The following is a 288,358-nucleotide window of genomic DNA, read 5'->3' as shown; positions in this document are numbered from 1 at the left end:
TTTCTTTCTTTTTTTGTGGCTGAATAATGCTCCATTGTATATATTTCCTTTATCCGTTTTTTTATCCATTCATTCATCAATGGACTCTAAGGTTGTTTCCACATTCTGGCTATTGTGAATAATGCTGCAACAAAAATTATCCTCTTTGAGATATTGATATCATTTCCTTCCAATACACACCCAAAAGTGGGATTGCTGGATCATATGGTAGTTCTATTTTTAATTTTTTGAAGAACCTCCATACTCTTTTCCATAATGGCTGTACCAATTTACATTCCCATCAACAGTGTACAACAGTTCTGTTTTCTTCACATCCTTGAAAAGCCATCTTGATTTTTAATCCTTTATTTTTGAAGTTAAATTAAGAAAAATTATATATATTGTCAAAGGAATGGCTACTTTTCATTTAAATAAGTTAAAAGAAAAAGGATGGAAAGTAACTGAAAATAGTTCTCTACCTAAGCAATCAATCTTTGTCTTGTTCTAAAAGTATCTAGGACTGAATCAAAAGGGATGAGCTGCTCTTTCAGGATGCTGATGATTCTCAGAGCAGAATCTTATCGACAGGTTGTTTGGAAGAAATCTCCTCATGTCCTCCAAAAGCAGTTTAAGTGTATGTGAGGGGAAGTCTGGGTGTGTGTTATTACGTTAGACAGTGGATGGCATGGTTTTACCGATGATACAAAGAGATCACATGTCCCTCTGAAGGGAATTTATTGCCATTCTTCAAGTTGATGTTTTAAATATAAGAATATTTGTTATTTCCAGTCAGGTAATGTTTAAATAAATCAATTGTGCCGCTTTATTATGCAATTGTAATAAATTCCAGGCCTTTACATGTCCCCCGAGCTCAAGTTTAGCCCTCAGAGTCGTCTTTAAGCAATTTCACTGCCTTCCTTCTTTTCTAGATTGATTGGGGTATATAATGGCATGGTCTTTGGTAGACAGGGTTGCCCTGGGAGCTGCATGCTCATGTGATAATGCCTCTTTCGCCACCACTGGCTGACATTTCTCTTTTTCCTTAATGTCCTGGCATCTTTTTTTTTTTTTTTTTACATATAAACTTTTTTTATTGAGTTATAGTCATTTTACAAGGTTGTGTCAAATTCCAGTGTAGAGCACAGGTTTTCAGTTATACAATGTCCCGGCATCTCTGATATACACTCAGGCAAAACGGTCCAGGTTGCTCAGCCCTGCCCAGGACCAGGAGGAGGCCAGGGAATCAGCACATGAGTGACTCCCTCTACTCACCTTCTTTGGAGATTGAGATTCATCTACACTTTTTAGCCCTTGAAAGTGGATTCCAATTTTTGGAAAGTTTGAAGAGGGTCTAGAAGATTTTTTTGCAAGAGTTGACCCGGAAAAGGTAATGGTCAAAGCAATTAAGTGTATTTGTCCAGTTTACATCGTGAAGTTTGATTGGCTTGGGATCCAAGGCTACAGATAAAAATAAAAGCCATGAATTTGGAATGTCTCACAAGTGTTCCCATGAAGATCAATATTCCCCATAAAAGACCATTAATAGGAAAGTTCTCTCACTCTTACTACAGGACAGTCTGTGAAACTAATCACAGCTCTGAGCTGAGGTGTAGGCCCAGCTTAATATAACTAATGAGGAGCCATGGAATAAATACAAGAATTAAATGGACAAATGGGTCTGTCTCTCCATTCCTTGCCCTTGGAGGCTTCTGGGCTCTCTAGAGGTTAAAGAGATTGCCTAATAGCAAAACTTCTCAATTCCAGATACCAAGAAGGAACTAGGCCCACCACTCGTATTTATGTGATAGTTGGGAATCTTTTACTATTTAACAAACATTCCTCTTTCCTAAAAAGATGTCACTTTGGATGTGACCTCTGGATCAGTGATACGTCACACAATTATTTTTCTTCAAACTTCAGCAAACAGCTCCTGAGATAGGGTTTTGTAATGATAAAGAATAAGGTGGTCATAATCTTTCCTAATGGTGCATTTATTATTAGATTTCATAGGAGTCAGATTTTTGAGAACACAGCTGTCAGAAACTGTGATGGCTAATTTTATGTGTCAAGCTAACTGAGCCACAGGGTGCCCAGATATTTGGCCAAACATTATTATTGGTGTGTGTCTGAGGGTGTTTCTGGGTGAGATTAACATTTAAAGAGGTAGACTGAATAAAGCCGATTGCCTTCCCTAATGTGGGTGGACCTCATCCAGTTAGCTGAGGACTTGAATAGAACAAAAAAACTGACCCTCTGCTGAGGAAGAGACAATTCCTCTTGCCAGACTGCCTTTGAACTGGGATGCTGACTTTTTCTTGCGTTTGGACTCGAACTGAAATATCAACTCTTCCTGGGTCTCCAGTCTGCTAGCCTTCAGGCTGGAGCTACACCATTGGATCTTCCGAGTCTTCAGCTTGCCAACACCCTGCAGATTTTGGGGCTTTGTCAACCTCCACAATTGCATGAACTAATTTCTTATAATCAATCTCTCTCCTCTCTCCCTATCCCTCCCTCCCCCCACACTCTCTCCTTATCCTATTGGTTCTTTTTCTCCCGGGAACCCTAATTAATACAGGAATCGACTTATAGGTTTCCACTGAAATCTGCTAACTTCTTTTATTCATACGTATCTCTTTCTGTCTTGAGTCCTAGATGTAGGCACGTTCTAGTACAAGAAGGAAATCCCTAACATGCTGTGCAGGGTCTCAGTCCTAATTGAGCCTCTTCCTTCAGATGTTCTGAAGCTCATGGCAGGAGCCAGCTGCAGTTGGACAGACAGGGCACAAAGTGTGTCGAAGGGACCTGAAGGTGTTCTGCCCATTGTTGTTGTTGTTTTAAATTGAAGTATAGTTGGCTTACAGGATTGTGTTAATTTCTGGTGTACAGCCTAGTGATTCAGTTATACACGTATACATTCCTTTTCATATTCTTTTTCATTATGCTCATTGTGTTAAAACCGAGAAATAATCCTCTGCCACTCAGGGACTGTGGACAGAGCAGAAAAAAGAAGAAAATGAGGAAGAGGAGAAAGAAGAAGAAAAGGATTGAAAGAGATAGGGTGCTCTGGACAGTTTGTACTTGTTTAGAAGAAGGGCCACAAATGGGGCTGAAGTCCTCCAAAAAGATGAAAGGGCTCTCTCCACTAGGTTGCCTCACTTAAGAATTTCTCTTTCACTCTTAGCCTTGGAGGGACATAACACAGCCTGGAGAGAGCAGTGAATATCCAAAGTCTGCAATAGCTGTGCCTTCAAACTCTCTCCATGATGGAGATATTAATCAGCGGAGATGAAGGACCTCTTGCAAGACAGACGAAAATTCTCTTTGGAGTCTGACCTTTCCACTTTCAACATGTGTCCTAGTTCCCAGGGAAGGAGGCTGTGGTGTGTGGCGCTTATCCATCACCCCATCACATAATCAGGGGTTGTTTGGGTAGCTTCTTCTGCCCCCCGCCATCACAAGGGCAGCAGTCCCAGAACAAGTTAACAGTTATCAGCCTTGCCCACACAGTGCAAGCATGAAGCATGAAAACAGGCTTTTTTTTTTTTTTTTTTTTTTTTTTTTTTTTAATGTGCCTTCTTTATATCTTCACTCTCTCAAGCAGGAAGAAGAGAAATGAGTTACAAGGGAATTTTTGTTTATCAGTCTCTGGAAAACACTGTCGGTGGGGGCGGGAAGTGGCCTCCAGGGAGAGGTGCCTGCCTGCAGGGTGGCTAGGGTGGGGACCACAAGGAGAAGAGGAGGAAAGATCACTTAAATTCTGGGATTTGAGTAAACATGTGTTAGTTGGCTATAAACAGTGGGGTCTCCAGTGGGAAAGACTTTCTTATCTGTCTGTCTGTCTGCCTGCCCTTTCCCCATGCAAAGTCACTTACAATGGCTTTTTGTAGATACAAAGGAAGTGTCAACCAAGAATGAGTAAGAAATGCTCCAAACACCACTGAAAATGGCCAGCCTTGGGCATAGGAACCTGGCTGTCCTGTTGGCAAAGGTCTTTTCTAGAGGTTCTCACTGCAGACTAAACCTTGCACGGCTTCTCATTAGTTCCCAGTTGCACTGTTATGGCCTCCATCCTGTTCATCCCATTCACGGTGCTCTAAGCACAAAGGTGCCCTGGGGTCCCCTGGAAAGCTGCTTTTCCTCCCCAGTATGGAGCCGATACCCTGCTTCTATAGGACACTGAACACCACGCACCCATGGAGCAGTGACAGTAATCCAGTAACACAGTGTTTGAGAACTGGGTTTTTCAGCAGGCTCTGGAGCATTTTTAAAAGATTTTTTTTATTGATGTATAGTTGATTTATGATGCATTTTCAAAAACCAGCTTGAGAGCCCTTTTAAAATGGGCTCAGTATAGCATCTCCCTGAGCTGTGGGGAAAGGTCCTTCACCTGATTTTTCTTTTGCCTAGTTATAGTACATTTTCTCTCAGTTCTTTCCTTTTTCCATTCCAATATTAAGTCCAGAAGTTCTCAAGAGATCCAGAGTGAAAAATCGCATGGGATGTTTGATAAAAATCTTGGGACTTGTCTCTGGATTCATTCTCAGGAGATCTGGAGTAAGTCCAGGAATTATTTTTTGATAAGAACCTAGAAAATTGTGATGCAGGAGTCCTCAGCCCACATTCCAAGAGCAGGATTTTAGCCTTAGCTGCTCCAATTTGATGAGTTACCAGTGATTGTGTAATATCTGAATCCATTTTCAACTTCATTGATTTTATGCATTTTATATTTTCCATTTCAGGATTTTAAAAAACAAAACAAAAACAAAGTCAATGCATAACGCTAGAAAATCTTGCCACTATCTCAACACTGTACTTGAGTGATTTCTTAAGATATAAAAATATGCATCCAAATATTGCTTCACAAAGTCAGCTTCAAACCAGACCTTTCATTCTGATGAAGACTGAATTTAAGCAAAACTTTACAGAAAAAGGAAGTTTTACCATGTTCACCCATCTGATATTAAAATCCTTCAGAATAAAATATATTTGACAATAGTGAACATGTCAATGGAATTTTTATGAACTAATTCTTTCTTCTCCAAACTATGAGGTTTGTCTCTGTCTGTCGCTCTGTTTTCGTGTATCCTTCTCTCTTATTTTATTTCAGAGAGAGAGGAAACTATTTGTTTTCCATTGGATCAGATTCCCTACATTCAAGGTATCAATGAGTTTCATGGTAGATATTTTCAGGGACACACTGAATATCAAATTATTAGTTGCTCCAACACATTAAAAGACAAATTTTGCTTTTTGAAAATATTATTCTGGTTGTGAACTTGAGAAATTCCTGGAAAATTAGATATTGATTAGACTAAAAATTCCACATGTAAATGAAAAGTTTGCCAATCAAGCGACATTTTAAGTACTCTGAGGCTTTTGTATATCCTGAGGAAGCTTATAACAAATTTACTGGTAAAGTGAGCACCAATTTGGTAACAAGAATAGCCATCCCCTAATTTAGTCTATGCGTAATAAACGTGGTTATCTGTGTTATACTGTATTCTATTGAAGTCAGGGGCATGTGCCCTGTATGAATTACTGTGGGCATGAGCAAATGAGACAGAGATGAGCATGCTTTGTCTGGAGAACAGAAAACAGATGGATCTTATTGGGGTGGAGGGGGAAGGAGGGAGGAAAATGACAATTGAGTGTCAAGTCCTGAGTTAAGTCTTTTGTCTGCTCTCATATAAAATCAAAATTGTACTAGGCATGTGTTGTTATTCTCCTCACTTTATGAATATAAAAAATTGAGTTTAATTGACTTGCCTAAAGTTATAGAGATGGTATGTAGCATAACTAGGATTTCAGTCCAGATCTGATTCAGAACCTCATGGTCCTTCTGTTAACCCAGTGGCTGCCTCTTGCATGATGGAGGATAAGCTATGGGCTCCAGGATGAGTAGACTGCGGGTTCTCATTCCATTTCATATCCATAGACTCAGCTGTTCTCTGATTTAAATTATGGATAAGTCTATTTCAACAGCATTCATTAGCAAAAGTTGTCAGCTCTAGAAATCACCCACTTCTACCCACCCAAATACATAGGGAACAAGATCATCTAGGCAAGAAATTGGAAGTCCCCTGGAGTGATCATGTAGTCCTTCCATTGCTCTGCCTTAAAGTTGCTGTCTGAAACTATCAATGGCACAATTGCATACTGCGTATGGTCTCTGTGTTTTTTCTGTAAATAGCTTTTTGAGGTATAACTGGCACACAATAAGCTTTGCATATTTTAATTGTGCAATTTGATAAGTTTTCAACACTTACACGTACGCACACCGTAAAGCCATAATCAAAGTCAAGATAATGAACGTACCCATCACCCCTTTGTAATCACTGCCTCCCACTCCTGGCCCCTTGACATCCCTAGACAACCATGGACCTGCTTTCTGTTAGTATTGGTTAATTGTATACTTTCTAAAATTTACATACAGGAATCATCTAGTATGTATTCACATCTGTCTGGCTTCTTTAACACAGGATAATATTTTAGAGATTCATCTATATTGCAACAATTATTGACTTGTATCAATAGTTCATTTCCCATTTATTGATGAACAGTATTTTATTGTATGAATATATTACAATTTGCTTACCCATTCATCTGTTGATGGACATTCCAAATAAAGTGGCTATGAACACTTCTGAACAAGTGTCTGTATGAACATATTATGTTGTTTTACTACTACTACATACCTAAAAGTGGAACAGCTGAGTCAGAAAGTAGGTATATTTAAATTTTTAAGAAGTTTCCAAAGTTTTTCCAAAATGGTGTCTATTAGGATCACGTGCTTATTTGATTTTTTTTAGGCTGCTAATAATGTGTTCAGTAACATTGATGTGTTTTCCATTTGTTGAAACAAACTTGCATTCCTAGGATAAATTTCATTTATAATGAAATACATATAATATATGAAGTATATAAAACATGTAAAATGTATCTTTGATTATATATAATCACATATCATGATATATTATCTTTTAAATATATTATTGGCTTTGATTAGATAACATCTAAGAATTTTTGCATCTGTGTTCATAAAGGATATTGGTCTGTACTTTCATTTACATTTAATGTAATTATTGGTATGGTTAAGTTTAAATACACTGTGTTGTTATTTGCTTTCCATTTGTCCCATCTTTATTGTTTTCCCTATAGATGCCTTCTTTTGGATTAATTAAGAATTTTAAAAATGATTCTACCTTATCTCCTTTGTTGGCTTATAAGCTATAACTCTTTGTTTTGTTATTTTAGTGTTCGTTTTAGTTGCAGTATATATCTTCAACTTATGATTTACCTTCATGTGATGTTTTGCATATAGTAAAAGAACATTGCAACAGACTACTTCCAGTAATTCTCCTACTGGTGTCATACATTTGTCTACATATACGTCATAGAATCCACACCACATTGTTACAGTTTGTGCTTTAAATGAGCAATTTTTTTTTAAATATATCTAAATAATATGAAAAACATCTTTTTTTTTTTTTTTAAATGGAGTTACCGTTTTCAGTGCTCTCTATGCCTTTTACAGATCAGATTTATACCTGGAATCATCTTCTTTCTTTTTGAATAACATCCTTTAACCCTTCTTGTAACAGAGGCCTTTTGGTGATCAATTCTTTCTGCTTTTTGGTGATATGTTTTCCCAGATAATCTGAGAGTCTTTTCAGCTTCATTTTTAAATTTACTGTTGATAGTTTTTTTTCCTTCTTTCAGTACGTAAAGATAATGTTCTAATGTCTTCTGGCTTCCTTTGTATCTTATGGAAAATCTGGAGTGTTTCATTGTTTTTGTTCCTATGATTATTAAAATGTGTATTTTTTTCCTCTGGCTGCTTTGAAGATTTCCTCTTTATCACTGTTTTTAAGCAATTTGATTGTGATACGACTTGATGTTGTTTTCTTCATGTCTCTTGTACCTGGGCTTCATTGACCTTATTGAACTTGTGGGGCTTATAGTTTACCTTAAACATGAAGATACTCTTCCACTGTTTCTTTCTTTCTTTCTTTTTTTTTTTTTTTTTGTCAGTTCTTATTTTTCCACTACCATGAAGACTCTAATTACACATAAAATTTAGGGTGCTTGAAGTTATTTCATGGCTTGCTGGGTCTATTAAGCAGGAAAACTGTGAGTAGTATGATTGAGGGCTTGGATTTTTAACTTTATTTAATTTTAATTAATATACTTATACAATTATATAGCCATGCAGCTAGCAGATTAAATATTGGACAGTGTCAATATACAGAATGAAAACAAACAATAAACAAATAGACAAAAATGTCCAGTGATGGTAACTGATATGAAGGAAAACAAAGCATGGTGAGAAGTTAGAATGAAGGCTGAGATGAAGGCGTGGAGTCTTTTTATGTAAGAAGGAATGCCTCTCTGAAAAAGTGCACTTGAGCAGAATCCTGTCAAAAATGAGGGAGCAAGACCATTGTTTGATTGGGGGAAAGAAATTCTGGCAGAAGGAACTTGAATTGTGAAATTCCTGTTGAGGGAGCAAGCTTGATGTCCTCCAGAAACAGCAAGGATGCCAGTATGAATGGAGTACACTGAGGGGAAGGGAGAGTGACAAAGACAAGACTAGAGGGCTCTTAGGGGGTCAGATCATGCAGGCCCCCGTAGGCCAGGGGTAAAGGCTTGGAATTTGTTCTGATTAAACGGAGACTACTTTGTGTGTTGAACAGAGCAGTGGCATGATCTGACACATTTTTGAAAGCATTGCTCTTGTTGCTGTGTGAAGAGAAAATTGTGGAGAGCAAGGAAGGATGCAGAAAGACTAATTAAGAAGCCTTTGTAATAATCTGGAGGAGACAGGATAGCTATGCAGGGTGTTAGGGGAAAAAGTGTTAAGAAGTGGTCACATTCTAGACATATTTTGAAATAGAGTTGATAAAATTTGCTGATGAATTGGGTATATGGTAGAAGATCAACAGAGGGGTCAAAGATGACCTCTAATGTTTTGCCTCAAACATTGAAGAATGGAATTTCTATTTACTGAAAAAAGAAAAATTGTATGAGGAAGAGGTTTGCGGGGGTGGGGGTGGGGTGGGTTGGCAAGTAAAGCGTTCAGTTTTGGACATAATAAGTTTGAGCTGCTTTTTGAACTGATGGAGAGAAAATCTGAGTAGGAAAACAGGAGACTGCAGCTTAGGGGAGAGTATGTCCAGGACATAAAAATATGGAAGTTACCTGGATATGGATGGTATTTAAAGTCATGGAACCAAACAGGATCCCCTAGGGAAGTAAGTATTTATAAAAAGGAGAAATGCCTCCAGACAAAGCCTAACTGCCTTAGCAACCCAATACTCGTGTTGCTTGGACCTCTGAACGCCATATACTCCTTACTTGAATAATTGGCTTCTTCACTACGTGGAATTTCCTGACAAAAATGGTGTTTTTTCCCCATGCATTTTGTGTGTTTTTGAGGAAATCTTATTGCAATAACCACCTGGATAACGACTAAGCCAGAAGAGTGGCCACAGATCACTCTCAGAAAGAGAGAAGGTATATATAACTTGTAGGCAAAGGTAAGAATAGCTTAGGGTCACTGGTAGGGCTAGGAGCTCCTCAGTAAGCTCTAAAGAGAGTCATTTATCAGCGTAAGGAAGAAACACTTTCCTGGGCATAGGGCCACTCTGTGTGATCATGCACGTTGTGTATTGCACACTTCTAGTGTTTCCATCAGTGCACATAGGTTTTATATTTATTTTAACAATTTTCCAGAAGATGCAGGAAAGAGTCTTGAGGAAGTGATGCAGGAAAAACATATGTGGGGTGTGAGGAGGGCTGTGTCCCAGGCTTCGGTTGAGCCCCTGGGACATGCCCTGCTAAGTTTGGGTCCTTGGCTTCCCGCAGGAAAGAATTCAAGAGTGAGCCACAATTAAGTAAAGGTAGATTTATTTAGAGATACATCAAAAGGCAAGAGAAAGGCCACGAGGTGTGGGGGTTGGGTGCTCAGATTAGAGTAAAAGTGGGCACACATTCTATAGACAGAGAGAGAGAGGCCACGGTGGCCATGAGGTGCTGTGTTGCCAGTTTTTATGGGCTCAGTGTCTTCATATGCTATTAAGTGGAAAGACCAGTCTAACTAGTCTGGGGAAGGGGCTGGGATTCCCAGGAAGTTGGCCATTTCCCACTCTGACCTTTTGTGGCTAGCCTTGGGACTGTCAAGGCACCTGTGGGCATGTTATTCACCATGTTAATGTATTACAATGGGCGTACAATGAAGCCCAAGTCTACTAGAAGTCAAATCTCCCACCATCCTGAGCCTCAGGGCCTACTGGGGGTTGAATCTTTCTCTATTCTGGTGTTAATTGCTGTATTATTCCTTGAATGGCTGTGCCCTGCCCATCTCCTGACTTAGAAGGGATACATTTTATTTTGCCCAAAGGCACGACATTCTCTAAATGTGATGTGAATCTTGAGCCCCCAGTGCTGGAGGAGGGCAGCCCTCTGAGAGGTCTCTCAAGTGAGAAAGGAGTGGGGAGGGGGGTCTTCTGATTATGTCTCTTTCCTGTTCCTGCCCCAGGCTTACCAGGCAGAGTACAGAAGTGACTGGGGATAATTCCTCCCCAGTACAGAGTAATATAATATAGTCCAACCTGGATATTTTTGGTGTAGATGCTTTGGTAATTTCTAACTGTATTTGTATAAGTTTCTTGAATTTTTTATTCCCTTCCTCTCTGACAAACCACCAGAGTACAAGTTGAGAGCGGTATTGTGGGAAAGCAGATTGAAGAAAGGATTGAAAACTCAGAGATTTGGTTCTAGACCTGCTTGTCCCTTAACTGACAGCCTCCTTGGGCAAATCATTTGATATCATTTGACTTGATTTTCCACATTTGTAAAATGAAGGAATTGGACATGCTGATGATCAAAATCACTTCTTCTTCTAAGACTTCAGAATTTCATATGAGCTTTTATAAGATTTTCTGTAGAATTAACTGGTTAACAAGATGACATTATTTAAAAATTCTTTTTTCTAACTAGTATCAAAGTTGAGAATATGAGAATTGAAATGATCTCCCAGATAAACTGGATTTAGAATCTCCCAATCTGGAACCTAGCAATATTTTTCTAAGTGAATGTAGGTTTATGAGATTTTAGGAAATTCTCTCTCTCTCTCTCTCTCTCTCCATCTCTCTCTCTCCTTCCCTCCTTATTACCGATTACACCATGTTGTAATAGGAAAAGCAGTTCACTTTGGAGGTCAGTCGAAAGTTCTGGCTGGAAGTTACAGCTTTGCCACTTATTAACCAAGACCTTGAGCTAGTTACTAAACTTTTCTGACCCTCACTTTTCTTATGTTTAAAATCGGAATGCTAATATCCACTGTAAAGCATTATTTGGCAGATGAATCAAGAATATGTTTGTAAGTGCTCTCTGTAAACTGTAATATACTCTATGTATTCAAGGGGCCATTACTGTCATGCTGAGAACAGTTCTCCATCACAGTGAAATGTCAACAAATGAAACATAAAAACCAAACGTATTGTTTGATCTACAGCCTCTCCCACAGCAATCCTCTCTATATCATGCCATGTTATCTTCCCAACAGCCCTGAGAGGTGAGTTTCATTTTGCCAGGTTTTAAAGGTAAGGAAGCTGAAATACAGTTAAGTGTAGTTCAGTGTTATGTTATTTTCTTTGAAAATGGTTATAAGTACATAGCAGGGCTCTTGATTTTATTTTTCTCTCCTACTACATCATGCTAGAAAAAGGTTCCATTCTGATAATTTAATAGGCTATTTTTATTTCTCTTCACCTATTCTTCCCCAGTTCTCAGTGCTACATTTCCGTTCCCATTTTAAAGGAAAGAGTTCTATGAGCCACACACATACAGTTTGTTATGAAAGATTCAGACACAGAATGTAGATCATTTTTGATTCCTGTTTAAGGGAAAGATAGCTCCTCTGCTCCTGTCTGACCTTGGCAAATTTGGCAAGGTTTATTTTAAACACTGCCAAATGTTTGATCTTTTTAATTAGTATGTCCAGTGCCTTTATAGCAGCCATCCCCCAGAACCTCAAAAGCAATTCATAGTCATTAGGAGTTAATATGCTCAGTGTCTGTGAGGTAGGCATGGTGCAGGTGGTGTTATCTGCCTGTTCACATGGGAGAAGTGGAAGTCACTGTGATGCTTCTGGGCTGTTCTGAGGGGGACTGGGTGACTCAGGAGTAGATCTCAGTTGTTTATGCAGAATCAGAACTCTCACCAGTATATTTTTTAGCTGAGAAAAAATTATCTGGGACCAAGAACATGAATAGTAGAGCTGTCTTATTAAAATCCAAATCCACTGTTTCTTACTGCCTCGTACTAACCTTTCCCTTTACTCAAACAAGGTTTTACAGATTTTGAAGCACTTAGTCATTTATGAATGCATGTATGCGTCAATCCATTTGTTCATCCATCCATGCATCCGTGTATCCATTAATAAGTTCTTCAGAATAAAGCAGATGCGTAACAGATGCATGTGGAGAGAATAGTGTGATAAAAAAAAAGGTAGACGTAATTAATTCTACCTGGGGTTAGCTTTAGAGAGACGATAAGTTGTATCTTGGAAACAGCAACCCATGAGGTGCAAAACTCAAGCAGATGTCTTAAATTATGCTACCATCAAGCTTTAGAGCCGTACTTCTCAGATGTCAGTGTGCATGAGAATCACAAGGAGGGCTTGTTGAGCCACACGTTCCTTGGCCTCCATCTTTAGCAGCTCTGATCCTTAAGTCTGGGGCGAAGTGTATCTCTAACAAGCTCCTGAGTCGTGCCTCTGCTGCTAACCTATGGACCACACTTTGAGGACCACCGCTTCAGAGGCAGACAAAACTTTGAAGTCACTGTTTTAACTGTGTGATTCCCATAACTCATTTTTCTAGAACCCCACATTAGTATAATCTAAGAATGGCAGTGATCAATGAATAAAAACTCTCACTGTTAAAAAAAAGAGGCAAATATGACCCAAACATTTTCAGTGATTTGCAGATTACCTAGTCAGGAGCAAATTTTACTCCACACAGCTTTCCAAACCATGATTTCTGTTGAATTTGTCTCGGAGCTGATCCTCTCTGTCTACCAGTACAGGTTTCAATTACTTTTATGAGTGTTGAAGTGCTGATCGAACAGTGGCTTGTGAGGATAAGTGGGGGCATCAATACCCAGACCAGCTGCAAAATAAACACCAGAATGGTATCAACTGAAAGGAAAACACAGACTTGTAAGTTTCAGTTTTATTCAGGGAACTTACTGAGAGTCACAGCCCTGTTAGGCTTCTTTCTGGGCTGGGCTACAGCGGCGTCCAGGACCTGGCCTGCCAGTGGTGGGGGGCAGGTAGACGGATAAGTTTCGGTTTCACATTTCTTGTCCAGGTGCCCAGTTCGGTTTCTAAAAAGGGAGCCTGACGGGATGTCTTATGCGAGACAAAGTCGTAAAGCCTTATAGGATTCGGTGGGCTCTGTTTCTTTAGGCTATCATTAGGGGAGGAATGGCCTTCTGGAAACAATAAATGGCACTGAAGACCAAGAAGGATTAAGGAATGAGGTGTCCACAGTTGAGAGTAAGACATAAGACTGTGATGGTCTTTACAGCTTTTGGTTCCTGAATGCTGCCTGGGATTGTAGGGGCAGATGGGCTCCTAAGGTAGGGAAGTCTTTCTCTAGACATTTTAAGGTCTGCAGGAACTAGAGGCTCTGTGAATGGCCACTGAATTTTTAACATGTAATTGAGAAGCCAGTACGAATTTGTAAAGGGAGTTCTGTGCTGTTGAGAAAGCATGAGGTTTGGAATTCAAAGACAGAGGTTCTGGTGTCTGTTCTGGTTCATGGGACCTGGTCAGGTCCCTAACCTATTTGGACTTCAGTTTCTCTGGTTCTAAAACAAAGTTAAAACCCAGTTATAATGATATTCACCCTACTTACCCCACAGTGTTGCTGTGAGGATCAAATGAGATAACACGTATGAAAATGTTTTGCAAATATAGATGCTAGTTTATTATTTTGGGGTGTCTGGTGTTGCAGGGCATAGAAAATAAATGTAAAATATGGTCACTGCCCATAAAGAACTTACAATTTAGTTGGGGTGATAAGACTTACCCCCATGAAAAATTAAGGCTTTCATAAAACTCAAAATGGGGAATTATAGTCAGATGAGGCTGTATAAGACATAAGATGTGGGCAATGCCCCAAAATTGAAATGCTACGAAGCCTCCATGAGTTTGCATCAAGCAACTGAGCGTCATTTTAGTATATATATTCTGTTATTTCTTCTGCTCCTGGACTGTGAGCTGCTCTACAGCAGGCATTTTATACTGTTTGTCATTTTTAACTCCAAAGGTTAGCATAGTACCTAACACTTACAGATGTTCAGTAAACAAACAGTGACTTACTGACAGACTGACTAAGAGAACGAATGAATACACTGCAAGGAAAAGCCCTGTTTTGAGCATCGTGCCAAGATCCTGGATCAAGAAGCCGTGGCATTTTTTAAAGTGAAGCATATATTCAGAAATTGAATAAGTGATAAATATAACAGGTCTTTTCACAACTTTTCACAACACAAAAGTTTTTTCATAAATATAATGACTTTTCACAAACACAACCAGAACCCAGATCCAGAAACATAACAATGCCAGCCCCTGGAGCACCCGTCGTTCTCACTTCCAGTCCAGGGATGTTTGCTCCCTTGACTGCTAATACCATGTTTGGCTTTTGCCTGTGTTTGAATTTTATATACATAGAAGCATATCTTAGTTACTCTTCTGTGTTCTGGCTTCTTTCATATTATGTTTGTGACTCTCAGCCATATTGCTGCATGTACGGAAGATGCGGCTGAGAAAATGTCCCAGAAAGTAGACAAGAAAGGGAGGGAGAGAGAGAGAGAAAAGGAAGGGGCGGAGAGGAGAGGAGAAGGAGGAGAAAGAGGGAGACAAAGCAGGGAGAGGAGGGGGTGACGAGAGAGGAGAGAAATATGAGGGAAATTTAAAAATAAAGAGTTAAATAATGGAGAGATATTACCTGAAGAAAGTGGGCTTACGAGGTGGGGAAAGATGGAGGAGAAGACTGCTGTTTTTATTAATGTAAACCTTTTAATGATGATGATGATAGTAATAATAATAATAATAATAATAATAATAATAATAATAATAATAATAATAATAATAATAATTAAAAAAACACTTATCAAGCATTTACTATACACCAGATGAGTTCTTTATTAACTTGCTCTAATAAATACCACAGATTGGGTGACTTAAACAACAGAGCTTCATTTTCTCACAGTTCTGGAGACTAGAAATCCAAGGTCAAAGTGTTGTCAGGGTCGGATTCCTCTGCAGGTCTCTCTCCTTGGCTCGTAGTTGGTCACCTCCTCATGTCTTCACATGACCCTCCCTCAGGGTGCGTGTGTTCTAATCTCCTCTTCTTATAAAGACAACAGTCATGTTGGGTTAGGACTTGACTTCATTTTACCTTAATCACCTCTTTAAAAACCCAATCTCTAAACACAGTGCCATCCCAAGGTACTGGGGGTTGGGACATAAACATGTGTATTTTGGGGGAAAATTCAGCCTATATGTGAAGTCTGTCAAAACCCTGTGAAAGATGTGCTATTATTATTCCTATTTAACAGATGAGAAAATGGAGGCACAAAGTGGTTAAGTGACTTGCCCACGATCACAGAGCTACAAATACAAAACCACAGTTTGAACCAGGCAGCCTGTCTCCTGTCCCTGTCTGTGCTCTTACCCACAAAACTATACTGCTTCTTCTATTTGATTTGTAAATTCTATGCATGCTACTTGGATAAAAACAGAAATTATTAAAAATATAAGCAGTGTTTCTTTTAAAATTTCACCCGGGCTTGTCTTGGGATTAGGAAAATGCTTGCTGATTTTGTGTCCTAAGGACTGCAGACCTCTAGGATCATACCTCATGTCAACTTTTAAGAAGATTTCTTTGGCTGTGATTTCTTCCTCAGGAGATGCTTTGGATGGGGGCTATTTTTCCTTTGATACCTGGGCATGCTGGGCTTCCTGGATGGTGCTTCTTCAGTGTGTACATCCTAAGTGGATGAGGGCAATCTAGTCATCACATTACCTCCAGTGTGTGGACAGTCCTGAGAGTGGTAACCATAGTTACCTTACATCCAAGTGGCTTTGAAGTGACTTGCTCCAAAGGAAATTCTGAGCCGAAGCTAGAAGATTGCATTTGGGGGAGAACGAAAAAGGAAATTAAAAAGGAGGGAGGCAGTCAAGAAAGTGCAGGAGGTGGGGAGGATGAGGGGTGAACTGGGGCAGGCTGGACGTGAGGAGCAGAGATGGAAACCAAGTGGGCTTCCTCCAAGTTGAGTAAAAGTCATCAAGACTCTCTTCACTGAATTGCACTTCTGCTTTAGTGTTTCTGTATCATGTAATTTCCATTAAGCTTCAATTTAGGATCTCTTGTCTTAACATTTCTACTAACATGGGCTGGTGATCATCTCCACTCCCTATAACTTTTCTATAATAAGATCATGATTATTGCTATGAGTTAACCCACTCTGCTTTTGACATGTGATGGGTGCCTTATTTTTCATGTCTTAGGCAGTAGACCGGAAAGCAGGTAAAAAGAAGGAGACTTTCTACCAGCTTTTAGTGACTCTGGGAATACTCTAACCGTGTCCTTTAAATCAATGACATACATAATTATAGGAACAGACGAGGAACAAAACACTAACAGGAACGCAAAGGAACAAGCACTGAAGTACAGAACTGCCTGAAGTGCCTTAAGACCCTTCATCCCTTGGCTGACACCATCTGTTAACATGCGAGGAAATTCAGAGGTGTCAAGGTTATAGCTGCAGGTATAGAGGAGCCAGATGGAACCATCTTAGCAGCTGTGGAATGTAGGGAATAATTATTCTTCCCTGTATTTTGTGGCCTGAAGTGTTCTCAGTAGATGTAGCTAAAATAATCAAAGCCAGATGGTTCTGGGGAGATGTCACACATGGCCCCAGACCCCTTTGCCTGCTTTCTGCCCTCTTGCCCCAATGTGTGGCCAGCAAGCCCCGGATCCACCTGGTGAATCAAGATGAATATAGAATTCAGGCATAAACAACTTTACTGCAATGTCCTTGGTGCCCTAGCAGGAGTAGGCTCATCGGCTGCCATGGCATTTTATTTCATAAACTATCATGCATTTCCCACGTACCATGCATGGACTGCTCTTCACTGCTCGTGTCCTTGGACAGCTGCAGTTTCTGAATTGTTTACAACATCCGTTATGCCCAGAGCTGTCCCATGGGACCCCTTTTCTTGTGTTACATAACAATTCTATAGCATGTCTGTGTCTTTATTTCTCATGCTGTTTCTTTAGATCCTGATGATTGTGTATGCCTTCAGGGATGATCAGTAGTCTTTCACAGATGGAAGCTTGCTTGTCAATGAAGTGTAACTAGCACCTCTCTGCTAATATCTCCTCGTTGGTCCTTGTCTTGTTGGAGCAGGGAGCCATATATTCCTTTGGGTGTGGGAAAATTCCTCATTTGATTCTTCTGTCCCAATTCCACACCAAAGTCACTGTAGTGGAATTAATCTAGGTGACCAGTAAGATGATGCTCCCTATATCTGCTTATGATCCAAACTTTCATTGTGTACTGTTTTTTCCTACTCATAAACTGCCTGATGATTCAGGGCTAAAGAATAGGGAGCATGGTACAGAGAAGATGCCATCCCATCAGCAACGTGGGGGTTGGATGGAACTGGCTCACGAGAGCTGATTTTAAATATTCAGGAATTTTGCAAGCCAGTTGTTAAAAGCTGGTTGATAGCTTGAAATCAGCCACTGTGGGAATATTTACACCACGGAAGTTGGCAAACACTACAGATCAGGGCTTCCCCCCCACCACACCCCTCTAGAGATATGATTTACCAGCACACTCTCTGAGTCTCAGATGTAAGATGTGTGTTTATGAGAGACTGGGTGAAGGAGGGGAGGAATATGGAGGCATGCACACTCTTCAATTTCCCAGAGGAAAAAGCTTGTAATGCAAATTCTGAAACATAAGTCAGTTCAACTGGCTCTCATAAAGTGTAAAAATAACCAATTTTTAATCAAATAAAAAATTTTAAATATGGCACTGCTGTAATCCAGTAATCTGTGGTTTCTCAGACATTATAGAGGAAAATGCCTGGGGTCCCTGCATTCAGTTTGCTTGCAAGTGAGTCTGGATACTGCCAGATATCAGCTATTGCTCAGCTGATACTATGTTCTGAAAGCTGAATGGCTCTAACACAAATCTGCACAGCAGGACTGAGAAGCCATCCTGCTTTCTCTTGCCTAGTTATGGACCCTTTGGAGGTGTGGTTGATCACACAAAAATAGGGCTTTGTTTTTCAAAGGGGAAAAGAAGATCTCCTGACTTCAAAGAAACATTAGTACTAATAGCTCTCAATTCAAAAATGTGTTCTCCCAAGTTTCTCTCTCGCCGCAGTCCCAGTGGTTTCGCTTGAGTGTTGATATTTTAAGCCTGCTGCAATTTGCTTTGCCGTCACAGCGAAGACACCTTTCAATTACAGCTCTCCCCGTCTCTTTTAGGACCCGAGCCTCTCTAGAGATTTTGTGCTTATGCTTACAGAGTGTGCCAGAAGTACTAATTTATTAATCTAAACCATAACCAGAAGCAAGAATTCTGCAATTAACAGTTCATTGGATGCTTTGGCAACTAGTTTCCAAAGTACCAAAAAAATCTGTGATCTCCTCGGGACTCACAAGTCCACTGTTGCTTGTCCTGAACCACCCGGGGACCGTTAAGAACAAGAGTGAAAAAATAAATGTAACACTTACAAAATAAAAATCTCATGCTTCCAGTTCAAATCATTTACCAGAAGTAAAATTCAAAATAAACAAAGAAGGTAAACAATGTAAAGTTAGTCTCGCTCCAAGCCCTAAGTTTGTGCTTTCTCCCCCTGTTTTTTTTATAATTAGATTACCTAAGGCTTTATCTATTTTGCCCTTTTTTTTTTAAGAACTAAATTTAGAAAGTATTCATTTAGCTCTATAATTTTCTGTTATCTAATTTGTTAACTTTTGCTATCTCTATTAAGTCTTTCTTTAAGTTTATTTTGTTGTTGAATATTTACTATTTACTTCACCAGTTGTAGCCTTTTTTTCTTCATGGGAATAAGGATTTAGGGCTATGGATATAGCTTTAGTGTTATTCTTTAGTTCTGTTTTTAATATTGTTACATTCTAGGTATTCTGCAATTTCAGTTTTGATTTTCTTTGGCCTACAAATAGGCTTTAAAATAACAAAATGGACAAGTTCCAATCCTTGGGTAGGAATTTCTAGCTTTGACTAGAGAAAACACTAATAACTGATGTGTCTTCAGTGTTAACTACTGGCCAGGCGCTCTGCTCAAGGCTTTACATGCATTATTTTACTTACTCTTCAAACGAAGACTTTGAAATAGTTACTACTATCCACATTTATTATACTTTTATCCTTTGACCAGCATTAAAGATCGAGACTGAAGATTAGACAAGTTGAAGGGCTTGACCAAGATCACAACCTAGCTCGTGGCAGAGCCAAGACTGAAACCCAGGCACTCTCAGCCCAGAGCAAGGCTGTTGGCGTTGTTCTATATGAACGTGTCTGTTGTCCCCACTCACCAGCTGTGGAGCTGCTGGCTTCTTAACTGGAGGGACTCAACCCTGTTACTTGGGACGGACGTTTGTGCAACGTCTCTTTCAGAGATAAGTCACATTCCAGATCAGGAGGAAGAGGGAGTGCTTCTTGAGTCATCTCACCCAAATGACTCCCCACATAGATTTATTAACCACCAGGGGCCTCTGATTCCATCGTTCTCTGCCCAGTGCTGCACAAGGCCGTTAACTGACATGGTCTTCGCTCTTTTTATACCCATCGTATATTCATTGTTGTAGAACTCAGTTTAGGAAAAGGGTATTGATAAGTATTTCATGAGCATCTTTTTCTGCAGTGGCTTTCACACTTGACTGCATGTGAGAATCACCTGGGGAGTTAAAAAAAAAAACTCAACTGGGGAGTTAAAAAAAACTCAATGACCAAATCTCATTCCAGACCAATTCAGAAAATCTAGAGGTGAGATCTACGCATTAGCTGGTATTTTAAAATTGTGATGTCTTAGATAATGAGAGTGTCTACACTATTGTTTCTAGAAAACAAATACTATCATTCAACTGTTTAGTTAGTGAGTTTATTTTAAGAATAATTTTTTCTCCCCCAATGTAAAAGTAGTTTATCTTCACTGTATAAAATTTGAAAATAATAGCAAAAAACTGTAGAACTCCAAGATATCAATTAGCAAAGTGATAATTAGGTGAAGTATAGGTATATTCATTCTCCAAAGGTCTTTCTTACTAAGCCAATGTTGATCATATAATCATGAAAGTCTACAATGATTTACCATGGCAAATGCCGGAAAGGAAAATATAGGTAGTTATTAGAACATACAGTAGGAGAACCTCTTTCAGGCTGGCACTCAGAATGATTTTCCCTAAGAAGTTGGAGTTGAAAACTGAGATTTGCAGAACAAAGAAAGAATAGGAATGAATTAGTCAAAGGTAGATGGGAAAAGCCCTTGGATACAGAGTTAACAGCCTTACAGAAGACCACTGGGTAGTGTGTGTGTCAGGGGTGGGGGTGGGCACAGCCTCTTCTATCACTAAAGACCAGGGTGTCTGAAGTGTAGGGGATGGGGAGTCTGTAGAGGAATATGGGAACCCACTTCTTCAGACATTGCAAAGCACATTAAAATTTTTGGTCTTATTTTAAGTGCATTGGGAAATCACTAAAGGATTTTAGGCAGAGACATGGAATGATCAGAGTTGTGTTCTGAGAAGATCTCTTTGCCTTGGAGGCTAGACTAGAGAAGGCACAAGGAAAATGGGGTGATCAAGTAGAATAAAAGTTGATAGATTAACAGTAGTTTAGACTGAGATGGTAGCAAGGGAATTACAGAGAAAGGGGAGGGGAGAAGAGAACAGATTAGATATTCAAGAGGTAGAATTGGCAGAATTTGGTGAAGGATTATACAAGAGAATTAAGGAGGAGAGTGATTTTCTGGCTTTAATCATTGGTTATAAGATACTCTGTTTCCTAAGACTGAAAAGAGGGTGGAGGACAAGATTGGAATGAAAGAATTCAGTGTTGAAAAGGTTGATTTTGAGGTATCCTTAATATGACCAAGTGGAGAAAATACATTAAAAATGTGGAAAATCAAGCTAGGAGCTCAGAAGAGAGGTTAGGGTGGGAGGTATATATCTGAAAATTACTGTTTTGTGACTGGTGGTTAAAGCCTTTGGTGGTAGTGAGATTTCCAGAGGAGAAAGGGTAGACTTTAGAAGAGGTCAGGGCTGAGTCTTGAAGAATGCTAATACTTATATCCAGATAGAGGAGGCTGAATTCACAAAGGAAACTGAGGAGGACTGAGAGGCAAGAGGAAAGTCAGGAAGGTGTGATGTCAAGGAAACATGATGAAGACAGTATGGACTTTTAAAATAAGGACTTGTTACTAGTGCAAAATTCTGCTGGCAACTCACCTAAGATGAGGACTGAGAAATGCCTGTGCCTTTTAGCAATGTGGAGGTAGGTCAGCAGTGACCTTAATAAAAGCCATCCTGGTGAGGGGTGGGTGTATAGTCAGATTCCACTGTCCCGAGGAGTGGGTGGGAGGTGAGGAGAGAGCCAATAAGGATAAAAAAAAAATTACTTTTAAAAGTTTGGCAGTGAAGGGGAGAAGAGAGTTAGGGTAATTCTAAAGGGTCATGTGGCTGAAGGGAGTGTTTTGATTTTGTGTTTTAAGGTGGGATAGACTTGAGGCTATTTGAAGACTCAGCTAGAGATGGTTTCTGAGGAGGTAGGATGAAATTGGGTTAACAAAAAGAGGGACTGACTTAGACAGGAGGAAGTACACCCTTTCTTACAACAGGAGGAATTAGAAAAGTAGGCATATACATATAGTAAAGTATGCAGGTTTTGTCAAGGCATACAGGGGTTTCTTGTCTGTGAGCATCTATTTCTCTGTAAAGTAGCAAGTGAGGTTGTCTGCTGTGAAGACTGCCTGTGGATTGTGGGGTATATATGAGTATGTGTGTGTGTGGGTGTGCAGGTGTGTTAAGGTATGCTGGGGACAGGGTCAGAGGTTGAAAGAGAGTGGAAGAATTTTGAAATAGTCATTACAGAGAGTGGGAGATTGAGCTGACTAGATCAAATAGTGGAATTACCGGGTAGTGTTGAGGTTTAGTTGAAGGAAGTGATCATGAATTTATAATAGTACAAGTACACTTGCTTCATTTACTTATTCATTCAACAAATATTTATTGTGTTAGCACTGTTCTAGGTACTGAGGATATAGCAACAGCGAAAGAAAATCTGTGTCATCATAGAACCTACATTCCCACAGAGGAAGATCATGTAAATAAGTGTATCATGTACATAATGTTAGGTGGTGATAGATGCTGTCCAGAAAAATCACAGACAGTTATGGGAGGACATTTGTTATGCAGGGTAGTCAAGGAGGGAGACATTTAAAGCAGACACGTGAATGAAATGTGGAAGTGATAGTTATTGATCTGGAAGAAGAGTATTTCAAGTCAGGAAATACTTGGTAAAGGTAAATGCAAATGCCCTGAGGCAGGAAGAAGAATCAGCAATGAGGTCAGAGTGGCTGCAGTGACATGAAGAGGAGGCAGGCCAGAATGGAGAATGTGGGCCAAATCACTGATTGTTCTAGAGCAAGGAAAGGATTTTAGATTTTTTAACTGAAGTATGGCAATATTGTGTTAGGTGTACAGCAAATGATTCAGCTATACATATATTTCAGATTATTTTCTGAAATAGGTTATTACAACCTATTATTTTCTGTATAGGTTATTACAGGATATTGAATATAGTTCCCTGTGCTATACAGTAAACCCTGTTGCTTACTTACTGTATCTATAGTTGTATGTATATGTTAATCCCATACTCTTAATTTACCCTTCCCCCCACCTTTCCCCTTTGGTAACCCTAAGTTTGTTTTCTATGTCTGTGAGTCTGCTTTCACTCTGTACAGAGATTCATTTGTATTATTTTTTAGATTCCATATGTAATTTGAATTGTAATCAGAGGGAGCTGAGAAGCCATCAGAAGGTTCTGAGCAGGAGTGCCATGATAGATCTTGCATGTTGGGATTTTTCTCTAGAAAAACTCAGCTGCCTGAGCGCAGACTTGGAGGATGTCCTGGACTTGGGTTGGCAAGTACAAAGGAAAGACAGAGAGGTATTGAGTGTAGAGTTATGGAGCTTGTTGACTCTAGAATCTAAGTTGGCTAAGGAAGGACATTAAAGACAGGTAGAAGCCAGTGGATAGGGAAAGGACAGAATTATCAATGAACTTGAGGCTCCATAAGGGTAAAGAATGGTCAAACATGGAAAAAAAAAAAAAAAGAATGGTCAAACAAATTAGTGAGAAGGAAAGGAGACCAGTCAGAGATCGGTATGTGGGTTTAAGGGCAGTGTAGCTTTATGCAATGCCAAGATCCATGGTGTAACTGGGAGAGAGCGGTTAAGTGAGAAGGTTGAGGAAGGGAGGGGCTAAGTGTTTGCTGAACTAGGTATATAATTATATTTTAATATTTAGTTTAAGCTGAATTTTTTCCATTAGCTATACACTTAAAAAAATGTTCTAAAGAACACTGGAAACCTTGACAAAGCACGTTACTGTTAAGTAGGGCAGAGTTCAGAGTCCTGTTTAGAATGCTTTAAAAAGAAGATTTTCTTGAGTGGTGTCCTATTGAAACATCGATGAAGGAGGTGTGTTTGGTGCTAGTCAAGTATGAGTGGGCGAGTAGGTAGGTGGGCTCTAGTGTTTTTAGCACTGTTTAAGTGGGTCACAGCTGGAAAGTTTGAGAATTGCTAAATTATTTCACCACATTCACTTAAAAAATGAATTAACTGAGACCACTTAATAGTGATTAACCTGGCTGATTACTGAATCATCTACAGAGCTGTTTCAAAATACAAGCACCCAGTTCCCACCCTGGAACTAATGAAGCCCATGTATATTTGTATATTTATACAAATCTCAATAGACTTTGCACAGCCAGGATTGGAAAACCACTGGAATCATGTTCAGTGGATAGCTTAGTGAATAGCTTTTGCCCGTCCATATCCATGGTCTCTTTTCTTGGTCATGGGGATGTGACTTTACCCTGGGACACCACTCCTAACCCATTCTTGGTCTACGTGCTGTCGGCAGAACTGAGGCTCCTCTGGCTTCAGGGTTGGAGGTGGGTGATTTGGGAATCACATTTCTCTTTCTATAGAGATTTGGTTTAGGAGCAGCATAGGACCCAAGACAAGGTGTTTTTACCCCAGGACCTTTGCTTCACTGACTGAGTTATTCTCTCAACCATGGGCTTCACCCTGGGAGGCTGTAAGCAGGCAGTTGCTGACTAACACAGAGGAAAACAGAGGCAACGGACAATGGTCCTGCTGACAGTGATTATTGGATTGAGCCATTCCTGGTTTTTTAAATTACATGAGCCTATATTTCTCATTTGCTTGTAATTTGAGTTCAGTTCTGTCACTTGCAACTGAAGAATTGATACCTATGAATTGGAGTCTTGTCTACAGTGATGCTGAATTTCTCTTACTATTAGATACTCTTCTCGCTCTGGTCATGTGATGTCACCCTTTCAGGTAACCTTTTTTGCCAATCTGGCTCAGGAAATTGACATTCTCAGAATCCATCTTCCATGGCAGGGAGACAAGAAAATAGAATGAGAACAAAATAGGAAGAAAATGGATTCCCTATGAGATTATGGTTCCTGGTGACCCCTAGACCTGCTCAGACTGCTCAGTTCTATTTAGACCTCATTAGTATGCCCAAAGGGTTAAGGAGCAAATGACTTCAGTCAAAAAGAGCTATTTGGGATTGAGAATCCAAGAAGTAACTGACTGGAACATTATGTTCTGAACTGAGGTTTAAAATAAAACATAAGCTAGACATAGTAATCTAAACATTTTCCTGTGTTGGCGTGTTTCTTGGATCACTCCTCTTCATGCCTTTTTTGCAATGGATGCCCAGTTCATAAGGTTATGTTACTAATGGTTTCTGAAATAAAGCACAAGATAAGGAGTCACTTAATTTCCTAAAGTAATTTTGAAGAAATCAGTTTTTTTTTTTGCAGGGAATGTTGAGAATCTTATTATATTACCTGCCTTATTGAGTGCTCTGCTTCTAGTTCTTTCTTGAATGGTGAGCTCCTGAAACGCCAGAAGGACCCGATTAGGAGACACATTCGGTTTTAAGTCACTCTTATACTATAGATCCCAAGAGTCACTTAGGAGAAAAGTAGAATTGTATATTCCAGTTCGCCTATTGTCTCGCTGTTTGTCAGGTAAATAGCTTTCCATTTCTTCAGAATGTCAGGCACTATCATTTTAGTGTCTGTAGGAGAAATCACTGTAACAATTTCTGTACCTAGACTGAACACTGACGGACATTTCATGATATAATGTCCAACTATCTCATAAGTTAAAATGCTAGTCAGTGGATAAAATTTAAAAATGCAATCCAAAAAAAAAAGCTTGATATAATTAATCTCCTTTTACTTCTCTTGAAAATGGTACAATCTTGTGACTCCTGGTGAAGGTCATGTTTTAACTGCTTTTCTCAAATATCACAATCATTTCAGAATACTGTGTAAGTACCATTTTGGTATCAGTTTCTTCCATGAAACAATTTTGCCTAATAACCTGAAACTCCCCGAGAGCCACAATGTCTAACTTTCTTGAATATTAACATGAAACCCAATTTTAGGGGAAAGAAATAGCAAAGAACAATTGGCATGCAGATTTAAGGAACTTTTGCTCAGTTATGTGCTGCTTTCTCTTCTTTGTTATTATTTGTAGCTTAAGAGTAAATAATAACAAAGAACCACCCCTGCCCCTCAAATAAAAAACTTGCTAATATAGAATCAATGAGAACATTATACTTCCTTCCTTCCTTAGTACTAAATGTGTCCCAGTTAGGATGGCACACAGTCCACTGATGTGTGCAGACCACTTTCATTTGTCACTGTCAATGGAGTCGCACAGAACTGTAGGGAATTCTAAGAGGACATCTCAGCATGATTAAAACCCTCCTGATTTATCCTTTGTCTGTGGGCAATGAGACACTCTCCGTTGAAAGCTCAAGGTTATTTCTTACATTTAAATATACAGTTCAGGACAAGAATAAAGCTGTAATACAGCATTCAAAATACAAAAATCCAGTCAACTAATATTTCAACTAGTATTAGTCAAGTAATATTTTTAAAAAACAGTCCCTTAGTAAGTATAGAAATGACTCTAATCACACACATACACATGCACCCATGTACACACATCTACAGCCACATCTTTTAGAAAGGTAAATATCTCATGTTGTTTACACAAATAACTTAGGGGATAAGTTCTTGTATACCAGGGACCCCACTTTGAGCTTCAGCACTGTTTCTCTAGACCTTAGGCATGGCTGATCTCATGTAGACTTCTGTAGGACTGGGCCTGCCAGGTATCCACTTGTGTGAGTGATTCTGGGTCTCCTGGGAAAACATACATCTTAAGGAAACTGCTAGAGACTCAAAAGATTCTAAAAAGAGCCATACTTCAGGACTGGAGGGGAAGGGGTGACCTGAGTACAACATAGGATCTCTCACGGAAATTGTCCTCCCACCCAGCAATGCCCACCTTCCAAGGGTTTGGACCTCAGTCTTAGAGTGAAGATGACTTGGAGGTTTTTTTTTTAAACCTATTTTATAATGATCTCAGTGAGTTATCAAGAGATCATGAACCCAAGGCAGCATTGCTTTGTGGCTTATGTTAAGAATTTGGCCCAAATGGGAGAAGGAGACTTTACCAGGGATTACAGATATTGACTATTCACTTGCAGACTAAACACTGTAGATTGAGCTACTGATTGAACCAGCTTCCATCTGGAGCAAAAGAGCTAGACAAGGGCTCACCTATCAGAAGGTACCTGTGGTGTCTCAGTAGCATTGGAGCTTTCAGTGGGTTAAGGCAATGCATTGGCAGGTACTCATTTTTGGACCTTCAGCAAACAAAGGTGGCACTGTGCCAGTTAGTGGGAAGATCTCACCACAAATATCTGGAGTCTGGATGGGAGGTGAGAGGAGGAAAATGGTAGGTTCAATACGTGTACATAAAAATCCAATCATTGAAAGTGCAAGAATCACTCAGTGTGTTCATAGTGGGACGCTACACGGAGCCAACCACTACCCAACTGGAAGAATTACCATCCTGTGACTGTACTTGGGCACCTGCTCTCCTGCCAAGGTTGAAGTGGGCTGGAAAACACACCTGCTCTTTCATTCTGAAAGAATTCTTTCCTTCAATAAAGGATTCATCCCAGTGTTCTTTGGATGGTGCGAATAAGATTGTCTTTATCGAAATATTTCTATTAGAGACATTTTTCACAGAACATCTCACTTATGCAGAGTGAGGATTTTCTAAGCTTTTGGTTGCCATTGTAATCATACCTGGGAAAATGGATCGAAAATTAGGGGCTTTTACTTGAAGATTACTAAATTGGGTCAAAAGTAAGTTTTTCTAAAAACAAAGATGGGCACACACTTGCTCCTTCTCTTTACCTATCTAAGAGTATATCTCTTGGACACCAGAGCATTAGTGAAGCATTATTGCATAATTTATATCATGAGGAAATGAACTGCTAATGGAAAAGCTTTTTGAGGATAATTCAATAAAAAGTGTGTGGAAGTAACTGCCCAATCTTTGTAATGGTGCTAATATAAAATACTAGATATTTCTTAAAGTATTTCTTTTTACAGAGGTCCTAATTTCTATTAGATACAATTTGGTGACTTTCTCACTATAAATTGAAAAGGCTTTAGTGGTTCTTGTTAAACTAGAAAACTATTAAATTCATCTGACCAAAGTTATTTAAATTATTAGTATGATATCACCCCTTTTTAAGAGGATTTTTGTAATCCTGTTTAGTATTGCCCATTTCATGAAAAACAAATGAAGATTTCAAATAGCTCAAAGAATAAGAAAAATGCTTCAAGGACAGGGGAGTGTAGATATCTCTTCAAGACCATGATTTCAATTCTTTTGGATATTTTCCTTCCATTTATGGCAGAATGGATGAAACTAAGGGCATTATGATAAGTTAAATCAGACAGAGAAAGACAAACACTGTATGGCACCACTTACATGTGAAACAAAGAATTCCAGTCTAAATTTTAGAAACAGACGGTAGAAAGACGGTGGCCAGAGACTGGGGAGAGAAGGAAACAGGGAGATATAGGTGGTCAAAGGATACAGACTCTCAGGTATAAGAAGAATGAGCACTTGAGGAGCTCATGTTTAGCCTGGTGACTATGGTTAGAATACAACATTCTATGTTTGAAAGTTGCCGAGAGAAGATCTTAAGCATTATCACTGCATTTTTCTTCTAAGAGATTATGCTTTCCGTAGGAATAAAAAAAAGTATGTGATCTCAGTTATTTGAGGAACCCAAAAAAACTGAACTCATAAAAGCAGAGAGTAGAAAAGTGGTTTCCAGGAGTTCGATTGGGGTAAGTGGGAGACAGTGATTAAAGGGCACACAGTCCAGTCATGTCAGATAAATAAGTTCTAAAGATCTAATGTACAGCATGGTAACTGCAGTTGACAATACTGTACTGTATACTTGACATTTGCTAAGAGATAGATCTATGTGTTTTCATCACACACACACACACACACACACACACAGAATGATAACTATGTGAGGTGATGGACACATTAATTGAGTGGTGATCATTTCACAATGTATATGTATACCAAGTCATCACATTGTACACCTTAAATATACATACAATTTTATTTGTCAATTATACTTCAATAAAGATACAAAAAAAATGTACTGACCGTGCCTTTGCACGGATATGCTATAATCAATGGAACAAAATTGGAGTATTCATTTGCCCTGCGATTTGGCAGCTAGACCCCACTAGAATACAGGATGGGTCAGAGTTTAATTGGGTCTAATCTAAATGTGGTTATAGATAAACATCAAGCAAAGCAAGACAAGTGGCCAAATTTTTTGTTACTTATTACATTAAGGGGGCTAAGCACTCTGTATATGTTACTTCATTCATCCTCAAAAATAGTCCTATTCCTATTTTATAGATGAGGACCATAGGTTTCATAGAAGTTTAAATAATTTGCCTGAGGACACACAACTAATAAGTGGCAGAGCCAGAATTTGAACCCAAGTCTTCTTGGTTTACTTCAAAGTCCATGTGGTTAGTTACTATACCCAGATACTTCTCTATCACAAAAAGAGAAAAATAAAACAAAGGACTGACATGAAGAAACATAAAGAACCATGAGCTGCCTTCCTCTCCCGGGCGCCTGGAGGGCACCCAGGGTGCGGGGAGACCACAGAGGAGGGCTGCGGTGACGATGAGCTGAAACACCTTTGACTTCTACCTGAATGTTTTAGAGGCTTGTAGCCATTGACCTCATGAAAGTGATGAAGAGAATATGGGAAGAAATAGAGCTATTTAAAGGAAAACTGTCCCTAGGACTTCCGCAGGACAAAGCAGTTTTGCCACAGTCTTCACACGCAGTGCTGTGAGCCACTGCCCCCTGGCAGACTTGTCTGCAGAGATGGTGGGAGAACAAAGGCCATGATGCTTCAGTAGTTTGGCTTATAATGAGGGCTGGGAGCCAGAGCCCATGGAATTGCAGACGGGAAGTAGTGGTCTGGGGGTCTGACCTCCTAATGACCTCGGTATCCTGAGCAGGATATGTTTTCATGCTGATGTAACTGAGGATCTGATTGCAGTCACTGGCTTTTAGTTACTTGAAGTTCGACTGAAATGGGGGAAGATCCCCGAAGTTTTGCCATTAATTAGCAATGGCAAATTACTTAGGGAACATGTTTCTCTGTGGCTTTTAAGGTCAGAGTCCTTCTTGCCTTGTTATTGCCAAAAGGGTCCATTAGATAGAAGAGAGTAACAAAGTTAACAGATCATTGGCATATTAATTATGATTTTCTAATAAGTAATTAAAAAAGAAGTAGAAGTAATTGGCAAAGTATAAAATGGCTTATTTGTGCCTGTTTGCCTTTGTAAGGAAAACATCATATTGTCCTTGTGGGCTATAGAGAAATAAAGTGCATTTTCAGTATTTGTGCTTTAGGAATTCCCTAAGAGCCTGATGTCAGGATGTAAGAAGCTTAGGCCAAAAAAGGCCCATATTTCAGTGTTATAATGATAAGGAATCATTGGTTCAGAACCAGAAGACAGGTAAGGGTAGCTACTAGTTTCACTGTAGTTTCTGTTTAAGGGAAAATTGTTTCCTAAATTCAAGAAAGGGCTTATTTGCATAGATATGGCAAAACCACACACATGAGTAATAAACTAATGCTTTAAAAAATTGTATTAGTCTCCTAGAGCTGATGTTACAAATTACCGCAAATCTGGCAGCTTAAAATAACAGAAAAGTATTCTTTCCAGGCTAGCAGTCTGAAACAAGCTGTCTGCGAGGCCTTGCTCTCTCTGAAGGCTCTCAGGGAGAATTCTTCCTCACTCTCAACTTGCTCCCGGTGGTTACCAGCGATCCTTGGCCTTCGCTGTCTTGTAGACACATCACTCCAATCTCTGCCTGGGTTATCACACGGCCACTCTATGTGTGTATCCCTCTTGTTATAAGACTACCTCATTATATTATGGACCTCTCTAATCTAGTATAACGTTAATATTAACTCGATTCTGTCTGCAAAGACTGTATTTCCAAATGATGTCACATTCACAGGTTAAAAGGGGGGGACTTGAACATACTTTGGTGGTCTGGATCTCAACGTATGATTCTGCTCCTTTGCTGTGTATTTCCCTTCTTACCAATTTTTCTCTCTCAGATACTCAGAAGGCAGGTTTCCTATCTTTCCCCAGTTTTAACAAAGCAAAAATGAAGACTCAGAGAAGTGAGAATTTGAGGGCAACATATTAACATTCAGAACTCAGAGTCTAGTCGGGAAAACAGAAGTCACTGCAGCTTTTTCAGTGGAGAGGATTTAATACAAGGAATTGAAGAACGGGAAAGGCACGAAAGAAGCACTGAGGTGACGTAGGTCTAGTAACTGTGGGAGGGACAAAGGGGAGTGGTTGGACCTTGTCCTTGGGAAAGAAGCATCACACAGCCGGGACCCACACTGCGGTGGAGATGGTCCTGGCGGTCTTCTGGTATCTCCGACCAGCACAATGAGGCTAGTTATGTGAGTGTGGGGAAAAAAAAACCAGGAAACCGGAATCACCTGCCACTGCCTGGGCGAAGAGCTGTTGCTGAGGCGACAGTGACAGGAATGGCAAGGACTCAGGAAGGAGCCTGTCCCTCTGCTTGTCATCAGAATCCCTTTAGTTAGAGGAGCAGCTTTTGCCAGAACCAAACTGGGAGCCATCTGTCAAAGGTGAGATGAGACTTAGAGTCCCAGCGGCAGCATCTCAAAGCAGAGTGTGGAAAGGCAGGTTTGGAGCTGAGTGACGTAGCTCAGTAACCAGCAAATGCAAGTCTGCAGAGCCAGTTTTCAGATTTGAAAGACTAGCTAACACTGGAAGCTGGTAGAAAGGAGGGAAAGGGGAGGAGTTAATGAAACAAGAGAGAAAGGTGCGGAGGAAACGGGAAAGGGAAGAAAGACCTTCTCTTTTCAGGACCAGGAGGTCGAGGAGAATGGAATTGGTGTACTCACCGACACTGGACACTTTTAACCTCTGAACTGAGGGTTTTGGATGGAAACACATTGGATGGAGATAAGGGTGTGAGGAGAAAACCTCGCCTTCTAATCAAAGAGACTCTGATAGGAATTTTCCCATGACCTGGATCAGCTCCTGACACCGTCTCCCATTTTAAATTTCACAAATAGGGAATAACTACAATTTATTAAATGATCCTTTTCTATGCACTGAGGGGACTAGAAAATGAGTAATAAACGTGTACGATTAATTGATGTAGTAATCAGTGGATTAGGACTTCAGAGAACAAATAGATTATACTCTGTAATGCAGTGTTTCTCAACCTTTTTTTTTTTTTTTTGTTATCCCTCTAAGGAGACTTTAAGGCATTTTTTTTCCTAATTGTTTCTCCTCCCATGAAACTTTAATACCATCAGTCTACTGTACACATATGTTTATACACCGTGGCCCTTTGGAGAAACATAAACCATTGTCATGTCTAAGAGTTCCCCTTCCCACATCCCCCAAGACTAATATCACCCGCCTGGGTGATATTATTATCACCTCACCACCACTGAGAATTCATGCTACGGTGAAGGCTGTCGGTGCCCCACCCGCGTTTTCTTCACAGGTGGCGCACCTGTCCCCCAGCCGCCGTGAGGACTGCCGTAGGAGAATTCTCTAGAGGACTGCCCTTCGTCAAAGGAAACTCCCCCACTGGAGGTTTTACTCCTCCCACACCCCCACGAAAGCCAGTGGCCAATGGCTGACAGCGAGGTACCAAAGGCTGACCCTCCATTCCTGAAAGCATCTCCGTAGGCCTCTGATTGCTTGTCACACCAGAAGTCTGGCCCTCAGGCCAAAGCGCCAAGGCAAGCAAACAGGCCCCTTCCACAGACAGACTGGAGGTATGTTTGCTGTCCGTGCAGCCCCCTGGGGGTGAGAGCCTGCCAGGAGCGGACTCACCGATTGGTTTTTGTTCTTAATTTTATTTTGTATTGGTGTAGTTGATTTACAGGATTGCAGGTGTACAGCAAAGTTCTTCAGTTATACATATGCATACATATTTTTTTTTCTTTACAGATTCTTTTCCATTATATGTTATTACAAGAAACTGAAAATAGTTCCCTGTGCTATCCAGTAGGTCCTTGTTGTTTATCTGTTTTATATATAGTACTTTGTATCTGTTAATCTCAAACTCCAAATTTATCCCTCTGCTGCCCTCTCCCCCTTGGTAACCATAGTTTATTCTTTATGTCCCTGCAGACTCTCTGACTGTTACAGTTGGTGGGACTGGGATCACAAGCTCCCCTGGCTTCCAGAGCCAGGATCTCAAAGGCAGCAGCCGTAAGAACCTGGGCACGAGACGTGCGGGAAAGCCGCCTCCAGGAAGCACGGGTACTTTGGAGTGTGGCAGCGGGAGAGAGCAAAGAGGGCACCCACCAGCTGGATGAGACAGAAGGACAGCATGTAGGTAGCACCTGAAGGAAAAAAGAAAGAAAACAGCCAAGTGTTTAAGAAAAAAAAAAAAAAAGATGGCACCTGCTAGCTAGAGGAGAGTGTGAAGGTGGGGCCTGCCAGCCAGCCAGGCCCTAGATGTGTGCTGAGTCAGACACCCGCCCCTCAGACCGATGCTCTCAGGTTAGCAAATGAGCCTCTTTCAAGTAAAGTCTGAGTGCCTCTGCTCTGGGCCCCAGGGGTGGGTGAGTCCAAGTGTGTAGGTCCCTAAGGGCTGCTTCTCAGAACACTGTAGTCTTGGGTCTCATGAACATGAGCCCGATTGGTTCTCAAAGCTAGATGTTTTTGGGGTTCCTCTCTCAGGTACAGGTCTCAAAAGCTGGAGTGCCCGATGCGGGGTTCAAACCCTTTGGTCCTTGGGGAGAAGCGCTGAGGTTTGAGTTCCCTCTTGATTGTGGGTCGCTATGCCAGGGTGAGGTTTATGGTAAGACTGTGTCCCAGCTCCTTATTTTGATGTGAACCTTCTGTCATTTGCCTGATACATAGAATCAGACATTTTTTAGATTTTTTTTTTCAGAGGAAGCTGTTGCATGTGGAGCTGCAGATTCTGTGTCCACGGGAAGAGGTGAGCCCAGGATCCTCCTGCGTTACTGTCTTGAATGGGAACCCCCCAAAACTCAGTCTTAAAGTAAGAGTACAAGCCAGGTGATTAAGGAGGAGAGAAGAAGTGTGCCTGTTTGTGGGCATCAAAATGAGCAAAAAATGTGGAGAGTTTTGGAGATGGTGAAGAGAATGGAAATTCAAGTTAAAGAATAGATCTAAGCGGGCTAGTAGGGTAGCTATTTCTGAGAGTGGCTTTCCTATCTATTGCAGGGAGGTTAGGTAATTGGGCAGTGTTCTGAAGAAAACAAGGCAATTCAGGGACTCAGAGAGCCCGCTTGCTTGCTTAAGCCCTTGGAGTGAGGTCAGGGAGACAGCAGAGGCAGACACTTCTAGACCTGATTAGATGGGAAGTTCAGGCAGAGACACACATGAAGTAGTCCAAGGGCAGCAGAGGGTAGTTTAACAAAATGCAAGATTGTATGGTTCATCCATGGTGGCCATAAGATTGTAGAGAAAGGAGAGACTGATGTGGTTGGGTAATTATGTAGCTCCTGAGTGATAAAGCAGGGCAAAATAAAGAGAAAACACAGGATGTGGAATTTAATGCCATTTATAATTGTAAATTACATTACCTCATTGTAGGCTGCTGTGTTGTGGTGGCATTAGGAGTAGGTGAGAAGCAGATAGCTATTTTGGACAACCTTTTAAAGAGTTCTCTATCTTCAGAGATCTGACATTTCCAGAAGAAGCCAGGCCAGAGTTTGTCAGATGCTCTGATTCTGGACAGATGAGCTTCCTGTTGAGTTTCATTCTTCTTCTTGGCAGAAAAATCAAACTGTAGCTTAGAGATTAAGAGAGAGACAGTGAGGACATTTCATTGAGGATCCCTATGGCTAATGGCCCTGAGCATTTAAGGAAATGTATCCATTAAAAAACAGCAGAGGCCAAAAACAGACTGATAGGAATAGGAACAACCAAGGGATGAGGGATGGAAGCGAAGGGACGACAGGCACCCAGAAGGGGTGGAGTGAAGGGAGTACCAGATTAGAGAGACAGTGACGGTTGGTGCAGATTTGCCTTGATGCGGGCTCTGCAGTTCCTGCTGATTCTGCCTTCTCACTATTAGCTTTGGCCCCATCTGTCCACACTTTCTTGCCACTGCTCCTGTTTGGATCACAATCATCATTCACTTGAGCTGTTACACACTCTCCCAGCTAGGCTCCCTGTTTCAGGCCTTGCCTCTCCCAACCCTACCCCAATTCATTTACCACTTTGCTGCCGATGATCTTTCAAAACTATTCTAGCTAAAAGCAATGTAGAGGCTGGCCAGGGGAAGGTTGCTGACGAGAGGAGATCTGAGTTTTGTGAAGGCCATTCTGGCAATAGAATGGAGAAAGTTTGGGAGGTGCCTTCTAATTAAATTTCTTCCTTCTGTCCTTTCAAAGGGTCCCCCAGTCTTTAAGTGCAAATCCTGGTTCCTTAGCTTAGTGTTCAGAGGCTTTTTGTAAATAGTCTTTGTCTCCCTCACCAGTTATTGGACCTTTTCTTACAGTTTAAATTGGTTCCTAATCAGAATTACCTGGGGACACAATAAAGATTCAGATTCCCTGGCCACATCCCCAGGGATTTCATTTTATTAGTCTTAAGGTTTGATCTGGAAATTAACATTTCCAAACAGTACCCTGTGCTTACAGTCTAGACCAGTGCAGTCCAGATAGAACTTCCTCCTTGTCTTTATCTGCATGGTCCAATACGGTAACTGTGATCTTGTATTATGGCTAGTACAACTGAGAAACTAAATTTTAATTGTAAATAATTTAAATGAATTTAATATAAAGAGCAACCTGTGGCTAGTGGGTGCCAAATTGGACAGTTCAGGTCTAGACTTTATGATGGCCATGCTCAGTGTGCAGTTCCCTGCCTTGGGGTCCAGGCAAAGGCTCCCCACTCCTGGAGCCTGCTCTCCACCAGTCACCACCTCCTCCCTATGTGATCAGTTTCCATGTAGTTTAAGTGCTTCCCCATGACCCCTTCAGGTCTGGACTAGCTACTCCTCCTCCCATATCACAAACTTATGCCTCTGTGTATCCCCAACACCTTGAGGGTTGTCTGGATAAAACACTCTCTGTACAAGCTCGTTGTAGAAATAAATAAATGGAAAAGTAAAGGCACAGAACAATAGGTTGTAGAATCACTTAGCTGAGTAAGGCATTAGGTAGATACTGGTAATTAGAAGATAAAGATTCTTGTTTGTTTGTTTACTGCAGCTTTGCTATATAAAATTCCACAAAGCTGAAACCAAGAAAATTAAACTGCTTATCTTTTGTGGCTAATAAGGCCAATGTCCTCTCCAAACTCTTTGTGGAGATTGGTTAGCTTTGCAAAGTTTGGGTGGTAGCATGGTTTTGGGAGAAATACCTTAGAGCCATACTGCGTGGATTGAAACACGGACTCTGTCACCTGCCAGCTTGTGACCTCAAGGAAGGTGTTAAGTTACTCAACATTTCTTGTACTCAGCTTTGTCATCTACAAAATGGGTTAACTATAGTACCTACTTCTCAGTGTTGTTAATAAATTAATATTTTTAAGTGGCTTAGGACAATATGTGGCACATATTAAGGAATTAAGTTTTTGTTAAATTAAAAGCAAACTTGGCTATTGGCTCCATTATTATCCCTAGTTAGTGATCTTGTATCTTGATCCAAAGCAGAATTAAGAGGAAAATGTGGGCAGTAAATATGCATTATCAATATTCAGCAACCACCTATGCCTTCTAGGACTCAATCGAAATGAAGGGGTGGGAGAACTTTATGAACACAGAGACAGGCTCATGGTAGAGAGCACTGTTCTGTCTTAGAGACACTGTATGGACTGGAGAGTGTGAGAAATAGGTGAGAAGAAATTCTGGAAAGGTGAAAATGAAACATCCAACATTTTAATGAAATATGATATGATTTTTACGTAAAAGGTAAGTTCCTTGAAAAATGCCTTATTTCAGATCTTATCACCTTTTCAATCTAAGCCTCAAGTGGATTTTGGAAGCAGAATTTGAACTCCCACCTCTTCTTTCTCAAAGAACTGATGTTGGGCATTTGACGTATTCTTGTCCACTTATATTATAACCCTTTCCTAATGGCAGCCTTCTTTCTCTTCAGGGGAATATCCTCCTTGCTACTGCAGGCATTCATGGTGGGGAGGAAGGTGCCCAGTCTACTTCTAGGGGATGGACATGAATCCAGCATACGCTAATAAGACACTTTCCTCTAGGATTTAAATTTTGAGGGGAATGATACGTGGGTAGGATATACCAATCCAGCCATTCATTGCCTTGATACCTGGACCCCATAGTGAAGAAGTTCCTATAGCTTAATAAAATTTTGCCCACTTCCTGACTTGGTTCTCCGGAATTCTGGCTTATTCAGAATTTTAGCTACTAAATATACCTCTAACAAATTCCACATTCTGTTTACATTAGCCAGAGATCATTTTTGGTGTAAAGGATCCAAACTGATAAAATTCCATATTTACTTAAGTCATGATCAAATGGAATAAATGGTGAATGTTGAAATTTTCTCTCAAAGCACTGTTTCTTTGAATATTCTTTTTATTTATTCTAAATTAGAAGAGGAAATTTCAAGGTTGCAATATTGAAATTTCTTGTGAAGAGGAAATGCTAAATATTTAAGGATATCAAGTAAGAAATAATGGGCTAATAAGGGAAATTGTGTCAAAAAAATCTATCTCTGGAACAGAGGTCAGCAAACTTTCTGAAAAGGCCAGATAAGTAAATTTTTTAAGCTTTGAGGTTTATAGTCTTTTTCAAAACTCTTCAGCTCTGCCACTGTAGCACAAAAGCAGCTATAGGCAAGGTGTAAACAATTGAGCATGACTTTGTTCCAATAAAACTTTATTCACAAATACAGGCAGCAGACAGGATGTGGCTCACTGGCAACAGTTTGCTGACAGCTGCCTTAGAATTGTGCCTGGTGTATATCAAGCATTCAATAAATATTCATTGACTGGATGAATGAAAAAAGGGGTCATTTTGTAGGTTGGGCACAGTTCCCATCTGATGCCTTCTGTTTTCTCTGACTATTGGCAGTGTGAGATCAGTTACTGACAGCAGAATAGAGTTGGGGTTTTGAGATCATTAGCAAAATTCTGAAATAACTGCTGGTTGGGGCAATGTCTGATTTCAAAATCTAAATCTTGTACTTTGCTAGAATAGTTTTGTGCAAAGAAGGGAAAGGAACTCGCATCTATTAAAAGTCTAATGTAGTGTCTCTCAAGGAATCGTCTTTGGAAATTTGACATAGAATTACCTGCGGTATTTGCTAATAGATGTGGATTTTCAGACTCCTCCCCAAACCTTTGAATCAGAACTTCTGAGTGCTTTGCTTTTTCAATCAAGATCCTACCCCCATGTGTCTGCATTAAAGCCCACACTACCCCACTATGCGATTCTGCCTCAAGCATCAACAGCAAAACAAAAGTGTGGATTAAATTCTTCTAGTACATTACCTAATTGGCACCATCTGTGAAAAGATCTAAAATACTCCTGAGGTTCAATTGGAAAATGAAATATCTGAAGATTGACTATTTTGCATGGAAACTTAAGGACTCTAAGTTAAGGGGAAGCAGGCATATGACTTTGCTGTAGTCACGGGAATCTGTGATGGATTTGGAATAAGGAGGAGCTTCTTTGAAATGTATCATATTTTTTTTTCAGTGGCATGCCACAAAAGAGATATACTGGAGATATTTTCCAGGGCTTTTGCTGGAACCAATTGGAAACAAGCTCCTTTTGCTTTGTAAGTTGATAAACTAAAATTCTTTCAAACTGTGAATGAGATCCAGATTGGCTCCTTCTGCAGGTCATGTTTTATCTTACTGGAACATGACATGTTTAGTGCCACTGTATAGGCTATTTCATTATTTCACAAAATTGTGCCTGTTATGTAGACCATGTTTCAGTTCAAATGAGGTTCACTTACCTGCCCATTGTTTCCAACTATGTACTGCCAGCACTGTGAACTGAGATTCTGCACTAAATCCTTGATACAGGCTATCCCTTGACCAGCAAGCCAGCTGGAGGCAGCATAGGCATGATTATGATAATTCCTCTAACCAGTGAGAAGCTCTAAGACAGGGCTTGGTGAGATCCTTGAGCTGTGTTCTGAGGACAGAAGAAACTCCTGTGTGTGCCTCTTGGAAAGGAGGTCTATTGGGTCCTCATGGGCTCCCACTGATGCTAGCTTATGTGTGTTTCAAGTGGTACCAGTTGGTTGTCATTGATTAATTTTATTCTAATATTTAAAGCTTAAGAAAAGATTCTCTTTTTGTTTAATACCTGGAAATTCAAGCCAATCATGAGAATTTGAGTGCTGGAATATTGTTTAGATTACCAGAGGAATAGTGATCTATACTAACTCTGCAAAAAAAAAAAAAAAAAAAAGTGCCTGTTCTGAACATAATAAAAGTACATTCAAATCAAAAGTATGAAACATTGTCAAAATTTAAGAAATTTTAAAAATGGTTCTATGTGCAAATTGGGATTTATAGGATGCTCTTTCGAAGGTAACCTTCCTGTGTGATATGACTCTGATCTTCTGAAACATTTGATGTATGCTGAATTGCACTTTAATTCTCTTGTGTATTGTTGGGTTAAAAGCACAATCAGAGCTCTATAAACTGTATGTGAATTTTTCACCACAAATTTGAAATATTGATTTTACTCAATGCCCTCTCCTCTCTCCATAAAACTGCTGGCAGGGGCTGTGTGCCCATTAAATATCAGTCTAGGCAAAGCATAGACAGAAAAAAAATTACATCCATTATAAAAAAAATCATCCATTATAATATGGTCCCCAATTATTATCCAAGTAGTAGATTGTGCATTATCTATGCCAAGGCTCAGCTCCTTTCAGCATGGAAAATTGAGAGAGGACTAGACAGCCAAAATTATAGTGTTTACAAAAGGACAACTTTATGAGCCAGAAAGAAGCTGCCCTAAATTCCTGCCAATGGCAGGAAAGAATGCCATCCTCCAAAGCTCAGCCATAAGGTTCCATCTGCCAGGTGATATTGCAGTACCAAGGAACAGATGATTCCATGGTCTGTCCTGATTTCCCCCACCCGACAGGGAGTCTAACATATAGGATGTAACAGGAGGAAAGGCTGAGAACTCCGGTACTGAATACAACCTGCCTGTCCAAAGATACCACAAAGTCAACACCCTGCTGATAAATGTCCTCTGAAAGAAGTAAGACATTTCACAGTAACTTTCTTAAGGAAACACATAAACGAGCTAGCAGGGTCATAGGGAGGAGAAAACTCTTGGCTGAAAACAAGTCTTGAGACTCCTCTTGGACTCTTATCTTTAAGAACACAAGCTCTCTCTGTCTTATGAATGTCCAGTTTGGGGTCATTCCATATTATGTATTAGAACAAGTAGCTCATTGTTTATCTATTATATACAGCAGTTAGTATCTGCAAATCCCAAACTCACAATTTATCCTTCCCCACCTTTTCCCCTCCCTGGTAACCATAAGTTTGTTTTCTATGTCTGTAAATCTATTTCTGTTTTGTAAATAAGTTCATCTGTGTTGTTTTCTTAGATTCCACATATCATAGATATCATATGGTATTTTTCTTTCTCTTTCTGGCTTACTTCACTTAATATGATAATCTCTAGGTCCATCCATGTTGCTGCAAATAGCATTATTTCATTCTTTTTTATGGCCGAGTAGTATTCCATTGTGTATATATACCACATTTTCTTTATTCAATCATCTGTTGATGGACATTTAGGTTGCTTCCATGTCTTGGCTGTTGTAAATAGTGCTGCTATGAACATTGGGGTGCGTGAATATTTTCAAATTAGAATTTCCTCTGGATATATGCTCAGGAGTGGGATTGCTGGATCACTATGCTGTACACCAGAAAATAACAGCATTGTAAATGGACTATATTTCAATTTAAAAAGTTAAAAAATTTTAAATAAAAGAAAATAATGTTACAGAGGAAAAGAGAAAGAGCAGGTAGCTCATGCTGGGTGACGGCAGTGGGAAGGAGAGTTGGTCTTGACACTCAATTAGAAACAGAATGAGTCAGATCAAAACAGAGGCATGGAAACAACAGACCCCAATCAAGTAAAGAGGAATAAAGAGTATTTTTAGCGGTGGGGAGTCAACACCACATCAGTGATATTTTGTAAGAAGTAATGAGTTAACGTGTCTAGGTATTATGCCATACAAACTGGGATTTGGGCCAGGACTCCAGATTCCAGGAGAATTGTTGGAGAGGAAGATAAAAATCTCAGTACCAAGGGAGCCAAGGTAGAGACCAGACACAGGGAAATAACACAATAATGTTTCCAAGGGCAGGGAGAATGACTTTGTCAATTTTGGTTCCCATTTTCTAGCTCAGAGACTGATGAATGGGGAGTGCATTTGAAACTACTGGTTACTCTACTCACCTTTTTTTGAACACTGGCTCTCATTGGTTTCTGTGTCAGTGAGTTATACTGCAATCCTGAGCCTTCTCTGTGTTCCTTGCCTTGGTGAATGGCATCAATCTTCCCCAAAACTTTAATCACTAGTTGGGTGGCAGCCTTTCCTCTTTCATCTCCCTCACCATCTACATCCAATCACCATTTCCAGTTGACTTGTCCTTCTGAATAGCTTTTAAAACTACTGCCCACTTTTTTCTATTCAGGCTTCCCTATTCAGGCCACCATGACTTTTTACCAATATCACTGCTTAATCTGCTAACTAGTCTCCTTGCCTCCAGCTTTGCTGTCATCCACTGCATTCCTTCCATTGCAGCCAGGAGATCTATTTGGAATTACACATCTAATTATGTCTTTTCTTTGCTTGAATCCTTCAGTTCTCAGCCTCGAATTCCCTGATTTTTTTTTTTAAGTCCTGAGTTTTTGAAGTGATTATTAGGCTTTTATTGATTTGGCTCCTGATTACTTCTCCAGCCTTCTCTTGCCACTATTTCTTTCTTTACATACCCTTCAGTCCTTTTCAACTTTATTCTAGAAGCAGATTGACACCATGCTGTCTATAAAAACTTCAGTCTTTTGCAAATTTTTTCCTCTGCCTTAAATACTCTTCCTCTCTCGGTCTGGCTAGCTCCTACTCCTCTTGTAGGTCACCCTTTAATATCACCTCTTCTGAAACGTGTTCATGTTCAAATACCCTGTTGCAGAACTTGTCAGAGGTTATGGCAATTGCTTTTTACTTTCTTATATTATCTATTGGAATGTAATCGACATAAGAGTAGAAATGATCTGTCTACCTTGCTTATCATTATATTCCCAGGCCATGGGACTATTCCTGGCACATTATTCCCTCCCAGTGCTTAATAAATCAATGTAGGCTTATTGAACTCACTTGAAGAAATTTGTAGCAGTGGATTTTGAAAGTAGTTTGAGCTTGAAAACAAGGCAAGACCCCAAAGTTGAGGGTGTAGCTCTTTTATGAATCCTAGAAGAACAATGTGGTGGGACTAAGAATGGCTGAAATTCTTTGACATTCTTCCCATGGAAAGATGAAGGTCTGCTTCCTCTCCCTTTGCATCTGGGCTGGCCTGTGTCAATCTGACTGATAGAATTTGATAGAAAGTATGTTCTGTCAGTTTGGACTTAGCATTTGAAAGGATAGGCAGCTTCTACTTTATTCTCTTGGAGTCCTGAGATGCCGTGTAAGAAGTCCAACTACTCTATTGGAGGAATGGAGAGAGGCTCTGAGACTACATGGAGAGGGAGAAGGACCCAGCTGAGTAAAACCTTGCAATTATTCTTGCTGAGTTTTCGAGTATGTGAGTGAAGCCCTCAGGAATGTTCTAGAAGGCAAGGAACCAAGCTACCAGGCACAAGTGTTGCTGGGAGACTTCAAGTGAGCAGAAGAATTGCTCAGTAGAAACTTACCCAAATTCCTGACTTCCTAGAGTCATAAGATATAGTAGAGTGGTTTTTTTTATTCATATTCAACTTATGGTTGCTAATTTTAAGGGTGGCTTGTAATACAGCAGTAGATAACCAGAACACTCAATGCTCCCTTTTAATTGGCTGTTAGAGATGCACAGGGAAGGGATAGTTTGAATCCTGTCATGTTCTCTCTGCAGTGACTGTGGCTTTAGGCTTGGAGCTTGGGTGGGAATACGTGTGGTTGGAGTCTTGAGTTTCAGCTTAGAGTCCATTTTCCCATCAATTCCCTTTGTGGCTGAGTTTCCAGACCAGCCCTCAAAAACCTACAAAGCTTACACATATTTTGAAAGATTACTTTTTCAGCTCACACAAACAGATCTTTGGAACCTGGCCTATTTGGAAATGGAATTGACTGGAGAGAAAAAGTCTCATACATGTTAAGAACTGGCAAAAAATTATACTCAGGGGTATGACTTAAAATTAAACCTGCAAGAAGAATGGATAAAAGAATGGAGATACACACACACAATGGAATATTACTCAGCCATAAAAAATGAAATAATGCCATTTGCAGCAATATGGATGGACCTAGAGATTATCATATTAAGTGAAGTAAGTCAGACAAAGACAAACATCATATGGTGTCAATTATATGTGGAATCTTAAAAAAAAAAAGGCACAGTTTTATTTACAAACTGGAAATAGGCTCACGGACATAGAAAATAAACTGTGGTTACCACAGGGGACAAGAAAGGGACAGATAGATTAAGAGTTTGGGATTAAGAGACACACATTATTGTATATAAAATAGATAAACAACAAGGACCTACTGTATAGCACAAGGAACTATATTCAATTTCTTGTAATGAGCTGTAATGGAAAGGAATTTGAAGATATATATACACACACACACACACACACATATATATATATACACACACACACATATATACATATATATATAAATATAAACTGAATCACTTTACTGTACACCTGAAACTAACATTGTAAATTCACTACACATCGATAAAAAATAAGAGTTAAAAAAAATAAGCCTGCAAAAAGTGGTTGACAATTGAAGTGGTCGCAGGTTGGAAAGTTGTAGAGGCTTTAGATATCTGTCCTTGCAACCTGTTTCATTCTATCCTAGACTCTGGGGGGCAACCAGACCCATAGGCAGAGTGAATGCAGTGGCTAACAGAGCTATAGCAGTGGGTCTTTTGAGCCTACTAGGACTCTGGTGTGCCAACTCCTTATTACTCGTGGTTCATTTTCTGTGCCAACTCATTACCTGATATCCCAGTTCCCAGAGATCGAATCTGAGACACTTGATGCCACATGTCTCTTATCTGTCTTGGGCCTCTGCCGTTCCTCTGATTCGTAGAGCTCAGGAGATTGCCTGGCCTACTTTTACTTACAACAGCATCCTGAGTTTTGGACTTTCCCTCTCTCGTTCTTGCATTCTATTTTCCTCTCCAGTTGTTACCACCACCTCCCCAACCCTCCAAAAGGGTAAATCTCCAGGGTTCCACCTGACACTGTGCCTAAGGTTTGTGCTTAACTTTGTTCCCAGAATCTCACCTTTTTATATTCATCAAGATTATGTCAGGTTGTAAGAAACACATATCCAACTAAATCCCATATCATCTAAAAAGGGAATTTATTATATTATTATTATTATTGTTATTGTTTTTTTTTTTTTACAGAGCAGAATTAATTAATTTATGGCACTGTCCTTGAGGGGAACTGGATCATGGGAGTAATCCAAAAGATTATCTCCAAATTGCTTACATCTGCTTTTCTCATTCCCTTTCACTACAAAAGTGTCAGGAAACAAAGCTACAGAGTTCAGGGCTCATATCCTTTCAGTAGGAAACCAGAGAAGGAGGAATAGTTTCCTTACTGGTGTCACTGCATGTGCCCAAACTGGAGTGATCACTGCAGGGTGGAGCACTGTGGCTGCCTCCGTGTGGGCTCTTTGCCTGCCCTGTGATGAGAGAGGGGCCTGTTAACAGCCTCTACACATGTGCAAGGCCTCGGAGGCAAGGGGTGTGAGTTAACAAGACATCCCAGCTTGCACTTGCAATCTCGCCTGATTCTCTGGGTCAGCTGAGATTGTCCATTCACAAGTGACCTGAGGACGTAAGGTGAGAGAGACTGTGGAGTGCTCAGGAATGAACATGGGAGATCAGGGATGGAGCAGGGCAGGAGCTGGTCCAGCTGACACACACCCAAGTTCAGAGACAATGGGGCAGATGGGAAGAGCAACATGGACTCTTCTCACAGAGACCCAGATCTTGGCTATAGGGTCATTTATAGAGATTTATTAGGAACAAAACATCAAAAACAAGCATCTGAAGACTGGGCAAACTTGAAATTGAGTTGTTTATTGCTGATGTTAGAACAGTTACTTCCTGCATGTAATTCTTTTTCATTTGAATTGTGTTTGTTTATCTATATGGTACCCCAAAGGTACTAGCTGGACTTCATTCAAGCTGTTAGCAGACTCAGGCAAGAGGGCTCTAACTTGCAACAGCCTATGAATGAAGATGAATGTGTTTTCCTTTTTCTATCAAGTAGTTTAAGAGATGTGAAGTTGTTTTAAAAATAACCAAGAAATAATGAAGGGAAGGCAAATATTTAAGAAATCTCTTTTACAGGAAGGAAATTAAATATTTTGAATGGATAGCCTAATTACCTTATTTAAGAATATCTTTTTTTACTAAAAAACCAAAACGTATATGTTTAAATGAATTAGAAGTTAAGAAGTTGCAAAATGGTTTAAAGAAACAATGGAGATATTTCATTTTGCAACAAATTAGAATACTTGGATCTACTTTGTTGGATAATTTGCATAGTGCATCACTAACTTGATTGTCTAGCATATCCTCATCACCACTAAAGCTTAAGAACCTTATAGGTCTTCACTGGTAAGATGACTGATTTTGGAAATCATCTCTAAAATCTTGGAAGAGTTCTACGTTTGCAGATATTAAGACAAATATTTAGTTTGTACATATTAAGACAGATCTTGCTTTGTTAACAAGTTCTTCTAAGACTGAAGTGACTTTTCTATTTCTTATCTTGATTTCAATTATAAATCAGGGAAAGAAAAGTTTGAGATTTGACATGAGAGAACATTCTTTTTGTGGAAGTATTTTTGTCTTTGCAGAAGGCAAGGGCAGTATAGTTGATGTTATTCACAAGACCTGGCTCAGTATTTATTGAACTCTCCTCTATTTATGACAAATTGACTTTCCAGAGAAGTTTGGATTTCAAATATGTAGTTCCAGTGAGAGCACTCAGCCAGGACAGACCACGTGTCTGGGCTTAGAGTTCAGAAAGCACAGGCATTACATGCAGACAGCAAGAGTGGTGTAGATTTTACCAATTTTCCAATTTTCCAATTTTCCCTTGGAAAATTTAGTTCAAATTGGCTGGAATGGGGAAACTGTCACACAGTGAAAAGTGACTTAAAGAACACCAGGAACATGTTTAAAATGGACACAACAGTTAGAACCTGAGCCACATCCAGAATTCAGCTGATTAAAATGCAGATTGGACTAGGAAAAAAAAACATTGTAAACCGCAGTTCTCACTGGGTGAGAAATTCACAAATTTGTCATCCTGAAAGGCACACATGTTGAAAGGTAATTTAGAATGTCTGTGCGTGTGCTGGACATCTCAAAAATAGATGCATGGAAACAGGTGATGAAAGGCAATAAGAAGGCAGCCTCTTCTAGGCAGTCAAGTGATAAGAACTGGGTGAGGGATAACTGCTGTGATACAGAGCCACCTCCTGAGATAGGTGGATAGCAAAACGAGAAGCACTGTTCCCAGAGGGGCAGGGAAGCATTTATTTTCCCTTAGGCTTCCTTCTCACTTGGTTTGACTATACAAAAGAATGTAGTGGGTTGACTAATGTCCCCTGTTCACTCCCAATCCATGTCCAGCCAGGACCTCAAAATGTGACCTTGCTTAGAAATATGGCCTTTGCTGGTATAATTAGTTAAGGACTTCAAGATAAAATCATCCAAGATTTGGAGAGTCAACGACTAGTGTCCTTATAAAAAGAGAGGACACACATGGACCCAGGGAAGACAAGGACAGAAATTGGAGTGAGGCTACCACACACCAAGGAGTGCCAGGAGCCACTGAATGCCGGAAGGTGCAAGGAAGGATCCTCTTCTAGAGCTTTCAACAAGTGTGGACCTGCTGACATTTTTTTTTAAAAAATTAATTTTTATTCTTATTGAAGTGTAGTTGATTTATAATGCTAGTTTCAGGTGTAAAACAAAGCAATTCAATTAATCATTATATATATGTATATATATAAGTAAGTTTTCAGATTCTTTTCCATTACAGTTCATTATAAGACATTAAATATAGTTCCCTGGACCTGCTGATACCTTGATTTCAGACTTCTGGCTTCCAGCACTGGGAGAAAATAAATTTTGATTGTTTTAAGACACCAAGTTTGTACTAATTTGTACAGTAGCTCTAGGAAATGAATACAGAGAGCAAACAGCTTAATAAAACTGTCTAAGACAGTAGCAAATCCCCACGAGGCCACTCCATCCAACCACATATGGGTGGACTTTCTCAGTCATTGAAAACACTTCATTTGTTAGCAGAGAGGGACCCAGAGCAGATTAATTCAGATAACCACTGCTTGGACGGGGTGAACCTTGCCAAGAGAAAATTTCTTACAGCCACATTTTTTAAAAAATTGCATCTGTGTGGGGAGTGGTATATGAAGAAACACTAATATGTAAATTGTGTATCAATTCTCTAGCTGGGTCTGGCACACAAGTAAATTTTGGTGGGGCTTAAAAGAATATGCAGTATGTTTGATGGCCTGAGTGGTGAGCGGAGGGAAAATCTAGCATTGGGAGTTCTCACTATATAAACCTAGTGCTGCCGGCACACACACGGCTGGAGCTCCCGAGAGTGGGCGGCTTTGAAAGAAAGGGAAAGAGACCTAATATGAGTATTGAGTAACATATGTAAAATGTCTAACAAAATGCCTGAAACAAGATAAATATGGCAGGTATTTAATAAATATAAATTTCCATCCTTCTCCACTTCTCATGTTGTGAACCATAGATCAACCCTACAGGATTACATGTTTTATATATGAAATACTTTTGGAGCTATACCTTGTCTGGTTCAAGGTCAGAGCAGGGTCCTATCTAAACAAGTGAAGCCCAAATACATATTTTAAATTCTTCTGTGTGCTTCTATTCCCCTCTTCCTTAAAACTAGGAGTCTCTTATTCTTCTACCCAAAAGCACATTGTCATCCATTCTATCCCATCCCCATCATCTTAGTTTTAAGACCAACTCACTTGTCTACACCATCTGCAGCCCCTACAATATGTTCCTGATACTTCAGTTCCCCCAAATGTAGTCAGGCCTCCAGGAGTATAGTGTTTATTTCTGTGCTATTTTCTCAAGAAACTGTACATGTGGGAAATTTCATCCTTTCTCTCCTTGAAGAAGCAGAAAAGAAGAAGTAAAAAATCAGGCAAAAGAAGTGAGGAAAAGACTGCAGACTTCTCCACATGAATTACTTCATTTAACTATACGTGGTCTGGTGAAACTGTCTACATTTGACTTTCCCAAGTAGCACATTTCTGTTTCCATTTCATGTCATTTAAAAGAACATGAAAATTTTATTTTCAAACTATTAGCCAAAATTACCTGATGGTGTGTGGTAGCTGACGTATGCTGTGGTTGGGGAAACAAGAGTGAAATGAAAAATTTGCCTAGAAAAGTATTACCAGGGGAAAAATGGACATGTTGTTATATTTCCCTCTGCCCATCATTCTTGCTGTACTTCATCAACTCCCAGTGATTCGTTAAGGCCCCCCCTTTGATATTGTTATCCTGCTGAAGACTCTTTTCTGTCTCCCAGAAAAATAATCTTTTTATCATTGTGACCCTACATCAATGATTACACAGTTATTTCTGTGTTAATACTTGATTAATTGTTGATGCATCTGTGCCCCCACGAGACTGTTGGCCCCTTATGAATGAGGACCTTTATCCTCAGAGTCAAGCCCACACTTAGTAGGTATTCTCTAAATACTGAATACAGTTAGAATATTTCTATACTCAGCTATTATACTTCCCTGTGTACTTTAAACCTTTAGGAAGCAATGGGGCCTACCTGATTCCAAGAAGGGTAATATCTTAACTCATTGATTATGAGTTTTCTCTTCAGTGGGTTTTGACATGCAGCCTTTGATTAAATAGTACGATGAAGGAAGTGGCCTTTGGGTGGCTGTTTTATTTCATGGTCAAAACAACCAGACATTTGTTATTTTCTTAGGGCTGCCCTGGTACCTGCCAGCTATAAATGAACAGCTTCTCCTAGGAGACAAGAAGAGCTCAGAGGCGACTGTGGGGGGCATGAATTCAGTAAGAGACCATGACAATAAACTTGAAATGCAGCCACTAGAAAAAGGCAACAACCTCTGGCCCCTTTATACTCAAATCCTCACCTTTTTCTTCTCAAGGACCACCCACATCTAGCCTGGGGCCACTCATTTTGGACCAAGAGCTTATTTTGATTGGCCTTCCAAAGTTCTTTTTTGCCCCAGATGCTGACTTTGTACGATGTACATGATTAAAATTGTCTGAGATTTTTGCCCTAGGAGACCATGAGGCACAAGAGGACAATACTGAAGAGGAGTGACAGGAATTGAGAAACTACTCTTGGTGAACCAGATGGAGTGGAAAGACAAGCAAACTTTGAAACTGGAAACCCATCCTCAGGATGCAGAGGAACCTGGGAAAAGTGAGAACTACGTGGAAGAATGTCTTGCTTATTCTTAGCCAAAATGTGTGTTTGCTGTTAATGTCCACAGTATAGACATGACTTTGTCTCCAACTGGAACAGTTGTAAGTTTGCTGCAAGCTGTATTATCTTTAACAAATACTCCCTTAGTTACCTGCCGCTCTGTCATTAACATGGGTGAGGGCTACCCATCGACATGCAGGACTGAGTGGTCCGAGTACTGACCTCAGAGGGACACACACTGACTGTTGCCAGAATAGTCTACACATGTGTTCTCTCACCTAAAAAAGATCACAAAGGGTTATTTAAGTTTTGATGGTCTCCAGAAGGCAGGATAAAAGTGCAGGCGCTATATTATGGTCATAATAATAATAACAATTATTGTTTCTATTAACAGCAATAACCTCAGAAAGCTAAAGAATTTGAAAAGTGAAATGTAGTGGAAGCTGAAATTGCTGGAAGAAAAATTAAGCACATTATCATCTGTCTCCCCTTTAATCCTTCTCTGGAGGAAACAGAGGGGCAGAAATTTCAGGCCAACCTTTTTGTCAACAGTAGTTACACAGAAAGTGCATCAGATGACTTCGCTTCCTTTCCCTTGAGCTAAAAATCAGGGTGAAACTGTTTTGGACATTTTATCCCTTCAAAGAACCAGACCCTCTATTGCCTGCTAAGAACCTTTGGAATCCACAGCTTTGCAAAAGAGATTAGCTTAAAAGAAAACATTATTATCTGGCTTCACAGAGACTTTCAGCTTTGCTTCAAATCATGTTTTTTTCCCCCTAAAAAATAAACACAAAGAGCAGAAAAGCAGATTTTTAGAAGGTCAAATGCAATGCTAAAGGCAGAATATGTGAACTTTGAATCTAACTTGCATATTTCCAATAGAAAACCAATTTCGATAGAATGTGTAGAGTAAGGAGGTGAGAAAAGAAAGAACAGTTTGTAGCTGTATCCAGACCTTGAAAGGTCTTGGAAGGCATTCTAAGTGTTTTGGATTTTATTCTGCAGTAATATAAAATGACTGAAGAGAAATGATGATTAGATTTACATTTTGAAAAGATCACCCCAACTTAGTAATTGCTGTAGCCAGTGATTGTCACTGGATACTAAAACATTGGGTGAAAGCTTGTTGTGGAACAGGGCATTACCATGATGCCAGAGGGTCACCTAACAAATCACTTTCTAATTGAAAAAGGAAAAAAAAATATATGGTTGTGATGAAGAGAACAGAGAGCTGTCAGCACTTTCCCCCAATGTTAAAATGTAGCATCTCTAAATAAGAAGGAAATAGGCCAACATCTTCAGAGTGTGGGCATTCTACAATGCAACTAACTTGAACTTAACAAAAAAATTCATGACATTTTAAAAATGATCGGGAAAAATTCTAAACTAAAATGTAGAAGAGATATATAACAATGGAATGCAATGAGTTAATCCAGAGAGAACCCTGATTGAGGATGGAGGGTGCAAAAGAGAAAGAGATTCTTGGAGCAATTGGAAAATTGGGAATGTGGACTGGATATTATGCCTTTAATGATGCATTTAACCTTCTAAAACTCCACCTGTCTGCCCTTTGTGTTCATTTTTTTAGGAGAAAAACATGATTTAAAGCAAATCTGAAAGTCTCCGTGATGCCAGATAATTATGTTCATTATATCATTGTTTTCTCAGATATGGTATCATGGTTATTTAAGACAACCTCCATACTCTGATGTGCGTGCTGAAGTCAGGGAGTGAAATGTCTAACTTACTTTCAAATGGTATAGATAGAAATGTGAATATTTTTATGCTCACAAAAGTGTTAAATACTAAGAGTGAAATAAAGCAGATATAGTGCAGTGTTAACAATTGTGGAACGTAAGTGAAGAGTACATATATGCATGTTCATTGTTCATTGTAAAACCTCTTTGAAGATTTTGATAATTAAACATTGTTAATAGAGAGGATTAAATATTGTAGCAAAGAGAAGAATAAAGAAAGCAAGAGTGAATGTGGGGTAAGTAGGAGGTTATGGCAGTAGTTCAGGTAAGACCTGGAGCATAAACTAAGGGGATGGTGGAGAAGATAACTTGGCAAATTAGGTCATTATTTAGGCAACAGAATGAATTAAACGGAATGAATTAGGGGTGACTGGATAGAACCTAGCACCTATGGGGACACAGTTGCCTTAATGCATAAAAGAATGAATGTATAAAATGGGATTGAAGAAAAGGGAGGAACAAGGGCACCTTCTAGATATTTTTACTTAGCAACTGAGTGCATAATAAGACCATTAATTAAAATGAAAATAAGAGAAGGAGCCCATTTTGGAAGGAAAATGATACAAGCAGGTTGAATTTGAGGTTTCTTAAAGATCATCAAAATGGAGGCATGGGGTTGGCACTTATATAAAGCTCAGAAGCAAATGATTCCAGAACTATTGGCCAATAAAGTGAAGCAGAAAATAATTGTCCAGGAAGAATTTATAGAGTGAAAACTAAAGAAAAAATTCCAGGATAAATCCCTAAGGCACTCTAACATTGAATGTATGGGCAGAGATGGGCAGCTAGCTGAAAACACTGAGACGGAGTAACCAGAGAGTTTGCAGAAAAACCAAAAGAGAGACAGGGAAGAAGTCGGGGAAGAGTATTTTAAGAGAGAATTATTTGATGAGTGTCAAATGCTATTGAAAGATCAGACAAGATGGGATTGAAAAGTGACTATAAAGACCTAGAAGACTTCAGCTGTTGGCCTGAGAGAGCAACTTTGGAAGCATGGGAAAGTAGATCACGATGGGTTGTGAAGCTGAGTGAGGGGTGAGGAGGTGAGAAGAGTGAGTGCAGTTTGCGCCCTTGGGCTCTGGACTGTGGGAGCGGAAACGTAGACTAGGGCTTGGAAGGAGGTAGAGATAGAGGATGCAATTTTTTTTCTAAAAGTGGGAGACATCTGAGCATCTACAAATGCAAAGTGGAAAGAACAAATTGTGAGGCAAAATGGCAGTTACAGAAGTGGGAGGGAGTAGCTGATAGTGCAAGGTCTCTCTGAAGACTGAAGACGGTGAAATCAAAAGGAGAGAAACATAAAGTTGGTCTCATTATCTAACTATGCCAGGCTTCAGGTTTTTATTGGTGAGGTGAAGAGCATTGACTGAAAGACTTCCAAGGTTCTTTCTAGCTGTAACCATCTATGTTTTGAGGTGTCTAGAGGAAGGGAGAGGCCTTGGAGGATAGGTCCTATTAGGCACCACGAGTGTACAAAAGCTGCAGGGCACCATCAAACTGCAGGGTCAAGAATGGTAGTCTTGGGGTGACTGTGTTCCTGGCGGTCACCTGTAGGGGGATGAAATGAATGAATGGACAACTGTGAAAATCACTCCAAACCCCAAAGTGCTGGTCACTGGTACTATTCCCATCTAAGCAAGAATAAGAGAAAATGGAAATCAAACTTTATGTTGTAGTTTTACCCATGGCTAGTCTTGCACCTGTCAAAGCTTTAGTGCCCCTTTGAAGATCTTTTTATCAACTGGTGGCTGAATTTAAAATAGTTTCCTTTTAGGACTGGTTTTGTATGCAACTTTAGTAAAAGAGCTTGACCCTCACGAACATGTCTTGGACTTTTGTGATGAAGTCCTGGTAGAAGGAGGCTGAAGAGATGCAGAGTTGGAGAAGGGAAATAGTGAAGACAGGGCCTAGGGAACAAGGGGCCGAGGTGGGCCAGTGCAGTGGGGAGGGGACAAGTGATGAGGTAGGGAATGACAAGCCCTGATACTGTTGTGACTCTTGCAGGGGTTCAAGGCTGAATTTTTGTTAATGTTACTGTGAATCACAATATCAATGACCATTTATTGAGCACTTACTATGTGCCAGGCACTGTGCAGACTGTTCATTATCTCATGTAATTCTCAAGACAATCCCATGTTTGTACTATTATTATTCCTGTTTTTTTTTTTAATTGTGGGAAAATACACATCACATAAAATTTACCATTTTAAGCATTTTTAAGTGGCGTTAAGTACGTGGACATTGTTGAGTAACCATCACCACCAACCATCTCTGGATCTTTTTTACTTTCCCAAACTGAAACTCTGTTACCCATTAAACAATAACTCCCAATTCCCCCTCCCCCTATTAATCCTGCTTTGAAGACGAGGCAGCTAAGGCTTAGAGAAGGTGAAAACTGTTCCCCAAGGGCATAGAGCTGGTAGGTGCCTTTAATTTTAGAGCCTGGCATTTACGTGTCTGAAAGAGTTTAATTTGAAGTGAATATGGATTTCCGGCAGAATTGTCAGTCTATGCCTTAAGTTTCTGGATCCATCCAGGTACGGAGGACTGTGCTAAGAATATGAGTCTCGGTTCTGGAATACCAGAGGCCACCACGATGTTAACATACTGCTCTTAGAGGCCTGGCTGATGAGTTTCCGAGCCCACAGTCTCTCTTACTCATGATCAGTGCTTTGGGCCTATGTGAGTCTCTTCCACTGGCCAAGTCAGGCCTTTTGATGACCACTCGGAAATCTTTCTGAGTTATTTTTCAGGCTAGAATGGCTAACTATAGAAGAATCCAGTAAAGTATCTAATTTAATCCAAAACTATGAATTCCCCTAGAATTCAGTAATTTATCAAACAATAATAGCCTGATTATCTTTTTTTGTGTGCAGATTTAGCAGAGGAAATTTATAAAACATAAATGAAGAACAGTACTACTTTTCCTTGTGATTTTATTTTGCTTTTGTTTTTGCTTTTTATGCCTTTCTTTTTACTCCCCCTTAACCTTTTCCTGTAAAGTCAAGCTTACCTACCAACTATACGTACATCAGCTGGCAGCACACTTTAATGTGTTGCTTGGATACAGATGTTTGGAAATATAGGCACATAATTTATACCTGATTCTGTTACTAGGAAACCAGGGCAACTTTGGGACTTTCCTTTGGGAATCATGACCACAAACTGGAAAGAAATCTATTACGAGTTTTAGAAGAAGGAAAATATGTAAGACATGGTTTAATTGTATTTCTAAATTGACAAGTTAGTATTTTTAAGCTTCTGTAGCCTTTTCCTGCCTGAGTATAAATATTGCTACCTAAGGCTTTTTTAGTAAGTTTGATCACATTATATGGAGTGTGCGGGTGGCCAGGGTATTTAAATATAAACACAAAACACACTTGTAAAACATTTCATATAACAGGCTAAAAATAAAATCATTGGTGCTTCAAGGGACCCCACTTCCAGGATTTTAACTCTATAAACCCTCTTTCACAATCAGAGCATGGGATTTGCAGGAGAAATTCTTTGCTATGTCAACCCTACTGGTAAATCATCTCCAGGAAAAACAAACAAGAAGTTAATTTGTGGAGTCTATTTTGATCTTTCAGCTACAAGAAAACATTATGCCTGTCTGAGACTTCCTTCCATCCAGACCCTGACAGGCATCCTTAATACTATTGAGGCTGACAGTGTGAAAGGTAAGTTTAGGATAGCAGGAAAAATTCTGCCTGCCCAGGTTAGCTGATAGAGCCTTTTAATATGTATATGTAATTGTGTTCTGAAACATAGCTACTCACGAAAGTGAGAATGTTCTCTTCCAGACGAAGTCTTCAGCGAAGCTCAGAATTCTTGTTATAGCTCAAATCATCTTCTAAAAACTGCTGCAGCTTGACTGTAGGAAGTACCTTGTCTTTGAACACAGAGCCCAAACAGTGCTAAAAAGGGAAATGCAACATATGGTAATAAACTCTCGGAAGCTTTGATGCCCGGTGGTAATCAGCAGCCAGGGCGAGGGAGGCACTGGCAACCATGAACTCTCCCCCAAGGGCCTCATTAACAAGGCCAACTGTGCCGCAGTGGAGGAAAACAGGATCACAGGCTTGAGGGAGATCGCAGCCTTTCAGAGCCAACCCCAGATTTTCTTGGGCTGGAAGTCGTATTAATTGGAAGGAAAGAAAGCTTCAACAAGAGTCTGGAAGAAAATCACTGCCCAAGTGGCCCCTTTACCCTAAGTGTCTCTGGGTGTTTGGAAACAATATGGATGAGTTTTTGAAAGTTTATTTTCATCCGATGTTGCATGCAGAACACTGACTATAAGTATCAGAAGGTTTGTTATTTGGCTATTCCTGACTCTGACTATAATGGTGGTGGGAAGTCCTACTTTGCTTCAGTTTGTCCATAGGTAGAATGGGGATGGGAGTGAGGGACATGGGGAGGGATGTGTCAAGCCTGAGGGTTCTCTAGGCTCCTTCTACAGCCCCCTAACATCCCCCATCTCCATATAAGAGCACTGATGTTCAGATATTTTTTCTGCAGGGATGATAAGACGTGGGTGACTTTACAGACACTGCCAAGATAGTATGCTGTATTTTCTTTTCAATTTCAAAAGGCTTTCCTAGGCACAGGTAGTTCTGAGGGGCACATAAGTCTCCATATACTATGTATAACTCACCACCTCCTCCTCTTCCTCCTTTTTCTTCCTCCTCTTTTCTTCTTCTTCTAACTTATTCTTGTTCATGACACTTTTCAAAATCCTTGGTACTATGTGCTAAAGATACCCATGAAAGTAGCATATGAAAAGGTTCGAGGCTGTGTAATATTTCTAATTCCAACAACTGTTTCAGCCACAGAAACCTCTCATTATCTAATCACTATCACATTTACTTACTTATTTGTATGTGTGTTTTTTCTTTGTTTGTTTTTACCTAGCAGTTCATAACTGCATCCTACCTGTTTGTCAACTTGAGTGCTCTTTATTTTACAGATTTCCTTTAATAACAATAATCATTATTATTCAGCTGGTATCACTTATTCTGTGCCTGTTACATTCTTTAAATACAGTATCATGATTAATCATAAAAATAAGTCTTTGGCCTGAATGTTATTATCCTCATTGTACAGAAGAGGAAACAGAGGCTCCTAGAATCTTTAAGTCACGATTGCTCGAAGTTACAGAGTTAGTGAGTGACAGCCTGGATTCATAGGCACCTACCTGATTTCAAAACATGTGGCCCTTCCACTATATCAGGCATTTTTCTCTCAGAGCGTCTGGAAAGATTTTTAAGATCTTAAGAAGATTTGATTGTAATTTGCATGGAGTGAGAGGACTACTGAAGCTCCTTCTAGAGATACAACTTGATGCTGTATGTCTGCCAAATATTGACAGTCATACTATTTACAGTGAAATACTGAGTAATGTATGAAAACGTGATCAAGAAATCAAGACAGACTTGGATTCTACCCTTATCTCCATGGGTAACGAAGTGTAAGACGTTGAGCAAGTCATTAACCATTTTGCCCTCCTATTCCTATTCTGTAGAATGATTAGTAAACTTACTTTAAAGGAAAAACAAAAAACCTTCCATTAATCTGTGGCATTAACTAAGAAGTTAACCTAAGGTCTGTATAACATTTTACATTTTCAACCCCACTTAGAGCTTCAGAGCATCTCATAACAACCCAGAATGTGATCGAAAGAAGGTGTGTGTCCACACTGAATGATTTTGCTGTGTCTCTGGTGCGAAACTGGAGGTTGAATGGAGAGAAAAGGAACAGATCCTATGATTGAAAATACCTCTGGGCCCCAAACTTGGACCTCAAGGTCATGATGCATCTTTATAGAGGTATCTTAAATCACCAGCCTGGAAGAGAAAAAATGAAAGTGTGGGGGAAAATCTGCAAACTGAAAGCGTCTTTCTGGGATAATTACATGAATCTCAGCTCCACCTCACAGACCTGAAAACACATACTTCTAGCCCTGTTTCCTGGCAGACTGAAGTATATGATCATCAGTGCTTTTGATGACCTGGAGAACTTCCTGGAGAGCATGCACTGGCAGGTGCATCTCCTCTTGCCAAGAGAGCTGCTCCCCAGAAAAAAACTGAGAGAACACTTTCACTCTGTCCCAAACTGAGGACAGGTCCCACATGGAGCCTGTGCTGGGTGCTTTGTGGATCCTTCCCTCCCAGAGGCCATGGTAATGTTCTTCTTTGGAAGGGATTAAAATGAGCCTCCTGCTACCACCCAATAAAGAACCATACATCGTCCCTCCTCCATGAACATTTGGGCTGGTCTGCTTCTGTCTTCTGGTTAGATCATCTCTCTTACCTATGGTTTCTTTTCTAATAAGGGAGCAATATATTTTATCTTAGATCTGTAAATTTGGTCTCCCATCCTTTGGAAGTCCTCATAATATATAGTTCTGAAAATTGCCAAACTACATAATGAATATCTGTTTATTAAATACATGAATAAAGCCTGAAGTTGTATCATGAGAAAACACTATTATGCCTCCACTTTTCTCCTGGGATATTTTTCCAAACAAACCACATAGCCTTTTTTTCAAGCTCCTGCTCACACTACAACATAGTAGTTGCCAGTTTTGCACCAGTACCTGCCAAGGTGAGATGCAGAGCAGGGAGGTTTAGTCTCACATGTACAGACTCGCACACATCTCCTGTTGGGTATCAAAAACAAATCAGAAACTTGTTCAGTGATGTATTGATTCTCCTTCCAGTACCAACTATTTTCACATTCTGGACATCTAAGTTATTTGCAGCTGTCTTCTTTTAGTGACTCTAGCCAAAAATCTTGTGTCACCTTTAAGTCCTTTCTTTTTCTTTTTTAATTAAGTACAGTCAGTTTACAGTGCTATGTTAATTTCTGGTGTACAGCATAGTGATTCATTTATATATATATATATACATTCTTTTTCATTATAGGCTATTATAAGGTATTGAATATAGTACCCTGTGCTATACAGTACGACCTTGTTGTCTTCACCTATTTGATATATAGTAATTAGTATCTGCAACTCCAGAACTCCCAGTTTATCCTTCCCTACCCCTTTCCCCATTGGTAACCATAAGTTTGTTTTCTCTGTCTGTGAGACTCCTCTCTTTCTTTCATACCCCACCACCAATCTGTGGTGTCAGCAAGCTGTGTTAGCTCTACCTTCAAAAAACATTCAGAAACTGACCACTTCTCACATCTCCACTGTCAAATCACCATCATCTCTCACCAATTATTCCAACAGCTTTTTAAGCTGGATCCCTGCTTCCACCTGGTCCCCTAGAGGCTACTTTCAACAGTGGCCAGAGAGTTCCTGTTAAGATGCAAGTCAGATTGTGTTATCTTCTGATTAAAGCCTTCCAAGAGCTTCCCATTGCACTTGGAATAAAAGCCAAAGTCTTTACGATCGGGCTCCCCTGTTACTTCTCAAAACTCATCTCCCATTACTCGACCCCTTGCTCATTCTGCCTCAGCCACACTGGCCTTGCTGTTCTTTGAACATGTGTGATGTGCTCCACAGAGCCTTTGCATGTGTTCTAGTTCAACAGCCGCTAGCTGGCTCTCTCATCTTCAGATCTTTATGCAAATAACTCCTTTTCAATGAGATTTCTTTCGGCTACTCTATTTAATAATGTATCTGATCCCTACTCCTCCTCATCTATATACATATCATAGTGAGTTTCTCTGCCTAATTTTTCTCATAGCATCTGTTAGGGGTCAAATTGTATCCCCAGAAGGATATATTGAAAGTCCTAACCCACAGTATCTGTGAAAATGATGTTATTTGGAAATAGTGACTTTGTAGATTTAATCGAGTTAAGATGAGGTCATTGAATGGCCCTAACCCAGTATGATTTGTGTCTTTACAAGAAGAGGAAGACACCATAGGAAGACAGAGACACACAGGAAGAATGTTTTGTGATGACAGAGGTAAAGGTTCGTGTGATACAGGTGAGGTCAAGGACCACCTTGATTTCAGACTTCTAACCTCCAGAGAATACATTTCTCTTATTTTAAGCCACCAGTTTGTTATTATGGCAGCCCTAGCAAATGAATATAGAATATATCACACCATCTGATATATTACATATTCGACATAGTTTTTTTCTTTGTTTGTCTCCCCAACACTGCAATGTAAACTCCAGGGAAGACTGACTCTCTGTTCCACACTGCTCTGAATTCTGCTGGATTCTACCCAATCTGCCTTTTATCTAAAGATTGATTGGTCCTAATGCTTCACTGGTGAACCTGCAAAGGAATTTCATAAAAATAAGAAACAAACTCAAAGCAAGAAGTGGAAATTCTAGCTCCCATCTAAAGATTGTAAAATAGTAATTTGACATTAATAGATAGAACTTGGAATCTATATGAACTGAGGTGCTACCACATAGGAAATCACCCATTTAGGCTCCCATCTAACCCTGACGATGTGCCCAAGCCAAGTGGTGAAAGAGGCTATGTGAGTGCCTGCATATTAGATGAAGAAAATGCTGATGGATTGGTTGGACATAGAAGGACACACATCACAGAGGATTCCTGACAGCTATGAAAACATTTTGTCAAAAATTTACTTGCTTTTATTTCCCCCTCATATTGTTAGTTTTAATAGCTTTTAATTTTTTTCACAGCACTCAAAGTGTCTCAATAACACTATCCCCCAAAGGAAAACGTATCATCTTTGTAACACAATATTACATGCAGTATTGAATTCTGAAGCTAACATGTTAGAAAGGCAATGTATAAAGTATAAAGCATTCTCTAGAATGTTTTAGAGCATTTAGAATGACACCAAAAAGAAATGTTGTCCACAGCCCAGGAGAGTCCCTGTATCTTCTCCCTGGTCTGTATATATAAATAGAAAATGTTATGTGGACAAAAAAGTAAGGCTTTGAAAAAGAAAGTGAGGACTCTTAGGGCAATAGAGTGCAATGTTTTGGGAAATCGACTATGGAGTTTGACAGAGCTGGATTCGAATTCTGGTTCCAAGACAGTAGCTGCGGATGGTCACTACTAATCCTAAATTTCCCAGCAATAACACCTGCCTCAGAGTGTCATTGTGGACTATAAATAAAGTACACATGGAAAGTACTTAGTTCAGTCCTCAGAAAATGGTACCCGTTATTGTTATGTCTCCCAACGCAATGACTCCCGGTAAGTGAGATTTAACATATTGTGAAAGAACGTCTGTCGAGAGAGTGACATGGCTCAGTGCTGTAGAGCTGCTCAGAATCTCCTTTCAGGAAATGATCTGAATGGGCTTGTTGACAGTAACTATTACTCTGGAAAAGGAATTGCTCACAGCCTTCCTGATTAACTACTGTATCACTTCCCATCATTATCCTTTTCATCTGCCTTGACTATAAATATATAATCTAATGATCCTTTCATTTAAATTGCTCCTTTGATGATGGGATTTTCAAAGTGCTTTTTAGCCACTCATTAATTAGGCGAATCCACCCATTTTTGTAGCGCCTATCACTGAGACACTTGAAGAACTTTGAGGAATAAAAAATTTCTCCTGATTTTTCCAGAGAAGACAGAGAGACAGCTTCCTAAATTTCAAAGCATTGTGTAGAGGAGAAAGGTTCTTGCAGGAGTTAAACTTACTACTATTGCCTTACTAATGCTTCTTTGCAAGCCCCCTTGAAAAGCTTTCATCAAATGCATGAACTGACCACAGTCTATGACAATTTGACCCTCCTGGAAACTTGGCCTCCCTGTTTTAATGATCTTCTTCTTTAAGGCCTGATGTCATGAATTCTGATTCCCCAGCATTACTTTCACCCCTCTTATTTCACATCATGGAAATAATTATCTAGCTGAATGTTCCATTTTCCTCTTAACTAGGTGGAACTGGCTATTAGGTAACTGTGAATTTAAAACTACCAGACTAAAGGGAAAACATCGGTTTGAAAATGAACCAGGAACTTGATTGGAGCTGAGCTTTGACTGGCAATCTGAGCAGGGAGTCTGGCTGTCAACAAATGAGGCACGTTTTAATTAAGAACTTTTGTTACATCATGACAGAAAGCAAAGACAGTGTGGTTCAGAGACTGTATGCTAGACGCTTAAGGAGGCTCTCTTGCCATGAGACCCTCATCAGAGTCTGACTTTTGCCATCCTGGAAGATGATGAGAAAGAAAATGCACCATCTTCCTTGGCTTGTACAGTGGGTAAGAAAATAACCAGATGCTTTGAAATTGCAGAAGAAGTGTCCCCCTTCAGAAATGTTTTAGAAAAGGAGTGTGAGCGCATCACTGTGCCCTCTGCAAGGAATTCGCACCCCAATATGTGGCATTATCCACACTCTGCTTAGGTCTCTCTACTCAAATAACCCCTCCTTTATCTTTCTTTGCAGCACATATTACAACCTTCTCATTGTATTTTATGTTTTTGTGGGGTTATTTATAGCCTGTTGTCTCAACTGGAACATGAATTCTGAGAGCAGGGACTGAGATGATCACTGCTTCACATCCTGTCAATAATTGCTGAATGAAAGTTGAATGACCTGAAAGAGATGGTGGAAAAATTGAGTTAAAGACACAAGGTATAAAATAATGAAATGGACACAACTAGCTGGTCTGGGGAATTTTGGACCTAATTTCAAAGAATTTTTATGAAAACCTAACTTTACTTGTAAAAGCTTAGTTCATGTCACCGTGGTTATGAGAAGCAGGGATAAGCACAATCTGCAAATAATCCAAAGAAACCCTAGAATTTTAGAGGATAGTTAACCCCTCTACCAAAATGACCTCCCTCTTCTCTGCATCCCTTTTCACCCCAGGCAGGAGAAAGAAGAGTTGAGATAGGTGAGCATCAGAGAGTGAGGGAAGGATGCGCTGCGGCCGGCAGGGCTAGATGTGAGTGGCAATACTGAGGCTTTCTCCCAGCTGGCGGGCGGCTGGATTGCTCTCCTATTCTCCGTGACTCCTACCTTCCTTTCTCACTCCTAAACCTCATTTGAACCTCCCTCCTTTACTTTCCTTCTTTATTAATATCTTTATTTTCCTTCTGCCTTCATGATGGGGACAACAGATGACTCTCTGGTAGAAGTCAAAGTAAAAGGTTTGGAGCTAAGTGAAGGAGCTAAAATATTGTCAGTTTTTTTAGTTACTGGCTGCACTGCCCAGACTCTGTGGTTGAAAGGCTGGTTATAAATTCACTCTTTTTTTCCAGTTTGACTTTTTTCCAGGGAGTGTTAAGGATGGAAGAAGTTTCAAATGCTGTAATAAATATTAGGAAAGCATAGACCTAGGAAAAGTTTCCTAATGCCAAGGTCCTGAGCATATTTGTTTGTCTGTTACGTGGAGTCAGAGAGGCAACCAGAGATTGAGGTCCCCCCAAGACTAGGATGCAGTTGTGGGTGTATTTCCTCCAGGACTGGAAGTTGTACCATTTCGTATTTTCTTGGGGTAAGAAGATTGCAGATCCTTATACCCACTACAGACAAGGCTAAGGCTAAGGCAAATAAATGAGTACTAAGTATTAGGTAAGTTGTACCAGCTAAATCAACCTTTGTTTCAATTAAACACAGCCTCAGGTGTTGGCCTTCCATGAACTTGTTTCTATGGTTTTGTGCTTTGTTTTTCTGTTAGTTTTCTCTCCCATCATGTCTTCTTTCCTCCTTCTCTTTTTTCCATCCTTCATTCCTAAGATGTTGCCCTTGCTCTGCATGGCTGCTCTGGTCTTAGGGCACTAACTCTGATACCTACTCCTAAGATGAGGAAAGCCACATCCTTAGCTTGCCATGAAGATTTTCCTTACAGACAGTAAAATAATAATAAGCATATTATAAATAATTCTATGCAAAGAAGCCTGATAACTTAATAAAATATAAAAATTCTCTAAAAGCACAACTTATCAAAAGTAGCCTAAAATAGAAGATCTGAATAGGTCTACATCTGCCAAAGAAATTGAATCCATGATTAAAATCCTTCCCATGAAGAAAACTTCAGGCGTAAATGGCTTCACTGGCTAATTCCTCCAAAATTTCAGGAGGAAATAATACTGTGTTTATATACATTCTTTCAGAGAATAAAGAAAGAGAACACTTCCAAATCACATTGTGAACTCAGTGTAATCCTAGTACTGAAACTGAGAAGGACATTATAGGTAAAAAAATTTTATCCCTTCCTCTTCCATGAACATAAACTCACAACTCTAAACACAGAATTAAGAAATAGAATACAACAATATAGACATAGCATAATAACTCAAAACTAAGTAAGGTTTATTTCACAAATACAATGATAGTTTAATAGTTAAAAATCAATTAGTCAATATAACTTCAAAAATAGCCATAAAACAGAGAAAAACCATACCTACATAGATACAAAAAAAGGCATTTGACAAAATTCCACCCCATTCATGATTTGAAAAAAAACAATTATGAACAAATTGGGGGTAAAAGAGATTTTAATGTGATAAAAGACATCTACAAAAGTCTAGAGCTGACATACTTAATGGTCAAATATTAAACATTTCCCTCTAAGTCTGGGAATGTCCACTGCTGCTAAGTCCGTTAACATAGTTTTGAAAGTTCAGTCAGTAGGCAAAAAAGGAAATGAAATTTATAAAGTTATTAAAGAATAAAAGAAATAAAATTCTCTATATTTACAAATTACCATATTAGCTACATGAGAATTCCAAAAGAAGTTATAAATTATTAGAATTAATAAGTAATTTAGCAAATTTGCTGGATGGAAAATCAGTATAGAAAAAAGTACTTTTGCTTTTTGTTTTTTATGCATCAGCTGAAAAAGTAAAGAATTAGAAAAACAAAGCCATTTAAAATAGCACCTGGAAGCTATGTATTTGTGAATCAGACTTAACAAAAGCTGTATAAGACATCTATAATTAAAACTACAAAATGTGGCTAAAAGATGTTAAAGAAGACTTAAGGAAATAGTGATATATCAAGTCTGTGGATTAGAAGAGTTAATATTTTTAAGATGCCATGTTCCCTAGATAGATCTATAAATTCAATGTGACTCCAATCAAAATTCTAGCAGAATTTTGTGTAGAAATTGACAAGCTGATTCTAAAATTTTTATGGACATGAAAGGACCTTAAAAACATCAGATAATGTTGAAGAACAAAGCTGGAGGGCTCAGAATACCAGACTTTGAGACTTACTATAAAGCTCTAGTTATTAAGAGAGTATGTATGGTATTGTGCAAAGAGAGACAAGTAGACCAATTGGACAGAATTAAGAGTCCAGAAATAGACTCACATGCATAGAGGCTGTTGATCTATTATAAAGGTGTCACTGTAGTTTAGTGAGAGAAAGGGTGGTCTATGCATTAAATAGTGCCACAGTATTAAACATTCATATGGAAAATGAACTTTGCCCCCTGTATTACAGCGTTTGAGATGAAGTATATATCTATATGTGAAAGACAGAAAAATAACGCTTCAAGAAGAAAACAGAAGATATGTTTTTAATTTTAGGGTAGGCATAGATTTATTAAACAAAATACATAAAGCACTCAGCAAAAAGCCAAAACTAAAACTAAAATCAAACAAAAAAACCTCCAAACCCTGATCCTCTGGACTTCAATAAAATCACAACTGCTGATTCATCAAAAGATATCAATCATCACAAAAATGAAAAGGCAAGCCACATGCTGGAAGAAGATATTTGTAATTTATATATCTGACAAAGGACTGGTATCCTGAATATATTGAGTTCATGCAAATTAATGATACAGACAAACTATATGACACATTCAAAAATTTTTGGTAATTTTTAAAATTTTCAGGTATTTCATGAAAAAGGATATCTAAACAACCATAAGTATATCAAAATCTAATCAATATCATTACTCACCCAGAAAACAAATTAAAATCACAGTAAGATAACACTTTACATCCACTAAAATGGCAAAAAATTAAAGGATTTACAGTATGAAATCTTCGTCAAACTGCTGGTGAGAATGTAAACTAGTACAAACATTTTGGAAAATTTACAGTTTCTACAAAACCTGCACTCCTATAGTTCAGGAATTTTACTCTTTGTTACACAAGATATAGAAATTTACACATATGTTCACCAAAACTTCTAGAAGAGTGTTAATAGAGTTATTAGTTATAATAGCTAAAAACAAGAAATAACAAAATACCTATTGGGAGAATGAATAAAAAAACCCATGGTGCATTCATACAATGGAATTAATACAAACAGTAAAAAACAATCAGCTACTGATGAATAATGTGGATGAATATCAAAATAATTATGCTCCTAGAAACCAGACAAAAAAAGAATACATAGTTTTGATTTTTTTTACATGAGATTTAAACCAGGTAAAACCAATGTGTGACAAAAGTCAAAACAGTGTTTATCTTGGGGGAGAGCAATTATTAGGAGGAGCCATGAGAAAAATTTTTCGAGAGAAATTCTTCAGATGCTGGTACTGTTCTATGCCTTGATTTAGTGGTGGTTATCCAGGTATATACATATGTAAAAACACATCCAGCTTAAGATGAGTGCATTCTATGCACTTCACTGAATGTGTGTTACAGCACTTCAATTCAAAAGTAAGCACATTTAAACTTAGATTTTACTGAAAGTAAAAAGCATCAGGTAAAAGAACGTAAGCAAATAGGATAAAATAATAAAAGGTAAGATGAAGGCTAGAGGAACTCAAGTCCCAAATTCTCACATCTCTGGAGCAGACAACCAGGTTACAGCTCTCTGTGATGAAATAGCAGGCAATGAACACTGAGGTCTTTGCAGGATTTTGGTTCACTAAAGGTCAGCTAACTCCTGGAACATCAGGCTTCAGAGCCTGCAGTCCTTCACCTCCTAGGGATGGCTCAACTGATACCAAACAGTCATTAACACCTCAAAGAGAGTAGGTCACAAAGTTGCCTCAGGCACCCAGCCCAAATTCTGCAGTCTGGCAGCCTGTAGCAACCAGGGGAGAACTTTTGCCACTTAGCCCTTCCTTTTCTCACCAGCAGACCCCTGGAGGATGCCTCTGGTGTGGACTGACACAGCCATCATCCTTTGGCTTTTGTCCACTATCCACAAAAAAAGCACTTCCTTCTTTCTGTGGATAAGATTTGAGGCATTGTCAATAAACTGCCACTAGATAATCTATTTTAGGATATTGGGAAATTACTAGCAATCCATTGTGATAGAAAAATGTGTTGAATAACTGAAAGAGTATATAAACCTGGTGTTTGGATTTCATATCACATTCTCAAACTTTGCTGTGTAAAATGGATGAAATTAACTACCAAAGAGCTCTGGCTAAATCAATCATTTGCTTTCTGTTGCCCTCAGCTTGCTCTGTGTATATGCTGGCCCAGATGCTGAGCTCAACCAAGAACATCGCCGTAAACTCCTTGTCTTTGGTGTCATGAACAATAATAACTAAAATAATAGCTCTGTTTGGTAGTGGCATCTCAGCCTCTTATTCATCCCAAGCTGTAAAGGCAGGCACATTAGTATTTATGGTCATATGTTAACCAATTGAAATCTCACAGACTGCTTTCAAATGCAAGTGAAAAAGTGATTTTTAGGGATGAGGTGCTGCGAAGAGCTCAATCGCACTGTAATAGGCAGCTCTTTGCCCAGCACACATTCATACTTACTAATATTGTCTTTATACTTATATGAGACGTTATAATTTCCACATGCTACTATACACATTGTCTCATTTGATCCTCATAAATTTCTATAAAATGGGTACCATATCCATTGGGGATTCACTCAAGGTCTCCGAGTAAGTGGAGGGGATGGAACTAGAACTCAGGTTTTAGTCGCTCTACTCCAACTTCTATGGTTGGTAAGGCTGGACTTTCACAAGTGTAATCTGTTTGCTTTTGAATGCTCAAATTTGAGAGGTTAAACTAGCAAGTATTCTTTTCCCTTTTTTTCTCCCATTGGCCCAAAACTTTCCAATTCTTGACATTTACATAGGAGATGTTCATCACACCATTCTATGAGTCAGGTCATGCAAGGAACATGGACCACATGGAGATCTTTTTATATCGCCCCAAATTAATAGACACCTGTGATGAGAGTAGGGCGCTTATAAAAAAAAAAAAGATAAGCAAAGCTCCACATTTTGCTTTAGGTTCAGAGAGTGTCAGACAAACTTTTATTAAATCATTTGAGAAGGGAGACAAACGCATAGCTGCCATCTCAAACACCTGAGAAGTGTCCCTAATTTCTTTAATAAAGCATAACATATAGGGCTTAACTCTAAGAAGAAAATTAATTAAAAAATTAAGGTCCATAAAGTCATTCAGCATCTGAAATGATTAAAAATATAATTCATGAACTTTCACTATTTTCTGCACTGTTCACATTATTTTTCTCCATTGTTTCAGTAAGGTATAATTTTATATTTAGCAAAATTCCTCCTTTGCAGTGTTCAGTTCTGCAAATTTTGGCTAACACATGCATTTGTATAACCACCACTCAATGAAGATATAGAATAATTCTGTTACCCCCTACCAAAAATAAGCATCCCATATCATATATGCTCTATGACTTTCTACGATTAAGTAAAATGTGTTAACAAACTATGACATCCAGAAACACAGATGTTAAGTTATGTGTGTATATGCTAAATATGTGTAAATTATTTTCTTAAGTGGTGGACCTATGTCTGTCAGACTCTGCAACTCTTATCAACCATTCCAGGATACACACTATTGAGATCTGGAGCTTTAAAGCTAAGGAACACACTAGCTTATGTAGATAGACCCCCCCAAAAGACCCTTTGTCAGGAAAGTGGGACCTGCTGGAGGTGGAGTCCAGCTCCTTGGTTGTAAAAAAATACATTGCTCTTCTTTTTCTTTCTCAACAACACAAACTCTCCTTCATAAATTATTTTTGACTTCGCCCAGTGTGAGATTTTTCTCCCCTGTATGAATGTTGCTCTGATTTTACAGTAGAAATTTGTTAAAGAACAAAACTTACAGAACTGTGCTGTAGTTGTAGAAAATGCTTAATTCACAATTTTATGATTCTAGCTGCATCTTGACCACGAAGTAAGGGATGCGAGTTTTATCAATGACCAAGCTATCCTGGACTGAAACCCCACAGAGGAAGACGGGATGATTAATTGGACAAGGAAAAATTTGCTGCTTATGGCATCATTCGACTGTGTATATAGAAAGCATCATTATATTTTAACATGCTGGGAACACTCGTCTTGATTGAATGTTAGTCAATAAAAATTCCCTTTTAAAGGATTGCTGCTGTGGGGTCTGCTCTTGTTTCCTGAAGCTGCAGAGACATGCTGAGAATTCGAAGAAAAGCACACTGCACAATACTTAATAAAGTGCTAACGAGGCACAGTCACTTGTCCATTAAAAATGCAGTAAATTTTTCTGAAAATTAGATTTAATATCGTCAATTTTTTTCCTTCCTGGAACCACAGATTACATAAATATTTCGATTAGATCCAAGATAGAGAGAAGGACATGCTAAAAATGATGAAATGAAAATTATAGTTACCCACTGGATATCAGAAGAAAGAAAGGAGATGAAAAGATTTATAATAAAAATAAAACTCAAAGGAATTCAAACTCATTCCATTTGCAATTAAAGTACACGTTTAAGTATGAGGTTATGCAGCCTTAGCAGATGAGCTGAGCTAATTTATAGGTATTTAATTAACTCTGCAGGGAAGAGTCCCTTGTTGTTGCTTTGTGAGTATAATATTTATATTGATAATTATAAAACTAATTTAAAATATTAAAGGAGACCTAAGCAAATGCAGTAAAGCCCATTCTCTCTCAGACTCCAAATGGTCCATATCAGATCGTGAAAACTGATGCAATATTCTGCAAGAGATTTACTTGGGACTTCAGTTGTAGGGGAAAAGAGAGACAAGGAAAATATAGCAAGACTCCTTCTTTTTGTTTTCTTTGAGTGGAGGAATCTAGAGCGTCCTGTTTTCTTTTTATTGTCTTGGTTGAAAAGAACATAGGGCCAACAACAGGAAATAACGTCTATTTTAAAAGACACAGACCGCTGACAAGCAGTCAACCCCTCGGCTAGTATTAATTCAGGGTAACTTTTGTTTTTCCCTCTCTTGCATTTCTCCCACTCCCTACACAGGCACATTTTTTTCTTCAAAGTTAAAGGCAACCACATGAATGTTTTCTCCTTTCTCTTTAAGAACTGATTCTAGAATTTACTCAAGGATCAGCCCACACTAGCAACAGAACTGAAGGGTTATGGGCCTGCTTCTGTTCTCGCAACAGCAGGGAAAAACGTGGTTGAGTTGGTGGGCAGAATTCTCCTGAAAGAAGAATTCGTTAAAATCAAAACTTCTCAGAGAAAGTAATGGCATTGTAAAAAGTGGTATTAGTTAGTTGAAAATATTTACAGAGCACTTAATGGACAGCATATGTACAGTTTTCTCTAAGCTTTATCCTGCTTGTCTTTGGAGAGGAGAGTGAAAAATGTTATTTTCTAAGTTGTCTTGGGTTAAAACTCTTATCGATTACAGAAATATTAGAGACATTGTTAGTAGAGTAGATATGTTTTCAAAGGAATGAAAACTTTATTCACTACTGAGAAGTGTATGCTCAAAAGCCAACATTGGGCGGTGGGGGGTGGGGAGTGGTATAGCTTAGTGGTAGAGCGTGTGCTTAGAATGCACGAGGTCCGGGGTTCAATTCCCAGTACCTCCATTTAAAAGTCAATCAATCAATCAATCAAATCATCTCTCCCCCCAAAAAAGCTAGAAAAATAATCCAATACTACATCTGTCTTCTTCCGTACAGCATCTTTAAATCTCTCTCTTTCTCCTCTACTTCTGTCTTCCTTCTCTGATTCTAACACTCCTGTACTCCTGCCTCCCTCTTGTAAGGACTCTTATAATTCCATTGGGCCCATCCAGATAACTCAGGATAATCTCCTCACCTCAAAGTCCTTAACATATTTACATCTGCAAAGTCCCTTTTGCTATGTAAGGAAATATAAACACAGGTTTCAGGGATTAGGAGGTGAATAACTGAGGAAACCATTATCCTGTCTACCACATATGCCAGTTGCTAAACTGTTTCTCCTTGGTGACAAACTCACTTTTCTACTTCTCTGATTTGAGATAATGGGACTTTGCAAACTATATTTCTGCTTTAGTAGCTGGTTCTCTGTTAGGTTATGCCCATAGGGGGCATTAAAGGATATTGGGAGGCAGGAAGAGGAAGGGACTGAATTCTTTCTGTCTAGCTTGATGCTCTTACTGGCATTACTCCAGCAATGGATGGTCCTCACTGGCATCAGCAGATGGTGCAGATCCTGACTTTTTTCCACATCCTCAGAATGGCCACATTTTCAGAATCAGTCTCATTCCCCTCAGACGACTCACATAAGCTGGGCAATGGACCTCTGCAGAGGTTCAAATCTCTACTCATTAGAGCCACTGCTCCAAGCACCTGGGTTCTCTGATAACCTCAAATTATTTTCTTTGTCTCTCCAACCCTAGAGATGACAGCAGCTTCTTGCAATAATTACTATAGTGTTCATTTTTAGATTTTTCAGTTCTCCAACATCTGTTTAAACCACTTCCCTACATTAAAATCTCTTGGTTGAAATACTTAATATACTTTTGGTTCCCTGATACATTTGACTATGATCAGTTTTTCAAACCTCCTAACAAATGGATACAAAATTAAAGAGTGATAATAACTTTAGAAGAAATGAATAGGAGGAGCTGCGATTCCCTCTTCCTGAAATGATCTCAAGCCTGTCTGTTGCTTGTTGCTTTGCAGGAAACATCATGGTACGGAAAGAAAAGTCTGTCTTCCTAACAAAACATTTCACACAATGATAAGTTCAAAATTTTCTTCTTAATTTGAAGCAACCAAAATCCAAAAGACATTCACACTGCTTTTGTTTTTGTTTTTGTTTTGTTGAAACAGATACATCATTTAAAGGAACACAATACAGGATTACTAGAAAATCTTAATCCATATTAAAGCTAAAACTGTGCACTCACACACATACACACACACAGAAACCGGTTTAGTTTGGCCAAATTTAATTCAGTACTTATGTAACTTTTAATACCTGTTGTTTAATAGTCCACCTGAGTGATTATCTTAATAAAATGTCATAGGCACACTTGTGTGTGTGCACATATATGAAAGAGAGAGATAAATTTACAAGTTATATAGTCTTACAGCCTTCAAATAAGCTGCCAAAGGAAACAATTCATTTGAATTTCTAGATGTGTGCCACAGTGAAACCACAATCACAATGTATGACCTTATTTATTACATGTTTGAGCATCATTTAGATTACACTCTTGCCAAAGATAAATGCTCTCGACATAAAATGGTAATGTTCAATCACAGAAATGTGATCTTAATCCTGTTTAAATCTGCTTTTTCTACTCTGACATTAATTAGCAACCCAGAGCCCCTTCTAAACCTCCACATCCAGTCTTTGAAGAGGTTATTCATCAGATAGGAATGATGTTTGTCTAGGAGTGCACTTCTCTTAATGGACTTAATATCATTATTTTTAAAATGTCCAGATCCTAACTGCGCTGCCCTTTCCCCCCAGCCCCTGCTCAACTTCAATGGCTCGTATAGCTCTTTAAGGTCACTGAGATACTGGGAGGAGGTGATGTGATATAAATCTACCAGAAGTCACAACAATCAAGCACATATGCAGTAAAAAGACAACACCTTAGTAGCTTACAGTGAAAAAGGATATGAAAACGAATTTATGTATATTCATGTATGACTGAAGCATTGTGCTGTACACCAGGAATTGACACAATATTGTAAACTGACTATACTTCAATTTAAAAAAAGTAATAAAAAATTCCTTGGGAAAAAAAAAAGACAACATCTTAGGGATTGGGTAGGAGGAGTTGGGGACATAGAGCAAGTCACACTGAAGGTTACCATATGTCTAAAGGTGGGTTGCACGAACAATGGAATTCAAAGGGAAAAATAATTCCCATAAGGAAAAACGGAAGTGGTGTGTGTGTATGTGTGTGTATGTGGGTGGATGATACTCTTACTTTCCAATCTGAAGTCTAGTGCTAGTAGTAAGAAACCTAAGGACTGTGACAAAGGTTCAGGTGTGTAGATTCTTTCCCACTGGCTGCTTCCTGAGTCATGCCCATCCTTCTGCTGTACGCTTAAAGTATGGACCTCAGGGTTAACAGAGAGCTTTCCCTACCCTAAGAGAGGCTTGTTTACTGAGAATTTAATGGGCTCTTATGACAAAATTAGCTATGCCATTGTCTAATATGTTGAGCCACCATAGAAATGATTTAACAGTCTGAATTATTGTACAATATAAGAGATTCATAATTTATGTTAGTTAGAAAAGAAAGGAGAGGTTCTATGGAAAAAATATTAATTTTAATTTGAAAATATATAAGTAAGGGCAAGGACTATCCTTGGAGTTTAAGTTCTAAAGGAATAATATCAAACTTAAAAATATCTGGATTAAAAAGAGGAACAAAGGAAGAATCAAATGACAGAAGAATAAAACTCACTTATAAAACCAGAAGTTAACACAACATGATAAACTATACTTAAAAATGAAACAAAACAAAACTATGGACGAAGTTCTAACTGGCAACCCTGGTACTAGGCCTAGACTCCTATATGCCCTTCCCCTTAATGTCCCAGGAGAGTGAGCATGGAAAAAGCAAAGTTATTGGAATAACACATGCTAAGGAGTATACAAAGGTTATGGTTGTGGAGAGGAGATTCAAAGATGCTTAGTACATCAGCAAAAGAAAGGCGTGGGATCTGGATACAATGAGCCAAGTGACAAATCAATTCGAATGGATATATATTTAATAATCAGAAATTTGCATTTCTCTGATGATTTAACTCAAAGTTCAAGCCTAAAGTGGGAGCCTTGTGCACTTATGTGTTAATGCATCTTAATCCTCATGTGAAGATATAACAAAATCATGTACATAATATGTTGCTTATCCCAGGGTCTACAGATGTACTGAGGATGGAGCAACTGTACCTAAGTTTATTAGTGTGCCCTCCCTCTTCCTTGGAAGTGATTTTCAGATAATGTATGGTAGGGAGTCTGAATCACTGTGTGAAACATGGCTGATTAATATCTCTATTAATTATTATGTCAGATAAAGCTATGTTTTCCAACACTATTTTAAAACTATATAAAAATTTTTAAGTGCTAATTTCCACCCTCTTGTGGCCTGGCATATGCCCCTGGGAATTAAACAAAAATTGACTACTTGGGTGTAATTTCTGTGGAAACGATATATACTGCCAAAATATCTAAATTAAAAAACAAGCTTCCTGATCCAGGCAAAACATCTGAATAATTGAATGAATCACCCAATTTTCATCTGGGTGTTGTGTTAGAGGGTTGCTTTAGGCACAACTACACAATAGAAAGTGAAGTGGAAAGGAACAACCTAATTAGTGTTGTCAAATAAACAAGTCTAGAGATGCCAAATTTGGTATTTTGATCCAAATTAATCAGTCAAATTTTCTACAGTAACTGTGTTAACTGAATAATTTCCAAATTCCATCTAACTTTTGTTTTTGCTTTTCTTATTGTCTTTCCCTGCTTTCATCCTATGATGGTTTCTGCTCTTCTCCTTCTTGGTTCATTGTTTGCAGTACAGATTATACAGACGTGTCTCTAGGCTAATCTTAAAATGGCTAATACTTATCAGTGACAGATACGTAAAATTATCCTTTGTTTGTCCAACACCATTGCATCATATTACTAATTAGTTGACCTGCCAATATTTGCTTCATATGAAATCTGTTTGCATAATTTCTAAATTGCTTATAATGTATTTCAATTGCTCCTATAACCATTAACTTCAGCAAATGTCCTACCATCAAATCACACCACTAAATACATTGCAGGTGGAAACGTGCTTATTTAACATTGCCTATCATTTCCAACAGCTATTTTGTATAGTTTATTTTAAAATCGTTTTTTAATGAGGTGAAGGCCTCCCAATCCCCTTTAGAGTCATTGTAATGAGCTACAGTCATTTCAAACCCATTCTTTTCAAATGCTGTATTTTCCAAACCCTGTGTCTCTTAGGTATAAGAAGGGAGCTGCATTTCAGCTTTTTTAATATTTGTGAAGAAAATAAGAGTAGTGTGAAAAATTATAATGTATTTTTTAATCTCACTAATCAAATTTAATAATTAGGAATAATGAGTAATATATTGCAGAAGATTATACAAACAATTGTCATGTACGAAGAACTTAGGTTTTATAATTACACAAAGTATATGATAATGCTGGGTTATAATTTCTTTGCTATAAATTATTTTAAATGCAAAATAACTTAACTGTTATTAGCCAGTGAATACTGAGACATTCTTCCTCTGTTTCTTAATAGTCCGTAGGTGGCCACATTACTTAGCCATAACTTTAAATATTTTCATTTTTGACTTTCTACACAATCAAGATTAGTCTTATGACCCTTTGTGTCTGCAGACGAGCATGATTTACTTTGAGAAGTGTGCCATTTTTCAGTGCCCTGACCACATGGGTTTTCTGCCAAACCCATTAATTTTTAGGTTGCATTCTTACTAATTTTTTTGTTTTAGGAAGGTGGCTCTGCAATTCCCTCATCCCACAATGATATTTATGTGTGGGTGCCCTCTTGAATTGTATTTTCTTAATTCCTATTCTCTTCCATGTGCTTCACAAACCTGAATCACTAGGCCAGGGAAATAAGGCATCTAGGCATTTTCAGTCTCCTTTTGGAACTTTTTGTCAGTTGCTAGGTGACTTGTAACAGATTTTGGCATTCATCTCTTCTGGGTCCACAATTGTCTTTGCTGGGCCAGGAAAGCAGCTCCTTAGCCATCTTGCACTAATGATAATTTGTTCTTATTTGACATAGTATAAACTTTGTAACATTTCCTGCAGGGTGTTTAAGGACAAGTTTATTTACAAGCTCTTTATATAAACTTTCAAAGATACTGTGGCCATTTAGCACTCAGTATAAATATTAGATAATTATTTAATAGAATGCATTTCTGTATTTTAGAAATTTGTTATTTTGCTACAGTAACTGTAAAAAATTCTTTATATATATTGGCAGAAATCTCTGAAAATGTATTCTTAGTATTTTTGTCAAATATTATTTTTCAAACTATATTTTATATATAATTATTAATTATATAATTATTTTGTATATAGTTATATGCAGTAATTAAGTAAAATTATACTATTGCCTATATGGGAAAGTAACAAAATATTCTGTCTTATATAAATGTGGAACACAATAAGATAATTTAGCAGTCATTTGGGCACTTCATGTATAGTGGACAAAATGAGACCTACGTATTAGGCTTGACATTTTTTTATTAGAAACGTATGCATTTTCTTCTGCTTTTTAAAAAAAAGACCAATATTTGGATAAAAAAATACACAAACTTCAGTCAATTTAAAAGAGAAAGATTTTAGAGTATAAAGAATAAATGCAATGATTACAACACATATAGATTCAAGGAAATTAATTTTCAACAGTGTATACAGATAGTAATTAGACAACCAGAGGGTGTGCTTCCCTTTAATTTAGGATAGTCTATGTTTGTAAAGTTTTAATTTTACTACAATTTCCCTGCAAGTTGTATATAAGGAAATACAACATCCCCACAACATATATATATATCATATATATATGTACATATATACATAATATGTGTGTGTGTGCTTCTGTACATACAACTTGAGTTAAATAGGAGAATTTAAATCATCCCATTTATTTTGTATCTAGGTTACTAATAAGCGAGTTGGGAAAAATATTAGTTAGTTCATTCAATCATTAGTGATTTCTAAAATCTGAATTGACTGGTTGATTGACTATATTATATAATTAATTTAATATATCAAAGTATTATGGATTAAATATTATCATATATGAAATTTACTTTAAAACCATTCACTTTGGAAGAGAAGTGTGAAAAAATAAAAATTCCCATGAGCTGCTAATTATTGAGTGTGAGTGAAGAGCATGGGAAGTTTTATTAACTGTTCTCTCCACATTTGCAACAGTGTGAAATTTTTCATGGTAAAATGTTTTAACAGACACCAAGTCAGAAGATAACTGTGGCTGTAAACTATGAAAAAAAAATTGTTACTTACCACCAGGACAGTGTAGTCACAGCTTTGCAACAGCCGGCCATGATAAACTCACACCCAGAGCAAATTATGAATCTCTTCATGTTCAGCACTAGAGTTGTGGACAGCTACCCCGAGCGAACATAGTTCATGGCTTAGAAGCACGATCCCCTAAATTCATGCATTTAAGACAAATGCAGGATTTGGGCAAAGATGAGGTCTTAAATGATGCTAGACTGGTGGTCAGAAAAATGCATAAGTACAAAGCGTCACTGTCTCTAATTCTTGTTTTCCAAAGCTGAGCATTGCTTAGAGCTCCCTGAACAGCCAGATGGTTGTCCTGCCTCTTACACTGTGTCCAGATTCCTGACACTATCTTCCACAGCTGATCTGCAGTTCTAGGACTAGGGCTAGACTGAGAGCTCATTATCTGACATTTCTTCTCAGAATCTCTTTCTCTAACATGTTAGTGGTGTCCCACAGTATTACCTTTGCCTGTCAGACAGCCCTAGATATAGATGAATGCCTTTGGGGTTTGCAAGAAGAGACTGGAAAGAAATGCAAATTGAGTGAGTTATTCTGCAACAGGGATTATCATTGCTTCTGTATACCTTAGGAACTATTACGGGAATGGCAGGAGGATACAAATGGTTTTGCAGGGCATACCTGTGCACAAACACTCATGAGCTTGCACATGCAGGCATACAATTTGCTTTACTGCATCAGTCTGTTCATGCCATAAAATGTAGGTGAAAATCTTATTGGTGGGGAGTACATGTCAAAGTTGGATATGACATCTATCATTTGCAAAGGTCTACTAAACTAGAACTCTTGGAGCTCCAAATAAATTAGATTGCACTGTGTCCTTTTACTTATTGGCAGGAAAGAGAAAAATAGTCCCTGACATCTAGGGATTCTGGTATTATCAGCCAGGCCCTGGTGTTCACCTGTTGAACGTAAGTACATTCATAGAACATCAACATTAGACAAGGTCATTCCGTGACCTTGAGCAATATCAACAAAAAAGAACATGAGCCTTCTGTAATCACATCTGAAAATATACAAAACATTAATATTGTCCATTCCACAAAAAGTGATCTGATATGCCTTACTCTAATGAGTGACTCCTGCTTCTTAACTTATTATTAGCTCTAGTCTTAGTCTAGTCTCTTCTCCTTGATAAGATTTATCAAGATACTCATTGAATTACCACCCCATCACTTCCTGACAGAATCCAAATCAAAGCAAAGCCCCACTTTCTTAAATCCTCCCTCAAATCACCTAACATAAGAGCAAGTCCTATAATAAGTTCTTTCTAACACCCTCTTACTGATATGTCCCAGGGTTCCCATAAGGTGTATTCTTCCTTGCTGCAAAAAGTGATAAATCCAATTTGTATAATTTCAGGTGTTCCTGGCAATCATTGACTGGAGGATGAACTATTACTAAAGGGTTATAATGGGAACTTTATAATTGATAAAACAAGTGTGGCTCTTCTCTCCAACAGGGTCATTGGCTATTAGTTTTTAAAATTGTGATTAAAATACACATAACACAAAATTTACCATCTTAACTATTTTTAAGCATATGATTCAATGGCATTAAGTACATTTACATTATTGTGCAACTACTACCACTATCTATCCATCTCCAGAACTTATCACAATCCTAAATGGAACCTCTGCATCCGTCCTCATTCTCCACTCTCCCAGCCCCTGATACCACTGTCCTACTTTCTGTCACTATGAATTTCATTATTTTAGGTACTTTACATAAGTGGAATCAGAGAATGTTTGTCTTTTTATATCTTAGTTATTTCATTTAGCATAATGTCTTCAGAGTTCATCCATGTTGTAGCAGGTACCAAAATTTTCCTCCTATTTAAGGCTGAATAATATTCCATTGTATGATTATACCACTTTATCCATTTATCTTTCAATGGATATTTGTGTTGTTTCTACCTTTTTGCAATTGTGGATAATGCTACTATGAACACTGGTATAATTATGGTCACAATTTTTAAATTCTTTTTAAAAATTTTCATATATTTATTTTTATTGGGGGAGGTAACTAGATTCATTTGTTTATTTTTAGAGGAGGTACTGGGGATTGAACCCAGGACCTTGTGCATGCTAAGCATGCACTCTACTACTTGAGCTATACCATCCCCCTCATAATTTTTTTTTTAGCAATGAGAAGTAGAATGGTTCCAGGATTTTTCTGATTCTGCATATAGACCTAAAGCAGTCTCCCTCTTTCTTCCCAGGCTACCCTCCACTCCCAGCAATCCTCATGCTCTGAGAAATCAAACATTTTGCTAGTGATGACCCCTGGAAATATAGAATAATATACCATGTTATTTCCGAGTGTGATCATTAACTTTACCAAGATAGCAATAAGGATGGAAAGAATTAGAAGAGACAGTATAAAGAGGTGAAACAATTCTGAAACAATTTTTCTTTCAAAATATATTTTCAAAACTGAGTTATAAGTCTTTTGCTATGTAGTGAAATACTAAAAAATTGGCATGCTAAAGGAGTGCCTTTGACATTGAAGTGAGAGATAAAGCTAAATCATTTATTTATTCAGCCATTAAGCTATCATTTGCCACTTTCACCTAAACTCAGTGAGTTCAGGGACTTGCTGCTCTATCTTCTCTCTGGGACAGAGCACATAATAGACACTCAATAAATATTTATGAAATAAGTAAGTAAATGAATGATTATAATGAGTCCTTATGTCTTTAGGCATTGTAAGAGGCATTATAAGTATCAGATAACACCATCTCAGTCCACATAATGCTTTAAAGCTAGCTAGGGAATTAGAAACACACTACAAGTTAGCTATAAACAAACTTTAATGGGTGTGCAGAAAAAGGAAAGATTACTACTACTTTCGGATAGTAACAGAGGCTTCAAAAATGAATCAGTTTGAATTGAAAGAATTTTAACAGGTGAAAGCACGGAAGTGTAGAGTTAATAGCATGAACAAAGGCATAGTGGTAGCAAGAAGTGTAAGAATAAACTACAGTTTATTGAGCCTCCATTCTGTTCAATAAACTTCAAGTTCTTCACTTCATTTAAGCTTCATAGAGCCTTCCATTTTCCCACCCCCAGGAGGAAATAATTATTCTTCATGCTCCAGTTAAGGAAATCAAGAAACACATAGTAATTAACTGGGAAAACCTGAATTTGAATCCAGGCCTTCAGATCCCATAGCCTGTGATTCCAACCACTAGACTGTATTTAGTACTAATTAGCTTATTTGGGGCTGGCATATAAGGTGTGGATGTAGGGAAAAAGAAGAGGGGCACAACTGAAGACTCTGCAGGGTCAAAATGGTGGATGGAAGTGGAAGTTGTCACTTTTTTTTTCTACTTTGAATTTAAGTGTAAAAAGCATTTTTATATGTTTAAAATACAGTAAAGTTCTTTTGATGGAATATCTAGGTAGAGGTTGTAGATAATAATAAAAAAAAGCATTGATTAATAGTAGTTTTTACAAAGATTCTTTATTGTCATTTTGTATGTATTTTCTTTAAGTCTGACTCTACAAATACATATTTCTGAACATCATGTTTTTTAATGATTTGGCTAATTGTTTTAAACAGAGCTCATCTTTTAAAATATCATCCAGCTGAAATGTGTTCTAATGTTTTCTGATCTTTTTTTAGAACATAAGTCAACATCAATTTAATTGAAAAATATAAAACATATATATCTCTAAAAATTGAGAAATATTATGAGCTAATAAAAGAAAATACATAGTAAAGAGCCATGCATTTTCAAGAGTGGAGGAGGATACGAAGGAAGGAAGGAAATTTTCCAAATGAGTAGCAATGTTTATAAACTGTATCTAGTGTGATTTTGATGGACAGCTGAGGATTACATGAATAAATTTTAATAGAAGGATGAAACCACTTCAACAAGTCATTCTCTTTCCCTTTATGCTTGAATTTTTTTATGGTTGGCTATTCTCAACACCACAATTAAAAATCACTAGTATTTTCTCATCTCTGTTGTAATGATAAAAATGTTGATCCATATCTTGAGTTCTCTGGATGGAGTAAAAATACTAAATATTTTCATTGTTTCTCTTGCTATTTCCAGCAGCTAAATGCATGAGAAATAATGGTGAAGGAAACAGAATCATAGAATAATAGAGTCAAAAAGGGAAATCAGTAACAAGTTCTAGTTTAGTTCACCAGTGGATGTGATGGCTAATTTTATGTGTCAACTTTGCAATGCTATGATGCCCAATAGTCTTGTCAAACACTAGCATAGATGTTGCTGTGAAGGTATTTCTGGATGTGATTGGCATATGTGATTATATGACTTTGAATAAAGCAGATTACTTTCTACAATGTGGGTGGGCCTTGTCCAATCAGTTGAAGGTCTTAAGAGCAGAGACTGAGGTTTCCTGAAGAATTCTCTTCCAAGGCTGCAACAAGGAAATCCTACCTGAGTTCCCATCCTCCTGGCCTGCCTTTCAGATTTGCCAGCTCTCACAGTCACATGAGTCAATTCCTTAAAATAGATCTCTTTATATATCTATGTCTATATTTATGTCTATATTTCTGTGTCTCTGGAAAACCCTGACAGTGGGAAAACTAAAGCCTAGAGAGATTATATGATTTTCCTAATGTTGTTTAGTAAGCGGCGACCGAGCTATAATAAAAAGATGGGGGGACTGGGTCATAAAATTGCCTAAAATACTGATTAGCATTCGGAGAAAGAAATTCTGAACTATCCATTTTCAACATGGTCCTTGCTAGTGGACTGCATGCAGAGAAACGTAAAGTTTCGTGAGAAACCAATACATTAAAAAATCTGAAATTCAAAGCAGATAAAACAGAGGGGAGATTGTTTGATTTACCAAAAGATAAAGTGTACCATTCTTTACAGAGGCAACTTACCTTAACATTTAAGGTGGTTTCATTTTTCAAAAATGCTCTGTAAATTTTCAGGGACACCTAAGTTTAACACAATTGAACAGGGCATGTTTTTAAAGTGTATCTTACTAAAAAAAAAACCCCAAGATTCAATAATTATTTAATCTTCTTGAAAATGAATACTTTGTAAGGATAGAAATGGCGAAGAGAGGGAAATACACATATGTTGTTATCTCACTAAACACAAATCTCACATTTTGTTTGATACTTTGCTGATAACAAAGCTCTTTCATATGTACTCTTCCCTGGTAGTTTCACCACAAATATCTGAGTTACTATTACCATTGTTATGATGGAGATTACCAGCGCTGACAGAGACTAGAGGTCTTGCTTAAATGACTCAGAGACAGCAACTGATTCCTGGACCTGAGCTCTACTAATTACCCTGCACTGATGCCCACAGAGCACCAGTATTGGCCAGAAGGATGGTGTTTGTAGGTCTCTTGACCAAGAATCCCACAGTGAGCTAAACTGTCACCCTAATAGAAAGGATGCATGAGTTCTACTATGCTAACAGGAATATTAAGATTTACCTTGGGGAAAAAAAATCCCAGTACATCTCTTTCTCATTCTTTAAGATAACCTTACCATGACTTCTTGCAACTATGAATTGATTCTACAGGAGGATGGGAAATTTGATCACAACGAGAAGGCATTTTCTCTTCTCTCTCCATCTTTCCCACAGTGCTCCCTATTTGGAGTGAATATTCTTTGAGCTCTGCATCCTTGTACAATAAGCAGCCTTTAGTTTAGTTTAGTTTTTTTTTTTTTTAAGTCTTATATGGTTTACTGAAATGCAAAGGTTATTCCCATGTTTTACAGCCTTCTCCCCTACCTTGGTTTTCATTTCCCCAACCTAATAGCGTTTACTTCAGGGAAAGGATTTATATATCACTGGGCAAGGAACAGGCACCTTTATTGCATCTACACTCACTGGGCTGCAAAGACCCCACACATTTTCAGTCCATTGCTTATCATTCCTGCTCAGGCCACCCCTGGACTCATCACATTTGTAAGACTTGATTTCTTTCCTCTTTCTCATCTGAGAGCAGGTGGACCAAGACAGTTCTTTGGAGGCTCGACAAGTGATTTCTCTTGAGGGAGGCACATTTCTAGAGTCTGCCAAGGAATGAAAATTCAGACAATGACATAGATCATTTTGAATGGTGCCAAATAAATTCCACTAAATGCTACTGGCAATAATTACAACATGCCACTAGGAAATATGGTAATTTTCTTCTAGCATCAGGCTTCAGTCTTGTCCTGAGAGCCACAAAAATGACAGAGAGAAGACATAAACAGCCTTCTCCATAGATATAGCATGGATTTCTCATAACAGGGAAATGAAGGGGTTGATGTGCTTCTTTACCTTGAAATGCCTAAAACAAGATGCCAGGGATTAAGTAGGAACCGCCTAGAACTTACTACTCTTTGCTGACAGCACACTTGTCAACTACTCCAAAAATTAGGCAAAGTGGTGAATAAGGACCACCATTTTGTTATAAGCAGGGCTCTGGGCCCCGACTGAGGAAAGACATAACCTGTTGTAGCTTAAAAAAGGAAAAAGCTCTTTGGTAAGAATGGAAAGTCCTGAGAGCCGGTATGAGAGTCTGCTCGCCGGGAGGCGATAGCATCCCAAAGTCTACCAGGATTTTAGGTTCATCCACAAGACTGTTTTTTATACAAAGAGGACAGTAAGTCACATCAAAGGGCCGAACAAGATCCTGGGCAAAGCAGCTGTGTGAACCAAGTTAAAAAAAAAAAAAGATAATAGAAAGCTAAGGAACGCTGCAGAAATGGCGAGAAAAGACAGAGACGCAAAGGAGGAATAAGACGGGAGGAGGGAGTCAGAGAGGGAGGGAAGAGAGGAGAAAGCTGAGAGCGGACGTCAGGAACAAAAGCTCCAGCGGAGTCTGGCGGAGGCACTAAGGGAGCATGGGGTGTTTTGAATAATTATTAAAATTAGCATGTGTCTGCGCCATCCTGTGGGTGTGGCGCACAGCGGAGTGTAAACTCTAGCGGGGCTGGAGCAAACATTGGATTAGCAGCAGCAGCTTGCCAGCCTGCCCGAGGAGTGAGGACCAGCGCGCGGCTCGCCGACCTGCACGATGGCCTCGTCTCAAGGGAAGAACGAGCTGAAATTCGCCGACTGGATGGAAACTCTGCCGGAGAGCATCCACAGCATTCCCCTCACCAATTTAGCCATCCCAGGTAGGCGCGCAGAGGCTGCCGACGGGGCGCTCGGCGCCCGCTTCACCTGCCCCGCCCTACTTTATCTGCCACTAAGTGGTAACTTGCCTCGATGCCCGCGGTAGGGAAACTCGTCTCCAGGGGTGGGTCTCGGGCCAGGCAACTGCGTGCCTGGGAGCATCCGGCCTCCTGGCGTTTTCCAAATCTCTGGGGACTGTGGCGCGGGGAGTCAAGATGACTGCTTTTCCAATGGGCTTTTGAAGCAGGTTGTATGAGAAGGCTGGGGCAGGGGAAAGGCTTGGCTCTAGGATGGCCCCTCGCGCCCCACTCCCACGGTTTTCCCCCGAAGACTTGGGGCTGGGGGTGATTTCTGGGGCAGTGGGGTGATAGTGAGAGGTGAGCGCAAGCTGCTGTCCCAAGGGCTCGGCTCCGGCTCGTGGACCTCCGGACTCCATCCCTGTCACTGAATCAAGCTGATTTGGTGTATTTCTCGGTTAGAATCTGCCAGAGTCATTAATATTCGTCCCTAGTCTCCTTTAAAGAGACAAAGCGCTTCCCGAAGAGTGATGAAAGTTCAGGGACCGGCGGCGGCGTGATCGCTGCCCTTGACCTGGAGCTGAAGGGGAAGAGGGGCGGAGGGCGCCGTTTTCTTATCTGCGTGGCCCTAGAGGGCCTGGCTAGGTGGCCACCGTCTGGACTCTGGTCCAAGGGCTGTTAGCAATGTATAGCGCGCGGGTCAGGAAAGCAAACCCTCGTGGACCATGCATTTGTTGCTCGGGACAGAAGCCCGGCAGGGGAACCAGCGTGGGCAGCGGCAGAGGGGTGGAATTAACAGGCAAACCTTAGGGAAAAGATGATTGCGCCAGTGTCCAGGGAGGCTAGAAGGCAGGAAGCCTGGGCAAAGCGAGGAAGAGACTGGAGGGATCCAGAGGCTTCAGCATGGCGCGCACGGCTGGCACTAGAGGAGAAGGCTGGTTTCTGGGGCAGGAGCGCGCAGCAGACCCTAGTTCAGGTGTGCAGGAGGGAGGGTCGTTTCAGGGCAGTGTAATACGGTGACAGCTGGGGACACAGCTATACTTCGTTGACTTTTCACTTGGGCTGAAGCTGCAGATGCCTGACCCCTCCAGGACTCAACTGGAGGGCAAATTACGGATAGGTAGTCCACCCCCTGCCCCAGGTTGAGCCCGTTATCAAGTTTAACCTTCCGGTCTATCTCTCTAGATCTGCCCCCATCCAGCGCCCCCTCTCAGACACTGGGGGAAATCATAGTTTTTGAAACAATTTTTTTAAAAAGGAAAAGCCCCCTCCCTGCCAAATCCCAAGAGTCTCTAACCAGCAGCGCTGGAACTGATTAGTAACTCATATCAATGGCCATTAGTCAAGTGGATGTTTGGCGGTTATGGTAGCCACAGGCTGCACTCTGAGCACCAATCATGGAAGGGAAGGGTTTGTCTTCTCTTGCCCTTCTTCATGGGGTAGCTTCCCAAGAGCCCAAGTATCTCCAAGGAAAAGGACAACCTAGCTTCTCCACTCTGCACATACCCAGCTCCCGGGGTAAGCCTAGGGATTGCTCTTTTGAAGGAGATAATAGAAGGTACACAACTTTGTTGGCAAAATTCCACTCTCACTTCTATCCTCTTTTCTTCCTTCTTCTTCTTCTTTTTTTTTTTAGACAGTTACTTTCACATGGTCTTACCTGAGCACTTATGCATACATAAAAGGTTCAGGGCAAGGCTTGGATGCCAGCCTTCTGATAGGTAACTCTCCAGAGACAAAGTGAGGTTTAAAACCTAAGTTCACGTTGTGAGTTCTGAGGGATGGTGTGATACCATGTCTGAATCTATCTTACGTTTTTATCGTGCTTCACTTTTCATAGCCCTAGTATGTACCCCAAATCACATACTCCTTCCCCGAACATTGTGAAGCAGGTAATGCTGGTATTATTAATTCTGCTTCACAGATGTAAAAATTACACCTCAGTGAAGGCAAATGACCTCTTATCAGTTGAGTGATATGACCCCTAAAGTGGTTAGAAAGGATCCCCTAGGAATTTTGAAGGGAAGTGCTTTGGGGTTCATATCTGGCTGATTCAGCAGCAACGAGCACTAATCAGGGTGAAAGGACGAGGAAATAGGCATTAGTAGGAACAGGGCAGTCTTACTTTTCTCCCCAAAGTAAAAAACTGAGGTCAGAGACTTTGATATCCTGGTAGTCCTACAGTAGAAACGTAATGATGATAGTACTGGATGCAGTGGGAATTTTCACTGCTTTCCCAGCCCCTCTTAGTATTACACTCAAAGTGGATCCCCTGCAAAGCCTTCCATTCTCACCCTTAAAACTTATGAGAAAAAAAAAAAAAAAACCTCACACATTTCACCAAATCTATACTCCTAAATTCCCCCATGATTCTGTAATGTAGGTTTGGCAGATCCATACATACAAATTCAGGTTTAAAAATGGGTTTGGAACCTTTCTGTATTACTCACTGTGAGAATTTTTGGAGGAAAGAAAGACATTCAAACTTCAATAGTCAGGGAAGACTAATTGGAGACTATTAAACACTAATGGAATAATTGCCTTAAAATCATGCTAATAGCTTCCTGGCTGCTCATGTTTACTTGGCCAGTTGCTACAGCTTGAATTAAGTAATTATCTCCACCATTTAAAACCACTCCTGATGCACCACCCAAGTGTTTCGATTTAAGGGAACTGCTGCTTGGTCATCCTCAAAGCTTCAGATTTTCTTAGGTGAAGCAACTGGGGAGTGAAGAGCTGCCTAATTAGCCACCCACTTGGGACAGCTGACTTGGATTACCCAGGGCTTGTGAAAAGAACGACTTGCAGATGTGTGATATTCCCCACCAGGTGTGCAGTTCTGACATCTTTAAACATTTCTCAAGTGTCTGCATCTTGAACACTTTCAGAGCCAACTCTCTCAGTGGCTGTTTTGCATTTAAATGGCCTCATGATTTGGTATTGACTGGCCTAAGGCATTAAGTTAGTAATTGCTATTAGTAGTTTTACCTTCATTTTATTTTTCAAAGGAATGGTACTGTCGGAACACACTGACAGTTCCTCAGATTTCAGTCTGACTTATCTTTTCTTCCTATCTCTGATAACACCGAGCTAAGTTTTCATTAATACATGTTTGTTTAACAATATCCGGGCATTTTGGATTACAAATGATGTGACCTCTCACCACAAACAGGTGAGAGAGGATAAACAGGGATGGAAGCAGGGAGACAAAGTATCAAATTCAGGTGAGGGTGAGTCCTGATGAATCTCTGGTGAGTCTGCTGAATTTATGGCATCTCTGCAGCCAAGTTCTAATGTTATAGTCACGGTGCCTCCAGTACCACTGTAAAGGGGTCCACCACGGGAGCAAGCAAGCTGTTGTTTGATCTGAGAGGGGGGTTGGTGATCTGGATCCATGCTACAAAGTCATTCTGCCCCAAATCTAAAAGATCAAGAAGGGTTTCTCTTCCATGGGAGGGGGTCTGTAACACATTTTCTGGTATGTGATGAACGTGGTCACATAATATAGCAAATCGACCATGTAATAATGAAAGATTGGCCAAAATGTTGTGGGACTGGAACCTCAGAAACAGTGCATGTTTCCTTGGTGTCAGAGGAGGTCACTGAGCTGACCATCAGTTGACTTGCAAACTAGACTCAGTAAATCAGAGGTTCCTTACCTCCTCCCGTCCTTGGAATGTACTTTCTGCCCATCATTTCCACAGTGGGAGCCATTTTCAAGGACACGCACAGCCTTGGGAGAGCAATGTGTTATTGAGACCATCTGGACAGTGTACGTGGCTGAACCTTGTTGAAGCCTCTATGTAAACTTTTAAGATTCTGGTGGGCAGGTGTGGAGAGCTACTCATCTTGCAGTTGCCCCCAGAAAACTTCCTGTGTAAGTTCCCTGCTTATTAAACCTGCCACCTACCAATCTGGAGTGATCTGCCTTCCTTCTGTCTCTCTTTACCAGTTTTTGAGCCAAAACTTGAACAGGAATTGTTAACTGTACTTTCGATAAGGAACACAGAAATACTTTAGAAATGAATAATTGTTCTTGTAGATTTTGTACACTCTTCTAGAAAATGCTAACACCAGTGAAAAAAGAACAGTGATTCTTAGGGAAACTAGATGTTCAGATAGCCCTGATTTCTGTGTTCTTGTGTTGGCTTTTATTAGTTTTTAATTTCTTTCCTCACAGTGATCTTTTTCTTGCTGTTCCTGGAGCCAACTGTCTTCCTTTTCCTTGTAATTTACTATTTCTGTTTTGATGGGACAATCTACAGGACAAATCTGGGACTAGATCTAATTGCACAAGTTTCTTTTAGACAGCAGGACTTTTTTCTCCCTATCATTTTAGTCTGGATAGTAATTTGGAAGTTAATCTTTCAAAGCAGTCAAAAAGCAACAAAATTGTTTAGGATGAATACTTTTCTTGTGTTGCCTTTCTGATTCCCAGTTGTGTTTTTGATTTTGCTAAAAAGAAAAAAAAAAACTGAAAAATATCTGGAGTGTAATTTACCCTACTAGGGCTTTTTCTTGATAAGTTGAATTGAATCACTGACTATAACTAATCAATATAAAGAGAGACATATGCCATTTTACAGTTCACACGGTGTTTTCTCATTACACGTGTGCCTTTCACATGCACTGTCGACAATCTCCTCAGGCCTTGCTACTCAAAGTTGATCCAATGACCAGCAGCCTCAGGGCACACAGGTGCAGCATCTCAGACCCCTGCCCTCAAAACTGTTTAATCTCAGTCTGCACTTTAGCAAGATCCCCAGGTGATTTATATACCCATTTAAAGTTTGAGAAACACTGCTTAGGGTGTCTCTAAGGGGAACCTTTGTGTAAGTAGCAGAACCAAATTTAAATATACATCTTTGACTGAGCTCTTTCTAATGGACCACGCAGTTTATCTGTAAGTGTTCAAATTTACAGTCAGGCTTAGAGCCAGAACCCCATATCTGACTCAAAGCTAATGGCCCAGGTTGGGAACATTTCTGATAACTGACATTACAGTTCATCATGCACCTTGAACAATAAATGTGACTTAATTGCTACTTAAGTGTTCAAATTAGGCCACTGTGATAAATGTAAAACCTTCCCCCTCATTTCCTTAAAGTCCTGGTGCTCATTGATATCAGCTATCAAAGCACTTAAAATCAGCCCATCTGGCGATGCTAGTGGTCACTAATGACAATTTAGGAAACATCCCTGGGTTGGTTCTTTGTCCATTTAATCTCATTTTTGTTGTATTACAGGCCCAGCTACTTTTGTTATATTTATCAGATACAGATTTGTTCACCTTATCTATAAGCTAAAACTTATACATATTGCTCCGAAGTAATAATGGCATCATACATGCAAAATACAGTAATAATCCACATCAGAAAGCCATCAAAAACAAAGGTAAATAGTAAGTCAATAGAAAACCATCAGCCTCGTTCGTACTTGCAATACCCTACTCATTTAAACCACGGTTTACATGGAAGAGAAACATAACTCACTTATTTCATTACTTACGTAGCATAATCAGTGCTCTAAAATAGTTAAAAATTTAAAAATCTTCAAGTTGCTAAAATAGATATATTTGCATGTTAAGGCTCACACACTTTACTCGTATGATTTCTCATATCTTTATTTAGAGTTTATTTTCTCTTATTTGATTCCAACCCTAACCAGTCACAACAGAAAAAGTAAATTTACAAAGAGGAGGAATAAGACTGTTGAGTGATGTCCATCAGCAATAAAAATAGGGAATATTTATGAGAAAGATTAATAAATGAGGACACAGGGACACAAACGGTAGTGTGTTCCCTAAACCCTGTCAGCCCCAAAGTAAAATCAGAGCCATGTTAATTGTCAGTTTTGATTCCTCTCAAGTACCTCCTTCATGGACTTCCAAATAGTTTTAGAAATCTCTGGACAAATTTCTAAGTATGTTTTATAAACCATTTTTGGGCTACCGCACAATTGTTATCTGTGATTTTCCTTCTTCCCTGTTTTGGGGGAGCAAGGGGAGCCGTCATTTTTTGCTGCTTTGACATATAGAGGAGCTGTTCTTCACTGCATTCTTACACCCCAAACCCCACTGCTGCTGGCATTTCCACCGGGGCCTGTGCTATGTCTGCAGAGGCCCAGCATTGAGGATGTTAACGTGCAACAAGGACCCTGGGTTCCACTGTGGTCAAAGATCCCAGAGCTGGGTCCTCCATTGTACAGGGTGCTGATGCCAACTTCCCCTGCTGACCCTGTCCGCCATCATTGCTGAAGCCGTGAGTGCCAACACTGCCAGATCCTTTCAATTCTTTTGCCTGATAGGATGCCAACAAAAGAGCTCTTTGGACGTATATTAATTCTTCTAGTGTTGCCTTCTTGCCCTAGGACTCAGGCATGAGTTTATGAGGGTTAAGAAGAAAACAAGACATAGGATAGATTTTATTCTGTACTCTGCATCACCCTCAGTGTTAGCTCACCTTCTCTGCGCGCGCGCGCGTTTGTGTGTGAGCACATGCATGGGTGTATCAACTTTCTCTTAAGATAACTTATTTTCCAAGAAACTTCTTGATATTTCCTGTAAGTTTTCCTCTAGTGCTACCTAAATAGTCATTTCTCCAGACAAGTCCAGAGTAGGAACACAGCTGGGGTGGGTATTGTTCCCAGGGAGCAGACTGGAACGATGTAAGTAGAGTCAAGTAATCTAATATGCCTAAAGTTATCACTAACACCTCCATTTCTTCAAAGCACATTACTAGGGTAATTGATATGCTCTGAGCCTTCAAGAGAAGGTTAAACCTCATACACATATATGCACATGTATGCACACATTTTAATTATTGTTGACTAAAGGAGTCAGCTCTATTAATCTGAAAATTTTACTTATTACCAACAATGAGGCTACCTCTTATTTATAACCATTATTCATGGACACCCAAGGAACTTATAGACACAATCATGGAATTTGTTTTCCTCAAGAAGCTTATATATTCTCTTATTTCTCCTTCTCCGCACAGGATTAGGGTCAATCTCAGAAGATTGGGGACCAGAAAAGTCTGTAAATCATATATTCTAGAAGGCAGGGAAAAGAGAGAGGAATTTGCCATGGTTCAGGTGGAATTCAGCAACCAGAAGCTTTCTACAGTACCATATGCTTTTATTATGCTCTATTAAGAGAGGAAGATGGGTCAGGAAGAGGGGCAGGAGGAGACGGTTAAACATTCTTGAGAAGCAGCCAGGATTAGTCACCTCTGGAGATCAGGTACTGAAACAGATGGCCCACTGATTTGTTAGACGTGCTCTTGTTATGTTCATGTCTTTCATTACAGATCCTAGGAGTGGACAGCTCTTATACCACTCTATCTTAAATGCCAGCTAATAGTGTATTTCACATAGAAGAATTCTTCTTTTGAATTAATTTTTATGAAGCAGCTGTGTTTATCCCTGGTCAACATTATAAATGATGGTTGTATTCCTTGATTCACATGGAGAATTTTTATTTCATGAAGGAAAGTGGACTATGATGAATGACAGTTATTAGTTGCCTGGCAGGCTTTCCTGGAGGTCCCCTCTGTCTTGTTGGCTGGTGAAGAGGGAGGTGTGCTTGAAAGAGTCCCCATGGACAAATGGGAACCTACCTCAACGCATGTCTCAGGTTATCCTCCTCTGTTGCTGTGTGGAGGAGGAAGAAGAAGATGAGAAGGAGGACCGGGGCTGCGTTAGCAGAGTTAGTCTTAAACACACTCCTGCCAAGACCTGCCCTGGGCTTTTTCAGAAAAAGAGGTGGTCAGGAGGATGTAAAGATACTGCTTAGAAAGTTGCTAGAAGGGAAGGATGCAGAATTGTGAAGTTCTGTTAAGTCTCTTATCATGTCTCCTGTCCTCATTTCTCATTGCATCAGTTCAAATTCCTTGGGTCCAGTGTTAGAATCTCACTCTTGAAAATGTCCTTAATTCTCTTGTCTTATGCTTTCATGTTCTGCTTACTTGGAAAAAACTCCAACTCAGTTAAACTTATTTTTCTACCTATTGCAATTCCAGAAAACCAAATATTGCTAGAGAAAGATTTCATAGTCTCAATGAATGGCTCACTAACCAGAAACTGCTGACCGTGGATCTTATTGCACATCCCTACTAATCTTACTGCACATTCCTAGTAAATTCGTCTTCCTATTCTCTGAGATGATAACTTCATACCTCTTCTTGCTTCTCAAATCAATACCTCTTTCCCACCTCACTCTAAACTTATGATATCATCTTTAATTTTATAGAAAAAATGGATAAAAACAGACAAGAACTTTCTCAGTTTACCACCATTAACCCATCAACCCACCTGCATCAGTTTTGCATATTTTGAATTTTCTTTAGATAAGAAGAAGTTCTCTAATATTTGTAAAAAATACCCACTCTGCCTTTAGGTTGTTATTTCCTTTCCTCTGCCTACCCAACACTAATTTCATTACTTCCCCACGACTGCACTAAAATTGTTTTTATCAAGGTTGCCAATGATTTTTTTTTTTTTTGCTAAAGTTAATGGTTAATTCTCTATCATATTATCTGACTTTTCAGCATCATTTGATGTGATTGACCACACTTCTTTTCTTGAAACATGTTCTTCCTTTGGCTTCTGAAGATGCATTTGTATTTGTGTATGTGGTAAGAAAACACATGACATGAGATTTACCTTCTTAATTTTTAAGTATACAATATTCTTGGTCATAAGCACAAAGGTGTGCAGAAGATATCTAGCTTCTTCATCTTGCATGACTGAAACTTTATACCCATTAAATAGCAACTCATCATTTTCCCTTCCCACCATCCCCTGCATCCACCATTCTACTTTCTACTTTGATGAATTTGACTATTTTAGATATCTCATATAGGTAGAATAATGTACTTGTCCTTCTATGACTGGCTTATTTTACTTAGCCTAATGTATTAAAGGTTCATTTATGTTGAAGCATATGGCAGGATTTCTTTCTTTTTTCACAGCCAAGTAATATTCCATTGCAGGTATATACCAATTTTATCTATTCATCTGTTGATGGACATTTGGATTGTTTCTGTATCTTGACTACTGTGAATGATGGTGCAATGAATGTGGGGGTGCTAATAGCTCTTTGATATCTTTTTCAATTATTTTGGATAAATACCCAGAAGTGGGATTGCTGGGTCATATAGTAGTTCTATTTTTAACTTTTTGAGGAACTACCATATTGTTTTTTTGTAGTAGCTGCATCATTTTGTGTTCCTACCAACAGTGAACAAGGATTCCAATTTCTCTATATCTTTGCCAACACTTGATATTTCTGGTTTTTTTTTTTTTTTTTTCTTTTTTTGAGAATGACTATCCTAACAGGTGTGAGGTGATATCTTATTGTGATTTTTATTTTAATTTTCCTGATGATTAGTGATGTTGAACATCTGTTCATATACCTATTGGCCATTTGTGTGTCTCTTTAGGAGAAATGTCTATTCAAGTCTTTTGACATTTTAAAATTGGGTTATTTAGTATTTTGCTATTTGGTTGTAGTAGTTAATGATATATTTTGAAAATTCATTCCTTACACATATATGATTTGTAAATATTTCCTCCCATTTCATAGGTTGCCTTTTCACTCTATTGATTGCTACCTTTGCTATTCAGATATTCTTTAGTTTTATATAGTTCCACTTGTCTAATTTTGTTGTTGTTTTTGTCTGTGCTTTTCATGTCTTACCCAAGAAATCATTGCCAAGATCAACGTCCAGAAGATTTTCCCCCATATTTTCTTCTAGGTGCTTTATATTTTCAGGTCTTTAAAATTTTATTTAAATCTTTAGTTCATTTTGATTTGATTTTTGTGTATGGTGTAAGATAAGGGTCCAGTTTCTTTCTTCTGCTAATACATTTGTTGAAGAGACTATCCCCTTTCAGCATTGTGTCTTCTTGGCACTCTTGTTGAAGATAGGTTGACTGTATATCTGTGGGTTTATTTTGGGGCTCTACATTTTGTCCCATTGGTCTATACATTTCTCTTTGTGCTAATACCATACTGTTGTATTGCTTTGGCTTTATAATAGGTTTTGAAACACAAAGTGTGATGCTTCTAGCTTTGGTTTTTCTTCCCCAAGATTGTTTTATCTATTTAGAGTCTTCTGTGGTTCCATGTGAACTTTAGGATCTTTTTTTAAATTTCTGTTAATAAAAAGTGCCATGAGGATTTTGATGGGGATTGCTTTGACTCTGAAGTTTACTTTGGGTAGTTTGGGTATTTTAAAAACATAAAGAATATTAAGTCTTCCATCTACCAACATGGGATGTGTTTCCATTTATTTAGTCTTCTTTAATTTCTTTTACAAATGTTTTACAGTTTTTTCAAGTACAGTTCTTTGACATCCTTGGTTAAGTTTATTCCTAAGTATTTTATTCTTTTTGATGCTGTTATATATAAGGTTGTTTTCTTAATTTCCTTTTAGGACTGTTTATTTTTAGTGTGTAGAAATTAGACTGATTTTTATATGTTGATTTTTTATCCTGCAACTTTACTAAATTCATTTACTCTATCAGGTTTTTGTTGTTGTTGTTATTGTTGTTATGTGTGTGTAAGATTTAGGGTTTTCTACATATAGAATCATGTTATCTGTGGACAGAGATAATTTTAATTTTTCTTTCCTATTTGGGTGTCTTTTATTTCTTTCTCTTGATTAATTGCTCTGGCTAGATTTCCAGTACTGTGTTGCACAGAAGTGGTAACAGTCGGTATATTTGCTTTGCTCCTGATCTTAGAAGAATTGTGTTTTTAGCTTTGAGTATGATGTTAGCTGTGGGCTTTTTATATGACCTTTTATGTTAAGGTAATTTCCTTCTATTTCCAGTTTCTTATGCATTATTATTACAAGACGGCGTTGAATTTTGTTAAATGCTTTTTCTGCATCTATAAAGATGATCATGTGATTTTTATCCTTCAGTCTGTTAATTGGTGTATCACACTGATTAACTTTCATATGTTGAGCCAACCTTGCACTCTTGGGTTAAATCCTACTTGGTCAGACCTTTTAATGTGCTACTGAATTTGGTTTACTGCTATTTTGTTGAGGAGTTTTGCATCAATACTCATTAGGGATATTGACCTGTAGTTTTCTTGTATTGTCTTTGATATCAGAGTAATACTGGTCTCAAAAAATGAGTGTGGAAGTGTTCCCTTCTTTAATTTTTTTGTAAGAGTTTAAGGAAGATTGGTTTCAATTCTGTAAATATTTGTTAGAATTCAACAGTGAATCTGTCTGGTCTTGGACTTTTTGTATAATGATTTTCGATTACTGACTCAATTTCCTTATTAGTTATACATCTGCTCAGATTTTCTATTTCTTCATGATTCAGTCATGGTAGGTTGTATGTTTCAAGAAATTTATCCATTTATTTTACGTTATACAGCTTGTTGGCATCTAATTGTTCATAGTAGTCTCTATTAATCCTTTTTATTTCTGTGGCCTCAGTTGTAATGTCTCCTTTTTTCTAATTTCATTTATTTGAGTTTTCTCTTCTTTTTTTAGTCTTACTAAAGGTTTGTCAATTGAGTTTGTCTTTTTTTTTTAAAGCTTAGTTTTGTTGATTTTAAAATTTTTTCTTTTCCTATTTTATTTATTTCCTAATTGTTATTATTCTCTTTCTTCTAATATCTTTGGGCTTAATTTGTTCTTCTTTTTCTAGTTTCTTGAAGTGCAGAATTAAGTTGTATGAGTTTTTTTATGTTTTAAATTAGAAAATCATTTGAAATTTTTCTCCTTAAAAAAAGAGCTTTCTTATTTTTTAGTGAAGGTGTTTCTTGCTATATACTTAATTATTGCTAATGTATTTGATGTATCCCGTAAGTTTTAGTATGTTGTATTTTCACTTTCCTTTGTCTCAGGATATTTTCTAATTTCCCTTTTGATTTCTTATTTGACCTATTTGTTATTAAAGAGTATATTTTAAAATTTCCAAATATTGGAGAAGTTATCAGTTTCCATTTGCTATTTATTTCTAGTTTAAGTTTATTGTGGTCAGAAAAGACACTTGGTGTGATTTCAGACCTTTACATTTATTGAGACTTGTTTTATGACCCACATGTGATTGATCCTGGGGAGTGTTCTAAGTGTGCTGGATAAGAATGTGTATTCTGCTGCTGTTGGATGGAATGGTCTATTTAGGTCTTCTGTATATTTGGTCTATAATATTGTTCAAATCCTCTGTTTCCTTTATCTTTTTCTGAATGTTCTATCCATTATGGAAAGTGAAGTATTGAAATCTACTATTATTTTTGTGTTACTATTTCTCCCTTCAGTTTTGTCAATGTTTACTTTATACATTGAGATATTCCAATGTTGGGTATATGTATATATACACATATACATATATGTATATACATATTTATAATTTATATATCTTCATTGTTAATTGACCCTTTTATGACAGTTTTTATAATAGTTTTTGGCTCATGTGACAGTTTTAACTTAAAGCCTATTTCGTCTAATGTAATTATAGCTGCTTCTACTCTCTTTTAGTTTCCACTTGCATAGAATATCTTTTTCCATCCTGTCATTTTTCAGCCTTTGTGTGTCCTTAAATCTAAAGTGAATCTCTTGTTTCAATAGCATATTAAAAAGATCATGCACTGTGATCAAGTGGGTTTTATCCTTGGGATGCAAAGATTGTTCAGCATATACAAATCAGTTAACATGATACACCACATTAACAAAGTAAAAAATAAAAATCGTATGATCTTATCAATAAATGCAGAGAAAGTATTTGGCCAAATTCAACATCATTCCATAATAAAAAATATATCACAAATAAAGTATAGAAGGAATACACCTCAACATGATAAAGGCCATATATGACAAACCCACAGCTAACATCATACTCAAAGATGAAAAGCTGAAAGATTTTCCTCTAAAAACAGGAACAAGACAAGGATGCCTACTCTTACCACTCATATTCAATCTTGTACTGGAAGACCTAGCCATAGCAATTAGGCAATAAAAGAAATAAAGACATCCAAATCATAAAGGAAAAAATTAATTTTCTCAGTTTACAGATTATATGATCTTATTTCTAGAAAAACCATAAAGGAGCAACTGGAAAACTGTTAGAACTAGTAAACAAATTTAGTAAAGTTGCAGGGTACAAAATCACCATGCAAAAATCAATTGCTTTTCTACACACTAATGACAAAATATCTGAAAGAGGAAAAAAAAAAAAGAAAACAAGCCCATTTACAATAGCATATTGAAACAGTAAAGCACTTAGGACTACAGGCATCCCTCATTTTTTTGAAATTTCACTTTATGCCACTCTCCCTTGTGAAAGACCTACATTAGTACCTTTTCTTGCTAACCAGCAGAAATCTGAAGAAGATTTCCACTTTTATGAAAAAAGGCAAAAAGCAAAAATAAAGTTCAAAGTGCGTTTTGCTATGCGCTGTTATAAAGGCAGCACTCATTCTGAGCAGTAAGAAAGGCACCACCAAGCTCCATCCTTGGAAACTACAATAAGCATCTCAACATCAAGCTGCCGTAGTGTCTGTGAGCATCCATGCTTTATCTTGATTTACTTTGTGCATCTGTTAGCAAGATGTATCCAAATTGCTTCTTTGCTTTACATCATTTCAGCTTATGAAAGGTTTTACAGGAATGCTCTACTTTCAAAGAGTGGGAAAAATCTGTAAATATAACCAAGGAGGCAGAAGATCTGTATACTGAAAACTATGTCATTGAGGAAAGAAATTGATGAAGACACACATTAATGAAAAGATATCCCACCCAGGGAGCTGAATAATTAGTATTGTTAAATGTCCATATTACCCAAAGCCGTCTATATATTCAATGCAACACCTATCAAAATTCCAATGGCATTTTTCACACAAATAGAAAAACAATCCTAAAAGTCATATGGAACCAGAAAAGTTTTTAACCATTGTGACACTGCATGCTCAACCAATTTTCTTAGAATTTCTAGGTTTATATCCTTAATGATTATTGATTATAATAAAGATTTTTGAAGAAATATCAGATTGGTCTGTGCCTTCAAGGAAAAAAAATACGATGCTATCTTTAATATTGCTTTGGTTTTAAAGTTTTGTATCCTAATTGTCTATAAGTTGATCTGTAGAGTGACTTCTTGAACTAAAATATATAATACTCAACTTCCTAATTATTTTGAATAATGCTTTTATTAGCCTCTGTAAAGGAATATGAGGAATTCTATTAAAATGTAACAAAAGTATACATGGTACCCACAGGGCAAAAAAAAAAAAAAAGAAGATCCATCTACAAAACCAATGCAATGGATTTAAAATGACATGTACAAAAGATGTAAGAGCCAGCATTTAATTGCAGAAATGTGTCAATATGAGTGAAGTCAAGAGATGCCTGAGATTAAAACAATGAAGAATACCAAAATCTCTCTTTGCTGTACCTGGAGCTAGAAGTAGTACAAGGAAAGGCTAGAACATCGCTTAGGGCAGATAGTGTGAAATTAACAGAAGGTAAAAAGAAATAAGGACTATGTAATTCAGGCAGAGAAGACATAGTTTAAAAATGCAGGCTGGGGTTTCAAGTACCTCGGGTTTGACTGGCTTTGCCATTTATTAGCTCAGCACTTCAGTTTTCTCAAGGGAAAAGTGGAATAATCATAGTACTTCATAGGCTGTTGTGAGTACTACATAGTACTTCTTAGGTTGTTGTAAGGACTGAATGAGGAGCCGTGAAACGTGCCTAAGAAGGCCTGGCCTACATCATGTTACCTACTCATATTTCACTTGTGATTTTTAATCAGGATGAATAATCTTCAGGAGAAAAGTGAGAAGATGGTAAGAAAAAATGTTTTCAAATGTGTTCAAGCTTTTGCACCAAGGCAATGTGTATCTCCAAGTATGAAGGGAGGAAAATACAGATAAAATATTACAGAACTGAGCAATCGTTTCTGTAGATTGTGAAAACTGAGTTATAAAGATGTGCAAATGCCACAATATACAAAAGAGGAAAAAGAGATTCCAGCAACTTTGTATGTTAATAACTAACTGAATGGTCTGTAAGTGATTTGAAAAGGAAGTGATGATCTACAGACTGTGTAAAGGATCACCTTATATTGTGAAAAGTGAACCAGTTGAGAGACATGGGACCCTAATTATAGTCTTAGATCTGCAACCAAGTATTAGGCAAGTCACTTAACTCTACTGAGTCTGTGGTGTTACATCTGTGAAGCTGCTTAGCATTTACTGTTGTGGACAAACTTGGTTCAAACCATGGCTCTGCTATTTACCAGCTGACTTAGGGGAGCCACCCAAAATCCTCTGAGTTACAAACTTCTCAGCTCCAAAATGAAGATAATGACAGTACTAACATCCCCTCCTTGGTTGTGAGGATTCAATAAAATGATATATGTAATATGCCTGTCACTGTGTGATTTTGGGTATGTTACTTGATCTCTTATAACATCAGTTTCTCATTTGAAAGTGGGGGTTGGAGTAGGACCCATCTTCATATGATTGTTGTACAAATCAAATCACCTAACCACTATTTCTACCTTACCTATCCTCCATCTGTAGCATGTTTTTGGTCATTTCCTTTCATTTTTATAACAATTTACTTATTGTTTAATTGCCTAGAAGGATTTAGCCTTCTCTTCTAGCAGGCGGGATATGAACTGAAAATTGAATACAGCAGGAACAAAGTCCATTTTAATTTAAGACCTGAATATTACTTCCAAGGCTATTAGATTAAGAACAATATTTTGGTGTATCAGTAGGTAGAACTTATTTTTCTCTTGTGTCAATGTAATTATTGAGAATGACCTCCTGTGATAGAAGATACGCAGACTTCCGGCTGCCATCATTTCATTACCCATACACAGATTGGGATCACCTGGGCCTTTCCTGAAGTCAGGATGCCAGAATGACCCTACAGGCCTGACTTCAAGCAGAGTTCTTGAAGGAGAAAAAAACTCTGAATTCATAATTTTTTGAAGAATGTTTTTCTCCCTAAAGCCAGCTTGCTCTCTAGACATTTCATTATGTTAATGGACGATTCATCTAAGGACCATTTCAACAATTTAACAGGGTCTACTGTAGATTTGGTAACAATAAATATCAAAGAGTAGAATGATGTTTGCCAGGAGCTGGTGGAGAGGAGGAGGGACTAGAGACTTATTTCATACAAAGATGAAATATTCTGGAGATCTCTTGCACAACAATGTGAATATGCTTAGCACTATTGAAATGTACACTTAAAAGTGGTTAAGATGGTAAGTTTTATGTTATATACTTTTTTTTAACCACAATTGAAGAAAAAATTTGCCCAGTCAGATCAAGTTTTATGGTTTTTGACATAAACACCTAGAGGCTTGCTCTGTAGTTTTCTGCAGTGCTTGTAATTATTTGAAGCTCTAACACCAAGAAAAGGCATCTTTTTAAATTTTGCTCCTGGCTATGAGGCTGATAATCTTGTTACTCGCTCTTCTTGTTTCATTCATGATTTCCCTGATTGAAGATGGCCAAATCACATGGCCTTCTGAGGTCTCTCCTTCTTTAGTGTGATATCAGGCTGATACACTTTGTCCTCTTAAGTATCCTGCTAGTAAGAGTTAATGAAATAATATATATGGGAGCATTCAAATTCCTTATACTGGAAACATCTTCCTGAGTTTGTAAACGTTTAGGATTCACATTGCCCAGAATTACCTCCCAAGGACAACTTCTCTTCTTGGATGGAGTTGGTGGCACCATGCTATAACTTGGGCAAGATCAGGATTCATTCATTCATAAATTACGTATCAAACACTGAATATGTTCCAGGCTGTTCCAGGGGCTGGTAAAGGAGGTAAACAAGCTAGATTAGGCAATTCCATTCTAGCAGTAAGAAGGAGAATGTAAAGGACTAGAGAGAAAAAGACCCTTTGGAAGAAATCACGTAAATCAGAGGAAATGAGCTGATTTCTGTTGAACTATTTGAGCTCCAGGCCATAATAAATTCTCTTGGAGGCCTTTACTTTCTATTTTCATGTTAAAATTTGGAAAATGGGCACAATGGTTGGGACCCATCATATGCTCCCAGAGGCACTCTTAGGTTATTGCTCACATGGTGTGGACCCTGAATAGCTAATTAAATAGTGAAAATTTAAGGTTTTATCTTAGATAGTTCCAATATCCAGGAAGGCCTGATCTTTTCGTCTTTCACAGGGATGTTTTTGTGGGCTCACTCCCTGCTCTTCCTGCCAGAAGGTGGGAGAAGGGAGGTAGGCTGTGGCTGAAGTACTCATCCTGGAAGCCTTTCTCTCTTCCTTTAAGTTTATCCCACACACGGTCTCAGTTTCTTTCATAGCCTCCGTCCAGGCTGCATGACGGTTGCTTGCAATCATATTATAATCTTTATTTATCGGCAACCTCAATTTCAGGCGCTGACCAGGGTACTCACAGAAGTATGTCTTCTTTTGCCTGGCCCTTTTAGAAGCTGTGGATCCAGTTGGAGAGTGCTTACTGAGTTTTAGGGTCACCCTGCATCCTAGGAGTCTGAAGAAAGTTGTTTCAAAGGTAAAACATTGTTGGTTTTCCTTCTTACATGAGATTTCAAAAGTGTAATCTGACTAAACTTTCATAGGGTGGAAAGCTCCCCTGCAGGCAGAAGTGCAGTTCTGGGAGACCCAGCTGTAAGTACTAGAGCCATATGTTCACAGGAAGAGAGCACGGCAGTAACCGCCATTTATCAAGGGCCTGCCTTCTGACAACCACACATATTAGCTCTAATTCTTACAACAACCCTGTCCAGTCATGCTATCCCCATTTCACAGATGTGCAAACAGAGAGATTAAATGCTTGCACTCAAAGAGGTCTTAGGTGATAAAGACCAAGAGCTGTCAAGTTTCAAAGCTCAAGATTTTTTTTAATTAGGTACTATATCCTGAGTAAAACACCTAGGTCTTGAGGAGTAGTCTTCACCATTTTCCCAAGATTCTCTTCACTGAGTTATAAATGATCTTTTTCTGTGTTGTTCTGATTTAAATATAAAGTGCATACTTATTTAAGCCCTTTTAGAAACGTCAGTATTTATGCATTTTAATGTTTTAAACTTTCTTTTCCATGATGCTATAATTTTTAAAATGGACCCAGGTATTTTCTTAACCCTTAAGCAAGTAAAACACCAAACCTAACAATTAAATTCAGCAAGAGTGAGATTAAAAGTTTGCTTTATGCCTTAAACCCCAAATTGTGTTTTTACTTTGCACTCTATCCCTGCAAAATGTCATCATATCATTTTCTATGATGAGAAAAAAGCAAATGTTATAAAAGAGAAAAATGTTCAGTGCTGCTCCATCAGCCTCACAAGGGCCTAAGTGGAACTTTAAATTCCAGTGTTATATTCAAAAGGACACTGCTGAGAGCCTCCCAATGGGTGACACATTGGTCCTTGACTCTGGGAGATAGCATTTTGATTTTGATTGCCTTTTTATCAAGAGTTTGGAGCCATTCTCAGAATATTGTTTTCAGGGGATTTTTCTTTGCTAATGTTTGGGCAAAATCATTTTTATTCCTCCTGAAAGGCCTCTTTCCCACCAGAATTCAGAATAGAATATGACAAAGCTTTGGCTTCTGTCTCTCCAAAATGATTTGATTTTATTGTGACGTTTGCTGACAATCATAAATGCACTTTCTCAAACTTTAAGACAGTATTTTAATAGGAAATTAAATGAAACAAATACATTTTACTGGATTTTTCTTCCTTTAAAAAGTAGCATACAGAAAAAATTTAATAATTGCTTTCTATAATTCTAGGGAGTGTATTAAATACTTTGGCAAATATTGGCTAACATTTATATGTAATGAACTCATGGGATCACTTCTTTATGTTACAGAATTTGCCCTTTTAAAGATGACACCATGATTCATTTCAAGTATTTTGAATAAAATTTTTTTAAAGGATCACATTTTCTCTCTCTCTCTCTCTTTTAGCAGAGTACTAAGGACTAATATAATGTAATTATTTTATGACCTAGGACTATAATTGTTATGAGCATCAATTATTAAACTGTATATGATACAGAGATGTTTGGAAGAAGCTATTGGTATGTGCATAACTGATTGTTCATATACTCGCTGGACCAGACATCTGTGTTTTTAAGTTCTTGTGTTTGATTTTTTTTATGGTGGTAAAATATACACAACATAAAACTTACCATTTTAATCATTTTAAGTGTATAGTCTGTAGCATTAAGAACATTCACATGTTGTGCAAAGCATCACCACCATTCATCTCTAGAACTTTTTCATCTTCCTCAGCTGAAACCCATTAAACACTAACTCTCCATTCCTCCCTCCCCCTATTCCCTTGCAACCACTGCTCATCTTACTGTCTATATGAATTTAACTGCTCTAGGCACCTCATGTAAGTGGATTTGTGTAATATTTGTCCTCTTGTGAAGGGCTTATTTCACTCAGCATAATTTTTTAATTGAAATATAGTTGATTTACAATGTTGTATTAGTTTCTAGTGTACAGCATAGAGATTCAGTTATACATATATATATGTATATATGTATATATACATATATTCTTTTTCATATTCTTTTTCATCACAGGTTACTACAAGCCATTGAATATAGTTCCCTGTGCTATATAGTAGGACTTTGTTATTTATCTATTCTTTATATAGTAGTTTGTATCAGCCAATCCCAAACTCCCAATTTATCCCTCTCTCCCTGTTTCCCCCATCCCTGTAACCATAAGTTTGTTTCCTATGTTTGTGAGTCTCTTTCTGTTTTGTAAATAAATTCATTTGTGTCATTTTTTTTAAAAGATTCCACATATAAGTGATATCATATGATATTTGTCTTTCTCTGCCTGACTGACTTCATGTAGTATGATCATCTCTAGGTCCAGCCATGTTGCTGTCAGTAACATTATTTCTTTTCTTTTTTATGGCTGAGTAGCATTCCATTTTATATATAATCAGATTTTTTTTTGGTCCATCCATTTTAAGGTTCATCCATGCCATAGTATGTGTCAGGATTTCTTTCATTTTTTTAAGGCTGACTAATATTACATTGTATGTATATACCACATTTTGTTTTTCCATTCATTCACTGATGGATACGTGTGTTGCTTCCACCTTTTGGCTGTTGTGAATAATGTTGCTATGAATATTGTTGCAGAGATATCTTTTCATGTTCCTGCTTTTACTTCTTTTGTGTATATTCACAGAAGTGGAATTGCTAGATCATATGGTTAGTTCTATGTTTAATTTTTTGAGGAAAGTTTTTGTTATAATTTCGATCTCTCTTGCTGCTTTTTCATTGTACTATTGGTGTGCCTGTTTTCAGGAAACTTTCCCTACCAAGTTACACCTCTTTCTACTTTGCTGTTTATTTTCTCTTAGCTGAAGAGGGATTTAGTTAAATTGATTATAATTGTGTTTAGAATAGAAGTAAATAGACTCTGAGGGATATTTAATTAAGCAAAGTTTATCAGTTTTAGTACATAAATTTTATCATATCTATTTATCACTGAGAGGTCCTTTTATTTTACATACTTTCAGTGTGTATAATTGAAAGTGTTATTGATGGTGCTTTAGATAATTAAGATTATAGGAGTGGTGACTTCTAGATAAGTAAGATATTGTAGTTATTTGAATTAAGATTTGTTAATCTAGATACTAACTGTGTGTGATTATATGTTATGGTAATGGACTAAACATTGGATGATATCCATAGAATAAATATTTTTGGAAATTCATGAATTACTGTTAGTTATAAATGCTTATTATCTATCTGTCAGTCCCTAAGCACAAGTCTAGATTAGCATGTGGAAATACACAGTGAGTCTAGATGTCAAGTATAAAATGCAAATATAAGCCTTTTGTGCACCTGCCAAAAACCAAACCAAAACATCATTTACTGGTGGTACAGAAGGCCTTAACAGCCAATGATTTCACTCAAAAGAAATGAATGCCAATAAATGACATGGCCACATATAAAGAGAATGTAATAATTGTCATGACTACTAAATATTATCTTTAGCCATGATATATGCAAGTCATCCTACGATAATTTCTCAATGATATGGTCTTTATCCTCAGACTTTTGAGGGATTACTGTTACTAATTACTGGAGCACTTCAGCAAATTACCTTCCCTGAATGCTTGCCTTTTCTAGGCAAGCTGAACCACCCAGCCAACACTAAGCTCTGCATCTTCCAACTCTGATCAATTTATCTGGACTCCTGATTCTTTTTCTTCACTCCCACTTGTGCTCCAGGTCCGTGTTTCCATCCAAAGTCTACTTGGATTCTGACCCCTTTGGCTTTATCTCCTATTTCCACTTGCTTCTCATCCTTGATGACAGAGAGAAAAATAGACCTCTGCAAACTAAAATGGGAAGAATTATCTTCATTAGAAACTTTATAGAAACCAAAACCAAAATGGAAAAGACTTTCTTCTCTTGAAACAGAGAAGCTACTTTTTGAGGATTACTCATAGGAAATCACTATATCCTCCCTTCCACTCTCCCTTGCTCCCTCCCTTTACTCATTCAATGACCATTTACCTTATAGAACTTATTAGACACTGCTAGGTTCTGTGCTCGCAAAAAATTAAGATAACCTCTATCCTTAAGTATTTCATAGTTTCCTGGAGAAATAACAAATATTAAAAATAATGATAATACAACATGAACAAAACCAAAGTAGAGATATGCCTAGCTTCTCTGGAATTTATAAGCAGTAGTAGGAGTAGACAGGGAAGATTTACCGTAAGAGGTAATGCTGAGACTGAGTCTCAAAAAATTAGTTTCTTGGCAGAAAAGGAGGTTCAGGGCAATTCCAGGCAGAAGGGTCAAAATGTGCAAAAAGCATCAAGTTGTCAAGTAATATGGCACATTCAAGAAATCCTTAGTTGTTTGGCACAAGGCAATGTATTTGGAGATGAGACAGATCAGTGATTAAGAGCTCAAAGAGATATACTTATGTATAACTGAATCACTAAGCTGTACACCAGAAACTAACACACATTGTAAATCAACTATACTTCAATCAAAAAAAAGAGTTCAAAGAGAATGAGACTGAGCTTCGAGTGGAGCTGAAACAAAAAGGTTCCTTGCACCTGTGCTTAGTGAACAATTACAAGGTAATGTGCACAATATCACATGGTGAGAAGAACTGCCAAATAAGGCTTCATAGTAGAACAGCAGTAAATCTGAGGAATCCCATATCACTGCATTCCTTGATCTTTGGAACCTCTTAAGTTTCCCTGTAGAGGGTACGCAGCTTCAGACACTTCATCCAAAACTGCCTCTGAGCCTCTGAGCAATGACTGAGTTACTTAACATTAATTTGGCTACATTTTCCTGTGCACTAATTTCTCAGTGTAAAAGAGGCTTTGAACTAGCACTTCAATCCAATTGGTAATCTCACTCTAACTTTTTAAATGAAGTACAAATGGGCTTCTTAATACAGAATCCCAGAATTAGACTGTCTTACTGTCAGGGACGCTAATTGCCATCACCTGGCAGAAGGGGGCACATAACACCTTCTCTGATAAGGAGGGGTGTCCACCAGGAGACGAGGAATGCTGATTCTGATAGTCATTCCTGCACCTTTAATCTATGGGAAGGACTGCAGAAGTAGGTGGAGAGAGGCCAGGACCATCAGAAGTGAGAGAGGAAATTTTCCTCCCTCACACAGTCTCTGTTCAAGCTTCTACAGTACTTGAGCTTTGATTTTCCTTGTAATCCTCCAAAGGGCTTAAGTTATGCCTTAAATCATAGTTCCCATGATCAATTCTGCTATCCAGTTGGACCAGGATTCTGCCTCTATCTCAGCCTTCTTTTCTTGTTCTCTATTTAAACTTCCCCTGTTGCCTTCTGGTTTGCCTCAGCTTCATAACCCGCCAACAAAGACTGACAGCCAAGTATGGTTTATGATGGGTGATTTCACTCAGCCTTTCCAAGCTCTTATTCCTTTAGGGGGCAGATCACGGTATGCATGATTCATCATGGTACAAAAACTGGCTTCCTCGGGCTAGTTGTTATTTAACTTTTCTGATGCTCAGAGTTCTTGTCTTTTTGAAATTTGAGGATTGGACTAGATGATCCCTGGGATCCTGGAGAGTGTTTTAGCCCATGACCCTGGAGTAGCTTGAAATACTGGTCCCAATTCTTCACTTCCCCCCACCTCTGCCCCGCATCTGCTTGGCATAGCCTCATTATGAAAACAGGATACTTCCCTACCCCTTGATTTCAGAATCAACCATGTGATTTACTGGGACTAGGACAGAAAGTACGCTATGCCCCTTCTGAGACTTAAAGAGGCCTCTTTCTTGTATTTCTGCCATTGTTGTGATAGTGCTTTCCCTGAATAGCTTGCCAGTCCTAAGAGGAAGCCAAGAGATATGTGGAGTAGACCATGCAAGCCATTGCTATCTGAAGTTGAGCCTTCTCAGCCACTTGAAATTTGTGAACAAGAAATAAATGCTTATTGTTGTGTACCACTGAGATTTTGAAGTTGTTTTTTATGCAGTATTATTATGGGAATACCTAACTGATTCAGCCTCCATGTTTTGCACATAGTAGACTTGGTAAATATTGATTGAATGATGCTATTATTGAGAATTATTTTATTGTACCTGTTTTGCATGAAGCATAAGGGTCAAAATAAAATGTCTTGTGAATCACAGGTACTATCCATCCAAAGTGTAATGACCAGGGATTCTCAAATTTTTTTCTGTAAGGGAAAATGTAGTAGTAGTTACCCAGGGCTATACTTTGCCAGACATTTCTTAAAGGACTTTACCCCTGCAACCACACCCAACCCAACTCGTAGCCAGTACCTGTCTGTCACCAATCTTTAGAGACCCCACTCTTTGCAGACTCCTTTCAGAAGGTTCTCAAGTGATTTTGTAATTTTTCCAGCTGATTGTACTGAACCATTCTGACCTAGATCATTTGGGGAAGAAAAGAGAGGCTGCTAAAGAGATGAAGGCTTTTAATGAGACTCTTTTCACTGGAGTCTTTACAAATTAGGTCAGTTACAATCTGATAAAAGCAAGGGATAGTCTGTAGTGGATAATTAGGAAATTGCACTGAGATATAGGACAGCCTCTTCAAAATGACTTCTAATACCTACATGAGTTTTTCTGGAGCAAGCAGCAATGCTGAGAAATCCAGAGTTCAGAAGTTGCTATGGTACAATGAGGCTGGGTCTTAGGGATCATGGAAGAGACATCTTGATCCTGAGTACCATTTCAGATCTGAGAAAAGATGTACCTGATTCTTTGACATGCCCTGCAAAAGGAACCAGGTAATATCACAGGTGAATTAACAAGGATGCTGAAACTCAGAGAAGATAAGAAATTAGCCCAAATTCTCTCTATCACCCTGTGGCATCCTGGTTACTTTCTATAATCCCATGCTAATAAAGTGTGTTGTTGTTTTTATTGATAAGCTATAACAAGCTCTGCCCTGTACTAAGAGATAAAAGGATTATTGAATATTATAGAAACTACAACCACTACTAGTAGCAAGTGTCATTTCTTGAGTTCCTGCCTGGAACTAAATGATTTTTAAATCCATATTATTGCATTTAATTTTAATATTTTACTGTAAGGATAATAATATTATTCCCATTTTCAAATGAGGAAACTGAAGTTCAGAGAAAAGAAGTGATTTTTCCTCCAAGTTCACAGAGCCAGAAATATAAAACATGGGGTCGGGCTTTTAGAAGATTGAGGGTTTTCTCAGGATAAAAAGGATAGAAAAATGATGTGGGAGATGAGAGCAATACAGGAGGCATAAGGTCGGCTAGGCGAGGAAGGCCTTGAACATGAAAAGTCTGGAGGAAGGGTCTCAAACTTTTCCTGTAAAGGGCTTTGAGGGTCATATGATCTCTGATGCAACAACTCAACTCTGCCTTGTAGCATGAAAGCAGCCACAAAAATATGTAACCTCGTGGTCATGGATGTGTTGCAATAAAACATCATATATGGACACCCAAACTTGAATTTCTCAAAATTTTAATATTACAAAATATTATTTTTCCATTTTAAAACTATTTAAAAATACAAAGCCATGTGCAGAAACAGGTGGCAGGCTAAATTTGTCCCATGGTTTGTAGTTTGCCAACTTCAGGTCTAGTGTCTAGCAGTATATTTGTATGCATATGCATATGTTTAATTAATGAATTAATTAAATTTTTGTAGCAGGAAACATAACAAACATTGTCGTTGAATACAGTATTAAACGGAACTCTGTGGAAACTACGCTTTGTAACTACCTCAGAATCAGTGGAAGACTGGAGTATTACGCACTGTTATGTCCCCCAGAATTATTTTTGATCTTTACTTTTAAAAGTCTTGATAAGAACTTTGAGACTTCCTTAAACTTTCTGTACTTTGGCTCTCTCCTCTGTGTAATTTGGATAATAAGAATCCTTACCCTCTCGGTCAGGTTCCCTCAGACTAACCCCAGGCTCAGTGATTCACAAGGGAGAGTGACTGGACTCAGGATAAGGTCATATTCACAGCTCTGATTTGCTATTGGAAAGGATGCAAACCAAAAGTACAAAAGGAAAGGCACATGGAACAAAGTCTAGGAAAACCAGGCACAAGCTTCCGGACGTTCTTAATTCTCTCAGCAACAAGTTATGACAACACATGTGAGATGTTGCCAACCAGTGAAGTCTATTAGAGACTCAACTCCTAGGGTTTTAGTTAGAGGCTGATCATGTAGGTGTCCTCTGCATGATATGTGTCAAACTCTAGGCACCCAGAAGGAAAGCAGGTGTTCACTGTAAACCATATTGTTCGTACAAACAATTAAGGCACAGGGAGCTACTCTTATCAATTCTGGAAATAGTGGAACCCTCCTGAAATCTCAGGTCCTAGATGCCAGTCAAGGGTGAAACTCGTAGGTAGGCCTTTCAAAGAATAACAGTCAAGTCGGTTTTGCTAACTCTTTTCTGCACATTCTCCCAAAGTGGGGAGGGTTCAACAAGATACTGTATTGTGAGTAAATAATGCTTAGCAGAGAGTGTCCACAAAATGGCATATTTTACTCTCAGCATATTAAAACCAGGAGGCAAGGAGGCATAAAGAGAAAGTTTCACAGGGTCCCAGATATGGCAGAGTCTTTTGTGGTATCATTACACACCCGTATAACCTCATGGGGAAATGTCATTAATTCCACCTGTCAAGTTGTAGCAGTTAAGACGATGATCTCCCCAGAAAGCTCTTGCGTGTTATGCCTTATTGACCAAACATATCCTTAGAGAGGCCCACACACACAAGACAACGTCATCCTGATGTACAGAATTCCCATGATAGTGGAAGATCCTCATGCTCATGGACTCCTAAAATTTTTTCAGATTTGTTTGAAACTAACAAAGAAGAAGGGACCTTTTGCTATAAGATTCCACTGAAGGGGACATCCAAATCATTGCACAAGAGTGACTGACTGTTACTTCTGTGGACTGCTTCACTGTGTGCCTTTTTCTCTATTAAGGAAGGCTGCATACAGAACAATTCCACTACTGGTTCAGTCGTCGTGGTTGCTCACAATTGGCACCAAGAAAGGATGATAAGTGTGCTAGCACACAGTTCACTGTGCTTTGTATGAGGGAGTAAGTCATTTCTCCGTTTTGTGCTGTAGAAATCCCAGTGATTCTAAATTGATTCATTAAAGGCCCAAGATGTCAAAGTTCCTCTTTTATTTTGTTGAGATATTGTTAATCCTCAATTACCCGCCAATGCATTTTCCACTTGATAGCTACTTTAGATGCTAATTTTTAATGCCAGGCAGATTTTCTCCTGCCATCCAGAATATTTTCCTTTATGTACAGATTCTTTTAGACAATAAAAAATGCTTTAGGAAGTAAAACATTTAAAAATAAATCTATGTAAAATACCATACAAATCATTAAGGAGATAGACAGAGGCTTATTATTTTACTTATATATATATTTTTGGATTAGCTACAATCTTGATGCTGATCCTTGAGTCAACCATGAGTTTTTCCCTAAAAACATGTGTTCTTAAAGAGAAACAAAAAATATCATTCTGCCCTTCACATTTAATAAACCAATTATCCTTTAATAATATAGTTATAATTTAAGATTATATTAGTATCTACAATGAGCAATTTTTCCTTCTTTGGTCAGCTAATGAGTCTCCCGAGTACTGAGAAATTGGTACCAAGCTAAAGATCATCAACTCTCTAATAACCCAGTGCTTTTCTGACAAAACTATAACCTCCAAACCATTGCTGCTTCTTAGAAAACAGAGCCTTAAGCCACTGCAATATTGTCTTTCAAATAGAAAGTGACATGGCACAACTTCTTTATCCAGTCATCTGTCGATGGACATTTAAGTTGTTTCCATGTCTTGACTATTGTAAATAGTGCTGCTGTGAACATTGGGGCGCAGGTATCTTTTTGAATTAGGATTCCTTCTGGATATATGCCCAGGAGTGGGATTGCTGGGTCATATGATAAGTCTATTTTTAGACTTCTGAGGAATCTCCATACTGTTTTCCACAATGGCTGCACCAAACTGCATTCCCACCAACAGTATAGGAGGGTTCCCTTTTCTCCACACCCTCTCCAGCATTTACCATTTGTGGACTTTTGAATGATGGCCATTCTGACTGGTGTGAGGTGATACCTCATTGTAGTTTTCATTTGCATTTCTTTGATAATTAGTGATACTGTGATACTGAGCATTTTTTCGTGTGCCTATTGGTCATCCACATGTCTTCGTTGGAGAATTACTTGTTTAGGTCTTTTGCCCATTTTTGGATTGGGTTTTTTTTTTTTTCTTATTAAGTCATATGAGCTGTTTATATATTCTGGAGATCAAGCCTTTGTCAGTTTCATCTTTTGCAAATATTTTCTCCCATTCTGTAGGTTGTTGTTTTGTTTTGCTTATGGTTTCCTTTGCTGTGCAAAAGCTTGTAAGTTTAATTAGGTCCCATTTGTTTATTTTTGCTTTTATTTCTATTTCTTGGGTAGACTGCCCTAGGAGAATATTGCTGAGATGTATGTGAGATAATGTTTTGCCTATGTTTTCTTCTAAGAGGTTTATTCTGTCTTGTCTTATGTTTAAGTCTTTGATCCATTTTGAGTTTATTTTTGTGTATGATATGCGGGAGTATTCTAATTTCATTCATTTACATATTGTTGTCCAGTTTTACAAACACCATTTGCTGAAGAGACTATCTTTATTCCACTGTATGTTCTTGCCTCCTTTGTCAAAGATTAATTGACCAAAATTTTGTGGGTTCATTTCTGGGCTCTCTATTCTGTTCCATTGATCCATATGTCTGTTTTTGTACCAATATCATGCTATTTTGATTATGTAGCTAAGTTGTGGTATATTTATACAATGGAATACTATTCAGCCATAAAAATGACAACATAATTCCATTTGCAGCAGCATGGATGTCCCTAGAGACTGTCATTCCAAGTGAAGTAAGCCAGAAAGAGAAAGAAAAATACCAAATAATATCACTTATTTGTGGAATCTAAAAAAAAAGAAGACAAATGAACTTAAATATAAAACAGAAACAGACTCACAGACATAGAATACAAACTTGTGGTTACAGTGGGGAGGGTGGTGGGAAGGGACAGACTGGAAGTTCGAGATTTGTAGATACTGACAGGTATATATAGAATAGATACTGACAGGTATATATAGAAATAGAAGTTTATACTGTGTAGCACACGGAAATATATATAAGATCTTGTACTAGCTCATGCTGAAAAAAATATAAAAATGAATACATGTACATTCATGTATGACTGAAAATTTGTGCTGTACACCAGGAGTTGACACATTGTAAACTGATTATAACTCAATAAAAAAAAATAAAGAGAAGAAAAAGAAGAAAGTGACATGGCCTGCCTATTCTTGGATGAGATTTCATATTATTTTATTATATAGCAATTATGGTCTAGATTGTTTAATTACTTTCTTTTTATGAACCTTCTTTAATTATTCAAGGACTTTTAAAGAAACCCACTTGGATAAAAACTCAGTGATGCAGCCATTTCCAATTCTATCATGTACAATTTAATACAGTTTGTATGTGTCTTCGTCATCTTAAACCTCTTACTGAGTTTTGTAGGCAAAGAATGAGAAAAGTCATGAGAAAAATTGTATTTAGATACACAATAAAGAGAATGAACTATTTATCAAATTCTTAGACCATACCCTATTTACCAAATAGTTCAGAAACCAGTCAGGGCAGCTTGGATACAGCCAATGATGCTTACAAAATTAACTGCTTGTTCCTGAAGTATACAGAATGGCAGAAGCACTGCAGTTTGAAAAATTAAGAAACAAATTGCTTCAACAATAAATATTTTGTAACCAGACAAGATATCTTTTATGCCATAGGCCTGCTGAAGTATATCATTCTGTTCGAAGCTTTCAGTTGTGAACTCATTATATGTAGGAACTTATGCTTTAAGTGGGAAATACATCTTGGTTTTAATTCTATGACATCGTCTGGGATTGGTGCAGGGGCTTGGAGTTTTGGTTGTCAAGAGAGGAGTGAAGGAGATGTGATAATCATTCAAACCCAGCTGTACAGAGAGGTGGACAGGAAATAAAGCTGTGTGAAAAGGGACGTGCTGTTGTGTGTAAGCAAATAAGCTTCATTTTGGTATTGCTGACAAATATTCCAACATGTAGCAGTAGGGAAGGCCATCTTTAGGTCTGACAAACAATCATATTGGTATTAATCTGGGTTATAACTGAGAGATTAACTCCAGTGGGCAGATTGAAGGTCAATCTCAGTATCAAAACTTCGGTTAGTGAAGCAGAGAGAGGTTTCATTTACCTTCAAAGATGTACTTAACGAAATGTTTCTACCTTATTGATTCAACTAGGTGCATGATCAAGCTCATTTTATTAAAGTCCATGTAGGTTTGTTGCAGGTGTTCATTTAAGTTATTCAATTAAAGTCTGACATGAGGTTAAACTGTCACTCTCAGTATAAACACACTTTGAGACTTGTTTTTACCTAGAAAGTCCACTTATAGAAACATATCCTACTGAGATGCTTGTACATTTACAAAGTGATAGGTGCACTAAGATGTTTCAGCATGGTTTGCTAGTAAAACATTGGAAATAACCTACGTATCTATTAGTAGGGGTCTGTTTATTGATTTATTTGTTTTTAAATTTATAATTTTTATTGAGTTATAGCCAGTTTACAATGTTGTGTCAATTTCTGGTGTACAGCACAATTCTTCGGTCATGCATGAATATACATATATTCATTTTCATATTCTTTTTCACTGTGAGCTACTGCAAGATATTGAATATATTTCCCTGTGCTATACAGTATAAACTTGTTTATCTATTTTGTATATACCAGTCAGTATCTGCAAATCTCACACTCCCTGTTTATCCCTTCCCACCCTTCTCCCTGCTGGCAACCACAAGTCTGTATTCTATGCCTGTGAGTCTGTTACTGTTTTATATATAAGTTCATTTGTCTTATTTGTTTTTAGATTCCACATATGAGTGCTATCATATGGTATTTTTCTTTCTCTAGTAGGGGTCTGTTTAAATAATTTAGGGTATAATGCAATACTCTGACAGCATTAAAAAAAAAAATACTAAGACAGCTCTATTTGTCCAATGTGGAATCATCTTCAAAGTATTTTAAGTGAAATCCATCAGGCAGAAATCTGTATTATGTGCAGCCATTTGTGTGCAAATACATTTTTAATGCTTATGTATGAATATATATTTATATTTATGCTCAGAATGCATAGAATATCCTTGGAAAAATACATACCAATTGATCACAATCCTTAACCCTTAGGAGGTGAAAAGTTGTTGGAGACTAGGGATGTGAGGGAGATTTAAATTTCACCCTGTATGTTATTTTTCATCTTTTGCCTTTGTATTGTGTATGTATTTTCTATTTAAAACATTATTTTTAAAAATCCACCTGCCTGGGAAGAGCAAGTGGGTTTGTTACCTCTTCTCCAGAGTTCTTATTCACATTCCTATGATCACATTTATCAAACTGTCTCCTGTTAGGCATTTTCTGTTGAATCCCCTTGCTAGTGGGTGAGCATCTTAAGCTTAGAATTGTTATTATACATTTTCATACACTCAGTATCTAGAAAGTCTGGCATGTGATAGGGGTTCAGTAATATTTGAATGAATGCATGCATTTTTATATACCATGATTCTCTTTGGTTACTGTTTTTATTTTTTACTTTATTGTTTTATGATAATTTTGTAGACAAAATAATAGCAAATTTATATATATATATATAGTATGAAAAGACATACTGAAAAGCAGACATCTCCTGTTCTCATCCCTTCCCTTTTTGTAGAGACAACCACTTAACTTTCTTTTAGCTGCCTCTTCAGCTAAATGATGTTTCAAAATGGTAACCTTGCATTGATGCTTACTGATCTGTCAGTTTTAGTCGCCATCTGTTGACTTCTTGGTATAGTACTTGACGACTACTTACTGATTGACTCCTACTGACTCTCATCTCTACTCCTTATTCTCTCATTATAATTATATTCCAATTTTCAGTTAAATAGATTAGTTGGTATTTACATTCCTATGACTAGGTCTATTATTCACTACTAAGCCAAGTAATGATATGTATTATTTCATACAATTTTTTAAAACTAAAGTTAAAGGTTGCATTTCTTAAAATTATTGTTTTCTTTATGCTTATGGCTATTATGTTCCAAATATTCACAAAGACTTGTCACTTGCTTATAATAATTTTTCTAAATGCTCACAGTTCCAAATAGTGCATCAGGTCCATTTTTCCCTGGACACCCCAATCCTGAGTCCTCCAACCTCCTGTCCTAAAATGTATTGCCCAGATTTGATGTGCAACTGTCATCTGGACTTACCTTTTCTGACCCTGTGTAGAACTTCCTATATCTTGGATACTAAGTTCGTATCTTCCATGATAATGTAAAGATAATGATGATACTAATTAGAATTTATTTTGTGCCAGGCTCTGTTTATATGCATGGACTCACTGAATGCTCATGAGGTAGGTACTATTCTTATCTCCATTTTACAGATGAAAAATAGAGGCATATGTAGTTAAATAGTTTTCTTAATGGCACCAGCTAGTAAAAGAGTCAATATTCAAACCCAGGATTCTGATTCCAGAATCTGTGCCTTAATCATTTTAATACATTGTCTCTTGTTGTCAAGATATGCCTTTATTACATATTAAAGAGTATATAGAGGGTAAAATTTTTCCTTGCATATCAGAAAATGTCCTTATATTATGCTCATGATTGATTGATTGATACATTAGCTAGGTATAGAATTTTGTTTTAACTCAGAATTTTGGAAGCATTATTTTTTAGCATCAATGTTACTTTTAAGAAATAAAATGCCATTTGACTCTCTGTGTATGACCTGTTTGTACATAATCTCTGTACCCTCTTAGGAACTTCTGTTTAGAGTTTGAACTCTGATGATTATTTTCTTTTATTCAGTTATTTTTTTCTGAGTAATTGATCTCCCTTTTAATCTGTAAACTTATATTTTTAGGTCTCAGAAATTTTCTTTTATTGTTTCTTTACTATTTCCTCCCTGCTCTTTTTATTTATCTGTTTATTTATAAAAGTCTTATTAGTCTGTGCCCATAGAGAGTCCTTTTCTCATTTGTTTTGAGTCCCTCTCTTTCATGCTGGAGACGTCATTCAAATATTTGGTAATCTTGGATGTCCACTCATATTTAAGGGTGAAAGACCAGACAGAGGTTTATTGGAAGTTCAATGATGATGATGATGATGATGATGATGTGTGTATGTTGGAGGGGCGTAGGGATTAAGTTTATCAATTCTTAGGATTCACTCCAAGGTGATCAGATGGGAGATATGTCTTTTCACTGAAGTATACACCTCCCCTTGTTTTGTGGAAAAATTTTTTGGTTTTGTTTTTGTTTTTCTCTGAAGCTCTACAGGTTATCCAGAAAAGAATTTTCTAATCTTTTGTCTGTTTAGGCTTCTAACATTAGGAGAACTAGGCCAGTAAAGGATTTCCACTACTGAGTGACCACCTTCATTTTCTGCCATACACATGCCCCTCCTGGATTACTTTCTCCAGAGCATAACCTTTGTTCTTCCCCCCTGTGGGGAGGAATCCTTGCCCAGTTGTATGGGAGGAGGAAGAGACCTATGGGGTCTAACTTCTCTGATTCATAGACTTATGATTAATGCTCCCCTCATTTTCAGCTTGCCTCCTCATTGCATCTTCCATGATATTTTTGCATCTAAATCCTATGCTTTTCTTGAGTTTTGTGGAATGATTATCTTTCTTTTCATTGATATCTTCTCTTCAGGCCCTTGGGTTTCAGTTCCCTCTATTCTTCTACATTATTTATAAATAATTCATTCTACTTTTAATCTTCCAGATATTTGTTGCTATCTCTATTTCCTTTCATATTCTCATTATTATGATAATTTTTAAATCTCTTTTCTTAGTTTGGGATGGGGACAGAGAGAAACACACATATTTAATCTAAATTCATTCCATGGTGTCATGGCTAGCAAAATCATGGGACAGAGCTGCTGGTCTGGATCACACCAAAGAGGGCATTGTTGAGCTCTTTCTAAACTAGCTCTTATCAACCCATTATCACTTTTGGTCCCACCATTCTCATTCTCCATCTCACCCAAGAAAAGCAAGGTGTTTAAGATGATAGACTGTGGATAAACTCTGTTCATTCCTAAGACTTTTCAATCAAGTGAAAGAATATGCTAGGTGAATTTATGACTCACATCACCAAGAAAAGTAATGAAAGCAGCATATGTTCTAATACAGAAAGAACATTTTCCTACCAAAATAATGCATTAGTATGGCACATATGAAAATGCACTCTGATTTCTTTCTATTTGTTATTTCATTGATGGTAAGTTTAAAAAAATTATTATTACAGTTTTATACAAATGAAAGTATAATACGTTTTATAGTACCTATGATTTTTCCTCCCATGTTTCTAGATTCAATTATAAACTTTATAAGCATTTTCAGATGTGCTTTTTCTGTCCAGTGCTCAAATTTCTTACACATTTGAAAATACTTTTTATGAGATCCTTAAAAACAATTTTCTGACCCTTAAAGTTTGTATACAGTATTTTAAGGTCAAATTTTTATTAGAATTTTCATTCTATTTGGAGACTACAACACTTTAGATGATTAGGAAAAGAGGGCATGAAAGACAGCTATACTTGTTTTAAGTGTTGGTTAATGAGATCGAAGGAGAAAGATGAAAGAAATGAGTTTCCTTTTGTGTCTGTAGAGGGATAAGGGGAGAAAAGGAAGGAAAAACTTAATTGGGTAGTTTTTTTAAATTTTATTTTAAGATCTTGTTTCTGTTGGATAGGAAATTTGGGGCTTAAAAACTCTTTAAAAATAGCAGAGATATACTTTCAAATTAAATTGAGGGGAAAGGTCTTTTGAGGTTAGTAAGAAGCATCAATAAGGGAGCTGAGACAGCAGCTTTTACCCCAGGCTATTTCAAAAGTCAGGAGCAGAGCTAAGAATAGAGGTTCGTAATGGCCAGTCCAGTTTTCAGACCACAGATACATGCTCCCTGGTCCCCACACCTGCTTACAACGTCATTTTAGAATATGCAGTGGTTGAATATTGCTAAAGAGACTGTGAGTCACTTCCCTACTCAACCTCAATTTTTTCTTATTCCCTTGGTTCATTATTGGATTGAAAGCAAAACTGAGGTAAAGACCAAGGACAAGGTTTCTGATCTGAGAGAGTGAATTGAGAATTGACCACATGTCAAATCCTCTCCCATTTGCTTCAAACTCATTAAAAAAAAAAAAAAAGTGGGTAAAAACATATAAAAATTAAGAAAACACATAAATATTTCAAAATCTGGGAACAAAAAATCTCTAGAGACCACAATTAGAAATGCTTAAAAAAAAAAAAAAGACAAAACCCAAGGGAATAAATAGGAACTGAAGTTTAGTAACATAAAGTTGTCCTGGGTGCCACCCCACAAGTGCTGGGGCTCCATGAAACTATTGTGATTTACACAGAAGATGACCTCCCTGTGTTCCTGAGAAGGTCAGTACAATGAAAAAAGCATGCAGTGGCTTAGCAAGCTTAGAAATCTGCATCCCCCAACGTGGGGACAATTGAGCAATCTGAAAAAAATTAAAATAAATATTTATAATATCTTTTAAAAGATAAAGAAATGAATGGGAACACCAAAAAAAAATACAGGGGATAATAAAACAAGAATAAGAGATAATAAAGCAAAAAGCAGATGTAATGAAAATTACCATTAGAACTCTAAGAACTTAGTAAAATAGTTATTGAAATAAAAAGAAAACACAATTGCATGCATTGAATAGAAGATTGGAAACAGCTGAGGAGAGACTAATGAACTGGAAGAACATAGCCCAAAGACACAGAAAAGAAAAATGTGAAATGTGTTGGGAGACACAGAAGACTGAGAAAGTCCAACACACATGTGTTACAAATTCAGAAAGGAGAAAATACAGAGAATGGAAAAGAAACAATGTTTAAAAAAATTATGGCTGAGAATTCTCCAAAACATAAGACATAAATCTAAGACTAAGACAGTACACCTTCTATGTACTGAGCTAGAAAAACAACGACCTGGGGAAGCTAAAGGAGAAATTTTGAAAGTGGAGACTGAAAGTAAATGTAATTTTTACCCATATTTATTTTATTTCATTATCTCACCTCTATTTTTAGCATGTGTGCATTATCACTGATTTTGTTGAATTCCCAAGGATTTAAGAAACCTAATTCTCTTTGACGGGACAAGTATCAGAACAGGAAGAGTAGTCCTGACAGTGAATGCTATGATGGGTGGAAAAGAAGGAAGCCCAAGGAAAACCAAGCCCAGTAGTGGCTGATGCCAATGCACAATGCAGAGGGCCTTCGAGCTAATAGTGTAGGATCAGCAGAGGGCCACCTGCCATGGTCAGGAATAGAAGCCTCGTATTACGGTAGTTTACCCTGGAGAAAACATAGAGCCTTTGCTTCTAGATAACAAGCTCCAGAAAGATCCTTAAAGTTGCAGACAGATATTGGAGATAGAAAGCAAACACTAGGACAAAGACTAGGAAGTGAATCTCCTACCAGCAGAAGCAAGAACAATATGACAGATTCTTTTTGAGGTGAGATTAGTGTTCAGGTAAGATCACATTTTTTTATACAATTGGAGATAAGATACACAGTATATAAACTTTCCTCAGAGACAGGATGGCTCAGAGTTCTACCCATACTGTTTCCAGTTTCTCACTTTCTATTCTTTTTCCTACTGAAATCAATCTGGCTGCTGCCCTCACCGTTCTACTGAAAATGTTCATTCTAATTCACCAATAACTTTTTATATCATCATCTCAGCAACATTTCACAAAGTTGAGTGCATCCTCTTTCTTTAGGGAGACACTTTATTCTACAGGCTTCTGCTACATGGGACTCTCATGGATTTTTCTTCTATCTCTTGAGCCACTTTGCCTCAGGGATTTGTAAATGTTATATTTAGGCTTTGTCCTGGACTTCTCTTCTCACTCAGTATTCTCACTCTAGATGAGATTTTTGAACAACTCTGGGTGAGATGATTGAACACTACCTATATGCAAATAACTCCCAATTTTATACTTCCAGTGAAGCCCTTCCATCTGGGTTCCAGGACCATCCAACTGCCCGCATGCTGTCACCACGGAAGGTTTTGCACAGGCATTGCCAATATGTTCAAAACTGCACCTCTGCTCACACCCCATTTTCCTTGCTGTGTCAGAATCTGGCCTTTGGTTAACTTGCTAGCTTTGTCCTCTGGTAACCTGGTTGGGGTAAAATGTCAGCCATAGTTTTAGGCAGAATTGCTTATGATAATATGACCCTGGATTTTTAAACTGGATCTTACTAGGGGCAACTCTACGTACCTGACGTGGACATCAAAGCTTTGGGCTTTCCTCAATATGATGACTCTTGTAACTGGACATATCTCTTGCAAGGACGTGACATCTACTGCCTGGAGTTACCACATGTGACCCTGAGGCTCTCTTAGTCTCCTGGGCATTTCTCAGTCCTGTGGATATAACAGAGCTCTCAAATATAAGGCACCTACTTCTTCAGTTGATTTGATACCTAAATCAAAATAGATTCCATTAATGGAAAACAGAAGTATGGGAGACTAAACTATCACAACTTGACTTCTAAGGAGTTGTCCCTGTGATGGGGGTAGGATGCTGACATGTTGGTGAACCCTGCTGGGTTCTGACCACAACACTGAATTGGTCTGCTGCTATGATTTTGGAGCAGAATAAGCTGCTTCCTTCTCCCATTGTCAAGCAGTCACTGTGACTGGTGTTACCATCCTGTTCTCTTTCTCAATTGTCTTATCACTTAAGCATTTGAAAAATAGTCAGATACCTCTGAAATAATGTAAAAACAAGGATAAAAGAAGAAATATCAATGTAGGTTAATAAACGAGGCAGTGATGAAAAATGCTTCCATGACCCAGTGTCTTAGAAAGAAAGAAACCACCATGGTTTTGCTGTGCATTTTCTGGAGGAGAGAAAACTAAATTCTCAAATGTATGTGAAACAGATTACAGTGACTTAGTGGAGAGTTATTACTTCAAAAAAAATCACATTATTCCTCCTCCTCTTTTACAGATTTTTGAGGTAGGAGGGATAATTTCCTGATCTTTCACAGGATACAAGGAAAAAAAATATTTCAGTTATGTGTTACACTGCTCCTACAGACTGCTCGAACAGAATCCTGTTCCCTTCATTCTCAATGCATAACACACTGGTGTACCCTTTCTAGTTTTGTCTGTTGAGTCAATTTATGGATTATATAGAAAATATCTGGAAGGAGTCTTTTGCTTTAGTTTATTTACCAATAAACTCATATAATACCAAATGGCATTGTATAATTTGATTGTCCATTTCAGGCTCCAGATGTGGTCCAGATAACTTTTGGTCCTTTCAGGAAGTAACACATCAATTGTTAGAAGGCAAAGATTTGACACAACTGAGAATATTCTGAATGCATTTGCTGATAAAATAAAAAAGTTAATCATATACCAAAATGGAGTCCAGAACTTGTTATAATCCATTTAATCAAAGACAAAATCTTTAGGCAATAACAATAGCAAGAAGAAAAAAACTTAACTCCTAAACAATCAAAGAATAGTTTCAATAACTTTACAGATTCATAAGCAGAAATTCTAAATTACTTACAGAATGCAAACTGTAAGTCACTTGTTAATAATAGTACATAAAATCTAATTATCAAAGATTTCAAATGAAATTTTATTTTATAAATACATACATACATAAAATTTTACCTTACAAATACATTATAAAAATTTATTTTATAAGTCTGCCTTAAATATAGCAATGAATCTTTCAATTCTTGCAGAGTGAGGAGGACTCACTACATAGAATTATTTGTGTGGAAACATAATTTCTTGGTTACCCAGAGTACGAGGGCACTAAAGTAGAAGCATACATAAACTGCTTGGCTTTTTTTTTTCTACATCCCAGGAGGCACTTTGTTCTAAATGCTGATGATCTGGAATCAACCTGGAATTTCCATGCTGGGATTTGACAGCCCTCACTCCAAAGTTTCTTCAACTTAAAAAAAAAAAAAAAAAAAAAAAGAGTTAAATCTGTTGATGCTCACGTCTTAGTCCATTAGGGGTGCTATAACACACTGTTGTAGGCTGGGCGGCCTAGAACAACAGGAATTTATTTCTCACCATTGTGGAGGCTAAGAAGTCCGAGATCAAGGCACTGAGTTGATGTCTGGTGAGAACTCACTTTCTGATCCATACATAGATGATTATTTTTTCACTGTATCTTCACATGGCCCAGGGGAAAGGAACGCTCTGGGGCCACTTTTATAAGGGTGCTAATGGCAGTCATGAGGGCTCTGTCTTTGTGATCTAATCATCTCCCTGAAACCCCACCTCCAGGCACATTGGGGCGTACGAATTATGGAGGGATACGAGCAGTCAGTCTATAGCAGCATGTATACCAACAGAGAATGAAGGACACGTGTGTATTACCTACGCACCTGAGCACTTCTGTTTGCCCACATTTTTAATGTTTTAAGTACAGTTCAGCAGGAGCACAGGTAAAGTATCTTAAAATTCAGCCAACATTACTGAGAACTAGCAATGTGGTCATCACTGTGGTGGGCACTGGGGTGCTAAAAATGAAAATTTTAGCCCTGATTTACAACACAAATGGGAAGATGAAGCACCCATAAAAGCACCTTTTAGAGGAGACTGGGGACCATTATGTTATATTTTATATACATATATCTTTGTTGGAAAATCTAGGCTAACTAAGTGTTCTAAATTGTAGTTCCTTTTTCTTTGCACTGCATAGTTAAGCTCGTTGTTGGATATGACCTTGACCTAGGATTGTTTCTTAAAGCTATATTTTGACCTTTAGCATTAGCATCTTACAAGATTTGTATTTATGTGTCTAATCATCCTTCCTCCTCTTCATCTCCATGACACCTTAGCCCAATGGTAGACTTGTCACTTGCTTGATTGTTACTTGGAGGTAAGCCTTAAGTTGGGCACAAAGTTGGTTGGAAGAGGTCAGAGTCTGACAGGTAGATTCATAGTGCAGACTGAAGATGTTGGCAGAGAAGGAACATAGTGGTAGACTGAGAAACTGTAGTGAGTTGTCTCTGATGGAATGTGGCGGAATGTGTAAGGAAGAGTAAGACATAAGGCCATCTAATCAGTTGGCAGTCTTGAAGTCAGGGCTATAAAATTTTGTTATTGACCTCATGAATGTAGTATTTTAGGAATAACCTTAACATTGATGCCAAAGGGACTTGAGTCCTGTGATCCTAATTGGACATGTTCCATTCACTCAAATGAATTTACCATTCTTTCAAAATTATCAAGATTGAGCTGGATTTATAGTATTTATTCATTGTGGCATTATTTTCTGGTCCCAGGTTGTGTTGATTGATTTCTTACCTCTATCTATAGCAAATCTAATTGAGGGGCTTTTAAGCAAGCTACTCTGCCACACTGATGTGGGTGATTGTTTTATAGATTTTATAGATTTATTTCTGAAATCCTGAGGATGATTTTTTGCCTTTTATCTAGTCTGAATGCCATTTACATTTTGAAGAATCAAGACACAAAATCCTCCTAACCTGTTCAAACATGAAAATGACTGCAAATGTATTTTTGTCATTTGTTTTTTTTTAAGTCATGTTTTCTCTTATAGCCTTGAACCTAAGTGAAGAGACTTGGAAAGAGAAGAGAACATTTAATCAATAACTTTACTATTTTTCTATCTAATCATTTGAAAAAGTAGTTGGCATTTAAGGGAAATATTTTTCTTAGAAAAAAATTTAAAAATCGAGCAATATTCTGTGGAAATGTCTAAACAAAAGATGCCTTTCAAAAGGAAATACGTTGTAGGAATAGACACTCTGAAAAAAAATATAAATGTACCTTTTTTTTTGTAAACAGCTAAAATGTGGCATATGTTGCTTATGTCTGCATAATATCTAACCCAGTGTTTCTGTGTAAATTATCTTAGAGGGTCTGATAGGGAACTTTTCCTATTAAATGTGTATGTAGCTCCTGAAATAAATGCAATTTACACAGATGCCTTGTGAGTGTTTTCTCTCAGAACCCTTGTTTTCCACTTCAGCCCATTCGTACAGCTTTAGCTTTCGCTGGCCTCAAGTGCAAAGAAGAGCCTTCCTATTTCCAGGGCAGTTCAGCAAGTGACCCGACCTTCGGCCCCGGCCATTTGCTTGAAATGCACTGTCTTGTCCACCACTTATTTCCAGCAATTAGCCCACTGCCTGGTACAAGATTGGCATTCAGTTCATATTCAGAGAATGAAAATTATTAACTTCTTTATATTTGCTCTGACTTTCCTTATCACTAAAAGACTTTTGCTCTTCAAGGTAAACGAGTGTTCATATTTCTTATTCATCCTGGCCACATTTCCCTTTCTCTCTTACTCCCTGGAATTATATTTTCATTACTTCTGGCTTTATTTTCCAACTTTATAGTTTCAGTTTCTAACCTGTAATTTTCACTGGAGCTTCTTAGGCTGTTCACTGTATCCTTTATTCCTTCTATATTCAGTTCATTAAATATTGACTCCCTAAAGCTTCATCTACTTGGGTCATATCTGAATTTGGTTTCCAAAATATGATACTGTCCACCCTCTACCCTCTCATCTCTGACCTAGCTCATCTCTACTACCATGGACATTATATAGGTTGAGGAGAGGGAAGGAAAATAAGTTATGCATAATGGCTAAACATCGTTCCAGTGACAGCTCACATTTGTTCTTTCCCTTTTCAGATCACTGTTGTGTCTTGAACACATTGTGTATAATGAGGGTTTGTTCTTTCCTAAGTTAAATTTGCTGCTTATATTGGTTCTTTCCACTCATATAGCTACACAGGTTTTCTTTACATCCATACATAAAGAGCCCTATATCACTGTGGCTTATGAACTATTTCCTTTCTTAGAACTACAGAGCACCATTTTTTTCAGGTGGGGAGAGTGAGCCGAAACACAGTGGTCTACAGAGGATGAGGAAGGTGCAGTCTTCTTGCATCTCCCTGGTGCCCCTCTCCCTCCATTGCCCTGTTCCAAGGGGTAACCGTTTACATTCCAAGCTTTCACATGCCTCCTAATAGATCTTGTCCCATGAGAGTGTTCTGAAACAAAAATAAGCAAAAAGAGTTTATGTGAAGTACTTTAAAGGGCACTGTTTTGAATACAGTCATATTCTTTTTGGAGCGAAGGTTACTTGAACACAGCCTGGGTGAAAATGTCCTGCCTGTGTCATACCTGAGGCAGTGGTCATAAGTACAAGTTCCTCGGGAATAGGCTGTACTGGAGAAGGTATACTCCTGAGTTCCAGGCATCTGAGAGGAGACTGGGCACTCCCTTGACCAAGGCTAAGCCCTGGTGTCTGTTTCTGAGTGCTTGCCAGCTCCAAGGTGCAGGAGCATCACATAGATAGCTGACTACATCTCCCACAGTCACTTAGATGTATAAATATCTCCCTCTGTTAGGAGTAGGCTATTGTCATAGTTGCATTTACTTTTCTTCCCATTAAAAAAACCCTAGGATTCTCAGAGTTTCATGCTGTTCACTTTCCAATGGCTGTCTGATGGGCGGATAAGGGTGAATACCAGGCCATTATAGGTGTCAGAAGGCCTTTAAGTTGGTTATGCAATGAAATTGAATTAAATATTTCAAGTATTTATATTGACTTGACTTCTTTTCATACTTCTAAAACGGCAAGAGCATTTCCAAAATGTATTTTTGCAGAAAGTTCTTGTGTCCTATTGATTTGTATGTGCTGGGTGTGAGTGCTTTCCCATTAGTGCTAATGTGTTCTCATAATACTCCATCCACTCCAAAAAGTGCAAGAAGACAATAGGAAAGTGATCTCAATAAAATGGGCAACTGCAGAGTTTAAGAACTTCTATTCTTTTTTTTCAACATGAATGGCCATTTTATTTTTCATTTATCCTTAAAAGGATCCTTCCATCTTGAACTTATCCCCTTTAGAGAAAAGAAACCAGCTAGTGCTTATACACGGTGTTTCATACTTAGAAACGCACAGAATGTTTTGGAACGATAGGCTTTAATGGATATCTATGGTTTTGTTTGCTGTGTATTCGTACAAGGATCGTAAACAGGATTCATGCAGCTTAAACGGAACTAGACTAGAACTAGAATTCCAGAATTATTGAGGGAAGTAAATAACCACCTATTACCTAGTTGCTATATAGATAAATCCCATACTTCCTTCAGATCTCTGCTCAAATATTACTTTCATTACAAAGCCTAGCCTGAAATTGAGCCACTCTCCCTCAGCATTTACCAATTCCTTTTATGCCACTCGATGTAGCTTAGTAAGTGTACAGTAGGATTTGCATCTCGATTTCCCTGACTCCAGACTCCATGCACCACATACCATGCTGCCTAGTTATCTAGGAATAGTGGGCTGGACAGTACCTGTAGCAACATCTTATATTTTAAATCTTTTTACAGCTTGCAGCAAATATTCACATATATTATTTTTAATAAAATGATGATTTGGAACAGTAACCTATGTGTTTCTCTTTCTCTCAGGACCTGCAGTGTCATACTTGAAAATGTGGGAGAGGCAATATAGGTCCCTGAAATTCCCTTGTGAGCTTATTACAGAATTGATAATGATTTAAAAGGATTTTGAGAATCTCCCAAAAACAAATGTTCTAAAAATATGAGCAGATATTTTAAGATAGGCGTTGTCTCTTTTCAGAATGCATGTGCTGACTCCCATACCACAGGGTTATGCCCTTTTGTACTGTTTTATTTTCTGGAGTCTATGTTCCTGCACCTAACACTTCTCCTTCCCATTCCTTCTTTCCATCAACATTCTGTTTCCTTTCTCTTCCATTTTTGGTTTCTCCAGTGCTATTCTGCCATTGCTTTTGTGGTTAAGGCTTAGCCCTCCACTCCTGCCTGACATCTGTTCTCATGGTCCTTCTGAGAGAGCTGGAGTGGGTATCTTTATCTGATGTCACTTGCAGTTTTCAGTCATATTCGAACTGAGAAAATGATGGTTTAGTCTGTTGATACGAGGAGAAGAGAGAGTTAAGTCAATGGGAAATGAAGAAAAGTCCAGGACTTCATATATTAGATTCCTAGGGCCACTGTAATAAATTACTGCAGACTGGGTGACTTAGAAATTTATGCTTTCCTGGTTCTGGAGGCTAGAAGTCTGAAATCAAGGTGTTAGCAGGATTGGTTCTTTCTGGAGGCTCGGAGAGGGAATCTGCCCATATCTTTCTCCTATATTCTGGTGGTTGTTGGCAATCCTTGGTGTTCCTTGCTTCATAGACACATTGGTCCAATCTCTGACCCCATCATCACATAAACTTCTTTCTTCCCTTTGTGTGTGTCTCTGTGTCTTCACCTGGTCTTCTTATAAGGACACCAATGATTGGATTTAGGCCCATCCTCATCCAGTGTAATGTCATTCTAATTTAATTATTTATATCTGCAAACACCGTGTTTTCAAATAAGGTCAATTTTGACGCTTTTAAGTGGACATGAATTTTAGGGAGTACATTATTTAACTCAGCACACCGTGTGATCTGTTTCTAGCTTTCATAGGAGTGCTGTTATTATGAAGTGTTCTTACATGTGACTTAGCAGACGCCCGGGAAGTCTAAACCCATGGTGATAAAGATATTGTTCTCTTGTCAATGGAAATAACTTGTGCAGAGTTAGGTGTTTGGCATATGGAAACATAGAGAAGGCCAAAAAGTCATGATCATTGTTTTGGATAAACCAGGCCCAGCATGTCATAACCAAATTTTCTGACTGCTGACATCAGCACATAGAATGAATCGAAGTGTGATGCTTGTCTCCAGAACACCAGAGACCAGCTGAGTGACCCTGAGCAATTCAGTGGGGGTGCCTTGCTGAGGAAAAGTGACTGAGAGGAAAATTTCCTACATATGAGCTTATTCTCCTGTACAAGGATTGGAGTCTGGGGTTATGCAATCCTGTCCAAAGAAAGCACCTATGTTCCATTGGAGAAATATATTTAGCACCTACCACATGCTGAGTGCTGTGGTGGATTCTCTATTAAGCATAAGTAACACATTTATTTCTCAAAACCACAGTGTAAGATGCTTATTAGCCCCATTTTACAGATGAGGCGAAGATATTAATAAAGTTTAAAAATTTGCCCAACATAAATAGTCCAAATGAGTTATCGAGCCAGACTTTGAACCCAGATCTATCTATGCTTATGCCATACAACAGAGGCAAAATCAAATGGACAAACTCTGGGGGAGTGGCTGAATGAGGGGACATGCCTATGGAAGAATAAAGATGTCTAGGAAACCAGGTCCCACGTGGCAGAGGAAAGAAAGTAGAAAATAGTGAACACAGTAGCAAAACATCCGGACAAAAGTCTATGACACTTGTATCAGTTCTTCGGCATAAGAATATTGATAGACTCTCGCCAAAAATGGAATGGCACGGGGTTTCTGAGACTGGAGTTGGCTCTGGGAGCCTGAGAAGTGTGTTCCTTTAAGTGCAAATGCTTTTAAATTTTTGGTACTAGCTGGCTGGCCAGCATTGTTCAAAAAAAAAATCATTAACCATTGTTTAAATGAGTATGTCTCTGCCCACACTGACCTTGAAGTAGACTACACAGAGATGCACTGTGTGGGAAACAGCTTGAGCGTGTTATCACTGCTTGTGTGTCCGCTCTTGAGATTTTTCATTTGGAGGTCATATTGGACACTATTTTTGTTGTCGTTTACTTTGTTTGCTTTGTGATCTATGGCATGTCTCCTTATCAGCAGTTACGCAGGACTCGTGGGCTTAGTTTTACCTGCTCTGGGACATCATTGCCCACTTATTTTTGGTGCTGCCCTGGATGAAAACCTTATAACCTCTATTTATAAAGTTTAGACCATTTCAAGCATGCCTTCCAAAGTTGGCAAAAATCTAACCAGCTTCGTTTTATGTATATAGATTTTTTCTTCAATCATTTCTCCTTTGCTCTTCCTTAGTATTTAGTAAAATTCTGCACTTTTGAAACCCTGGTGTTATCGTGCTAACCTCTTATGGTTCTCTTAACCAAAGGAAGGTGATCTTGTCCAAACTCAGACAAGTGATTTAACAGGAGATAACATGTGCAAAAAGAAGAAGATACCAAAGGAAGGGACAAACTTGGGAGACAAAATCAGGCTGATTTCCTCATCAAACTCCTCCTTCAGGCACCAGTACTTGGGGTATTGGTTTTATTTCAACAAGGAACATAATCCCCCTGAGAGGAAAGCAAGACTTGGCTGACAGTGTAGTGCTCAAAATACCACTGTTGCTCAACATAGCCGCAAAATTGTCTTCGTTGAAAAGTTGGGTAAATATTATTCTCTGAGTGTCCAAGTGTCAGGTAGGCGCTGGGAAGCCTCCAAACCAACAAGAAGGTGATATTTTATCTTACTGTTCAGTGAATCAGTTGATTATATTGTTTACAGAAAATTGTTATCTGAAAGCTCTAGAATCAAGTGACAAATGTGAAAAAAGAAAGAATCCCATGGAGAGCCAGTTCCTAGGGTACAGTCTCCCTCCAGTGTCTTTCGTTAGGTGGGTTCATCTGGTCTTTTGCTGATAACAAGGATTTGGGGTTGATGCCCAGTGGAAAATAAGCAGAGCCCAGTTCTACCTGACGAAATAATCACTATAGTCCTCTTTGAGGTGTTTCTCTCAAATGGTCTTGGCAAAGCAGTGCCTTTCCCTCCCTGCATAAGCGTTTGGGGCATGCCGCCTTTATTATCTCAGTGGTCCATGCTCATCTCTTCTGCCAGACTCTGATCTTGTGGGCATCAGTGACGGTCTGGTGCTCACTTTTGCAATAATGGGCACATGGATGTGTCTATCAGATTGAACTTAAATACAATCTCACCATTTTCGTCCCTCAAGCAGAGATCTCTATGACATTCCTCAAAGATCATCCTATGGCAAATATTCTATACGTACATTTCATCCATCAAGGAATTCACTAGCTTACAAAATACACTACATGTGTACCTCAGGAGCCCCAAAATAATAAAACAAATTTAGATTTACACATATGCTTTTAACTGAGATGTCTCAGGATACCTTAAGCTGTTTGGAATCTTTGAGCCTTTATATCTTATGACATTTCCCCTAGAGTAAAGCTCTTTGTTCAAAATGCACCAGAATAATGTTGTTTTCCCAAATTCCATTTATTTCATCTGAAGTGTGCACATGGAGAGCCTGCTCCTGACATGGAGGCCTTTCCCAGATCAGAGACGAGGACGCAGAGTTGACTCCAGCGTCTTGTTAATTTGACACAGAGGCAGCAGGAGACTCCAGCTCTAGCTTTGCTCAATTGACTTCTTATTCCTCTTCCTCCATTTTTCTGCTTCCATCCTCTCCACTGTCTACACTGCAACCCATCTTCTTTACCCTCTTCTTACTGCCCCTCTCCTCTCTGTTCATCTCTATTTGGAGAATCCCTTGAACAAAGAGGGGAGAATGAGTTGCTGCCACTCCTCTCTACACTTCTCATGGAGGACGATTTGTGTGTACATATCAGAGGAAGCCCAAAGATTCAAGAGACCTGCATTTAGAAAATATGTCACTGATAAGGAACTTCTATAGAAAGTCTTAACAAGTAAATCATTCCTGGGAAGACGAGAATTAAATGGGAGAACAGTAAATTAGCCTCTCTCTTTGCTACTGGGGAGACCCAGAGTCAGGCATGTCTTTGCAGAAAACTTGCGACCTGCTTCAATCAGTGTTGTCAGTCTTGTGTAAACGGCCAGCAGCTCTCCTGACAGCCACCCTTCCTGGGCACTGCCCAAAGGAAACTCATCTTTAAACTATTGATGGATAGAAGGTTAAAATTTAATTTTCTGTCAATTGAAACTTGCTAATTAAAATTCCATGTTCTTTTATCTTAGAAACCTTTGAAAATGGAGTATAGAAGCTTGCCTAGAAATAACATAACTACCACCTGGCTTGAATCTTTTGTGACTAAGATGCTATAAATGTTAATTTCCTATCAATTGCAACTTGCAAAGAAAATCAGCAAGTTTTCTCCTCTTCTTGCATCAGTCTTTTATATGGTGTCTTTCCAGGCTGTCGTTTGTCCCTGCCTTCATCAAGCTCCTCAACATCTTGATCCTGGGGAAATCAAGCTAAGAGCAAGGGCAGACTTGAAGTTGGAAGAAAGGATGCAGTTCCATAGGACAGTCACTTTCTTTTCTTTCAGTTTGTTTTCAGGGTACCATTTCTGTATCTAGGCATACTTACTGTATTATTGCTCTCTTGCATACTCTTCCAAAGAACACAATTGACATCTCGTTTAGAACTGAAATTATAAATGTATTTGGTGTCAACACCATTTCTCTGGTAAGGGTTATACTTGTGCTTTGAGATATATTGTATAGCAGACACGATTGGTGTCCTTGGCACTCCCCATTCCTATGCCTGCCAATGGCTCTTAAATGCAATGCTTTTGGGTGAGAGGGGCATTATTAAGTGTATTTGTTAATTTAAATTTTTTAATGGAGGTACTGGGGATTGAACCCAGGACTTCGTGATGCTAAGCATGCGCTCTACCACTGAGCTATACCCTCCCCCAAGGCTTTTAAATGAAAGGTTTATTGAAGGATCAGATCGGGTGCAGGCAGAGCCTTAACTAATAACAAAAGGAAGGTGGTAGATAGATATCTCAGCCTCCTAAAACCCCAGTGAGACAGCTCTGAGGCATATTCTACATTGTTTACTAGGCATTCCCACGGGTTAGAGCCGCAGGTCTCACAAGGATATCCTATTCATTAAGTCTTGCATAGGCTTCTTTCCGTTCCCTGTATCACTTCCTCAGTATCCTACCAGTGCTTCAGGAATCACCTCTCAAATTAACTACTTGTGTTACAATCTCAGCCTCAGCGTCTGCTTTTGAGCAAGCCAAATGAAGCCACAAACAGAAACAATACATTTTATTCTTTGAACATGAAAATCTATGATATTACTGATAGCAGTAGGAAAATCTGCATATAGTTTAGAAAATTAGAAAGTTATCTTCAAATTAGGCCAGGGCCTATGCTCTAAGATTTCTGCTTTATAATCTCAGCACAATCTTGTTTAGTCACGCATTTAAAAAAAATTCTGTGCTCTGATATGAAAGGCATTAATGCAAATTGCTATGAGGGTATCAGTAAATGTAATATCCTTTTCTATTTATAAGACTATTTGATAGTAGATTTGAAGAGAATAGGGGAAAACATAAAAAGCTAAAAGATGATAGATAAAATAATACGCAGGATGCCAAGGAGTAAATGTTAAAATGTAACATGGAAATAGAAACTGTACATATTGCAGGAGTTCAGAAAGAACGTGTTTATGGAAAATGTCCTGGAAAAATCTCATGGAATAGGATCTCTGATGGGCTGGAGGAGATTTATAAGTACAGAGAGGATAAGCTGTGTATTTGTGGCATTCTGGGTCTAGCTGTAATGGAAGATTCTTTAAGGAAGCACTAAAGTCAAAAACATGTGGTTACATATAAAAAAATGTTAAAAAAAATGTGGTTACATTGTCCCTAGGTTAAGATGAATCTGAATGTCAGGCTAAGGAATTTGGAAGGTAAATATAATTTTTCTTTTTGTTTTTTAACAAAGTACTAGCATTCATTCATTCTCTCATTCACTTGTTCCTTAAACACATTTGTGCTCTATTCAAAGGCATACACTGGGTTTTGTTACCTGGTGAAAAGAAGACAAAGAAAAGAAGAGGATGACTCAGAACTCAGATGATTGAAAAGTTGGGAAAATGAAGGAAGAATTGAGTTTGGTTTTAGACAAATTATGTGTTTATTGGTTATTCACTAACTTTTCCACAAAGATCGAAGGCAGACCACACTGAACCCATATGCCAGCCCTGAAGGGTTTTGCAATGTGAGACATCTTACAAATTTATCTCGCTCTCTGATTCTACGCATTTTCTCAGTTAATTTTGGAAAACCTAATTAGTACCTATTCTCAAGGCATTTTTTCAAAGGATTACGGTATTGACTAGTGGCCAGTTTGGGATGTGGGAAGTAAGAAGGCTCCAGCCAAGCTGGTAAATTCACCCTAGGCTTGGACCCAGATCTCCTCTCTTCAAGGGCAGGTGGCCTTTTCATCCTTCTCAGCTCCTTGAAGTCAACAGGGTTCCCTGGCTTGGACCAGCTCTGTGGGCTCCGGGAGTGGTGGGAAAAATGGGCTCCAGGTGCCAGTCAAGAGCACCTTGTCAGATGCATTGATTTCACAAAGCCTTTGATGTCTGTTTTGGTCCTGGAGATCTGGGGAAATATGATCTATAGAGTCAATGCTCCAACTCTTTATAGCATTTTAAGAGCTGTTATGAGGCTGTCAGTTATAGCTGCAACAGTTTCTGAGGGTAGCTTTTTCTCTTTCCTCCTCCTTTCTGCCCCATCATTTTGGTATGTGAATGATTGGTGGTGTTTGTATTATTATATTGCTTGTCAACCAACAACAGCCAGAATGCTTCTGAATCCGCATTTAATTTATTCACAGCACAGTGTGCAGCCAGATGATGATGGCAAGTTAATGGGCTTTGCCTTAATGAGATAACTGTTTGCCGCCCAGGTTTGGAAGGTTTTGCTAGTTTTATTTGTCAATCTTACCTAAGTGGATACAAGAAAAAATTGCAGCTTTATGCTGACATATTGTCAGATCCATTTGCAGAGAGAGGCAGATGTTTTGCCCTCCTCCTGCTGCTCTGTTCGTTGGGTCATTTCAAGTTTTCTCCCCCTCTATTCTTGGCAGTTAGATGCAGCATCCCCTGGGGCTCACCCATGTGCCTCAGATGAAGGGGCTATTCAAGTTGCATAATCCATGGAGTTGTATCTTCATTCTAATATGCTGTTATCAAACAGGGTCTACAAGTGTACCAACTCTGTCATGCTGTCTCTTTACCTCTCTTCCTCTTTACTCCCCTCTTCCCTCTCTCTTTTAATCCAGCAGGATTTAGGACCCTGGAAATAATGACATGAAAACTTAAATCTCCCAAAGAAAGAGAAATGAACTCTGATGCTTTAGCTTTTTAAGCACTTTGGCTTTGTCCTTTTTCTCTCAAATTCTTTTTCTCCATTCACTTTAATTATCACTGAATCTCTAACCCTGACTTGTAACAACCTCCTCTTTCCCAGTCTGCCTCTGGTAACTTATTAATGCTTAGCAATGAGAAGAAAAGGGCAACAGCTCTATTAACACAACCAAATTGATTCATAATCAGTCATGAGCCACAAACTGGGTTAGAATTTCACAAGCACTAAAGGTTAATAGAACCATTCTCCAGCCCATTTTCCAAACCAATCTTCATGAGATTTTCTGACCTCCACCCCCAGACATACAGCCATTACATAAGAGCTTTTGGCATGAGTTGCATGTAGGTGGAAGTTATTTATGAACATTAATAGCTTTTTCAACTATTGAGCAGTTATTAGAGCACCCCTACATGTAGCCCCAGCTAGGTTCAGAATAAAGCAATTGTATAGTTAATTTAGCATTTATCTGGAAGACTGGCTTCCAAATTAAAAAGCTTGTTCAGTTGAAACTAGCACGTATTCATTCCATGGGGATTTTTACACAGGCTCTATTTGCCAGTAGGAAACACCCATGTGAGCCTCTTTTTCAGAATTGACTAGTTGAGTCAGATCACAGTCCAATCAATTTTAGAATGAACAGCCAGCTGGATAGAAGCCATATTTTCCATTACTGGTTAATTGTTTTGTTATAAATGTGATTGGCCTATCCAGCCTCTAAAGCCAAGGAAGGACACCTTAAAATAGCTTGTAGGTGCTAATTCACCAGTAGGAAGGAACCAAACCACCGCGCTCTTCTCCCCGCCATGCACTATTTTCTGATTGTTCTGAAAAAAATAGTTTCACCTTCCTCCCTCTCCCCCAGTATGTACTTTGTCTTACATTAAATTTTGGAGACATCCTTTCATTGGTCTTTTTCTGAAAGAAGACTCTGCTAATCAGATTCAGAGAAGGATTCAAGGAAGTCCTCCCCCACTGACCTCAAGCCTCGTTTCTGAGTGAGAATTGGTGGCATTGATGACCTAGTCCCATAGGAGGAGACTGGAAGGCTTTAATAATTCTTACCCTCTGAGTGACTTACTTGTTGAAATTCTGTCATGCCTTTGAAGTGTGATTTAGTTTTCTTTTAACTCACTGGGTAAAAGGTGGATAATAAGGGTGTCCCAATCAGCATAATTGCTATGTTGGGAGCCACGGTGTGCCCTTCCTTAATGAGAGACCCTGAACACTGGATATAAATAAATTGGTACTTGAAAGTAGTCTGTCACCAGGAATTATGCCCCACAGTGCAATAAAACAGCCTTGTTATGAATTCAGTTGGCAGGCCTCACAAAAGTCACAAATCAGAATTGACCTTCCCCCTTGTTGGCTGTGCTCAGCACAGTAATGTAAAGAAACAGGTTTCTCCTCAGGGCCACGGACTTAGCTGCTCATCCCTGGAGAATCACTTCAGGAGCTGAGTCCAGGGAGAGCTTACTACATATTTACACGTTGTTATGAGCTGTCTTTGTGACAAAAGCTTATTGGACAAGCTCTTTCTCTTCCTTTCATTTTAAGGATATGAACCAATTTTTACTGCCTTCTCTTTTGCTTTTTTAAAATTTAACACCCCGAAGTACTGTGCTAATTCCTTTGCCAAAATTAATACTCATTCCAATACCAAATCCTTACATAGAGCTTACTGTGTGCTACCATAATCAGAAGGCCTACCAGGTGCTGGTAAGATAACTTTGGCACAGCCTTGCTATGAGTAATTTGCTTGTGTCTGTTTGCTTTGATGCACAGTTAATGGGCTTCAGCCTATGATACCTGTTTAAAGTGGAATTGGCCATTTGATTTTTCATATTTATTAATATCATTATCCGCAGTTATGAAATTGCTGCTTAAAATGTGTCCTCTTTTATTAATTCGTGTGTTATTAACCTTCCAGCATGTATTGCAGCTTAACTGGTGTTATAGGACCCGAGTCATTTGCTTAAATAATGAGTACAAGACAAGAATTTGGCTTATATTTCAGCAGGAGGAATTTAGTTCAGTTATAGATAAACAGGCTGTTCTTGGCAGACAAAGTTGATACTACTGCCCAGGGGGAAGATCCTGGCTCACGCGCTCTAAGAAGCACTGAGTGAGCGCCTCTAACCCAACCAAAACTGTGACTCCATCTGTTTCTCCTGGTCCCTGAATTCCTGTCCTGAAGACTTCTTCCCTTTGACTCTAACTTTGCCGTCCTCAGACAGGATGGTTACAATATCGATACTAAGATGGGGAATCTTGGGGACGTGCACAGAGAAACCCTGGCCTGAAGGTGATACCCATGGGGAGACTTGGGGATATAGCATTTAAAATACCAGACAAATAACCAAATAACTGACTGTTAGGTGAGACATATGGCTGTCACCACTGTTCACTTCTAATTAAAGCTACTGATTATGGGGCAAAACTTAATTAAAGATACTGGCCTAAAGATGAGTAACAAGACCTGAGAAGAAAATATATCTATAGACTGATGTGCACTTCCCTAATTTTCTCATTTAAAAGAATGACTGCAATAATTTAATAGGATAAAAAAACAGAATCCCACCCCTTACCAACAAAATAGCTCAGAAAAAATATCAAGACAGAATAGGGTTAAAATGGTGAGGCATAGTATACACGGATTCTCAGATAGATTTGCTATTTTTTGCACAATCACAGGCTGTCCTAGTACTTATACTTGTCAGGTCTGTGTGTACTTCACCCAGCCTGCCCTGAAATGCTTGTCAGAAAAAGGTAAGCATTTTGTTTTATCAACACATCTCAAGTTTCCTAAAAGGAAGACTCAGTTCAGGTTTCTTCCCATAGACTGCTCACCTTCTTAGCATTCTTGCAAAAGATCACCAGTCTTTCCACAGGCCAGGATGTGCCTGTCACCACCACCATCATCATCATCATCATGACAATATATTGAATGCTTACTAAATGCTAGGTCCTGTAACGACTGATTTTATCCATCTACCATCTACATTTCTATTCACCTATGTATCATTTATCTACTGGACAAATATTAGTGTGTGGGGATCCCTGGATCTTCTCCTTCTCCTCCTTCTTACAATAAGGATGATTTTGACTTCACTGTCTTCATTTTTGTGACTTGTGTGAGTTGGAGTAAAGGATGAAAGGAAGAGCTAAAACAAACCATGACAAGTGGGTTGAGTCACGTTGGAAGATAGAAATAGAGAAAGTGAGAGGTGGAGGGACAAGGAGGACAAGAGTCATCCAATCAGGTTTGATTTGATGTGTTTGTGTGAGGGGAGGGGAGTTAGGGGCAGCTAATGAGATGGAGCAAAAAGACTATGATGTTTTCTCCTGCGCAGTGAGTGGAACTCTCCTTTGACATTGTTTTGCCACTGCTGCACAATTTTTTAAGCTTGCTTAAGTTGAATTATTTTTGGATGTTGGAAAAGTGTTAGTTCTTAACGTGACTCTGTGCTCAGGCAAACCATATAATAGCTCCACGAATATATTATGTATGGCTTAACACATTCATTATCTCATTTAATCCTCATAATCGTGACTTCTTTTTTCTTCCACTTTATAGATGAGAAAACTGGCTTAGAAACATGGTGATTTGGGCAAGATGGCAGTAGCCTAGTCCTCATATATATTTGTCACTAATTTAATGTGTGTCATGATATGAAAAGGGTTGGGATGCACCAACAAACCCAAACATATTAAAGAACCTCTCTGGCACTGGAAACTGTTCAGTGAAATTGGGAAAGTGTAGAATATTGTCAGCTAAATCACACAGCATGCCTATTTTGTGTATTCACTTCCCTGTCGGTTAACAGCTGTCTGAGTTGTTCCTTCATGACTACATATGGATTTAGAAAAGAAATGCACTATTACCCCGGAATATGAAAAGTTAGTTCTTTTTAAAAGTAATTATTTTCTTTCCAAAAGAGGGAAAGATTTCTTGGAAATTTTTAATTAAATTATTAATTAATTATTCAAATCTTACATTAAAATTTTAATCATCATGGGATGATTATAATTTCGATCTGATCATCTGAGTAAGACTCTAGAATCCTTTGCTGATCTGCATAATGTTCTTTAGTGGACGTCAACAATTGCGTTGACTTAGGGGGAGAATCAAACATGGTCTGTTACTCAAAATCTAAATTTTGCTTTACAAACACAGTTAAACTTTTAAAAGAGAATAATTTAAATCCAGACACTGAGACTTCCACAAAATTAGCCCTCATATAGATTTTCTGATTGTTTAGAGGTGATCAAAGCAAACATCTGTGGCCTATGTGTGGAGACACTCTGGGCCTTTGCATTTATAGCATAGACCGTATTATTATTTTCATCTACAGGCAGGGAACTTGAAACATAAGGAGGCAAGGTGACCCCTTCATGTTCATTTGACAAATTGAGATTATCCCTAAGACTTGGCCTGGACTTTTCCTGGGTGAAAATACCCAGGGAGACAAAAGAATTAAGAAACTGCCTTAAAAGCGCATGATGAGATCCAGAATATGTAAATCTACATAGAGAAGTGGTAGTACATATGGGCAAATGGGATGCTCTGGAGAAGTCTCTTGGATCTACCTTGTGTTCCTCCCTGGAGAAGATGCTTACAGGAGCTAGCACAGGTGAGGAAATTTTATTGGCCTTAAAAAGAGAAACTGACTTCTCATGATAATGAGAAGAAGGGTAAAAATCAGAGCAATACTGCTGAGTTCAAATGCATTTGTACTTTTCCCTGTGAGAAAAAAAAAAAGATCTTTCAAATGGTAGCAGAAAGGATGCCTTGTCTCTGCTAGAGTGCATCACATTTGGTGAGTAATGACATTGACACAGCATAAGTGAGTTTTCCAGTCCAATTCTTTTGTGTCTTGGCTAGTGCTGTTCCTTTTTGCCAGGTATCTACTCCCCTTTTACTGCACTTCTCTTCAAGACTGTTTTGGGGGTCTGTCATCTTTTTAGTTACCAAAAGCCCAGCTTAAACTATTTTAAGGAAAAGATAAATAAATGAATGAATGAATGAGTGGACAAATGGACAGAATTTAATGGCAAGATGTTTGAGTAGTTTACAAAATTAAAAGAAATGCTGTAATAACCAGACAGCTCTGATTCTGGGAACCTGGAATACCATCAGAACTACCACACTGAGCAGAAGGAACATGAAACCAGGGCTTGAACACAGGGCCTTGGGATGACCATATTAGCATAAATCCTGGAGTTCCTCAGAGCATCTGGTCAACCCTAGGTACAGGACTAGTGGGCCTGAGAGCGTGCCAGAGGGAAGAAACAGGGACCAAGGACATGAAGATCCTCGTTTAGGTTCAGGGCCCATGTAGATGACACTGCCTGACCCAGCTGGTCTCAGACACCGTAGAGGACTTTAGCATGTTAAGGAAGGTACTCCAAAGTATAGGGCCCTGCTCGCTCAGGATTATTGACTTTTTCCTCTTAAACCAATTTCCTCTGCAATTTTGGACCCATAGTTCATAGATCCATCTCTTCTCAGTCTCCCTAAAAGAGGAGAATGCCTCCTCTGCAGCTTCAGTTCTAAAGATTCTGGGGAACATTCTGCCTGCCTTATATTAGGTCACACGTCTACTACCTGGAATAATCAAAGTGGCCAGGGGGTGAGGCATTCTTTGGCCTAACTTGGGCCTTCATTCACCTACAAGGTGGTGAGGGAGAAGAGCATCGTGATTATCATGAAGTATGTGTAGGTTCCCGAAATGAAGAGAGTGTGTTATCAGAAAGAGTGCAAATCAGAATCATAATCGTAACAGCTAACACCTACAGAGCACTTATGTGCCACACACTCATCTGTGTACTTCTATATATATTGACTAATCGAATCACTGCCATTAACTCTATAAAGTAGATATTATTTCCTCTATTTTATGGACTAGAAAACTGAGTCCTGAGAGATTATGTAATATGGTCAAGGCCACACAGTTAATAGCAGTGGAAATGGGATCTTAACCAAGGAAGTTTGGCTCCTGAATCCACAAACTTAATCACTGTCCTCTACTATTCTTTAAAAATGGCCACCATACAAGCCCATGTCCCACCTGTCAATGAATCCTCCTTCTTCTACACCTGCCCTGATTGACTTCTTCTTTTTACGTTTTAGAAGTCAAAGTCACTTCTATCTGAATTAACACAGTTACTACTGTTTTTCACTCTTAGTCTCTAAATCCTTGCTGCCCAATGGCCTGAGCAAATGTATAAAGGCAATTTTATAATGGTTCTTTTGTGTCTCTGGAGAATTTAGTATTAGATAAGGGACAAATATACAAGTCAATGGAAACTTGAAATACTCAAGGTTTTAGAAATTAGGTTTAAATATATGGGAGCCTGTCAATTTGGAAGAAGTCAGTCCAGGGCTGAAATGATAGCTTTATGATATGTTCATCCTAAAGATGAAGGCTCCTATCTTTGTGCTCCATCATCCTTAGTCCTCAGCATCCATCCTTAAGGTCACATCTTGGTTAGATACTGCATCTGTATTACTGACAGCAGAGATGAGGAAGTGCACTTCTCAATGGGAAGAGTTCTCTTAAGAAGGCTTCCTGAGGTTCTCAAATAGTACTTTAGCTTACATTTCATTGGATGGAACTTTTCATATGGCTACTCCTAGCTTCCAGGGCAGCTGGGAAATGTAGAGTTATTTAGCCCATCAATGTGCCTACCTAAAAATCAAGGTTCAGTAATAAATTGGAAGAGGAGATGACATGTTAAATAAGCAACTAGTAAGTTTTGCCACAAGAAGAATGAAAATAATCTTCTATCAGTTTCTTCTCAGCTACCTTTTATTCTTCATGGACAAATTTTCCATTCCTTACTCATCCAAGAAATGAAAATGTGCTTTGGGAAAATGTGCAAGATACCTGGAGAGCAGCCTGGTCACCTTTCTACAGAAATAGTATATCAGGAAATATCCCTGAGCATCGTTTTAAATCAGCAACAACGCTGTTTTACTTTGCTTAGACTGTTAAAAATGAGGGGTCTCCTACATTAAAACAAACAAAAAGTCTTGGAATTTACCTTGATAATGTATTTTTATAATTACAGAAATAAATACAGGTAAAGCTCTGCTTTCCTTGGCTCTTTTCCAAGGAGAAAAACATATGACTGTTCACTTACATTTTTTATGTTCCAATTTTATTTGATATAAATAGTTTGTAAAGTTGCTTTTCTAATCATAGTCTCAATACTAAATAAGTTCCAAAGGACACTTCCCAGATGAACTACCTTGGATGTTTCTAGTGGATAGACTTTCACATGTGTTAGTGTGCTGCCCTTATTGTCTTGTGCACTAATTAAGGTAAAATGATTAAGTTGCTGAAATAAGAGGCCCAGGGCTAGGCATTTCTTCCCAAACAAATGAAGAAGTTGCACACATTACTAGCCTCACATTCCAGTGATACGCATTACACTTGGCTACAGGAGAAACTGGGGAATGCCCTATAGCCTTGGGTCCAGGAAGAAGGAAAAAATTGGATGTGGGTGACCAGCTAGCAGCATTTATCACACACTGATGGGCAATAGTCTTCCTTCCTTCATCCTCTGTGCCTCATAATTTAGTCTCCACCAATACCAAAGAGGCTTTTTGACAAAGTAAATTATATCACCCTACTCTTCTGATCTAGTCTCTCCAATGGCTGCCTCTAATATTTGAATAAAGTCCAAAGTTTTTGTCGATGTCTAGCAGACATGCAATTACCTGGCCAACTGACTGCCCTCCCTTCTCCATTCTTACATTAGTTGGGTTTGGCCACAGTGGCTTCTATTTTTTGACCTCACCAGGCTCTTTCCTACTTTCAAGCATGTGCCTGTGCTGTTGTGGGTCTGAACAGAGCACCTTGCGATGCTCACACTGTTACTTCCTTTTCATCATCCCACTTTTCTTCTCAAATGTCACCTCTTCAAGAAGGCCTTCCCAATCCCTTCCCACTTCCACCAGTTACTATCACAAGACTGTCATGGTCTCCTTTAATAAATGTTTTCTGGAATATCCTTCTTTTATGCATTTACTTATTTATAGCATTTGTTTATTTGCTGAGTGTTTACCACCACTTAATAGAATGAAGACTTACTGTGGCCAGAGCTTCTATCTGGCTCATCATCCTTTCCAGTGGGCCCAATGTCTCAGTTAATTTATACATGTTGTCTTGTCACTGTATTTATATTATAAGCTCCACAAAGACAGAGGTGATGTCTTATAATTTAATTGTATCTTTACATTTCCAAGAGGGTGAGTTCATTCAATGAAAGATAAAAAATACTGAAAGCTTCTAAAGAGAAAATGGGCCAGAGGGCTAACATTTCAATTGGAAGTTCAGGTTTTATACCCCTCCCCTCTCTAACCTCGTGAGATTCTCTTTGACAAAGACTTATCCATATGCTGCTTAAGTAAAAGAGCTTTCAGAAAGAATTGAGGTTACACTTTAAGTTCATACTTTTTCCTTGACTGTACTAAATATAATAAAGTACAGAATCTATGAAATAAAACCACAGAAATTTAGTTGAATTCTAGAGCTAAATTATTTTGGTTTCTAATACATTAAGTTTGGTTTTGAAAAATCTGTTCTGAGGTAGGTTTATATCTTTTGTCCAGTACAGCCCACAGCAATGTGAAGTAGCTTTCTGCTTTCTGCCAAGCTCTGAATTTGGCCCTCTGTACCCTTTTGCTGTGCTTCGTAAGTGGTGGCAGTACTGAATGGAAAGATTTCATGGCCACTTGCCATGCTAGGTAGTACTGGAGGCTCACAACCTTCTACTTTTGGAATTTCTTAGTCGAATGCCTGCTGATGCTATTACAGAGAGATGCTTAATAACATTTCAAATAATTCAGCAATAGTAATAGCTAACATTCATTGAACATATAAGTAGAAAACGCTGTACTTGTGTGTATAATTTAACTATTTAACTAAGTCTCTGGTGAGAGATGAGCCAACCAAAGTTTAGAGACATCAAGTAACTTGCAAATGGTATAAGCTGGTAAGAGACAAAGCCAGGATTTGAACCCAACTTAGTCTTATAACAGATCTCATTCTCATAATTGCTAAGGTAGCTGTCAGGGTGGACATTTATGAGTCTAACCAGGTGAAATGTTCAAAATATGCCTGAGGCAACTGGTCAGAATGGATACGTAAATAATCTAAATGGACACTTAACTAATCTAAATGGATACCAGCACATCTTGCCTGGTGCATACTTCCTGAATATCGTTTCTATTCCCACGACTCCTTTAATATTTGCACCTTCCTTGGAGGATACAACAAGAACCTCTCACCAACGTGAACTCCCAGCCAGTGTGTTAGGGTTGAGTGGTATCCACAGGGCAGGCCACATTGTCAGGTGCAGGGACACCATCCAGCAGGTAGGACAGAGTGACTTCAGAGACAATGAGGCCACAAAGGGTTCTGTGTCATATGATACCGAATGATGGTTCCTGTTTCTTCATGGGGGAAAGAGAGTCTCCTTTCTCTGCTAAATTCTAAACCACAATCTGCTCCTTTCACTAGTCTCCATAAATCTTACTTTCCAAACTTTATCCAGGGTTTTGAAACTTATTTCGCTGCAAAATCATTACGTTTACCGAAGAACACCTATTAACTTTGCTCAGAATTAGTATTTTGGGAAGTGCTAAGTAATCTAAAGTGTCTGCCCCTCCGGTACACACCCAGTCCCTCACCCCGCCAACCATCCCCCTACCTCATTTGCATATGAGGAAATTCAGATTCAGAGAGGTTAGGTGACTTTTCTAAGATTTCTCAGGCAAGAGCTGAGATTTTAAGGTTTCAGACTCTTTAGTATCTAGCCCAGTGCACTTCCCACTACCTTTGTCTGCTTATATACCACAGCTTACCAGTGTCCATGTGAGTGGCACACAATGAACCTCAACTATCAGTTTCTAAAACCAGGCACTAATGGGTTTCAAAGGCAGGGTGACTTTTTTTTTTTTTTTTTTGCATATTCTGGCTTCTCAAAGGATGTTGATCAGAAGATGACTTGTAATAGTCCAAACTTGTAAAATAATATCTGTCAATATGGGACCAGTTGTATAAGTTGTAATGCAACCGTATAGTGGCATCCACTAGCTTCATAAAAATGATGACAAAGGTGTACACTTGTCGAATTGGAGAAATTCCCAGGGCACATCAGAAAGTGGTAAAGGCAATGTACAAAGTACTATTCTCAGTATGATACCATCTAAAACCTTATGTGCCTTCGTGCACATGGATCCATGTCTATATATAAAGAAAAATATCTAAAGTCCTATGTGCTGAAATACTGACAGACAATTCTTTGAATAGTGGCTTTATGTGTAATTTTTGTTTTCTTCAAGTACTTTTTATACTGCTGTAAATATTTTATTATGAGGGTATACCACCATTAAAATAAAGAGGAAAAAGCTATGAAGCTATTTTCATTCAGAAAAACAAAGCATCAGACCCCTTTTTCTTCTCTGTTTACCAATTCCAATCCTACCTACTTTCTCCTAGTCCTCCAGGATACCTGTAACTCCAGCCACAGGCACAACCCCTGGGGCCCGTTAGGGATGGTTCTTCCAGCCCCCACCCTCACTAGGCTCACTGTCACCCAGGTCTGTGATAATCACGTTCTTATTTCTGAGACAATGCCTGCCTCTTCCCCTTTCAGCATTATTACCTCCATCCACCAAAATTCTATCTGTCTCTAAAGGCCCATTCTAAGATTCACCCTGGATAACTCACCCCTGATGCCTTTGAAATGATCCTACTGGTTGTATTCTTTTCTGCTTTTACAAGATTTAATGTCACGTGACTAGATACAGGGCCTGTGTGCTCACTGCACCCTGCACGAAGGCAGGCGACTAAGAGATTGAATGTAGAATATAATCCAGACTGCAATCTGGTCACCAAGCTGGGTTCCCTGACCTCCTTAATTAAGTCGGATCCTTCTGTTATTAGCCATTGTCCCAAATGCAATCATTCATTATCATTATCCATACCCATCTCTTCATTACCCAGTGAGGAGAGGGTCCAGGGCTGCTCCAGTCTGCTTTTGCTCACTGTCAGATATCTTCAGCCCGCATAGTGTCTGGCACACAGAAGGTGCTCGATGAATATGAATTCATCAGACGAATTAATAAATGGATGAAAGGTCAAGTGACTTGGCCAAAATCACACACAAAGATCAAACCTGGGATGCTCTGTACTATGGCAACATGGGTAGCAGCCACCAGGGAAGGTGGAGGTAAGCCAAGGACCATAGGCAAGGACCGTAGGGGTAACAGCTTTGGATAAGCAGCCCCGGGATCTTCCTGCAGCATCTGTGAGAGCATCTTCTACTGTTTTCCTGTGCAGAGGGAGGGGGTGAATGGCTCAGACTCTGCTGCTGAATGTGTTTGTCCTGCATGTGTCACCCATGCTGAAACGCTCCATCCCATTGGCTCCAATCAGATCATATCACATCGCAGCTACTCAAGTGACCCATTCATTTTCCCTTCCCATCTCCAGGCTTTTGATAGAAGGAGATTAGAGGAGGGGGAAAAAATCACATCATCTCAAGGGAGAGGAGTCATTTTTTGTTTTTGTTTCTGTGCATTAAGAATTGATTTATGAGGTTTTAATGTATTACTTGATATTGCAGTAATTGTCTCTCCCTACTGTGAGGGCGCTGATTACAACAACTGAGCTGAGCAAGACTGCCTTCACACCACTTTAATCACTCTTAGGATGAGCATTTTATTTGCTGATTTTTACTGTCATCTTTTCCAGTCAGTAATAGAAGAAACACTTTGGCACCAAGAGCTGAGGTCTCATTTCTCCTGTGCCTGAGCAAACATGGAAAAATCTATAAAACTGCTCTCAGAGGTTACTGAGAAATTAATCTAGCTGCCTCCATCTTGAGATTGAGGTGAGAAGTATTTTGGCAAAGATTGAGCAGGACTCTTTACAAGAGGGGGTTTGGAAGAGCCAACCTTGGTCCATTTTTCTGACTTTCTCTTTAGCATCAGTTACATAGTAGGTGGAAAAGGGGGCAAAAAGGAAAGAGATAAGTATCACTTAATGAACATCAGGCTTATTCCAGGGTATGAGCATTAGGGATTCACTATCATATAGCCTTAAACATGGCGATGAGGTTGGTTTGATTATTTTCATTTAGGATGTGGATTCTGAGGCTCAGAGAAACAAAGATTTGCTCAAGGTTACCTGGTTGGTAAGTAGCAGAGTTTAAATTCTCATCCTGGTCTGACTCCCACAGAGGAGCAGCCACAGAGGAGCAGCTACAGAGGCAAAGAGCCGTCTGATGCTGTTCAGGTTACCTCCAAGTTCCTCTTTCCTGCAGTGGTGAGAGCCCGGCTCTCAGGCTGACTGAATAGGGAAGGCTGCACAGGCAAGGCTGAACACACGGAGCCTCAGGTGTGCAATACTCTGACCTCACCATCAGCACCAGTGTGTTGCTCTGGGACCTTGAAAATAAGGTCAAGTTCCTTGTGACATAAGAAAATGGTTCTGAGCCAAAAGAAAACTACAGCATGAGATGTGGACAGAGTAGACGGCCCTTTTTGTCCTTTCACAGGAAAAGAAAAGACGCAGCAGTCATTTCAACCTGTAAGCAGGTCACTTCAACAAAAATGTCAAGAGAGTCACCAGAGCATGGCTATTCATTTGAGACACAACAACTGGCTGATTACATTTTTCTTTTCATCTGTGAGTTGGGTTATTATATGAAAATAAAAAACATCTTCTTGTTCCCACTCATTTGCTCAGCAAATACCCATCATGCACTGACTGTGGCAGGTGGCCTTGGGTGCACAGCATCACCGACCGCAACTCTTTCCTCCTGTAACTTGATTCTCTCACCTGCTTTTCTCTGGCAAGTTGTGTTTTTGAAAGGACAGTTTTAAAGTAATTACTGGAGGAATAAACATTGAAAACATGACTTGCAGTTTATCCCTGAAGATTTTAAGACCTTACCAGATAAATAAGGAATTAACCATCTCAATTCAGTACAACTTCTTCCTCCTCTTCCCTTTGCTCCCTCCCCTTCTCTTCTCTTCCCCTCTTACTTTCCTTTGTCTTTTGAATAAACACACTGGCCACCAGGAAAGCAATGGTAACCAAAAGAAATGAGAGTTTTTCAGCTTTGATAAGCTTACCTGAATCTCACAACTGGAACATTTAGAAAGAAATTCCTCTACGTTTAGTACCAGTGTGAGAATTGCACTCTCTGCATTAAAAAAATATTTTTTTCAATTACATAGTAGGGGAAGGGGCCTTGTAATAGTCAGTCTGAGTGATAGTCAGCAGGTGTTCATATCTGCTCTGGGTTATAAAATCAATTGACATAACTTCATAGCCTCCAGGGGCAGGAGAGCAGGGAAAAGTTGGGTCTTCTGTGAGTGGACACTGGGTGGTTGGAAGAAGTCCCTCTTATGTTCCATACAGAGGGATCTCTCACCTCTGCTCCATCTTTCTGTCTCTTCCATTCTCTTTGCTCCCTGACTGGCTTCTTTCTCTTGCTCATCTCACTCACGGTCCCCTGTGGCTGCCCTGGGCTCTTCACGCACAACAAGCCTGCATGGGCTGGTACCCATCATGGACCATTTGTAAGAGGGTACTACTCCTCTCCTAAATTTCTAAAAACAAAGTGTCATCTGAAATCTGAAATGATCTGCTTCTTGCCTTCAAAAACCTTGTTTCTATTAGAGATCTGTGAATAATGGCTCAGCAAGACAGCCAGGTCAATGAGACCTCCCTCTGTGGATTTTAATGTAAAATACTCCCATTTAGTCAGAAAACAATCAAACAAAAAGGACGATTAGATTTTGTTCTGCTAGCTTTTTAAGGGAAGAACAGAAAAGTGGAATGCACAGACAGGCAGCCAGCCTTTTAATGTACAATCTCGTGAATATTTCCCTCCCAATTCATGTTGTCTAATTTCTAGAATATTTCTATAAAATTATCTACCTTGAGAAGAAAATTTAGGATATATTTTTTTACAACCATGATTGTGTTACAAGAATAAATCCATAACTTAATACAACTTAACTTACAGATAACATGTAAGAATTTATGCATCTAAATAGCAAGAGTATTATGGATACATTTATGGCATAGCTAGTGGTGATGGTTTCACAGATGTAGGTTAATCTCTAAACTCATCAACATACATACATTAAATATGTACAGTTTTTTAGATGCCAATCATACCTCAGTAAAATGGCTTAAAAATAAATGTCAAAAATTTAATATACTGGGTGTGCTCTTTACCTCTGCAAACTCTTAGAGTAGCCTGTCATTTACTTTAAAAAAATTTTTAACTTGACATATAGTTGATTTACAATGCTGTACTAGTTTCTAATGTACAGCATAGTGATTCAGTTTTTTATTTTTCTTATTCTTTTTCATTATAGGTCATTACAAGTTATTAAATATAGTTCCCAGTGCTATACAGTAGGACCTTATTGTTTACTGAAGAGTATACTTAAATAATTATTTTTCTCATTCCTATTCAAACCAAAGAATAGGCCAGTAGTTCTATCTCTGATCGTTCTTTAATTAAGTAAAATTTTGAGTAAGAACCACAAATCTAGAGCTTGGAAATCAAAACAGCATCAGTGAGAGATTAAATCCCTACGTGGAAATAGACTGATGATTTCTGGTCCAGGGGATTGGCATGGATCTTGTCTAATTCTGATGCCTTGCACATCTGCTTGATGACTCATCCCCATGGTTTAACGAGGTCCTCAGTAGAGAATTCCTCTCTTGCATATTTCCAAGTGAAGCAACTTGGTCAAATACCCATTACAGGATAACCAATTGGTCAGCCAAGGGTGGGGGAAAATAGTTGTCCCTAGAGCCACCCGGGATAAGCAGCAAATGGAAACATTGTGATGGGCTGGGGGGACAGAACTCTGATATGCCAAAATTTCCCCGTCTTTCACAGTAACATTTCTATTTTCTTTACACTTGACAGTACATCTTTAAGGATGATTTTATAATTTAAATATTTCATTTCCTTCCCAAAGATATTGGGTAATTTATATCTTCAGATTATGTGGGCCCCAAGTGCTACTCTGGCCCCCTTGAAGGTGTCCTGGAGAGGAACTAGGGAAGTCACTGAACAAGTACGTGAGCACTTTCCCTTGGCACACGGCACACACCAGCCAGGTTGGAGAATTCTCTTGCAGGCTCACTGAGTTAATTTTGGATGGGCAAAGGCTGAGCGGAAGGCAGGTGAAAAACCCAACGATGCTTGTGAAGTGTTTTATGTCTTTCTTACATATTCCTGCCTCATGAAACCCTGTTGTTGGGGAAAAAAAGATGTAGAAAATTCTGCTGCTTCAAGCTATGGCATTTTCAACAAATTTAATTTGTGCTATTTCTATATTTAACCTTGGAAAACTATAGACAGGCCAGTTCTTCATGAATTCACTATTTTGGTTCTATGAAAGTTCTAAGCAACTACTTGATTCCCTTCAATTCAGCAAACTTTTTTTGGTTTCACTGCTGTCTCAGGGAAAGCAAATTAATTAAATGTGTATATTTATTGGCAAACATTTCTATAGCATTTGCTACATTCTAGAAACTGTTAAAAGTACTTTACAAAGATTAACTCATTTAATTCATAACAACCTTTTAAGGTCAATACTATTATTATTCATGTGACATAAGTGAGGCAACTAAGGCACAGAAAGGTTAAGTACCATGCTCAAGGCTGCACAGCTAGCAAGTGGCAAACTAGGATTCAGACTCAGACAGTCTTGCTCTAGAGTCTTCTTTCTTGAGTTAGATCACTGGGAGATGCCTTACCAACTTGACATCAGGCCCTGTCTTTGACATTTGCTTTCCTCTGTTATAGGCATCTAGGTCAATGAGAAGCTGAATATTTTTCTAACATTATGATACTTGTAATTAATTAATTGGTGCTAAATAAGAATATTAAACATAAGTTAAACCTTTAACTTATCTAACTCCTTAAATGACTTTTATAGATTTTTGGATCAATTTGGATGTGAATAGATGTTAACTCCCTTACAGAAAATCCCCAGGTCTGAGCTTCTTCCTTCCTTATTCATTTTTGTCTTTTTCCCCCCCTTCTTTCCATTGTATTTTCTTGTTTCTCTTTTTATAGTCACTATTTTCCAAGGCACTCATATATTCACAGCATCCATTCCCAATAAACTTGACTGTGCCTTTTTTTATTATTTGAAATCATATTACCACATTCATGTTCAAGATGATTTGGAGCCCAAATCCCCATAAAAATCCCCATCCTATAAGACATAAAAATCCCCATCCTATAAGACACAAATCCACAAAAGTTTCCTTAAATCATTTTCTTAAATCAATTCAGTTCCGATATAGAAATTCCTGGGAGCCAGAGAGACAGAGGAAGCTAAAAACTAGAGAGACTATCTTCTATTTAAGCCAGGACAGATTGGGGTACAAGATGTGGGGGGAGGGATGAAGCTTAGGTGTGAACGTCTTTCCAGAGAAGGAAGACAAGATATCTGACCCAAAGAGATTCCACATAATTTGGAAAATAGATACTGAGGCTTCTGATGAAAGATGAGAACTTTGAAGGACTGCTACCCCAAGAAACAGGGACTAAATGGATTCACGACTGGCTTGGGAAAAATGCAAGATGTTTGCTTCCTTTCTGGTTTTGAGTAGATTTTTTTTTAATGTTTCCCATGTTCCCTTGATGGGACTGTAGCCCAAATTTATCCTACCTAAGTGTTATTTTAAACTCTGTGCTTAGGAAATTGGCATTAAAATTGTTTCCATGTGAATTATACTTGTAGGGTGAATGGAGGAAGAAAATGCCAAATTGGGAGCAACATTTCAACAAGACAGACTCCCCAAGGGAGACGAGATTCCTTTAGGAAAAATAATACTTACTTACAATGACCTCCCAACAAAAGGTTCTACAACACACCTAGAAATCATCTACCATAAACATGAGGCAGTAGATAATTAATCTATAAGGCTGGCTGGAGGATTAGCAACCACAGAACCTGAGATAATAGACAAATCATTTGATGGGGACGTTCATGTAAGTATAGCTAAATTTATTAAAAAGATCAAAATAAGATTTGGAAGCCAAAAGGAAAGAGTAAGGCATCATTTATAAGAATAAGAGAAATATGAAAAATATAACAAATAAAACTTCTACATATAGAAGATTCTTCATGGAATTTAAAGCACAATATATTGGATAATAGCAGATTACATACAACTGAAGAAATTTGATGAAATAGAAAACAGAGCTGAGAAAATTAACAAGTCTTCAACATCAAGGGAAAGAAATGAAAATATAAATGATAGGATAAGAGTCATGGAGGATAGAACAAGAAAATCCAAAGATAGAAAATAACAAGTGTTGGTAAGGATGTAGGGAAAGGTTCAGCTGTCTTGGAAAATAGTTCAATAGTTCCTCAAAAAGCTAAACATAGAATTCCATATAAATCAACAATTCTACTCCTAGATATATTCAATAGAAATGAAACATATGTCCATAAAAAACTTGTACATGAATGTTCACAGCAGCATTATTCATAATAGCCAAAAGGTGGAAATAAACCAAATGTTCATCAACTGATGAGTGAATAAACAAGCTTGGTGTATCTATCCATATAATGAAATATCTGAAAATTAAAAGAAATGAAGCACTGATACAAGCTACAGCATGGATGAACCTTGAAAACATTATGCTAACTGAAATAAGCCAGTTACAAAAGACCACATAGTACATGATTATATTTATATGAAATGTCCAGAAGAGGCAAAGCTATAGAGACAGAAAAGGATCAGTAGCTGTTTAGAGCTACAGATAGGAGAAGAAGGGATATGGGAAAGAATAGGGAATGACAGCTAATGGCTATGGTGTTTCTCTTAGGAAGGATACAGATGCTTTAACATTGTGGTGATGGTTGCACAACTCTGTGGATATACTAAAGATCACTGAATTGTACACTTTAAATGGGTGAATTATATAGTATTAGTTATATCTCAATAAAGCTGTTTAAAGAAAGAAAAAAAAACAAAATAAGCTAATAGGATTTCTGAAAGACATAGAATTGAGAATGGTCAATATGCAAAGAAATTAGGGCTAAGAATTTTCCAGATTTGATTAGCAATATGCGTCATCATATTGAAAAACCCCACAGGTCCTGAATAGGAAAACAAAAAATAAATCTACACGTAAGCATGTTGTAGTGTAATTGCAAAACAACAAGGACAAGAGAAAGGTCTTAATAGCAATAAGAGAAGAAAGATTAATATGTTACAAAGAATAAAATCAATTAGCAGAATTATCAATAAAATCATTAGTGATCAGAAAAGAGTGAAGCAGTATCTTCAAAATACTGGTACCAAAATAGTCATTCTAGAATTCTCTATTCAGATAAATTATTATTTAAATGAGAACAAAATTAAAGACATTTTCAGAAAAGCAAAAACTGAGAAAACTTATTACTCAAAGATTCTCATTAAGTGAGCTAACTTAAAAGGAAACTTTGAGAAGGATGAGGATGCCAGAAGTCAATCTAAATGAACATTAAATGCAAATCTTAATAATAATAATGATAATTTATTTGGGCAGAAGATTAAAATCAAGATAGATCCAAGATTTTTGACAATAGTGACATGTAAGTTAGAGGGAATACTCAGTTTTCTCAAATTATTGTTTTTCAAGAGAAGGATAACAACATTAATGTTAGACACAAAGAAGGCAGAAAATAGTAAAACAGAAATAAAAAGTATGTCAAATAGAAGACACAAATAAGATAGCAAAAACAAACCGAAATTCACTGATACAACAAATATAAACAAAAGACAATTGAGAAACAACTCTATCAAAAAATACATCAAAGACCTTAACAGACAGTTTACCAAAGAAGATAAACACATAACAAGTAAGCATATGAGAAGATGCTCCACATCATATGTCTTTAGGGAAATGCAGCTAAAACAATAATGGGTTATCTGTTAGGATGGCCAAAATCCTGAACACTGACCCAACTGCTGGTGAGGATGTGGAGCAACAGGAACTCTCATTCATTCATGATGGGAATACAAGATGGTACATCCACTTTAGAAAACTGTTTGGCAGTTTTTAAAAAACTAAATATACTCTTACCATACGATCCAGCAGTTGTGCTCTTTGGTATTTACCCAAAGGAATTCAAAATTTACGTCCATACAAAAACCCAAATGTGGAGATTTATGGCAGCTTTATTTATAATTACCCAAACTTGGGAGTAACCAAAATGTTACTTTGAGGTGATTAGATAAACTGTGATATATCCAGACAGTGGAATATTATCTCGCACTATGAAGGAATGAACTATCAAGCCATAAAGAGACATTGAGGAAACTTAGATGTATATTATTAACTGAAAGAAGTCAACCTGAAAAGGCTACATACTGCATGATTCCAACTATGTGACATTCTGGAAAAGGTAAAACTATGGCAAGAGTTAAATGATAAGTGGCTGCCCGGGGCTGGCAGGGAGGAAGAACAAACAGGTAGAACACAGAGGCTGTTTAAGGCAGTGGAACCACTTTGTATGATAATTATACATAGACATGAATACACCTTAGAATATACACACCAAGAGTGAACCCTAATGTAGGCTATGGTTCATTGATTGAAATCAACGTACCGCTCTGGTGAGGGATGTCGATAATGGGGAAGGCTCTACACGTGTATGAGTAAAAGAAATATGGGAAATCGTTGTACCTTCTGCTCAATTTTGCTCTGAACTTTAAACTTCTCTAAAAAATAAAGTCTATTTAAAAAAAAGACAGGAGACAGTTTCAAAGAATCCTGCTTTTATAATCTTCATGAGAGAAATAAAGACACTTGAGACATAATGACATGAAGAAGTTAAAAGTAGAAGGATGGAAAAGACATATGAAGTAACTATTCATAAAATAAAGTTGATGTAGCTATGGGAGCATCACACAAATTGGACTGTAAGACAAAAAGCATTATGAAAGAAAGATAGTACTATACAGTGATTAAAAGAACAATCACCAAGAAGCTTGAACAGGCCTAAAGCTGCATACACCCAACAAAATAGCCTCAAAACATTGCAAGTTTGAGATTTGCAAATATCAACTACTGTGTAAAAAAATAAATAGATAATAAATTTATTTTATATAGCACAGGGAACTATATTCAATATGGTGTAATAATCTTTAATGAAAAAGAATATGAAAATGAATATATGTATATACATGCATAACTGGGACATTATATTGTACACTTAAAATTGATACATTATAACAGTATACTTCAATAATAAAAAAGCTTATTTCATTTTGATAACTAAAATCCACAATTTTAGTTGATGACTATTTTCAGCATAATTCTCATATTACATGTTAGACTATGCAGTTTAAAATTAGTAAAATTATGTGTGATTAGACAAGAAAATAAACAAGCTTGATATAACAGGTATATAGAATTATGCTCTTCAAAATTAAAGAATATTCATTTTTTAAGCACATTTGTAATATATTTAAATATTAACCACATATGTCATATAGGAGATCTCAACAAATACCAAGATTAAATATCAAGTTCATACACACCAAGTTATTACAAAAAGTAGAAATAAATAACAAAAACAAAATAATTTAAAGAGGCATTAAGGAATTAAAAATTAAACATTAAAATATTTTTTAGATTGAAGAAAAGTAATGGACAATAAACCTAGATATTAAACCTTGTGAAAAGAAGCTAAAATGGTCCTTAGAGTAAAATTTAGAGCCTTTTATGCATATATTAGAAAAGAAAATATGTGAATTAATAAGCTAATCATCTAACTTAAAAACTTAAAAGAGTAAAAAGAAATTAAACCCAAATAAAGGAGGAAAAACTAAGAAGAGAAACTGATTAAATACAAATCAGATAATACAGAGACAACAAAATAAAAATCTATTTGTCCTAACGAAATAAACTAACCTCTAGAAAAATTGATCAAGAAAAAAATGGAATATAAAAATAAATAATGCTAAAAAATGAAGAGAAATTATAACTATTGGGGCAGTAGAATTTTAAGGGAAGTCCATATTATGCCAATACATTTGAAAAAGTTAATGTTTCTAAAAACAGAACTTTCTAAAAATAACTTAATTAGAAATAGAAAGGCCAAAAAGCCTATAATGATTAAACAGGAAAAAACAACTTTAAAAAAATCTCTTCTTACTAACAAACAACATTTGGACCAGAATATATCCCAAGCATAATCTTCTAACCCATCAAAGAACATATAAACTCCTATTTCATATAAACTGTTCTGGAGAAGAGAAAAAAGATTAAATTACAAATCAAAGTCAGATAGGATTTATGCTAAGAATTCAAGTATATTTTAAAATGAGAACACCTGTAAATGTTATTTCCCACATCAACAGATTAAAAAAGGAAAAAAAAAGATTTGATAATTTCAGAAATATAAAGATGGTTTTTGAGAAAATTCAACACCAATTCACAATTTTTTTTAAAAAGCAGTTTTTAGCAGACTAAGCATTGAAAAGAGATTCCTTACTCAGATAAAGTGTATCTACCAGATATCTTAAATTTAGCATTCTATTGAACAATGAAAGAGACTTTGAAAATTTAGAAACAAGGTAAAGATGTCCACTCTCATTACTACTATCCAGCACTGTGTTGAGGGACTAGCTAGTAAACTAAGAAAACACACACACATATTGGAAAGTAAGAGATAAAACTGTTACTTTTTGTAACAAACCAAACTATGAGCTGCCTGAAAATAAATCTAACAAAAGGGGGAGAGAAACTTCATGAGCAAATTATAAAGCCTTACTTAAGGACATAAAAGAAGTCCAGAGTGAATGAAGAGAAGACTAATGTTAGAAGGTGGGAAGAGTCCAATATAATAAAGATGACAATTCTCCCAAAATTGTTCAATCAATTCATGCAATCCCAATCAAAATCTCAGTAAGTTTTTTCAGTGGACCCAACTAATACATTCTAAAATTCATATGAAAGAAAGAAACACCAAGATTAGCCAAAGCAATTTTGACCAAGAAAGGGAACAGAAAGGGTGAGACTCATCCTTCCCAAATATACAAAGACAATGGTTGATAAATTTCCCAGGACTGTAGAGTTTAGTAAACAGCAGAGCTAGGATGAAACCATGGTTCACATCACTGCCAAGTTCACACTCTTACACACTATGCTCCTCAAAGACACTTAAGTCATAACTTAAAGCCATTTCTGGGACTGATAATAGAGAGTGGGCATGTGAAAGAACAGTCAGGGATAAGGAAGTTATTTATAAGAAAGACCAACACAATTAACTGACTGTGGATCACATTGAATCACATTATGAATGATTATCAAGAAATGTAGAATTCGAAAAGTCTTTATACAGTAATACATACTTTTGATTATCTATAAAGATACAGAATAAGGATAAAAATACAATAAGCATGTTAAAAAGAATATATACATAAGTAACTCTTCGAGCAAGATTGATAACTTTATATGCATTAGAGAAAATATAGAAAATATGTATTTGGAAGAATCTAGGTTGTTTATCCTTTCATGAGTGATACTGAGAATTATGGTAGATATGTGAAGAAAAGCGTGTCATCGCATCAAACTTGTCTTATTAATGGGTAACTAGGACACGAGAGCTCACTGGTCAGAACACCTGAGATGACTTGAGTCAGACATTTTGTCAAAATCAGCTGAAATCAGAATGGGCATATATTTAAGCTTTCCATTCATCTTGTTCCTGCCAATTAATTTTTTTTTAAGATCTATTAAACATCCAACACGGTAATACTCTGTAGACTATTAAAAGAAATATAATTTGTGGTCCCTAGCCACCCTTAAATTCCTTATATTTTAATTAGAGAGATATGGTCCAGAACCCAATTAAAAAGGAATTTAAGGATTGAGAGATATGAATCTGATAGTAAATTTTAAGAAAGAGATGCACAACAGAAATAGAAGCAGGGAAGAATTTAATACATTCTGTGTTAGTGTCTGGTATTGAAATTAAGCATATTTTTTCCACTGTTATGTTACTGGAAAATAACTTCTTTAGGTCTTTCAGAGATCAAATATGGTTACTGGAAGGGTCTTCTCTTCACCCCAGGAGAGCATAAAGGGATTGGGTTTCTACTTGGTGGAGGGATATCAACTGAAAAAACAGAGAGAATGCAGGGGAAAAGTGTCCCAATCTATGAGCTTATTGGATATTTGAATTTGATTACCTGTACCTACGTATAACAGAGTTAACTGGCCACATGATTGCAGAAAGAAGCTGCCTGAAAGAGTAGAGTGGTAATGGCCAATACCTTGCAGACAATGCAGAGGTGATGCGACAAAATTAGGGGGTGGGGGAAAGACTAAAAATGTGGAAATAATGTCATTTTGTATTTGTGTTCCATGGCCTCACCTATTGTCTGTAATTATCCTGCTGTACAAAGATAAATTCTCTCCTGAGCATTGGAGGTGCCGCTTGCCACAGAGGAGCAGGAGGAGTTGGATTGCTCAGCCTGGCAGTTTGGGCAGAAGCCCAGCCTGAGAGATGTAACCCACTTGCTCACTAGCAGGAGAAGGAGTTTGGTAGGTAGACACAGACAGGGTAATTCCTTTGCATCTTTTCTCGTTACCTTTTACATTCCTAAAAGAAAACATAATTATCGTAGTCTTGTTTCATGTGGCATCTGAAGTCAGTTGTTTTGGAGGATGAGGAACATTTAATTTGTGCCAATAGATCTTTGGGTTTTTACTTAGTTTGTGCTAGGATTTCTGTAATAGCTGTACTATTACCCAAAAGTTGTGTACTTCTGAGCTAAGGAAGAGTCAAATGGACATTACAGATTCACTTTCAAATAATGTCACACTTAGTGTCATGCATGTGGGTTTTCTTCCCTTTTGTTATATTCTCTAATTAATATACATCTATACATCCAGACGTTCCTTCTTGCTCTGTGGATAGGAATTAGATACAAAAAGAAGTCCACTTAAGAAATCATAGATGAGACACTTTATATAGGTACAATAATGATATTCATTTTTAATTTATAATTTATACCTCACATACTTTTTGAAAAGATTTGTACATGTTACAGTAATAACATATTTGACACAGAGTAATTAAAATAAAAACAAAAGGAATTAGTGATGAAGAGAAAGAGAAAAAGGAAATTAAGAGAAAGAGAAAAAGGAAAATGGAATTATTTAGCTACTAAAGGAGCTTGTTAAGGAAGCTCATAGAAATAATTTTCTGATGGTAATCACACTCATAACAGTTAATTCTTTGGTTGAGCACTTTGCTGTGTTTCACATGCATTGCCTCATTTAATTCTCATAATAGCCCACTGAGTGAGGTTGGTCTATGGTATTTTCCCCATTTCACAGCTAAGAAAACTGAAGCACACTGAGATTATGTCATTTAACCTGTTGTCATGTAGCTAAAACGTGGAACTGGGCAATCTGATACAGAATACATGCCATTTTCTCCAGGATATCCACTGATGTAGACTGATTTAGTGGACAATAAGATTACACTGTTCAAAGACATGAGAGGGTTTTGTCCTGGATCTCTGGAATTTCAGTCTCTGATTTTTTTGAAGTTACTTCATGATGAACACAGAGCAACATGCTATCTGCTATTTTCCCAGAACTCCAACTATGTCTTGGCATCACGGAGATGTGTCTGGCTTGCCATGTACATTGTCTATTAGAAATAAAGTATCGTGTCCTAGGAAATCTGTTAAATCTTCCTATAGCTCTTTGATCCTAATATTCCAGGAAATTATTCTAAATAATGAATGTCTTCTATAGGACATAGACCCTCATGTTTTGTGAGGTCTTTTCTGTTATCATGAAACTTGAGGGTAGGGAGTTTTAATTACTCTGGGGAGACTTGTGGCTGTAAAATCTTGAGCAGAACTGGGAAGGGAGGGACTCTTGCTGCTGGCCACATTTTCCTATTTTCTTCTCACCGGAAGTTCCATCAGAAGGCATTTTCTTTCAAACCCTTAGTCCCCAACTCCTCTCCTGCCAAAATTCCAACTTTCATGTGTTTAATCTACACAGGATGAGACGAGGGGACTAATAATGACATAAAGTAAGACCCACCGTCCATCTGTCACGGGCAGTGGCCTCAGCCACGCCTCCAAAATGGCAGAACCCAGGACTTGCTGTGCTCGGCCGTGGCCTCTGTGACTCTGCTGCTTTCCACGCACAAGGTGACTTTTTTGATGAACAATGCAACCTTTTTGGGGGTGATGGTTCATCATTTCATTGTGAATCACAGGAAATGACAAAATATTTGGGGGCCATGTTCTTTCAAAAAATGATGAATGAGTCAGTGTCACTGTTGGAGAAACAAACAGCTCAGACAGCTGATGAGTGAATGTGTTTTCAGCCAGGATTCTGGGGTGGAAGATGTTGGGGGGTTGTGCAGGAAGACAAGAGGGGGAACAAGAACATATTATGTCCACTTTAGGAACCCTTGATCTAGTTTCATTCATAAACTGGAGAACTTTAGGATATCTCCAGGCACATGTTAAATACTGTACCAAAAAATTAATATAACTCATATATATACCTTTTGCCTTCAACTTCTAGGTTTATAAAAAGACTTTAAGGGTTCTTTGTACAGCCTGTCCGTCTGCTGCCATGTGGAGCTGTACTAGAATTCCTTGGAATTGTCCATCCAAACACTTTTAATGACCATATATAAACTGCAGCCCCCAAACAGGGGGTATGGGTCTGCATGCTGTTCAGAGAAGCTTGCCACAAAGAGAAATCTTTGAAGCCTCATGTTTTATCTTAAAAACAAAAGCTATGCAAAAATATATATATTCTAACTGAATTGCTTTGCTGTACACTAGAAACTAACACAACAACTAAATCAACTATACTTCAATAAAACAAAACAAATCAAAAGCAGATTTTGTCCTCTTCTCCTTAATGTGTGCATTTGTGTGTGTGAGTGTGTCTGATGAAAACGATCTCTTCCCTTTTCAAATATCAGGTAAAGCTGATGTTCTAGAAATATATGCCATGCTTATGCACTGGCTTTAGAACCCTACACTGTCATGTACCTATACTGCAGTTTGAAAAGACTATCCTGAGCCATCCTGGACAAAATTTTCCCCCAATAATAAAGAGGCAATTACATTCATTGTCTGATTGTTTGCTAAGGCTTAAGTTTGGACACTTTAATATGCCATTGGAATTCTGAAAACCAGTACTTCAATAATTCCAAACTGTTAGCCAGTAGTGAGATGAAACAGCACATGAGGCTGCTTTCTTTTCTCTATCCCATATACTAATCTCCAGAAACCTGCTCAGTCTGTTCAGCCAGTCTGATATGCACCAGATCAGGCCCCGCTGTAGGCAGGTTTCCCTGGCTGCCCTCCCCCGGTACCCAGAGTCACCTTGCCTGAGTATCTGTGGTTTCCTCCCAGAGGTCTACTTGTCACAGGTTTGTACAGTACAGATCTGTGCCACAGCTTGACAGCTTTGTGATGGCAGCACTCTCCTAATTGTCAGGGAGGAGGCTGGTAAACTCATTTGCAACAATTAGCTGCTAATTAGAGAGCAGTTAATATTAATGTGTTATTCTGTGCCATGATTCTTTTCTTCCCTTGGGATTTCTCCAAGGATTTCTCAGAGGTCTGATTGTCCCTCTGCTGTTGATTCTTCAGTCACTAGTTCTGTCTTCTTGCCTTGAGTTAAAACAGGAGGCAAGGGAATACTTGTTCATGGTCTGATCACACAGTACCTTGAGTCCTTCTTTTGGCTGACCTGTGTTTTCATCTGCTTCTAGCTGCTAGTTCCTAGGGTGGGAAGGAGGAAGTTGACTCAGGAATTCAGCTGGGGCCCCTGAGAAGGCATGTTCCATCACCTTATCCACCCAACTGCAAGGGGTAAACTCTTTTTGTAATGCAGGTATCAGCAATGAAATCACCTTTCAGGATAATGGCCATCCTAAGGGATAGAAATGAGTATTCCTTCCTGGGACCCTTAGGCACAACGGGTAATAATAATTGTCATATACAGAAAGCCCTCTAACTTTCAAAGTGCTGTTTCACTTGATTATCACAATAGCCCAATGAGATATGTGTGCACAGAAATAGTGGGCACCACTGATGTTAACTACAGATATGAGGAGGAAAGAGAGAGACCTAGTAGATATCTTGTACATCATCCTGAAATGGCCCCACCGTCGTTCACGTCATGCCCATCCATGTCAGTGTTCCCAGTCTGATGACTGGTCCTGGGAAATGTCTTTTATTCATATAAGATTAATCTCTGGGTCTCTGCTGGAGGTTTAGGAGAGCTGCCTTTAAACCCACAAAGACATGTGTGCCTACTCTCATCTCATAGAGTTCAGTTCTACCTCTGACTGGAGCAGGGGTCTTAGGTGTGGGCAAAAGACCGGTGGTTCTTGAACTTTTTCACCCTGCCAGATCCCTTCTCAAATGGAAAGGCACTTTGCAGAGTTAACTCTCAGATTCTGAAAGCTAGCATGTCTCTTTTAAGCCAGACCAGATCTGTCTTTGGCTATGGTTCCACACTTCACACAGTGTCCGGCCTGCCATATGCTGGGTTGTGTCACTGTTTAGTAAAAGAGGATGCTGCATGGATCTGGTGGTTTGGAACATTCTACTCACTTGGCCCTGGGCACAACACTGGCTTCCCATCTGCTTCTGAGTACAGCTCCTGGATCTGATTCCAATTCTGATAGTAGGAAATGGTCTAAGATCTGCCTTCACTGGACCCTTACCCAACATTACATGCCCAGAGCTTCTGTCTTGTTGGGAAGTTTTCATTCAGTTCAGTAACCCAACTCAATTCATTAAGCATTTTGAGTAATATGAGAGGAATTATGTTCTAGTTGGTGGTGGACTTCAGGTCAGAACTCTATTACAACCAAAGTAATATGTCCCAAATAGTGTTTCCTTTTCTCTCCAGGTCTACCCACCATCTTTCACCTTGCCCTTGGCTCCAGAAGGCTGACTACTATGGGATTCATTAATGGGTTTCTGTGTTCTCAAGCTTGCAGCTGGGTTTAACCACTGGAGATACCTCAAGTGGGTATAGGAAAGTGATGTTGGGGTATTTATTGCTCTGCATCTCTGTTAGAGCTCACTTTGAGATGGAAGAGCCCCTTCACTGAAGATTCTTGTTTCTCTCAAGGCAGGCTTCATTACAGCTCTCTTCTGCTAGTTTCTGGTAACACTCCTTATCCTTATTCTTTGCTGTCTAGGAGTCTTTAAACTATTACTAGCCTTGAGACCCTGCATTACAATCTCTGGTTTATCTACCCCCCATCATCCCTTTACGAATAAACTCTCCTTGAATTATCCTAAATGAGTTTTGCCATCTGTTTTCTGTTGATACTCTGACAGATACTGTGTGATTTGGGGCAAGTCACTTCGTAGGACTAGTTACCTCAAATGTAATATGAGAGGTTTCAAGCAGATAATATCCCCTCCAGCTTGAAATTTGCTTGGCAATGTAGGGATTGCAAAATAAATCTCTTCTTTGGGAGCTTCAGGTCTCATTGAGGAGATAATGTATAGACCTATGAAATGCAAAATAGAGCTAAGTATCTGAGAGATAAGGATGCGTAATAAGTGCTTCAAGAATTCAGAAACGGACAAGGTCAGCATAAACTGAATGGTCAAAGGAAACGTATAGATCTGCCAATAAAGTCTGGTTCAACAAGGAACCATCTGTGGTGGATTTTCTAACCTGGGTCTGCGATGAATGTTGTATTCAAGGCTGTACCAGGCAGAAGGTGTGTTACAGGGCTATCCCAAAGAGCCCACACAGTACGTCGGCCCTCAGTATCCGCTGGGTATTGGTCCCAGCCCACCCCCCCAATACCAAAATCCTTGGATGCTCATAAAATGGCATAGTGCAGTCAGCCCTCCCACCCTCAGTATCAGCAGGTTCTGTGTCCATGGATTCAACCAACTGTGGGTCAAAGCGGAACCCACAGATTCAGAGGGCTGACTGTATTGGTAAATCTTAGACAAGGCCTCTGGAAATGATTTATTCTTGAGACTGGACTCAGCCACATCTCACAATAAAATATCAAACTTCTAGGATTTCTTGAATTGAAACATTTAAAAAATATATATCAGGAGATTAGGAGTTGAGAGGCGGCAGGTCTAATTTTAATTGTCATTAATCAGCTGTACCTTAAATATTTTCTAATCTGAAGACAATGCTATTTTACATTTGTTATAGGCTCCTTTTCTTTTATTTGATGCAGAGATATTAAAGACATAACGCTGATATAAGGACAATATAACACCTTCATATCCACCATACAAATTAGGAAATAAAATATTACCAATACGATTGAAATCCATAGCATATCTTTTCCCATTTGGATACTACTTTTTTTTCCCCACCAAAGATAATTTCTACTCCCTATCTCCTCCCATCCACCCCAATCTAGCGCCAAGGCAAAGATAGACAAATTGCTTGGCCAACTCCCTTTGTAAAGGGAAACCTCACTTTCATGGAGAGTATAGGGTTATACTACAGCCACAGAAGATTTTAGCTTCACATGAATACTGTTTACGTAGGCACAGGCCTTTTCCCCACATACCTGTAAAAGCCCAAAGCCCTAGGGTTTTGTATCAATAAATGTCCTCATGACATCCAAGGCTTCAGAGTTGGCTTAGCCTGCTGGATTCTATCTACTCTTTGGTTTGGTTTTAACCATTGAAGATTTTCCTTACTGGCTCAGTTGTGCATTTTTTAAATAAAATATTTTAAAAAGATATTTTCACATATTTCTCTTGTAGTAGGAGACTTTTTTTAAAAAAAAAAATCTAGTTTACCATATCTTAAAGTGCAGAAACAAGACACTCTACTTAGATTCAAAGACTAGTTATAGTGGAACTTTGAAAACCCTTCTCCCATATCATAGGCAATATGACTGTTGCCTAAACTAATTATAAAAATAGAAAAACTTTTATAGTCAAGGAGCTAATTCGGCTAATTCAAATCTGGTGCAATTCAAGTACATTGACAGTGAGAAATTAATAAAGGAAAGTAAAATAATAGTCTCCTCGGCTGTATTCTCTAGCATTTTTCATCTAAACTTCTTTAAAAGTAAGAATCATTCTTTTAAAAACATTCATTTGAGTTTATTGGAACCAGAGCTTGTCTTACTTATTTTTATATCTTCCATGGTTTTTAGCATGTTTCTTTTCTCATTGCAGGTGTTCAAAATGCATTTGCTGATTTGATTTGAATTGACTCTTCCAAGGCCAATGCAAAAACAAAATGGCCCCAATATTTCCTCTTGTTCTTCCTGTTCTGACACTGAAATTGAGCCAGCTCACAGCAATCCCTTCCTTATGTTGTACAAATTTGTGAATTTCGTGATCTAATCTTGGGCTCATTCACTTGCAGAGGATTTGCCTGGCTTGTATAAAATAAATAACTTCTAACTAGGGAGTTATGTTTTAATTATTTGCAATCTTGTATGATCTAGTGTTAACTCCCTAAGCAAACATAAACTTTAGCAAGTAGAAAACAGTAAATGGCAGGGTTTATTATGGTTACTTTTTGTTTTGTTTTGTTTTGTTTTTCTATCAACCTGGGATCACTAGAAAATGATTGGTTATCATGGGAGATCATTCCAGCTTTCATTATTTCTCTTTTCCTGAAGAGACCAAAAATGAATAAGAACATGGAGTACATATTTGACCACACTTTAAATCCAGTCTGAACAGTTCCTACCAGAAGATGATACAAATAATCTGGCACTATAAAAAAGGGTTTTCAAATAAAAGAATTTCCTTAAGAAGTAAAACAATTGTTTGGAATGTGTTAGTTTCTGTGTGTGCTCTACATAGTATAGGTCTAAGTCCAGATAATATCAAGATGTTTTGGCGTGGTGCTGCGGGCAATCCTTGAGGTAAGGTTTTGAGTGAGTAGACACTTTAAGTAAGGACTGGCAAAAAAAAGAAGATACATGAGGAAACAGAGATGTGATGTATCAAAACTGGAATGAGAAATGTCTGTGTCCTAGCAGGGAGCTGACCGAAAAAGGTATGGGACTGAAAAAGGTATGAGGAGTGAGTGGAAAGGTTCATTGCTGCTGTAATTTTCCCCTCTCATAACTCCCATGACTTCCACAGCCAGGTTTTAGTCTCCATTACTTCTCTTAAGGTGCTTAAACAACTTTGAAAGGATACAGGAAGAAGTGACAAAGTAGAGAAGGAGGAAATGCTGTTAAGTCACCCCAAAAATGGGACTACTGAGTTTCTAAAATTTATTGTAAAAAAAATGAAAGTTTTCTTTACCTAACTTATATGAGAGGAAACTCAGAAACGCATACTAACAGAGGATTTGTTAAAGTATGTATTAGCATGTGCAATATGATGCAATCGTGTAAACACTCTTTGATGACTATGTAATACCGTGGAAAGCATTGATGATATAATCCAGTGTGCTGGGGAAACACCAGTCAAACTGTGTAAAATATGAATGCATATGAACACATTCTAAAAGGATATATGGGTAAATGGATAGTTTTCTCTAGGGAAGCTCTCTTAGGGTAGGAAAATTGCATTCTTTATTTTTTAGTTTACCCCTTAATGTTATCACATTTGCTTTGCAGCCAATAAAATTAACATATGCATGCTGGGATATAGAAGAGGGAGTAGGCTGAAGCTGGTGGAGAGTAGGACCATCAGCCCCTGGATAAAACCAGTGGTGTCATTGTCCCCGAGTTTCCTTGTCCTATATTTATTTTTACCATGAGAGATTAAGAAAGATCTTGAATGGCAGAGAATGGCTGTCTTCTTTTATATCTATTATTAGCCTGGTGCAGGACAAGTCCTAGGTGCTCGTGAAATACTTACAAAATTAGTTTTCAGTTAATACATTTTGAGTGTCATTGCATAATTTTTTTCATTTCACAAATTGCAACATCCATTACCTATTTTAGATACAATGTAGAGTAATGGATTTTTCATTTGAAAGTAAGATAATACTATATATATATATATATATATATATATATATATATATATATATATATATATATATATCTTCCTAATTAATACTCTGCATAACCAACACCATTGCAAGAAATAATGCTTTATAACGAGTATGTACTTTGGGGTGAATGGTTTGGAGATGTTTGTATAGCATGTAATCTGCATGGGTGTTCTTGGATTTATAGAACAGAATATCAGGTAGCATTAAGGTGATGCTATTCATATGTTCTGTGATATGAATAATGGTACCTATGTTCTAGTTTTTATAAACCAGTGTATACGTGTGCACCAGATCTACAGACATTGCTTATTATTTTAGCTTTGCCATGAGTTTGGAAAGTAAGAGGAGATATACTGTTCTTTACATATCCAGATCTCAAGGCTGGAGAAAGAGAAAGGGAGATTGGAAGACAGACCAGAGGAATATATCATCCCCATGCCTCAGATAAATTTTTGATTAAAAAAAAATGATCCAGCTGTGGGCAAGTGGTGTTTTGTGAGGGCATCATAGAATCAAAGGCTTATATTTCAAGAAGATGTTCTTTCTGTAGCGCAGACATGATGAAGGGTAATGTTGTGTTATTTCAGATTTTCATTATTCATAAAAGGAAAACCAATGGTGCCAGACATGCAAGAAAAAAGCTAAATAGGCTTCAGAGGCCTTCTGGCTCTCAAATCTAAGAGAATGTAATAATTGGATTGTTTATTTGCCATGTTTCTTATTTGTTTTCTTCTTAGAGGAAAAGCACAATAGAGATTCTTCATTCAGAGTAGCAGGTTTTAGTGATAGGGGTTTGGTTTCATCTAATTTGCCCTGTCCCTTTCCCCAGGCCATTTATTCTATCTGTCCAGGTAGCCAGAGCTGCTTCTGTGCTTGCAAATATTCAAAGCTGCCCCAAATTCTGGAGTCTGCCACTACACGAAGGTTTTAGTGGAGAAACCAGGGAAGGAGGTGCTGTTAAAAAGTTATCAGCATCTTAAACAATCAGCTCCTAAAGAGGAGTAGGGGAGACAGGGCTGGCTATGTGTGGCAGCCACATCTCCCTCCCCAGTTGTTTTCCTTTTTCTTATGATGTATATATTACCTGAATTTGACTGAATCTCCTTTGTGACTCTTTCAATGGCTGCTGTGCATGCTTAGATTTAGCTACCTGTCCCAAGGATAAAACTAGTGGGGGAAGAGATGGTCATGGAGTAAGCTACCCCACTACCCTACGCTTGAGCCCCCTACAGGTGGTCTGGGTTAAGTGAGAGCTATGGGTTATGGCTCTGAATATCAGGAGAACCTACACTTGTGGTACAAATCTGGAATGGCATGTCAGTAAGGAGCAGAGCCTTCCAGAGATGGTGGGTCTTGGCATTGCTGTATCTGGCACAGGAAAGGGAACTCGTGATCCAGGGAAGCAATAAGAGAGAGGACTTTAAAACACGTTAAAGCACTCCTGGATGGCTGTGGTAATATTTCCATTGAGGAGCTCCAAGAATTTATGGCCACCACAGTGTTTATAACTTTTTGGCACAATTCTCTTTCATTTGTTTATTCAGCCAATATTTGGTGACATCCTACTATGTGCCAAGCACTTAGTGCTCAGAGTTAATAATGCAGAAATAATAGTCAATAGTGGTAATAAAAGCTAATATTTGTGCAGTATTTTCTGTGATCCATGTCTGGTGCTTACCAACTTATTTTATTTTATAATTTTATACACAGATGGCATTATCAGCCCATTTACAGATTAGGATATTGAGGTTTACAGAGGTGGAAGGATATTATTTCATGCAACAAGTATTTGAGTATCTTTCATGTGCCAATTGCTGTGCCTTTTGCTGGCGATACAATAGTGAGCAAGACAGATTAGATTCTTATTCTCATGGAATTTAAATTCTAGTTGGGTGGGGATAGATGATAAGCAAATAGGCAATTAAATAAAATGAAACTCGAAGCTGGTGCTAAATACAATGAAGAAAACAAAACTTGATCATATACGAGGGAGGGTGGGTTGAGTTGGGTACTTTAGGTACAGGAAGGTTTACTGAAGAGAATGACATCTAAGCTGAGATGTGAATGAAAAGGTGCCAGTCAGGCACACAACGAGGCGCAGAGCAGGAGGAAGAGTGTGCACAAGGGCTAAATTGGAATGAGCTTAGTGTATTCGATTAGCAGAGAGAAGCCTGGTGTAGCAGAAGCTCCACAAGCAAAGGAGATCCCATCTTGAGTGGCCTGGGAACCATGAGCTTCATGTTACTAAAAGCTCCTGAGAGTTCAGTTTCTTTTGACTTCAGGGAGCATCCTGGGGGACAGCAATTGGAGCAAGAACCAGACAGTCTGTTATGCAACAGATTTTCTTATATTTCCTCTTAGGTAAAGCACATCACTCTCTTAGGTACAGACTGTCTTGTCCTTCTTGGGCTATCCAGGCCCTTTGGGAGTTGAAGCAGAGCAGAGTACCAGGGAAAGTGTGGCTTTCTTCTGGTTTTCTCCCACATTGTTCACCAACAGACAAAGATTCCTTTGGTGTTCTTCTCTAAGCTCTGCTAAAATAGCCAACGCCAACATTGTCAAAAAAAAAATGCCATTTTTCTCCTTAATCTTTGCCACATTTCTTTGATAAACACCACCTTCTATCTTTCTTATTTAGTCATCCTTGATTCATGCTTCTCCCTGACTCATTGCATCTGGTAGAGTGGTCATTATGAATCTGGAAACAAAGACATTTGAAGGAGAGCAGCTTGGTGGCTTCAAGGATAAGAGAGATGAGGCTTTCTTGTGCTCAGATCTGCTACTGTCTTGTTCTTGTGGCCAAGGACTTGTGTTTGGCTTATTAAGATGATCAGATTGCCTTCCAGAATTCACACGTAAGTGACCTCAGAAAACTTACCAAAATAAATGTTTTCTTATAAAGATTATTAATAAATGTTGTATTAATAAATAAAAAACAAAGATCAGTTTAGACTTTCTTCTTAGTGACACAGCAAAGGATTCAGCTAATAACCCACAACATGTGTGTTTATGACATCTCCCCAAACTTGGAAATCATACATGCAGAAGTGTGTGCATCAGTGTGTATGCAAGTGTGTGTGTGTGTGTGTGAAGAGATGGGAGCTAAGGGTGAGGAAGCATAGAAAACTGAGGAAAGAAAGCAAGGAAATGGGTTTGTAATTGATGAGGAAGAGATGCCATTATTACCTTAATTCCTCACTATTCAAAGTGTGGTCCTTAAAACAATAGCATTGATAATACGTGGGAGCTTATTGGAAATGCAAAATCTCATGCCTCACCCCAGATTTTAACAAGATCCTCAGGTGATCCATAAGCACATTAGTATTGAAAAAGTATAGCCATAACAATTGCGTGTGTTTGGAGATATTATTCTCACCCTTTACCTTTGGTTATTAATTAGCTCTAGAAGATGATACCCAGCTCAGGATATCAAAAAGTATCACATATAGTTTTTACAGCACTTGTCATATTTTATAATAATAGTGATTTTTCTTGCCTAATTCACCCCACTATTATATGATTTCCACAAGGGCAGCGTCAGATGAGTCTTGTACAGGTGACCTTTGAACAATATGGGTTTGAACTGTTTGGGTCCGCTTACACATGGATTTTCTCCAATAATAAATACTACAACAAGATTCGTGGTTGATGGAATCTGTAGCTGCAAAACCGAGAATACAGAGGAACTGAATAAACAGAGATCCAACTATAAATTATACATGGATTTTCCACTGCAAAGAGGGTCGATCCCCCTAATTGCTTAGGGATCAGCTATACTGCTTTACTTCCATGTCCTTGATCCGATGCATGGCATGTAACAGGTAATCAATAAATGTCCACCAAAATCTTGATACTACAGAGCAGGACATGAGACATAAGAGATACTTGATAGAAGGAACCTACCTTCCCTTCCCTTACTTGATAAGTGCTGTGATTTTAATACCCCAACCTCCCACCTCTTCTCAACCACACCCAGAGCTCTTATCAGTGTCTTGCCCACAGTAGGTACTTGACTTGTTAAGTAAGAGCTAGACAAATCTAGTCTCTACAAAACTTGAGCCTCACAGAAGTTTCTGGAGTGAAGATGGAGATCAATGAATAACAACTACCTATCTGCATGGTTTAATTTTAACCTGAAAGATTTACTGATTATCTTGAGAACTGTCAGATCAATTGAAAGAAGTTTTGAAGGGAAAAATTAAGAGATTGGTAGAAATAAGTGCCTAAGCCACATATTCTGTTGGGTTTCAAACAAATCCAAAAGCAATGCTTCATGTGTGATAGTTTTCAGTTGCCGTAAGTACTCAGAACAGCTTCGAAGTAGAGTGGCACAATGAGAAGCGTGTGAGAGATGAGTTTTGCTTTGGGAAAATGTGTGTACAGGTACAGGGAGGCAATTCAGTGTTTGGTTTCTACTTCTGGAAATTACTTTATCTGCCTGTATGGTTTCCAGTAGAGCAGGCTTTCTCAGCCTTGTTACTACAGCAGTTCCCCCTTATCCAAGGTTTTGCTTTTCTCGGTTTCAGTTATCCGTGGTCAACTGTGGTCCAAAAATATTAAATGGAAAATTCCAGAAACAAACAATTCATAAGTTTTAAATTGCTCACTGTTCTGAGTAGTGTGATGAAATTTCACGCCGACTGCTCCAGCCCACCCTGGTTTGAATCATCCCTTTGTCCAGAGTGTCCAGCCTGTTGGTCACTTAGCTGTCTCAGTTATCAGATTGACTGTCACAGTGCAGTATCTCAGTGCTTGTGTTCAAGTAACCTTCATTTTACTTAATAATGACCCCGAAGTGTAGCAAATTGCAAGAGTTTGAATATTCTCTTACTGGGCCTAATTTATAAGTAAGACTTTATCATAGGTATGTACATACAGAAAAAATATAGTATATATATAGGATTTGGTACTATCCGTGGTTTGGGGCATCCACTGGATGTCTTGGAACGTATCCCCTGCAGATAAGAGGAAACTCTTGTACTGACAGTTTGGGCTGGTTGACTGTTGTGGGAGCTGTCCAGGGCCTTGTAGGATGTTCAGCGGCATCCTTGGTCCTCTAGATGCCGGTAGCACTGCCTCTTTCAGTTGTAACAATGCAGAACATCTCCATGTGTTGTCAAATATCTCCTGGATCAAAACCACCCAATTAAGTACCACTTCTCTAGGGGAACAGATGGGTCTATTGGTCTTTCTGAGTACCTAACAAATACTGCCACTCTATTGATTTTCCTCTTAAATCTTTATACTTCAGATATAGATTCTTCCCAGTTGCAGAACCTTCTCTTTTAGGAATCTACCCTCACCAATACTGTGTTGGCAGATTTAGAAGATTGGGATATTGTAATCATTGGCTTATCAGCTCTGTACACACAGCAACAGCTCAGAGAATGGTTCGGTTTGACTCTCTGCTGAACATGGTCCTTCCAGACAGATGCTGCAGTGGAAAGGGAGAATGCAAAGCTGAGCTGGTTTATGGGAAGTTAGACAGTAATTTATGACTTCTCTATTTCTTGGGATCTCAATTATTTTTTCTGGCAGCCCTATTGATAGTCCTTAAAAGAAGTATGAAAAGGAGGCTTAACAGTTTTACTAAGGTGGCAATTGAAGCAGGCTTTTTTCTTGCCCCTGGATTGGAACGCTGCTGCTCTAAACTGTTAACTCTCAGCTCGTCTATTGGTTTAAAAAAAACCCAGTAAATTAAAGAAATTGTGATGAATTTTGAGCTTCTCTACTGGGAGGCATTGATGTAACAGAGTTTCTCAAATTTAGCATCTGGGATCCTGGATCAAAAGATTTAAGTGAGGAAGCCAGCCTCCTTTACTTCGGCTTACTGTCTCTGAGATGTGCTGAGGGAGAAGGCTTTACACAATATGAAAGGCACAGATTTACCCAAGAGAAATCACAGCATGGTTATTTTGCTTTTTCTTTACAAAAGGATTGATCTCAGCGTTCTGCAAGATATATCGGGTTTAATTTAATATTAAAAATTGTGTTTCCCATACATTTATGTCAAGTGAAGTACACATATCAAATTATGAGTGTGTAGTTTTTAATTATCTGTTCAATTTTAGAAGTGTTTCGGTTTGTGATACATCCTGTGCATTATCTCTGATGACACAAAGTCTCATATTGTCCACAAAGACCTGATCATGTGCTGGAGGACTGAGGTGGGATTACATGCCAGGAATAAGGAGTGATCCTTATTCTGCAAGGTTTAATCTTTGTTTCTGAGAAATCCAAATAACTGATCACTTTAATCAATGGGGTAAATAAAAATTAATGAGATTAACTGTAGGTTGTCAAATAAGGACCAAGTAATTAATTTTGAAATTTTTTTTCTGTCAGATTGAGAATTGTGCAGTTAAAATTGGACATAATTGACTGACTTCCAAACCAAGTAAAAGTGATTTGAGAATTAATGTTGTTTTCATAATCTGTGTATTTTCTCTCCTCTGTTACATTTAGAAACCAAGAGTAGGTTTTATTTATTTTAAGTACTATCAGAAATGGGGCAGTACAGATCTACCTGCAGAGATGATCATGAGCTGAGGTCAGAGTCCTGTGTGCCATCAGTCGGGTTTGTGCCCTCTCAAGGTCAGGATGCACACCAAGGTTGTGTTTAGGGATTTAGCACAAGGGTAAGAGGTAATGGAACTGCCTAATTAGGACTCTAGAGTCAGTGGTATTGAAGGAATACCAACAGGCAGACAGACTCAGCAGGTAACCTGGTTCTAGTTACCAATCTAACATTTAGTGATGAAATTTCAGTCTCCTAAGGGTGGGAGGGGGTCATAAGAGCAAATAATTCCCTAAGAAGACTTGAATATGAGATAAATAACCAAGGCAAAATTCATGTTAATGAAAATGAGACAGAAAGCAAGAGGGATTTGTTGACAAATGCCACTCTATTGGCTGGAATCCATTTCTTCTAAGATTAAATCTATTCTGCAGGCTAAGGCAGAGTAATGCCTATAGAGGAAGGTTGAACGGTAGTAGCTTGGATGAAGGGAACATTACCTAAAAGCTGTATCAGTGGTCCAGCAGGATACAAGGCCACTGGCAATGGAATTTTGGAATAGGCCATACCTGAAAGAGAATTTGGAGGTCAATACAAGAGACTTTAAGGCTGATTGAATGTGAGGTTAGAGGGGCAAGTAAGAATTCAACATGAATCTAAGGATGAGATAAAAGGATTATGAGATAAGTATGAAAGGGACACATATAAAGGAGCAGGTTTGAAAGGGAAGAAACTAAGGTTCATTTAGAACATTTTAAGTTTCAGTTTCCCATGGAGTAGTGAAATTTAGCAGCCTGGTAGGCAGACAGGGAATCTGTAATGCAGGTCAGATTAGATAGTATCAATTTATTATGCATCTATTGTAAGGCATGAGGCCAAAGAAATGAATGAGATCAAGGAGAAGCATGGAGCGAGTTGAAGTCTTGAATAGAACTTTGGACAACACTCTGGTTTAGGAATTGGAAGAGCAACAAGAGACAGCAAAGGAGACTGAGGAGGGACAACTTCAGAGGAAGTAGAAAAACTCCAGCGAGCCAAAGGAGGGAAATATTTCAGGAACGAAGCACAGTAATATCAACTGTTCCAGGAAGGCTGAGCAAGACTCACTCATGCGTTTATTCAACAACGCTAACTAAATGCCTGTCCAGCTCTGTGCTAGGGTGTAGGAATGAAGTCACAGAAGGCTGGTGAGTTTGTTTAGTAGTCACTGAGGCTATTTCAGAGGTTTTATATGAGTTGCAATCATAATAATCTATTTACAGTGGGTTCAAGATGGAACCAAAGTCAGGAAAGGGAGAGCCAGCTTGTGTAGGTTAATTTCTGAGAAATCTAAAAGGAAATGGGGAAAAAAAAAAAAGAGAGGGCCAATATTGGCCTAACCTATAAAAATGATTATTAGTAAAAGCAGCTATTTCAGTTTTGTAGTGTGTCTTCTGTGAACAATTGTGACCTATTGACTTGAATCAAATGTTTTTACATGAATAAAGCTAGATACACACTAGTGGGCATAGGAAATTACAAGGCATAATGATTTGCTTTTTAGGAAGCTTACATTCTAGATGAAAATCAGTGTATATAAATATGTAGGGGGTTGCAGATAGAGAGCAAGATATAAAGATAGAAAAAATTCAATGAGCAAAATGAGTGTTGGTAACAACATCTAATAATAATCACTAGTTGATGAGAGGGAGCTGCAGACCAGAGGAACTGTGAAATTCAGGGAAAAAGTAGGCCATCAGGAGTGTACAAAGGAATCCATGTAAGTCACAAAAGAAGACCGGGAATAAGACTTTCATAAAGGGAAGAAAGGAGAGTAACTCCACTCCAGAGCTCTGACTCTTCTTATGGGAAGTGGAGATAGTGCCACCTGACTATCTTCCACTCTAGAAAAGGGCCTCAGAAACTAAATCTACCCTTTCAGTTCCTCACCGAGCAGTCTTCTTTTGTTTCACAGATGGAAGGAACATATGCTTCCGTACTCCTGTGTGGTTGGCCCTACTATCACAAGAGGTACCAAGATATCAAATTCACAGGAAACCTGGTTCCCAAGAAAGCAGGAATCTTAAAAACCTCAGCCCTGTGCTAAATAAAACATGAATAGAAGGAACAGGCAAGGAAAGGGAAATACAGAGTACCATGCATAAGCTTTTGCAAGCAAGCTCAGTGCTCTGCAGAGGCCAGGAGGGGAGCGGTTCTTATATTGACAGTCAGAGCCTTGATTCTAAGGTTAGGAATGTAGATACTGGAATTGCACACTCATGGGCATGTCAAACCTTAGCCCACCAGGCCTTTTTGTTCTGCACATTCACAGATGTAATGGACTTGATACATTTTCTTTGACGTTGATTAAACTCATAATTTTGTAAAATCTGAAATGGAATGATGGCCAAACAGAAGCCAACTAGAACTTCATCTCAAAGGGCTTATATAGATAATACTGGAAATATACTGAATGGAAGAGAGGCAATACGTAACATACATAACAGATCAATTTTCTCAAGATGGTAGAATATAAAGATTTAGTTGCCATTCAAAGCAACAAGAAATAGCATAATTTTGATTGTTCTACATTTGCTAAATCTTAGACAAGTCATGGATAAAAATCTTGTTTGCAAAAAATATTTACAAACCTAAATCCTGCAACTTAAGTTATTTCTCTTCCTGCCTTCCTTCTAAATGAGCTTATACAGTCAACCCAATCTGTATTTGTCTAGGTAATATTTTTCTTAGCCACAAGTGAGTAGGTGTTTTGTGATTAGATATATCATCATAAGAAAATAATAGTAATTTAAGTTTTATAGTTGTTTTATGGAACTTTCATGAACATGGATTCGTTTCTTCCTTGTAAGAATCCTATGAAGGAGGTGTAGACAGTATACCAAGTGAACAATCGGGAAACTCAAAGCCAGAACTGTCAACAATCTGATGACTCTCCAGTGTTAAACTGTGAGTTAGTGAGCTTGAATTCAAGCCTAGGCTCCCAGCACCCCTTTCAGTGCTGCTCTCAATGCACTGCATTGCCTAGTTTACTTTAACGTGAAGGCCAGACTGCACCAGACTGAAATCAAAGTGTTGGCCAAGGCTGTAATCTCATTTGAGGTTGAGGCTCCTCTTGCGAGCTTGCTGATTGTTGGCAGACTCTAGTTCCTTGAGTTGTAGGATGGTGACCCTCAGATCCTAGAAGCTGCCCACTCTTCACTCTGTAAGGAGGAAAACGTTTGCTCTTCCGATTTGAATCCATGATTGGTGGTCTACAAATTAATTGACAACAGACAGATAAACAGGAGAAAAGACAAGGTTTATTTATGTATACAAGGTGTACGTGCGGAAGCACTCAAAGACGAGTAACTCACTGAATAACCAGAAAGGCTCATACACGAAACCTAACAAAAGAAGGGTGGGTAAGCCTTCAATGGGAGAGCATGGAAGGTTCTAATTTTTTTTTTTAATTCTGATGAATAGCTGAACTCACACTTCTGGTGCTAAGGTCAGTTGTTTGTTTTTTTTTTTCCCAACCAAGAAACTCTCTGGGAGGAAAATCAATGGTGACTATGTTTTCAGAGACTTGGTTTAAGTATAGATAATGTTTCTTGCTTGTGGCTGCTGATTGTTCAGACATATTCAGTTCAATGTAATTTTCATACTACTTTGGTGGGCTATTAATTCTTCAGCTGCCACATGGCCCTCCTACAACATTGCATTTTGCTTCTTCAAGACCAACAGATCATCTGCTGTTCATTATCTCTATTTGATGGGCTTACTTGCTTAGGTTAGACAGGCCCAAGGTAATCTCCCTTTGGTAAATTCAAAGCCAACTGATGAGCACCCTTAATTATATCTGAAAAGAATCTCTTTTCCATATACTGGAACATAATCATGAGAATGATATCTCATCATATTTACCACATTCAAAGGGAGCAGATTATACTGGGCATCTAGCCTAGGGGTTGGGAGTTTTGGGGCCATCCTAGAATTTCCTACCACACCAAATGATAGGATGAGAAGCTAAGTCCAGTACTACAAGAGATCATAAAAATGAGATCATCACACAGATTCCTTACACTGTCAAGTTAATAAAATGGATGCTGCATGCTAGCAAATTAGACTAGATAACATCTAAGATCGTCCATGGCAGTATGTAGAATGGAGTAACTCCATTTGTGTATTCAAGAAGACTTTCTAAACCACCTTTCTTTCTTCCACTCTTTCTCTTATCTGATACATAGTTTTCAAGCATAAAGAGATGCATGTGAACATTTTATATTAAATTCATTTATCTTCATTAAGATTCCAAGTTCTTATATTAGGCAGTTGGGTCTGTAGACCTCAAATCCCCTCATTAACCCCAAAGAGTTGTTATAACCTGTAATAGTTAACTATTGCTGTGTAACAAATTATTTGAAAACTTAGTCACTTAAAACAACACACAGCTTCTGTGGCTCAGGAATCTAGGCAAAGCTTAACTGGGCCCTTTACTTAAGGGTCTCTCACAAGCCTGCAATCAAGATCCCACTGGGATAGGATGTGTTTCCAAACTTAGTCAGTGGCTGCTGACAGGATTCAGATCCTTGAGGGCTGTTGGACTGAGGGGCTCAGTTTTTAACTCACTGTTGTCTGGAGGTCATTCTTTGTCACATGGGCCTCTCCAGCATGGCAGTTTGCTTCATCAAAACCAGCAAGAGAGAGAGTAGCATGATGGACATCACAAACTTTTGTAACCTAACCTCAGAAGTGGTATCCCATCCTGCTTGTGTTATTTAATTCATTAGAAACAAACCCTAGATTGGGCCCACACTCAGATGGAGAGATGTGAATGCCAGGAGGACAGAGGATGTTAGGGTCTGTCTTAGAAGTATGCCTGCTGCCTGAGTGAGGGAATGATGTAGCAGACTGAGGAGAAACTAATAAAGGTGCCTGTTTCCAAGAAATGAAAGAAAATAACCTCTTCCATTACATTCACTTATCCAGAGCCAGAGCAAATGAACTTGACTGGACTGAGCTCATGATGGAAGTAGCCAGCCCTTGTCTGAGTAGAGAGGGCAAATCAAACCCAACGTGGAGAAGCTAAGTTCGGAATCAGAGAAGAAACATTAAGCATCAGGTCCAAGGGACAAGCCTGGGGCTGTAGATAAGAGAAGGATAAGAGGACAAGAAAATGGGAATACTGAGCTAATGTACAACCAAAATATTAGGCCAGATAAGGCAGACAGGTTGTGAATGTAGCTACGAACAAAAAAACAGTGCTTAGCACTGTTTTACTCACAGGCAGCCTTTCTAGTTTTAAAGACACAGGGCTGGGCCAGACTTTTTCTCTGTTGTTGAAAGTCATAAAGCAGTATTGCTGTATTTTTATTTTAAGTTCAAACAAATAGAAAATGTAATGGTTTAGAGGAAATGTTGAAATTGGAGAGGAATTGCTATCCAAATGAAATTAAAAGTCCTGAAAATATTCTTTTTTTGGCTAAAATTAGATTATGTATTTTCTCCCAAAATGCATAGATAGTGTTTTGTATTGATGGATAATTTAATTCTCCTCTCCAAATAATATTTGCATCTGATGCATCATTCTGCACATCAGCGTAATCTAGCTTAGAACGACTATTGGTGAGGGGATCAATGGTTTCTCCTCTGACTGTTAGCTGTTTTTAATTTATATTTTTAACATTACCTTATTTTAGCCTTAATAACAAATTAATATCATTATTAACATGTTGAAAACAAAGAACAACTCATTTCTGGAGGAAGAAATGTAGTCATATTTAATTCCCTTTCTGCTTCTAATTCTGTCTTCAACTAGATTACAAAAATAACCAATTACTTTCATCCACCTTTTTTTCACATGCCTGGAAATAAACTTTAAATTTTGTAAATTTTGTAAATTAGCCCTTATTTTGAGGGCTTATTTATTGATACCTATTTTAATCCTAGGTTATTTCATTATAACTTTTCTTAAACTCACTTTTTTATTTCTTTCTTTAAACATACTCTTGAACAATATTACAATTTGCTTAGTTCCTTCATTAATACTAGCAATCGACTGAACAGCAACTAATAAATCAACATGTAGCAATTTAAATCCCTATTAAAATTTGTCAATGCCAGATCCAAACTGACAGTTTTGCTTATTCATAAAGTGCTCACATTTTCTTCCCATACTTTCTCCTAAAGATAAATAGATCAGATAGTTCAGGATGAAATTAAACACGGCATTTCTATATTTGGGGGTTACCTTTCATTGTTTGAAAAAAGCCCAATAATTCTGAGGTATTATCTGTTCCAAATCTTAAAGGTTATGATTTGCAAGACATCAAAGTATTTTTCAAAATATTTTCTCTAAATACCTACCATGGTGTCTGAAATTCATACTCTTGTGACTCTTATGGGCTGTTTAATGCTAGGCATAGATATAGAGATATGCATAGAGACATGTAGATATAGATTAATGCAGACATGGAATATAGACAAAGATAAGTATTGCACCACTGAAAAAAAGTTGCTTCAATCAGGCAAAGGCCCTGACGTGATGATAATAAACTTAGAGGGCTGTGTATGTGTGTGTGTGCACATGCATGTGTGTGTGTGTGCTGAGTTGGAAGGGTGAAACATCTAGAAAAAGCTGTGCCTCAGGGGATGTAGATCAGGAGTGGAGCAACAAGATGTGAGGAAGCCAGAGTAGCAGATGAGGAATGATGACACCTGCTTTTTCTAATATGTGAAAAATCCAGAATACATTAATTTAATTTTACTTCTTAGTCATGCCCAAGAATTAAAGGAGGCTTTAAAAAATAAAATTACAACTTGAAATATTTTTTTCCTTTTTTGGGTCCAATCATATTTTAAACGGCACTTCTGTACTTACAAGACAAATCATACACAGGTTCATCACTACACTTCTGGAGTTTTGTATTTGTAACTGCCAGAAATAACTAACTAACTAACTAACTAGATTCTTCCTAGGAAGAAATCTCTTCTAAATTTGGAAGCAACTCCAGTGAGAGCTTTCATTGTTGAGAATAAATGTCTGTTAAGAAAATAGTCTATTAGTTAATTTTTAAATGTTGTCAGTTGTGTTAACTTGTAAGAAAAAATAATTGTTTATTCAATATGTAAGAAGTACTTGACTTTATCTACGTTCACGGTTGCCTAAATGCAGGGTCAGAAATGAAGTTGAATGTGCCAGCACTGTACTGTTCTCCTGCATTTTTTCTTCCCTTCCTCTATTCCTGTGACCTCTTACACTTTCCCAAGTGTATGAGGTGACACTGATCGTCTGCTGGTGAAAAGGTCTTCTTTATTCATTGAAACAAGCCCTCTAGGCTTAAAATAAACCTGAAATAAGGGAAAGAGCAAGGTTGAAGACAAAGTATTTGGAAACTGGTGAGTCCCTATAAATTCTAGTTTATGGATGGTCACGTATGCCGCCTACATAGAAAACCAGTTCTAATGAATACATTCCAATGAATACATTAAAAATAGAAGATGATCTTCTGAATTTTAAAATATTTATTAGATGGCATTTTTTCTTATCATTTTACAAACCGTTTGGTCTATTGAAGTCCTCTGTGTACTACACTAAGTTATAAAAAGGACGCTTCTAAGACATTTGAATGAACTAGGTAAATATTCCTGAGTATTTCCTTTGGCTCATTTGAGGAAGAGACAGGGACATTGCAAGAGGGAAAGAAGTTAGGAAGGACAAAGGACTGAAATGTAACCACATCATGCCTTGTTATTTTTCTAGGATCTCATGATTCCTTCAGCTTCTACATTGATGAAGCCTCTCCAGTGGGACCTGAACAGCCAGAAACTGTCCAGAATTTTGTCTCTGTGTTTGGAACTGTAGCCAAAAAGCTGATGCGGAAATGGCTGGCCACTCAAACAATGAACTTCACTGGTCAGCTAGGAGCTGGGATCCGTTATTTTGATCTTCGAATTTCCACCAAGCCCAGAGACCCCGACAATGAACTCTACTTTGCTCATGGTTTGTTCAGTGCCAAAGTCAATGAAGGCCTGGAGGAGATCAATGCATTCCTCACAGATCACCATAAGGAGGTAGTATTCTTGGACTTCAACCATTTTTATGGGATGCAGAAATACCATCATGAAAAACTGGTCCAAATGCTGAAAGACATCTACGGGAATAAAATGTGCCCAGCGATTTTTGCCCAGGAGGTGAGTCTCAAGTACCTGTGGGAGAAGGACTATCAAGTGCTGGTCTTCTACCACAGCCCAGTGGCTCTGGAGGTGCCCTTTCTCTGGCCAGGCCAGATGATGCCAGCTCCCTGGGCCAACACCACCGACCCAGAAAAACTGATCCAGTTTCTTCAGGCGTCCATCACTGAGAGAAGAAAGAAGGGGTCGTTTTTTATATCTCAGGTGGTGCTGACCCCCAAGGCCAGCACCGTGGTCAAAGGCGTGGCCAGCGGTCTCAGAGAAACAATCACAGAAAGGTAAGTGTCTTTAAAGTATCAGGAGAAATTTTAAGTAATTTAACCCAAATTCAAAGAGCTAGTAACTTACGGAGCTAATAAAATTCATACTCGTGTGTGTTAGTTTCCCAGCTATCACAACAAAGTACTACAAGCTAGGTGGCTTGATACAAGAGAAATTTACTGTCCCTCAGGTCCAGAGGCTAGAAGTCTGAAAGCAAGATGTCAGCAGGATCGACTCCCTCTGAGGGCTCTGAGGGGGAACCTTTCCCATGCCTCTCCCCTCAGGGTCCATTAACTTATAGATGCATCATTCCAATATCTGCCTCCACCTTCACATGGCATTCTCCCTGTGATTCTCTCTCTTCTCCTCTTATAACCGGTCATATTGGATTAGGGTCCACCCTGATGATCTCATCGTAACTCCACATCTGTAAACATCCTGTGTCCAAATAAGGTTACACTTACAGGTACTGGGGATCAGGACTTCATTATGTCATTTTGTAGGACACAGATCAACCCATTGCAGCATGCACTTTGACTCCACATCTGGTTATCTTTTCATAGCACTCCTTTTCACATTTGTGTAGCACTTTATAGATTACAAAGCCCCTTCTCTACTATTTTCAGGTATTTTCATGTACCTAATTCCATCTGATTTGTGTAACAACCCTGGGAAGTAGATATTGTCTCACAGATAAAAATTAAGGTTCAGAGAAGTGATATGTTTTGCCTAAAGCCACTTGGCAATGAATGATGACACAAAGACTCAACCCCCATTCTTCTCAAGCCATAAATCTGTGCCTTTATGCTATACTCTAAGCAAGAATCATCCTCCAGAGGGTAGACATTTCATTGATTAAGCCCAGCCATACATGTAGAGTAGTGATTACCTGTGAGGTATAATTAACAATCACCAAAGATCTCTGTAGCTCATTCCCCTGACACAAAATGTAGAATTGTACATATTATTTATTCTTTTCAGTTAAAGTACTAAGCAAGACAAACATTGTCTGAAGAGCAAACACAATTCCTATCACACCTTTTATCTTTAATTGATATTTTGAATTATGATAAAGAGAGAGTGCATGAATATCTTGCTCAGGGTCTTTGTAAGAAAAGACAAGAAAATGAGGAGAAAAGACAAGGAGGTGAGAATGCTATGAGTGGCCTTCCAGCATAGCATATAGGGTGAGAAATGGCAGATGAAACTTGTAGTGGGGCAGGCACACATTTGCAAGAAGGCTCTTAGCCAGGCTACTGGGAACTTCATCCTGTGAACAACGGGGAGCTGAAAAAATTATATTCAGTGGTGGAGTGACTTGACCAGGTCTGCATTTTGAGTAGATAATTGATGAAGCATGGAGGGTAGATGGGGTGGGGAGAGTGAGCAGTTAAGAGGAGCCTGGAACTGTTCTAGCAAGGAAGTGCAAGGCAAACTGAAGAAGTGAGAAAATGTGGGAGGGGACAAGATGGCACAACAAAAGTTAGGGTGAATTGGTGGCTATTCAGCTATATTTTGCGTGAATGAGAGAAAAGAGTTAAGAATTAAGTTTCTTCTTGAGAAGCAGGACGAGTGATGGAACCATTCACAGAGGCAAGAAACAAAGGTACACAGACTTCCGGAAGCGGTGGGGAAGACACAATCAGGGTTATGCCAAGTTTAAGTGCTAGTGGGGCATCCAAGCACATGTGGCCAGTTGGCCATTAGGAATGTAGGCCGACTTATTTGGGGAATACTGGCATTTTTTGGCAATGAAAGCCACAAGCAATTGGAGAGGAAGGGTTCTTCCATACAAAACTATAACTTCCTTCTGTTATTCAGATGTTAGCTGAGATCTCCCTGTTCCTTCAGTTCAGATAAGACTCCTAACCCTTCGCTGTACACCCTACACAAGTTTAAAGGCTTCCCTAAGATTTCTGCTGATGTCTGGGTTTCTTACATCCTGATGTTATGAGCCTTGCTGCTTCTGGATTACAAAATTTGATGAACGATTGTCCCATGTGGCCTGTCCATGTCCCACCCTGTGTAATTTGAGACATGGAACTTGCTTCTTGCTCAATTTCCACAATGGTTTATTTGGACTTTACTGAAGATCTGAGGAGACAAGGGAGAATTTATAATCATAGTGCAGATGATTTAAAGTTGAATTTTAGACTCATCTGGAATTACAAATTTCCTGGCCTGGCACATCTCCTGATGACATCTGTACCACTTTTCGCTGTAGACTCAAGTCCTCTGACTGAATCCTCTCCTCCATCTCTTTCTCCTTGTCCTTTTCTCATCTGTTTTCTCTCCCCCACCCCTATACTGCAGTGGAGACTCTGCACTCTCCTCTGGATTATTATACCAAACTATTCACCTCTCTCCCTGGCCCTAAGCCTCCATTCAGTTAGTCCCATCAATGTATTCATTGGAAAAGAAGACTTTTTATTTAATAGCACCACCTTCTACAAAAATTACTTGTTCTGGTAAATAACAACTTACCACTTAAAAATGAGGATATATAGTATATACACATGAGTGTGTTGTTTTTCAGATTTACCCCAAACAGCCCCCAGATTTTGAGGAATTCCCATGAGAGATGGGTCTGGGGATCCGCCGACCCCAATTCTCTTTATTTCTCACCACACTTTTAATGAAAAATGCTTTGCTTTTAACATTTACATATTGGGCATGAAAGGAGTCTTCCCTTCCAGCTTTACCTTCTGTTGTATAGTTTTATGCTTAGGAAAAGAAAACACTTTTCCAAATAACTTGCCTACTTTGCACTTGGCCAAGAACCATACCCTGCTTCCATACCTGTGCAGGGAATAGCCTTTGGGAAATCAAGAAGCAAAATCTACTCAAGGAATAAACGACTTTCAATTCTCTCTCTTATGGCATTTCATTAAAGCTTTGCAAGCTATAAGTTGAACTGCTTTTTGGCTACTTATGCTTTAGTACAGTATTACCAAAGTAGGATTTGTGGAATAAAGATCAGATAAGTTAGGGAAGTGTTGAAAATGATTAATATATATCTACACAACTCTCCCAAAAGAGTCACAGTGCACATTAGCTTATAAAAGGCACTAACAAGTATTTTAGCGAAGAATCCTATTTAAATTTAACTAATAATAATGTTTTCCAAGCACTAAATACTTTTTTCCAGATAGCACTTATTAACAGCCCATGGAATTAATTTTGACAAAACGTCCTCAGCCACCTGCTCTAATTCAGAACTTCTCACTTGCCTCTGGCTTATAAGTCTGCAATAGTAGAGCTGTATCATTGAAAAGAGAGAAGTGGGAAAAGAATTTTTAAAGTATAAATGAGAACCCTATAGGTAGAATCAACTTTTGTCTGTCTAAGATTATGCAAATGACTTGCAAATGATTTGCAAATATGTCTGAACCTGGCTGTGACACTTGCGCTGTAAGCATTCTCAGTGGCGTTTGTCTCAGTACTGGAAGACCTCCTTTTGAACCAGTTGTGAGGGCTGTATTGTGCGCATGGTGTTAATATGCAATTCATAGGTTTGGGTTGGTTTGATTTGGGCATATTTCAGCTTTCTGGGGGAGGCCTATAGGGAAGGGTCGGGGTTAGTCCTTGGATAATGCCTTGCAAAGGTAATTTACTTACTCTTGGTGTAGTCAGTGACAGAACACTTGACCCCAAGAACATATTTCCTCTCTCTTCTCACCAAGCGAAAAAGACTTTTGCTGCCTGTCCCTTGCTCTTATGCCAAAGCAGTTCATTCAGAAAGTCCTTTGCCACCAAAGGAGAAGTCGCTATGCAATGTTAAGACCTCTCTGGGCCTTTGGTATACTTTTGTCTGCAAAATTTGGAGTTTGAATTCAATTGTCTCCAAGATTCTTTCCAGTTCTAAAATCCTACAATTCTAAGATCCTGCTTTTGACTAGTTTCTCTATAATTCTTTACTATGCCTAATATTTGGGTTAACAAAACTCTGAGCACGTGAATTTAGAAAACAGTGTTTGAAGATGTGGGTGGCTTTCAGGGAAACTCAATCAAGCCTGGATTTAGGTTCCATAGCTTTCAATCTGGCCACTGGTTCCAAATACTGCAGATGCATTTTCTACACTTCAGCAATGCCAAAAGACACAGATTTTTTTTTTATTTCTTAAAGACCTATTTTTAATTTATTTTTCAAACACCAGCTTTTGCACCTCACCCCCACGGAATTCACACCTTCTTAAAAAGAAGGTATGCAACTTGAGTCAAATCTTTCCCTAATTTGTGGAAGTTTATTAAATTGTAAGGTTTTTTTTAGTTAAAAAAATTCTGTTAGACCACCTGTCAGAATATTTAAGGAGCAGTTCATCTCTGTAAGTAAACTGATGCTGAATGAATTTACACGATGGTTTTACAGGCCAACAATGTAGATGATGATGATAACACTAATAATAATGATGGTCTATTAAGTGGTTTCTGTCTGTTTAATACTAGGCTAACTGCTCTGCCTATTTATTCTCATGATCACAGTCATCGCCTTGAAGCTAAGGCAGAATTTTCAGGATGTGGCTGGTTTTCAATAAGCACCCATTTTACTCATGTGGGGAAAGGAAGGCAACTACATTGGCTGAATGCACATTACAGGCCAGACCCTGTGCTAAGGGCTTACATGAGTTGTATCCATTCAATCCTCCCTGCAGCCTTGCAAGGTAGGCATGAGATCCGTTAGAGATGGAAGACTGAGCCTGAGAAATGTCTGGTACTTTCCTCCGAAATTCCGTATTAGTCTAGCAAAGCCAGGATTATTATTTGGGTCTGACTCCAAGTCCCATGCTTACTCCTACAAAGTAGGTGAAATTCACATTCTTAGCAATGGATGCGTATAATACGTTATTTATCATCTTGGAAGGCAGAGTCAGATCTAGAGAGCTGGGAAGGTAACGTATACTGGCAGTGTGGCGGGCAAGACTGTGAGAAGGGCAGATTGAAACTGTGTGGCTTGGCCTCAAGAAAGCAAACCCAGGCAGCATGCTGGCAGGGGTCCCTCAGGGAAGCACTGCTGCTGTTGAATAACAGAAATGAAGGGGACTTAGAGGTGACCTGGCTCAATCCTCCTTGCCCTGTATTTATTGCCCATTTGACTATTTTCCATTTAGTAAGGAAACTAAGGCCAGAGGAATGCTAAACAGTCACCCAAGGTCACAGAGCTAATGGGCAGCAAAGATGGAGTCTTATTCCAGGTCTTCTGGCTTGCAGGCACAATTCTGCCCTCCACACTTCAGGAAGGGATGAGCACAGAAAATGGACAGAAAAATGTGGGTGTGACCAGAGAATATCAGGCTGCAGGGAACAGCATGAAGTGTGAACCAGCTTTCAGTCTGCACCATTCATAGCATAGCATAGTGCCCTGGAACCTTGGCTGGAAGGGACAGATGTCAGGCTGGGGATGAACCATGGATTTTGTTCAGGGCCAGCCTTCCCTGGGACCTCTCTCTTTCTGTTTCAGGAGCACAATAGACTGTTTTTTCCATTCAGTGGGGACACATCCCAGCTCACAACCACACCCCAACAACACTCTGCTGCCCTGATTTATCCTATCAGTGCCTGGACCCAGCAGGTATGGGACTGGTCTCTGGGAAGGTGTTCCCCTGCAAACCAGTCATCTTCACGTCTTAGCATCTTTGGGGAGCCAAGGAACATCTCCCTGAGGGACAGAGACTCAGAATGGTTCAAAGACAGCTACAGGGTGACATGAGAGAGCATCAATCTTCATGAAGAACAGATTTCTGGCTCTACGTGCCCAGGCCATGCCCCTAAATAGGTCGCTGCACTAGTAGAGCTAGTCTACTATCAGTCTATTCAGTAAAAGTGAAAGCTGCTTTCTCAGGCTACATATGCCTAAAGAGAAAGAATATCAGAGGCATTATGGAAAACCAGCATTAGAATAATTGTTTATGTTTTCATCATAAGATCCATTTTTCGACATGTATTTATTGGAGGCTTCATTTGTTCAACAGATGTTATTCCCAATTTTCAATTTAGGAAACTGAAGGTCAAAAAGACTAAATAATTTGTTCAGGCAGTGATGTGAGGCAGTGCTGGGATCAATTCAGAATGTGGGTCTTCTGCCAAACTCTAATTCAAAAAGATACATGCACCCCAATGTTCATAGAAGCACTATTTACAATAGCCAAAACATGGAAGCAACCCAAGTGCCCATCAACAGACAATTGGTTTAAAGAGATGTGGTGTGTGTGTATACAACACACACACACACACACACACTTCATTTATGAAATATTACTCAGCCATAAAAAATGAAGTATTGCCATTTGTAGCAACATGGATGGACCTAGAGATGATCATACTAAGTGAAGAAACTCAGACAGAGAAAGACAAATATTATGATATCACTTATATGTGGAATCTAAAAAACAATAAAATAAATCTGTATACAAAACAGAAATAGACTCACAGACATAGAAAACAAACTTATAGTTACCAAAGGGGAAAGGGAGGAAGAGAGAAATAAATTATGAATATGGGATTAACAGATACAAACTACTATATATAAAATAGGTAAGCAGCAAGGATTTACTCTATGGCATGGGGAACTATACTCAATATCTAATAATAACCTATAATGGAAAATAACTTGAAATATGTGTGTGTGTGTGTATCTGAATCACTTTGCTATACACCCAAAACTAACACAATATTATAAATCAACTATACTTCAAGAAGAGTCTGAGTCTTTTGAACCACTAGGACAAGAAGTCTGGCTTGTCAATCAGAAGGAAGCTCCAGAAAGCTCCTCTTTTCCTAGCCCAGGGCTAGGAAACTGGACAGTGCTTATGCCGCCCTCAGAGGTTCTGACTGAGCACCTGATGCTCAAAGATTTTCATTTCTAAGAGACCCAGGTGAGCCTCACTTTAAGTTGCACTGCTCCTGCCTGCAGATAAGCTGCACCTCAACTGCTCCAACCAAAAGAGGAACTTGGTTTTAAGAAATCTGGAAAGAGAATCAACCCCAAGATTTATCAGTCCCCTCCCCACCTCAGGTTCTGGTAGTCCTTCCTTAAATCTAAGCTATGAGCCCTTGACCCACAGGCCCTGCTAGATTTAAGTTCAAATTTGCTGGTCCTATCACTAAGGTAGAGCTGCTGATAGTTCATTTCCAAAAAGTGGTCCTCAGCTATTCTCTCCCATGTGTTTCTCTCCCAAGTGACATAGCTTGAGCCTAGGATTGCTGTGCTTCAGAAGCACAGGCAAAGGCTCCTGGGAGGGGTTCTTTGTTCCCCTGGGCTCCGAAGCACATCCCATGGGAGAAGCCTTAGTAACTTCCAGACCGCAGTGTCTTCCACCAAAACCAATCAACATTACAGCACCAATTAACATTACAGCTCTTTGCCACCCAATGGCCTCACCAGCCCTGATTTCAAACAGTAAAAAAAGACTTCCGACCTAAGGCTTTGTGACAGAAGAGTGGTTTTAGCCCGGGTCATGCTGAGGTTATGGTAGGAATGGAGGGCTGTCTGTAACTCTCTCCGTTTTAACAACTTTTGACTCAAGAATTTTTGAAGCAGGAGTGCACATAAAAGCTCTTGCTCTCCTTCATTCTGCTGATGTTATAAGATTAAAGTACAGGCAAATAGAGATAGACTCCTTTCATTATTTGTAGCAGGAAAGTCAAAGACTGGAGAGAACTGCCAGCTATTGAGAGGTCAGATACCCATTCAGTGCCTTGTGTGTGTGTGTGTGAGAGAGAGAGAGAGAGAGAGAATGTGTGTGAGAGAGAGAATGACTTAGGATAGAAGTCTCTGGAACTCACTTTTCTGATGTGGATTGATGGAGTTTAATGTCTGAAGAGGAACTAACCTAGTATGTAGCTGGTACTCACAAAAAGCTGAGCAGGTGGGTTGATGGGGTAGAGGGAATAAAGATGAAGTGTCCAGGCAGCAGGAATGTTCATCAGTCAGATCATGGCACAACAGTGTAGGGACTTCAGCCAGGAACTAAGGGGATGAGAGGCTTGTTTGGGGTTTGAAAAGAACCATGACACGGATTGTCAGGTAGATGATCAAGTAAGAGGTTTCTGATACAAGAAGTAAAATGGACTGGATCCAGACAGCTCAGACCACATTCTGAGGCAGTGAGGAGGAGGCCTTCGGGAGGACATACACCATGAGAACCATGACGTCCCAGTGAGACAGTGATAGAAAGGACTTCTTATAGAATCAGGATTTAGGCTTGGGTGACTTGTGAGAAGGTTTAAGGAAGCAGAGGTCCTCTCTAGATTGGATGCCGTCAGGACAAGTCTATAATTGGGTATCTCAATAAGTCTCAGCTTTAGGACTAGAGAGAGGATAAACTATAATTGGTAAAGAAGTTCATTTTCGTCTAGAGAGGTCAATGTTCTATATTTTGTGGGTGACATTGTTTCTGTGCTCAGACAAAATTATAAATATCCTTTTTTTAATCTCACTTTCTCATGGTCTCAAGCAATCTCGCCTGAGGTTGGTATTCTGGGAGATTATGTCCAGCAGGAGTAGAACGTGACCTAGGTGTGAGAGTCAGGGCAGCTGCCAGATGTCAGGACCTGCTTTTTCATTGCTTTCCTTTTACCTCTTTTCAGTGAAAGGTGAAGGGCAGACTATCACTTATTTCCGTCTGGTTTGAAAGCCTCTGACGTGCATTAGGCTTTCCATGTGCTTTTTCTTTGTTGTTCCTTTTGTCATTGAAACAAGGCTGTATCTGTGCAGAAGCCCAGACCATTCTGACAATGAGGCAAATCAAAGAAAACCTAGCCTAGGGCACGCCTACTGGAAATGCAAACTCTTCGGATTGACAGTCACCTTTCTTTGCAGTCTTAAGTTTCTGTCCATCTCACTGGACAAGGGTTGGAATTAGTTGACAAATAAAAGGAATCTTAGGTGCTGGAGACTGAAGGCGTTAAGACTAGGAAGGAAATGTGAGAATACAGCATTTAGTAAAGGGAATTGTGGATTCTTTAATATTGGTGAACATTCCAACTTCCTTCCTAAGGTTTTACAACTCACTTAGGGCAGAAGGAAGCCAGAAGATGAGATAGCCAACTCCTATGTTTTCAACCAAATCTTTTTCTTGCTCTTTTTTGGCAGGGGAAGACATTTTTCTTCGCCTTGTTTGACTGAGTGTCCCTCAAGTCTTGTTTGTGTTGGATGTACTTGGTGACTGATGTACTAATTACCAGGAGTGATTCTGACAAGTGGCAAGTGTACGTGCTTATTTAAGTGAGGTGATGTAAGCCAAATCTTCTCTGTCAATGGATAAAGGAGCAGGGAATTGCTTTAAGTGTGTCCCACCTAACAAAACAGTTATATGAATTTCTAATAACTTACCAACCCCTCTAGGCAATGACATTTCAGCTTTTAACTTCCCATATTCAGTTGATAAAATGTTTTCTTCCCTAATATTTTCAATCTAACAACAACAATAAAAAGCTGGAAATATGAAATTTTCTCAGCATATCCAGCCTTAGAGGACTTCAGAAGAAAATACTCTATGTATCAACTACAGACACTAATATTTGACTTCATTATATGAAGCACAAATCTTCTGGCTCTTGCTCTGTGTCTGGAATTGTAGCCTATTGCTAATTAACTTATTTAAAAGTACTAAAAATAACTAGACAAGGATAGCTAGAGACTTGCTTGTCATAATTGACTTTTTTTTTCCCCAGAAATTACAAGTGTGGCTTGAATTTTTGCTTTAAAATATTCCTTCCTCCCACCCCCTCATCACTTATTTCCCTGTGGCCTCAGCTGTTAAAAGAAAAGAAGCTTATGAGTTGTTTCTGGAGCTGTGACATCCTATCTTGAAGGAGCGGCGTGTGGCTGTGAGACTGCAGTGTATGATTTCATCAGTGAATGCTAGAGACGCAGGCTGGCCTTTGGAAATGCCTGTGAGTTTTGACCAGTGTAAAACTGAGTGAATTCACCAAATAGCTGCTGCTTATCTAGAATACTAAACAGCAAAGCTGTTCCCCATATGATTTAGCTCAGGTTCAAAAATGAATCAGTCATGAAAATAAATAACACAATAACACTATAAAAATTATTCATGAAAATACATCTTTCAGATTTTGAAGTTCATTTTTGAAGGATTTAATTTATATTTCCTGTTTCTCCAAATCAAATATTTGTGATAAGTAGCTTGTCATGATTAGATTGTAGGGAAACTTGGTTGAGTGCTCAGTTCAGGCGGAGCTCAATTTATTGACAGAGACCGTATGTGGATTCGGGGGAGACCTGATGGATCTATTGCTAGAAAACAGCCAGGAAACTTAGTTTTATTCTCGTCTCAGTTTTAAATTTATTGGTTAGCAGTTAAAGGGGTGATTTAATGAACTTAACTCTTGCTGCCATTCACAAGCAGAGCAGGCTTCCATGTGAATTTCTTCAAGTGTCTACATGACAGAGGAGAATTTCACACCTTTCAGGTACACACGGCTCATTGCCACCATGTGTTTGCACATCACCTATGTGTCCAAGCAGCCTCCAAAAGGATATGGACAAGGACTCCTCTACCTGTTAAAGACTAAGAGGCTCCTTAAGACCATGAACCATGATCAGGGACATTTTGACGTTTCCATTACATGGGCTGTGTGCATAAACCTGTTTCAATGAGCCACCATTTTCTCCCTCAACTAGCACTAGGTAGGCAGCTTTAGACTTTGTGTGTGTGTGCGTGTGTGTGTGTGTGTGGTGTGTGTGTGTGTGTGTGTGTGTGTTGGAAAAGATGAGAGAAGCAATGAAAATAGGTAGAAATATAGTCTTCTCTCAGCACCTATGAGAATACCTTGCTTTTCTCCTGCTCATGCAGGAAGGAAGAGTTTTACGTTCAGTGTGTCCTCATCTTCCAATTGAGGTTAGAGAAAAAAGTGCTCAAATACCCAACATGAGACTTTCTCACCTAGTTTCATGATCGTTCTGGAACCTGCAATTGTGTTCTTTTAGCTTGCTCTAGACCTCATATTTTCTTTTTTTCTTGAGGGATTTCTTTGGTGGTTATACTTGAGAGAAGTGTTCTTTGTTTTCTTTTCCAACACTGAATGACTTATCTCTGTGATATTTAGGGGCTTTACACCTTCAATTATACTTGCTAAAGATTCAGATAGAACTTAAATATGGCGGAGTGAAGAGGGGAAGGAAGTAGTATAACCCATTTGGTGGCTAGAATGTTATTTATCCTATGACTTTAGAGAATTTTAATTTCTTTTTCAAAGTGGACCAGAGTAACTTTTCCCAGGGTTCCAGCAGAAGAATCCATCTATTTATTGAGTCAGGCAGACTCTCAACAACAAGAACATAAGACCAAGCTATGGGCTTAGAGTGAGAACAGGAGAGGCATGGTGTAATGTCATAAAATTTTGCCTCATGATCCTTGTCCTTGGTTTGCAGGGCAGTGTCCTTGGGAATGTGAGATTAATATGCGACACACAGTTACGGAATGGTACAAGACAGAGTTTGCAACTCTTAGTACTAACTCTTTGACCATACACCATGATCAGGTTAGATTCATCCCAGGGACACAAGGATGATGGTTCAACATACGCAAATCAATCGACGTGATTCACCACATCAACAAGAAAGGACAAAAATCACATGATCGTCTCAATGGGTGCTAACTCTTTGACCAGCAGATTTCATATGCCATAGGGACTCAAAGGAAGGGAAGATGACAATAGTGACTTCTCTAATATTTCAGGACAATAATACACTGACCTTTCCTGCCCTTTAGCTGTCCTCCAAACATTGTAATGTTTTGCTCAAATATCAGGAGCACATCCATTTTCTCCACTCAAATGTGATCTACTGTTGTGGTTTTTTAATCACTGACCATTGAAAATAGTAAATAGCCTCTTTTCTAAGGTAGAAAATTATTATTGACTTGGGGAATACTTCCAGACAATAAGGTTCAGATTAGGCCAACGAGTGAGTTTTAAGGAGGTTTGAAAGAACCAGCCACAGACATTAAACACATTGAGTGTTTATTGTTGTCTTTGTTGTTGATGCCAACTGTTTTTTGGGGGGGGGGGCAAAACCATTATGTGAAAGGATTCTCTTTTGACCACAAAATTCAGCAAGTACTCTGAGAAAATCTGATAACTACACATTACATGTTTTAATTTAAAAATCTGAGGTGGGAAAAAAAAGGCTTTTGAGCTTGACATTCTGTCCTGAACAATGAAGATGCCAAGATATATTTCTTTATTATAAGAGTACAAATCAAATGAAGTACGTTCCTTCACTTATTGAATTAACTTGACCACAGGGGAGCCGCTTTGGGGACTTCTGAAAGACAGCAGAGAGGCAACCTTTTGACAAGTTGTGGTTGGCCTTTGCCCTGCCTTTCCTCTCAGTTTTGCGGCAAGAGGGGACAATTTTATAGCAACTTGACAAAACAGCAGTGCAGAAAGTCCCAGCTGTCTTGCCCCAGCTGTCTCTGAGATCTAATAATATAGGGTGGGAATAGCACATCTCCCTAAAGAGCACACACATTTTAAGTTGCTTTAATTTTCCTGCCAATTAGACTTTTAAGATGCCAAATGCATCTCCAGGCAACCTCTGTGACAATTTAGTACTCTTTGGTAAAGGAGCCTAAGGCAGAGAGAGATTTTCAAGTGGCAAAATAGCATGGAAAAATTTTTACTCTTTCATTACCAAAGAAAAATACATGTACCTCCTTTTACTTACAGAAATATGAAGACACAGGGGTATTAACATTGACACTAGTGAGGGCTGCTAAAGAGACCAGGAGTCAGGATTCTCAGCCTGGAACAGGGTTTCTCGGCCTCAGCGTGATTGGCATTTTGGACTGGATAGTTCTTTGTTGGGGGCGGCGGGGGGGCTGTCCGGTGCACTGTAGGACGTTCAGTAGCATCCTTGGCCTCTACCTGCTAGATGCCAGTAGCATCCCCAGTCATGACAGTCAAAATGTCTCCATGCATGCCCAATATCCACCCTCCAGGAGTGTGGGTGAGAGAGAAGAAAATCCCCCTGGTTGAAAACCACTGGCCTAGAGCAGCCACCACCCAAAAGATCTTGTGACAGTCACTTTTCCTTGAGCTCAATGCCTTTACTTGTTAAACAAATGAAACCAACTGCCCAGGGATTAAGGAAACATCAACTATTTAGTTACATGGCATGTTTTTTGTTTAAGTGAAGCCAAAATGTATACATCTCCAGTGTCTTCTGCCTTCAGATTAGTCATCTGGGGAATTTATTCATTCATCCAAGTGATGCTGAAGCAATTTTAAGAATAGTTTTAGTGAGGGGTAAATCTTGATCTTTTTAAGGTGAATTGGTTTCTGAAACAGCCTAAACTCAGTCAGAACCAAGTAAATAAGGTGGGTGAGCAAAGCTGATGAATGGTGTTTGGAGTCAAAATCCAGATGGAACAATAATGAGACTGATTTTTTCTTATGTGCCTTGTGAACATGCTCAGAAGGCAATTTCAGTAGAGGAGTCAGAGAAAGGTTTTGAGTCATCGTACCATTGATGGGCTCCGTGAACAGTCACCTCCACAGGTGACGATTCTGAATGATAGATCACTTTCAGCTTAGAAGTCAGGAGGTGTTCATTATAAAAAGACAATCCCACTGCTTTAGAGTCATACCTTATACAGTAAGATAATATAAGAGAAAATGTTCTTGATTTTTGAAAAGAAGTCTTTTCTTAAATACATTTATCATTATTTGTATCGTTTAGATTCAATGATAGACATTTATAGAACTTTTACTGAGTCTGTGCTAAGTGCCTGCATTTCAAAATGACTAAGATGCAGACCCTGGTTAACACGGTGGTTTCTTTCTAGTAGGGAGACATATTGGTGAACAGTTTGTTCTAGCAGAGTAAGTGCTAAGATAAATCAGAAGCAGGTGTTTACCTGGATTCTCAACCCAGCCCTGCCACTTGCTAAGTAAACTGGAGGAAGTCACTTAATTTTATTTGCCATCAATTTCCTGATCTTGTAAAGAGAAGGCATTGCTAGCCTCTATCACCTCTTCTAGCATCAATATTCTGATCCTATGGCAAAGGTGACAGTTCCTAAGGGCACATGTATTACAATGTTCTGTAAGGGAAATCTAATTACATGCTATCTAAATACTATTAGTTTCGTTCGGATCATTACCAAAACAGAAAGAAATACCCCATTAGATGTTCACGAGCACCAACTCTTAAGAAATGTGACCCATTACCAGTGGTTCGTTATTAAAGAAGATCATAAACCAAATGAATTACTCTGCCTTTCTTCTTCCTGGGCTATGCAGGGTTATAATGTGCTAGTGGTAGCCTTGGTTGACCAGAAGTTGCTATATCCAAGGAAAATGGCAAGTGGTGAGAAGTGAAGTAAAATGTCTATATTTAAAGCAATTCACAAATTCTTCATTAAATTAATGTATTATCGGGGAAAAAAAGTTACATCCATCAACTTAGATTCAAGTTTGTATGACTTTCAGGATGTCAGTGTCTGACCTGAACAGAGTTCTCCATTCTCAATGGTAAGATGAAGGGATTGCAAGGGGAAATAATATATTCTGAATGACTACAATAGATGCTACCACATGTTCTCATTTTAGACTTCCTACCAACTGAGTGGTGCAGATATTTTCACTTCTGTTTTACATGTGGTAAAGATGAGGCTCAGCAAAGTAAACCAACTCACCCAGCCTTACACAGCATCTATGGCAGAGCCAGGAGTCACACTTACGTCTGTTTGATTTCAGGGTCTGTGTTCCCTGTTTTTACTCCTATACATCCCTCCACCTCTGGAGTTGTCTCTGATTAAGTTCTGAAATTATAGAATTCTTTTCACAAGTAACCCAAAGTGATAACAAGAAAGCATCACATATTTACTAGCAACTGCAAAATGAAAGAGAAGAAAATGTTTACATCTACTTCCAAATTCAGGGATTTTAAATGACCAACAACTTAAGAGCCCCGTCAGGAAAGTAGCTTTTCCCAATATGTGAAAATGGCTTCCAAGGAGTGTCATTAATTCTTATCCAGAATATTTTAGATTTCCAATGCTTTAGGGACAGAGGAAAAGGCAATCCAATCTGCAGGTTATCTCCTTCAGTCAGGGTACTACTGGGCTTGCTAACATTAAAATAAGCGTGGTGTTCTGTTTGGCAGCTTGCCCATCTCTAGCTTTTAACTTTCATCAGTGAGAACCTTGTATATATTACACTTGTGATCATTAGTTCAAAATTAAAATAGTCAATTAGGTGAAATATTTTAACTGTATTACATTTGTGTCATGTAGCTTCAACAAAAAAACTGTAGTGAATTATGGAGCTAAGAGATTAACTGATAGCCCTGAGATGTGGCTTCCAGCAGCAAGCAAAGCAGTCTGCCCACTCATTTCTTCATTCTTTCACTTATCCTCCACCCTGGGGGTGACTGAGGCAGATTCTATTGTTCATTCCATTAGGTATCTCATTCATGTTTCCAGGAGAGTTGAAGTAGCTCAGAGCAGTCACTCTGGACACAGAGCTGGGCCTGTCCTGACTGTGTGATCTTCCACAAATTCCTTAAATTCTCTGAGCCTCAGTTCCTTCTTTGTAAAATGGAAATAAAAACACACTTGTCTCATAGGTGTATTTGGGAGGTGTACACGAGATAATCACACCAGGTGTTTACCTCAGTGCTTGGCACACAGTGAGTGATCAATAAATGTTAACTTTGACAACTGCTATTAACAGTAACAGTTTTCTAAGGACACTCAATGGTGCTCTGCTAAATTAAAAGAAGAAATAATCCCCTTTGAGAACCTAATTTTCTAGGAAGAGATTTTGTTATTGAGACTAATTAAGCTTACTTTAAATAGAACTTTATTGTAGTAGAGCTTATTATTATGATTTGGATTTTTCAGTAGCTGTGGATATACATAACACTTTCATACCCTAACCATCAGAAGTTTTGTGGCAGTCTTGCAACCGATATCTTGGGGTTTTTTTTCTCTCTAACACTAATATTACAGATTTCTATCATGTTTATCATTATTTTAATTTTGTTACAATCATTTTGAGAACTAGGCTTAAATCTGTTACAGTGATTTTGTGCAGCAGAATTACCAGTGGGGCTTTACAATCCCACGTATTCAAGCCCTGTCTCTGGAGCGTCTACAGTGGGCCTGGATCCCAGTGTTATTTTGGTTTTAGGTCAGGTGTGAGAAACGCTAAGTGATTATACTGTGAACTTCTTGAAGAAATGGACCACCACTTCTTCAGCTTTGTACCCCTTAAAATGGCTTTAAATAGCTATTATGTATTTTGTGAGTAGGTTCGGAAGTCAGATACCACAGAAGATAATAAAAGAGAAATTAAGTTACACACTCCAAGCAGAAACAAAGTCTTGCATGTTTTAAGAAATGAATTAATAACATCTGACAAATTCATAATTGGCCAATGCTGCCTTAAATTATGACAATAGCAACTTATAGGTGAGAATCTCGTTTTCTAAAATTCAATCTCTAGTATTTTTCTGGTTTCTATATTGATTTATACCAAGGAGCAAAGACTAGCCACATTTGACAAATGGTTTAAATACCTCTTCTTCAGGGATCTATCAACAGGTAGCGCTGACTAAGTAATGTTGACAAAGCACTGTTCTGAGGAAGACATGTTCTCGTCATTAATCACATTTCTTATTTAACTGCACACCAACCCAGCAGATTCTGTTGCAAGTAAGCATATGTCCATCTCAGGGTGAGGTCAAGCGTGTCTGTATACACAAGGTTGTTATAGTAAAACTGCAAATGGTTCATTAGGTTGATTCTAGGATCTCTGTCACCCTTGGTGACAACTTGGTGTGACTGGGGTAATTGTGCAACTAATTCTGGAAGCTAATGTGACCCCCTTGAATGAATTGTCCACACTCCCATGCGGCCCTCCCTGTTTGCCATGTAACTTGCAGTAACTCCATGTGACTTTCCAGATAGCATGGCCCACTGACCCTTTCCCATTTTGGCCCCATCAGCAAAAAGATGGGAAGGGAGAAAGATTTCTCCTATCTCTGGAAGTATGTCCCCCAGGAGGTTTTGGTAAGGGTACATAGCATGTGTTTCAAAATATATTAATAGCAGAAAACTTTGTTCAGATGTGGTCCTCTATAAACTGGGTTATATGTAAACTGGATGGAAGTCAGAGGCCTTTTTCATTTTTAAAAACAGGGGTATATAATTTGGCAAATGTTGATATGCCTAATACTAAGAAGTTTAACATTTGTGTTAGTGAAGGAACAGTTAAAAGAACTGAATAGTTAAGTGAACAGTTAAAAGTCAGTTAATAGTAATGAAATGACTTACCCAAAGTCACTTACTAATTTTTGCCTAGATCAGACTCTTCCATAATCATGCAGAGTGTTCTCTCTACTACCATGAGACCATCTTTGGCCATAATGCCCATCATTATAGTAAATCTTTCAGGGACATTGGGATGCTCAGTTTTTTTGGAGGAAAAGTGATTGGGTAGTGAAGATAAATGGCTCAGTTTTGCAAACAATCACTTCATATAAGTTAAAAATTGAAGCCAAAGGAAACCAGTTGATGCCCAAGGGAAGAAGACAAAGTAGATGAAAAATAAATAAGCCCTGAAGTATGGTGAGCAGAAGTTATTTTCTTCTTTTCCTGATATCCTTATCTGTCCCAATCCAAACTTAAGCCTGACCAACACCCCGCCCCTTGCCCATTCTCCATGTCGTACATGCAACCACTCTTGACTAGGGCAGCCTGAATGGGGAGGAAGGCATTTGGTGAATGAAAGCAAGGCAAAGGTACTCATTTCCTCTAATTGCATATAATATGTGTCAAAGTAATTCAAGAAAAATCTTTAGCCAGTCTTCTAGCTCCCTTAGATGACACTGACATCCTTTCCAGGCATGGCAGAGAGTTTGGACCAGGATAAATGCACATTGACAGTCTACAGTATGACTCTGTTAAGAGCTCAAAGAAAGTGGAGCTTCAGGCTGAAACAGGAGCATGGAGGCTGAAATAAATGTGGATTGTGATGTTATTATTTCAGACAAGTATCTTTTTGCCTGGAAAGATAATTATGCAAGCTGAAAATTGTTCTAGAGTACATCATCCCTGTTCTGGTTGGAAAGGTGTTGCTCTAGGTGCTGTGTGGTTTTTTTTGCACTCTGTGCATTTTCAAATACACTCTCCAAAGACAGAAGAATCATTTACATCGCAAAATCAAGTGTTGAGTTAAGAGATGTGATATCTAGAGCTCCAAGGGTATTTTCTGTCTGTCATCAGTCTAAAAGATTGCCTGCTTCTGTACTCCTACTAGACTGATGCCCAGAGTCAGGCCAGTGTTCAGGGAGGGAAGAGATGGTAGTACAGTCAGGTTTGTCTTGGAGTAAACATGTACAGTTGGGTATCAAAATCTTGGTGTGCATCTGTCTGTATTTTGCTGAGAGTTTTTCTTTAGACATACAGACCTGCAAGTATCTGGAGGTAAGAGAAAGCCCACAATGTATTAGGGAAACAGCAAAGAGTTCTGTGTGCTGTAACATAGCGCGTGGGATTAAAGCAGGAGAGAATTCGAGAGAAAGGAAAATGGTGCACATTATGAAGGGCTTTCTTTTTATTTGGTGCAAGTTTTCTTGAAACCTAATTGAAATGTTTTGTGCAGTGAAGTAATATTATCAGCTTTGGATTTAGACAAATCACTCTCTCTACAGTGGAGGGAGAGGATTCAAGTGGGACAGTACTACAGCCATGGAGCTTAGAGAGGAATTGCCAGACCAAAATCCCCGAGGGAGCAGGGAGTTTGTCTATTTTTGCTCCTCAGTCTCTAGGCACATAATATGTGGTCAATAAGTGTTTGTTGCTGAATGAGGCTGTGCTAATAATTTAGATACCATATGATGAGCTAAGCCTATGTGATGGCAATAGGGACTGAAAGAGGAGAGATGGACAGAGATTCTAAAGATGTTAGTGAGGTAGAATCTACAGCAGATGAACAATTAACTTATTATGAGGGGCAGGGAGAAGTTGGAGGAGTCAAAATGAAAACAGTTTTCTGGCTTGAATCACTCATAGTGCCATTCACTGAGGTCAGAAACATTGGACATTGAGCAAGTTGAGGGAGGGAAGGTGATAATTTGCTTCAACTATGTGGACTTTGAGTGGTTTGTGGGACATCCATATCCTGATGATCGTAAGGCAGCCTGTATAGAAGGGTCTAGAGCTCTGGAGAGAGGTCTGGGTTGCAAAAGTATTTGGGGAGGTTACCGTCATACAGATTGGGAATTAAAGAGATGGCTGGAAGGGGCCAAATGTTAGAAGAAAATACCTCCAAAGGGTATGGCTTCCTAGAAGCCAAAGAAGAAGATTTCAAGAAAAGGGGCGCATATTTTAGACAATAAAAATGTAAAAGAAAACATACTCCATCCATGGAGAAGTTCAAACTCTGATGAAGTAAGAGACAAGTAGATAATATAGAGCCACTAACACTCACAGTGGAGAAATAAAATACTGCTGGAGTCCAGAGGAAAAATGCCTCTACCAATCCCCCTACTCCTCAGTTTCCAATGAAAACAAAGTCAGAAGTAGAAGAATCCTGAACAATTGCTTCCCGAAGGAGTTATTTCACAGCACAGCATAGCTCTATATTTACCTGATGTTTTGTTTATTATCTGTCTGTCTATAATAAAATTGAAACGCCACAAGGCATGGATTTTTGTCTCTTTTGATCACATTTGTGTCAGTGCCTGGCATGTAGCAGATGCTCAAAAAAAAGTTTTGTTGAATGAATAAATGTCAATCATACATCTGGACCAGGGGTATACTTACCTCAAACCATATCTAGGAAAGTCTGCGTATATAAAACTCTGAATGTAAATTCATTTTCTTTTGTTTGGCTTCTTGTCTTGAAGGCTGAGTGCTCAAAATGTTGGTTTTGACTGAAGTTTCCGGTACGCTGTGCTTTAGCCAAGAGATCATTGTGTCATGAGGATTATTCAGCACCTTTAGTAAAACTTCTTAGCACAATGTGCACTATCTCTAAATTATATGAGCAAATCTTCGTGTTACCTTGCTCTTTAGGATTTTCACTAAGAGGATTCTCCTTCAGATAGGCCCAACTCTGGGAAATATTCTATAGCCGGCGATGACACTATGGGTCTTTTTTCAAATTAATTCCACTCATGTATAACCCTTCTGAAAAAATACCTGAAATGTAAAAAAATCCCACAGCTCCAAAAGAATGACTTGTTTAAAAAAAAATTGTCTCATTTTAAGCTCTCTAAACAAACATTTTTCAGCTGTCAAAAATTGTTCAGATATAAGTTGGTTATTTGCTTGAATAACTCAAAGACAGCTGGGTATTAAAAATTTCAGACTTACCAGTACAGAATTCTGAATATAAAAAGGTGGCTTGTATAATGAATTACTACCTTTATTTCAATCGAGTACCTTAAGAAAAATAAGCAGAGATTTAAGACTGGACTAATTATCATTCATTCCTATCTCAAACACTTGCTTTTCCAGGACTTGCTAGATGTCATCCATTTAAAGTTAAATAAGACACCGTCTCTGCCTTCATGAACCCAGGGGTTTTTCAGGAGGAACTTCACAGAGGAAGTGATTTTGGATCTGAGAATTATGATGAGTAGGAATTTGCCAGGCAAATCTGTGGAAAAAGAACTTTTGAGGCAGAAGAACTACTATATATAAATTGTAGGAAGTGTGAGATAGGCAAGAATGTTCATGTTTGAGACACAGAGGTGTTTAATGGGTCTTGAACCTAAGTTCACATGGAAGGGGGCCAGGTGAAGTAACCAGAAGTTTAAAAGGGGTCAGCCAATGGAGTGGTTCTCTTGTGTGCTGAGCCTTTTCATTGATAAAGAAGACATGGTTCTGTACTTTATAATTATAAATACATATGTGCATAGGGAGAGTCTATCTGTGGCTACAGTCCATATTGTGACCAATTTTATCATCAGTCAAGTTCCTTGATGAAAATTCTCAAGATCTAGCCATTTCGGGGAACAGGCCATTTCTGGCCTCATTAAGCCTGCATAACTTAATACTGCAGTAGATAAATTAAGTACAGATGATCTAGTTCTGAAATCTAATAGTCACCATGAAATTTAATATTCACCATTCCAGAACACTGCAATTATTTTGCTTCTTTTATTCAAATGTTTCCTCAAAAAAAAAAAGTGGCATATTTCTCATTCTCACATGTTTCAAAGCAGCAAAATGACGTACAGAAGTTGAGTGATATGATCCAACTTAGCATCTTGAGACCAAGCTCTGTTTGGTCCTTAAAGTGTAATGGGCAGTAGTAATATCATTAACATTGCTCGTTCATTATGCGAATGAAGAAACAGTTTACTACACTGGCAGCAGAAAGAAACCTGGAATTTGAAAACTGGAGGGCATCTTAATTGCTCTCCTTATAGTAACTTGATCTTAAATGTATGAAAATGGAGGACCACAAGTCAAAGAGAAATTGAGCCAAATTGGTCCTAAAACTCAGGCCTTTGGGCTCCTGGTCCAGTGGCTTCTTTTTAGTATATGTCTTATCTCATCACTAAGATATTGTTTGAACTGCCTCTGTTCTCCAAGAAACCCAAATAGAAAGTGAGGTGAGATCTTCATTTCCCTTTGTTTACATTGAAGCCTGCTATGTGCTCAGACCTCCTGCCAAATTCTGGGGATACAATGATGAAAAAAGAAAACGGGGTCCCTACTAGCCTGTAGCTCACGTTTCAGTGGTAATAGATATTAGTATGGTACGAGTAAAGTCATACTAATGTGAAATGACAAGCTACAAGAAATGCTAAGTGGAAAGATGTAAGGCCCAAAGAGAGCGCATGTCAGGGAGATCTAGTGAGTCAGACTATTTACCCTGATTTTTTTTGTTGTTTTCTTAGAAATCCAGAAGATCCAAAGGTTAGAGCAAGTTTGCCTCAGAAAAAAAAAAAAAAAAGGATCTACTCTGATTTCCTGGGATTTCTTTGATGGTTTATGAAACATATCATCACTTAATTTAAAGTTTTTTCAATCCTTACCAGAAGCAATATTATAAAAATATAAAATATTATAGAAAATACAAAAAATGCTTCTAAAATTTGGTGAATTTTGCTTACTGTAAGAGCAGGAATCAGTTCTTCACAGAGTTTTTCATTTCAAGGTGGTGGTAAAGAGATAACTAAAGTTGTCAAAACTAGATACTGGTCCCAAATTCCAAAATTTAAAATAAAACAAACAAGATCTAAAAAGAAATTCAAATAACAAGAGATTCTGATTTATTTATGCAGTGTTTTTTACCAGACTTCAAAAGGCCATTTTCTGGGAAAATACTATTGTCTATAACTGCTCTACTTCATAAGTCTCTGTGGGTCTTTTCCATACTGAGTCTTCTAGAATGGCTACTCAGAAAAATTGTCTTAACCTTCTCCTTGGACAGGATTACACCTGCTTTTTCTGATTCATGTCGCATGCTTAGGTCACTCTTACCTTATTCCTTTAAGCATGGTTCAAGAAAGATGAAATCTGTATTTAGTTACCCCGTTCTCCATTGCCTTGACAGCCTATCTAATGGAATGTATCTAAACCCTAAGAAGAAAAATGGAATCCCAAGAAAATTCATAATATTCTCTGCATAGTGGAGATAGGACCTAATATCTGAAGATTAATTCCCCTACTTAAGCCTCAGGTGGAGATAAGGGGGAAATGGAGGAAAAGAGCAAGTGAAGAGAGAGTCTTAAAAAGTGCCAGGGTGTGCAAGCAGACGTGAGGTCAGGTGATGAGAACTGCAGGAGACAGAGCTCTCCCAGGACCCCCCTTATGGGGTCTGCTGTAGAACTGCCTGAAATCAAACACACCTCATTTATTTTCAGTAAGTGAACAGGGAGGAGAAACTAAAAGAGTAAGAGAATTGGGCTTTTAAAGAGAGGGGAATGGAGAAGAGGTGAAGCCAGGCAGAAGGTGTTTCAAGCTCAGTCATTTCTAGGATTCTCACTGCGGAAATGACCTTGACTATTTTAAAGCAAGGGTACTTGAGTAGCATGTTGCAAAACTGCATGCTGAGCTGTCAAATTTTGATCAATGTGTAGAATTTACTTAGGGTTTGTTGTAAAAATAATGAAAGCAAGCTGCAGACTGCCCCCAATGTTTAGGACATGAAGAAGAAAAGGCTTAGCAGAATACTCAGCCCAGAAAATGATTTGGCTTTCCAGGCTCCTTGGCACCTTGAAGTTAAAAATGTTCTAAGTGGAACTGCTTAAAGACTTGAGCAAGTGGGAGATGGGTAAGGATTATGGTACCTTGTGACACGGAGGAGAGTAGAAACTTCTGGCATGGGAAGTGATGGGGTCTTCATCAGCCTCGGCCATCGTGGAATCATCTGCGGACAGTTATTAGCTCAACTGCACAGGCTGGGCAGCACAGTGGAGAGCTAGACACATACAGTTTTCTGCAAAGAGGTGATGCAGAGCAGTAAGGAAAAAAAATAAAACCTGCATGTTCACTGGGACACTCCAACTTTGGGAGTTCACAGGTGCAGTCAGTGCGGTATATGGAATAAGCACATACTAAAGGACCACCAAGGCACCAGTTCTCCACAACCTTAGGTGTTTTACACACACTGTGATGTGTGCATTTATGTTGTAATAATTACTCACCTGCTTAGTGCTTTTTTTGAGTCTTTTAATCTCCTCAAGTGTGCAGCAAAAAAAAAAATCTAGCATTTTAAAGTGTCATTCAAATCTCCGAAGTACAAGAACCATTGCTTTAAACCCTTGGACCATTTCATGTGGGGAAAATGTGGGATGCTTTTGACAACCCCTCATCTGCAACTCCACACCCCTCCATGGAGTGGGATGTGCTCTGGTTGCTGCTGCTCAAAGGATTTCTCAGGGATGATGTCTTTTTATCACACTCTGTGGCAGAATTTAGCACAACAGAAAGTTAAAGAACTCCATACACTTTTCCTAACAAGAGGACTTGACATCTCTGAATTTGGGAGAAGTTATTTCTCTGGAGAATGACAGCCCTCCTTAGGAGCTGTTTGATTCTCAAAATGACGTTTTTCATCCAGACATAACACTTGGAATTTCTGATTGTTCCTTTATTCCTCAAGTTATGTTTAGTATTCCAATGGCCTTTAATAAGCACAGCTATCCTTTTAAAAATAAAGCTTGCTTTGGAAATACTAGCCACTTAAACAACTACTGGATAGAACAGGGGTCTCGTAGATGCAGAACTGGTAACATGTAAATATCTAGAATCTTTCTAATACTTCTGCACTAGCAGTCATTATCTGTTGATGGATATTGTCAATAAATCATAGGAAAGATCAGCAAATCACATTATAATCATCTAGGGATTTTGAACTATGTGTTCTAGATCCAGTTACTGGATAGTTGGAGCAAGTGCTTGGATGTGTGGTTATTATTTGACCTTGTTAAACCCTGCCACTTTTCACTACCCTTGGCAGAATTTCCAGAGCTCAGTGTTTCCACACTTTCTCTGAAAGTGAAGGCTTGTTCTCATTCACAAGCAGTTTAAAGTCTCTCTTCTTTTTTACCCAGTTCTCATGGATTAACTTTAGGTCTTGATCCCACTGCCTTTCTGCTAGGTGAATCTCCATTTGTAAAGACCACCAAGCACAGCACCTAATACATTCAACATCACCTTGAGCTCAGTGCCCTTGGGATCTAAAAGCCAAACCAAACCACAACCCCCAGTAATTTGCTCTATTTGCTAGTCAACATTTTATACAGTGCTTATGACATTTCTGGAAAACAAATCTGTTTCAAATTTGGAAGACCTTTGTCATTATATTTGCAAAAGCCACTTTGTCTTGTTAACTAACTATTAAAGCTAGAGTAGAAGATACTGAGATTGCACCTGGAGAGGTAGGGAAGCAAAGAGAAAGAGTGATAAAGCAAGCGAGTTTCATTTTTAATGGACTAGTTTTCTCTTTGGGGACTATTTTGGTTTTTTATCTCTCAATCTTTTCTTTTTTGTCCCTACTTGGTGATTTTTTTGAGTAACAGTGCCTCCACCTGATCTAGTGTTAGAGCAGGGAAAGCCCACAACTGCCACTCAGGGCAAAATTGAGAGAGAAGATAGTAAGGCTGAGACCAGGATGAAATTGAGTTGGTCTCACATGTCCTCTACTAATATCTGTCACAATCAGGAACAACTCTAAGCTGATGACCATCATATATGGGCTCTGTGCTAATCACAAGGCTACAGGCCCACATACATCAAGCTCTCTGCCTTTAGAACCTCAAAATCCAATGAGAAAAACTCTGACATAGCAATAGGTTGTTACAGTGTAGGGTGCTAAGCAAGGAAATTAAGTACAAACAATGGGTTATAAGAGTTCAGAGGAGAGAGCAATCATTTTGCCTTGGAATAAAAGGTTGCTGAAGACCTAGAAACTGATCTAGTAAATATCCAGAGCAGACCAACTCTACAGAGAGGCAAGCTTTGCCAGTAATGGACCAGAGATCATTTAACTAGGTGAAGCAGTTTCTTTTGCTGTGCTGAGGACTCTCCTCAACATTTTAATTTGGAAAGTTCTACAATGTCCATTTTTTAACACAGAGATACCACTACATATCTGCTAGAATGACTACGATCCAAAACTCTGACAACACCAAATGCTCCACCAAATGTGGAGCAACAGGAACTCTCATTCTTCCCAGGTGGGAATACAAAATGGAACAGCTATTTTGGAAGACAGTTCTAACAAAGCTAAACCTAGTCTTACCATATGATCCAGGCATCTCACTCCTAGGTATTTATCAAAATAAGCTGAAAACATGTCTACACAAAACTTGCACATGGATGTTTATAGCAGCTTTATTCATAATTGCCAAAACTTGGCAGCAAACAAGATGTCCTACAATAGGAGAATGGATAAACAAACTGTGATACATCCTTACAAGGGAATATTATTCAATATGAAAAGAAATGAGCCACAAAAAGGCATGGAGGATACTCAAATGCATATTGTTAAGTGAGAGAAGCCAGCCTGAAAAGGCTACATACTGTGTAATTCCAACATGACATTCTGGGAAAGGAAAAACTATCAAGATAGTTGGATAATGATGAGGGTTGCACAACAATGTGAATGGAATTAATGCCCACTGAAATGTACACTTAAAAACGGTTAGAATTGTAATTTTATGTTTTTCACATTTTACTATGCACACACACAAAACTAAACGGACAGTAAAAGCTCAGTTGGAAAGGGAGCTTTAAGGAAAGGGAGGATAGTTTGCACAGGTGGAGCACAGAGGATTTTTAGGGCAGTAAAACCATTCTTCATGACACTGTAATGGTGGATTCAGGACATCATTCATTTGTCAAAACCCATAGAACTGACAGCACAAAGAAAGAATTTTAATGTAAACTGTGGACTTCAACTAATAATAATGTACCACACTCATGCAAAATGTTAATAGGAAAAACTGTATGTGGAGAGGTGGGAGAGAGGGTATCTATGGAAACTCTCAGGACTTTCTGTATAATCTAGCTTCTGTAAATTTAAAATTCCTCTAAAAAATAGAGTCTATTAAAAAGTATCTATTTGGATAAAGTCAAATAAGTATACAGTGAAAACAAAATATATGGTTGGCCAGGAGTTACCGTCAGTTTTGATTTGAGCAATAGAGTATCCATCTGTAAAAGTTAATGGCTTTAAACTTGAAAATATGCATGCACACACACACACACAATTTATGGAAAAAGATAAAATATGATAAGTAACTGGGAACTTGCCAGATAGTTGGTTGTATGCATAGCTGTATTTTTCTTTCACTAGTGGTTTGGGTTGAATGATGGGCTCTGTTCAGAAGAAGATTGTTCCTTCATGAATATTCTCATTCTCTAGGCTCTCTTACCACATTGCCATTCCAGGTATTGCCTTCGTGCATTAGGTAACATTAGATAAGCCAGATTCAGAGCAGTATGGATGAGAGGGATGCACTCTGGCAGCGTTTTAGCATAATGAGTTCTAACTCCATCTCTGCCACTGAGTAAAAACAATACAAGGCAAGCTACTCACCGTTCCCCACGCACGGTTTCCACATCTATCTAATAGAAGATTGGACCATGGGCTCTCTGAACTCCATCCTCGCTTTCAAGTTCTGTTGTCTTGCCTGGTTAAATTTAGCCAAGACATAATGTGGAGAATCTCAAAGAAAACTCATGTCTGCAGAGATAACTTCATTTTGAGACAAATCTAATGTTGACTTACTTCATCAATTACAGTTTGGACTTTGAAAAAGAAAATACCCAAGTCAATATCCTGATTACCCTGACTGGGTCAGAATCGATCTGCTTTTTGCTCTGTAGAATTATTTAACTTCCTTACATATCTCTTATCACAGTTTGTAATTACACTCTTATTTTCATGATCACCATGATCATGGCTTCACACATCCACCCACCAATAAATTGTGAGCTATGTGAGAGCAGGGAATGAATTGATTTTTTTCACCATCAACTCCCTAGTCCCTAGAGCCCAGAGTAGGAGGCAATACATATATACTGAATTAATAAACAAATAAATGAATGAATAAATTAATTTAATGCAACACAAATATAATTTTCAACACTGTGAAGTAAAATGAAATTATGATTGTTAAGACCTGCCTTATTCTGCAAGAATTAGAAAGCTTTCCCCAAATGAAATCTAACATAGGTTGCAAGCTGTGGTTTCTAACAGGAACTTAAGAATTTTAATTTTTAGGAACCAGTAGTAATTTACATTAATTTTTACACTAATGATCTGCTATTAATTGATGTACGTCACAGACATCAGTTACATTTATATATTTTTTATTGAAGTATAGTCAGCTTACAATGTTGTGTTAATTTCTGGTGTACAATATAATGATTCAATTTTATATATATATATATATATATATACACATTATATATATATATTCTTTTTCATTACAGGCTATTACAAGGTATTAAATATGGTTCCCTGTGCTATACAGCTGGGCCCAATTTCTAGGCAAATTAATGAATTAGAATTATAGGAGAAAATTAATGGGAGGTATGCTGAGTATAAAACTTACAACAAAAATAATTATTTTCTTAAGCGACAAAATAGAAATAGATTATTCATTTTCGATTCAAATTTTTCAGTTGATGATTTGATCATTTGGAGTTCACATTTTCATTTTGCTGTGGAAAAAGAAACTAAAAAATGTAAAAAGTCCTGCTTTTACTTGAATGAAAGCTGAAGAAATCTGAACCCTTACTTACTTAGTCTACCTTTTCTAAAAATATGCTGCATTTCTGGATGGTTGACTTAGTACTTAACTCTTTCAGTCAACTATGTCAATAAGCTGTTGGACAGACTGCCTTTTGCCTTCTTCCATCCTGTGTTCATGGAGATGATTCTAAATGCCAGCTTAATGCTGGCCCTTAATGACCAATTTATCGTTCATGTTTTAGAAGTCCATCTGAAATCATTCCCTTTCAACATGCCCATTAATTCAAAACATCAATTTAGAAAGAGTATTTCTTCAGTCCAAGATAATGTTCTATGGCAAATGGAGAACCAGAGATGCCATTTAAAATTTAGAACAAAACAAGATGGCAAAAAAGCAATACAGTTTTTTGTTACTTGTCTGAAATTGAAATAGATGCCTGAGGTGTAAAGAAGAAATTTTCAAACAAACAAATAATCCAATTCTGCTTAAGCAAGGAAATAACACAATTCATGGAAATGTTTGCATTGGGTATAGCAAATATATGCTTGGGCTTTTGGGGAAAATGTTTTAATATGACTGTGACTTGACATTGAAAAACATTTTCATTAAGATCAGAAAAATGTCAGAATACACTATTAGCTGATGTCATTCTGTGTTTTCTCCAGATTTAAGCCTATTGGATTTTCATTGTGACTAAAAATACTCTCAGTCTAGACATGTGTTATGGTTTTAAATTATTTCAGTCCAGTGCTCAGACTAGAGATACACACTGAGTTTAGTGATTTTTGTAGTAGTCCAACACAGAACCACCTACTGGGGCTAGATATTTTGACTTTGGAACTGAATCGATCATTTATTTTAGCCAAAAGGAAGACACTGTTTATATAAACAAAGTTAATTTTTCTTTGCCTAATGGTAATTCATTTTCAAAAAATTCATTGGTAACTTGGAGATATTTTGTTTTGGCTTTGGACTTTTTTTGTTCTGGTTGTAAAAAAGATTTCTGAAGCAAAACAATACATTTTAAGTAAACATAAAGTCTTCAGATTGTGTAATAAATGATAGTACCTCTATTTGAAGGAAGAAACATGCTTTGATTATCTTCAGCCCAATTTCCCTACATCATTGTAGTGTATTAGGTGGTCTCCACATGCCCATACCCTGAGAAGCCCAGTAAATGGATAAGGACCCAGGGTAGAAAAAGACAGCTACCAAGTTTAATGCTAAGGATCCTACAGCTTGTGTGATGTCGGCACGGCTTTGACAGCACAGGTATGTTGATGGCAATGAGTTAATTATCATTAAAATTTTACATGCTTCTGATAAAAAGAATATTTATTTTCACCCTATATACTCACATTTGGGTAAGTATAAATCTTTGAAGCTGCCAAATTTCCAGTTTTAGAAATATGAGACTTCTAGGACCCAGCCAGTCATCCATCGCTATTCTTAGTTTTGTCCAGATGTTATCCTTCTTAGATAAAAATGCAAAAAAAAAAAAGGAGGGGGGAACCATTCCTCGTGTTTTTCTATATGTGAAGCAAGGTATCAGCTTATTGAAATAACAAAGTATATTACAAAATCTTATATATTTGAATTTTGGGATGAATCAGCTCCTTTCCTATTGATTTACATATATTTTTATGCTGCTATAGGGTGTTTTGCTCCTGTTTTGAAACTTTTCCTAGAACAGTTGCTGTTGACTATTGATACATTAAACAGAGAGAGAGAATGAGGTGTTGATGCTGATAACAGAATATTGACATTAAATTTACAAAGCATTCTGGACATCTCATTTTGTATGCTCATTAAAATATAGTTTGTGAACCTTCATCTTAAATGATCAAGCTGCCTTTTTGGCTCAAGTTCTTTGGTACCAAACTTTTTGTACTATTGTTAAGGAGTTTGGTGGACAGAGACAACAACATCCAACTACTGCACAGATGGTGACCCTAGGGCGATTTCCTGAGTTTATGTTCTAATGTTTGGTTTAGACTAGAAACTTTAAGGTCTCATCTTCACATATTCTTCTGAGATCACACTTCAACACCTAGAGCAGTGCCTCCATTGCCCAGCACAGTGCCGGACATGCAGTAGCATTTGATTTAACAGGAGCAAATGAAAACTATGGCATCGTTAGCCAGAATGATCCCAAAGTGGGATACTCTGCTCAGGCTAATGTTACCATAGCTGGATCAACTGGAGGATATATGGATTACCCTGTGAGGGGTGGTGCCCTCACAATCACATCTGCTTGCTGCTGGGCCCATTTCCAAAATGGAGAGATTCCTTCCTGGCTACCCAGATTTACTCTTGAGTAGATAGATGAGAAGACAGGAGCTCAGCAGACCTCAACCCCACAATCAAGTCTCATGTATTACAATCAAAAGAAAACCTTCTTATGGATGGTAGAGACTCCAATGAGAGGGGGCTGTGAACTTTCTTGGTAAGAGAACATGACTAAGAATGTGCTTCTTTGCAACCTGGTTGAATTGTTTGGTCCCAAAGCAGCAAGTTTAGGAACATGAGACTTCTAGGACCCACCCAGTCATCCATTGCTCTTCTTAGTTTTGTCCAGATACTATTTTACTCAGGAATTTTAGTTATAACCTGTAGGTACCTAGTAACTAGATGACTCCATCTTCGTTTTAGATTCAAGTCATTTCAAATTAGCAACATAGGGAAGAATTAAGAAATGTAAAAATACAGAGTAATAGAAACTCTCTTTTCTACCATGACCTTGACTATTTTCCACCACCCTTTATGGCCTGTAATAAGGTAAGAGGAATGATGCATAGCCAAGGCAGTTGGGTGAGTAAACATAGAAAACCCAACCACAATCCAACCCATTTACAAGTGAAAAGTTCAGCTGAGGGCAGGAAGATTTCCAGTCTACCTAATTCCAAATAATGTGTTTAATTGGAACAACTTAAATTCATAGGGCACTTTGCAATTTTCAAGGGTGTTTGCAGTCATGATTACATCTGAGCCTCCCAATAACCCTGAGATGGAGCAGTGCATTTCCATCTGCACAGAGAGGGTCAGTGACTTGCAGACATGATTTAAGTAGGGTCATAGTCTTGGTCTCAAGAATGACTTTTTCATAGTCAGGAAGAAAGCTGTCCATCTGGACGCTGATGTAGCAGTGTAGAGGTGTGATATGGATGCTGGCATCTTCCATGGGTAGCCTTTAGCAGTAGAGGTTTAGAATCAAAGGGTCACAGTTCTCAAGTCAATCTGGCTGATTTCGTTTTCCATTCAATTCTACTTAGATATATTAGTCTAATGTAGCTGAGAAAAGTGAATCATCATTATGGACCTCTATGGAAATAGTAATGAATTTCATTCAAAAATGAAGCAGCTGCATCTGTTACGTTTATGTAAAATGCCTTACTTTACTAGGAGATTATCAAAGGTTTCTGTTTGTTTCTTGAATATCAAACCCTTTTCATCTCCCAACATGGACCTGAATACCAGGAATAAGACCTGTTATACAATATATTCTATTATTAGTAGCTAAGAAAGCCACACATTTGAAGATTATTTTCAACTGGTTCTACTTAATGACTTTCAGTGGGACATGAGTTCCTAATAAAATTAGCGGCAACGTTCTTTGGGTTTTTTTTTTTTTTTTCTGCTGATTTCAACTTTTAGCTGAAAAGTATTTATTAATGCTTTCACTTGAAAGTAGTGCTGTCCCTCTGAAACAGTTCCCTGTCAGAGAGGACTTTTCCACTTTGGGAGAAGATTCTTCTCTGGGAGAAAATTCTTCTTGGGCTGTGCTTCTCCCGGGGACAGGGCTCATAAGGCTGCTGAGCACCTGACCCACGTGGTCATCAGAGACAGTGCCCGTCTCTGGTGCTTCTCCAGTTCACCACGACTTCCCTTTGTGGGGTTTTTTCCAGTTTGAACTCGAGTTGTTTGGAAGAAAAGTTTCCAGTCTAGAATGACAAAAAATACGAGGGTTTTTTTTTTTTATCACTGAACTTTCAATCTAGAGCAGAGAAACTGAGAACACTTGGCATTCACATTATTTTACAACAATTACATATCAATTATATATATTATATGTTTTGTTGCCTCTAGGGTAATTGTGATATTTCAGTGTTGTTAGTTATGTCATTAAGTTGCTTCATAAGATCATGTTATCTGTTTCCAGGAACACTGTGTGCAGTCAATCTCAAAATTCAGTTGTAGGCAAATATACTGATGGAAGGCTGACTATCCTGCATGCTGGCCACTGCATTCCCTAAATGAAACTGCTTCTTATTATCTGGCAGAGGTACTGATGATGGAAGGACTCGGGAAAGCAGCATCTGTGTGAAAACATGCAGTTAAAGGTGTGACTGTATAGAATTTTGGAAGTTAATTGAGATTCCAGAAAAAACACACACGCACACGCACACGCACACGCTCACACACACACATATACTTGAGTCTGTTCTCAATTTTCAACAGCTCTCCATGTGCCCACCTGAAGGCCCCTCTGGCCTTCTTTATGACCAATGACATTCCTTCTATTTCAGCCAGAATCAATCCCATAACAACTTGTAAAGATCGATGGCTGCAAGCCTCCCCTGAGGTAATCCAGAACTGGTCTGCTATGAGGGAGCGTTTCATTCCACCTTTGTGAGGATCCTTTTTACTGCATCCTAGATGAACATGAGGAAGATTTTAATTAAGAAAAAAGCATAGCAAGTAATTTTTTTTAGGACCACATTTTCAAACACTGCCCTAAAACATAACCAGGCATAGTTGCTAATAATGCCCCTCCTTCCTTAGCACATTCTATGCTCAATGACTCTTAGAATCAATAGCTAGTTAATTAATGACTTAATTAAAACTACAGCGAGCACCAGCCTTGAGGAAGGGCAGCATTATTGTCATTATGTCACTCTGCCAAACCTTGCTTCTGTACTCACTAAGCGCAGACTCATTTAGGCAGGCAGATGATGTACATGGCCAACTAGTCACATGCCTATGTGATTCCAAATTTGGGGGATAAATTACATTTACTTACAGTTTTCTCTGTATCTGTTGACATCTTTAAAATAACGAGAGGAGACTCGCCTGATGTCTAACATCCCCTGACAATACCATTGCTGCTGCAGGCTGGAGCTGTGTCCTACAGGATCCAAACTTCCATATTTCTCATCTGCAGCCACTCCTTCGTTCCCAATAACTATTCAGTCTCAGACCTTTCTGGAAGGCTTTTCTTAAGGTTCTGGTGGGACCTCACCTGCATGCTTGGTATCTTTTTTGGTGGGAGAGAGGAGGCTCCCTAAACTCAAGAGGAAGAAGAATGTGTACGGTAACAAGCTAGCGTTGACTCTTCTAGAAGGGGAGCTGCTTCCTCTCCACTAAGTACTGCCTAAAACCTTCCTGCTCCCTTAAGAACAAGCTGTTAATGAATTCCAGGAAAAGGATGATGATGGAATTCCTGGGAAACGTTAATAGAGAAATAGTCAAAATAATCTTTGGCCATAGTAAGAGACTCATAGTACCCAGAATGAGGGTAGAGATACTGTTTACTCTATACCCAAGTCAGAAAATTGCATGATTTTACAAAGGGACTTATTTTGGAGGAAAGGAAAGAAAATGGGACGTTTAAGATAGAGAAGGACAGATACAGATGGTGGAGTCGGAGAGTCCTAATCATTTTCAAATATTTGGAGGAATATCGTGTCAAAGAGGAATAAACTAGTTCTGGATGGACCTAAGAAGGACTAGTGTGTGGTCAGAAAGAACCTTCTAATCATGGGAGTCGTCCAGAAATTGGAGGGTCTGACTCAAGAGGCTGTGAAAATTTCAAGTTCTTGAAACACGGCAGGGCTGAGTCTTCGAAAAAGATGCTTTCCTACAGTAATTCTGTAGAACATTAGGTCTGTTATATGCCTGTTGATGGTTTGTAGGAAGAAATTTAAAAGTTGTGTTTGTGTGTGCATGCCTGTGTGTTAATAGTTTTGAGACTATTCTTGGGTCAAATAAGTTTGGAAAACACCAGTTTGAGAACAGGGAAATAACAGCTTAATGTCCTTAATGTGGCAATGTGTGTAATATGCTATTATATGTATTGTGAACATCAAAGAGGCTTCAATATTATCTAAATTTATTTGACCAAGGGAATATTAATTTGTTTCAGGAATATCTTTCAATATCTCATGAAGCATTGTCCCATGGAACTCTGGGTAATTTTTTTTATAGAGAATGTGGTCACTGATTATAAATATCTTAAGGACATTTCCAAACCTAATATCCTATGATGCTTTTCTAAAAGGGGCAAGGAGGAAATATGCAAGAAAGAGGAGGATGCATTAACAAACAAGACACATATATGGCACCTATATCGTTTGGCAACATTTATTGTACATTATTAGCTAGGAATTTTCCATGTGGTAAAAGAATGCCCAAGTGGAATATTTAAAAAGTGTCAGGTAATAATGATTTCCCAAAAATATAACCAACAAATAACACAATAGAAAACACTCTTCTCAGACTAATTGACTTAAAATTTTGCACTTGTTTGGTACTATGAAAAGACTCTGACTTTGTAAGACCGCTGTCAGGAGGAAATTATAGAATTAACAGCATAATGAATCTTATTTTCTTGCAGAACAGATGACATATTCCTCTACCCTTTGCACCTGCAGTTGTCACTGATTAAAGGGGAAAAAAGGAAAAGGCCCTCTGATCACTATGCATGATTACAGGGCCCATAGACACACAGACACATTAGCACCTGGGATATTATGATCAAATTAATTCTGTTTGTGTTCATTCTGCTTGTTAGCATTTTCCCTAAGGAATGAGAAATTTCTGAGTTTGACTTTTTAAAAAATTGCACATCTGATTTGGATGCTATAACCACAGTTATCTTTGAAAGAACGTGTCCGGGACATGGAGTTGCACAAAGTACTATACACAAAAGGCTGTGATGATGTAAGAAAAACTTCCCTCCCTCCAGCTTTTGCTGGGAAGTTTGGGCTGGAAAAATCTCCAATTAGAGTAACCATGACAATTGTTTTCTTTAGAAGTAGGTTCAGATTTTCTGGGCTTCTGATTACATTACTCCTAGCATAATGGTACCCAGTGGGAAATCCTAACAGATAACTGATGTAAGACGATGTGCTCACTATTTCTAAGCGGTCTAGACTTGGTGGCCTTTCTGTTTTGCCAGAGGAAGTAGAAGTACCCATGTGACCCTGCATAGTGCATTGTCCAAAGCATAAATGAAGTTTTTCTTAGGTAATCCTCTCCCACCTCCCTCCCAAAAAAACAAAACCCTCAAACCAGCCAAAGACCTGCCATCTTTGTATTGGGGGAGTGGAAATGTAGTGTCAATTTCTCTATCTCATTAAGGTTGCCAAAGTTTACTCCTAGTTCCTACTTGGGGTGAAAGTCTACTGATCACAGAATTTCTTGCCATCTAAATTGAAGACCTGTAGGTTGGGTTTCCCAAGAAACAGACTCTGAGACTCTGAGATTTGTGTGCAGTTTTATTCTGGAGTTCCATTGGCATCCATGTCTATGGGAGAGTGAAGGGACAGGACTGGTTAGGGGGAGAAGCTGGGCTGTGGTGCTGTCACAACAAAGGCCTCAGCCTGCATATGCAGGGAGCCCTGGAACTAGGGCAACCTTCTGAGTTGTCCCATCTTGAGGCAAGTGCCTATATCCACTCCTTCCCAGTGATCAGTCATTGGATGCAGGCTGTCCCCGGAGAGGGTGTGTGACCTTGAGTGGTGTACTAACTCTTTAGCTGAAGGCAATTCTCAGACAGACATTGAGCTGAGAGCTGACAGCCAGCAGCGTTCTGAGCAGCCGGAGGAGTGAGTGCCCTCACTCTGGGAAGGGACGGTCTGGACAGCTCTTCCATACACAGAGTAACTTTTTCAGTCACTTGCTTCAGGTATCCTAAAACTAGGGAAGATGAAGGTAGTTAAAGTTTATTTACTGCCTACCTTGTAACAGGCACTTGAAGCATTAACACTAAGAATGGAGGAGCAACTATCATTTATTGAGTTCTTATCTCTCAAATGTTATGTTCATTTTGTTATGAATGCTATTCCATTTACTCTCCACATTAATTCACTCTTTTTATTCTCTTTCACAAAAAAGGAAACTGGAGCTGGAAAAGTTTAAGTAACATGCCTAAAGTTACACAAGTATAAGTAAGAGTGCCAGGATTTGAACTCAGTCTGCTTCAAAATTCACTCTCTCTCTCTTTTCTTTTATTTGAAGTATAGTCAGTTATAACGTGTCAACTTCTGTTGTACAGCATAATGTCCCAGTCATGCATATATATGCATATATTCATTTCATATTCTTTTCCATTAAAGGTTATTACAAGATATTGAATATAGTTCCTTGTGCTAAACAGAAGAAATCTGTTTTTTAATCTATTTTTAAATATAGTGGTTAGCATTTGCAAATCTCAAACTCCCAAATTTATCCCTTCACACTCCCTTTCCCCAATAATGCTTGTTTACTGTGTCTGTGAGTCTGTTTCTTTTGCAGATGAGTTCATTAGTGTCCTCTTTTTTTTTTCTTTTAGATTCCACATGTAGGTGATATCATATGGTATTTCTCTTTCTGGCTTAATTCATTTAGAATGAGGATTTTTCAAGTCCATCTATGTTGCTGCAAATGGCATTATTTTATCCTTTTTTTATCACTGAGTAGTGTTCTATTATATAAATATATCACACCTTCCTTATCCAGTCATCTGTTGATGGACATTTAGGTTGCTTCCGTGTCTTTGTTATTGTATATAGTGCTGCTATGAACATTGGGGTGCATATATCTTTTTGAATTAGAGTTCCCTCCAGATATATACCCAGGAGTGGGATTGCTGGATCATATGGTAAGTCTATTTTTAGTTTTTTAAGGAACTCCCATACTGTTTTCCATAATGGCTATACCAATTTACATTCCCAAAAGCAGTGTAGGAGGGTTCCCTTTTCTCTACATCCTCTCCATCATTTATCATTTGTGGACTTTTTATTGATGGCCATTCTGACTGATGTTTTGATTTGCATTTCTCTGATAACAAAATTCTCCCTCCTAACCTCTCTGTTATACCACCTATCCATGTGGTATTATTGTGTTTTATTCTTGCAAAACTCCTATGAGGTACGAACCAGTATTATCCCCATTTTACGGTGAAAAAAATGAGCGTCAGGTAGGCTACATGATCTTCCCCAATGTCACACATTATTAGTAACTCAAATAGGGCTCTAATTCTAAAGCTCTTGCTCTTTCTACTGCCCCTCTATTGATTGTAGGCCGTCCACTAAAACTCAATAAATACTCACTTAACTTACGAGTCCTTAGAGAGTAGTCTTTATTTAGCCTCATGAATTGATAAGAGCCCATGGAATATTTCCATTGGAATTGGAGTATGTGCCAAGAAAGCAGCTAGTTGAGGAGGCCAAAATAGGCTTCATGCACATCATTTTCCAATATTTTCATGCAAGTCTCTTCAGAGCAATTAAGCAATTTCTATTTGTAGCAGTTCAGATAATTCCAGAAGTAGTCCCATAATTAAGGCAAGGACCATGCCTAGTTCATCTCTGTATCCACTCTCACAACTGCCATATAATAGGTACTTAATAAAAATCTGTTGACAGTAAGAGGGAATACATGAACATGAAGGGCCAATAGTTCCCAGGATTTCACCATCAAAAATCTCTACAGATGACTGGATAAAGAAGATATAGTATATACATAATGGAATACTACTCAGTCATAAAAAGAATGAACTTTGGCCATTTGCAACAACATGGGTGGACTTGGAAGGCATTATGCCAAGTGAAATAAGTCAGATGGAAAAAGATAAATACTGTATGTTATCACTAATATGTGGAATTTGAAAAATACAACAAACTGGTGAATATAACAGAAAAAGAAACAAACTCACAGATACAGAGAACAAACTAGTTATCACCAATAGTGAGGGGGAAAGAAGAGGGGCAACATAGGGGTAGGGGATTAAGAGGTGCAAGCTATTAGGTATAAAATAAGCTAAAAGGATATATTATACAACACTGAGAATACACCCAATATTTTATAATAACTGTAAGTGGAGTATAACCTTTAAAAATTACAAATCACTATATTATGCACCTGAAATGTCCATGATATTGTACATCAACTATATTTCAATTAAAAAAAAGAATCTCTTACACCATTTTCCCTCACAAAGACCATCTTCTCTTAGTAAATGTATATTTTTAAAGTAATAATTTATCTCTCCATTGTGAAGATTAAAGTCCCATGGAATTCCACTAGACCTTCCAATAAGCAATAGGCAGTCAATACTAAATCAGAATTAATAAAATAATTCTGCCAGTGGTAAAGAAGAGCAGCATTTCAGTTAACTTGTGTGACCACAGTTCAGGGGTGGTTGATTTCAGTCACAGCTTTCAACACTGCTCCTTCTGCTCTCCCAAGGTCCAGGACCCCCTGAGTTGGGAATCACTGAGAGTAAAGGGATAAACCTAGACAATCCTTGAGATCCTTGTTCCAAGCAAACCCAGGATTGTTAAAACTTCCTTTCAGAGCAGGTTCAGCCCTGGATTTTTCTTTGCAAATGGAAATCTTTCCAAAGAGGAGAAAGGACGGGCAGGTGCCTGCCAATAGAAACTATACGCTTTGAAGAAAGTAAATTGCTTCTGAGCTTTGAGTTCCCAAATTCCCTGAGCATTTGTGCTGAGTGAGGGGCTATTTGGCGCCGAGGAAGAGACTTAAGGTGGGAACACTTGGTCCCACACAGAAGTGTTCATTATACTGAGACTCTACCCTTGAAAGAAAATCCATTGTCTGCCTCCTGGCAATCTAAATCTTAATAATATACCGAAAGGTCTCTTTGTCTAGAATTTACAAAGCTTTCTTTCTTCCTTCTCTCCCTTAGAAAGTCAGCAGACAGTATAACCCCTGTGCAGCAGGAGACCCCCATCCAGGGCTGAGCGCTTGTGTTCTATCCCCTGGCAGGGTTTATAACTTATTCCGAAACATTGGCTGGAGCGAATGATGCGCCTGAGGACATAGCACATTTCATGAACTGTAAACACCACTCTTCTTGCAGTTTATATGATATCATTTTAATTGAAAATGGATTTTTAACGGTTTTCTTCCACACCACAATGAAAAGTCTACTCTTGCCATCATCAAAGGAAATGGATGGCGTCTTTTGCTTTGATTTGACTGCATTACTTTCTGTTAAACAAACACAAAACTAAAGCAGACTAACAACCTGCCAGGCATGGGAAGAAGGGGAGGTAGTTTCCATGTCTTCCTGAGGATTTGGAACCTGTCCTGTTGAAAACTTAAAGCAGCTAGTATAGTACTGGTGAAGGTGAGTGTTGGTTAGTCCCTGGACCCCAATATTCCTGGTGTGACAGTGGCTCTTGTGTCCTTATCCCACAGTCCCACATGCTGAACACGTCAGCACTCATGGCTGTGGCTGAGTTGTTAGGAACAACCCTGACCTTACATGTGAATAGTACCCTGATAGATAACATCATCTTGTGTGGGAGTGTGTCTGCCTGAAGTGCTGTCATACGTAATTTTACAATTAGGAAAAACAGGGACTCACATAGCTTGCCTAATTTATGCAGGATTATAATACATAATAAAAAACATTACTATAGTCAGGACCAGAACTGAAATTTCTCTCTTAAGACCAATCCAGTTGATGTGATAGTTTTGTTTGCTTCCTCTTAACAAATCTCTCCCCTACTAGAGTGTATGTATGTACCAGGAGGGCAAGGACTGTTGCTGTTTCTAGGCACCCTTGTGTCCTCAGCCCACAGGATAATGTGTAGCACATAGAGGTGCTTTATAAATATGTGTGGAACAGATGTCTTTATCAAGCTACAAATGAAGTTTGAACCTGATTTGAGCAGAGAATCTGGAAAGGACAAGGAGAGAGGGATTTCTTCCTTTCACAACCACAGAGGGGAAAATTCAGATCAACTATTTGTTTAATTGTAACTTTCATTATTTTCTGTTTTGCACCTAAACAGTTGTGGTAATTTTGTTCTGAAAGTACATAGTGCAGGCAATAGGAAGACTTGGGAAGGCTTTGGTCTCTTATTCAGAAAAGCCCAGGTCCTCGAAAATCTTTTAGGGCACTTGTTGTGCAGATAATTCATAAGACTTCATTCCTTCCCTGAGTGCAATTTTAGGGAAAAAAGGCTTTTTCCCAAAAATGAGCTATTTCACCAGGCATAAATCAGATATGCTCCTTACTGAACAGAAACAGCTTTAGCAAAACATGATAAGCCTTGTCTTTACGCAAGTTACAATCTCTAAGATACACTCATCTGTCTACCTGAGGTTATTTTGAAGCCCCTTCTGGAGTTTAAACCTACAGATAGATGCAAAGGCCCTGACTTTTATCACTGTGTGCTTCTGTGCATAAAATGCCAACCTTTTGGACAACAGTTTCTTTTTGTTTTGTCTTTCTCTTCTTTACATTTTCAAGTGAAATTTCTAAGCTTTCAGAAATGGCCAGACTGACAGGAAATCACATTGTAAAATATGTCAGAGCTTGTTTTAATTAGTTGGTCCTGGGTGACTCAGTTGCCCAGGGGAAGAAAGACCTGTGATCATCACTTTAAACTTTGCAGATCATCGAAGCCTCTGTTTCTCAGGAGAGGCTGGATTTGGACAAGGTTCTGATGTTTTCACTGTAATCTTTACTCCTAAGGGCAGCAGAGAGTTCTGTAACAATTAATGAATTGAATTTAGAGATTCTATTTCATTCAACAAAAGAAACATTTCATTGATAATTAAGTACATTCAAATAAAATTCACTGAAAGATCCAAGTGTTTCATTATCTGCAATTGTTCATTCATCAACTGCAAAATACAACAGTTTAGAGAATTTAGAGAAGTAGCATGTATGAAATACTTTTGTTGTTAACGTGTTATGTATACACACACACTTGAATATGAATTTGACATGAATTCCTAATAAATTTAAATCTAATTAAATAAGTAATTATAATTAATAATTTGATAATAAATTGATAGTAAATAAAGACATCTAAGTGATTAAATTTAATTCTAATAAATTTTATTCTTAGAAAGATGATGATTACTACTGTCATTATTATTAACACAGACTCTCAGGGCACTATCTGTATAATGCAGGAAAAGTCTTTTTGCAAATGGACTGGTCAGTTTTAAAATTTGCAAGTAAGACCCACCAAATACAGAAAAGTTAAAATCCTTCACTTTTATTCAGCAAAGCAGTAATAAATTCACAAGCTGAAATCTGTGCCAATAGCCACAGTGAGGGAAACAGCAATCTTTTCATGAACTGTGTTACCGCACACACTTTTATTCTAAAAACAAATCTTTTGTTTCTAAAAATAAAACCTGTTTATTTATTCAGTATGTATTTATTGAGTACTTCATCTCTGCCAGGCACTATGCTAAGGACTGCGGATACAGCAGCGAGAAAACAGTCTTTGCCCTCAAAGCCATTGCTGTCTAGCTGGGGAGACAGATATTGATCAACCACATAAATATTATTGCAGTTCGGACTAGTGTTCTGAAGAAGTGACATTTAAACTATCACCTGAGAGAGGAGTGAGCAACTTGGTCAAGTGAAGGGCCAGGGAAGATGAGGTATTCTTGGTGAAAAGAAAACAAAACAACAAATGAACAACACCAAAACAGCATTTGCAAAGTTCCCTGAGGAAAATTAGGCTGACAAGATGAGCAAGACTGAGGATGTGGCTAGAATTCAGTGAAGGAAAGAAGAAACTGGAGGAGCAGCTAGTGGCCATTGTTCAGAGCCTGTGGGTCAGTTAAGAACTTTTGTCTTTGAGCTAAATGCAGTAAGAGGTGATAGAAGCTTCCGAAGTAGGAGACTGACATGAATTAATAAGTCAAGGTCAGCACATTGAGGGTTACTGAACCTTCCAATCTCTAAATCTTTTCCTTTAAATCTTTCCAAAATCAGTTCTCAAAGCCAGCACATCAGAAGACCTCTGGTTCCCACATGGCTCCCCTCCTGTTGCTTCCTTGGAGAAAGGTTTTTGGATTCCTGTAGACTTGCCCATTTTCTCTCCTAAGACGCCTGCAGTCTATTTGAAGATGCTTTTCCTCAGGAGAGCTCCACGTTCCAGAGAAAAGCTTTGAGGCTGCATGTAACAAATTTTGGTTCTGAACCTACTCTTTTGCTAAGTTAGAATCTATAATAGGAAAAGCATACCTGGACGTTTGCAACAACTATGTGCCCCAAAAGAAAGCCTTTCCAAGGATCCTTCCCTAAAACATCATCACCAGTCATGCCCTCACAGCCTCAGGACATCTCCCCCATCCATTTTCTATCATTGATTGGAAATTGTGAAAGTTGGAAAGAAATCCCACAGGCTCGTTTTTACATCACAACTGTATTATGTCTGGGTGTTGCTCTCAGAATTCCCTGATGTCGTCCTTCTTTGAGACTCAAGAAGGGCATTGCATGGGCTGTCACCCAGTAGATATTTAATACATTACCACTTCTAGAGCGGTAGGCACTCATCCAAGCACTTTACATGCACTAATTACTTTGATTCTCATTATTATGTGCATTTGACAGATGGTGAAACTGAGGCTTAGGGTGTTAACTAACTTGCTTATAATAAATGCTGGTGCTGAGAGTTGAGCAGAAAGAATCTGGATCCATATTTGACACTAGTGCTATGGTTTTATTTAAATTTTTATTTATCGTGAAACGATTCTCCTGGTAGTCAGTGAGGTCTTGCAGATAAACAGTCTAAATCCACACTAAAAATCCAGCATCTAATAAAAATGAGAATTAAGAAAAAAGATGGGCATTTATTAAACAATATTGCAGTTCATGTATAGTCACATCTTTCTATGCTAAAGGACTCAATCCGGTAAATAGATACTAAAATATTAATATACAAATTCAAAGAGAATTTAGTCATCTCTTCAGATTACATAATTTCACTAGTATCTTCCTTCATAATATTAGTGAATGTTCTTCAAATTTCTTCTAGCAACTGTTTGACTACAAAGGTGGGGGTATTATGAGTAAATGAATGAATGAGGGCTTTTTAAGATCTTGTAGCAATCTGAGAACTTCCCAAGCTCTTTAATTTTTTTTTTTAAATCTACTGTATACACCTTTTTGTTGGATTGGCAGATAGAGGTTTTTTTTAATCAAAGTATAGTCAGTTTGCAATGTTGTGTTAATTTCTCGTGAACTGGGTAGTGATTCAGTTATACATACATATGTATATATGTTCCTTTTCATATTCTTTTTCACTATAGGCTATTACAAGGTACTGAATATAGTTCCCTGTGTTATATAGTAAGGACCTTGCTGTTTATCTATTTTATATACAGTAGTTAGTATCTGCAAATTTCAAACTCCTAATTTATCCCTTCCCACCTCCCTTTTCCCCCCAGTAACCATAAGTTTGTTTTCTATGTCTGTGAGTCTGTTTCTGTTTTGTAAATAAATTCGTTTCTTTTTTTAGACTCCACATATAAGTGATATCATATGGTATTTTTCTTTCTACTTTTGGCTTACTTCACTTAGTAGGACAATCTCCAGGTCTATCCATGTTGCAGCAAATGGCATTATTTTATTCTTTTTTATGGCTGAGTAGTATTCCATTGTATATATACATCACAACTTCTTTATCCGATCATCTGTCAATGGACGTTTAGGTTGCTTTCATGTCTTGGCTATTGTAAATAGTGCCACTATGAACATTGGGGTGCAGGTATCTTTTCAAATTAGAATTTCCTTTGGACATATGCCCAGGAGTGGGATTTCTGGATCATATATATGGTAAGTCTATTTTTAGTTTTTTAAGGAACTTCCATACTGTTTTCCATAATGACTACACCAAACTACATTCCCACCAACAGTGTAGGAAGGGTTCCTTTTTCTCCACACCCTCTCCAGCGTTTATCATTTGTGGACCTTTAAATTATGGCCATTCTGATTGATGTGAAGTGATACCTCATAGTAGTTTTGATTTGCATTTCTCTAATAGTTATCCAAGCTCTTTATTTATATATGAAGAGAATACAAGTTTTAGTGTCATTAGATGGTAGACTTTGTATGGAATTAATATTAGATTATTCTTTTTGTGGGAAAATCAAAGAACTCTTCTTTGGATAAAATTAGTGACAAATCTTTAAGTGCATGTAGAGAGAAGTTCAGACCCCACAGGCTCTCAAAGGAGGCCCTTAATAATCTGGCCCAAACATCTTCTGTTCCTCCTCTCTTCCAGTAAGTCCCCCTAATGGCCTCACACCTCCATGGCACTACTCTGGTCATCTTGTCCTTCCTAATCACATCATCTTTTTCACATCCGTATGCTTTAAAAAAAAAAAAACTTTATTGATGTCTGATTGACATATAAAATGCTGTACATATTTAATGTGTACAACTTGATGTGTTTGAAGATAGTATATATCCATAAAACCATCACCATCAAGGGTATAAACATATCCATCACTTACCAAAGTTTCCTCCTTCCCCCTTCACTTTTTGATTATTTTTTATGTGTGTGTGGTAAGAGCACTTAACTTAGGATCTACCCTCTTAGAAATTCTTGATATACAATACAGTTTTGTTAGGAGGGCATTGTGCTAAGTGAAATAAGCCAGACACAGGAAGACAAATACTGTATGATCTCACTTACATGTGGAATCAAAAATAGTCAAATGTATAGAGCAGAGAATAGAATGGTGTTTACGAGGGCCTGGGGAGAGGGAGAAATGGGGAGGTGATGCTTAAAGTGTACAAATTTCCAGTTATGCAAAATACATTAGTTCTGGAGATCTGCTATTCAGTGCATATGCTATTGAACATGCTGTCCCCTTTTCTTGAAATGCTTTCCTTCTTTATCTAAACAGTCATGGCCAAGCTCAAATGTTACCTATTTTTTGATGTCTTCGTTAAATTTCTCCTTAATTTCTCACAAGTGAAAGTATTTTACCTACATGATGCCATAGAATCCTATGCTCACGACTGTTGCACCATATTGTATTGTCATGATTGGTTCATACCCATTTTGCTTGTTAGACTTTGAGACAGTTGAGACCAGGATTTCTAGTTCAACATTTGAGTTCAATAAATGCGCTGTTTTCCTTCTGGTTTCCAGGGATTGTGGTAGGTACAGGGGATATAAAGATGACTATGATATGATTTTTTTTTGAAAAATGTACAGGCACTGATAGAAATAGGCATGGAAGTGGATAATCTGAATGCCAAGTGCAGTGCGTAGTCATAGAGCTATGCTATAAAAGGAATGCTTTAAAGGTGTTTAAGGCATCGAGAAAAGAGCTCTTCACCCAGATGTGGACTGCAGGGATTGAGATAATGCCTGGGCCAAGTCTTGAAGGGCAAGGAGAAATGAGTGAGACCAAGAAGGGTACTGGAAGAAGGAATGGTATTTCACATAGGGAAAAGTCCTGGGGAAAAAAACAAAACGGTCATGAAGCCTGGGAGAAAACACAGGCATTTCAGTATTACCAGAGAACAAGTTAGCATGTAGGAGGTAGTAACAAATGAGACTGAAGAGGGTGTGAGGGAGGGACTCACCCATACTGTTCAAGAGTGGGGTGTGTCTTGTGAGTAAGAGAAGACTTTGTGGTTTTTCACTTAGAAGAAGAATGCGCTCAGTTGAGAGAAAGATTGTTCTGACTGCAGTATAGAAAAGGCACCAAGTAAGAGTGTGGGGGCAAGGCTGTGGCAACATTTCTCTAAGACGGTTGAGGAAGGTCTGGACTCCAGAATGGTTCTAGAGAGCTACGCCTAAAACACTGTCTTCCACAGATGCAGTATATCTCTGCAGAATGAATGAATGGGTGATTTTTAAAAATTAAAGTTTAACTACTTTGTCTTATACCATGAAAACTGTTATACTGAGACAGTATCAGTAATAACCACCAGAGTAGGCTTTTCAATTTCTCAATTATCTGATATAAAATTTATTACAATTTATCTGGTATAAAAATTGATCCTTGGGAGGACAAATAAAAAATTTACTCTTTTTACATTAAAAGGATAGGTATATACAAACAGTATATAAACAGATTCACAGTCTATCTGTGGCATCAAAATTGTATGGAGAAGGAGGGTAAGTAGGAAAAAAATATCTGTAACGACTCCATAGTGGGGAAATAATGAAAAAAGTTTGACTGCCATGCTAAATAATTATTGTTACTTCAGCAGCATCTGCTAGTTTTAATCCAATATATTGTCTTTTTTGTTAACATAATTCTGCTTAAGTCTGAGTATTTGAGATTCAACTTGGCATTATTGCTTGTTCTGTCTTTGGTATCATATTGACTTTAGAAAAGTATATCTGAACAGAAAAATAGAAATACTCCCATGATGCAGAGAAACAGCATTTTAAATATAAAACTCATATTTCACCTGAGGACTACACACTATTCCAAAATGATATTTCATCAATCCTCAAAGCAATAAATATTTAGAGAAACAGAGAAGAGCACTCTTACACTTTCCTAACATCTCTCCATGGGGATAACCATTAATAGTTCTGAATTCAGGTCCATGAATTTTAATCTTAGAGTAGCAGAGGGCATCTGAGTTACTGTTTTTTGTGATGGTCATGGTTCTAAGATGGGAATTCAGTTGCTCAGGCTCCTCCCATAACCTAGTACCTTATGGATCTGGTAGATCAGCTACTCAGTTTAAGTTAATACAGAACCAGCACTGGCCCCAGCTGGCCCCAGCATCACTGGAGAACCACGCCTTTTAAGGTGAGTATACTTGCTAAACAACCATTCTTTCCAGGAAATACACTGGTTCTGATGCTTTTCCCAAAGAACATCTGCCTTTTCTAAAATGCCAATGTGATACTGCATTCACAACAAAGATATAGCATCTGCTCTAGCAAGTCCAGAAGAGAAGGTAATGAAATTCAAACCCACGTGGCTGCACATACATTGCCACAGCATCTGTCTTTCTGATGAACTTGAATGCACTTGTATCTGTGCTCTGGGGATACAGATTTTTCATTTTAAGATAGAATTCTCTTCTGAAACCGTTACTGTGAAGACCAGATTTCTCCACCTGCCAGTCTATTTTCTAAATGTGTTGAGCCCTTTAGATCCGTGTTATGCTCTTTTAGAAGCATTTGGGTCCTCTTCTATCTGTAGCTAACAAACAAATGTATATGCTGAAAGACGTGGGTCAGAATTTTTAAGGTATCACCCACAGGATTAATGTAGTCATTGACCCAGATGGGTGGAGTTTGACAAGATAAGCTTTCTGGAGAGAACGTATTACATACCATGAAACCTCACAAACCAAAAGGAACATGGCTTTTCCCTTGATTTTCATGACACCATGCTCCTGATTTTCCTCCTGCTTCTATGCCTAATTCTCTTTTTCTCTTCTTGAGTCAACCATTCTGCCCATCCCCTGTATGATCTTCAGATTTTCTCTTCTCATCCCCATCTACACAATCTTCCCTGGTAATATTATCCACTCTCATAGCTCTAACCATTCTCTCTGAGTAACAGCTCTCATCCAGCTCTGTGTCCTGAATATCAGATCTGTACTTAACTATCAATTGAGATCTCAACTCATGGGTCCCAAAGTCACCTCAAAATCAACATGTCTCAGACTGAACTTAGCACATCCACTGGAAAGCCTTTACTTCCATCTTTCCAAGAGTAGTATGATGGTGACTGCCTGCCAGGAATAGCTAGAAATCTTGGCATCACTCACAGCCTCTTTCTCCCTCTCCATCTACATCCAATCTCACACCAACCAAATGTTGTCATTTATCTCCTCAGTTCCTTCCGTATGCATTTATTGCTGCCACTGCAGTGTAAGCTACCACTCTGGGCTGGATTCCTTTCACAACTATGTCATTGTTATTCTTGATCCTAGTCTTGCTTTCTCCCATTCATTTGTTCACACTGAAGGCAAATCACTCTCTCCAAATCACAAATCTAAATATGTTATTTCCCTGGCCAACAGCTTTCAGTTGGTCTACATTTCTGAAAGCCCTCTGTCATCTGCTTCCTTCCTATCTCTCTAACATTTTTTAAAACTTCCTTAAATTAGATGATATAACTTCTTTGAAATTATTAACTGTATCATTCTCTCTCCTCCCCTCCCTTCTCTTTCTCCTTCCCTTTCCATCTTATCCAGGAGTTTAATGTCCACATGTATTTCCTTACACTTTCTTTACTATTGCATTATCATCTCTCATACCTCAGTTCGCTTATCCCTTTCTCATGTAAGTCTCCTTCCTGCCCTCTTAAGTCATAATGGTTTCTCTTCAGCATGCTATTGTAGGACACTGCATTTTTATTAACATCTCCTGGATCTGTCTGCGTGCCCTACTCCTAAGCACATACCATACTTCTGTCAATGAATGAAAAAATGCTTTTTCCTCTGTCTAAAAATGCACTGCATCCTCCTCCATCTCCCATCCCCACCTTTAACCCAGCTAAGTCTTCCTAATCCCTCAACATTCAGGGAGTGCTCTTCTGAATCCACTATGCTTTCATAGTAATGAATCGTCTTTTATAATGAAAGCCAGATCATATCACTCTTCTGCTCAAGATCTTCCAAAGACTCCTCATTTCACTCAGAGTGAAACTGTTAACCAGAGAAATATCATGTTTAGATTTGTGATTCAAGATCTTTATAATGGCCTACAGTGCCCTACAGGATCTGCTCGCCTTTCCTCATTATTCCTCTAACTTCATCTTTTAATACTCCTCTTTTCTTTTTTCCAAGCTTAGGTATGCTACCCTTGTAGGGCCATGGCAGTAACTGAAGTGCTTTCCCTAGATATCCACGTGACTAACACCCTTGTCTCCTTCAAACCCTTGCACAAATGCCCCCTTATCAACAGGCCTGCTTAAGCACCCTATTTTAAGTTGCAGTCTCCCCAACTCCTCTCTATCTGCACACTCCTAATCCTTTTTTGTTGTTGTTGTTGCATTTTAATAGCACTTAATCCCTCCTATTGAATAATATAATTAATTCATGATTATTATTCATTGTTTATCTTTTCTTATTAGACTGTAAGCTCCACACAGGTGGATATTTTTATATACTTTGTTCACTCAAGTTTTCCAGTGACTTCAATAGTGTCTGGCATAGAAGAGGTGATCAGTAAATATGTTTAAAGGATAAGCCCTGATTGTACTGTATTCAAATTTCCTTCCTTGTCCATCTGCCCATGCACCACCAAACCATGCACTCTTTAAATGCAGGGAGTTTTGCTATTATGTCTATTTACAATATCTAGCACATTTCCTGAAACCAGTGGGTTCATAATAAATGTTTGCTAAGTGCATGTATTCATCTCTGACCTCACTACCCCATAGCTTTGCAGGGTTTGCAATCACACCATGCCAAACTAGAATACGAGTACAAGAATGTTGTTTTTTTAGTGGAACAGTTTCACTATAAATTCTTACAGCATCTGAGATCTCCAAAGATGGCATCCAATGTGGACCAGTATAGTGACTACAGTTGGCCCTCTACATCCTCAGGTTCCACATCCTGGGATGGTTGAATTCATAGATGTGGAAACCACTGACAAGAAGAGCTGCCTTTGCTACTCCATTTTATATAATAAACTTGAGCATTCACAGATTTTGATGCCAATCCCTCATAGATTCCAGGGACGACTACATTTCTCCTGCAGAGTTTCTTTAGAAGTTAAGAACTTACCATTGTCTATTTGGCACTCTTCTCCATTCTGTGTCTGTAATTATAGCATTTACTTTAATAAGTTAGAAAACTAAAGGAAATCCTGGGAATTGCAAGCTTAAAGAATAATATCTTTCCTCCTGTGACTTCTTTTTTTTCTTTCCTTTCTCAGAGCTCTTCCTGCCATGATGCAGTGGGTCCGCACACAGAAGCCAGGAGAGAGTGGCATCAACATTGTCACCGCTGACTTTGTAGAACTTGGTGATTTCATCAGCACCGTCATAAAGCTCAACTATGTCTTTGAAGAAGGAGAAGCCAACACTTGATAGCACCATGTGGCGTGTCCATGAATAAGATAGAGAAGACTCACTGTATTAGGCGTATTATCTGTAAACACTCTGAACTTCCTATTCCACTGAGTCTCTGAGGGGATAAGGGCTGATAGTGGGTGGGAAAAGGGGGAAACCATTTCTTCAGTGATTATTACCGTACTCTTCACTACTATAAATATTTCATTTCCCATTTGATGAGCAAAACCTACTTCTAGTGTTAGGGATTAAAAAAAAAAAGACTAGCACATTTCATTTTGCAGAATTAGTCTTTGTAACATACAACTCATGAGTGTTTACTTGATTGCATTTCTGATTTCAACCTAGGGCTCCTACACTGTCTGTATCCTCTAAACGAACCTTTCTGCTCCCTCTCTCACTCGCTCTTTTTAATCAGAAGCTGTACGGGACTTACAATAATTGAATGCCCAACATAACGTGCATTACATTGTTGTACTGAAATTTACTTGTCTTGTGGGACTTGGTATAATATTCTGTAGTCTGCAATCTTGCTAACTTTTGGTCATAGGCAATATGCATCAAATCAGTTTCCATGCATCAGTAATATTGGAGGCCATGATCAGTAATTTTTGTGTTATATAAAAACAATAGTGTTTCACAGTATTTCTATTTGAGGCAGCTATAAATATAGAGTAAAAACTTTTGTGGAAGAATTATTAGTGCCAACTCCATAGTGAAAAATGGGGGTGAGGGGTGAGGGATGCCATTTAATTCAGAAATCTCTAAATAATATTGTTCCTCAAATGCCCAGTAAATGAAAAATTATGACATGTGTGTTAAAAATCAGAAGACTCTGAAAAGAACTCTTAACAAAATTTCTTCTAATAATCTACTTGATTAAAAAAGAAAAAGAAGAAGAAAAGAGAGAAGGATTGTGCAAACTTTCCTCCCAAACTGAGATTTCCAAACATGTAATTCTAAATCCAAGATTTTGAGGAACATATTTTGAAAAGCTCCGATTTGAGTTTTTTTCACTTGAAACTGAGGGAAAAGGGAAAGAGAGGAATGTTTCTGAAGCTATGTCCATGAACTCTCAAGGATCCATAAAACATCTTTAAGAGATTCTTAAATACATGTGGTCTGGGCAGACTTATCAAAATTTGGCACTGCCTCACCACTTCTGGGTTCCATCCTACCCCAGGGTCAAGACTGAGGCAGAAGCCAAAGTTTTACAGGAAGTTTTCGCTGTCCACCATTTGATAGTCCAGGTCCATGAGGAAGAAAAATGGTGATGCAGCTTTGAGCATTACTTCCTCCTTGGTGTCTTTGTGATTGTTGACAGCTCTAAATAATCTTAAAAGAGCACAATAACCCATATCTAAATGCCTCACAGGAATATGTGAGGTGTTTATAAAGATCTCTAAAATTTGCTGATATTCTTACAATTTTAAATTATTTTATCTTCATGTTTGGAAATAATCACACCTCAGTAGTTTCTTGGGAAAATACAGTCCATGGCAGGTGGGGCCATAGAGAAAGAAAAGCATGCTCTCAGCTTTTAATGAATTTAAATGTTTGACGTGTGGTTTAATCTCTTAGTCCTAGGTAAGGGAGTTGATTCCAAGGTTATGTAGGACAAAATTATAAATAATCAAGAGTTGATTACAAGATTATAAATACTCATTATCAAAAAATAGTATTTATTAGCCACTGTGGGGAAGGAAGAGAAATTGTTTCACTGAAGAGAACATTTCTGAAAAATGTGTGGGTGTGCGTGTTAGACCAGGTCGCACGCGTGTACACGCAACAGATATGTTCTGTGCTCCAATTGTGTATATGTCTCCTCAGACCAAACATACCAATATAGACCCACCCCGTATAGGCAGACACGTACAAATACACACAAACACACAGACATGGACCTACACAGTGACAATTCTTCTTTTCAAGTGAAAACTTTGATAATGTATGAAAAAGAGTTGAGATCTTTGAAAGTAGAGTAGCTGATCATATTCAAATATTTTTGTAAAAATATTCTAGCTTGGGGCTTAATAATCTACCAATATAGTTTTCTCTCTGCTTACCCTCACCTCGCTGTTTTATTGTCTTCCTATCTCTTTCACGTGCTCCTTATGTGCAATTGAATATGAATCCTTTTTAAAGGACTATAGATTATTGAAGTTTATGTCCTGTAAAGTTGCTTTCTGGGCAGGTTTTCTCTGACTATTCATCATTCATCCCTCAGGGGGATCTTTAGCCAAGCACACCTGCAATGACACAAGGATTTAACTTATAAATATACAAGAGAACAGATCTTTCCACATATTTATGACAAATGAATAAACTATAGAGGTAACTATGTTGTATTTTCTTGAACTTAGATGCTTTCTTCTAACGTTTGCTTAGACTTAGCTTTGTCGTATTTGTCATTTGGGTGCTGGAAAAAAAAAACAAACATGCTGAAGCATTAGACAAATTGTGCAGTTTCTCAATTGGAGAAAGCTTGTAATTGCTATTCATGATATACACATAGAGACCTTGCTGGACAAAAGATACTTTCAAGCCAATGTTATAGTTTTCATGTGGACATAACAGTACCTGTGAAGCAGGCACTGAGAGTAAATGGACTTGCCTTAATTTCTGAAGGAAGGAACAGGTAGACGTGAAACAGGGGTCCCCCAGCTAGAGGAAGAGTTCACTAAGCGGGATTCCTTTGAAAGGGGAATGGAGAGAAGGTGCCTTTGGCTGTCTTCTGTCCCCTGGCCCTGCCCTCAAACACACTTAGGGAGCAGGCTGTGGGCTTCACATAAGGGTAAGGGACTAGTATTATGCAACCAGCGCTTACCCCCAGCCTAAGCTCCTTTGTCTAAGCTGGGCATTGTATTTCCAGAGTTAGAGCACAAGGGCTACAAACAGACCCCCAAATGGTAGGAGATACATCTTGGTGCACTTTTTGTTTTGTTTATTTTTTAGGACTTTTCCATCACAGGTCCTGCAAGGCAAAAAAAAAAAACAAAGTAAGATCCAATTTTTACCCAATCTACAGCAGGAAATCAAAAGAGTGAGTGGGTGAGATGAGGGAAAACATGCAAAGAATATCATTTTTTAGTTTGCTTTCCTGTCTGTAATTTTGAAGGACCAATATGGTGAATACGCCTGCCATTATCCTTTAAGTCTCCCTTATTACTACACAATCATAGGAATGCAGAGAATGAGGAGGCATCTTTTAAAAGCCTTAGGATATTCTATATGATGACCTCAATATTCACTTTCAGCCATACTGGGAAAACTCACTTATCATGGAGTGCCACCTAACAGTGAATGTATTAGAGCATAAAGTGTTTGGTATGTATGAGCCTGTGTGTGGACACACATGTAAACACGTACATACAGCATGCACATCTCACACACATCATTCAAGTTGAAACTATAGACTAATCACTCAACCTGATTCTAGTGCCATTTTAACTCTTAAAATCAATATCTCCTACGTAAGTAGGCACAAACATAATTCAAATATTTAAATATTTAAGAGAGGAAAAATCACTAGAAAACCAATGAAAACTGAGACCATAATAAATAAGAAATGCCTAGCAGGAAAAGCCTAACTACACTGTCAATTACACTTCAAGCTGGAAGACGGACTTAAATATAAATCGCAGACAAACCAACACGCATATTCACTTAACGTCATTGTAAGTTCTCTGAGGTTCTGACGTGTTTTAGCCAGGGTTACCTGTCCAGGATCTCCCTTATTAGGATTCCTGACTAGAAAAGTGTCAAGTCTCAGGAAATGTACGTTTCCGTGAGTTTTTCAGTTCTGCAGTTTTAGTGATCCAATGACAGTCTTCTAACCTTTCTTTGGTTGCTTGCTTATCCAAACGGGAGAGCTCCACAGGTAGAGTGCTTGCAGTTTGAATTGCTAATAGAAAATAATGCCTATTGTCCCTCAGGATATGCTAAACAAGGTTTTTAAAAGTATTTTATTTTACCGCACTTTAGTCTTTTCAACTAGATTTCAGTGACATAATGGTGTAAATGCTGTATTTGCCATAACTTATTGGTGGCTCTTGTGTTACATACAGTTTTAAATAATGCTCTAAATTGTTTGTTTTCCCAATGATGATAAAATATTCTGTAGAATTTGTAAAACGTGTTGATTAAGTCTGTTGAAAATTGTGCAATTTTTATTTGATTTGTGATACTCTTTTGTAGGAATTAGTTCTAAATGTGTATTTGTATGAGTCTGAAGTTTGTGCTTGTGTGTGATATGTGTGTATTAGTATATTGTGTCTTATACAAAATCAAACTTATCCTAAAGAAAAAGGGCACATTATGACCAGCCTTAATTCACTGACATTTTTGTTATTGTTGCAATTTCGGGTAAAAATTTTAAAAGAAATTATGTTTTTGTTAAAAATGGCCTTTAAAAAAATCGTATGAAGAATGTGCTTTAAAACTTATTTGAGTTTCCACAAGAGAATAGTCCAGTTTGTGGAACACCTGGTACTCTTTAAGTTTCAAACGTCAATTCATTTATTAACTTCATTAACATGCAAAGAAACTCAGTTCACATTCGTTTCCACCAACAACAGAACCAGTGCACTTCTAAAGCTGTTCTTCCAAACGTGGAACCCATTTTGCTGATAAGGATAATTTTTCATGAAAAATTATTTCTCCAAACCATTACTTTTTAAAAACTGGATCTTCTAAAGAAAGATGAACTGCCTTGGCTCTGTGAGAGTCACTAAAGACTCACCAACATTAGGTGGTACCAATATGGTTCCCTTTGCAAAAAACTAGGATGCAACACTCTTAGATTTTTGCTATCTGCCTACGTGCGGTCTAGCAACAGGAAACTAATTACTAATGTGAGGATCTGCACAGGTGGTCATGCTCAGAGCAAAACTCTGTAACCTTTGGGCCTGGGATCTTGGTATGAAATATTAATCAATATTCTTCCCTCTCTCTCCATCCTCAATTATTTCTTTCCCATATTTTAGGGCTGCTAGATAAAATACAGTACACCCAGTGAAATTCCAGTTTCAAATAAACAGTGAACAAATTTTAGTATAAGTATTTCCCCAATATTACATGAGATATACTTATACTAAAAGGTTATTCACTGTTTATCTGAAATCCACACTTAACTGGGTGTGTATGTGGTTTTTAATCTGGCAACCCTACCCATCCTGTTTTTCTGCCTTTCTCTGCGGGGCTACCTACCTCCTTCCTTACTCCTGTGGTAAGATAATTCATGAAAATCAGTAGTCCTGATACCCTTCAGGAAGGAAAATATTAGCCCATGCCAAGTCCCACAAATACATTGTGAAGGACTAACTCAAATGTAAGTGGAAAAATTAGGCAAGAACCTTCGTAAGATTAATGGCCATTCACCGGCCTGTTGTGAGATCCAGAGTCTCCTTCCCCACATTAATACCGTAAGCAACATTCCCCAGTAACTGGAACAGTCAGAAACATGCCCACACCCTAAACATGCCCCTGGTAAGTGATAGCACCTTCTAACTCAGTACCAGGACCGCTTTTACAATTTTTATTCTTTTTCTTTCAGAGAGGTAACAGATTAATCCATCACTCCTCTCGTGAACACCTTACCACAAATTATTTTTTAACCAGATTAGAACTGGTCATTTATGGAATCGTAGAAAACTTGGCATAGAAAGGAACTCTCCTGACTGCTGGAGGAAAAGAGTCTGAGCCATAAGCACAGCTCTGTTCGTGTCTACTCAGGAGACTGGGTGGAAGCTGGGCAGCAGGTGGGAGAGAGGATACAGCTCCAGACGATGAGCTAGCACCTGACAGAGAGACTTGCCAAAGCAAATGCTAACAACCTGCACCTTTTCTGAGGAATTGGAGACCCAAGACGTCCCAGAGGAAGAACAGTGAGATCTAAGGCCAGTTTCTAGAACAGTTTGCAGAGAGCAGGACCATGTTGGAACTCCTAAAATAGAATTCTCAAATATTTTTGTGTCCAACAGCGAATCCTTGGCAGAGTCTGAATGTGGTTGGAGTTTCAGAACATTTTGGTAGCTACCTCCTCTCTTGAAATTTGTGTAAGGGATAAGAAAATCCAGATCCCTTAATGGAACATTTCCATCTCACGGCCCCTGCTTTCTCACATTGGTGTTGATTTGCTTCATGTCTAAAGGATGGGAATTTGCAGAGTTGGTGACATTTCTTTTTTTAGACACCAGGAATTCACCAGAGGGAGAGAGATCTGTGCCTTCTCTTTTTAGGATCTGGTCATTGATACTTTAATAAAGGTGGTGTAAAGAAAACACATGCCTACAGTTCTATTTAGCAAATGTGAAATTTTTTTTGACGAGATTGTGTTCTTGATGTTAAAAAAAGTTTCTTTGTATCTAGTGAAAAGCCTAATAAAGTCCTGATATCAGTTATCTTTTTTTTTAATTTCCTTTTATCAGTGCTTCATTATAACACCAAAGTGGGTCTCTTAAATAGAGCATGACTCAGAACATTAGAAAATATCACTCTTTTTTTAAAAATATGAATCACCATATTAGGATTCCCTCTGTGAAAGAATGTATTCGCCACCAATAAAGGTAACACCATGAGTGCTTCCATTACGTCAGAGTTGGGTATCTCTGAAGTCCGATACTTTTAGCTTCTGATACTGCCACAAAGAAGGCCAATATCAATAGAGCCATCCTATGATACTATAGTATATTAATATTATAAAGCACCATCTTGAGGTTAAAAGCTTAAAGTGAAATCCACTTTTTTGCTGAACTCCACTATGTCTAATGCATGAAACATTGTTTCACAAAACAAACCCCACATGTTGGGTTCAAATCAGTCTTAAAACAAAATGTAAGCATTGTAATAGTATTATAAAAACCCAGCAAAAAATATGGTCCAAGATTATTTTTGAGGTTGAACTCGGACATAAATCCCCCCAAAAGCTCTGCTTGCTATACACTAGCAGATTCAAAACATTAAAGGCTTGCTATTTATAAAGCTGTAATGATTTCTACATTTATGAAAAAATAATAATATTCCATGTAAATGTATCTTTGATCTTAATATGACACTGCTATCATTTTATCAGAGCCATTACTTATTTATTTATTCAGTCATTTAGCAAATATTTGCCAGATCTCTACTATACAGTAAGCTCCCTGCTAAGCACTGCAAAGTGTTCCTAAAGGTTTCCTTAGGACAATGGATGAGTATACCTCAGGTAGTTTATCACGAGAAATAACAGGTGGCATCCTCTATTGTCCTCTAAACAAACATAAATTCACTCTCCATGCCCCTTTCAAGGCAGTATCTCCAGACAGTAAAACTTTTTGAACACAGTTATTCCTGAAAGGCTGAGAAGAAAGGAACCATTTCTGCAGTAAGTAAAATGGGAAATAGGTTGCTCACATCATGAAGAGCGGAGTCCCCCTCGTCCCCCGCCGTGATCCCTGTCACCATGCAGAGGACACCACATACAAGCTTGGCTGCCACACTCCAGCTGTACAGCAGCACAGAGGCTTCCTCCCTTCCCCTTGCTCCCCTCACCTCCAGAGCTTTAGTTTCATCGACAGGAGAGGCTGACCTAGTAAAGTAAATGCAGATCCCACAAAGTAAAGGAGTGTCTCCTGCACACGAGGTAAAAATGGTGATGCTTCCTAGATCAGAGGAGTGCAAATGTCCTCTGGAATTGGAGAAAGTATTTCTTTATAAGTGGGAGGTAATACTGGGGCATGATGGAGCTTTTCAACACTGGCTCTCAACCTGTGGTTCAATATTCCATCAGGAGCTGGAATAATGGTTGCACTGGAATTAAGTGGCAAGTGGAATTAACTGAGCCTAAATGTAACTTACTGGGCATCTTCCATCATCATCCTTCAGTCCTGTGGATAGAAATGTTCCTGGAAACATCTGGAGCTTCAGACTAAGGTGAACCACATCAAAACCACATTAAATTCTAGAAAGTGGGCGTCGGTTCCCTGAGCAAGGAGGAGAGGAGGGTGGTGGAGAACCCCAATGCTGACAGCTCCCAAGTGCTCCTCGGCAGAACACTCATTCTCCACTCACAGTTTTTCCCTCAGAGGATCATGGAAACTTGACCTCCTGGGGTTTTACTGAGAAATAATAAAGAAAAGCTCTTTTGCCTCAACACAACTGCTCATCTGTTTTTTTAATATAAAATGGGATATAGAATTTTATTTCATCAACCACCTGTCAAGCTAACCTACTTATAAATTCCAAAATATTTTTTAATCTTTGCATTAATGTTTCTCTCCATGTTCATTCTCAAAAAAAAACAAAAAAACAAAAACCACACCAAATTTTGAACAAAGTGCTTTTTCATGGGTTTATGTGTACTTTCACTTTTTGAAAGCAAGTAATAGGCTATGTTAAAACATTGCTACTTTTTTTTTTTCCCCCCAGTCTGGTTTTTTTTTTTTTTTAAGGTCAGAGTTACCACTCAATTCAGCCTGTTCTAGAACTAGGTGCTGGGAAGAACAACACCCTTCTTTCTGGTCACTCTTACTCAACACAAAGTCATCATCTTTACTATGAAGGAGTACATTTGGGGTTGGAAAAAATAAAACCTGACCTTGTAATCTTAGGTTTCTGCTCAGCTATTATTAAATTGTACTGTTTCAAGATGAAAAAAAAAAAAGGTACCTGCAGGCTGGTTTCTATTTTGGCATGGGGAGAAGGCAGATATTAATTTAGAACCAATAACTCTTTTCTCACTGGACTAAAAGATTATGAATCTTTTATTTAAACTTTGAAGGGTAAGAGGCACAGCTTCACTATTTTTATATTCCCAGGGTATGGCAGTTATTAAAACATGTTTGGAAACAATGAAAGTGTGACTGGCTCTGACCCAATTGAATGGTAGACAAGTGCTGGATAGGAGCTGTGTACATGCTCAGCAGTGTTGGACGGTGCTAAGGGTTTACAAAAGTGCCAGGCAGTATCCTCCACCTCTTGTATTCCTTGGAGAAATACTGACAACATTGGGAGAATTGAGAGGAAAATGCACTGCCTGGTGTTCTCTCCAAACACAGAAAGACCTCTTCTCTTAGCTGAAAATCATCTCCAAATCTTCGAAGAATATTCACCCAGGGGAACTCGCGTTGCAATGTATCTATTTAAAAGGAGCCGAGAAAGATTACAGGAGGGGATTACAGTTTGAGCTTCAGCAAATCTCTTGTTAAATGTTCCCATTCCTCATCTGCCTTGTAGATACAAGTGGGATTGCATGAGTACATTAGCTGAAATTCCCCAGGCTCCTGTTTCCACACAGGAGCTCTGCTCACACATCCTTTGGGAAGAATGTCCCCTTCCCCTACAATTTCCTGAGTCCCCAGAAGATGTTTCCTGGTGCTGAATAAAACTCCATGGCCTCTGGCTACTGGCTGCTGCCACTTTCTCATCCCAATGCCCCCTGCAGTCTCCAATCATTGCCCTTTCTCTGTCAGGACCAGCAATCTGCCCAGTTGGCTCTGCTTATCCCCAGCTGAGCATCACTACAGAGAGGCAAAGTCCTAAGGTGCCAAAGGGATGAGTGGTCTGTGACCAAGTGAAGATAGGTGAGCAAATGCTTTCTTTATGTTACATTCTAACAGAGGGACTCTTGTGTTCTGATAGTTACCCCAGATCAGGGCAAGAAGCTCATTCAACTTTTAGATACATTCTCTCTCCCTCTCCCCCTCTCTCTCCCTCTCCTTCCCTCTCTCTGTCTTTCTGTCTCTCTCTGTCTCTCTCTGTCTCTGTCTCTCTGTCTCTCTCTCTCTCCCCCAGCCCCCCGCCCCATTCTCAGTCTCCTGTGGGCTTGAAGCAAGAATTAATTCCAATGACAGCCACCATGCTATTCTCAAAATCACTAACCCCCTCTGAGGACCAAGACTTTTTCCCTGGTCAAATTTATCTTCCTAGCTTTTCCTTTTCTCAAGAAATTATCCTGAGTTTCCTTAGTCCTTATACAAATAGGCCTCTGATAGGCCCACTCTCCTGATTCTGTGATTTAGACTCATTCTAGGACCAGATACACGTGGCCTCAAATGACCAGCAGCTTCCGCCAACAGCCATCTCCCTACAGATGGCAAATGACAAAATTGGGTAGGGGACTTTGTGTCCAAGGGCCCAGCTTCTCTTTACTGGGATTCTTCCTTCCCCTGCCCACCACAAACAAAGCCTATTCCCTCACAAAAAAATCTGATGCACTCATTCACAATGAAGTATTAATGGGGCTGACTATGATGTTTTTCAATTATTTTTGACTTTAAAAAAAAGCATTTACAGAAAAATGAAACTCACAAAGCGTATACTACAGATGGCTTTCAGAAGGTAATCCAATAACTGTGTCCCCTGTCAATGAGTTTTCCTGGGGAGACTTACAGAAATTCCCAGGACTCTCCTGAGCTGTGCTTCTCAAACTTTATTGTGTATGTAGTTGGCAGAATCTTAATGAAATGCAGATTCTGATTCAGCAAGTCAAGGATAAAGTCTCAGATTCTGTCTTTCAAACAGGCTCCCAAATAATGCTGCTCCTGCGGCAGGCGTCCCACTTTGCGTAGCTAGGCTGTGGAGTCCAGCTTTGGAACAACTGATAGGTCTTGACTTTTCCATGAGATTTACTTGGGGGGAAGAGTTAATGACCAAATCTTCAATAATAAAACAAACAGTTTGGGGGGAGGAATTATTATAGGAAAGAAGAAAGCCAAACCTAGTCAACCTAAAAGCACCAGTAACTACCGTGGTCAGATGAAGTCAGATTTATTCACCCATCACAACGAGAAAGACCACACAGAAGATGAAATGCGGGTTATCTCATCAAACTAAGGAAAACGGACTTGTTACAGAGTCCTGTGCAGGGGGGAGTTTAGATAAAATTTAAACACAAATTTAAGCCTATTTTGATAGGTTTGAAGCAAAGTTAAGGCTGTGTAAGGGATCTGGACTGCAAAACGGTCTTGTTTCCTTTGGCTCTACAAAGTTGAGATAGCTGTGGCAGGCTGTGTGTGCAGAAACCCTGTCCCTGAAGTTCTGTTTCCCGTTCACTTTGCAGAACTAGTTTTATTTATGCCTGTTATTCCAGCCTGATGAATGGCCAGGGCAGATTTTACTTTCTCAGTCCAAGCTATTTTTCAGTTTCTCAATTTGTAAGTGTTATAGAAATCCAACTCAAATTAATTTAAGCCAAGGGGGGAAAAAATGGGTACTTTTGTGGCTAATTGAAACTGAGAAAGAGGCAGCTTTGAGGATAACCACATCTGCGATCTCACACATCATCAGGGCTTGGTTTTTCTCCATCTCTCAGATTTACTTGCCTCTGCATTCACTGTATTTAGGTAGGGTTTGAGTCGAGATGACCAAAGAGTACTTCTTTTTCCCAAAAATTTCAACCAAAAAAAAAAAAAAATGAGTCTCATTGTTCTGAGTAGGGCCTGAAGTCAATTTCCCGATCAAGCACACGAGAATGGAAAATGGTGGTTTACAAAGGAAATTGAAGCTCTAGACTAAAAGATGTGAGAAGTTGCTCTATTCAAGTACAAATACAGATGTCTTTTACAGACTTTCCCCAAAGCCTGAAACCATGTCCTGTAGGGGGCACTGCCTTCCTTTACTTCTCAGGTTGGCCTTGATTGCTTTGACTTCAGTTCTGAATTCCAGAGGAGAGGAGAAGATAAAAACTAACTCTAAGTAAATTTTTAACTCTTATGTTTTGGAGTCTTTTTTTCCAAAACTTTTTATTGTAAATAATTTCAAACTAACAGAAAAGTTGCAAAAACATTGCAGAGAACTTCCCCGTATACTTTCCTTAGAGTCATTTGTTAATTAATTTTTGCAATACTCTATTAAATAGTGTGCTTAAACTATAAATTATTCACATCCCAGAAGCAATTAAGATGTCAGAATTGAAAACTTTAAGAATCTATCTCCTTGAAGACATTCATATAATAAAGTAAGTCTTCATTCAAACTGTACAATATACTAAAGCACTACAGAGACTATGAAAATAAAGCCAATGGCTCATATGAAAAGAAAAGAAAGGAAAATGTAAAAATGTATATATTGTACATCTCTAAGGTGTATAATGTATGGGAGGATGTTAGGTGTGCTGTTTAGTCTGAATAAGATATGAGACTTTAACTGTGGGGGAAGTGACTGGCAATTCTTCTGAAAGAGGCCATTTCCAGAGGAAAGTTGCAATGTAGTCACATTATTTCTATAATGGAAGGAAATTATAGCCTTGGTAACACTAAATCATTTCTCCCTAATCAATGCTAATCATGGGAGATCCAGAAATCATCAGATCAGTCTTGGGGTTACAGTTGAAATCACTTAGGGAGAAGAGAGAGGTTCTCTAAACTATACAAATGCTAAGGGAACTACATGACACTGGAAGCCAAAGATGGTTATGTCTGATGTGTGCTGTTTGTGTAACACTTCAACATAGTGACCTGCAATGCTTAGGAAATTACAATACCTTTTATATTTAATAAATTAAAATCACTATTACACATAATTATTATTTTTAATTTAAAAGTCATAATTGATATTATACCTACTTTCTTTTTTCTCACCTCATGCTTCTTTAGATCTTGATGATGATATTGATATTTACTGATAAATATTAACACTAGGAGGACCTAGCCTGTATTAAAAATTATTTTATGTACTAGTACTCTATATAATTTTATTTAATTGTCAAGTATCTACCTTGATGTTTAAGTATTATCATCTCTATTTTTTTTTAATTTAAAGAAACCAAGAGCTTACGTTCAATAACTTGCCCAAGTTCATACAAGCTAATAAATGATTGAACCAGGATGTAGAGGCAGACATGTCTCAGTCAATGACTCATTGGACCGCCAAAAAGCTCCCTGAAGAAAATAATACTAATGATCTAAAAAATTATAAAATAAAATAAATAAATAAATAAATAAAAAATTATAAAATAGTTGTGTCATTGCTATTGATAATTTAGCTCCCCTTCCTGGTAACAAAAAGGGTAGAGAACTAGTCTTCCTTCTTGCAGAATTAGACTAGCTAAAGCAGATCAATAATGATTGTTTTTTAATAACATACAACATAACTTATGCTGTTATCACATGTGCTTATGGGAACTAACTTGAATCATTTTTTCCACTTCACCTTCTTGTTTCCACACTGCATTTTGTTCAGAACCTGGTGTTCATAAGCCTTCTTCTCTTAACTATGGAACTCACAGGGATCTGCTACTAACATTCAGGAAAGGGCAGAACAATGAATGCACTCTCACTAATCCTTGTGATTATTTCTGTAGATAGTTATGGAACAGATCAATAAGCGAAATTATTAAAAGGCAATTTGGGAGAATAAAGAAGCTGTGCAAACAAACATCTTGTTGATCAGTGGACATTAATGAGTCACCTCATTCAGTAATTTGTTTTAGGACCTACCTAGGAAATACCCCATCCTTTTAATGCTTAAAATATTTTATTATTTGACAAAATAAACACACCATCTATGCTCTGAGTAGAGTGATGTATATATTTCCTTCAAGTGTATCATGAAAGCTCACAATTACAGTCTCAAGAATTTTTATAAATAATTCATTCACCAAATACGTATTGAATATGCACTATGTTCTAGGCTGGGGCTACAACAGTGAACAAAGCAGACAAAAATCACAGCCGTTTTAGAGCTTAAAGTCTAGTGAGGAGACTGACAATACACAAAATAAGTAATTTTATGGTATATTGGTGACATGGGAAAAATAAATCAAGGAAGGGGGATTTGGAATATGTAGGTGACTATAATTTTAAATGAGAAATTGAGAAAAGTCTCACTGAGAAAGGTGACATTTGAGCAAAGACCACCTTTACTCAAAAGTAAAGTGAACCATGCCAACGTCTGGAAAAGAGAACACTCCAGGCAGAGTTTATCAGACATTCCTTATGCATCCCTGAGATCCTCTTGGCCTCATTTGTGTCTTGTTCCAGTTCTATGTGGACTCTGACTGATTTCATTTCTTTCCTTCTGCCCCAGGGCTTCCTGTTGTTACTGCTGCAGACCCTTGGGCGCCTAAACCCACACATGTGCAGGTTGGAATGCAGGGAATAATGCCCTTTAACTAATGCCGTAGAGGTGTCTGTGGATACATTCTTTTCTTTTTAGTTTCCCCAGGAACACAGCTGCTCAAAGCGCAGTCTCGTGAACTGAACAACTAATTGCCCCAAACGGAAGCCAGCTCAATGTGTCCTTGCATTAGCTCTCCCTTCTTTCCTGCATCTCTCTTCTTGTCCCTGGGACCAGACTCCTTGATTATCACATAAGCGCTATACTTCTGTTTCAGGGTAGCTGAAGCTAAGACACAAATGGCAATAAAAGTGCAAAGTCCTGAGGTAGAAATCCAATTGGCGAGCTAAAGAACAGCAAGAAGTCCATTGTAGTAATACCAGATGGAGCTAAGGGAAGGATGAAAGGAAACTGAAGGCTCAACCACGTAAGGCCTTATAGACATTAAAGAATTGAGGATTTGCCTAGAGATTATCATATTAAGTGAAGTAAGTCACACAGAGAAAGACAAATATCATGTGAGATCATTTATATGTGGAATCTAAAAAAGATACAAATTTTATTTACAAGCCAGAAATAGACTCAAAGACATAGAATACTAACTATGGTTACCAAAGGGGAAAGTGGAGGAGGGATAAATTAGGAGTTTCAGATCAACAGATACACACTACTGTATATAAAATAGATAAACCACAAGGACCTAACTGTATAGCACAGAGAACTGTATTCAATTTCTTGTAATGAGCTATAATGGAAACAAATCTAAATATATATGTGTGTGTATGTGTATGTATAAGTGATTAACTTTGCTCTACACCTGAAACTAACATTGCAAATCAACTACACTTTTAAAAAACTAAAACTAAAAAAAGAAAGAGAAAAAAATATGCTAAAAAGAATTGAGGCTTTGGTTCTGATTGATATGGGAAGTTACTGATAGGATCTGACTTATGATTTAACAGATTACTGTGGACACACTGTCCATAAAGACTAAATAGCAGCAAGGATGAAAATGGAAACCCAGTTAGGAGTTTTCTGTCACAATTCTGATAAGAGATGATGGTGGTTTGGGCCAGTAGCAGCAGAGATGAAGGAGATATGGAGGGTTCTTGTTATATTTTGAAGGTAAATAGATCAGGACTTTCTTTATGGAGTTAGAAAGAAAGAAGAAGCAAGGATAACTCTTAGGGAAACTTGAGTTTATATGAGCTGAAAAGAGAAAAACAAGGAAACAGTAGGTATAGTGGGGAAGCTCAAGGATTCAGTTTTGGACATACTTAGTTCAATAAATCCATGACATCCCAGTGAAGATGTCAAGGAAGCAGTTGCAAGTATGTGTCTGGATTTCAAGGGAAAGTTACAGGATGGTAATCATCAAAGTGTTTGGATTAAAATTCAAGAGACTGAATGAGATTATCAAAGAAGTAGTGTTACCAGAGAAAAGAAAATGTGCCGGTACTGAGCCCCAGGACACTCCACCATTAAAGTGAGGGAGATAGAGAGGAATGAAGAATGGACAGCGAAGATGATGAAAACCAGGGGAGAGTGGTGTCCTGGAAGTTCAGCAAAGAAGGCACTTCAAAAAGAAAAGCAAATAAAATGAAAGAAAAGAAATGAGTGATCTATTGTCCTGAATACTGCTGAAAGGACAAAAAAGCTAAGTATGGAAAACTGATCTTTGGATTTAACAAATGGAACTTATTGCTGAAAACAATACTTTTATTGGAATTATAGAGATAAAAAGCATCACTTGTGTGGGTTTAAAAGAGAATGGGAGAAGAGGTAGTGAGTAAAGACCACATTTTTGAGGAGTTTTGCTGTAGAGGAGAGCACAATAAAAAAATACTAGAGAGAAAAGTGAGGTAAAGAAAGTTTACTTAAGAAGGTGAAATAATGGTTTATAAGCAGATAATGGGAATAATCAGTGGGAAAGAAAACTGATGATATAGTAACGGAGTATTACTGGGACAATGACCCTGAGAGTGTGAGGAGAATGAAATCTGACAGCCAGTTGAAGAAGTTGTCCTTACTGGGAGCAGACACTTCATCCTTAATAGCAAGAGGGAAGCAGAACGTAATAAGGGCACAGGTGGTCGGTGGGTAGATGTAGTGTGGGAACTTGTGGATCTTCTATGATTACCATAGTATACTCACTGAAACTGAGAGCAAATTCATCAGCTGAGAGTAAGGATGAGTGGGGAGATGTTGAAGGTAGAGAGGAGAGGGCATGAAATAGTCATCTATCATCCTTTCTGTTAAAAATTCTAGATTTCTTTCATTCTAAGACATCCACTCCCATCTCACCCAACCCAATTACCAATGCTGAATGGCAACCAGAATAGAAGAATTCAGGGAGGGGTACTATGGTGAGGTAAATGGCTCTGCCCAATCAATTCCTCTATTTTATATGGGCCACAGGGTTGGGGCTAAGAGTGGGATCTGTTTCTATTAAATGTTTTTTAACAACAGTGCATTAATCTTTATGTCCAATCCCAGGGATGCAGTAGGCACCAGACCAGTCCTATAGGATGGGGTCAGGCAGACCTAAGAGATGGTAAAGGATAAAATTTTAAGTGTAAAAGAATATATTCATAGATAAAAATTTCTCAGTGTAGGTTAAACAGAATTCACAATGTAGATTAAATAGGAAACCAGAAAGCTAATATCAAAAAAGAGAATATATTTCATCAAGTATAAATTCTCAACACTGACTTAACAGTATATAGGTTATTTTTAAATGCTTGCTATACATCATGTTTACAATTAATCAAAGGTAATGATGCATAGATGAAAAATATTTAATTATTAAGTGGTACAAATTTTGAAAATCAAGATATGCTCAAACATATGGTATAGATTAGTTGTTCAATCAACAAACACTTGCTGAGGAAACATCATTTGATAGACTCCATGTTGTATCTATATCTGAGGATACAGAGATGAATAAAATACTAGTTTCATTATGGAAAGTCAAGTTTTGGGGGAAAAAACAGATGAACATCAAACAGTTACAAAGTGTTAAGTACTAGAAATAAATATGTATTTCCACGGGCACATGTCAATAGGGTCAATTCAGTTGGTTTAGGGTAGTAACATTGACTAAGGTTGATAATAAAGGATCAATGTGCCAAATGAAAACTGGTGTAGCAGTTTTACAAGCATAAGACAGCATGACAAAACAATGGAAGAATGTGGAAGATTGGGGGCTCAGTGACTGATACACAGGTGTATTGTGGGAATTGGTGGAAGAAGAATGATAGATTGGAGTTCTACTGTGCCAAGGGTTTTATCCTGCAGGTAACAAGGGAGGATGTGACCTATTCCCAAGAGGGAAGTGAACCATATTCCAGCATGAGACCTAGGTCTGTATACTGGTTGAATAGAATATTATCTGAGTAGTCATAGGACTCTAACAAATTATGTACAAAAGAGAATACAACTGCTCAGCATTGAGAAAGTCAAATATGTCAAGTGTGAGCGTTTGAGTACCCTAGGTGAAGTCAAGAGTATCGTAAGGGGAGTGGTTGAAGGAATGGGTGGATAACAAAAAAGCATGGGTAAAGTAAAATCAAGGTTCCCAAGGCCTGGAGAAGCAAAGATTTGTTTAATTGACCTCTGGCTAGGATATGGATGAGTCAGCCTGGTTAAAAGGAATATAGATGGGGAAGTTCTCACACAGGGAGACGCTGATGGTTGTCAAGCAAGGAGCTAATGTAATCTGGTTAGTATTTTAGAAGAATTGCACTGAGGTATGGTGAAAGACAGAGAGGAGGTATAGTAAACGGGGGTCAGGAGAGCATTCTTTTGTGAAAGTGAGAGTTTGATGAAGGTCTGAGCTAGGGCAGTGTCCATGAGCTGGAGGAGTTTGATCAGGAAAGGGAAAGATGTTATGATGCCAGAATGGTTGTGAGAAGACTTCAAGGTTATTTGAAAGATGGGTAGAAGTTAGCTTGATAGTGAAGAATGAGGAAGGGACTCCATATTGGAGGGAAGGGCAGCAGAACTTTTTACAGGAGAGAGATTTGGTAGACCCCCAAGCCTGACCTCATCTGGCATTTTGATATTCATATCTGGTTCCTGGTATTAGCAGCATCTCTTGGAAAGAATTTGTAAGTGGGCCTCAGCTTCATACTGGTTATTGTCCAGTGGCCTCCTGAATCAGTCACTTTAAAAAGTTTTAGCACAAAATCCTTGGTTGGAAATCAATACAGAAAGAGCTAATCTGTGGGCTTAAGTTCATTTAGGAGTCTACTAAGCAACTTCCTGAGGTTCTCAACAATCCATTCCCACCATCTCCAAGGATATGAACCCTTCTTAAATGCAGCTGAACTTCTACACAGGTTTATACACCCTGGTGTAGTGGATAGAACCTGAGATGTGACCACATAGTAGCTAAATGATTGATGAAAGTTACCTTGCAACAGGAAAAGACGGCTGTCTGTCAAAATAAAAGAAGATACGGCTTAAGTATCTGCACACTGAGCGGCAATCACTTCCGCGGAGACGTTCTGCAGACTGGTCACTGCTTTTTAACGATTTCATTGACGTCAGATGGTGTCTAGTGCAACCAGCTATTTTTATGTATCCATTGAAAGTGCAGCAGCTATCTCTCCTCTGAATTAGATCACAGAACAGCAGTGAAACACATGCTTCTGACATAAGGTAGATGAACAGGCACTTCTTGGTTATGTTAGAGAGAATATAAGTTTTTCTCAATCTGCGTTGGAGCGATGGTTACCGTTGTCAATTGTACAAATCACTGGGTACTTTTTCTTGAAGAATTTGCTAGGAAGGAAGGAAGAAAGGAAATATTTTGCTCTGCTGATCTGAGAGTAACTACAAGAAAGCCCAGCACAGCACACAGCACAAACCCATCTCTAGGAGAGCGGCGGGATTGCCAATGCCAGACAAGGGTAGGAGTGAGTGTAAAATGGTTCATGTCCTTCTCTTCATCTTAATGCTGATTCCCTTGATGAAATGGAAAGTGGATGATCAGATCCAGGGCCAAGAAGATTATCCAGGCCCCATGACTCCGAGGGGCACCTTCTGTGACATTGAGACTACTGTTCCCAAAGCTAATCTGAATTATTCTAATAGGATGTATTCTGATGCAGATGTTACTGAAAATACCTCCTGATGTTACCAGATCGTAACCTTTGGACTAGGAAACATACATAAGAACACAGCAGCAGCACGACTACCACTGGTATTCTCGGCAGAGTCTCCAGAGTGGCTTTGAACATATTTTCATGCACTTTCATATTTTGATTAGAAATAAAACAAACAAAGAAATCAAACAATGATCAACAGGATCGCACAACACACATTGAAGAGAAGTCCCTTAACCATAATACGGAGGTCATGTTTAAATCCCCCTACATAAAATTAGTTTCTTATACATAGAATTTTGCTGCTTGCAGAAAAATAGGAACTCCTTATTTCCTAAAATTTGGGGGGTAAGATGAGGAAAAATTAATATTTAAATTCAGAGCCATCAATTTTTTGTGACTGTCTTGCTTTCCCAGGTCAGTGCAGACATTTCAGCAAGACCCTTTGTTTGCTGGGCTGTATTATGTGAAAGGCAGTTTATAAATTCTGAATTTTAAACTGCAGGCGATAATATCAGCTCCCAAATGTCAGGCATCATGAGGAACTGGCTTTTCAACTTTTCAAACCATCTACTTCCCTTGCTTCCAAAATGTCAAATGTAAAGTCTCCTGATTTTAAAAAGTTATGCAAAGCATGTTATTAGTATTATTTTTTGCAGCAATCATAGTACTTGATGCACAAACTTTCCAAAGCTTTTCTCTTATGTAAAAGCCTGTGTTCTTTGCCTGATGTTCTAATTGTTCAGACTAAGTCAGCTTTTAAGTAAATTAATCAATAAAATCCAACTGCCCCAATGTAGCACATTTGAAATGACTGATTTCCCCACTTCAATAGTACTAAAATTTGTGTTTTTAAAATGTCGATCTAATGGTTAATCTCTTATTTTTAATTTGTCTTTTGTTCCAGACACACAGATGTTCATTTGCCCTTTCGGAAAGTGAAGGTAGAGCAGCTAAAACAGAATTTCAAGGCTCATGAAATTTTCTTCGTTAACATCTTAATCTAGCAAAACTGACGTAAGAATTGAGCCTTGAATTTCATGGAATCTTGCTACAGAGAAGTATTAAAAACTGGACCGTTATGCCTTTTTTCTCTTTTTAATCAAAGCTCAAACAGAAATACTCATTACTGAAAAGTATAGAAATTAAACCATAGACTGTTTGATAGCTGTTTGATTTATTTGTAAATGTACCTGTTTTCATTCATTCAATGCGTATTTATAGAGTATCTACCAGGTTCTAGACTAGGTAAGAAATACAAGGATAAATAAAGCACAATTTCTGGCTTCACGGAGTTGGAATTTAAGGCGGGAGCAGGTTATAACCCTAGCCACAGACAGCTAGAAATTAGTGGGTCGAAGGCTACTCATTTCTTCTTTCTGGAAATGACTTGGAAATTGAGTTCGTGGATTTCTGAAAATGAAAACTACGCAATAAGTCTTGAAAAATTTACCTAAACTATAACTTAACATAGCTCTGAAGGATACCCCTTCCTTGCTTCAGTCACATTATCATCCGCTTTTACCCTAGTATTCAGTGATACCCCCTACAACCTGAGGCAGGGCACAGTGCCCTTATATATTCTACAGCACAAACAAATACAGATTCCTAAGTGAGCTTCATGGAAATAGTTGTATGTATTGCTTCATTTTCAGCAAATGACTTCTCCATTTTCTGTTTTATCTCTCAGGAAAAACAAGTTGGCAGTCTAGTCAATTCCAATGGTCCTGAGTTTGTCTTCTGTTACAGAGGGAGCACGTAACTTTCAGGTGGCTTAATTGACAAGCAAAATCGTCAACACAGAAGACTCAAAAACCCTTCCTCCATATTGGCAACAGAAGAGAATAAATATAGTCATATTATACATGTATCAAATATCTCTGGAAATACACACAGGAAACTGGTAACATCGGTTGCCTCCAGAATTGGGACCCGAATGACTTAGAGGCAGTGACTGTATAAACATTTTCATTGTATGTCTTTGCAAGCCTTTTAAACATTTGAACTGTGTATATATTACCTATTTGAACACACATACACAACACACATGTAGGTATGCTTGAGATTAGAAGTTTCTCAGGCACTAAACAGAATATTCACCGTTAGTTACAAGACCTGTCATTGATCTAGCTCTCTCCTAAACTGGAGGGTCCTGAGATTCCATGGTTTCCTCTCCCCAGTCAAGCCAGCATTCTCTTCCTTGTTCTATTTTCCTTTTCTGCACCACCTTTTTCTGCATCTTAAATGCCTGCAATTTTCAGCTTTCCATTTTCCGTTTTCAGCTTGACTCCACCCCGACCCACTCTCTCCTTTTGTGCCCAAGGTAGTTCAGTCCCTGGGAAGCTGCCGTTTTTAAGTAAGGGGAGCAATATTTTTGAGAACCTGCAGGTGGTATATGAACAACGGTGTCTCCTACCCTGTACTCCTACCCCTGCCCTCCATATAGAAATACACCTTTCTTATAAAATAAATTAAAATTTAAGTTGACATATGAAAAATAGATGAAACTCTGGCAATTTATATCTGGCTTTCTCCACAGTGATCTGTGATCTCAGATGAGGCCACCGGTCTGTGATCGTGAGCCTCCCAAGTGCAAAACACACATTGTCTTGAGTGGGAAGGAGGTCAGCCTCTCTCACTTATCTCCAAGATATCAGAAAGGAAGGAGGCTCTCTTCTTCCTGCTTAAGGACTTCTTGGGGCCACATAATTTTTACCCCATCTGAGACAACCAGTGAGTAACCTAAGAAAGTATTTTTTCCCTCCTACATTAAAAAAAGTACCTACTTTTTTCTCCCTGAATTTCCTTTTGTAGAGAATACCTCTATCTTTGCCTGACTGAGTCCAGATATGTACCTATTACCTCTAAAATGACATTTTAAATGAAAGATCAGTCATATAGTTCAAGAAAGAAGTGCCTTTCTTTTAAGTGATACTCTATTTTGAGTGATAAGGAATCTAGAATGTGGAGTAAGCCTATTATAAGAATCCTCAAAACAAAGGAACTAATGTTGCCTAATAAAATTCATGACTGTATCACCTTTTCAGATTTCATTCTAAAAGAAAACGAATATACTTGTTGTTTTCCTTTAAAAGAGCATTGGGAGGTATCTTTTGTTAGAATTTAGTCTGCTGCTAGGAAATTAAGAACAATATAATTGCATCACTAAACTGGGTCTGGTGTATTTCACTGTTAAACCTCTTAACAGGACATACGAAGGACGTTTATATAGAATGTCTTGAACTCTTACTTCAAACATGTATTGTGTATTTTTATATCTTGTCTCTCCAAATGTATATTTGCTCTTTCAGAAGGGAGCCAAATCTTATTTAATCCACAGCATCGGTCTCAGTGTCTGGCAGATAATACGTCTTCAAGAAATGGTTGAATAATAAATAACTTGAGAAACTGAGTTAAGAAACCATAGGGAGGGAGCAAGATACAGCCTGGAGGGGAAACATTTGGGTCAGTATGAATAAACCATTTTCTTAACGATTAGTATCCTCAAAAGGAAAATCAATTGACCATAAAAAACAACTTAAGAAGTTTTGCTTTATTTACAGAGAAAAATATTCTCTCTGCTTCAAAAAGTGGAAATGGTTATTTATTAAAGATGTATAATTAGTTCAAAGGCAAAGTAAACTACTGTAGTTCTCAAATCATAGTCAAGTAAAGCAAGGGATGTAAGAAACCAGAATAAAAAAGGGAAGATAAGGGGGGAAAGCAGAGCATATTAAGGGAGAAAATTAATGAAGGGCAGGAGTCGGTAGGGCAGAAGTGAAAATTTGAAGGGGTAGAGATTTCCAAGATGTTGGTTCATTGTACGTTTTTATTGTTTATTTGGGTTGTGAAGCTCAGAGTAAATTAGTATTAATCAGCTCAGTCAGCTCTTTGATACTTTAAATGATAGCGATCACTTTTCCTTATGATGAATTTGTTATTTGACTGCTGTTTAGTGCTCATGTGCTTGACCACTGAATGGTTAGAGGCTGCATTCTCTCCCTGAAATATGATAACAGAGAAATGCAGCCCAGTATTCCCATGAAATCACCCCAAGAATCAACCTGAGAACTAGCTGGTCGTGACCCCTGATAGGCTCACTCCCCCATCCAGGTGCTGAAGACCTCTAAATTTGAATTAGAATCATTCTGCATCAGAAGAATAGAAAGACTCAACATTTTTCTCAATGAGAAAAGCAGTATTAATTGCATATTTTTACTCTAATAATAATACCTAACACTTATTAAATGGCTACCATGGACTCACTTGTAGATGCTGTGATTCGCCTTTTACATTCATCATCTCATTTTCGCTGCTACTATCCTGAAAACAGAACAGGGGCCAAAGGTAGCCAATGCAAGTATGATGCTTACAAAACCTGCTACATGCGATCACAACTGCCATCCAGCTGTGCAGTTCAGGGGAACTTGAACATGCAAAGGTAACTTTGCATAAATTGGTCCTTTGGAATAAGGATCAACAAGAGCTTTCTCTCTACATATTTGAGAGCCAAGAAGCCAGCAAAGTTGTGTGGGACTGAGAAGGGATTAGATGAAGTTGAAATGAGAGTGAGGCTGTCAGAAAATTTTCCCAGTGGTGTGGTGGCTAAAGAACTTTTGCCCCAAAGATGTCTACAGTTTAACTTGACTTTGTTCATGTCTGTTTAATGTACAGTCTAATATACTTCAAGAAAGTCTTCTCCTTCCACAAAATTTCCCTGTAAGGGAGTATGTTGATGTTTATTGGTCCATTTTGTGAAAGGGGGTTGAATTTTTGTGTGTATGTTGAAAGTAAGGGAAATAATCAAAGTCCTACCTCAGAGTCAACCAGTATGGGAGGAACAGCAGGAGCAAGACAGCAAGTCAATTCATGAAATCAGAGCCCACTGATGGAAGCAGATGTTCAAAGCCAGAGGTGACAATGAGAATGCAAGTCCCTCTGGAGCTCCTGGCAAACTTGAAAAGGGCTCTGTTCTTCCGCTATTGAAGGAGGGGGCCCAAATCAATCCTCTTTAGATCTGAAGGGTCAAGGAGAACTCCAGATACACAGATTACATTAATATCTGAACCAAGCCCCTTCCCTACAATTATTACAGAAACCACAGGCAAAAGTTTGTGTCTATTGCCTATTAGAAGACTAAAGGAATAGAAGTCTATGTATCAATTAAATCTCCTGAATAAAACTAGATTTCTGTTTTCCCTGTAAGAACTTTTTTTTTTTTTTTAAAGTAAGTTGGTCCCTAGAGAACTGATCACTTGAACTAGAGGGAACATGTTAAATATGTAATTATTTCTCTAGAGCCTCAGACTTCCTTTCTCAGAGAAGTCCCAGAGACCTGGGCTAAGGTGGTGTATATGCACCAATATTTTGTGGTCAAAAGACTTTGTTCCCTTGTCACTGATAACACATTTATATGAGAGCTCATTTGAGTTTTCTGTAAAATGGTCATTGAAGACATCATGCATTTTGTGATTCACGGCCTGTGGCAGAGATGTCCAGTTGCTTATCAGGTATTTTTAGTGGTGTACATTACCACTCAGAAAAAGACTACATTTCCCAGCCAACCCTACATTCTTACATGATGTGGCATGTGACTAAATTCTAATCAATAAAATAGATGAGGAAGTGTTCTATGGGACTTCTGGAAAATTTTCATAAATGGGAAGGGACAAATAACTTTGGTGGCTTACTCCTTTTTACTGACAACTTGGAACTCAGATATGATAGTTAGTGCTCCAGCAGCCATCTTGGACCAAAAGATGGAAATGCACATTTCAAGGATGATGGATCAGAAAATAGGAGCCTAGGTCCTCGGTGACATCATGAATCCAAACAAGGATTCACTATATCTGACCTTCCTTTACAGAAGAGAAGAATAGATGCTAATTTGTTTAAACCATTTTTATTTGTGTTTCTCCTGTTTTATGCAGCAATCTAATCACCTGTCTCTTACATAAGAATATGTATGATAAATTTCTTGAGTTTCTTCTAGAGTTATTATCAAGAAAGATTTCTTCTTCCCTAATAGGTTTACTTCACATCTCACTGCTTTTGCTTTTTTTGGCCTGGTCTACCATGAAGAGCAGAGATGAATGTAGTGGTTGTTTGCAGTAATGACTCTTGCCCTAGGCTGCTGATATAATGATTGCTATCTCTTCTCTCCACCCCAAGTCTGACCCATTCCCACATCTTCAGGTAGTTTACCTCCATTTGAATAGTCCAGTTGCATATCTTTATAAACTTCCTGAAAAAGTGTTTTTAAAAAGACATAATCACAGGATTTAGAATAATCTGCTGATTAGGAAACAATGCATTTTTAAAAGGACAAATACAGGAAAGGGCAACCCTGACTTAAATCAGTGCTATTTAAATCCTAAAACTACGAAATCTTTCTTAGCTGAAACAAAATCAAAGCCAAACAAAAAATATATATATATTTTTTTTTAAGTAATTCAGATTATAAATAAATATAATTCTTATGTTGTTGCTTCCTTTGTATACACAGAACTCAGGAACCCAACACATAGCTACTTATAGGTACTAAACTAATTGGTGTTGGATATGAACTTTTATGATAACAGCTGGTAAGTGGCAGAGCCAGGATCTAATCCCAAGACTGAAACCTCTGCTCTCTGTTCATACTGACTCCTATATTATTATTATTATTTATAAGACACAGTCTCAAAAAAAAAAAAAAAGCTAATCTGCTAAGAGCCATCATCTTCTGTCCTCTTTAAAGTCTTCTTTTTTAATTAGAAAAACAGATAACAGGAAATAAGCCTACACAAATCCCACAGTGGCATTTTTGCCTCCTGTCTGAGGCACCAACATCTTGAAATCCGCAACTTCAGGTTGACACACCTCCTGCCCTTCCTCTACCTGCTCTCCTCTCGCTTCCTCTGAGATGTGGTGAAAACTTCTCAGATCTTCAAGGACTTGCTACAGGTATAAATACATTGGAGAGAAGTGGGGGGGGGGGGATTTTCACCACATTATATAAATAAATGCACAAAACAGAAGCCTTTTTTTTAATTGAGACACAGTTCTGACTGCACTCTCCTTTGTGGGTGGGCAGAGTTGTGCTCACAGTAGATGATTTTGGTAAACCTGCTGTCAGTAGGAGAAGAAAGTTATATTTCCTTCCAGCAATATCCTGCTTAAACACAAAGACTTTCTTAAGAAGATTATTTTGAAAACATAACTCAATAGATTAATGTAAGGGTATATTTTTCCCTAAGAAATATCCTAAAATAACCTTTTAAAAGCACAGAGAGATAACTACCTTAATGTCTCCTGAACAGAGGTTCTAGTTTCCAGAATTGTATTGGTCTCCTCTCTTCACTCCTTGGTCAGTACTGCCTTAGGATAGTGATGTTATGTTTGTAACTATTGGTCCCCACTGTTAACTCTTCTAGGCAGGGACTACAGCATGATGCTAGGACTCCAGATAGTGGTGATGACTCAAAAAATGCCAAAATGAAATGAGTTGCTGATTTAAATCTGTCTTGCCAGCTCTCAGTTCTTCACAGAGAGATCTGCTCACACCCACACATCTTCTCCTTTATTTGAAGACTTGCAATCCCCTCTACACTGTCCTCTCCAAGCCACTCCTGTTTGTCTAGTTATGTTATTCTTTCCTAGGGTGATGTGGTTCTTGGTCTTTTGAAGGCTCCTCTCCCTTTGAATGAGTGGGGAGCTAGTTTACTTTTTCATTGATAAACTGAAAGTAGTTTCAACAGCAATAACACTAGGGCATGCTAATTAGAATGTCAAAGGAGATTCAGCAGGCTGGCATAAATGGCTCTTTCCCATGAGACCTGGTCTTATCCCTGAGCATTTGAGCCTGAACACTGCCTCCCCGATGCACTTGACATCCTGTTACATGGCGAGTGTAAAGCATGGGGTTTTGTTATTAAATCAATTATTCTAATTAAGAAAGGTTTGTCTAATTAGTCCTTACATGGACTGCCAATTTTCAAAGGATTTAAATACAATAAAATATAATTAATAGAAAAAATATATTGTGCAAATATTTTCTTCAAAATCCAGAAAGTATGTCAAGAATGCACATAGAGCATTTTCCCCAGTCCCTGGAATGTAATAAGTACTCAACTTTCACTAGTTTTATAGTAAATGAGGATTGCTATGCTCAGAAATGTCAGTAAACAAAAGAAGTATGGAAAAAACATAAAAACAAAGTTGTAGGAACTGTCACAAAGCTCCCTATAGGTCAGAGGCAGGAGAGGGCTTCTTTAATAGTGAAACCCACAGGCCACCTAGAAAGGTAAAGCTTTATAGAAGTCAGTCTGTCCTCTGCCTCCTATTCCAGTCCCACTTCCATTCCCCAACCCAACCTTACTCCCTTGCCCATCTCATTAAACAATTCATATTTAATCTCCCAATCATACCTTCCAGAACTCATTGGGTAATAGAATAAGCAAATTCATGTCTGAGACTAAATTTTCAGCCTAATATATAAAGCTCATGCTGCAGAATCTGAGGTGAAGATTAACATTTAGAAAGTTTATTAGGGAGTATTCCTGGGATCAAGAGTGAGGAGAGAAAAACAAATAGTATTGGACAGCAGGAGAATTGTGGCTTTGATGCATTCAAATCAAGGTCTCAGCCAATACCACTGGAAGCTCCAAATTTAGCTGGGAGTCCTTAAGAGTTGTTTCTAGTTGGGTCAATAGACTCAGGATATTAATTCTCAAGTCAACCAGTCAGTGGAGCAAGCTGCCATGGGAAAGGATTGTGACCTTGTGCAAGGTTGACTCTCTTCAATCAAGGCAATCCCAAAAGAGGCAGACAGCTCTCCACAGCTGGAGAATAAATCTTTCATCCTGGAGGAGGATCAGAGCGGCACAAACCAGCATCCACACAGGGTATACATTTTCTCCATTTAAGTTTTCTAAAGTCAACTGGTATTTTTAGAATTGTCTTTACTTGCTTTATGCATATATGCAATATATTGATGTCTCCTGATTAGTATTATAATTACCAATGCTAAGTAATAAAATACTATAACTTTGTGGATGATCAAATTTGAAAGTACTGAATTGGTTGTTATGTTCATACCTCCTTTTTCAAATAGAATAGTTCACCCAACTTTCTTGCCCAGCTGTTGCTAAGTAATTTGCAACTCAAGAAAGGCTAAGGGAGGTATAAACAATGCACAGATGTCTCTCTGACTTCCTTTATTGTGTTCCTCCAGGAGGTGTTATGGAAATCATCCCTTGGCTTTGCCAGAGTTCATTGAGGAGGTTGATCATAATGGAAATGAGCAAGTGCGTGAGAACAAAGAGCAGTTCTGCTCTTCCCATCAAAAAAAGTGACTGGAGGTGCTATGCCAAGATGCCACCAGAATTTAGACTTCTGGAAAATTGTTTCATAGGTAATTTAATTATGATACGTAAGCAATTATTTGCATCATAAAAATATGCAGAAATATGATAGTAGATGGCTGAGTTTCTCAATTACTTCACTCATTCACCAGTAAATTTCTAGGGGCCCACTAAGAACCTTGGAGATACAACAGTAAGTACAAAAGATACATCTACTTCTTTCATGGAGACTGCAGAATAGTGGGGTAAATAGTCTAACCATGAATATACAGTAAAGTCTGAGGTGTCACAGGAACATAAGCAGGGTTTCTAATCTAAATTAAGAAATTCCTTTAGATCTCCAAAAGGAAGTGACATTTAAGCTGAAACTCAAAAAATGAGTTGGATTTAGACATTCAAAGTGGTCAAGGAAAGGTATTTTAAGTAAAGGCAACAGTGTATGCAAAGGTTCAGAGGAAAAAGAGAGAAAGGTATATTTCAGAAGATAACCAAAAGAATATTGTATGTTCTAAGGAAATAAATAATGAGAGGTGACTTAGAGGTCAAGGAGGAGAGGAGTAAATCATGGAGGACACTGTAAACCATGGTAAAGGGCTTGGACTTTATTGTGGTGACATGTGGCAGCCACTGAAAGATTTAAAGCAGAGAAAAGATATGGACATAATTTAATTTTATAAAAATGATTTTGGTGGTAGTGTAGAGAGTATAGACTGGGGAGAGCAAGACTGAGGGCAGAACCCAGGAAGGAGGAAAAATGATGACAGACTTTACTCAGATGTTGGAGCTGGAGAAGGAAAGACATGATTAAATTTAAGAGATACTTGGCAACTGGAATCATGAGCACTTAATGATTGACTGGATGACAAGGGGAAGAGATGGAGAGTCAGGAATCACTCCCATTTGGGCAATTTGGTAGAGAATAGCACCATTTCCTGTGTCCAGGAAGGCTGGAAGGAGAGAAGATTCAGAATGGAGCTGACAAATTCACTTTTGTACATTTGAGGTTGAGGTACCATTGAGATACTGAGAGGGAGAATTTCACCAGCAATTTGACTTTGTTTTGGGGATCCCTGGCCTACACATGTACATTAAAGCCATGAGAAAGAATGATATTGACCAGGGAAGGCTTGGAGACCAAAAAGAGTAGTAGACTTAGAGCCATGAGGAAAATCAATGTTTAAGGACCGGGTAGAGAACAGAGTCACCAGTGCATCTGAGAAAATAGCATGCAAAGTCTTAGGAAAAAAACAAGAAGAGGTTGTTTGGCAGAGATTGTTATCTGAGCACCAATCTGCTTCCTCTTCTTTCTAGACTATTTTTCCCCAGCCTCCCAGGAAGTTCAGTCTTGCCATATGGTTAAGCTCTAACTGATGGAATGAGAGCAAAAGTGTTGAAAGCCACTTTCAAAGCTGCTGCATAAAAATCTCCCATAATGATCTCTCTCTTCTCCATCTAGTGGCTCAAAGTCAACACCCAGAGGAAGCCAGAAACTTTCCTCTTCCCCTGAGGGAAAACACTATTGGACTTCACAGAGTAAGCATCAAACTTTTGTGTTAAGCCACAGAGACTGGGGGTGGAGCTACTGCAACAGAAGTCTTACCTTCACTTCTACAATGTGGACTCACGAAGCCAACGGAAGAGGCTATTTCAAAATGGAGGGAGTGTTCAACAATGTCAAGTGACTGCTGAGAAGTCAATCAAGTTAAGTACTGAAAGGAGTCTCTCAGATTTAGGAAGGTACAGGTCCTGAGTCACCTCTGTGCATCAATATTTACAGATGAAGATTTTAGAATAAACCTAAACATATCTAGGATCTTTTTTTCTAAGGTTGTTTCTGCACTCATAAATCAATTTGACTATCTTGACAAACTTTGTGGATGGGGTGTTGTCAATGTCATTTTTTTCAGTCAAATAAGATTTCTGAGATGGTTACACAATTTGGTTTTGATTTATTAACTCAGTCCTCAGTTTTCAAATGATCAAGTAGATTATTTAACTCTTTGATTCAATTTGGATGAAAAAAACAAAGACTGTTCAAAGTGTCAGAGAAAAACTTGGGATCTATAATAATCAGTCAATCAATCAACCAATTAATCAATGGCTGTCTTGCCTGGCTTAAGCAATTACACCTACTATGAATTCTTTGAATTTTTAAATCAGTGATTTAAATCTAAATTTTACACACATTAAGCATTCATGTGTATGAAAGCCATAAAGACCTAGTTTAAAGTGTAGAGACCCAGAACCCACATCCAAATATTCCAATTCAGTAAATAGGCCTTGGGTCCAAGAATTCATGTTTTTTTTTTAAAAAAAAAAAACACTTCAGGTGAGTCTGATAGGTGTGCTCCTCAGCCCACACTTTGCTAAACACTGATCTGCATCTACTGGAATGCTTCAAAATCACATTTGCTCTCAAAAGAGGAACTGCAACTAAGCCTTAGATAGTTGGCACCAGAAAGAAAATTTGAGGAAAAAAAAATCAGAAAATCATTTTTGTTATAAGGGAATGGAAGGGAGAATTACAAAAGGCAATGTCACATTTTTCTTTCCTTATTAATTTACAGGCATTATTTATTCCATTTTTATACATTCTCTCCTCATTGTGAAATTTCAAATAAAATGTTAGTTCAGTGATGAAATTTTCCCCTTTCAGAGCCCCAAAATAAAGTTAGCAGGTGATGCAGCCAGCTCCTATAGTAATTTGTTGCATTATGAACTCATTATGAAAACAAGCATGGTTTTTTACCAATCTTCAGATGCACAAAAAGGCAGCTGAAGATAATATCACCCACCACATCCTGCTAGTGCCGGAAGCCTATGCCTTGTGTATGTAGCTTGTACAGTGCCTGTTTATCATTAAACTTGCTTTTACTCCCATTAAATTGATTTCTGAAAGAATTACTCTATTGGCAGCAATTTCATATGTACAAAAGTAAGCAACTGAAACTTTCAGAAGCTTGTATACAAGAGGTTTATGGGGACTCCATATTCCATGCCTGGCTTGATTTTGTGCTGGACTAATCTCAGTAGCTAATCCAACTAACCTGAAAAAAAGAAGGAAGGAAGGAAGAAAGGAAGGCAGGCAGGCAGGCAGGCAGGCAGGCAGGGAGGGAGGGAGGAAATGAGCGATTGCAGTTAATTAACTCCAAGGGACCAAAATAACCATCACACAGAGCATTGCTTCATATGGAACATCTATTGATAACTTGAATGAAAGCTTGAAAAGTGGAGTTAAAAGGGAAATTGGCCATGCATATAAACATGTGACAGAACTTGAAAGTCAGTTTTCATCAAGTAAGATTATATGCTACCTTTTACATGATAGCCTCATTCTAACAGAATCTTACTTCCCAGCAAACTCACCTTTTAAGACAGCCCTCCAACTCTTATTCTTTGAGTTATAAAAAATAGGAACTCCTCTTCCCACCCCATCCAGATGCATATCCATTTAAAACACTCATTCTTCTACTTTCCATTTGTTCTCCTGGATCTATTTACTCATTTGTAGAGATGGGATAGTCAAAGAACTGACCTCATTAATTTGTGAGAACTAAATGAGATGATGTATGTAATACGTTTAGGAGAATGTCTGGCATTTTGTAAGTCTTATACAAATGTTGTTCAGGAAAAATACTAGGCACAGGTGTTTCTGCCATATCACCATATGTAGGCATTCTTCACTTTTTGCAAAATCACATACTAATCATAACAACACTCATGGGAAAAATAGGGTTAGGAGCAGATACTGAAAAACCTAAGGTGCTTTGTAACCAGGACACCAACAAAAACAGTAAGATTCCTAAAGATACTAGCAGAGTTAAATCTCCACTGGCCTTTGCCCCCAAAATCAGAGAGAGTCTACCCTTTGATGTCTCAAATCCTGGCACTCAAGCTCCCCTCCTTGGAGATGTAGGTCTTAACAACAGCCATTTTAAAAAAGGACAATTAACTAAATATAAAATAGACAGACAAGTTCATACTGTATAGCACAGGGAACTATACTCAATATCTTGTAGTAACCTATAATGAAAAAGAATATGAAAAGGAATATATGTACATATATGTGTGACTGAAACATTATGTTGTACACCAGAATTGACACATTGTAAACTGACTATGCTTCAATAAAAAAGAATGCCAAAAATAAAAGACAGTTACATCCAAAATAAAAATGTGATTCATAATTTTGTTCTTTTTTGTTGTTACTGTCTTGTCTTAACACAGGGACACGTCTGCCCAGGTTCTTAACCTGCATGCACAGTTTTCTCAGGTAGTTTAGCATAATGGACAGTATAGAGGGCCTTCCTGCCACTGAAGCAGCCACTGCTCGCACTAAAGGAAAATATTTGGAAACTTAGCTTTTTTCTTTTTCAAATCTCTTCAAATACCATTAAAGCTTTTTTTAATTGTGTTTAACTGTGAAAAAGCTGAACCTTGATCACTTCCAAAGATGAACAGACTAGGAAAAATCATGTTTGGTCCAATTTGTTTTCTCTGTTATGCTGACATCATTCTCCTAATTACCTACTGAATATGAGTTGATTTGCATTGTAAATTATGTATTGTAGCAGAACAGACTGTAGATGTAATAAAAAAAATATCCAGAGGAGCTGAGAATTGTGCGATGATAAATAGTGCCTCACAGGTCCAACCCTCGCCCCCATATTCTTTTCAGAAATGACTTGAGCCCAATTATGAGGAGGTAACAAATGCTGATCTTGTTAGAAGTTTGGAATAGTGTGTGCGTTGGTGCACCCTGGTGGTTAGCAGAAGACAGTCAGACAGGATATGTTTGGCTAATACATTAACCAAAGAAAGCAGCTCTGTTCTTTTAACTTCCTTTCTATCTCAGCCAGTAATAAACAGACAAATAATACTCAACTCTGAGCTTCTTCGGAGAACATTCTTTTGTTGGTGTTTTTTTCCTTTCTTTGATTATCATTCCTTGCTTTTTTTGTTTTCCCTTTTCTCATTTCTCCTTCAAAACCAAGGTAGAAAATAAGTAGATTTTAACTGTTGTTCTAAAAGCAAGAGCTGTTTTCCTGAAAGATTTTAGCTCCTAGATCCTTTGAGGGGAACTAATGGGAATGTGATATGACCACAAACAGCAGTTCTCAAATGGCTTATGGACCCTCTTCAAGAAAACTGATGCTCCGGTAGACTATTGATAAGCATGCTACCCACTCAGCAAGCCTCATAGGGAGCACTGAGCAAAGGCCAACTAACTGTAAGTGTATGGCCTATAAGTTCCTCACTCCGTGTCCCCAGCCCATCTCTACCATAACCCATTATCCATTTCTGGTTACCCACCTGCCCTCCGACATCAATCCTTTGCTACATCCACAGTGGAAGTTCTGTCATTTTTGCCTTACTTTTTCATGCTTTTGCAAATGTCATTCTCTCTACTTGAAATGTCCCTACCAATTCTTTGTCTGCAAAATTTACTTTTTAGGACCCAAATTCGCCTTCCCTGGAATAATTTCCCTACCTTTGTAGGCCCTGTTGCTCATCTAGTTCCCATTTTCCTTTGTAATTGTTCCCTTTTGGTGCATGTTAGTAGTTACTATACTCCGCGGGCCCTGTTTATTAACTTGTTTCCCATAATAGAAGGCGAGCCCCTGAGGGTACGTGTGTGTCTATCTCTTCCTCATCACAGCTTCTTCACCAGTGCTTGGGACTATGTCAGGAACGCAGCAGGGATTCAATAAAGGTTTTCTGAAAGAACCCAGATATGAGTGAAAGAGGTGTTTGTAGTGAAAATAAAGGGAGCAAATCAGGGATTAGTCAAAGAGGAAGAAAGAAAATGACAGTACTCGGTCTATAAATAACGGTCATCCTCTCAGAATACTTTTTGCCAAACAAATACACCCGGGCTAGGCAAATTCTTACTGCATCAGTTGACTTCTTCATAAAAGGTAAGCCTACATTTATGAGGAAAGAAACTGATATTATAGCTTATATACCATGAGTACCATTAAAATAAACTCCCTTTCTGAAAAATAAATAGTAGTTTTTCTTAATGTTGACATCCTGGGCAAATTCTTAACACAGCAAAACTTCAGATTAGCACTATTGCATCTTTTAACTTGTGTTAATCTGGGATAAGAGTAGGAGAAAAGAAAAGAGTTTTTATTTATGGAAAATGTAGAATTATACACTTTTAAAACAAGAATTGTTTCAGTTATTTACAGTTGCAAATAAACTACCCCAAAACTAAGTGGCCTAAAACAACAATCTTTTATTTTATCCAAAGATTTTATCTGCCACAAATTCAGCTAGGATTCAACTGTGTCCTCTGTTCCACATGCCATTGACTGTGGTCCCTCTATGATATTTAGCTAGAAGCTAAGCTGTGCTGGGTAGTTCAAGACGGCTTTCTCTCCTGCCTGCTGCCTGGGTGGGGCCAGCTGGGAGACTGGGCTCAGCTGGGCTCCTCCTTGTCACCGTATAGTCTCAGGATCTCTTTAGCAGTGAAGCTGAACTTTATATATGACAGCTCCAGGCTCCAAGAGACAAGACAAAAGCTGCTCTCCTTCCAAAGATTAAGACCAGTCCGATGTAGCATCACTCTTACTGAGCTCTGTTGGTCAAAGCAGTGATTGGCTGGGCTAGATTCAAGGATGGGGAGGAATAGATTCCATCTCTTGATGGAGGAGGGTTTGTGATACAGACAGAGAAGAAATAAAGGTGGCCAGGCTGGGAACCACAGAAATAAAAATTCTTTCTTTTAAGAAGACAGAGTAACTTGATTCAGGTTTAAATCAGTCAGTGAATAATTATTGAGTATTTATTGTGTGCCTTGCTCTCGGCTCAGTTTTATTTGGCCTACCTTAAAGTCCTTAGAAGGCCTGTTTTCATGAAATAGATGCTATGACTGATGATGCTTTTTAGAAAAACCATCTCCATTTGCCCTTAAAAAAAAAAAAAAAAAAAAAAAAGCCCTCCCTGGGTTGGGTCTCAGAATAGGCAAAGCATCCATTCTAGCTACCTGTGTGGTTGCAGGCAACTTAGCAGGCCTTTTCAGAGCTTCAGTTTTTTTATCTGCAAAATTTATTTAACTAGTTTAGGGGCTACTCTCTGTCTGTACTGGTCTAAGTACTAATGTTGCAAAGAAACACAGGACCACTCATGAATCAAAGAACTCATAAGAAAAGGACACATTCATGTGTAATTATAATGCACAATTTTATGACAGTACTGATTGCTAAGGTCTCTTTTATGTCTAAAGTTGTGTGACTCTATGAGTTTTAATTAACTTGTACATAATTTATATGTAAATGACTGTCTGAAGAAATTACTCTCTTAAGGATTTAAAATATGCATCTGTACAATTTGTTTACATTATTAATTTGTAATTGACTGCACTTCAATCTCTTCTTACAGAGTCATAAGACTACAACTGACAGAGGTTAAGAGTGCATTCATTTCAGTTCTTTCCTCTAGAGACAGAAAACTTGAGACACAGAGAGGTTAAGGGACTTGTCTTACACCACACAGCTTGTTACTGGTAAAGGAGGCCAGGCCAGTGTGTTCTGCACTTTACAGACCTGCTTGCCTTTAGAGACATTTTAGTCCATTATCTCTTTGCCCACTGAGATGCTAAGTGCTAGAGCTCTGCCAATTTAGTTGCATCTTGTTCACCTTCTCCAGAATTCTTGCACATTTTTGATGAAGAGAACTTTAACCTCTCTACTTCACAAGTTTTAGAATTCATGCAGTGATGTGGTGACATTTCTTTGGCCATGGAGGAAGGTCCCTAAGTATGTACACACTAAAACATGGTTACAAATTCTACTTTCAGTTGCTCTGCCATTCCTAACTGGAGTGAGCTTAGAAAATACAGTTGTTTGCAAATCTAAAAATTCCTTCGTTACTCAAACCATAGTATCACCCCACTTTTTTATTACTCGTAATCAACAAGACACGTACGAGAGACATGGCTTTTCCGAGCCTCTTTTCTTTCTCTCAGCTGTCAGGGAGAAGCACAGATTTCTAGAGTATCGGCATAGGGATGGATCTGAAGATACCTCTAAGTCAATCTCCACACTTTCCAGATGTGAAAGCGGAGACCAGGGGTTAGCAGCTTTTTCTAAGTTCCCGTAGACAGTCACCAGAGCTTAAACCAGAGTCCAGCTTTCTGATGCTTAGGTAGAGCCCATGTCTAAATGAAAGAGCTTTGCTGGAACATCCTCGGAAAATTATATTCTAATTTAGGATGAATACAAAAATTCTCTTCCAAAAAGAAATCCTACTATTTGCTATACCTCAGAGAAGAGCTTTTAAAATCTTTCCTGCCCTTCCATTCACAAAGACATTTTCTTCTCAGGTGGTTCCGCTGGTCTATATAGATATGCCCTGGATAACAGGAAAACATCCCTAAGTCTTAATGAAAGTAACACAAAAGGAATGGGCTTCCATGTTTGCTTCAGTACTTTTTTGTTGATATCAAAATAGTTTGGTATGGAAATTCCTTGAGCCACTGTTTTCTGCCTACAGACAGTTTCCTCAAATTTTTCCAAATTAAGAAATTGACATTATATTTTAAAGATAAATATTTATGCAAATTACTTCTTCCTTTAGCTTCAGCCAAGGCTAGTTAGTATAGACATACCATAACCCAGAGCAGAAACTAGCAGGAGATAATACAGCCTGCCCTCCCAGCAGTAGTGAGTGCATTTCTGCTCAGTGGCCTCCTTGCTGTTTCTCTTCATTTATCCCCCAAAAGGCCACCAAATCTTCCTGCCTGAGTCTCCTTTATCTCTCGCTTATTCTTCCCTCTAAACTTACACTCCTTATCTTATTGTGATCTTTCTCAAGGTTTCCTTTTTGCAGGTATCAGTGTAAATCTAAAACAGGACAATGTTCAGACACCACAAGTATTAATATCACATAGATCAATCATCTAAGAGGAAAAAAATAGTTCACTTTCATTCTCTGTGTATTGATGTCTAGCCTGACTCTACCTGTATTTTGAGTTGAATAGGAAGCATTTAGTCTATTTTAAGAATAGGTTCCCAGTGAGTAGGCTCATCTCTTTTGACCTAATTATAAAGAAAACACCTGGACCTTTCAAAAATATCCCGATTCTGACTCCCGGTCAGAATGAATTGGACGAACGCTGACCTTTGGGGTATAAACCCTTGGGGGTTTTCACTTACTCCTCTCAATGGGATTGGTTGATATTTCCCCCTGCTTCTAGTGTAGCCTAGAGCCATGTCTTTAAAACAGCTTTTTAAAAAATTAGACAGAGAAATCAAAAAGCTAGCCTCAAGGACATAGGCAAACAGAGGCCAGACTCGTCTTTTTGGCAGGCTGAGAGCTCTCCATTTGGTTGTGACAGGAAGCCTAATGAGAAAGAAAGCCATTAATTGAATAAACAAAACCTCACAGTTGGATCAGAGGAGGCAGTAGAGGCAACATCACATTAGCCAGCTCCTAGGTTTTTCTAGGAAGCAATTACACATGTTCCAAAGACTTGGTTTGGTTTAGCCCACCACAGTCACATCCAGGCAAAGAACTTCAGGGTGTACACTTCTGAATCACTTCACGTATCTTGCATTTGGGCTTTATCTCAGAGGCTAAACTGCAATATCGTGGTTGCATCCCTTTCACATGAGGAGAGACAGAAATAGTCTCCAGGTTTTAAGAGCTATATAGCCTAGAACAGTCTGTTGGCTCTCTTTTTGGATGGATTCACTTGCAGGCTCCCATGGCCTACCATGGGAAGTTGGGAACACTCCACTTCAGGTCCTATCTTCTCTCCACTGCCCTAGTCACAGTGGAGACACATGATGGGGAAAGATTTGGGTGCTGTTTTTGCTCTATTATCTGGTCCCTAGCACAGCTGTGGTACCTCATTGGAATCTGGCCTAATGGATTTCTGCAGTCAGATAATTATTCACAGGACTTATCTTCATTGAGCACATGCTGGAGAGAAAAATAATAGCAGGATACAGGAAACACTATCTGCCTCGAATTTAAAATTGACTTGCAAAGACTTGATTCTGGTTCATGTTATGAAAGGGAAACGAATGATGCACCTTTCATTGGTGTGAATACATTTGCTGAGCCCTACCCCATAACATCATAACCCTACATCAGAAAATGCAGGTGTTCCATACTGCTTTCCAGTGATGGAGATGGGTAATAGTCTCAGGCATATTATCTCTCTTGGTCCTTGTTGAGACCAATGGTATACATTTGAGCCATGATACTGAGGGAAGAAATCCCAACTATATTTGGGCTTATGCATTATGACCCCAGGTGACCTCTGCTAAAGCATAGGACTATAACCTGGAAGGGAGACACGCTGACCCATTGACCCCCAATGACAATTTAACAGGTTTGGTTAAGATCAGGTAGTTTGCACCCAAAGCCATAAAGAGAGGCAAGATTTTCTGATAAAGGAGGAAATTAAGAACGATATCTTAGAAGTTCAGATCTTTGTAGGCTGTAAACTAAGGACACTATACACTTAGCACCTATCACACCAGGTCTAAGTGCCTAAGTAATGTTTAGAGAAAAAGGATTAGAAGTCCAGAAGGAGGGAAACCATAGGGAGAAGTTGGGAGGAATGACAGTGATGACAGAAAAGGTAAAATAACGTCTCAGGCAAATCCTGAGTGAAGCTCATTTTTTTATTTGAATGTAAACTATGGGGAATTCAAATGACCTTAACCAGAGTAAATACTGATCAGACATATTACTTGAAACCTTTATGTAGACTTTTTAAAGAGTCTTAAAACAGTGAACATCCTGCAGCCAACTTACCTGAAGTTTTGATTCATCCTTTTCAAATGGAAGAGTGGGACTACTGGCCTATAAACTATGAGCCCATGCTCACTTGTCCTATTGGTCACTGCAAGAACTATCAGTATTTCCCATGGTCAGTGCTAGGGAGCTACCTCCCTTGCAGAAATAGCCTTCCTCTCCACTGCTAATTTCCCATCTTGGTCTCTTCCCATCCCTATTAATGACCTCATGCTTCAATCCGATCACAATTCCAAAAACAAAAGCAACACTGACCCATATACTCCAGCATTTCTTGTTGCTATAACTGTCCTCCTCAAGTTGTGAATAAGGTGAGAACATCTTAGCCAAAATCATTTGGAAAATAAAACTGTTTTTTTTTCTTTTAATCTCCTGATCCATGGATAAAGTATCAGTTACATTAGAAAATCCCCATTTGAAGGAATGCTTTTCAGATAGTGGGTAAAATTAATTTGTTTTGCATTTATACCTTCTACTGGATGTTCAAACCTATTTCTACTTAATTTAGTCTTTCCATAATATTGTAATGCCTGTTTTCAGAGTGACTCCAAACAGCAGTGACATCTGAAGTTCAATCACGAAATGGGTGACGGTACACAGAGAAGAAAAATTCCTAATAATCTCAGTTTTCCTAAATCAATGAATGCCTTCCAAATTTTGGTTGATTACTAAGAAAGGAAAGAACAAAAATGACTGAATTTCATCCCCCAACTGGCAAATGAGTTCGTTATAAAGACGCTATCCACAGACACACACCATCTTAAAAATGGCCTTTTAAATTGTCCCAGAAGACTCAGGCTTCCTGCCCGCTCTGTGTGGCTGGTGGTGCTCCAGGAGAGGGGAGCAGTGGAACAGAGGAGGACAGGAGGATGTGGCAGGAGGTGGAATGTGAGGGCGGCTGGGTTTCAGGGGGTAAATTCCTCCCTGGTCTCCACTCTACAGCACAAATTGAGCTCCTGCCCCATTCAAATGACTTCACGCAGCTTCTACCACCTTGGAGTGTGACTGTAGACCTTATAAATTGTCTCTTTGCTACAATTTTATCTCTCCTCATTTTCTGACTGGCCTATGCCCCCTCCGCCCTGCCCACCTAAGTTCTTCAATGCTAGTTTTGTGAAACACACTTCAGGAAAGTGGATTTTGAAAGGAAGGAAGGACAAAAGAAGAAAGAAAGGTGGGCAGGAGAGAAAGAAGGAAGGGGAAAGAGAAAGGAAAAAAAGAGAAAGAAAGAATTTGCTTGCTCACTTGCATACTGACAGAATTGTGTGTGTGTGTGTGTGTGTGTGTGTGTGGTGGTACTTTTTCTCACCCCCAAAGAATGTCTTGCTTCTTGTAGCATTTAGCATATTTCATTCAATGGGATGTTTTAAATTCAGTTTTCATGTGTTCCAAAAGCCTGCCAGAAGCACAGAATTTGAAAAGTGTTATGTAACTGAGTCAAGAAACTGGATTTTTGTGAATGCCAGATCAGCTTACCACTTAGTAACTGCTTTATTTGCCCAGACTGAGAACTTAAAAGATATGCAACTTGAGTTTACAGTTTATATTAAGCTCATGGTAGAATAAAAACAAAATGTTAGCCTGAATTAACTTTCGGAAAAATAAATAAATAAATGCTAGGAAACTTTGGCTGTCACTTATGAATAACCTAGAAATTATTATTTATAAGTGGATAATAAACAGACACATTTAAAAAATTACTTCTTCCTCTTCGGGGGCTTAAGTTTCCAGCTGGGAGTGGTTTGCTCCCTAGAGGACGCTTGGAAATGTGTGGAGGAGGTTTTTGATTGTCATAGCGACTGGGGACAGCCCCAGGCACTGAGGAAGCACAGGCCAGAGATGCCAAATGACCCTCAGTGCATACAAGATATTCTGGCTTAACGAAGAACTGTCACATCACAATGCCAACAGCACCCCTACTGAGAACCGATGGTGTCCCTATACTTTACAGTTGTGATATATGGGAGATATTAGGAAACTAGAATGCATGGTTTCCTAACTTTTTTTTTAACAGTGCAGCCTCAGGCCAATAAAATGAACTAATTAGGAAACAGAAACTTCAGAAACTTCCTCTTCCTAAAATTATAGTTAACACCCACCGTAAGGATTGGTAATTTAAATTCTCAAGGGTTGCGCCAAGGGGTTTGCTTGGTTTTGTGTAAGGTGGTAATGTGCTGGAAATTGCCCATCTTATTATGGGAAAATAGTGAGATTACCTCAGAAAACAAAAGATTTCCTGTAATTTCAAGGGCTCAAAACTGGGACACTGTGGAGGCTTCATAGTGTTGGACCTACAGAGGCCGACTCACAGACGTGGAAGGCAGACTTGTGGTTGCCGGCGGTGGGGAGTGGGGAAAGATTGGGAGTTTGAGATTTGCAGATGCTGGCTGGTAGATACAAAATGATAAACAACTGGTTTGTGCTGTGTAGCACAGGGAACCGTATTCAATATCTTGTAGTAACCTCTGGTGAAGAAGAATATGAAAGCGAATATGTGTTTCTATGTGACTGGGGTGTGCAATGTGTTGACACAACATTGTAAACTGACTGTACTTCAATAAAAATATATTTTTAAAAAATAGTGTTGAATCTGAAAAACAGAATCTAAAATTAAAGTTAGCCCTGTTAAGAGCCCAGACATCACTGTTTACATTGATGATGGAATAAACCTAAGAAACTAGAAATGCATACATATACCAAGGCACAGAGGGTAGAATAAGCCATGTATTTAGTTCAGTCTTGGCCAATTAAACATGTTTATCCTTTTTTTCCTCCATTAATCAGAACTAAGCTGCATTCATGTTTTTAAAATTTCATCAAATGTTTAATTTAATGGTTTTTAATATGGACTAAGTAACTTTTTCAAGTCCATTAGAGCATTATTCCCTAAAGGCAGGAACAATTTATTACATTCTTTTTTTTTTTTTAAAGCTTTTAAGATGGAATTTCTCATCTGTGATAGTGACCCAGACTCCAGTTCTTTATTGCTGAACTATAACTCATGAGTACCTTGGTTACCCTCATTGTTTATGTTTAGATATCGTTACTTTCATTCAATAAGTCTCTAGATTTAAAGCCTGTTTAATATAAATAGATCCCTTGTGAATGTTCAAAAAAGTTTTTGCAAATCCTTATGGTGAGCTTCGGTTTTAGTCCTGTATTTCTCTGTTTTCAATTTTTTGAATTATTGCTGGAAAGTAAAGAAGATTAAAAAATTGTTTGGCTTTGAACTGAGTTTAGGCTATTACATTACAGTCAGTTGAAATATACTTTAGTTTTGTGTTAGGAAACTCTCTGGCATTATCTTTAATTATCCTCACAACAGCCACCTGGGTTCAGTGATATTATCCCCAAACTACAGCACTGGAGTACTTGAATGACTGGAATTTCTAACTTTTGGAAAGGGACAGATCTGCCTGCTAGCTTGAAGCTTTTCCAATAATAGTACATAATCTTCCTACTTTCATTTAAATGTGATAGCTTCATATTTTATTTAATAAAAGCATTGAAGTCATGAGACTACTATAATACAGAGACCTGAACCAAAAAAAAAAAAAAATTGAATAAGGGACAGAATCCTTCTCTAGTCCATGCAGAAAAAAGAAATTTATAAAATTTGACTTTACAGTTCTCCTTTGGATATTTAGTCTTTGTAAGGCAGTACAAAAATAATGGTTTTCAAATTTGTTTGAACTTTAAATCAAAATTTGGATGATATCACAAATATGTTATTGTAGAGTGACCAGAGAAATAAGCAATTTAAAGTTTTGCTTGTGAGAACCATCTTTCTGGTGTTTTTCTTCATTTTTTTCAGAATCACATCAAGTTTTATGATTTGGTAGAAACAGTGCTATATAGAAAAAAAGTTAATGTTTATGTAAAATATTTTCCTATATAAAGTTTTGAATTTGATTTAAATGTTTTTATGCTGACAATATTAGTGTGCTTTTTTAAAAAAAAATCATTGTATTTGTCAAAGAAAAAGAGGAGATTAAATAAATGAAAAGAGAAAAACTAGCATTAAAACAGTGGACTTCAAGTTTTGATGAAAACATAAGCAGAGAAATGGAAGGGGTGCTGGAGGTTAAAATGGGAGAGATTGTTTTATTTTGTTTTGGGTTTAAGATGGAAATAATGAGAGCATGCATATGTGTTGATAGGAACCATTTAACACTAAGAGAGAATTTGGTAATTAACAAAAAAGAAGGGAGATAAATCAGAGGAAACTTCCTGATTAAGCAAGAGCAGATGGAATCTTGTGCATGTGTTGGCCTTAGAAGGGACAATAGGCAGTTAAAACCATCAACAGCAGAGAGGGCTGAGCATGTACACACAGATGCAGATATGGGAATAGGTATGGTGGTAGTTGTTTGTGCACATTCTTTGCTGATGGTGTCTATTTTCTTAGTGGTAACTGCCTTACACTTAGAGAAGCCTGCTCTCAGACACTTTATTTATATGGAAGTCTAATACCATTCAAAGTTTGAAGTATTACTTGCTATTTGTTGGGTAACAAAGTTGAAAGCCTTGATTTAAATTGCAGAAAGCCTAGCTCATTCAGAGAACAACAAAAAAGCCAAGATGGACTTGGGTCCAACCCCTTGGGGAGTTGGTATAGGATCACGTCCCACAGATAATTAAGTCATTAGGCAACTGTTCCTTTACACACTTGTAAAACCTGTTCCATTTCATCAAGGAATTGGTTGGCCTTCCACTTCGCTAATAACAGCTCACAGGCTGCAGAAGTTTAGGAAAAAAGAAGCTTCCTGTGGAGTGTGCTGCTGTTGGCAAGATATCACTAGAGGTATGATATCTTACATCGTAATATATGTATGTATATGTATAACTGAACTATTATGCTGTACACCAGAAATTGACACAACATTGTAAACTGACTATACTTCAATAAGAAAAAGAAAAAAGAAAATAAAAACAATATGATGCTGGCATAAAAGCAGAAACATAGATCAGTGGAACAAAATAGAAAGCCCAGAAATAAATCCATGCTAGCACATCAATTCACCTACAACAAAGGAAGCAAGAATATACAATGGGGAAAAGAGCCTCTTCAATAAATTGTGTTGGGAAAACTGGGCCACCATGTAAAAGAATCAAACTGGATTACCTTCTCACACCATATACAAAAATAAACTCAAAATGAATTAATGATTTAAATGTAAGACTTGGAGCCACCAAACTCCTAGAAGACAATATAGGCAGTATGGTCTTTGACATTAATGTTAGAAATACTTTTTTGAATCTGTCTCTTCAGGCAAGAAAAACAAAAGCAAAAATGAACAAATGGGACGACCTCAATCTTAAAAGCCTTTTCACAGCAAAGAAAACAACCAACAAAGTGAAAAAGCAGCCTATGGGAGAATATTTGCAAATGCTTTATCTAATAAGGGGTTAATATCCAAAATATACAAAGAACTTACACAACTCAACACAAAAAAAGTGGGCAGAGGACATTTTTCCAAAGAAGACACAGATGACCAAAAGACACATGAAAAAATGTTCAGCATCACTAATCATCAGAGAAATGCAAATCAATGAGATATCACCTCATACCTGTCAGAATGGCTGTTATGAAAAAGACAACAAATAACAAGTATTGATGAGGACGTAGAGAAGAGTGCGCCCTCCTAGACTGTTGGTGGGATATAAATTAGTACAGCCATTATAGAAAACAATATAGAAATTCATCAAGAGATTCAAAATACAACTGCCATATGATCAAGCAATTTCACTTTGGGGTATTTACTTGAAGAAAAGTAAAATGCTATTTGAAAAAAATATGCACCCCAATGTTCATAGCAGTATTATTTACAATAGCCAAGATATGGAAGCAACCTAGGTGTTCATCAGTAGATGAATGTATAAAGAAGATGGTATAAACATATACACACACAAACACACACACACACACACACACAATGAAATATTAGTCAGCCATTACAAAAAAGAAATTTTGCCATTTGTGACACGAAGAATAGACCTAGAGGGTATTATGCTAAGTGAAATAAATCAGACAGGGAAAGACACATACTGTATGATATCACGTATAAATTGCCTCTAAAAAATCAAAACAAAGCAAAATGAAAAGAGATTTATAGACAATGAGAGCAAATAGGTGGTTGCCAGGGGGGAGGGTTTGGGAGATGAGGCAAAATAGATTAAGGAGATTGAGGTGCAAACCCCAAGTTATAAAATAAATAAGCCATGGGGATGTAATATATAGCACAAGGAATATGGTCAATAATATTATAACAACTATGTATGGGGACAAATGGTTAACAGACGTAATGCAATCATTTCATAATGTATACAAATGTCAGATTACTTCATTACTTCTGAAAATAACATAATATTGTACATCAACTATGTTTCATCAAAAAAAATTAGTGATTAACCATTTTAACAGAATAAAGGAGAGAACCACATGATCATTGCATTAGATGCAGCAAAAGCATCTAAAAATAATCAACATTAATTCATGATTAAAAAAACTCTTAGAAAAATAAGAATAGAAGGTAATATCTTCAACCTTTTTGTGTTTGCACTGTTGAATGTTGGCAATACTAACTAAAATTTAGTATGTAGAAGGGAATCAGATCTGGAGGGAAAAATCATTTGTTTGATTTTTGAATACATCTGGCTTTGAGGGCATCTAAGAACAGATTCCAAGGGGAGAGTTGGTTGATAGTTCTGGAGGTTGTAGACACGTGTGAATAGAATGATAAATGTGAGTGTCATGGCCGGCAGGAGGTTACTAAAACAGTGTCACCGATGAGGTTGCACAGTGACTTCATAGAATGGTGTTCAGGAACATGCACTTTGGAATCTCACTGCTTGAGTTATACCTAGCCTGTAACATTTTGATCCTGGGCAAGAAATTCTTCTCACTTTACTTCTTTAATATTGGGACAATGGTGTACCAGCCATAAAGATACATCTACCTGATGGTACACTATGTGAGGATGTTATGAGAATTAAGGCAATTTTATGTGTAAAATGTCTAGAAGATGGCCTGGCATATACTACCTTTGTAATTTTATGATTTTAAAAACTTCTATAAATTTATAGTTTTTGCTGTCGCTGCTGTTATTTTGAGAGAAAGATAATAGAATGAAAATATGGAGAGGACCTGGAACCAAGTTCTTTGATTTAGAATTTCCATACTTACAACACTGTTTTTGCATCATTATTATAAAGTTCTGTTTATTTCTTAAATGTTGAGTTCAAAAATATCTTTTCTCTAGTTTTTACTTCCCTACCTTTTAGATTGTGTTCTCCCAACAGCAGATCCTGAGACAAGGAGGTGAGTGCATGTAGTTTACTTGGAAGGTGATCCCAAGACACATTGGTAGGGCAGTTGGGAATGAGACAGGGAAAGGGATTAAGCCAACATACATCTGGATTATCACCCTGGTTAGCAGTGTGGGCAAATGTGACTTAATTCCACCCAGATCTCTAGGGGACGATGTGGAACACATTTTGGAATTATTTCAACTGAGAATAGGGAAAATGAGAATATCTTTTTACCAACAGCATTAACTTTCTGGCATTCTGATCTGCCTTTTGCATAAGCTATAAGTTTTCCCAGGGTCAGTAAAGAGCCCTCATGCAGAAAGTAGCAGAGATTTCACTAAGCAGGCTTTTGTGTGCAGAGATAAACTAAGGGGATATGGCAGGCCACCCACATCTATAGCTACACCCACAGTCCAGACAGGAGATACACTAAATAATAATGGTCTAAGTCAGTAACTAGTCTTGTTGTTCCCAGAAGCTTTATAAATAAAAAAGAACTTTTTAAAATATATATATAAAGCAACTAAATTGAAGAAATTCTACTTTAAAAGCCTAACACATTACTATGAAACACCATACAAGTTTTAAAACGGCCAAGGACAAGAATTTTTTTAACATAATGGATCAGCAAGTGAATAGTTACTTGTAATGCCTGTAATGCTACAAAACAGGAGAAAAGCAATGCACCCATAAATCATAAGATGTGTCAACATAAAAGTCATTCAATCAATATATTTTGTAAATAACATTTCGTCTAGTTGTTTGCCTGAAGTCTAAGTAACTTCCTGTTCCATCAGTCATTAACACAATGAATCCTTGGTATGCTGTAAGTAAAATATGTTCCATTATCTGCTGTCCTTAATAAAACCAGGCTCTCTCCTAACCTTTCCCTGATCATAGCTGCTACTCACCAAGTTTACCAGAAGGTCAGGAAGTGGAAGCTGGTGTTCTTCCCTGTCTCCTGCGTTCCGGACTCCCTCCCTTTTTCTAGACCCTAATACTTGCACTTCTTGTAAAATTCTATCTTCTTCTGTGGATTAATTCAATCTCCAGTCCCACCATTTTGTTTTTAAGGCACTCCTTTTCCCACTTCCTTTGGGAAACCTTCCTGATTCTAGATTCTCTGCCCCTGCACTGCCATCCTGTACTTCTCCTTCATTACGCTGTTAGTGACTATTATTAAAATTCCAAACGTATCTATCCATATTAACTGTCAGTACTGGAGACGGCCCTCTCAGTTCTAGCAATTTACATTTTTTAAAATTTGATTTTCAAGAAAACTAAATTTATTCCAAGTATACAGATGAAGAAAATGAGGCTTTTCAAGGTTAAGAAATTTGCCGATACCACAGTTAGAAGGCCTTGAGCCAGTCCAGTATCAAATCCAAGAAGCATAACTCCAGAACTTTCTCTTCCACCTGTACTCCTCCACTGCCTCCATAGTATTTTAATTTGTTTTATCATTATTGTTTATCTTCTTGAAAGATTCTAAGCTTTGTGAAGGAAGGGATCATATCTACATTTCCACGTGGGTAGGTCCTAGACCCATGCTTGACACATAACAGGAGTCTGATTTGTATTTGCTAAAGAAATGAATGAATAAGTCAGTCAATAAGCTATCCTGTATTGTTAAAAAAGATGGTCGATAGGTTGGTGATGGGTCAGTAGTTTTATTTTCCTGTGATAAAATCAAGCATATTGATCAAAATGGAATCACAAAAATAAACTACTTAGCAATAACCCATAGCACATAAGGTTCTTAGATTTTTTTTTAATTTTCCATTTATATGTAAAGGCCTCAATTTAGACTGGTTGAAAGAAGGACAGTTTCAATTAATGAAATATCCTTAAAGAAATAAAATTTTATTACTCAAATGTATAGTGCAATAAACCAAGTCAATAAGATGTGCTTCATGGATATGTACTTCCTGAATAAATTAATTATAATTTGCTTTTCCAATAATTTTTTAAAACATCAACACACATGCCCCAGATTATGCTAAGCATTATAGGGAATATAAAAGAAGGAGAAGCTCTAAACTTCCGTTCATAAGTACTTTACAATCTAGTTTGATGTATGAGACAATGAATGGACAGAAAAGAAAATCTCCAATCAAGTGACATGTTGCATGATGCAGCTTACAATGCTGTAGATATCCTGAGCGGAGCGTCTTCCTGAAAGCTGGAGAAGTCAGGAAAGTTTAGAGAAGGAAATGATGTTAGCTGAGAGATTATAAACTTTTCATGAGTAGAGATGAGGGAATTTTAGGAGAAGTACAGGGAAGGGTAGAGAAATGAGCTAACAAGTAGGAAGTTGATGAATAGAACAGAAAGGCAAATTACTTTCCTTTTTGTGCTATAAAAACAGTTTGTGATTGGAAAGAATTACAGTTTGCATTCTGTTAAAAACAACAGGCTGGTTGATGGAAGACAGTGACCACCACCCTGAGCATTTAGACTAATGTAAGACCTAATAGAGAATCATTGCAGATTAAGAGCAAAGTGACCAACGAAGGCTACTAGGGAGGTCACACCATCATTATTTTTAGAAGAATGAAGGAAGAGCAGAGGCTGATGGGAGAGAGATCAGCTGGGAGGCTCCCTTAGTTATTTAAGCATGAGGTGAAAGGGACCTGGATTACAGCTGAGACAGGAGGAATCTGAAGGAGTAGAGATGTGAGACACCATAACAGCAGAATCAAAAGGACCTACTGACTGACTGTACATATGTATGTAGGGAGAGGAAGAAATAAATGATTACATCAAAATTGTAAGTCAGGAGAACCAGAAGGATTGTGGCACCACTGTTAAGTATGGAAGAATCAGTTATGAAATCAGTTGGTGAGGAAAAAAGGAGAATAAGAAGTTCAGATTTAGACACACTGCTCTGGAGGTAACTGAAAGCATAAACGTGGGACATTTTTTAAGGCTTTTGCAAACATGAGACAGAAATGTAATGGCAAATCTGGGCCAGAAATTTATTGGGGAATGAAACAAAATTTATAAATTATTATTTTTAATAATTTGGATAGAGATTTTTGAGACATGACTTAAGTTAGGAAACATTCTCCTTGAAAATGGGTGCTGACTATATTTTTTTCAAACCAGCTCCTAGAGTAATGGAAATAAAAGCAGAAATAAACAAATGGGACTTAATTAAACTTGAACACTTTTGCACGGCTAAGGATACCATCAACAAAATGAAAATACAACCTACATAATGGGAGAAAATATTTGCAAATGATTTGACCGACAGGGGGCTAGTTTCCAAAATAAACAAACAGGTCATACAGCTTAATATCAAAAAAAAACAAAACAAAAGAAGAAAACAAGCAACCCAATCAAAAAAGAGCAGATCTAAATACACATTTCTCCAAAGAAAAGACATCCATACGGCCAACAGGCACAGGAAAAGATGCTCACTATCACTAATTATTAGGGAAATGCAAATCAAAACTACAATGAGATATCACCTCACACCAGTCAGAATGCCCATAATTAAAAAGTCTACAAATAATAAATGCTGGAGAGGATGTGGAGAAAAAGGAACCCTCCTATACTGTTGGTGGGAATGCAGTTTGGTGCAACCATTGTGGAAAACAGTATGGAGATTCCTCAAAAAACTAAAAATAGACTTACCATATGACCCAGAAATCCCACTCCTGGGCATATATCTGGAGAAAACTATAATCTGAAAGACACATGAACCCCAATGTTCACAGCAGCAATATTCACAATAGCCAAGACATGGAAACAACCTAAATCTCCATGGACAGATGAATGGATAAAGAAGTTGTGATATATACATATATATATATATAATGGAATATTACTCAGCCATAAGAAAGAATGAAATAATGCCATTTGTAGCAACATGGATGGACCTAGAGATTATCATACTAAGTGAAGTAAGTTAAGGAAAAACAAATATCATATGATGTTGCTTATATGTGGGAATCTAAAAAAAAATACAAATTTTATTTACAAACAAGAAATAGACTCATGGGCATAGAAGACAAATTGTGGTTACCAGAGGGGAAAGAGGGAGAGGGTAAGATTAGGAGATTGGGATTAATAGATACACATTACTACATGTAAAATAAATAAACAATAAGGAACTACTGTATAGCACAGGAAACTATATTCTATTTTTTATAATGAGCTGTAATGGAAAAGAATCTGAAAATATATATGTATATGTATAGGTGTAACTGAATCACTTTGCTGTACACCTGAAACTAACATTGCAATTCTACTCATTACACTTCAGTAAAACTTTCTTCTAAAAAAAGTTTCCGAAGCAACTCTTCAATTTGAAAAAAAAAAAAAAACGGATGCTGACTTTTAGAGGAATTGAAACTTCCCTGCTAGAACTCAGATATACCTCAAAAATGTAACTTTATTTTCTGTGAATTCTTCTCGCCTTCCTGTCCCTAATTCAAAGACTGAAGAAAAATATCTTAAACTTTCCTATTAATATTATTGTTTGAGGTAAAGACTCAGTTGCTCAAAATTTAAACTCCCTATCAAGACTGTATTTGCCTTGTCATAGGGTTTCTCTTCTACCATCTCCATTTCAAGATTCATCCAAATACTCATAGATGTGGTGGGATGGGGTCACTGGTCCAGAGACTGTCATTTCACATCATGCTGGCTGCCACTGTGACGTCTTAGCGAGTTACTAAGCAATCTCAACTGGTCTTCATCTTGAACCAGTCTTTTCACCTGGTCTTTTGAGGCTTTATGCTAACATCCATTACAAAATATGTGTTCCTATCATAGCATCTAGTCAAGGCCCCTTCTGTTCTATCAGTTTTCTCAGCATTTTTGTCACCATATTTGGTCACACAGGAGCTTATGGATACCACAAATAGGCTTCTTGCAATTGAGAAAATTATCACTGGTCCATTCACTTCCTCCAAGAATATTGCTTTTATGCTGCCATTCTGAATTTGAGGCTTCTCTGAAAGATCTGTAATCTCTTCAGAATATATCTAGGGAATTAGAGTTCGAGATCTGAAATTTTGGGATTCCCCAAAATGTATTTGGGTATGTTCTGCTGTTCCCCAGGGTCTCAATTTTGAGAGAGAGGGTGTAGCCAAGATCCAGTGGTATACTGGAGCCAGCTTATACCAGCTCATGAAAGCTGACTGTTAAATTTTCAGGGATATTATCAGCCAGCTGTTAAACACAGACATCCTTTTAAATTAAATTATCTGAACTTACATTTAAATTCATTACATTAAAAGCAAAGGTAATAAATACTCCAACTCATCATGTCCCAATAATTTTAATATGTTTTACTAATTTTGTTAGTATTTCACTAATAAAATAGACTTCACTAATATCTATCTATATCCTTAAGTTTATTTGCATTACATTACATGTAATGTACCTTTCCAATTCTCCACTCAAACGACATCAGATTGGTAGCTTGAAATTGTCCATAATGTATTTATGCAACAGAAATTGGCAAATGCTATGGTAAATATTTACCAACACACAACTGCTCATGACTCACTTCTTGCCCATTACTTCCTTGACACTTCATCTCTTCACCTCTTCTTTAGAGCAGTCTTACTACTTACTACTTCTACCTCATGTGTCAAAAGGCCTGCCTTTGTATCCTCCTCTTTGTCTGGGTTTAAAAATGTGATAATGGCTTTTATTATTTATTTTAGAAGAAGGGCAGGAGAGGACCTGGACTTTCAAAGCATTATCCTCATTGCGTGACTACTAACTAGCTTTCCGAACCCTATCTTCATAATGTTTAAAAAGGACAAATCTCAGCCAAGACTCCAAATTATTCCAAACTCGAAATTAATAGAGTTCCATTAGTCAAGATTTATTACAGCAACAAGTAGCAATAAATTGTCTATTTGAGTTCTGAATAATTCACAATTGCAAATGCGCCTCCATATTTTCGCACCACGGCATTCTTAGTTCCTCACAATTTTCTTAGTTTCTGATGATAATAAAGCTGATTTGATTTAACTGGTAATTTATGAACATGGATAATCGTGTTCCCTTGGCTTCTTTAACAAATGGAATCACCTCAGTACAGCCATCTCAAAGCAGAGGATTTTCTTCCCTTCTGTTTCCAGAAATGGTATGGAGAGAAGAGATTGCTTCATTAGTCAATAATAGTTATTTATAAAATGAGAGAAATCACAGATTAATGAATGTTTCAGATTCTTCCAGCACCTACACTCAGTCTTAGCCCAATTAAGCTCTAGACTAAATCTCTATTTTCTCTCTCTGTTGATTAAATGGCCACTTTGCCAGATAGAATTTAAAAGAACAAGCATTTGGAAAGTAAATTTATTGCCAAATTCTCTGATGCAGTGATTCCAGTTCCCTGAGTAATGCAACATTGTCTAAGCCAAAGAAATAGAATAACAAATTTTCATTCATGGGAAAACGCTAGAATTTTCCCCTGAACACAATGGGAAAGTGGAATTTCTATTATTGAGACAAGGAATCTAGTTACTTTGGAGGGTATCAGCATTGATACCTTGCAGTTCTATAGTGCTTTCTATTTTATCATCAAAAGAAATAATGTGAAGTTCACCTGTAAGAATTATCCTTGTGGGAGAGCATACCATAGGTAGTAGTGTTCACCTAGGTTTATAAACTCTGGCTACTAAAACCTTAACTCTAATGGTTAAGCAAAGTCTACCCATCCAAGTATCATATATAGCAATACTTGATTTAATTTACTCTCAGGGGTTTATCAAGGAAAGAGAAATACTTATGGAAGTCAACATTCAATAGTGATAATACTACCATATGCATGCTATAACCAAAAGAAAATGACAAATTAAATTAAAAAAAAATTAGCAAAACTGTAAATGTATACATAGTTAAGGTTCTCATATCACCAGATGATAATCCAGCTTAGCTAGAAAAAATGATCTGGTCTCATCTGGATTTTGCTGTTTGTATCACAGCCTTCTTCCTTCAAACCTTCTAAGATGGGAGAGCTCTTTTTCCCCTCTCATCCCTTTTTTTTTAACTTTTTTTTTTTATTGAAGTATGGTTGATGATTTACAATGTTGTATTAGTTTCTGGTACAGCATAATGATTCAGTTATACGTATATATACATTCTTTTTCATATTCTTTTTCATTACAGGTTACTACAAGCCACTGACTGTAGTTCCCTGTGCTATACAGCAGAAACTTCATCCCTTATTAATAAGTAAAATTATATCTTTTTGCTCATGCACTTACTTGGAAGCAACTGAGTATTTATCACATTTCTGCAGGTGTTTTTGCCTCTCTCTAACGTGCCCTAAAAAGGCTAATTGCCTACTTCTCTGTGATGAGAATAGCTGCACCTTACTTCAGCTTTATGCTTTTTTCTTGCATTACTGCTCTATGACACTCCCTCTGCCATGATATGAATATTCCATGTGTGAAGAGCTTCTCCATCTACGATGTCAATAGAAAGGGTTACACTCTGAGGGGAGCATGGATCTCTCATATTAGATAGCCCAGTTTACACCTTTTGTAGGCCATCCATCAAGTAACAATGGTAGCAACAGTCTAAGGCATCATTGTTTACTTCACATCCAGTATCTTTTATGCCCAATTTCCTTAAAGATTAGTGGTTTCATTTACTTTTGACAGCTATCAGAATGAGAAGTCAGAGCAATGATCATTTCCTTATTTTACAGATGAGAAGGCTGAACCTTAGAAATGTTAATTTATGTTCCGAACATCAAATAGTTGGTGACTGAGCTTGTATTAGAAGAAAGTGTTCATACAGATAAATGTTTATGATATATTGTCAAATGAATTTTTTAAATAAAAAATATAAAAATGCAGATAAAAACTATGTGCATAATAGAATATTACTTTAAAATATATATATACAAAGAAAAGGTACTGGTAGAAAAGCACATTTTATAAATATCAAATATCTGCTACATTCTAGGCTGTGATAGATACTATGTTTACAGAGAGGAGCAGACATGGTCCTTGCCACACTGGAATTAATAATTTAATGAAAGAGACAAATGCTAATCAAATAAATACAAAAATAAATCTATAATAACATATTGTGAAAAGTGTAAACAAAAAGCAAAGTGCTATGAATAGTACCCCGTTTAGGTAAATAAGACTCTGAAGAAGTTAACTGAAGTTGCAAGCAGATAGACGACTAGAAATTACCAGGTGAAGATGTTGGATGATTTGTTAATTTTCCTTTTTTACTTTTCTGACTTTCAAAATTTCTACAAAACGTGAGTTTTGCTTTATGAATTAGACACTTATGCATGTGTGACTTTTGACTCTCTCTCTGGCAGAGTACTTCCTATCAGACCAAACCTCTTTAAAAAAACAATGCTAGAAACCAAAATTAAAAAGAGAATAACCAAGGCAAGAAATGCTTTAGCAGTCACGGAGCCTGAGAAAAGGAAAATCCATTGTGGTAAGACAAATTCTCTGTTGCTTTCCTTTTTACAGAATTGTCTATTATATGATAGGGGCAGAGTCCTAACCAAAAGCAGGTGATCAGAGCTTTCTGCTGTCTCATTGTGCTGATGAGCCAAAAGCTAGTAGGACTTCTAAGACAGCCAGGACTCAAGGGATAGGCAATGGTGTTAGAAGATTTTAATGTACTTCTTAACAGTAACTGATAGAACAAGCAACCAAAATTCAGTAAAGATGTAGAAGACTTGAAGGATACTCTTAATAAGTTTGACTTAATTGAAATAGGTAAAAGACTACAAAACTTTTTCATACACACTTTTCTAGTGTGTACAAATCACTCACCGTATGTTGATAAATAAATCATATATTGGGCTAAAACACAAGTCTCAAAATTAAAAAGATTGGAAATAAATTAATAAATTCTCAAACAACAGTGAGATTTAGCTATGTATGCATATTCTAAAATGTTTGGAAACTAAATGATACATTTTTAAATTATCTGTGGATCAAAGACAAAAAGGGAAATTAGAAAATATTTTAACTTGAAAAACAAGTTGAAAAACAAAGGCAACATATCAAATCTTATAGGATAAAGCTAAATCAATGTTTAAAGGGAAATTTAAAACCTTAAATGTATGTGTTAAAGGGGAAAAGGCTGAAAACAAATGATATAAGTTTATTAAAACTTAAAAAAATTAAACCTAAATTAAGTGAAAAGAAATGATAAAGAGCAGAAATTTATAAAACAAAAAAAATGCCACAGAAAAAATTAATAAGACCAAAAAACTGGAATTTTGGAAAGGCTAATACAATTGATAAAACAATGCTGAGATAGAAAAATTATTAATAACAGATATGTTAATACTAGGAATAATAAAGGAAAAAGGAATAAAAAAAATCACTAAAGAAGCTACAGAATCTAAAAAATGTCATACAAGCATATTTTGAGCAACTTTATGCCAAACAAATAGAAGAAAAAAGAGAAATGGACAAATTCCTAAAAGAACAAAAACTTATCAAAATGGCACAAGAAAAGAAATAATCTACATAGTTCTATTTCTATTAAATAGATTTTATTTCTTATTAAATTTTTTACCTCTCAAAAACTTAGGTTCATATTGGATTTACTGGCAAATATTTTAAAATAGCATCAAACTTAAACTCACAATATGAAAAAAAATATTTAATATATTATAGCCAACATAATTTTAATACTAACATTTGACAAATATAGTGCAAAAAAGGAAAATTATAGGCCAGCCTTTCTCATGAACATAGAGACAAAAATCCTAAATATATATTAGCAAATGAAACCCAGATATTCCCAAAATGCATCATCTCAAAATGCAATGGTAGTTTGAAATTCAAAAAATCAATTGATGTGATCATCTCAGACAAAGTGAGAAATACTCTAAATTGGCTGGTCTTTATTCTTCCAAATTGTAATGCCACCAATGACAATGAAAATTTAGGCATCTGTCTTCATATTAAAGAGACAATGATAACTATATGAAACATGATTTGGGGCTAGATTTTGTACTAGAGAGAAAAAAAAGCAATAAAGGATAATGTTGAAACCAATAACAATATTGAAATATGAATAAGACAAAAGGCTCATGTCATAAACAATATCAACAATATTAAATAGAAGTACTGTATCAGTTGCTAGTTTTTCTAAATTTGGTTATTGTACTTGGATCCACAGTAGACTGGATACAAACTCATAGAAGCAGAGAGTAGAACGATGGTTGCCAAGGCCTAGGGGGTGGGGGGAAAGGGGGAGCTATTAGTCAAAGGGCACAAAGTTTCAGGTGCGCAAGAAGAATAAATCCTACAGATCTACTCTACAGCATAGTGCCTGTAGTATACTGTGTAGTATACTCAAAATTTTGTTAAGAGGGTAGATCTTATGTTAAGCATTCTTGTCACAAAAAAACACTAATAATTAATAATGAGGGTAAGAAAACTTTTGGAAATGATGGCTATGTTTATGGCA

The 288,358-nt window shown here is 38.2% G+C and overlaps 1 protein-coding gene and 1 non-coding gene across 2 annotated transcripts; both read left to right on the top strand.

The window, feature by feature from the left end:
- The first annotated feature begins 69,862 nt into the window (after positions 1 to 69,862).
- Positions 69,863 to 69,934, top strand: TRNAS-AGA. Its single transcript has one exon. It is a non-coding gene; the product is annotated as a tRNA-Ser (tRNA).
- A 13,008-nt stretch (positions 69,935 to 82,942) lies between these two features.
- PLCXD3 (phosphatidylinositol specific phospholipase C X domain containing 3) lies at positions 82,943 to 237,759 on the top strand. The gene is made up of 3 exons (XM_006193054.3): positions 82,943 to 83,513; positions 180,475 to 181,183; positions 231,222 to 237,759. Exons 1-3 carry the CDS (start codon positions 83,411 to 83,413, stop codon positions 231,373 to 231,375), a joined length of 966 nt encoding a protein of 321 aa, XP_006193116.1. The 5' UTR covers positions 82,943 to 83,410; the 3' UTR covers positions 231,376 to 237,759.
- The last annotated feature ends 50,599 nt before the right edge of the window (positions 237,760 to 288,358 follow it).

The sequence above is a fragment of the Camelus ferus genome, chromosome 3 (assembly GCF_009834535.1).
Source record: "Camelus ferus isolate YT-003-E chromosome 3, BCGSAC_Cfer_1.0, whole genome shotgun sequence".
Classification (NCBI taxonomy): Eukaryota; Metazoa; Chordata; class Mammalia; order Artiodactyla; family Camelidae; genus Camelus; species Camelus ferus.
The sequence above is the reverse complement of the archived record's forward strand: the minus strand, read 5'-3'. Positions and strand labels throughout refer to the sequence as shown.

Bases quoted from the DNA above. Each gene is read 5' to 3' on its own strand.
- PLCXD3 (XM_006193054.3), top strand. From the start codon at position 83,411: ATGGCCTCGTCTCAAGGGAAGAACGAGCTGAAATTCGCCGACTGGATG. The intron at 83,514-180,474 runs GTAGGCGCGCAG...TTATTTTTCTAG, and splicing joins CACCAATTTAGCCATCCCAG to GATCTCATGATTCCTTCAGC. The intron at 181,184-231,221 runs GTAAGTGTCTTT...TTCCTTTCTCAG, and splicing joins AGAGAAACAATCACAGAAAG to AGCTCTTCCTGCCATGATGC.